The sequence below is a fragment of the Gracilinanus agilis genome, chromosome 1 (assembly GCF_016433145.1).
Source record: "Gracilinanus agilis isolate LMUSP501 chromosome 1, AgileGrace, whole genome shotgun sequence".
In the NCBI taxonomy this organism is placed as follows: domain Eukaryota; kingdom Metazoa; phylum Chordata; class Mammalia; order Didelphimorphia; family Didelphidae; genus Gracilinanus; species Gracilinanus agilis.
The window spans coordinates 634,904,254-635,142,153 of record NC_058130.1 but is presented as its reverse complement, the minus strand read 5'-3'; the positions used below and the strand labels follow the sequence as shown (position 1 = coordinate 635,142,153).

The 237,900-nt window shown below is 37.3% G+C and overlaps 1 protein-coding gene across 1 annotated transcript; it reads right to left on the bottom strand.

Moving 5' to 3' along the window:
- Positions 1-46,437: 46,437 nt before the first annotated feature.
- Positions 46,438-179,935, bottom strand: SDC2 (syndecan 2). Its single transcript, XM_044668496.1, has 5 exons — positions 179,257-179,935; positions 66,275-66,386; positions 58,434-58,570; positions 50,628-50,763; positions 46,438-48,885 (listed from the first exon to the last, which is right to left on the bottom strand). Exons 1-5 carry the CDS (start codon positions 179,314-179,316, stop codon positions 48,722-48,724), a joined length of 609 nt encoding a protein of 202 aa, XP_044524431.1. The 5' UTR covers positions 179,317-179,935; the 3' UTR covers positions 46,438-48,721.
- Between the last annotated feature and the right edge of the window lie 57,965 nt (positions 179,936-237,900).

The window sequence follows — 237,900 nt, the reverse complement described above, 5'->3', positions numbered from 1 at the left end:
TATATATCCTAAAATATTATTTTATATTATAAATACATATTTCTAAATACAACCTATAAATTTTATTTTATATTTTAAATATATACATATCTATTTCTAAAAACTAAAAAAGCAATCCTGGAAGAAGAGAGAGGAATTCAATTCAACTGAACAAGCATTTATTATTAAACACATATTAATAATCAGATGCTATGCTAGGCACTATGGCTCCAAAGAAAAAACAAAACACCCTCTCTTTCCAAGGAGCAGACATTCTACATAATCCTAATTTCTTTGGGTTATAGACTAGCATTTAAAATGCACCTACTGCTACTGCAGTAGTATTATGTCCCACCTCCAAGTGATCAGGAATTAAAGGGGATCCAAAGTCTCCCTGGTAAAGAAGTCTGATGGTTTTGTGCACAGCTGTTGGCACACATTTAAACTTTTGTACATGGACTTTTATGAGGATTCTACAAGTAAGGTGATAGTGCCTTTAATATGTAAATATGTATTATGAAACCATGAATGGAAACACTGTCAGTGCAATCAACCAATCAATAAGCATTCATTAAGAACATGCTATTTGAATTGAGTTTTAAAGATGAGGAGTCACAGGGGACTATCAAAGAAGAGCTGGGAGATGACAGAGGGTTGTCTATGAAGAACAGCTAGATAATGTCATTCTGTCAAGACCATAACATACAGGAAGAGGAGTTAGGCTGAAAAGGTAGAGTGAAAGCAAATTGTGAAGGACTTCATATGCCCATCAGAGGAGTTTATATTTTATCTCAAACTCAATAGAAAACCACTCATGAATCAGAGTAATTGAGTCCTGAATGACATGGAGCTCAGTTGTGAAACATGACTAGGAAAGAGCCAAGTAGCCTGATTCAGAAAGGTATAGTATCATATTAAAGAGCACTTTGAGAGAAAAGGAACAACAGACAGGAGTGGTAAAAAAAAAATAGACTTTGCAGGATGCTTTAAACTTGAGCAAATGACCTAAGGAAGAAATTGAGCATAAAACCATGAAGAAAAAGAAGATCAAGTATCCAGTTCATACTGAAATGAAAAATGCTAGGGATCCTAGCCTCTGAAAGGGCCCATCTGACAAAGAGAAAAAAACAGGATTCTTAGAGAAAAGATGCCAATCAGGTGAGTGAAGAATATACTTTGGGAAGAACAGCTTCATAAAATGTCAGTTGAAAAGGCCCCTGGAAGTCATATAGCCTTAGCCGTTCATTCTATAAATACAGATGGCTTGAAGACATTAAAGAAGGGAAATTCCACTTAAAACAATAACAAATTGCATTGAATATATAGGACCTACTCTTCAAAAGCAGACACAGAAATTATATGATTACAACTATGAAATAATTTTTATAGAAATGAAACAAGGTCTAAATCATAGGAGAGATATCATGGTTAGGCTATCAACATAATATAAAAATACTAAGCAAATTTATTCCTATGTGCTTCGAATTACTAAAAGGATACTTTTTAGAATTAGGCAAAAAAAATTTAATTCTTTCAAAGGAATAAAATTTCTCACTAATCTGTACTCCTCCCTGTCTTTTCTACCATAACTCAAAAACCTAACTCTCCTGGAAGACCCCTCTAGAATTCACAACTTTGAATAACACTCAGTCTCCAAGACCCTTTCTCTGAAGCTTCTACATAAATACAATGCATGCAGTTAGAATCAGAAGAAAAGATGCCAATTAGGGCATAATATCACAGATTCAGAGTTTGAAGGATCTTTAAAGGTTATCTAGACCAGAGGTGTCAATTCACCGGTAGCATTCTCTAGTGCAATCTGAACCAGAATAAAATGTAAAAGGGAAATGTTTAATAAAATAAATATTTGATACTACTTCTCTAACTGAGCACCTTCATTTTTTTTATAGATGAGAAATTGGAGATCCAGACGTTAAGAGATTTATCCAAAGACACAAAGATAGTATTAGAACCAAGAGTCAAAAACCAAGTACTCTGAATCCAAATCCAATTTTCTTTATATTGAACCTTCCTTCCAGCCTGGCACCCAAAATCTAAAGGGAAATGACGCAAAGCTATAAACTGAGAGCCAGCCAATGGTCAATAAGCAAGTGGTCAAAGGATATGAACATTTTTTCAAAAGGATAAATATGAACTAACAATCACTTGAAAAAGGAGTTCAAAGTCACAAATAATTAAAGAAATGCAAATTAAAACAGCCTTTAGTAACTCACCAAGGAGCAAAAACATTTTAAGATGAGAAGCTCATTATTGGAGGGGCTGTTGTTATTTATCCTTTGTTTTTCAAAGAGGACCAATGACATTTCCAGATGATATCTTGACTTGCACATGAACTGGATTTAAGTGAGGCAGAATTGCACAAAGTTGTCAGTCTCACCCTCTCACAGAATTATCCATGTCTAGTGGTGAGACAAAAAGCCAAGCCAAATGGTTGGTGACGGATAGCTCAGCTTGGAACAAATTGTTCTCATCACCTGTTCTGCCAGGAAAGTCTTCACATGCTTGGGGACATGCATCTAGCTCCCCAATGGGTCTGTGACCCATCAATTACTCTCAACCTGGTTAGCCCATCTGAGATTTAACTGGGGTATGACCACTGCATGTTATAGCTTCTTGGAATCACAGATAAGTGTTGGGTGAAAAGTGGACACTAAAGGTGGATGAGTAGCCCTGAAAAGGACTTGGCTAGTCCTTCCACCAGAGGTGCTAGTCCTCCCTGAACACCCCACACATCCCATTAATGGAAGACAGAAATGCTAACTCGCAGTTGGAGTTATAAGTTAGTTCAAACATATTGGGAGACAATTTGGAATAATACTGGAAAAAATACTGGAAAACTCAATTGTTTATATCCATTGACCCAGCGTACCCTCTACTGGGTTTATACCCTAAGAAAGTTAATGGCAATAAAAGATAGAAAATATTCATAGAATCGCTATTTGTGATAGCAGAAAGCTGAGCACAAAATATATATCCAATGCCTGGGGAATGGTTGAACTGTAATTTATGATAACTGCCTTATAAGAAATAATCAATATGAAGAATTCAGAGAAATGTGGGGAAAACATAAATGAAGACAGGAAAAGTGATGAAAGCAGGAGAAAAGTATCAATACAGATAGACTCCACCCATCTTCTCCAAAGCATAAAAACCAGGTTCTAAGTCCAATCTAATCAAAGTGATACTTGGTGAATCCCATCCCTACAGGCCAAGACTTTAATCATAATGCATCTCATTAGGATGATGGAAAAATAATTTACTTAAAATAAAAAATCAAGGTAAAATTGGGAAAATGCATTCATGGCAAAACATTCTTAATGCCTATAGTCCAAGGCAAACCACCAATATCCTTCCAGTCATCAGACCATAAAATCAGAACTAGAAGAGTCATTTAGGGACCTTTATAATGCCTCTACAACATTTTCAGAGGAGGAGCTGAAGCCATAAAAGATTAAATGACTTGCCCAAGATCCCACAAGGATGGAAATTTTATTTCCAGATGAGCCCATTGCTACTACTCAGCACATTGCCTAGGGAAGTCTAAAATTCTAGAATAAAAATTGGTCATTTGACCACTTTAGTGTTGTGACTCCATGCCTAAAAGCTAAGGGGTTCATCACAGGAACTGTGCTCCTATTCAAACCATCCAATAAGTACATAAAAAATGTCTTCATGGGGGGCAGCTGGGTAGCTCAGTGGATGGAGAGCCAGGCCTAGAGACGGGAAGTCCTAGGTTCAAATCTGGCCTCAGACACTTCCCAACTGTGTGACCCTGGGCAAGTCACTTGACCCCCATTGCCTACCCAGGCAAAAAAAAAATGACTTCATATGGCTCAGTGGATAGAGAGTCAGGCCTAGAGACAAGAAGTCCTAGATTCAGAAACTTCCTAGCTATATGACCCTAGGCAAGTCACTTAACCCCCACTGTCTAACCTTTAACACTCTACTGCTTTGAGACCAAATTTTAGTGTCAATTCTAAGGCAGGAGGTAGGGATTTTTTTAATGACTTTATGAAGAAGATGGTGCTGAATTCTGAGGCTACAAAGAGTCTTTGCCCTCAAGGAGCTTTCTGAAGGACATAATGCATCAATAGATAAGTTTGTAAATGGAAATTTGAGAATAAAGAAGGAAAGGGAAGAGATAAAGAAGGGATTCTTGAAAGGCATATCAGGAGGAATAGAAAAAGAAAAATTGAAATATGATAAAGGATACTGATAAGAGACTGCTTTTAAGACTTAACTTATGTGAACTGATCCAACCATTCTGGAAGGCAATTTGGAATTATGCCCAAAGGACTTTAACAGAATTCATGCCCTTTGATCCAGCAATACCTCTACCAGATTTGTACCCCCAAAGAGATAATTAAAAAGAGTTGTACAAAAATTTTCATAGTCAACCTTTTTGTGATGGCAAAAAAATTGGAAAATAAGGGGATGTCCCCTCGACTGAGGAATGGCTGAACAAATTGTGGTATATGATGACGATGGAATACTATTGTGCTGAAAGGAATGATGAACTGGAGGATCTCTATATGAACTGGAAGAACCTCCATGAACTGATGCAGAATAAAATGAACGGAACCAAGAAGAACATTGTACACAGAAAGTGAAACACTGTGGAATAATTTAATGTCATGGACTTTGATACTAGTAGCAATACAATGATCCAGGACAATACTGAGGGACTAATGAGAAAGAATGCTATCCACATCAAGAGGAAAAACTGTGGGAGCAGAAACACAGAAGAAAAACATATGACTTATCACTTGTTTATATGTGTATATGATTTGGGGTTTTGTTTTTAAAAGATTGCTCTACTGCAAAAATGAATAATATGGAAATAGGTATCAAATGATAACATTTATATAATCCAGTGCAATTGCTTATTGGCTCCGGGAGGGGGGTGTGTGTGTGAAAGGAAATGAATCATGTAAACATGGTGGGGGGGGGAGATCTTTTCTAAATAAATAAATAAAGACTTAAGTGATTAGATATGGGGAAGGAAAGAAAGAAAAAATGTTAGAATCCAAAATGACTGACGTTGTAAACCTGTGTGGATGAAAAGATTGTAATGCTCTTAATAGAAATAGGGAAGCATAACAAAGAAGGTGATGGACAGTCTAAAAGCTAGCAAACCTCAACAAATCCAAAGACAGGAATAGCAGGGAGCAGTGAACCTTCCCAGCATCATTACTATTGTATCTATTCCCAAAGTCTAACTTCAGACTGAAAAGTGAATCTCAGAGTCTTCCAATCATGGTATGAAACAGCTAGCCATGCCATTTATTACACTCTGCTTTTTCCTCTTTGTTTTAACTTTTACTCTTCTCATTCCAGCAACTATAGATAGATAGATAGATAGATAGACAGATAGATACATAGATACATAGATACATAGATAGATACATAGATACATAGATAGATATAGATATTTGGTTAATTAGTTAGTGATAGTTCCTAAGTTATATCATCCTGTGCTATATGTTCATATAGAATTCTTAGAGATGTGGTTTCCAAAAGAACAGGGTAGCTCACATACCTGGGACATACACATACAAACATTTATACATACATACATACATATAATGACTATAACTTTACAAATCAAGCCATCATGGAGAATCAGTAAAACTTTGGTCCAGCACAATGGACAATTATCAAAATTTCACATCATTCCTTTCACTCTAGTATCTTTGCCAGGAAAATCTCATGGATAGCTCTGGTCCCATGGGGGTCACAAAAAGTCAGACATGACTGACTGAATGAAAAGCAACAAAGATAATAAGAGTCAAAAGTGATATGTTCTATTAGCTGCAATCTTTCATTTAGGCAATTTTGTTTAAGCATTTTACAGGGAATGTACTTTATGGTGTCATTTGAGTGTATGTTTGGAAGTATCTGCTGTACATAAATAAAAGGCATTAGTAATTTTTTAAATATAGAATTTTAAATATAGAAAACTAGTATGTTTTGTAATGTCATCATTATTAATAATCATATCTAGCATTTATATATCAGTTTGAAGTTTGTAAAATACCTTCTATGAACTATTTCATTTAGTCCTCACAATAATCCTATGAGATAGATACTATTATTATGTCCATTTTGAGATGAGGAAACTGAGACCGATGGAAGTTAAGTGACTTGCCCATACCTAGTGTCTGAAGCAGTACACGAAATCAAGTCTTTCTGACTCCAGCTCCAGCACACTCTCCACAGGGCAACCTAGCTGCGTCTATCCAATTACTTCATTCAATCAAGTCTAGCATTGTATTATTCCAAAATTTGTAAGGAAGTATATCTTATAAATTCCTTTTTTGCCAAGAATGACAGACCATCACCCATATCGTTTATAATCACTGTCCTTTTCTATTGTATCTACTCACCCTTCTTTTAGCCCAACTAAGACCTCCTATTCCCTCCCCAAGATAACCTCAAGCCCTTCATTTAGTCCCACATCCATGAACAATGTAATTTCCTCCACTACACATACAAGTGTATTGACTTTTGAGTAAATACAACATATGAAAGCCTGAACTTAAACTAAATAAAAACGAAGGGGATTGTTCACTTTACAAAGGAAACAATCACCTTGCAAAAGCATTCCATATTTTTAAAATAATGTGTTTTATTGACATATTAAACCGAGAACATCAATCTAACAAAGTTTTCTATTGATTTTATAGCTACCTAGGTATCTCTTCTACAATTCCAAAATTGCTTCTAATTCTATCCTCAAGATACCTAGATGCTTTTTCCTACTCACCCTGCCCACATCCTCTTTATGATTTTCATCCTCTTTTAAAACGTAAGATCCCTGAGATTATTAGACTGGCTAATTTTATTTTATTTTCATCTCCAGTGCTTAGCATGATATATAGCACATAGTAAGACATAAATAAATGCTCCATCTTTCTTTATATCTATCTGTCTATCTATCTGTCTGTCTCTCTGTCTATTTATCTGTCTGTCTTTCTCTCTATCTAGATGCACTACCTATCTACTCTCTCAACCATTATGCAAAGAACATTAGCCCTAACATTACAGAACTTTCTAATCCCAGTTCTGAAATTTATTCTCTCTGTGATCTTGGAAAAGACATTTAGACAGGGGCAGCTAGGTGATTCAGTAGCTAGAGATTGAGGATTGGAGACAGGAAGTTCTGTGTTCATATCTGGCCTCAGATATTTCCTAGATATATGATCCTGGGCAAGTCACTTAACCCCAATTGCCTAGCCCTTATAGCTATCCTGCCTTGGCAATATCCATTCTAAGACAGAAGGTAAGGGTTTAAAAGAAAAAGAAAGAAAAAACGAAAAGAGACTCAGCCATACCAGACCTCAGTTTCCTCATTATAAAAAGAAGAGGCTAGTGTAGATGACCTCTGAGGTCCCTTCCAGTACTAAATTTATAATTCTACCTCCTGTGCATTTTTGGTGTTCTTGTTTGGTATATACTCATCTTTCTTTCCTTCTCTCCCAAAAATGTCTTTAAAAGAAAAAGTTCTGAGAACTCCTCTGAATCATGACTCATTCCAAATTTAATAGAATTTTGCCTTTTTCGTACAGTGGCATATTCAAGACTTCCTGGAACCAGCTCTAATCTTCTGGAGAACTGATTGATAAACTTTTCAGTGGATGCATCGCCTCTGATATAGGCGAATGCTATAAATCAGAAATTGGGTTATTGTTTTATTGATTGTCTAGACTTAAGAAAGTGATAGAGAAAAATGTTAATAATGCAAATTAAATTTAAAGTGTGTCTTACACATATATTTTTGGAGAGCACTGGCTGTAAAGCATTTACTGGCACACTCCTAGATATATTAAGCCAATCTGTGTCTTCAGACTATTGAATCTTTAGGGCATGAACCTGTTAAGATTTGGCAGAGTTCATCAACAATATAGGCTTTAACTGTACCTAGAACATTATATAAATAGCAAAGAAAGAAAAACTCTGGGGACACAGGATTATGTCAAGCCTACAACTTCAGTGCATTAAGTGAATAAGACTTAGAACTAAAAGGCAATGGGTTTAACAGCTTTGACTCAGAAGGACACATGAATGGGCTGTTTGTTTTAAAAACCAAAGTGGCTTAAGGGAGGGAGAGAAAGAACATTTTAAAGCACTAGCTTGGGGGCAAGTAATAAAAAATTGTTCCTTTAATGTTTTTTTTTTCATAATATTGTGAGCAATAGGAAAGTCTACTACATCACAATACCCTTTAGGGCAAAAAGTTACAGTCTCCTGAGCTAAATCAAACTGGCACCATGCAGTAGTTTTTCTGATGGCAGCAATTGGTCTATGCCATCCCTGGGTCTTAGTACTTGGCAGATTAAAAAAAAAAAAGCAAGACAAGACTTTAACTTACTTTATGGGTTTTTCTTCTCTTCCCTAGTTACCATCAAATTAAGAACACAGGACCTGAGCAATTCTCAGATGAAGGAATGAGAACTATCTGTTGTCATAGGAAAAAATGCTCCAAATTACTATTAATTAGAGAAATGAAAATTAAGACAACTCTCAGGTAGTGTTTCATAGCAGACTGGCTGTGACAAAAAAAGGAAAAGATAAATGTTGGAGGGGAAATGGAAAAAATGGGACACTGATACACTGCTGTGAGCTATTGTAATCATTCTGGAGAGCAATTTGGAACCAGGCCCAAGAGGCCATAAAACTGTACATACCATTTGATCCAGCAATATCACTACTAGGTCTATATGCTAATGAGATCGAAGATAAGGGAAAAGGACCTACTTGTTAAAAAAAAAAGAAGCTTTATTTATAGCAACTGAATTGATGAATCAATTTTGTGGTGGCATCTGAAGTGATGAATCAGAGGATAATTGAGCAATTGGTGGTATATGATTGTAATAGAATACTATTGTGCCATAAGAAATTATAAACAAGGTGATCACAAAAAACTTGGAAAGACCTATATATAAAGTGATACACAGTGAAGTGAATAGAACCAAAAGAACATTGTACATAGTAAAAACAATAGTGTATGATGTGAATTTCTTAACTGTTTTTAACAATGCAAAAAATCTGGGACAATTTCAAGGGACTCATGATAAAAAAAAAGGCTCTCCACTGTCCTAGAAGGAACTGTTGGGAGTCTGAATGCAGATTGAAGCAGACCATTCTTTTCTTTATTTCCTCCATGAATTTTTCTTTAGTGTAAGTGAAATATGTCTTCTTTTACAACATGATGATCATGGAAAAATATGTGGTATGATAACACATAAACAACCTATATCATATTACCAGCTATCTTGAGAAGGGATGGAAAAGAGGGAGAGAGCATGGATCACGGAAGTCAGAAAATGATTATTTAAAATTGTATCCTCATGTAAAAATATTAAATTGAATAATTTTTTCAAAAGAACTCAGGACCTGAAACCTCCATCCTTTTTCCTTCATTGTCCCCTGAAGTTGAAAGCTGTCTATACACAGGGAAGTGGACATATTCTGCCGGTTTCTATCATCTTAAGAGGCTACAACAAGGAAAAAGCCACCTGGAAAACTACCCGGATGGAATTATCACCACAGGATCATAGATTTAAAGGTAAAAGAGATATAAGAGATGATTTAACACAACCTTCTTATTTTATAGATGAGGACATTGAGGTTTATAAAGAAGTTTACATATATAAAAAGAGGTTTAGCCTCTAGGGAGGATAGAAAAGGGGGAGATAACCTCGGTACTTTAATGTAACAAACAATTTAAAAAAAAAAAAAAGAAGAAAAACACTTTAAAAATAAAAAGAGGTTTATATGTTTAAAAATGGGAAGAGACATAAAGAGAGAAAGGTTTTAATGACTTGCCCAAGGTCACAGAGGAAAAAGTGACAGAGGCAGGATTTAAACCTAGGTTCTATGATTCTAAATCTATTTCTCTTTCCACTAAATGTTTGTTGATTGATTGACTACACCATGATTTTTAGGGATATCTGTCAAAAACAAAACAACAATACAAATCATAACATGGAGACTTGGTGGAGATTATTCATAGAGGGCCACCTACTTTCTGCTTCCAAAATTGGCAACTCTGTAAATGTTTATAAATGGCACTGCATGTCTTTCTATTTGGGTCAAAGCAAACAAATTTAGTCAAATTCTAAATGATCTACAGAAATTCTTAAGGCAGTAAGCCTATGCTGACTCTTTATTCAGTCTTTTTCTCTAGCATTCTAGGTACCACCACCAATCTAGACCCAATCCATATTTATTCCCGTCATAGCACATAACCCTATACCCACGTTCCCATTATCTCACAACTCACACACAACTGGAACTTACATACAGATTATTTCCTCCTCACTCTCTCTCACCTTCCATATCCAATCAGTAGCCAAGTATTACCATTTCTATCTTCATAATTTCTTATATCCTCCTCCTTTCCTCTTACACTATTATGTCCCTGGTATAGACCGTCATCACCTATGGCATGCTGGACTATTGATTGGTCTCATTGTCATAAGTCTTTTCCCACCACAATTCATCTTCCATTCAGTTGTCAAATTTATTGCCCTAAAATAAGAGTCTATTTATTTGGTAAATCCCACCCCCTCCTATCTTAAATCTTCTCCTCTCCAGGCTAAATATCCCTTATTCCTGAAACCAATTTTTATGAGGCACCAAAATCAAACCCTTCATCATTTCTGTCCCCTTGAAAATAGATGGAAAACTTTTCTCTTCCTAACCTATTTTGGGGAGCAATGTGGAAGAGTATATGGATCAATGGGCCAAGAGTCAGGAAGACCTAAATTTAAATTTGGTCTCAGATACTTACTAGCTAACAACCCTGGGAAAATCACTTAATCTCTATCTACCTCAGTTTCCATAACCATAAAATGAGAATAATAACAGGGTCTACCTAGCAGGGTTAGTGTGAGAATCAAATAAGAATGTCTGTAAAAGTGCTTAGGCCAGTGCCTGGTGGGGATTATTCATACAAGGCCACCCACTTTCTGTTTCCAAAATCGGCAACTCTGTAAATGTTTATAAATAGCAGTGCCCATTCCTTTCCCCTTTCTCTTGGTACCTAACATATCCATTCCCCAAGGACTGTCTTCTGGCTTGGTTTTTCCTTTCCTAGAAGACATATGACCCTGTAATTCGTTTCTCTAAACATATGTGAAGTTCCTATGAAGTGCATGGCACTGTAATAAACACAAATTCAAAGATGAAAAAAAAAAACCCACAACCCCAGCCCTTGAAGAGCTTATAGACTAACTAGGAAGAAGGAGAGAGGATGTGACATATACTTAAGTATGCAATAAGGTAGAAAGAAATATAATCATGTCAAAGGAGAGACAGGCAAAATGTTATGATAAATTTGAGAAAGCAAAGCTCATGTTCAAATTTGAGGGCAATGAGAGTGGAGACAGAAGGAAGAGAAGGAAGGCAGAAAGGGTCAAAAAAAAAGCTGCTGATATGCAAAAACAGCCAAAGAAGCCAGATTCCCCATCCAATATGCCACACTAGAGCTCACTTTTTCCAGTCTTATCCAATCCAACCATTCAGAACAGTGAAGGCAGGTATCATTGATTTATTTTCTATTTTTATTCGCTTTGGAATTTTGACTCTTCAGACATAAGCATGAAAAATTATTTAAGCATGCATGCAAAAAGATTGTTTAAAATATGTATTAAAAATGACATGATCTCAAAGGTCCCTTTCAGCTCCAAAAGCCTATGCTGTGTGATCTCATGTGTATGCAAATGACTGACAATGTATCCCCAGACTGAATGGGGAAAAACATGGCAGTCTTGGTCTGGGCTTTAATCAAAGCCAGTGATTCCCAGAGAAGTAAGACCATGGCATTAGAGAATGAAGTCATGCCCTCCTCAATTCCCTGTACCCCCCCCCAGCCCTGTTATACCAGAAAAGTAGAGGAAAGACACAGAACTGGAATTCACAACTAATTACCAAAGAGAAAGAAGGCACAAAGAATCAAAAGCAGACTTCCTTGACTAAGGACAATTCCTTGGAACAACATGTAATTCCAGGAACAATAAATCATTAGTCCAGACAACATACTATATTGATCTGACCATAGGCAATTTATAGAACATAGTCTGGCTGCCTCAGAGGATGATGGGAGAAGAAAAAACAACTGGAAAGTGAGGTGGGAATGCTTTGTCTGATACCGTTGGAAGGGATACCCAAGTGAAAGATACACTTTTCAAGTACTAAGGGAGGAAAGAGGGAAAGTACTACAGAAAAGTCAGAATCAACCCAAAAAAGAAAATTAATCAGTTTGGACCAAGAAAGAGATATTTCCTTCAATTCTCTGGAAAGAGTCTTTATATGGAAGGTGGGTCTGTGGGACTAAGAAATAAATGAGCAGATTTCAATAGTCTGGAGGTAGTTAATATTCAAGAGCAGAGGTTCTTAACCATTTTTGTGTTATGGATCCATGTGGCAGTCTGGCGAAGCCTATGGACCCCTTCATTGAGTAATGCTTTTAAACGCATTAAAAATACATAAGTTTATTATAAAGAAACCCAATTCTATTAAATAAAGTTATCAAAATACCTTTCCCTTTCAAGTTCACAGAAGCCCTCAAATCTATCCACAGATCCCTTAAGGGTTCATAGACCCAAGGTTAGGAAATCTCTGTTCAATAGGAAGGAAAGAACTATAAAGCTTTCACCTGAGGCACCAATGCAATCCTCTCCAAATTCCAGATGTTCAAAAGCTGACATGATTTGTTGGAAGAAAGCCAAATAGCTGTGGGCAGAGAAGCAGGTCTAAATGGCAAGAGGGGCCTATTATATCTATCCGTAGTAACAGTGTTGGAGTACCAAGAGGAGAGAATTTACCAGAGAAAGGTCAGTAAGACTCAGAGAAGTAACAAGGAGAAGCAAATTTCAACCTTCCCCTTACTGACCCAAGTTCACGCTATATGTCTCCAGTACTGTAGAGCAAAAGGGGCAAGAAGATAGCCTCTTGATCTCTACAAGGTTAAAAATGAATATCTTATGTATGCTTTTCTCTATAAATAAAACTATTCAATGTTTTGAAGTCTTGTCAACATGAATTTTTTTTTAATTTTAATAAATAAATTTGTTTGCTTGTTACATTAAAATACCCAATTAACTCCCTCCCTCTTATCCTCCCATTAGAGAAGGTAACATTTGACAAAATGATACGTGTATATATAAAACAATGTCTTACTTATTTCTATTTATCAGTTCTTTCTCTGGAGATAGACATACACAAGTTATTCTTCAAACAATATTTCTATGGCTGTATATAACATTCTCTTGGTTCTGCATATTTCACTCTTCATAATTCATCATTTCTTATGGTACAATAAGTATTCCATCACAATTATATGCTTCAAGTTGTTTTGTCATTCCCCAAAAGATAGGCATCTTCTTAATTTCCAGTTCTTTGCCTCCACAAAGAGGACTGTTTTTTTTTATATTTTTAATTATATTTATAATTTTTTAAATTATAGGTTCTTTTCCTTTTTCCTAGATCACCTTAAGAAAGAAACCCAATAGCCATTTTCCTGGGCCAAAAGGTATACATAATTTTATAACTCTTTGAGTCTAATTCCAGATTGCCTCCCAAAATGTTTAGATCAATTCACAATGCCACCAATAGTGGATTGGAGTCTCCATATTTTCACATCTCCTTCAAAGTTCATCAATTTTCTCTTTTATCATTTTAGTCAATCTGATAGATGTGAGATGCCATCTCAAGAGTTATGTTGATTTGCATTTTTCTAGCATAAATATTTTAAGAGAGGGCACTAATTTGGTTTCGGGGAATACCACATACTGAAATTCCCTGGCTTCTCACCAGGGCCTGCACAAGGAGTGAGAAACCCCCCAAAGAGTATCAAAGCATTTGAAAGGAGCTCCCTAGACAAGGGGAACAATAATATCTGTAGTACCTGCCTCATAGGTAGATATGAAGAACAAATGAGATGTTTGTAAAATATTTTATATACTTTACAACATCATATAAATGTCAACTAATGTGATTTCATAGCATTAGAGTGGTGATTTGTTAACAGTTCAAATTTAGTGGAGTAAAGGAAAAATATAAGCAGATAAATGATACAAATCTCCCTACCTTTAAGCACAAACAGAATGCTCCAAAAAGTCTTCACGTGCTGTAATAGAACAGCACTAAGACTTTTAAGACACCCTGCGTGTGAAGAATTAAGATGGATAAAATGGATATATTTAAATTAAGAGTGATCAATTCACTTTGCTAAGTCACCAAATGATTCTTTAAAGAGTCAGCCTCATTAAAAACATAATTCAATTCACAAAAATATTAGCTTATACTTTTCATCTCTATTGCATAATAATAAGAGTTCATACTTCGATGCTTTAAAAGAATCTTCTTCACAGTAATATCTGTGCGATAAATGAGTTGTGAATAGTAGAATCTCCATTTTTGACTTGAATAAACTAAGACTTAGAGATATAATAACCTTAGCCAAAGAGCCAGCCAGTGCTCCAGCTAGGACTCAAACCAAGGCCTCCTCTGTCCAGTGGAAGATTCTCCCTCTAACCTTCCTCTGGTATGCCTATAATGAACACAGATCTTCTCCACAATCTATACCCCCTGTGACAGCAGTGGATAATGCAATTGGAGATTTAGAACTAGATAGGCCAATGACCTTGCCTCCCACTCCAACATTCCACAGATAGGAAAGCTGAACCTCAACAGAGAAAAAAATGATTTGCCCAAGTTCATACAGCCTGGGGAAAAGTTCATTTTAGCAATTCAATAAATTAGCTGCTTCAGGTTGGTCTATTCCAGTACTATGAGGAACATATTTCTACATATAAGAAATAAACTTTTTAAACCATAAAATAATAAAGTTAGGTCCATAAAATCATCGGCAGAGCTGGAAGGGCCCTTCAAGGCCATCAAGTTCAACTCCATCATTTTACAGAGGAAGAAAATGGGGCCTAGAGAGGTGAAATCACTTGCTCAAGGTCAATACAGGTTGTAAGCACAGGAGACAGAATTTGAACACAGATCCTCTGACACCAGAGCCTTTGCTCTTTCTACTATCAGTTCCCTAAAAGAAGGAATTTTCTTCAGCATACCCTCACTTTAACAATGAGGAAGCATAGGCACAACTGATTTGTCCACATTTAAACAATTAGTAACTATGTGTCTCTAGAAACTTGGGGTAAGCCTGCCAGATCCACAGAACCCAAGCCTAGTTTTTCCCCTGAGAAATTCTTCTGGACAGGAAAATCTTCAAATATGTTTTTTCCTATGTTGTCTGTCAATACATGAAGGATTCCGTTACTCATTAACATTTATTGAGATCTATAGTTTGTAGTTTCTCTTCAGCTTGCTAGGTACTCTGGAAAGGACATGAGAAAAAATGTTTGAGAGTTGTTGAGAGAGATGAAGGGGCAATCCAACTAATGGGAAGGGGGAAGAGAAAGGATTAAGAAATTATATGGAGCCTACTAAGTGCCACCCACTGTGCTAAGCACTTTACAAATACTTCATTTGATTCTCACAACAACCCTTCAAGATAGGTGCTGTTATGATTCCCATTTTACAGTTGAGGAAACTGAGGCAAACAGTGATTACATGTCACACAGCTAGTAAATTTCTGAGTTCATATTCAAACTTACATCTTTCTAATTCCAGGCTCAGAGCTGTAAGGGGGGGGAAAAGGGGTTTTGAGGTTCAATATGTTAAAAGATGGTCACCAGAGGATTGAACTATTATCAACCCTCAATTAAGAATAATCTCGAGTCAAAATTTGACTTTTATGGAACTTTATTTACAATTGAGAAGAGAGAGAAGAAATAAGGAAATAAGAATCTAACACAGTAGTTAATTTACTATGATCCTCTAATTAATCCAGGTAGATCTAATTAACCCTCAGCCAAGAGTCAGAGGACCAGAGGCCAGGAGATACACAGAGTCTAATAAAGAAGTTCCTTAAGAGAAGTTCAGGAAGATTCAGTCTTTAAACTCACCACTTGGAATTCAAACGAAGATATTTAAAGCAATCTTACCAAGATCTCAGCATTCCAGCCAATACTCCTCCAGGAGCCAGAAGAAGTCCCTCACCAGACACTCTCTTCAACAGAAGCCCTCTCACTCACTCAACTCCCTCTTTTTAAAGGGGTCACTTATGAGTCACTTCCTATGCCTTCCCCTAGCTTTCATGTCCAATCACAATAGATGCTTTCTCATAGAAAGCGTAGGGGGAGGTCAGTTGATTCTGATTCACTCTAGCACACCTGGGTTAGGACCTCCCAGAATTTGGAGGTGCTCTCACCTTTGGTGATTAAATCTAAAGATGGGCAGTGTAGACTTAATTTAATTATTACAGAGCTCTATCCACTGCCCTACCTAGTCTATAATTTTCACTCTGAACAAAATATTCTACAAAGTTATATAAAGGCACAACAAGGAAATAAAATATAATCTCCACTTCAAGGACATTATAATCTAACCAGGTTGATGATAACAACAAAATCAGAATACAAATTAGAATAGAAATGCCAAACACAGTGGATTCTGGGGGAAAAAAAATCCTTAGGAGGACAAGGATTGACGGGGAGGGAGCGCCAACTGCTTCCCTTACATATTCTTAAGAAAATCCCTGTCTTTTCCTCCCTAGAGAGTCTCTTTGTTGTATTACGGTTCCGACAGTATGGTCATACTTCATCTATCTGGGGACTGGGTGGAGAGGAGCTAAGTAAAAGATATTTCCCAGAGGCCATGAATAATGCCTTACAAGTAGGAGTCACAAGATCTGGGATTGCCTTAGAAAGTCACTTCACCAAGAGGGGTCTTATTTCTTCTTCTGTTAAAAACTTGGAGGCTGCATCTCTAAGGGCACAAGGAGCCAGGGCTGAAGCTCTGGGGTACCCGAAATGTAAATGTCTCCTTCCATCCCCTTTCGCTCCCCCTCCTCTACCTCCTATATAGAATGTAAGTTCCTAGAGAGCAGGAGCTGTTTCATTTTTCAGTCTCTCCAGCGCCTACTTAGCACACATTAGGTGCTTAATGCGTGGAACGCATGGAATGCGCACATACATAGAAACACCACAGGAGAACAGGAGTATTTTTTCTTCTTCTTCCCATTCCAGAACAGCCCTTGCATCCTTCTGTCCAGTCCCCTCTGCAGGCCTGGTTCCGGTCGTGCTCCCCAGGCCTGCGGCCCTCCCATGGCCACCCCAGATCGCCACCGCTAACGCACCTCAGAGCAGCCGCGCTTGCACAGACTGAAGATGCGGCTGGAGCGGCAGCGACAGTGGCAGTAGCGGCTCAGGAGTGGGGGGCTCCCGGGCCTGGTCGTTTCCTTCCTCTGGAGCTCCGCCAGAACCAATCCTTTCCCTGCCAGCCCCGAGTCTCGTGACTGTGGCCAGACTTCTGGATGCAGCGCCTGCAGTGGTAGGAATGCGGCCCCGGGGCCCTTTCCTCCGTCCACCTGCAGCCCTGCCTTCAGCAGTCTGGGCAGCCAGCGTTACCATCCTCCAGAAACACAAGCTAGGGAGACCTTCAAGTCCTCCACTCACTCCTCTCTTCCTAGAGCTCGTCCTGCTCTCCTGTACCGGGATCCCTGTTTCTGGGTTTCAATAAAACCTTTTTGTATTCATTGGTCATCTAGCCTGAGGATTTTTTTTTATTTTTATTTTTTTATTTTTAAAGTAGAGCCAATAATATGTGTTTCTTTAAAAAGCGATGGAGGAAATAGATTGGGAAAATAGTCAGGGAAGAATGCTTCACTTTCAGAGGCAGCATCCTCAGACAGAAAAGCCCGTTCCGGCCTGCGTGCAGTTTTGGTCCAGGATCCCAGAGCTGGAGGAGAAAGTGAAACTGACTTCAGCAAGTTGTCTTGTAGAAGGACCCCGCGATGGTAGGGAAGGAGCTGGAAAATGAAAACTAAAAACAGGATTCCTCTCAAACTGAGCGATCTGGGTTTTGAGGGGTGTTTGGGTTTTGGTTTGGTTCGGTTTGGGATATGGGGAACACAACTGTATAACTCAGCACTTAGTAAAGTGCCTAGAAAATCATAAATATCCGTTGACTGACTGATTGAACCCTGAAACGAGAATGATGAGGGCCATTCTCTTTTATAACAAATTGGCAAAAGGAAGCTTTTTGAAGTTCCTACTTTCAGTAAATTCTCTGTTGAATGAATGAATGTATGCATGAAAAAAATCATTACATGTTTACTAAAAATAATAGCATTTATTCAGCATTTTAAGATTGGCAACACATTTTAACTATATTACCTCATTTGATCCTCACTCTATGAGGTAGGACCAGGGAGGAGAGAGAATAGTGATTGAAGTTTTAGAGTAATCAAATGGTATGTCCTTTTAAGGAAAGGTAGTGTTGATTTTATTGTACTTCCCAAAGCTGGGGCCAGTCAAAAAAAAAAAAAAGTATATGATCCAGAGCAATGCTGAGGGACTTATGAGAAAGAAAGCTATCCACATTCAGAAGAACTGTGGCTGGGGCAGCTGGGTAGCTCAGTGTATTGAGAGCCAGGCCTTAGAGACTGGAGGTCCTAGGTTCAAATCTGACCTCAGATTTGTGACCCTGGGCAAGTCACTTGACCCCCATTGCCTAATTAAAAAAAAAAGAAGAAGAAGAACTGTGGGAGTAGAAACACAGAAGAAAAACAACTGCTTGAATACATGGGTTGATGGGGTTATGATTGGGGATGTAGATGCTAAACAATCACCCTAGTGCAACTACCAATAATATGGAAATAGGTCTTGATCAATGATACATGTAAAACCTCGTGGAATTGCGTGTCAGCTATGGGGAGGGGGAGCTTAGGGAGAGGGAAAGAACACAAATCATGTAACCATGGGAAAATATTCTAAAAAAATTAATAATTTTTTTAAAAGAGTATATACACTCCACTTGGCATTGAGATGCTGGGAAGTGGCCTCAGCCTAGGCAAGATAAGGTGAATGCTAATTAGTAAGAGTCCATGGTCCCAGGTATGTATGGAAGTACAAGTTCCCAGAGATGCCCAAGGAAATAGCCTATTGGATTTGAGTTAGGACAGTATGGTGTGCTGATTTTTTAACTTGAGAGTGAACTCTGATGCAGTGCCAGTTGACCTTGATTTGAATAGTCCTCTGCTATTTTACATCCCATCTGACCTCAGAGAACTCAGTCAAATCTAAATGGCCTTTTTTAAAGTCCTTAACCTTCTTGACCTCCCTACAGCCCTTGATACTGTTGATTGCTCTTTTCTCCATAGGTTTCTGTGACACTGCTCTCTCTTAGTTTTTCTCCTCCCTATGCAATTGGTTCTTCTCAGTCTCCTTTGCTAGATCTTAATTTATTCAGGTCACACCTACTAATGGGAGTGTTCCACTGGGCTCTCCCTATCTCTGGACCTCTTTTCTTCTTTCAGTATTTTATTCACTTGAATATCTCAACAGCTTCCATAAATTCAGTTATCATCTCTATAATGATAATGTCAGATCTTATCTAGCCCGAATCTGCCTCTTGACATCCAGTCTCATATTTCCAACTGCCCACTGGACATCTCAAAATGGATGTTCCATAAATATCATGTCAACAAGTCCAAAAGTAAACTCATTATCTTTTCCCCAAAACCCTCCCCTCTTCCAACCTTTTCTATGACTGTCCAAGATACCACCATTGTCCCAGTTACCTCGGCTCCCAGCTTATGTGTCATTCCTCAACTTCTCACCCTCTCTTACTCCTCTATGTCCAATCTGTTGCCAAGTCTTCAAATTTTACTTTCAAAGCATCCCTTGTATATTTTCCCTTTTCTCCTTTGGCGCCGTCAACACTCTGATCCAAGCCCTGGATTATTTTAATATCCTTCTGGTTGCTTTGCCTCATCTCTCCCCACTCTAGTCCATCTTCCAGTGAACTATCAAACTGAACTTCCAAAGGTACAGTCTGACCCTTATCAATAAACTCCACTGGCTCCCTCTCAGTTTGGTATTCAAAGCCCTCCATAACCTGTTCCCCTCCTACTTTCCAATCTCCTTATATCTCATTTACCACCACATACTCTTCATCCCAATGATACCAACCTTCAAGTTGTTCTCACTAGGCCCTTCATCTCCCAACTTTGGGTATTTTGACTGTTTATCCTCCATTCCATACCTGGAATTCTTTCCCTCTGAATCTCTACATCTTGGCTTCAATTTAGAACCTAGCTCAGACCTCACCTTTCTCAACTCCTGTTAATGCAACTTCCTCTGTTGATTATCTCCAATCTATCTTAGCTTGCTTGTGTACAGAGGTTTACATGTAGTCTCCCCCATTAGACTTTGAGCACCCTGAAAGCAGGGGTTGCCTTGTCTTTCTTTGGAGACACAGAACAGTATACCTGGAACATAGTAAGCACTAAAATGTTTATTGACTGAGTAATGAGTGATAAAAAAAATGGACATTGGTTAAGGATTTAATAGAAGCTTGAAAACTGATTTCTACTTGCAGTATTTAGTTGTATAATTGTGCTTTGAGAATGTAAGAAGAAACACAAAAACAGGGTAGTGTGTTAACCAGAAGACATCATTAGGTCCATGCACACTTCACTAATTCAATTAAATTCAACAAGCTTTCATTAAGCAGTTACTGAATGCCCTGTGGGCACTGGGGATACAAAAACCAAAAATGAAATAATCCTTGTCCTCAAGGATTTTAAGTGCTTCAATCTAGGGTGCCTTAAGGAAAAGTAAAGGGTCAGCCAGGTGGCCCAATGGATAGAATGCTAAGCCTGGAATTAGAAAGCCTCATCTTCCTGAATCCAGTTCTGGTCTCAATCACTTAGTAGCTTTGTGACCCTAGGCAAGTCAACTTAACCCAGTTTGTCTCTGTTTTCTCAGCTGTAAAATGAGGGGGAGAAGCAAATGGCAAACCACTCCAGTCTCTTTGCCAAGAAAACCCCAAAATGGGCTCACAAAGAGTTGGACAAACCAAAAACGACTAACCAGCAACAAAGGAAAAGTAGCCACAATTGCTTCTTTCTTGGTTTTAAATGGATAATCAGATTTGAAAAGCTCTGAAAGCAGAGTACCTCCTCATTGACAAATAGGGAAGTTGATCTGAGCCAGAGCACAGCTCTTGATTGGTTGATCAAATTAAGACCCAAAAGCCAGGTCAAGCATAGTAACATCTGAAGGCCCTGTTTGGTCAGTTAGGAGCCTCTGCCTCAACAAAGGTCCTTTCCAACCTGCTATGGGGAAGGTGGTCTCTACTAACACTCAAGAGAACCCAATCTTGTTATCTACAGGAAGCCATTCCCAATCTCCCCAACTGCTAACGCCTTTCCTCTGAGATCGCTTTCCATCTATTCTATATAAACTTTGTATTCACATAATTGTTTGCGTATTGTCTCCCCAATTAGAATGTGAGATCCTTGGGTACAGGAACCATGTAAGCCCAGAGACTGGCACATCATAAGCACTCAAGAAATGTTTGTTGACTGACTGTAAACTAAGGAGTTTCTAGTCCTAGAAAATACATGTGAGATTTACTAATGTGGGCTCCTCCTCCTTTTATTTATTTCCTAAAAAATATTAGGACCTTGGAATTAAATCTTTTTTTCTTGAAAAGAAAAAAGTCTGACCATAAGGAGAAGTTATTATGAGTAGATGCTTCCTTGAGTTTTGTCCTATATCCATGGAAGATTTAGATGCCAAACATAGCATCTTCTTTTCCATTCATTAGTCACACTCACCAAATAGGGCCAGAATAAAACTTGCTTCCTTGTGTAATTTACTTGGCTGAATTTAGACTTCGTGTTTTAATGCTCTTTTCTGTGATGTCCCGTGCTCAGCATAAGAAACTTAAAATTCATGTCATAGCAAAAAACTTTGATACCGTGTTACCCAGGAAAGGGCCAAGGGTTTTAGAGTTTGTTTGGGTATTTTCCTTCCTCCCTCCCCTTCCCCCCACATCACATTTGTCCATGTTCAGAGTCCAAGTTTTAACCTACAATGAGGATTAAGTAAGATTCATGTAGGAAGGGTGAATCACGGATTCCATCACTCGAAATGCTGGTCTATTGCTGGAATCAGCAATATGGAATCAGCTGAAATCAGAATACTTCCCCATCTGTGAACATACAGATCGAAGACTTACATAGCATTTTATCCTCAGGAAAAAAAACTGTTCAAATAATGAAATGAATAAACGAAAACTTAGACTGTTTGGGGTAAATTCTAAACCTTCCCAGGGCGAAAGTTCTTGGCTGCTGAAATCCTGGGCCAACAACCTAGAAACGGGTTAAGCTGTTTTCAGTAATGGAAGATTTCTAAGAAGGAAACATTTATTAAACATCAACTCTATGCCTGGCTCTGTGTTAAGAGTAAGAGTAGAGATTAATCATCATCTTTTTTAATAGTAAGAATGTAGATTCATCATCAGTCTTATTGCTCTATACTTGTCAGTCAATCTGACTTTATGAAACTTCTACTAAGTTCCAGGCAGTTTGATAAGGTGGAGCTACAAAGACCAAAAAAAAAAAAAAACGCAACAATTCCAGCTCTCAAAGAACTTATTTTGATGTTCTCTCTTCTATGTAGCTAGCTAGTGATTTTTTCCAGGTTTATACCTATTCTAACTGTTACATCAGCTAGTTATTCCAGTAGACAAAGCATTGAACTGGAAGTCTAGAAACCCTACATTCAAGTCATCCTACAGGCATTTGCTAGCTACGTGATCCAGGACAAATCACTTAACCTCTATTTGCCTCAGTTTCCTCATCTGTGAAATGAATATAATGATAACACCTACCTCCCAGGATTGTTGGGAGGATCGAATGAGATAATAATTGTAACACCCTTTGTAAACCTTAAACACTACAGAAGTGTGAGTGGTTATTATTTTTAACTCCTAACAGGATGGCTTCCCAAGAAAGAGGGTCTTTGCCTTCCCAAAGAGCCCAAAGAGAATGGTTTCCCAGCCTCTCTTTTCCCTCAGCAACTGTGTGGGTGGGCATCCTTATGATGTCATGGTCATCTACCCACAAAACCACAGTGGGAAATGAATATGTAAAAAGTGCTGAAATGATGTTTACCTCTGGGTGAAAGAAGGACAGTTACTGTGAATTCTTGGTACCAGTGAGAGCAGAGGTGGTCTTTACAGTGCCAGATGCCAACGCTGAAGGAGAACAGAGGAGGCAGACTCCAAAAGGAGGCAGGGAGCTTAACTGTTTCCTAATCCTTTTCTCCCACTGTTAATATAGGCAACATGGAAGGTGGGAGACAAGAGACAAGTGCACCACTGCAAATTATAACATATGTTAATGGTGCCAAAAGTCAATGTTAAAGTAGATTCTAATACAACTAAAAAAGATCCTGGGTCAAATCAAATACTCCAAAGTCCAGTTGGGTCAGAAGTTAACATTTTTTTTTGTCATGGACCCCTTTGGCATTGTGATGATTCATATGGACCCCCTTCTAAGAATGTTTTTAGATGCACAAAATAAAACACATAGGATTACAAAGAGAATCAATTACACTGAAATGCAGTTATCCAGATAATTTTAAAAATTAAGTTCTTGAACCCCAGGATCAAAATCCCTGAGTTATATACTATTCATAGCTAATATTTACAAAATGCCTTAAAGTTTCTGAAATGTCTTACACACATGATCTCATTTGATCCTCCCAACCCTATCAGGTAGATGCTATTATTATTCCCATTTGGAAAAAGTCAATCAATCCGCATTTATTAAAGGCTTCCTATATGCCAAGCCCTATGATAAGTAGTGGACATATAAAGAAAGGCAAAAACACTGTCCCAAGACTAAAGGAACTCATATTTTAATGGAGGAAACAACATATAATATAATATCTATGTGCAGATATCAGTTCAGTTTAGTCATTTTTTCAATTGTTTCTAATTTTTTATAACCTTGTTTGGGGTTTTATTGGCAAGGATAATGGAATGGTTTGCCACTTGCTTTTCAATTCATTTTATAAATAAGGAAACTGAAGCAAATAGGATGAAGTGACTTACCTAGGGTCTCACAACTGGCAACTGTGTAAGGCTAGATTTGAACTCACTTGATCCACTGCACCACCTCCTTACCCTTAGACAAGAATAATACAATATATTTGAAAGTAATCTCAAAGAGAAGAGGAGGAGACTGAGTAGGAATGAAGAAAAACTTCTATGGAAGGAAGATTATAGTCTGAATCTTGGAGAAAACTGGATGAGGGAACTGAGGTATAGTAAGGTTACCTATCTCGCCTAGTGACACAAACTACTTTCAGATTCAGGATTCAAATCAGATTCTCCTGACTTCCCTAGTCCAGCACTCTTTCTACTACTTTTTCACATGGTTTTAGTCTTATGCGAATCAGTGATAGTTACCAAGTGTTATCTCAGTCTTCCACCACTCCCATCAGCATATAATTATTAACAGGGCTGCCATTATATTCACTTTTTAAATGGGACATGAAATGAAAATGGACATTTTTACTTCCTCTCCAAAAGAATACAGTCATAGCTAAATTCATCTTTCTCAAATTCATACATCTAGAGATACTACTGCACCATGGGGCCACAGGAATACTTTAAACCAGAGATTCTCAACCCAAAGTCCATGACCCCGAAAACATCCATGGATAAGATTTCAGGGGATCTATGAGACAAGGATAGGGGAAAAATGTACATCTTTATTTTCACTAACCTTTTATTTTCTTTGTAACCCTATGTATTTTCTACATTTTACCCTTGATCTTAGGTTTTAATAAGCTAGGAAGCTATAATTTTTAAAAACTATTCTGATAAGAGTACATAGGCTTCATCAGAATATCAAGAGTCCAAAATACCAAATCATTAAAGCAATTTGGTACTGGCTGAAAAAAAGAGATAGGCAATAATGTAATATTTTTAAAAAGTGCTTAGTCCAGTACCTGGAACATGGTAGGTATTTAAATATTTATTCCCTCCCCCCCAAAAGATTAGTTATACGTCATATAGAAACAGCCCCTAAAAAACACAATAGCCTCATGTAGCCTTTAATAAGCACAAGTACCCTAATTACTGGAAGAAGGACTACCTATTTGAAAAAGTGGACAATAGTCTGACAGAAATTGGGTTTAGACCAACTCACTCCAGCCACCAAGATAAACTCCAAATGGATCTGTAGAGCCTAGATATAAAAGGTCACATCATAAACTAATTAGAGAGACAAGGAATAAGTTATCTTTCAGATCTATAGATAATGAAAATTTCATTACTAAATACTAATTACTAAATAGAGTGGCTCAAACAAGAGAAAATGGATAATTTTTATTATGTAAAATCTAAAAGGTTTTGCACAAAAAAGTCCAATGTATTAAAAATTAGGAAAGAAATGGGTAAATGAGAAGAATCTCTTTGTAACAAATGTCTCTCATAACGATCTAATTTTTAAAATAGACGAAGAACTGATTCAAATTTATTAGGTTAAGAGCCATTCCTCAATAGATAAATGGTCAAATGTTCTGAACAGGAGGTTTTCAAGAAAGAAATCCAGCATGTAATCATTTTTAAAATGCTCTAAATCACTAATAATTAGATAAATGAAAATTAAAGTAATTTTGAGGTTCCACTTCACCTATTAGACTTACAGAGATGACAAAAATGGAAAATTATAAATGTTGGAAAGACTATGGGAAAATATACCCTAGCGCACAGTTGACTGAGTTGAGAATCAATCCAAACATTCAGGAAAGTATTTTGGAATTATTTCCCCAAATTCCCAAACTGTGCATATTCTTTGACCCAGCTATATCAGTAATGCTGTATCCCTAATGAAATCAAAGAAAAAAAATCTATGTTGACAAAAGTATTTAAAGCAACTCTTTTTTTTAAACCCTTACCTTCCATCTTAGAATCAATACTATGTATTAGTTCTACAGCAGAAGAGTGGTAAGGGCTAGGCAATGGGAGTTAAAGTGATTTGCCCAAGATCACACAGCTAGGTAAGTGTCTGAGGTCACATTTGAACCCAGGACCTCCTTTCTCTGAGCCTGTTCTCAATCCACTGAGCCACCCAGCTGCCTCCTAAAGCAACTCTTTTCACATTAGGTCGACACTAGACTCTTAGGAGGTGTCCTCCTCTTAGGGAATGGCTAAACAAAATGTGGGTTATGGATGTAATATAATATTATTCCATATGAAGTGAAGAAATGGACATTTCAGAAGCTTGAAAAAGCTTTACAAGGAGATGTGAGAGAAGCTAGAAGAACTAGGAAAAATTCATATTATGATAACATTATAGAGAAAAACAACTCTAAAAGATGATAGAATTCTGATCAGCATAATGATAAACTGTGAGTTTATATAATGAAGATGAAACCTGCTATTCACTTCCTGACTGAGAGGTGTTGAAGTTAAAATGCACATAAATAAGGTGGGAATTGGTTTTGCTGTACAATGTAGAAATCTATTGAGGGATTTGTTCTTCCAACTTTGTTTTAATTTGTTCAGTTGGGGAGAGGAGTAATGGGATGGACAGATTATATTTTAAGGAAACACTCATTATTGTTTTAAACTATGTGCAGTACACTCTCCAGGAGCTAACTCTCCTTAGCTCTCTCGCTCCTGGGTAGGTTCCTTCAAATGGCAACTCCTCACTCAGTTTTAACGTATGCCTGCAATAATAGTTCCTACACTGGTTCACTTTCCTTTAATAGTCAGTAAATAGAGTTAGTTGGATGAATGAATATAGTATTTAGTAAGCACTCACTAGGAACCAAACATTAAGCTCAGTGCTGGGATACAAATAAAAAAGTAAGAGTCTCTACTTTCAAAGAGCTTACATTCTAATGGAAATGACCACACATATGGAAACAACACATATTTTGTCTGTAAGGGAGATGGAAAGTCCTGTGGTCTTATAGGGTACAGCAGCAAAACTAGCAACAATGCCTCTTTTTTGATGTCATTTCTGCTGACAAAATCATGTCCGTTTCTGATGTTGAGTCCTTTAATAGAGATAAGACTCTTGATGGCAAGAACATTCTTACCTGGGTCTCCATAATAGGTGGCTACAGCACCTGCAAGAGCAGCTTGTTGCTTCTTGGCATGATGGCTGAGGACACTGGACTGGACACAATCCTCTTCCCAAGACTACTGGGTTCAGGCCCAAAGATGTCTCCATCAGTATCTAAGGGGAGATGATAATCAATATGGTGGAGATCATTCAAAGCAAAAGCATTTATTGAGGTGGCTGAGAAAGAGCGATAGCTCAAGATTTTTTTTCATAGCCTTTCATTGCATTCTCTCCCAGATATAGGACTTTAGGGAATAATGAGAACACTATTAGAGAAGTACACACTTAGGGGGGCCCATTCATCATCCCATGCTGTAAGGATCCAGTGTCCTTTCTCTTCTTGTGATGTTTTGATGCTACTCACGCACTAGACGTAGCAATCCCAACAGGTCAGTTCATTCAGCTGTTTCCCGGGGCCTGCTCCTCTCTGTAGCTCATTTGATTTCCAGAGCTAATGTTCTCTTGAATCTATAGATGACTATTTTATTTTCTCTACTTAGCAGTGTTACACTCTTCAAAGCTGTCTCTTGCTTCAACTTTCCTTCTGCATCCTGCTGCCCACAGTGTCTCCTCCTGGATGAATAGTCTACCGAAAGATTAGGTGTTGATGGGTAAGGGGAGAGAAACATGTCCCCCCCTGGCCTCAATTCAGAAAGCAATTCCCTCTCAAGTGTAGGGTTCTTCTTCTAGTTGACTCACTTTTCTGATGCCACTTTTCTGAACTCCTCAGAGCTGCCTGAACTGAGCCCAATGCTGTCAGGCAATCTTGCTTTTTTAAGGCCAGCAGGAGTATAGTCACTCTTCAGCCAACAAATGGCAAACTGCCCTCATCCTCAAGTCCATCAAGGAAAACTTCTCAATACTTCATGAAGAAGTAATGAAGTAAAAGCTCTTTGTGGTACTCCATTTAAGACTTCATAGGTATTGCCTCTGCTGCTTACCTTCTGTCTAAATATCAACTGGACTGAGGGAAATTAATTTACTAAAGATAAACTAATCAACTCCTCCTACCAAATGTAAAAACAAGAGAGTTGTACTAAATGATCTCTGAGGTCCCTTCCAGTTCTAAATCTGTACAATACAATAATACAAAGTACTGACAACATTAAGTTTCACAAAGAGCTCTGATTCATTATATTATTTGAGCCTAAGAGGCAGATCCTGAAAGTATTATTATCCCTATTTTTCAAATGAGGGAAGAAAATGAGGGTCAGAGAAGCTAAGTGAGTAGCTCATGGTCCCCAAAGCTAGCAAATATCAGAAGCAGGATTTTAACCCTAGTTTTTCTGACTTACAAGTCCAGTCCTCTATCCAGTACACCATTTTGAAAACTGGTGGTAGCTCTTTTTCTAACTGTTAGAAATTTCTAACTGTTAGAAATGAGCTGAGTGCTTAGAATCCATTTCCAATGACATTAGGACAAAAAGAGAAATGCAGGGAGAAACCAGAAAGAGATTGTTTGTTTGCGGATACTACGAGGTCATTACCTGGCTTTCTTCCTCTTCCTGCAGCTTCCTAGGTTTCAGCAATTCATCAGCTCATATTATATGAGCACTGGACCTGGAGTCAGAAAGTCCTGAGTTTATATCTAGCCTCAAACACTTAATACCTGTGCATCCCTGAACAAATCATCCAAACTTTCTCTGACATAATTTCTTATTTTGTAAAATGGGGATAAATAGCAGTACCTACCCTTCAGAGATAAAGTGAAATATTTGTCAAGCACCTTGTAAACCTTAAAGTGCAAATGGTGCTATACTAGTTTTATCATCCATCATCATCATCATCATCATCATTATTTTTAACATTCATCATCATTATGTACTAAAAATAGTCTATATATTCTAGGACTCCATTAATAAGAAATATAGAAAAGGAGACTACTTATTGTGTGTTGGCAATATAAAAACCACCTCCACTAAAGAAAAAGCACAATTGAATAGATGCCCATATTCACAGTGGAAGGATTTATTATCATCTCATCTGGCAACTGCAAATGTTTGTCTTTGGAAAAATTTCCCTGATAAAAAGACCGACTCTGCTCAAGTGTCTTTGTCTTGAGAAGTCTTTCCCACATTCATATCTTTACATCACTACTTGCTGTTCTTAGCCCAAGATCAAAAGTCATATTTTGCCATCATAAGACCAGAAGAAACTCATTGAATAGAAAGAATTGGAAAAACTCCCATTGCTGTTGCTTGCTAAACATCTTTTCAGAGTCTTTGGGAGCAGCTGTGTTTAGGCAACCTTCTCCACTGTCAAGCAGGCTGTGTCAAAGAGAATCAAAACAACTTCTCTATTATACCCTCAACCTGCAAGGAGTGACTGATACAAGAACAAAGTCATCACAGCTATTGAGTAGCAGAAATGGAGAGTCCAAACTAGTCCTTCAAAATCCAAACCCATACTTCTTTCCATACCAAGATCTTTCCCCACCACCCTATTATCTGTATTTTTAGTATTAAATCAGGTCATCCTATTGCAACACAAATTAGTAAAAGACTCAGGGACCCAAAACATCAATGAATAATTATTTGAACATCTTTTGTGAAAGTAACCTTCAGATTCAATGAACCCGGCTTCTCTTTTATTCCTTTTAAACTATTGATGAATGTGATTCTTCAAACATTCAGCATCAGAGAGCGTGATCAAGTCAGTAGGTAATGAATCAAGTACCCTTGGTTCTTATCTCACCTCTACAAGTTCAGGCTTGCCTTTTATTTTATTGTCTAGACCCATGATTTCGTAAGTGTAGGGAACTGCCACCATGGAAATCTCACCACCACCACTGCCACCAATCCAAAATGGCAGCTATCTGTAATTTACAGTCTTAAAATGTTGGCAGAAACAGAAAGAAATTGAGTAGGTCTGGATGGCACAACTCACTCAAGGTCAGCTCTCTTACACAAAGTGAAAGTTTTGCAGTTGATTGTTAATACTCTGAGAAATTACTGGTTAGAATAAAGGTCAAAATCAACACCAAATGAAAAGGAAGGCTGAGGGTAACTATATAATGAAGACAATTACAAATACTCCAACCCAGTCTATTTTAACAAGCTAACCAGATGTGCTATAGCCAAATTGAGCATTGTTGGGGATGTTTGGTCATCAAAGTGACCAGAATAAATGGTTTAACTGGGATAGTCTCCATTTGTTTAGCCATGTCCAAACAACATGAATCAGAAAGAAATCAAGGTCACAGTCCAAAGAGTTTCTTTAAATATCATAGAGTGCCCAAATCCAAAACTGAAGTCTTCTAGGAGCATCTTTTTTAAATTAAATTTATTGATATCTTTTGTTTTTACATTACCTACGTTTCCCACTATCTCTCTCTCTCCTTCTACCTTCTCCCAAGAAGAAGAAAAAAGTCATGGAAAAAAAGTTCAACAAAACAAACTAATATATCAAAAAAGTCTGACATTGTGTGCAGTGTCCCACAGTTACAGGCAAAGAAGTTGAGGCAGGCAATGGTCTAGGATCATCTTTCTTATAAGTGAGTAACAATCAAAGATTGTCTCATAACATCAAATTCTTAGCATAGTGAAGAATATGTCTATTCCCTATTTGGTGTGATAGACTTGAAGGTTTTCTTATAGACGCATCACTTCTAGGCATTCTAATCTTCTTGCCTTTGTTTCAGAATTTCTTTCACATTTTAAACTAGTATGAGTAGAATTTTATGGCTATTTTCTTGTTTTTCATGGTTGGGCACCAGGATTAATGAAGTAAAAGACAAATAACTCATTTTCCTTGGAGATAGTATTCAAAACAATTTTTTTTATTACTAACTATATCCAGCATAGCATTTGGAGGACATAAAGAATTGTAATACTCAACTCCCTGCCTTCTAGATCTTCTAACATCTCTTGGGTTTTTGGAAGTGGCTGAGGGAATATCAGGATCAGACCTGTGATTTCATTGGTATAACAGGTTCCTAATGAGAAAATTTGCTCTGCCCGGATAGACTAGTCCCATGTTGGTGAAGATGTGGCACACTGCTCTGGTGGGCAAGGAGGGGGTTTCTCTGTTCCCCCTCTCAACAGTGCCAGAGGAAATTTTCACATGTCCAGCCCCTTTACTGTGGGATCCATATTGCTGAGAGGGGTTCCGGTTGCAGCACAGAATTCTATAGTACCCCCCAGAACTCTGAGAGAGAGGGCAGTTAGAGGCAGTTGGAGTCCTGGTATAAAAAGGCAGGTCTCCCTGCTTTGGTCTTGGGTCTTTGGTCTTAGGTCCTAGGTGTTGGGTCTTGGGTCTTGGGTCTTGATCCTGATCTGATTACTGTGGGATCCATATTGCTGAGAGGGGTTCTGGCTGCAGCACAGAATTCCATAGTGCCCCCCAGAACTCTGAGAGAGTCTTGGTATAAAAAGGCAACTGCCTCTAATTACCCCCTATCTCAGAGTTCTGGGGGGCACTATGGAATTCTGTGCTGCAGCCTGAACCCCTCTCAGCAATATGGATCCCACACTGCCCAGCTGCTGGACGTGAGCACTTCCTCCCTCTGCTGTCTGGGGTAGTGCAGGGGGCTCACAGGCAGCTTGAAGTTGCAGTTTGGGTATGCAGTCTCTAAAAGGTTTGCCAAAGCTGGACTGGTCAGCCATTCAGTAAGCATTTACTAAGCACCTACTATCTGTCAGGCACTGGGCTAAGTATTGGGGATAGAAAGAAAGACAGAAGATGGTTCCTGTCCTCAAGGAGCTCATAATCTAATGGGAAAGACAACAGATAAACAACTATGTACAAATAAGATATATACAAGATAAATAAGACATTCAACAGAGGAAAGAGATCAGGTCAAAGTTTTTGGAGAAGGCAGGACTTGAAGGAAGCTAGGAGATAAGGAAGGAGAGCATTCCAGGCATGAGAGATGACCAGAGAAAATATAGAAATCCAGATGAGTTGTTCAAAGCTGAGAATGGTTTCCCTCCTTGGCTCTAGCTCAGCTAAGTAGGGAGAGGTTCTTCACTAATAGGTTAGCAACCTAGTGATAATTCATGGAGCCATAAACTAAAGCAGAGAAGGACTATTATCTTTGTGAGTGACAAATTCGGTGATTTGTAAAGCACTTCACAGTCTTAATCTCATTTTGACCCCCTTGACAAACCATTACTTATCTCATTTTAACTCTCACAACAAGCCTGTAAGTATTACGGTTTTTGACAAATGAGGAAACTGAGAATTAGAGAGATCTAGTAACTAGCCCAAGTTACCAAAACTAGTGTCAAGTAAGATACAAATCCACAGTGTGTATTCACGATGCCATGCTGATTCCCAGTCATGATGTATAGTGAGGATCATAGAGGATCAGAGTACACCGTACTCTACTCTCAAATCTTTCAGCCCTCTCACCTATCCCCTCCATTTATTGCTTGCCAAATGCCAATCCTGGATTACTTCCACTCTCCTCTCTTCTTGTATTCCTACTCACTTGCTGCTGAATTGAACTGGAGGAAGTCCCACAACTCTGCAATGAGATCTACTTCCAATTTATTTTATTTAATGTCAACTAGGTCATCTCTGAAGCAAGACAGACCCTTGATTCTCTCTAATTGGTTCCCTATATCACTCCTATCAGAAGCTATTCCAAACTTTATCTTCTCTATTAAACCCTCTCACACCTCCTCTTCCCCCACTCCTTCTCAACTGAGAATCCTGTCTTTTATTATTCAGAAAACTGAGGCCAATTTTCCAGATTCCCCCTTTTGCCCTTCTCATCTCAAAATAACTTGATTTCATCCTCTACTCTTTTTTCCCTTCCTCTAGTCTCTGTTAATGAAGTAGACTACATAAAGCTTGATATGAGCACAAATAAGTTAGCGTGCTTTATAAAGGGCTTAGCTAGAATTTAGGTAAATTAATAATAGCTTACATTTATATAGCACCTGCTCTTTGCCGAGGGCAAAGTCTATATATCCCCTTAAATACATTCCCCTCTCTTCTCTTGAAGGTTGCCCCCTGAATCATTCTCTCTCTGTCTTTCTTCCTCTCTCTTTCCCTTTCCATCTGTGTCTCTTTCATAGTCTCTCTTTCTGTATTCTTCCTTTCTCTCTCTACCATCTCTCTGTGCATTGATTCCTCATCTACTGGTTCCTTCCCTAATGACTGCCTTCAAACATGCCCAATCTTTCCTATCCTAAAACACACACACACTGTAGAAGTTTGGGGTCAGATTGGCAACTATAGGATTCAGGGTCAGAGGGCAATTGTTTCACCCCAGTCCCAGATCAGAGGAGAAGCAGGCAAACTTGACTAGATGGGAGGAGCAAGAGCAAGTGGAGTACTCCCCCACCTCCTCCAGACTGGAAGCAGGTGTAAACAGTTAACAGAACACCTTCTGAGATGGCTAAGATGGCTAATCAAGCTTGGTAAATTCTGGGCCAAGTTGGTAAATGGATAGAGACTAAACCCCTTGACATAATAACTTTTGATTAAATTATGCTCCCACAGGATAGGAGTATTCGAAGTTAAGGTCTTCCACAGATCAGACCACAGGCTCTAGGACAGAGACAGCTCCAGCTCCAGCGTGGATGTAATACTTGGCTTGCTGAAAGGAAGGTGGTAAGTATGACACCAAGTTAACTGGATACAAGCTCTATCTTCACAAAACAAATGAATTTAATGATTACAGGGAACTGAGAGAAGGAAACCAGGTTTGAGGAAAGAGGAGGGAAGGTAAATTAACTGAAACTGCTAAATGCTGCCTAGCAGCATATTCCCCCAAAAGGTGGGGTGGGGGAATGTGTAAGGAATGGGCAGGATGCCAATCTAAGCCCCAAATAATCTTTCTTCTAAATCCTAAACAGCTAAACTGAAGGTAGATAGTGATCTTGCTTGAAGGTCCATCTTGAGGATAGCTAACAAAGTAAAGCAGCCCCTGGCTATCAGAGACTGAATGCCTCAGCCCCTAAAGCTACACAGAATGTGTGTACCAAGAGCCAAGAGTCAAGACCCTTGCAAGAAGGGTGACCTGGCTTTTATACTAGGTCTCCAACTGCCCCTAACTGCCCCCTCTTAAAGTTCTGGGGGGCACTATGGAATTCTGTGATGTAGCTTGAACCCCTCTCAGAATCATGGATGTTACAACACACACACACACACACACACAACTTTACTAGAACCATAGACTATATTCTTACATCTCAATTCTCTTGCTAAGTCAAACTCCTAGAGGAAAAAAAAATGCTATCTACATTAGTTGCCTCTACTTCCTCTCTTCACCCACTCATCAATCAGGTTTCTGACTTCATTGCTCAACTGAAACTATTCTCCTCAAAATTACCATTGGCCAATTAATTGTCACATCTAAAGGTCTTTTTAAGAAGTTTTCTTTCTTGACCTTTCTGCTGTGCATTGTTAACTATCCCCTCTCTGTGGCTACTCTCTTCTATTAAATTAAATTAAAATTAATTAATTAATTTAGTGAATTAATTAAAATAATTAATTTTTAAGATGCTCTGTGTCCCCTTGGGAAGTGTGAAACTATAACCCTAATTGGAAGAGGAGCTACAAATTGTCCATAGTCAGAAAGACCTTTAAACTACTAAGAGTGAGCCAAGGAAGTTTTATTAAGAGTAGCTTTGTGGTGTGTAAACCTTGTGCCCATACTAGAGGGTGAGAGGAAGAAGAGTGGGGAAAAAAGAATTTATCTTCTCCTCTCCCTACTATCCACTCTGGCATCTAGGAGCACAGTTACTCACCCAATGGGAGACAAGCAATACAGCAGTTTGAGAGTTTGCCAGAATTTGAGACACAATGGAATTGTATCTAAAAAACATGAGAGAATTCCACTTCATAGTCAGACTCAGAAGCAGAGAGACAGTCACTTAAGGCAGGAAGCAGTTTCAAGGACTTTTATTCCTGGCAGCAGAGAACAGAACTAAATTTGGATTTGAGAGAAAATTAATCCTGGCAACTAAAAGCTGAGCTCCAGAGAGAAGTTCCCAAAAGCCCAGTTGAACAACTCTCTCAATAGAGACACTGGCCCAGTGGGAGCTTTATGAGAACTCTTCAAGGTGATAAAGGATAGCAAGGCCCAATAGTATATCTTAGAGGAGTTTTGGGGTGCCCTATTACTGTTGTGTTATGAGTTTATATACAGTCTTCATACAAATGTTAGTTATAGTCATGGGAGAACAAGTTCCCAGTTTGGGGCCAAATATTTTATAGCTATTGTTCTTACTTGTCTTAGAAATGTCATAACTTTGAGCTAAAGGTATTTCATAGTTGACAGTTCAGAGGAAGAGCACACAAGTGGGGGAATCTGACTTATATTAGTGGAAATCCAGACCAACATTATACGCTAAAACCCAGAAGAACTGCTTTCCTCTGGGAACCCAGCTCATGAATGCAAATGCAAGATGGTAGAGTATCCTAGAGGGAATGCCACATATTCACAACTCCCTGACTATGAGGATTCCCAGAGTTTCTGTCCATGGACCTCTTCTTTCTCTAAGCTCCTTCAGCTCTGTCTATACAGATATCACAGAGCTATATATCCAGCCTCAGTCTCTTTCCTGAGCTTCAGCCCTTTTTCACAAATTTCCTTTTAGACAATTTTAAACTGCTTTTCTGGAAACATCTCAAACTCAGCATATCCAAAATCTCAGCATATCCGTGATTTTCCCTCTGATCTTAGCCCTCTACCAAACTTCCTTTTTTTCTTTCTTTAAAAAAAAAAACAAAAAACCTTTCCCTTCCATCTTAAAATCAGTACTGTTTATTGGTTCTAAGGCAGAAGAGCTGTAAGGGGTAGACAATAAAGGTTAAGTGGCTCATCCAGAGTCATACAACTAGGCAGTGTCTGAAGCCAATATTGAAGGACTTTCTGCCTTTAGACTTGGCTTTCATTCAACTAAACCACCTAGCTCCCCTCTCCTTTTTTCTTTTGAAGGTACCATTATTATTCTAGTCTCCCAGGTTTTTAAGTCTATCATTATCCTCCTGGTTACTATCTTAGTTAAGCACCTAATAAACTATCACTTGGACCACTGAAATGATCTATTGACTGATCTTCCTACCCCAAGTGATTTCCTACTCTAACCCATCCTCTCTACAGAGCTACCAAAGTGACTTTTCTTAAGCAGAGGCTTAGCCATTTTACTCCATTATTCAAAAGACTCAAGTGGTTCCCTATTAGCTCTAGAATAAAATATCAACTCCCCTGCTTGGCTTCTGAAAACCTGCACAAACTGGCCTCGATCTATCTTTTCAGGCTCAAGCATTATTCCACTTTTCACACCCTACAATCTAAACAAACTGTAATTTTCTCTGTTCCTCATATAAGGCTGTCTCCCTACATTTATATTACCTGCGCGCTCTCTCTCTCTCTCTCTCTCTCTCTTCCCCTCCCACTTGTATCTCACAAAATCTCTCATTTCCTTCAAGATGAAACTTTATTGTAGACATATTTGCTGGTGGACATATTGTCTTCCCTATTAGAATGTGAGTTCCTTGAGAGCTGGGACTAGCTATTCCTTCTCTTCCATTTGTATTCCCAGTCCTCAGCACAGTTCTTTGCACATAGTAGGTACTTAAGGAATACTTGTTTATTTATATATTGTATCTGCTTTCTATGGTATCTAGCTTAGTGAATATTAAAAACATCTTCTCCCTGCCCATCCTTTTTAGTTTAAAGCCCTTTTGATTAAATTTGCAAAACATCTGGTGAATGGAGTCTTCCCTGTCTCTGTTAGGTCTGGAGGGTATTCAGGGAAGGCTAGTATCTCTAGTTTGAGAGCTTGCTGAGCCCATTTCAAGGGCTCCTTTCCTTCCTTCCTTTCCTCCTTTGTGTGTCTGTCTGCCACCTGGCTCTCACATGTGCCTCCAAGAAGTTGTAGCATGCTCAGAGGCCACACACTGGTAAACTGTCTCAGCAGGCAGGCTAAACAAGGCTGAGGGTAACTGATACGTCTCAAGTATGTCAGTAAGTTTGATGGATGCCTAACCAAGGAATTCAAAGACTTCTAGGGGGAAAGGACAGAGGAGGACAATTGGTTCCAATATCCATTGAGGTGGCTGAAGCAGGCATTGTGGAGCACTTAGAGCTTGGATCAGACATTGAAGAGGTCATCCAGTGCATCCCAAGCCATCACAAGCTGTCATAAGTTTTACCTTGCTACTGGATTTGGATGGTTGGAAGAAAAAATGAGGCTGACAACTCTGTTCAACTCTGACTCACCTAAATCCAATTTTGCCCAATGAAATGATTTTGGTTCTCTTTCAGAATGAAGGACAACAACCAACCACCCCAAGATCCTTTAAGCATTCTGCATCTCTGGCCAGGATGTGATCATTCCTATATTTTAAGCCATGGTCCAGAAGTCTAGATCTCATTCTCAGATACCATCTTCCTTACCAGCTTTTTTCACTGTCTTCATCAGTTTTTCTCCCTTGCTTTCAATGAGTAACAATGAAGAAAAAAAAACACAACCCATGTCTACTCTGGTCTTTACTTTTTCATCCAAGTGAGCTAGCCAATGTAATCTCTAACTTTTTAGGCACCTTCTGGCAATATCATTTGTGTCCACATAAATCATCTCAAATAGACACTCGTCATCCATTTTTGTAAGTTTGTGGAAGTTTTTTGTTATTCTTTGGACACATGCCTCTGAAAGTCAACAATCTCACTATGGCTCTTATCAGGTCAACAAATCATCACCTTAATAGCCATGGTCAAAAAAGAATCAACTACTACAGCATTTTTTATTTCTCTGGTCATTTCTTTTACATCTCACTTGACCAGTTATGTGGCTCTACTATTTCATTCCTTGGAGGACAAGTAGTTGCCTCTTCTTCAGAGTACACAGTTCCCTCCCCATCATGAAGAAGCTCAAATCTGTTCTCATTTTTTTTAGGAACTAAGGTTATGGCTGTTCTTTTCTCTTCTATTTCTCCTTTATAGGACACTTTTGTGCTCTCCAATATCCTGACATGGATCAAGTCTCCTCTCCTCTACCTCATATCTTTGTTTTCTCTCTCATTTAAGCCCTGCTTCCATTTTCTTTAGGAACACTCATGTAGAAACTCTAAAAAAACCAGACCATGGAGAGGTGAACCTCAAGTCTCCTTACCTTCTTTGGCAGAACAAACTAGTCTACTCTAGGAACCCATCAGTCCCTTGGCTGTGGCCAAAATAAAATATCATGCATTCAATATGAGCTCCTTAAAGGCAAGGACCAGTTCCTTTTTCATATTTCCTTCACAAATACCTGACACATAGGAGGTATATTTTGAATTTAATTGAAATAATCAGTTTCCACAAGAGCCATCATCTGACAGAAACTAAGCTGTATAGCTCTGTACTCCCTGGATGTAGTCATTTCCCAATCTACTTGTGCACATGTAGCCACCTCTCTACCTCTACCATTACTTCTGGAAAGAAGTTTTTAATAGATAGTCATATTGTTTCAGGCATGATGTTTGTGACTTCCTAGAACAGAACTTTTTTCCCTGACTTCCTCCTCTATGAATTATCTTTTTGTTTAGAATATAAACTCTTCAAAGGGCTTATCTCACTTTTCTATTTTATGCCCAGTACTTAGCACAGCTCTTGGCAAATAATAAGTACTTAATAAAAACTATTCATTCAATCATTCATAGTTCAGTACATTGCATATAAATGTTTATCAAATTGAACTAGCTACAGAATTGGTATAGCCTCCCTCATACCATGATGGTTTTCATCAAGGAACACAAGAATGGGAAATTCTTTGTACATAGACACTATATAAGTTACTTACTTAGGGACTGATTCTCAAGATGAACCAGAAAACACATCCTTTATCTCAAACACTGCATCTGAGCTAAGTAGTATTCAATAGTGTAATGTTACCCAACAGCACCCCCCACCAAATACCATATCAGCTTTCTAAGGCATTTCACAGTTGCTCCAACAGCATCAGTGGAAGTGAGCCAAAAAACCTTAGAAGCTAGCTCGACAACAGAGATGCCACTGCCAGTAAACATTGTTTTGAAAAGGGTCATAGCCGAGTTTGGCATCTGGGTCCTGCAGCTGCCAAATAGCAATCATTAGTATGCCAAACTATTCCATGGGGAAAGCCTTCATGGGAAAACACTGGGGTTCGGTGATCCAAGAAATTTGTTGGGATTTAGGTGGCTATGAATTCAGATTCTGCTGCCATCAGCATCTTAGAATCCCAGAATCTCAGAAGAGGAAATGATAGATTTTCAAGGCTCTGTAGTCCAACCTGTCCAAGAGCTCCAATCTTCTCCCCAGCATCCATGACTAATATAGTAAGTCTTTAATGATGGGGATGTTAGTTCCTCTGAGGATGCCATTTTGGAATAGTTCTAAATGATGTATGTATGTGTGTGCTTTCTTATACAAGTCAAAATCTGTGTCACCATGACTTCTGCCTCACTAGTTTTCCTATCTAGGATAGTTATCCTTGAGAAGTTTACTGTAAATTTATAGATTCACATAATTGTCTGTAAAAATTAAAATTAATATGCAATAACTTCAAATATTATGTCTTATAAGATTTATTAATAATCACTAGAAGTAGAGGGGGGAAAAGTAATGATTTAACAAAATAAAACCACGTGCCCAAGGCTAATCTATCTGTACAAAATGGCCTGCTCCATCAAAGTCCTCACAGGAAGGAAAGAGAGCTAGACACAGTACTCCACCCAATTTATCTCCTGTCTATGTCAGCACACAACAACAGGAAGCGAGTGGGCTCCTGGGTAATGTAGTTCAAAGGCACAAGATTCCAATTACACAAGTCCCAGAAAGTCATCTGGAAGGGACTTACAATTGATTAATTCAACTCTTAATTTTGCAGAAGAGGGAACTGGAGTCCAGAGAGTTATATACGTTGTCCCATTATGACATAATGCCTGGAATGCTGGCCTTGGGAGTCAGAAAGACATAGGTTCAAATCATACCTCTGACATTTAGTGGCTAGTTGTGTTCAGTTAATGTCACTGAACCTCAGTTTCCTCCTTTGTAACTTATATATAATAAGAACAGTAACCTTCAAGGGAGGTTGTTAGGGTCAGTTAGGATGATGTATGTAAAGGGTTTGTAGCCTTGAGACATTATCTATCCAGTTGTGAGCCGTAATTGTTAATTGGTCCTACCAAAGTCACACATAGCTGGTGAATGGCAGAGCCAAAAGTAGAACCTCACTGCCTTCTCTTCCTTCAAGTCCAACGCTCCTGTTATTGGACCAAGTGTCCAGCTCTGAATTCTTTGTCCATAAAACAGGAGCTAATCATTGTGACTTTGCTATGGCAGCGAAGTATGAAAAAACAAATACCGCCTCCCACCAAATCCACTAACATTAAGTACTATCCAAGTTACCATAAAAAAAAGAAAGAAATGGAAGTGGGGGACAGAAATAACATGAATAAATCCCAACAGAGAGAAGAGAACAAAAGCCACTTCTTGTCCCATGTCAGCTAATGGAGCATTTCCTAGTCCCTTCTCCCCGAGCCCCAGGAAAATAGGACTCGAGCTGGAATCCTTCCCAACCTAAGCCCTAGATCAACAAAGGCCATGCGAACTCTCAAAAGAGAACCCTGGTAATCAGAGGACGGCTACACTGAGCTACAACATTCCAAATGAGAGTACAAAGGGAAGCCAAGGGGGCAAGCCCAGGCTTAGGGAAGACAGAGGGCTAGTACCTGCCCATCTGCCTGCTTCTCTCCCCCCCCCCTTAGACTGTTGCTAGAAAACAGATGGCTGCAGAAGCCTGAATTTTAAATTTATGAATGGAAATTTGCACAGATGTTAGTAATCAAGATGGTATATAAGAATTTTTTTTCATACCATGTTTACAGCCTAGCCCTCCTTCGCACAAATGGGAGAAAGGGTCATAAAAAGGGGACTTTTTCTTTTTCTGATCTCTCATACAGCATGGATCCAGTGTCGAAGGCTGGGAGGGCCGACAAAGGAAACATTTTGAAAGAACAAAGAGGACAAAACTACTAAGGGTCTACATAGACGGTCAGTGTTCATTTACAACTACTGAAGTGCATCAGTAAGGAAAAAAAAAATACCCTCCAGAGTGCATCAGTGCCCTGGACTTAGGTTAAGTTTCAAATCGAATGGCCTCCACTAAATGTTTGGGAACAAAGGTTTTAAACTTGTCGTGTGGGGTGAGCTGGTTTTCTTTATGGCCACGAGGCCCCCACCATCACTGGTTTCTTAAACAGCTTTGTGATGGTCACCTAGGAGTCTTTCAGATTTCACAGAAGAATTGAGCTTGAGAGCCTACTTATAATGAGAGCAGTCACAAGAGGGGAAAATAGAGGATAATCCAGGAAGGTAGGACCAGTAACAGCATGCTGGAATCCTAAATTTAGACACAGAAGGGGACCTTTGAGGCCATTTAGTCTAATCTCACTCATTTTACAAAAGGAGAAACTGAGGCACTGAGCAGTTTTTGCCCATGGACATGTAGCTTGGTAACTAGAATAGGATTAGAACCCAAGTCCAACACTCCATATTATTACTCTATGCTGCCAATGTGTCATCTTGTTTTTTCATTATTAAAAGAGAAGATGGAAGACTTAGTGAGGTTTCTGGGTAAAGCTGTTTCTCAATGGGGCTGTTGTTTCAGGAAAAAATGGATAAGAAAGAAGAGGCTTGATAGCTGAAATCAACTAGGAGCCAGGGTCATTTTAAGTGACTTTACAACTTTGTTGAAATCAAGCAGCTAAAATAAAAAAAAAATATTCCTCAGGTACAAACCCGACCATGTTACTCCTTAGCTCCAAAGCAGTGACTCTCTATTCCCTCCAGGATAAAGTATAACCTCCTTAGGTTGAGATCTAGAATTCTTCCCCGTCTTATCTGGAAACAAGCCTCTCCTGGTTTATTATTCATCATTCTCCTTTTGGCATTCTATGTGCCAGCCAAACTGTTCTGAGCTTAGCATTATATAGTCTCCTTCTGGTCATGGCACACACAGGTTATGCCTACAATACTCTCTTCTTCTTCTTTTCCTATTAGAAGCCTTGGCTTCTTTCAGATTTAATCTTGCACTGATCTCCATAAGTGGTATAGTGGATTATGTTCCTCACCTGAAACCAGAAAACCTGAGGTTAAATCTAGCTTCAGACATTTACTAGTTGTGGGACCCTCAGAAAGTCGCTTAGTCTTTGTGTGCCTCAGTTTCCTCCTCTGTAAAATGGGATAAGAATAGCATCTACCTTATAGCATTGTTGTGAGGACCAAATGAGATAATACTTGTAAAGCTCTTGGCATCTAGCCTGGCATCTAACAAGTGCTCGATAAATGCTAGCTATTAATACTGTAGCACGGATCCCTTTGGTGAAGCCTATGGACTTCTTAGAATAAAATTTTTTGGCTTTGTATCCTCAACACTTAGCTCAATGCCTTTCAGGCAAATATTTGTTGGCCTAGATTGGTGAGACAGAAAGATGGAGTGAAAATATTTATCGGAGGGAGAATATATTCAAGGACATACAGATTAAAGAGAAAGTGTGAAGGGAAGCTCAGGGTATAGGTTAGAAAGCTTTAGATGAAGAGGAATAGGACAAGGGAGAAAAGAGGGAGTACCTGAGCTTGAGGGGTAGAATGGGCAGAAAAAGTTTTGTAGCCCTTGAAAGTGGGAAAAGTGGTATTTTATCCACATCCTTGTTGTTTTTGTTTGTTCAGAGGTTTTAGTCTGACTCTTTGTGAACCCATTTGAGGTTTTCTTGGCAAAGAGACTGAGTGGTTTGCCATTTTTAGCTCTTTTTATAGACAAGGAAACTGAGGCAAACAGGATTAAGGGACTTGTCCAGGGTCACAGAGCTAATATGTGTCTGAGGTCAGATTTGAACTCATAAAGAGGAGACTTCCTGATTCTATGCCTGGCACTCAATCTATTGAGTTTCCCCATTCTAGGTCTGGTCAATTCATATTTTTTACTTCTCTGAATTAATGCCTTTATTTTCTCTCCATCTCCTCTGGCCAACCCTACCCAAATCAGTGTAGTCAATGTCTAAAAAAAGAGACTCCTAGTATTAATTTAAGCAGACTATAAACAGGAAAGTAAGTCTGTTTTTTTTTTTTATAAATCACAATATGTGGCAAAGTCAAATCCTAGAGAATTATTTATAGTTTACGTGCAATTCCATTCAGAGCTAATAGGGATTAAATGCCATTTAAATAGATGTTACTAAGATGACATATGTATAATCTATATCATATTACTTGCCTTTGTAGGGAGCAGGGATAGGTGGGAGACAACATGGATTGCAAAATGTCAGAAAATAAGTATTAAAATTTGTATAGATAGGTAATCTGGAAAAAAATAAAAATATAAATAAAAAATAAATGTTACTCCTCTACCCAACCATCTTTCTGTTCTTTAAACTGAATTGAAGCTTTTATGTCTCTACTTTCACTGCTAAATAATATATAACTGTGAAGTGGCTTTAGTTTTTGTGATTTCCCTCCTCCACCAGCACCACCACTGATGAAGTTTTGTTTTGTTTTTGTCTTTTTTTTTTTACATTTTTTAAACCCTTAACTTCTGTGTATTGGCTCCTAGGTGGAAGAGTGGTAAGGGTGGGCAATGGGGGTCAAGTGACTTGCCCAGGGTCACACAGCTGGGAAGTGTCTGAGGCTGGATTTGAACCCAGGACCTCCCGTCTCTAGGCCTGGCTCTCAATTCACTGAGCTACCCAGCTGCCCCCACTGATGAAGTTTTGAAATGTTTCTTGTCTAGCATTGGATCAAAGTCAGGAAGAAGCCCTGTTGCCAATGGAAGTGTTACCTTGGGAGCTGAAGTCCTAGCCTAGCTCCATTCTACCTTTTTGACCCTAGGAAGGTTGTCATTATATATTCTACAAGAGATCTCAAAATTCTTAGTTAAGTTTTAAATCATTAAGAAAAAAAAATAGCTGCACTAAAACTTTTGGGACACCCCATCTCTTACTCTTCCTTCACACTCTCCTGTCCAGTCAAACTGGCCTTCTTTCTGCTTCTCACACAAGATACTCAATTCCATCTTTTAGGATCCTTTGGGTGATCTTCCCAGATGCTAGGGCCTTCCCACACTGTCCTGATGGTCTATCTTTTTGTAAGTACTTTTCCACTCTGCTATGATGTTCTATTTATTTTGTAAGTGCTTATACTCGTCCATGTTTCCCCTGATAGAAAATAAGCTCTTTGAGGGCAAGGCCTATTTCATTTTTTTGTCTTTAAATCCCCAGTGTTGGCACTGTAGGACCTTAATAAAATACCTGCTTACTCAATTAATCCATGTTTTACTAATAGCCTCATTAGCCAGGATGCTTTACCATGGAGACTGAACTAATGAAGCTTTCTAAAAGTAACGAATCCTCCTTACTCTTGGGCTAGAAGTCTGGTTTGAGTGGCTGGCTTTTTAGCTAACTCACAGGAAACCTGGCTGCTACTCAAGACATTACCTGGACTTGACCAGAACCGCCCAGCTTAAGAATGTTAGTAGCAAGGGAGTGAGAGTGATGGGTCGGGGGGAGAGCCTATAGAAGACCAGAACTGATACCCATGAAATAATCTAGATCTGGGGAAGGGAGATGAAGTTGGGATCCACTGGAATTTTTTTTTTTCTCTGGACCTGAAATCAGGTGAAGTCAATACTGACTCACATTCACCAGCTCTGGATAAGCCACTATTTTTCTCAGAACCTGTTTCCTCATCTGCAAAATGGGGATAAAACCTACTTCAGAGCCGTTTTGAGGCTTAAATGAGAACATATGTGTGTAAAGTCCTTTGCAAACCTTAATGTCCTATAGAAAGATTAGCTGTCATTTCCATCATGGGAGACAGAGGTTTTAGTGTCCCTTTATAAAAAACTGTACCGCAAGACTCATCCTAATCCTACAGAGGCATCCAAGTCTCCAGTCTTACAATGATACAGATCATAGAATGTTAGTTGGAAGCCACATTGGGAACCATCAAGTCTGGCACTTATTACTGGGTTTGTAGAATTCTGAGTGGAAAAACTCTTCAATACATCTTAAAATGTCTACCTAGAGTCTCACTGTCAATCACTTTAAACTTTTAAAGACACATAAAAAGGGCATTTAGAGTTGTTTTTCATGAAATATTTAGTGCATATATTCCAGAGAGAGCATTTGCATTTTTCTGGGATCAACACAGGTAGACGTGGGAATAATTATTTATTCAGGCGTGTGAATAATGGGCTCCCATATGTTACTTTGGGGCCGGTAGTGTAGTAAATTATTCATTTTTTACTGTATTAATGTCCTCAATCCAAAGTCATCATGAACAGATATCAAAAAGGACAGTATGTAGAAGGGCTGCAATCTGTACTAGACTAGAGAGGATGCCCACCAATCCATTTAAGTTTCTGAAATCATAAGATCACTGATCTGCAGGTGGAAGGAACCTTGAGAAACCAATGAGTCTAACTGCCTTATTTTATAGATGAGAAAATTGAGGTCTAGGGAAATCAAGTCATTTGCCAAAAGTCACAAAGGTAGTGTCCCGTCTAATGTGCCTAATTGTTACCTGGCTCACGTATTAATCAGATTCTTTCTCTTGTGGCCCCAAAGTGCCAATACTCCAAGCCTACTTCAAGTCAAACATCTACGTGTCTTCTCTGTGCAAGGCCATGGCTGTGCTGGGCAAAAAGACAAAGGGAAGACTCTTGTCTCAAGTTTGTATTCTTTGGAAAGAGTTCTTCATGTACACCCATAAAGCACAATACCTGTGCTTTGAAGTGGTTAGGAAGCACTGCCAAATGTAAAGTGATAAAGGTCAGGGAAGACTTCACAGAGGAGGTAGCCCCTGGATAAGTCTTGAAGGATCAATTAAATAAGCATTTATTAAGCATTTACTGTGTGCCAGGGACTGTGGGTGAAGAGACAAAAATAGACTAGAATTAGTGGACCCAACCCTCAAAGAACATGTTTTTTTTTCACTGACTCATCCAGACAAGACTAATTCACAGGTAGATAGTAACTCCTAAAGATACGGTCCACTAAGTATTTACTCAAGCCTTACCAGGAGTTTTTATTTTTAATAGACTACAGGCCCTAAAGCTTTTTGGAACTAAGCTTAGTTTTATTAGACAAATCATATGTTTGATCCCCAGTAATCTACTCTTTAATGGCAGATGGAACCTTAAAAATAAAAACAAAACTCATCCTGTCTCCATTTATACAGAACTTGGGAAATTTCCAAGTATCTGTTACTACATGCCCTAAACACGAGAGCAATGCTCAAAAGGGGAAGAAAAATATTGTTTTCTTCTGGTAGCTAGTCAAACAGCAAGAACTCAAGATGCATTTTAAGATTGACTTTTCAAGTTTTCCCTGCCTTCAGTGACTATAGCTAATACTTTTTATGTACCAAATTTGAAAATATAAAAACACAGTGGAAGAACAAACATCATGCGGTGGAAGAAAATTGGATGTCAGACTGTACAAATGAATTTTTACTTTAGGCATGACAGACTTTATTTTGGCACTTTAACAAATACTTTGCTTTACAGCAGTGACAAAATATTTGCCAGAATTTCCTTTTCCTGGCACAGTGATTCCAAGCAGTTGTAGGATTTGAATTTCACTGCCCTTAGTACAATGAGAGGTATTTCCACTACATTCTTAACTTTTTAGTAATGGATGGACATTGAGTAACTTCAAAACATGCTGTAATTTTCTTTACACTTTTTAAAAAATGAGATTGTTTCTACACTCATTGGACATAATCTTGAGTGTTAAGGCCATTAGAGTTTAAGAAGACAATGCTCTGGTGTTTGCTTTTGGGAGGGACCCTCTGAGGTTCTATGAGAACTCAAAGAAGCTCCCAGAAAAGTGGATCATCCATTATCAAGTGAGTTGCACTCCAGAAAAATTTTACTACTGATATTTTTATTCCTAAATTGGTGGGTCAGAATTAAAAAAGAGAGAGAGCAAGCTTTGGTTAACTGAAGTAGGTAATGTCTAAAAGATAAACACAGTGGAGACACACGCCATGTTCTTCTCATAACATATAAGTTGCTTTCCCCCCATTTGGATACTCAACAGCCAGGCCTTTCTGCCATGTAGAGAGAAAGATACAATTTCACCCTCTTTGGAGGGAACTATATTATGCTTCTGTTAAGCTTTCAGGAGAGAGATGAAGCAAAAAATTTAAAGGCAAATCAAACCAATGACTAAGCCTCAGATATCTCATTCAGGAAAACCCCCTTTCATACCTTTAGAACCCATAGTCCTGAAAAGAGTTATCTGCAAAAAGCAGGAGTCTATCTCAGATTGCCATCAGCTATTCTATAGAGGTTGCAAGCCTCATAATTCATTGGCAACCTTCCAAATTTTTACACTAACATGCGCGCACACACACATACGAGATGATCTATTCGGGTTTCCTCTGGCTAATTCAGAAGGGAGTCTTGCTACAAAACAGCCTCATCAATGGCTTCTTTGGTCTTGAGTTACAAATAGCACCCCCTGAAATCAAACCCACGTCATTCGTGATAATAAACAGAATCAGAAGTTGATGGGGAAAGGTGTACATTTGGTCGAAAATGTGTAAAATCTATAACAATGACATTTTCCATATTAGGCCACATGATTTATTCAGTAGTGTTTATGTTCCCAAATTACAATTTATGTCTATCCATAAGACTACAAAAGTTACCATTAGAATTGTCTGTGCTTATAAAATACCAACTTCTTTTTTGTTTTTTACTGTTATATATACTCATTAACACCAGTCTGCGACAAGTTACATAGAATCATAGGCACTTCAAAGGCTTAAAAAGACGTTTACAACTTAAATGCATGTTTTTAAAGAACAAAAACTGATTTGTTTTCTTTAAACCCCTACTCGTACCTTCAAATTGCAAGAAATTAACAAATACAGTGACCATAGGAATCTGCAGCAACTTCTCGGAATACTGTTAAGGGTCTTTGGGTCGGCTTAGGTTTGTCAGTAACTTACACCAGCTCCTCCTGAAGGAAGATCTGACTGGTAAAGATACGACTGTACAGTTTTTGTGATAACAACCCAATTTTACACCTTAATATGCTGTTATAAATCTGTCTGCAGCTACAGGTACACTGAGAAACAAAGCAAGTGTAAAATGGATATTCCAACACTCAGAAATTTATACAAAGTGGAGGTGAAGCTGACATCTCTGAAAATCACATTTACACTAAATTACCTTTATCTGAATTATCCAAAGACAAATTGCACCATGACAGCTACAAAAGGTAAACTGGGGTGGGGGAAGGAGGGTGAGAAAGGAGGAAGGGGCAAGAGAAGAAAAGGAGCCGGGGGTGGGGGGTGGGGAGGTGGTGGGGTAAGAAACAGATAAATTAATGAAATAAGACTAACTTGTAAGACTGATCTGAGACATGCTGACAAAAATTAAACAACTTTCATCATCGAACCATAGGATAAAACAATCAGATCATTGTTTTCATATTTACGCATAAAGGTTTAAAATGATTCCGTGAACATTGAGGTTTTTTCTTTTTATAAAATAATATTTTGCCACTGCTATTCACAGAACACTGCAGATGTTAAGTTTTAATTTTATGTTGTTCTAAAGGAATACATGAAAAGTTTTAAATACAATGGGACTTTATCATAAAGGTGCCAGAATGGCTCTTTAATGAAAAAAAAAAAAACAAAGATCTTCATTATTCTATGCAAAAGCTTTATTTTTAAAAGTTCAGTGATCTCATAAATAGAGACACTAAATGGAAGTTTCACGCATAAAACTCCTTAGTAGGTGCCTTTTGATAAGCAGCACTGGATGGTTTCCGTTCTCCAAGGTCATAGCTGCCTTCATCCTTCTTCCTCATGCGATATACCAACAGCAAGATAAGGAAAATTGCAAAGAGAAAGCCAATAACTCCACCAGCAATGACAGCTACAAAACAACAAAAGAAAGACTACTGTCAAAAAGAGATGCAAAAGAGTGTAGAAACCAGATTTATCAGGCTGAATGCATTTGTACTTTTATAAAGGGCTTAATTCCCAAACTGAACCTTTATGAAACTAGCTTGATGCAATGAAGCAACTAGGTAATTATGTAAATCTGACGAGCTTGGGGAAGGTAGGACACTTTCTTTGATTAGTGTTAACAATATTCTCCAAAAGCCTCAACCAGAAGATAAATTTGGCCATGATTATTAAACCACAGCTAACTCCAAACTCCAAAATGCTGTTATCTTTTACACTGAAATTTCACATCTGAATTCTCTAATTATCCTTCTTTTAACTGATGGATTTCTATTTACATTCATTTCATTTGCTAAGGATGGTCATGAAAAAAGAATTTATTTTGTTCTTTAAATTACTTTTCTAGTCCTAGATTTCTTTATCTCATTTAATCCATCAGATATTCTTAAATCCACCTAATTATCTGAGGTACAAATCCACTTCAGATCAAGTAAGAATACTTCTATCAGATGAAATCAGAAACTAGATTCTTAAAGGCTGTTTGTAATTATTCATGAAAAAATGGAGATCAATCACTTTTATAGACATAACTCAGATTTCTCCATTTTGCTCCCTAAAATTATTAAAACAGCATTTGAGAGGAAATCTCCTACTGTCAACACATCAACTATGTATTGCATATAATGCAATAGGGAAATATTGCCTGCTATAAACGTCAACCCAAACCTGTAAAATTGAGGGTGTTATCACTCCAAAAAAGTGATCATTTATTCCTACCAGGTGGCATTTTTTAAAGACACTAATTTAAGATGAAAGAACTGACAACTAATTATCTTTTAAATAGGTCACCTCTCAAACCAACCCCAGTTTTAAGAAATGCTGCAAATCTAACTATTCAAGCTCTCTAACATTCAACACAGGTTGGCTTCCAAGGTTGTATATTGTTATCAGGTTCTCAGTTGCTCAGGAATCCTCTGAGACTAGATATAAAACATATGGAGTATACAGATAATCGAGTGAAAAGCCCCCTCACATGCATCTTGACTGTGAAATCTGTAGCCAGATTATCAATGGCCATTGGCAAATTCCCATGAGTAACCATCTTGAGTAGCAATCTTGGTATAACAAAATAAAAAAAAAACACCCAACGACAACCCAGGTAATTTTATTGCCTCTGTCTCCAGCAAATGATCACCATAATTAAAGCAACAAAATAACAAATGGCATCTTTCCCCTACATATTTGAAAACTGGTCCTGTGCCAATCTAATCCTAAGAGTTCAAGTATGCTCCATTGTTAATTCAAAGTCCAATCTGGTTCAAGGACTAAATTGTTCCAGGCCTCTTTTGGATTAAAGATGAACTAGAATAGGGTTGGACATCACAAGGCCCCTCTAGACCAGTATAACAACCTCCTCAATTATCCTCTCTTCTTTTGCTTCCCCTCTGTTATTTCCATTAGATGTTCACCAGATCTTCTCCGATGACTGGCATAGCAGCCATCTCATGGCTCATAAGGAAAGATTTTGAGGATTGTCTGGGATAGGATGGTGAGTCCCAGTCCAGAAGTCACTCAGCATTCCTTTGACTGTGGATGTCTCTACTCTGCATTTATTGTCATTTCATATCTCTGTTTCCCACCCTCTTCTCCATATCTTTTGGACTGGGGTAGGGGATAATGGAGCTGGCTAATATACAAAAAGCAGCTCACCTGCCAGTACTTCTGTCCTCTTAAACAGATTGTCCGAGTGCTTCTCAGTATACACATTTGTGTCTTCATCAGGTGTCTCAATCTTTGTGCCGGAGTCTGAGATGCGAACTTTCTCCTTGTCAATTTCTTCAGGTGACTGAATTTTGGGGAGGAATAAAAGAAAAGAATTTTCAAGCCAAAAGCTTATTAGAAGAAAAAGATACGGGGGCAGCTGGGTAGCTCAGTGGATTGAGAGCCAGGCCTAGAGACAGGAGGTCCTAGGTTCAAATCCGGCCTCAGACACTTCCCAGCTGTGTGACCCTGGGCAAGTCACTTGACCCCCATTGCCTACCCTTACCAATCTTCCACCTATAAGTCAATACACAGAAGTTAAGGGTTTAAAAACTAAAAAAAAAAAAAAAGAAGAAGAAAAAGATGCTACAGTTATGTGTACATTGTAAGACTGCCATTATTTAAGAAATGATCATGAAGGGCAGAAGTCCTAATGGTTGTGTCAACATAAATCATGGAAAGAGCTATTCAATCTTGGACCTAAAACTGGCAGAGGCTTCGGGAGCCATATCTAGAGGCCAGATCTCTCAACTAATAGAAGCCAAAATGACTTGCCCAAGGTCATATGGAGGATGTCAGGACCAGGACTTAAATCTGGGTGACTCTGGAACCAGTATTCTTCCTCCCTCTTTCATTCTGTACCTACCTTATATGTGTAGGTTTAGAAGGAGAATCTCCCTGCATTGGAAATCAAGACTCTGCTTACTTGTTACTTGTGTGAGCTCCTAAAAATCTATCTAATTGTCAGGTGAGAATCCACTTAAAATCAGTTAAGTATACGTCCATCTAATGATAGCAGAGATCAGATTGAAGAGCTGTATTATTCTGCAAAATATGGGGGGGGGGGGGAAGTTCATCTCTCTGTTTCTTAGAATCTTCACCTGTAAAATGAAGAGTGGACTATAGTTGTTGGTTTCCTTCTTCAGCTCATTTTACAGATGATGAAAATGAGGCAAACAAGGTTATGGAAAAGGGTTTTTGGATGCAGGAAAGGAACAAAAAATCTTTTTTAATCTCATTAGAAGTAAAATTTAACATTTCAATGTGGTCCAACTCAATGGGATTCTGAAGATAGTTTGCTTAACTCTTACTGAGGATACAATAATAATAATAAAAATAAAAAAACTATAAGTTATATAATGCTTTAACATACATAAAGTGCTTACTGTGTCTAAATTGACCCTTACAGCACCCTATAAATTAGATATTATTATTTTCTCCTTTTATACAGGTGAGGAAATAAAATGGCATGATTTAAGGGACTTGTCAAGGGTCACAAAGTTAGTAAGTCTTAGAAGCAAGACAGGAATTCAGGTTATCTTGACTCCAAGTTTCAGTCATTGTAAGGACTATGCCACCGAGGTTCCTCAAAGATCCCTGTAGGATTTATATTAAAATTTGAATATGAATCAATAGTGTAAAATGCCTGTCAAAATGCTAATATGAGGGACAGCTAGGTGGCTCAGTGGATAGAGAGCTAAGCCTGGATACAGGATATCCTGGGATCAGATCTGCTCTCAGACATTTCCTAACTGTGTGACACTGGACAAGTTTTAACCTGAATTGCCTAGTTTTTATTGCTCTTCTGCCATGGAACTGACACTCAGCATTGATGCCAAGGCAGACGGTAAAGGGGTTTTGTTTTTTAGTTTAAAAAATGCTAATATGATATCTGGCTATATTAAAGAATACAAATTATAGCCACTGAGGCCATTGAGAAGGCCCCTGTTTTGTTCAGATCAAGCCAGTGTTAGAGTACTGTGCTTTAGCTATGGGTACCATATTTTCGTAGGGATATTGAAAGCTGAGCTGCACAGAATCAGGATGGAACTAGGTATGTTTATTCTAAAAATAAAAAGGCTTTTTTGGCGGGGAGGGGAAGAAGGAAAAAAATGTCATCATTGTCCTTACATATTTGAAAAAATCTCATGGAAAAGAGAAATTATATTTATTTTCTACTTAGCTCACAAATAAAAAATTAAGACCAATGGATTCAAGAAGTCATGTTCTAATTCAGTATGAGGAAAAACATCTTAATAATTAGAGCTATCTAACAATGTAATTGGTTGCTTCTGGGAACAGTGGTTTTCCTGTCATTGCAGGACTTCAAATAAAGTTTGGGTGACTACTTCTTGGGAGATGTTTTTGAAGTGATTCATATCTCAAAGAGATGGACTACAGAGTGCTCTCAAACTCAAACAGAAAAGGATCCCTACTAGTATTTTTATTTATTTTGTCAAATGTTTCCCAATTATAGTTTAATCTGATTCAGGCTTTGCTGGGGAGTTTTGCAAGCCACTTGAGGTAGGTCAGGATTTTGACTTCTCTGAACTAGATGATCTTTGAGGATGTTCCAATTCTTGAATTCTACAATTGCAAAAGTTTCTTCTAACTCTAAAATTCTATTAATACTATTCACAAAGAATGAAGGAAACAATAAAAATGAAGTAATTTGATGATTAGTTTAGTATTCATAAGACTTTATTATAGGAAGCATCATTTTTCTGTCTTCTTTTTGATTAGTAAAATTATAATGGATGAACAGTGTGTATGATACATTCTGTTGTATAAGCTACTTAACATCTCTGGAACTGAATTTTTTTTTGTCTATAAAAAAATGGAGTTGGACTCAGTGGTCTCTAAGGTCCTTCCAGCTCAAGATCCATGAAATCCTATGAGCTTATAAATAGAAATATCAAAACAATAGACTTGCCAGTTACTTTGCTTATCTGGTTTCCATATCTCCATGTGTTTGACATTTAAAGAAAATTGTTTTAGCATGGTTACATTTATAGGAATTGTATATTAATACATCTTAGTCTTTTCCATATTTCCCATCTAAATATGAGGCCTAACCATCTGGACCACCGTCATCAAATCTAATTGTGAGCATAAGAGGAAGTATGGATCATATGGAAGATAAAGTACAACTCTCTAGAGAACCTAAAAAACTTGAAAAAAGTTCCATTAAAGCAGTACATAATTAAAGCCTAAAAAGCATGTAATTATGATTAGCTGCGAACCCAGAAGCATAGTGCTAGACATGTAGAGTGTGGAGGGATAATATGAGTCTAGAAGGATAAAAAAGTAAAAAGAAAGGTAACTGATTTGATAAAAGGTCTTTAAAAGCCATGTCTTATGATGACATAAAAAAGAGGGGAAAAAGTTGGGGCAGAGATTTGGTCAGAATCTACAAAATCCCAAAGAGGGATCCACAGATTTATAGAATTTTAGAGCTGGAATCTATGAACTTTAAAGTCATCTACTCAACTCTTCTCATTTTGCAGATAAGGAAATGAAGCAACTGATTTGTCTAAGACCGTCCATATAGAGCTACTTGGTGGCAAAGCTGGATTTAAAACTAAGTTTTAAAGGTTCTGTTAGTCCAGTACTATTTTATTAGCCATGGTGGTCAATGCCCTTAAAAAAATAAAAGAGGAAGGCATGAATAAAAATGGTACAGTGATGAGCAGATCTACCTTTACCACTGTGGTCCATTCCCCTGATTAGATGGCTCCTACCAGAAACCTCCATTTAAGGAAAGTGTTTAGGCCAGTCTTTTCTCATTTCTCTGCAGGCTTTACCTCTACCATGCCCCAGATTTTCATCCTGATGCTCTCTTGGACCCCGAAATTCACCCACTGGAAGAACCTTGATTCTCTGCAGCTTCTCTCTCTGATGGGATGCCGTCTGTGAAAATCTCTATTTAAGGAAAGTGTTCAGCCTAGCCCTGGCTCATTTTTCTCCAAAGAGAATTTTAGCCTCTCTACCATCCCTTCTCCCTCCCCTCCTTTTATTAAAAAAAATCTGTACCCCTCCAAGGCAGAAGAACAGTAAGGGCTAGGCCAGTGATTCCCAAAGTGGGCACCACCGCCCCCTGGTGGGTGCTACAGAGATCCAGGGGGATGGTGATATGGCCACAGGTGCATTTGGGGGTGGTGAATGACTATAAGGGGGCAGTGATAGTATGTGACAGGGGGTGCTAAGTAATATTTTTTTCTGGAAAGGGGGCGGTAGGCCAAAAAAGTTTGAGAAACATTGTGCTAGGCAATGGGGGTTAAATGCCAAGGGTCACAAAACTAGCAAGTGTATGAGACTACATTTGAACCCAGGACTTCCTGGCTCTCAATCCATTTAGCCACTCAGCTGCCTCTAATCCTTTATCTACTTTCCAATTTCTTTATACAGTTATTTTCTGCCATTTGAATGTAAGATCCCTGAGGACAAGGGCTATTTTACTTTTCTGATTATATTTGCAACCTTGGTGCTTGGCACATAGTAAGCACTTAACAAATGCTGGTTTTGTTGACTTGACTAGAGAGGTTAGGTTTATTAGTTTTTCATATGCCATTACTCCCAACAGTGATTTTTCAGTAAGCAACAATGTGCAACCAGACCTTTTAGATGGTTGATAACCTTACTTTCCAACCCTTAATTCATATTAATTCAATATTAACACAATATGAATCCATAGTTAAAGGACCATGGAAAAATTATCTTCTCACTGCTACATGAGGCATTCATGAGATTTGGATTAACTATATTCTAGAGTAAGCCTAGAACAATTCAGTGTCTCACAAGGAATTCCCAGGCCTTCATATGCCAAGACAAAGTCAAAAGAAAACTGGCAAATTTAATTTGCAATGCATAATAGAGGGAGTTCTTTCCATTTCTCAAGTGTCTTATGCTCAATTCTTCTTGCCAAACTATCTCAATAGAAGCCTGGCTTTGATCGGTTGTCCCACTGGCAGATAGGCAGCTCAATTATTCCTGGAATAAATATCCAGTTTGTGGATTATCTAGGTCCTAAGTCCATGGACCTCTAAAATCATTTTACTGGAAAACAAGGCTGAACCTATTGGCTGAAAAGAAGTTGGCAGATACCTTGAAATTTTAAGTTTCCCGTGCTATCCTTGTCTCATACTACAGGGAATCATATGAAATGGTCCTCAGGTTCTAATTGCCCTTAAGTCATCTATATTGGACCACCTGCCACTTCTGATTTAGTCTAAGGCCACACAAAAGAGAGTACACATTTCTGTTTGCAAGAATTTGGCTTGCTGTGAGCAGTATCACTGAACTGCTAATCAGCCCCAAACTTTCCCCAAATCTCCAAACACTCCAAATAGCTTGCTCTGAGTTTAAATTTTAATAGAGTGAGTATAAAGAAACAGGTACAGCATTGCAAGACCGCATCATTAAGAGGAAAATAAATCATTGTAAGATATAGAGAGTTACTTGATATGCTGTTTTGATGCCTTCGAAGTTCCATATGTCTGCCAAATCAAATTAAGACTAGGCAGCATAAGCAATTAAACGCAGCCAATTAAAGATTTGTCACATCCATCTCTAGTTTAAATTCCACGGAAATGAAACGGGAGTAACGGATGGGCAAGACTTTGCTTAAACAAACACCTGACTGCTTCCCAGTTGTTTATAATTTAATAAGTAGATAGACTGTCAAAACAGTGACATGCAATATCCTGCATCAGTGCCACAGTGAAACTAAGGGAAGCTTTCAAATTCAAAATGTACATTGAAGACATCGTTCAAAATCCTGGAGGCTACATTAACTGCACCATGTTGCTGCATAACCGAACTTTCAATTAATGTGATTTATGGGTAGGACCTCGTCCAGCATATACAGCAACTGGAGCTATGAATGAATTAACTATGTTTGGAGATCTTTAACTTCTGAACTTTTTGATCTGGTATCAATTTGCCTCTCTTGCCTTGATCCTATATCAAGAAAAGAGTTTGCAGTCACCAGAAAAAAAACAACCAAAACACAGAACTGATTTTTTAAACAGGCCATATGATGCTCAAAATATTTCTTTCCCTTTACATACACACAGCCATAGGTCTGACATCTTTATTAATAATGTGAATAATAGCCAAGAGGGCTGTTTTTGCCTAAAACTTGCAAATCTTGAGATTCAATTACTAAAACCTACACATTGTGATCCTTCACTGAAAAGGCAGGAAATGGCAAAAACTTAGCAGCAGCAATCCTGGACATTCATAACATCGACACTCAGATTAGAATTTAGTAGCTTCATAATCCATTCTTTATCGTTTGCATTTTTTCTTCTCCTCCCCCTTCTTTGCCCCCCTTTTCTTTTCACTTTCTCCTCTCCTTACCCTCCCTTCTTCCCTTTTTGTTTTCTCGCTCCTCCTCCCTGCTTCTATTCTCTTTCCTGTCTTACTCTAACCTTCCATCTCCTTTTCATTATCCCTCCATTCCATTTTTTTCCATTCAATAAACATTTCTCAAGCTATAACAAGAGACCATGTTAGTAACTGCAGGAAAGAGAAAAATAATAGTTCTTGCCTTTCTTACTTTTTCTTTCTCTCTCTGCCTCTGTCTCTCTCTCTTCAGATCTACCAATGGTATTAAATATGCACTCCTATCTTGGTGGCAATGAGAACTAAAGGGCTTGCTGAATCATCATGTATGAAACTGAATTCTTGAGTCCAACTTCATTCAGGTCTACAGTTAATCATTCATGTCCACAAAAGTGCCAGACATGAGAAGTACCAGCAAATTCCAAAGAATTCTTCCTAATGAAATTAAAATAAAAAGAGGAGCAACTCATAGACTCTTAGCCCTTAAAGTAAGAGGCTCTAAGTGGGAAGATTCCCACCCTCTCCCCACTTGGTGAAATTAGTCCAAGGGCATTTAGGGAATTTTCATCTCTGCCCTCATTGTATAGTTTCCCTAATTCTCTCTGTTGTTGAAAATTAGTGAGATAATTTTCCAATCATGTCAGAAAGGTAGGTTTTATCTGTTTGCTTGTCTCTCTCTACCTATATCTTTCCTTCTCTCACCTGTCTCCTTTCCCCCTTTGCCCTCCCCTCTACATCTCTCCATTCCTAACTTGTCTCCCCTTCACTGAATTCAATTCAGCCTGTGGTAGTAGTAGTGGTAATAGTGGTAATAGTAGTGGTGTATATATACTTTTTCTGTATACTATATATAGAAAAGAAACATGGTAATAGTAGTAAGAGGCAATATGTGCAGCAGATAGAGAACTAACCTTGAAAGACTTGAATACTGGAGTTAATATCCCACCTCATACACTTATTATAACTATGTGTGACTATGAGCACGTTATTTAACCTAGAGAGAATGGTGGCTAGAGCACTGGTTGGAGTTAGGAGACCTGACTGTTATTCTGGGAAAGTCAGTATAACCATTTGATCTGAGTTTCCTCATATTTAAGATGTGGGTAATATTGGGAGGAAAAAAAGAGATACTCCAGGATCTTTGTCAAGAAAACCCCAATTGGGGTCACAAAGAGTTGGACACAATTGAAAAACAACTGAATAATAACCGAAAGTATGACAAGGGTACAACATCACATAACCATTTATTTTCTTGGTCTGAAAGGAGATTGGACCAGTGATTTCTGTCGTGTACAATAGAGATGTCAAACACAAGGACTCCAACACTGTGGTCCAAACCAGATTAAAATTTACTTGGAAAATAATTTTTTTTTAAAAAACCCTTACCTTCTGTCTTAGAATACAAAGTATTGGTTCTTAGGTAGAAGAATGGTAAGGGCTAGGCAATGGGGGTTAAGTGACTTACCCAGGGTCACACAGGTAGGCAGTGTCTGAGGCCAGATTTGAACCTAGGACCTTCTGCTTTAGTACTGGAGTCTTATCTACTGAGCCAGCTAGCTGCCACATATCCTCTACAATTTTAAAAAACCCAAACAATGAAAACACATTAGGATGATCAAGAACTCATACCTTTGTTTGAGCAGGAATCTTAGTCTGTATTTTCAGTGTCGTTGTCTCAACTTTTGGAGCATCACTAGTGAATGGTATCTTTGGAATTGTTCGAGACGTTGGCATCTGTGGACTTTCTACTATTTCCTCCTCAGCTCCTAAAACAACAAACAAAAATCAATACGAAAAAATAGGAAACAGAGCTAGAACATTATCTGACGCTGAGAATAGTGCTGTTCTTGTAAAATAGTCAACCTCCGTTTTTGTGGCTCCAGTTTTCCTCTGGAAATGAAAGAGGACAGGAATTAGATTTTATTAGTATGATGAACTCTCACTTGAGAAATCTCCCTCTATCACCAACACAGGTTGGCACTTTTTCTAAAAGTTTTTTATACTCTTAGAGCTGCCTAAAGCAAAGAGAGGTTAAGCACTTTACCTATGAACTTATTATCTGTATGTGTCAGAGGTGAGATTTGAACCGAGATCTTCCTGGCTCTAAGGTTAGTTTTCCATCTAATATTTTGTATTACCTCTTGACTTCATCACACTGGAATGAAAAAAGTGACACAAAACGGAAGCCTGGTGCTCTGAAGAACCTTGGCAATTCATACCTTCATGTAGTTTTCTTACCTAGAGACCACAATCCTTCCATTTCAGTGCTCTCTTTTGACTCATATAATTCTTGGAGATTTATGAGTTTCAGCCTCCATGTTCTTTTTTAAAGTTAATTATTTGCTAGATGAAAGTCAACTAGCTTCTTCAGATTACTTATTTCCAAGTTCTTCCCTTCCATCTTAGAATCAGTAATGTGTATTGGTTTCAAGGCAGAGGAGCAGTGTTGGAGCCAATAAACAGTATTGGTTTCAAGACAGAAAGTAAGGATTTTTTTTTAAAAGTAGAGGGATAGGGTTGGAGAGGGATGTCATTTAAGGTACCTTGCAACTTCCTGGCTCTGCATCTCTATCACACCTTAGAAACATTTTCATCCTTTAAAGACCATTTCAACGCTGAGTTTTATAATTTTGAAATACTTTCTGCCCCTCAAGCCTCTCTCTGATTAGATGGCTCTCCCCAGAATCTCCACTTAAGGAAGGTGCCTGGAGCAGCCATCTCTTCATTTCTCACTAGGCTGCAATGCAAACTTCTGCATTATGTTAGTTTCTCTCCCTTTCTCCAACTCTTTCCCTTTTTAGCTTTATTTTATATGACTTCTCCCACTAGAACATAAGCTTCGTGAGCGTAAGGGCATGTCTTTCTTTTTGCTTGTATTTATATTCCTAACATTAAGTACAATGTCTAGCATATATAGTAGGCACTTAATTAATGCTTAATGAGTGACTACATCTCTCTCCATACCATTCATTCTTCCTAGAATGTTCTCTCACTTCCCATTGGTTAATCTGAATCATACACTCTTCCTCATGGCTCATCTTTTCCATGAAATCTCTTCTGATTAGTCAAATCCACAATAATCCCTACCATCCTCTGAAATCCTATAATATTCTTTTCTGTATCAATTACCTGGCACTTCACATATTCTTCCATTTGTGGCTACTAATGTCTTTACATGACCATGTTTTATCTTCTCATTTAGATTAGAGAATCTTTGTAAGGCTCCAATATTCTATAAACATGCTAGGTGCTAAATAAATACTCATTTATTGAATGACTTGATCAATGTTGGGACTATTATTATTGCTTTTGTTTCTCTTGTCATAAATTGGATTTTATTCCTTCCTCTCTCCTCACTTCAACAACATATTATATGGTTAGATGATTCTTCTAGGACTCAGGTAATTACAAATAAACTCAAAATTACCATTTAATATATAAAGGTGTCACATTTTCCCAGTTTAATCTTCCACCTTAGATTAAGGTCTTTTAAAATATGACAGTTACTAGAAAATTATACCTTATAATAAAAGATACAATTTAGCTCGGAGTTTCACATTTCTTTTGCCCATTTCACTTGTGAACATCTAAATTCTTCTTAGGGTCATCTACAAAGACTTGCAGAACATCAAAAAGACTTATAGGGAATTGAAGGGCAATGGAAAAATAGATGAGTGGGACAAGTAGACTTAGTATATTATTAACAGTGACTTATATGTGAGAGGGGAAGCAAAAAGCAACTGGAAAAAGTGACCCAAGAAATATCATGAAAACTATGACTGCCTGGAAACTGTAACTAAGGGATAACATGTGGCCAGCCTCAGAGTTACAGTGATGACCATGAGATATTAGAAGAATCAGAGGAAGGTCTCTAAAACCTTGAAGAGATCATCTGTGCAAGATTTATGGGGAAACCTGGATAAGATTGTCATAAGAAAGCCCAGATGTATTGCAACATACATTAGTTAGAAAGATGACCCTGATGAGAACACAATTGCAACTGTGTTTAGCATGTTTAGCATGGTCATGTCAAGTATGCCTTCCTCCCAGCCTGCCTGTTAATCCATCAGCTATTTATGTACAATATATTTGACTTGTTCAAAAAATGAATGACTTAATCTTAAAAAAATTACTTGCATTTGAATGAGAACTGGAGATGAAAAAATTAATAGGTTAAAGAGCTAAGAATATTTATATTATCCATTAGATAATAATGAACCACAATCCTTTTCCAAAGATCTGTATTAAAAGAGACCCAAAGAACTATCAATGCTCATAGTTAAGCCACTCCAATATAACAAAAATAGCAATATTATCTAAATTAATTTACAAATTCTGTATTATACCAATCAAGTTCTAAAGGAAATACTTTATAGAGCTAGAAATAATATTACCAAATTTATTTGGAGTAAAAAAACATCCTAAAATTTTAAGGAAAATAAAAAAGAGGAATGAAAGGGGAATAGTAATTCTAGACTGCAAATTATGTCATAAAGAAGTTACTTTTAAAACTAGTTGATTAAAGAGCAGAAAAGTAGACTAGCAGACCAGACTATATAAGCAAGAGTTTGGAATAATCAGATTCAAAAATTTAATGGTTAGTAAGCTGGAAAACAAATTGCTTGAGAAAGACAAGAAGTGCTGGAAAATTAGAAAATAGTTTGATTAAAATTAGGTTCATATCACAACCTTATAACTTATTCCATAGTAATATTGAAATGGATAGGTGACCTGAATTTCAATGTTCATACTATAAAAGCATTAGAAGAAAGCAAGATTCTTAATATGAATATGGGGAGAATTGTTTTGCCAATGAGAGAGGCAATCACAAAAAATAAAATTGGCAACTTTGATTACATAAAATTTGAAAAGCTTTTGAATGAATTAAATCAATGCATCTGGGATGAGCAGACAATGGGATTTTTTGCATCAGATATATCTGATCATTGTCTAATAACCAAGAATATATATATATGTATATATATATATATATATATATATACATATATATATATAAAACACACAAATTTATATGACTAATAGCTATTCCCCAATGGATAAGTGGGCAAATGATTAGCCAAATGGTTCGCAAAAGAATAACAATCCATCAATAACCATGTAAAAGATTATTCCAAATAACTAATAATAGAAAGGCTAAACAGAAAAAACTATGAGGTTTCAACACACAATTAGCAAATTGGAAAGAGATGACAAAAGGTGTAAATGATCAGTGTTTGAGGAGACTCTAAAAGAAAAGAACATTAGTACATTGGTGGTAGAGCTATGATTTTGTCCAACCATCCTGGAAAGTACTTTGGAATTATGCTAAAAAATGTGACTAAAAGAGACCCTTGGGCCAAAAGATGTCAGCTGATTGGAGGCTACAGGTCGAAGGGGCCCTTATGCAGTTACGACAAAGTTTTCAGAGTAGCCGTTTTAGTGCTAGCAAAGATTTGGAAACAACATATATTCTTACTGATTGGTGAATTGCTAAACAAACTGAAATACATGAATACATTGGAATATTATGCCATAATGAATTAATACGAAGAAGCACATATAAGAATTGATGAAGAAGTAGAACCAGGAAACCAATTCATACAATGACTATGTAAACAGAAAAAAAAAATGAAAACTGAATGCAGCATAATTATGATGACCAAGCTTGGTATAAAAGTAGATTTGAGAAAATAAACCTCCCTCCCTTCTTTATGAAGCTGGGAGGAAAGAGGGGGTAAAAAGTGTCAAATACTGCATTTAGTGTCAAACATAGTCAAAGTGGTTGGTTTTGCTGAAATGCTTTTTTTCCCCTCTCTTTAACTTTTGTTAAAAGGGATGGCTTTGTGGCATAGGGGAAAAAAGAGGGATGTTTCAAATGCCAATATGATGCAATAATAAAAGCAATCAATAAAATAAAAAACAAAAAATTTCATATAAGAAGTCCATTTAGACATAAGAAATCAAAGTAGAAAAAATGAAAAGTGAATTACAAGTGGAAAAAAAATCTGTAATGAAAGGAGACTGCAATATGTGAATTTCTTTAAGGGAGAAGATTACCTAAAGATAACATTTCACAAATCCTGAAAGGCCAGGATATGCTATTAATAATACCACCTTACTTCCCTCTCCATCTTCTCCTAGTTTATCCACTCATCTACTTTCAGCATCACAAAATGGCAGACACAGAAGAGGTCTCAGAGTCCATTTGGTCCAACTTACAACTAATGCAACCAATACCCCCTTTGCAATTTGCTCAACAAGTGGTCATTTTCACTTAAAGATGCCCAGTAAAGAGAAACTCTCTATGGTAGTGATGGGCAAACTTTTTAAAGAGGGGGCCAAAGGAAAGGAAATGCTCGTCTGTCAATCTGTTTCTAAGGCAACTCTTTTGAAGTTTCATTGTATTGTATCCTACTTATTGTATTTGTCAGATTAGGAATAATGACGTGGGGCCAGATAGAACATTTCAGGGGGCTGCATCTGGCCCGCAGGCTGTAGTTTTCCCATTTCAATTTGCAACTATGGGAATAAAATAATATCTGCTTAGTCCCATATAACAGAATGAAAACAATGGGTGGAAGTCTTCTTGAGATAAGAAAAACTTTCCAGCAATAAGAGCTATCTAAAAATAGAATGGACTCTCAGGATTTACTGAATTCATTAGCTTTATTAGCTCCTATGTTATGTTTGACTCATCTTGAACTTGCAAGTCAATTAAAATATCAATTTTTTTCAGATGAACTGCTTCCTAGCCATACCTCCTCTCCTTTTGTACTGGTGAAATTAATTTTTTGAACCCAAAAATAGAGCTCAACATTTACCTCTATTAAATGTCATCTTCTTTAATTCAATTTAAATTCAACAAATACTTGATAAGTGTCTATCATGCACAAAGTACTGGGGAGATAAAGGTGAAAATGAAAATAGTTCTTGCTGATATACATATTTTTGCATCCTGGTTCTGTAATATAGTAAGTATTGCTTCTAGCTTTGCATCACATCAGCTATAAGTATGCCATCTATGTCTTCATTCAAGGCACTAATAAAAATATTGAGCACAAGAGGGCCAAGAACAAATCTTCTAGGTGCTTTTCTAGAGACTGCCCTCCCAAGTTACCATCAATCCATTAATGACATCTCTTTGTGTCCAGTCTATTCAACTTAGATATAAACTTCTCCCACAGAAAAAATATACAAAACTTCTGTCAAATGGTCCAACAAATCTAAGTAAACTATGTCTACAGACTTCCCCTAATCTACCTATCTACTGACCTCATCAAAAAATGAAATTAAGTTAGAATGGCAATCTGAGTATTCCAAACTCTTGTTTATAAGTCCAGATTCTGGACTATTGTTTTATTCCCATAAAGAGTTCCTCTTTGCTGAACATCTTTAAGTGAAAACGACCACTTGTTCAGCATATTGCAATGGGAGTACTTCGTTAGACTAGTTGCAAATTGAACTAAATGGACTCTGCAACCTCTCTCCCATGTCTACCATTTTGTGATGCTGCAAGTGGATAAATGGGCAAACCAGAAGAAAATGGAGGGGAAGTAACTTGGAGAGCCAGTGGTGTGAAATTTGGGACAATTTGCCTTTCTTGAGCTCTCCAGCACCTCCTCACAACAGTATTGAGAGGCTAGGGACACTTGAGTAGAAAAGTTTGAGAACCATTATCTTAAGCTGAGAGGTAATAATTGCAATTTTAAAGAACAACATTCTCAAAGCAAAGAAAGGTATGACAATGGATATTCTAGCTCTTTTGCACACCTTTTTCTGCAGCTCTGATCAAGCCAATGCTAGAGTCAGGAACTAAAAGATAATGGCTTTATGTTTCAACCCACATCTATCGTGGTTATATCCTGTGATTTCTATGTCTCATCTATTTCATCCACATCTTTGAAAAGGGAATTTTAATTAAGAAGAGATACAAAATCTCCTTTTCCTAAATCTTACCAGTCAGAGAAAGAGAAAAAAAATTAAAGAAAAGAAGCGTCTATCTTTTAGAATAACTTGGGCATACTCATGTCCAGAGGCAGCAAAATGACTTATGTGATCTCCAGAGAACCCTTCTGAAACCTGAATTCTAAGATCTGCAGTACAGAGACAAGATTTGTCCAATTAATTGTGTGCTGGGATACTCTGGAACATAACTTAAGTACAAAGTATGTTTGAGGCACTAGGGAAAAACCATATGTTATGGTTGTAAAATATTAATAGTGTTTTAGTGAGTGACACTGGGGCTCTGATGGGCAACGTTTTACCCCACTTGTTCTGCATGTGAGATAGATATCACTCCCCTAAGAATAGCAAGGGCTATTTTTATACCAGGATTGCATTGTAAGCTCATACTTACTAGGTCAGCAAGCACTTCCCTCTCTTTCTCAGTCTTACTGTCTCTCCCTTTAAAACACACCTTATATTATAGCTTGACTTTCTTCAAGCAGAGGATCAATTTGAATCTTTCTGGGTCGTTCTGCATTTGGGGCCAGTCTGCTAATCAGATGGCAAGCATGAATCTTAGCCCAGTGCAGTTGTCAGGGCCATTGGGATTACAAATGAAAATTCTAATCAATAAGAATCCCAATAAAGATTTTCATGGTAACCCGTTAGACACTATTTCCTGACTAGAACATTAATTACCCCTGTGATCAAATCTTGTCTTGGCCACAGCTTCCACTGGGATTGTTCCTGGAGCAAGTGAAATGATTAGCCATTGGACTACATAGTGTTTATCACAAATGTTTTTCAGTTCAACTGTACATTTTCCTTTCCTCCCCTAGAACAACCCAGAGGGAGTAAATGAGGCCAACTGCTTCTGATTTATCCTTTAATTTCTAATCTGTGGTATGGAGTTTTGCCAAGTAAGTGTCCATTTAATTTCCTTATAGAGGTTTTAGGTGACATTACTCTCAATGTCTTATTAAAAGTCTTATTGAAATTCAAATAGGCTCTCTGTATAAATAAACTCTTTGAACTATTACATGAGAACTATTTCCCAAAATATTTAAAACAGAAGCTGGGTATTATCTTAGAAATACCAACAGACAAAGTGAAAACATTCAAGAGGAAGCACAGTTGAGCTAAAGGCACGATTTATTAAATTATTATTATTACTGTTATAAAAATTGACTGAAGACTTTCCACATAATTTTATTAGGCACCTCACTCCTAAATTAGCTTGAAAAAAAGTTTCTGTGTGGATGTGTATATGTATGTTTATGTGTAATGTAAAAATATAGAGATATAAACACACACACATATATACTAAGATTTACTCCCACTCTATTGTGAAACAAAGTGAATCAACAACATGACAGGCTGCTGAAAGGATTCTGGAAGCTGGGTAGTATCACAGCACTTAAGAACCAACGTGTTATATATTAATGTTGAACAATAAGACAAGATCTTCCCATGGGAGGGGTGAGGCACTAAGTGGTAAAGAAATAAAAGTGGTTTTCCACTCTTACCTGAGCCAGAGGCAGATGCATAATCGTCATCATCGATAGGATAAACGCCTGATGCTTCTTCAATAGAGCTGTTGTCAAGGTACATGTCTTTATCAGAAGTCAGCTCTGCCCTCTAAGAAAGAAAGAGAGTGAAAATGAAGAAGCTCATTTTACTTAGGATATTGTCCAATATTCTCTAGTTATTTTCTTCCCTTGGATCTCACACTCCCTGCTCCCACTCTTCAGGTCCTGTTTCTAGGAATGGTTAAAACCATCTTAAATACTCAATGAGAGGTAGAGTAGTACAGAGACTGGAGAGTCAGGAAGATTAGGGGCTTCCAGTCTAGCCTTTGGCACAATCTCAGAGTATGACCCTAGGTAAGTCACTTTGCCTCTCATCGGTGCCCTCCCTAAACATCTCTTCATGACTTGAAGTTGCAGAGAAGGTGCTGCATTCCTCATCCATGAGTTCCCTATAGCAATAACATCACAGTTCTAGCCCCAATCCATATAATACAAATCTAAACTGTCCAAGGCAGCACCCTGGGGACAGTCCAGGGACTTGGGTGCCTACAATTTTATTCAGTTTAAACACATATTAATTAAAAATTTACTGGGTGCCAAGCACTGTGCTAGATGTAGGGTAAGAGAGAAAATGTAAAAATGGCAAGCCATCCCTATTCGCTTCTGTTTTTTGCTTTGTTCTGAGTTAGTGCTCAAAGGAATCCATTTCTGCTTCTCCTTTCTCAAGATTAAAACAATTAGAAGCCTATTTCTCTTGCCTTTACTGTTGCAAAGCTTATAGCAGCATTCTTTCTGAGATCACTGAGGAGAATGGTAACAAACGTTTATTATTTGAGAAAAGTAGAATTGTAGCACCTCAGAGTTAGAAGGACATGTGAGAGCCCTTTCTACTCCCTATATATATAGCCCAATATGCTTGAACACTGTCTGCGATGTCCCCAACTTTGCTTGAAGTTGTGTGTGTGTGTGTGTGTGTGTGTGTGTGTGTGTGTGTGTGTGTGTGTGTGTGTTTAACTAAGGGCAGTGAAAGCCCGAGCATAATTACTGACTCACAGCATACTCAATAAAAGGATTCCATTCTAAAAGACCAACTTTTGGTCCAGCCAGAGTCAGAATACAAACTTACATGGAATTAGAGCTTTTGTTGAACATTTAGTCATTTTTAGCCATGTCTGACTCTTTGTGACCCCATTTGGGATATTCTTGGCAAAGAGTAGAGTGGTTTTCTATTTCCTTCTCCAACTCATTTTACAGTTGAGCAAACTGAGGCAAACAGAGTTAAGTCCAGGGTCACACAGCCAGTGTCTGAGGCCAGATTTGAACTCAGAAAGAAGAGTCTTCCTGACTTCAGGTCCAGCACTATCAACTGTACCACGATGCTGCCCTGTGGAATTAGGGTAGTGGATGTCTATTAAAAATTATTGTAAATGAGTTAATATTAGATCAGCCCTATCATTAAAGCATTGTCAACATCTAAACAATTCTTATGGTCTGATAAGGGGAGAGTTTATATCTAAAATAAAGTGGGCCTAGGCAACTTCAAATAAACCTCCATTCTCTAAATTTATGATCCAATTACCATAGTACTATTTAAAAAAATAAAATGGAATGTTCACAGCCAACAGACTTTTAAAAGAATGATTTCCCCACGACATTGTTTTTCATTAGATTTTTCCTCTTGAAACAGAATTTTCTGTTCCAAAAGTATCTGGCTGGAAATTATCCTAGGCAGACAGGCAGGTCCCACCCTTGAAAACAGTACAACTTTATTCTATCAAGTTACAATGCCTGCTAGGAAAGGCAAACACGTTTTAAACTTGATCCTACATTCTCTACTATTCCTCTATGCCAATTCATCGAAAGGTAAGTGAACCCATCTTGCTTAATCTAGTATATTGCCCAGACTCCAAGAAGTGAAATCATGGGCTTTGGTTTTCCAGGGGACGGGCTCATGAGCACTGAAAACAGAGCCAAAAGTCTGAAGGAACTTTTCTTCCCATCATGGTCAGATCTCAATTTGGCAGTCTTCAGACAAGAACTATTCTTTGCTTTTCTTTTTTCCAGGCTTTTCACGATCTTCAGTACAAATTCCCACAGTTTCTGAACCTGGTCATAGACCCTGAGATATATATTGTGCAAACATTATCTTATTAATTAACTGTTAATTAATAAAAAAATTACTTATTATAAGCTTCCTCCTCCACTAAAGCAATTCATCAAGAAGGCATTTATTTTTTTAATTTAAATTTTAAATAAACAAACACTTACAATTAAAATTTATATTCTGCCTTAGAATTGATATTAAGTATAGGTTCCAAGGCAGAAGAGCTGTAAGGGGTAGGCAACAGAAGTTAGGTGATTTATCCAGGGTCATAGAGCAAGGAAGTGGCTACGAGCAGATTTGAACCCGGGACCTCCCATCTCTAGGCTTGGCTCTCAATCCACTGAGCCACCCAGCTGCCCCTCAAGAAGCATTTATTAAGCATCTAATATGGGCCAGGCACTGTGGACAGAAAGACAGCTGTGAAGTAAATCTTGTCCTCACAGAACTTAAAAATCTAGCTGGGAAAGATCATACTATCCATACACATAAAAATCTATATAAAGTAGATACATGAAGAGGGAAAGTATTGTTGACATAGAATCCACAGATCCCAAACTTGGGGTTCATCAGATCTCGCTAGGCCACAAGTTTGGGGTCTCTAGATTCCACATCGACACTATGAAAGAAGCAAATCACTCCCTATCAAACATGTCATATTCATTTCCATAAGCAAACCTTTACACAAGTTCCTCTCAAAATTGTGCCCTTTTCTCTGCCTTCCCAAATCCTACCAAACTTTGAGGTCCACCTAAATTTAGCACTTAGCAGAATGTCTGGCACATACTAGGTGCTTAATAAATGTTTATTGGTTTGCTGATATTGGTGGAATCCTTCTTACAATTTTGATAAAGGTTTCTTTGATAACTCCACTTCTTATGGACCAGTAGCATCCATAATTTTAATTCAATTCAAGTTAATCCAACAAGCATTTACGGGTACAATAAATCATGCTGAGTATTATGGGAAATAAGCAATTTAGCCAAGATTAGGTTCCTTCCCTTGTAAAAGCTCAAAGGTAGTACTTATTTAAAGCACTCAGAACTTAGAAATGGCATTAGTAGTCTGCATCACCAGTTTAGCATTTAATGATATAGTTTCTCATTTTAGTTGTTAAGTACTGTAGGTCTTACTGTGTTTCCATTCAATAACAAAATGGAATGTTCAATAGGAACTGTGAGGCCGACTACTCTGACACTCTCATTTTACAGATAAGGAAACTGAGTCCCCCAAGATCGTCCAAGATTACAAAGACAGGGGCAGGGGTGGGATTCAAGCCCATTTCCTCAGAATCAGTATTCATTCCACCTTACTAACTTTATTCATCTTCTCCAACTAGACTACAGGCTCCTTGAGGGCAGGGATTATGTTGAATGTTTTTGTACCCCTTTATCCTCACCAGACTTAGTACGGTTTTGAGTATATAGCAGGGATTCAAGAAATGCCTGTTGACATATGTGTAGAATAGCTAGTGCTTAGGTCCCAATGTATAACTAACATGTCACAACAACACTGACTCAAGTACATGTTATCAGATTCACAAATAGAAACTAGATTTATCTGGGCATGGAAAGTTCCCTCACCCCCTGCTTTGTATAAATTTTTGAATACTCATGTTTCTTTTACACTTGAACTCCAACAAATAAGATTTGTTTTCAATGCTAGAGAATTTAGTTCTTTTTCAAAAAGAAAAAAATAAAACACCTCATAATACTAGGAACTCTGTTTCCCTTTCTTCACAGTGAGTGATTTTAATTTCCCTCTGCCTACTCCAAACTTCTGGTTTGAAAGATCTAAGTACAGCTCTAAGATATTCAATCCTTACTCGTAAATTGAGTTTCCATTCATTAGATAACCCAGCTGTCTAGACCAGCACATCATTCACACACTAATAAGCAGGTGGACAAAAATATAAGATAAAAAGAATCCTTATAGAAATTTTGTGTTACTTTTTAGACTTTAAAATTCAGCTCTACCAGGAGAATGACCCTTACAAGATTATGCCAGGCTAACACCACTCTCGGACTCTAGGTTAAGCCAAAGGTAAGCCTAGGAGACAGAATCACAGACTGGATGTACACTTTTCCTTAGTAATTGGTTTAGTTCCCTAGATAAATGCTTTCTCTAGCAGACATAATAGAGATTCCTTGAAAAGTAGAGTAGGAACGGGGAATAAAAAATGTCTAATACAGGAGTTCTTAACACCAGTTTGGGAATTTGTCTTTAAAAATATTTTGATGATTGTATTTTAACTTAATTGGTTTTCTTTTGCAAGCTTAATTATTTTACTTTAGCTAGTCAGTCAACTAGCATTTATTATTCCTTACTATGTACCACAGGCACTTTATGCTGCATGCTCTTTTATGCATTTAAAAATATTATTCTGTGAAGGGATCCATAGGCTTCCCTATCAAACAGTACGTGCCTACTTTGCTGGCCAGGTTTCATTGGAGATTCTTTTTCACATTCAGACTAGATTTTCACATTGGACTAGATAGCCAATAAGGTCCCTTCCTTTCTGAAGTTATCTCCATTTCCACAATTCAGCTAACTTCTATGCATTAAGCCAGGGCTTTTGCAGATATTGCTGTTCAAGTTTCCTACCTGGCTGTTACCTCAAATCTGCAACTTTTCTGATTCTTAAAGTGTGTCCTCTCAACATTGATAGAACAGAATGGTAACATGAGGAAGGAGAGAACCCCAGTAATAGACTTTTTGATCTATTTACTCATCATTGGAACCAGAAAGAAAAAAATAGATTTTTCGTGAATCAAAGTGGAAAAAAAGAGCTTCAACAAACCAAGATATAGATATGAAAATAAAATATCACTTTAGCATTAAATGTCTGCACTACCCTATGGGAAACTAAAAACTCGATAAAGGCTTTTGTTTCCAGATTAAGGTATTTCTAGCTCCTGACTTAAAGGGGCCTTCCTTGTATCACTGAATTTATTACTTTTATGATTATTTGTAAAGGTATGAACTGGTGGCATGTAACTTTAGCTTGTTCCTTCAATAAGTTAAATTGCTATTACCATGGACTGATCTAGTATGAGCTAATAGTAATCTCCAAATTCCTGCCACCAGTTGCTTATAAGGGATGTCCCTGGTCTTAATGTGGCTTTTTCCAAATGAATCTCTTATAGCCCATGGAGCCTTATAGAGCTAAATCTAAACCCTTCAGTCTCTAGATCAGTGATTCCCAAAGTGGGCACTACCGCCCCCTAGTGGGTGCTGCAGCCACACTTTTTTTGTATTACATTCTATTCTGAGTTCAATAGTTTCATAATTTCCAGGGGGCACTAAGTAATATTTTTTCTGGAAAGGGAGCAGTAGGCCAAAAAAATTTGAGAACCGCTGCTCTAGATGAAGAAAATGAATCCCAGAGAAGTTATGAGAAGTTAAGAGAGAATATGACTTTTTCCCCTTCCTTTTGACTTTTGTCTGCACCCTGATGAAAACGAATTAACTTTTTGTTGGTATCAATCTACTGCTAAGTATTAGTAGTATTCTTGGTTCAGTTAGAAGAGAGTTAAATATATTCATCTCTTATCCAACTTTTAGCCATGATTCATGGGTAGAACCATAATTTTACTAACATAGAAATCTTTGACTGTATGAGATAACTTTGCATTACCTATGTGAGTTTCTCTTTAGATTAAAATCTAAGTCTGGTCTCACTGAAATGAGGGGATTAGACCACTTCATTTTTGAGTTCTCTCCCAGTTGTATGGTATTGCCCTCAAAGGTACAGATCATAAGCCTTCTCCTGTCCAACACTTTGTCCATGTTCTTCTACAAATCTTCCATAGGGATTCGGGAGCTTTATCCTGGGTTTAAAAAAATGATGTTACATGGGTATTAATACAGCAGATGGACTATACATCTGCTGCTCCTTCCTTTAAGCTACATGACTGAGCTACCACCTGTTTCTGGTCATGTATCTTCTGGAGGATATCTTTTACACAACTTCTTGAGCACATTATCATTGATAAGACGTTAAAACCTATTTATGACTGTCGTATATCTTTCAGTATTAGCTTCCATGATCTCAGTTATCATCTCCCTGCAAATGATTTGATGACCTCCATATCTAGGTCTAATCTCTTTCCTGAGCTCCAGTTTCACTGTACCAACTGCTTATTGGGATTTTGAACTAGACACCCAAGAGGGTTCTCTACCCCAACACGTTCCAAATGGAACTCAGTATATTTCCTCTCAAACCTGCCTCTATTCTGAATGTCCCAGTTACTACCGAGGACACCACCATCCTTTTAGTCAAAAAGGTCTGAGATCTTGGTGTCATTCTCAACTCTTCAGTCTCTTTACCCTCACAGATCTACATCCACTGCCAAATCTTCACATTTTAATCTCCTTAACATCTACCACAGGTCACCTGGTCAGTAGAAATAAAATACAGTAGAGTTGCATTTTAATTCATGGCCTCATCACATCTCATCTAGACTATCTCTATGATTCCTAATTAGTCTCCATGCCTCAAATCTCTCCCTACTCTAGCCTAGTCTCCAGACAGCTTCCAAAGGGACTTTTTCCTAGAGTTTATTCCAAAGAGAAAATATGACTCATCTCTATTCCCATCCCACCCCCCATACCTCCAGGACTCAAAACACTCTAATCCTCTGTTTGGCATTTAATGCTCTTTAAAAACTGATCCCTTTTTACCTTTCCAAAGTTCTTACACATGTCTTCATGCCATGCAGTTCTATGGAACTATATTTGATGGCTCACTGTTTCTTACACATGACATTCTATGTTTTTTCTCAGATCCTCTGCTTTGGCTATTCCCCAATATGCTCACGTCTCTACCTCAGTCTCTTGGAATCCAAGGTTTCCTTCAAGATTAAGCTCATGCACTATCTTCTGCAAAATACCCTTTCTGGATCCTTCAAGTGCTAGGGCCTCAATGACAAAACTACCTCAAATTCACTCTGTGTGTGTGTATGTGTATCCCCCAGATGGAATATACAGTACTTGAGATAAAGGATGTCTATGATATTTTTTCTTTGTAGTCTATGGATATTATTGATCAGAAGGGACTTTGGAGGTTATCTAGTCTGGCAATTCTAAAAGTATGGTTCAAGAATTTCTGGGGATCCCAGAAATCTTTTTAGGTTTTCTAAGAGGTCAAAATAATAATAATTTTCAGAATAATCCTGTCATTTCAATTTCTAGTATATAAATATCAATGACTATAACTCATATAAACCAAAACTTGAGGGGAAGGGGTTCTCAATAATTTTTTAGAGTGTAAAAAGGTCCTGAGACCAAAGAGTTTGAAAACTGGTGATTATGATATGTGGTGGGGGAAAAAAATCAATCGATAAGCATTTACTAAGTGTCTATTATGTGCCAGGCATTGTGCTATGCACTGGGGATACAAAATGAGGCAAAAGACAGTCTCACTGTCCTCAAAGAGTTTACAATCTAATTTGGAGACAACCCACAAACAAATATATGTAAAACAAGCTATATTTTACAGGATAAATAGAAGATAATTAACAAAGGGAAAGCACTGTAATTAAAAGGAGTTGGGGGAAGGTTTCTTGTAGAAAGTGAGATTTAAGGAAGCCCAGCAGGTCAATAGTGGGAGAGAAGGAAGAATAGCATTCACCACATTGGAGAGAGTAGGGTAGGGAGGAGGAAGAAGTACTCATTCTGTAAATCAGACTTCTATTCCTTCCTCTTTGTTACCATTAAAAAATATATACATAGACATATATATATGTATATATATATATATATATATATATATATATATATATGTATATATATAAATAAAATGCAACGTAACATGACCTAAGGCAAGTCATGGGCCACGGTTTCTTTATATTTAAAAATAGTTAGCCTAGATGGCTCCAAAGTCCTTTCTTACTTTAAATCTATAGGGAGGGTAAGCAACTTATACAAAGTGACATGGGTAGTAAAAATTAGAAGGTTAGATCCTAAGTCCTCTGAGTCCGAAGGCAATGATCCTTCCATTAATACCATACTGTCCAATTATACTGCATTTTCTTTTTGGTATTCTAGTTAGCATAGTGCCTAATAAATATATTTTAAAATATATTAAAATGATAAATGTTCCTTGGTCCGTAGGATAGGACCTATAATTTTGATTTTATACAGAATAAAAATATAAAATTCCACTTATTTACAATTTGTCTATATAAATAACCTACCTCCTAATATTCTTTTGTTCAGAAATGAGATTATTTCAGACTTCATTTAGGGACAATATACTTACATGGTGAAAGAGGGTCAAGATCAGAAAGGAATGGAATTGAAAGGGTCCTCTCCACAGGTCATGAAAAATCTTTTGAAATAATACTCTGGAAAATATCTCTATAATTTAGAATGTCCTTCAACTTTCCTATAATATTCCTAGCCTAAACACAAAAAACCAAGATATTTCCCTGATACGTTATTTCAACATAGAATATGAAGAGAAAGTAAAGAGCATAGCTTACTTAGAGAGTATTTAATTAGTCAAGTAAATTAGGAACATAAACCTTAACATAAGCCTTAAAAAGAAACAAAAATCAAGCTGTGGGAAAACCAAGTTAAATGGGTAATTAACTACACAGGATGGGGGGAAAGGACTTTTTTACAAATAATCCCCAATCACAGACAACTAAAGACATTAGAAAATTTATTATGGAATCAGAGGATCATAGAATTTCAGTGTCAGAAAGGATACCGGAGGCCATCTTGTCCAACTTATACCTAAAGAAGAATTCCTCTTTATTACACACCAGACAAGTTCTCATCTTTGTCATTATTTAGTTGGTTTTTAGCGTGTCCAATTCTTTGTGACCCCTTTCAGGGTTTTCTTGACAAAGATACTGGGTTGGTTTACCATTTCCTTCTCCAGTTCATTTTGCAGATAAGGAAAACTGAGGCAAACAAAGTTTCTGGGGCAGATTTAAATTAAGGTCTTCCTTACTCCAGATGTGGAACTCTATCCACTGGGCACTATGCTAAGCCCTTAGGATACAAAGAAAGAAAGTGGCAGGTCCTGTTCTTGAGGAGCTTGTATTCTAATAGGAGACAACACAAGACAAGGTATACAAAGGTAAGCTGAAAAGGGCAGTTTACCATATTGAGGGACCAGAAAAGTCTCTTGCAGAAGGTGGGATTTGAGGGGAGACTTGAAGAAAGCCAGGAAAACAAAGAGGCGCAGGTGAGGGGCCAGAGCATTCCATCCAGTGTTAGGGCACAAGGATGTGAAGACAACGATATGTTTGAAGAGCTCTAAGTAGGTCAGGCCAGCTAAATCTGTGTTTGGAGGGGAGTAAAGAGCAAGAAGGAAGGAAAGGTAGGACAGGGCCACTTTATAAAGAGCTTTAAAGGCCCTAGGAGTTAATTTTTGATAGTAGGGGTAAGTCAGTTATTGTCTGTACATTCGTTTAACACAGATATATTGACTTTTGTTGTTTATTCTTCATTTTGAAGAGGACCAATGACATCATGGGGGCAAATGAACTAGATTTAAGTGAGGCATTGTTGCATTAAATTGTCAGTCTCACTCTCTCATTTAAAGACATCAAAGTCCAGAGAAAAGACAGCAGTCAGGATGATGGTGATGGCTCAGGATGTATTGGATGACCTTTGTGTCTTCTAAGTCTGACCAATCTCTAAACGCTGCAACAAAGCCTACTTCAGCCACCTTCAGGGCCCCTGGAAAAATTGTTCTTATCTGCCCATTCCTTGGGGGGAAATCTTTACATGCCTGGGGTAGACACTCCCTAAGTCACCAGTGAGTTACCATAGACACCAAAGGTAGATAAGCAGCCCAGAAAAGGGCTCAGCAAGCCTTCACACCAGAGGTGCTAGTCCTCCCTGAATACCCCATTTACAGTTTGGCTTTTACTATTTTTATGAACGTGTGGCTGTCTCTCTGATTATAGATTATAAATTCTGAGAGTATGAAGCTCAGTTTATACTTCCGGCTTCCTTATAATGTCTAGTACTAGTGCTTAATTCCATAAATATTTATTTTCTGAATAGCATAAATGCAGACAAGATTTTTCCCCATCTTGGGAAAGAACTGAGTTATTTGCAAGCCAGTTTTGGAATGTAGTAAAAAGGGCTGTTTTTTCCTTCTATTTGTCCAAATTTATTGTCCAAAAAGCTGGTCAAGTGAAGGAAGCCTATGACATAATGACAGCTCCCTCCCATCTATCTCCTTAAAAAGTGGAAAGTTGGAATTGAAACTTGTACACATGTGAAAGACTGCTAAGGAAGAGAAGCTACGGGTCCATACGACATAAATGTGTAGATATGTGACTTCAGAAGATTCCCGAGAAACTACAAAATGACTGTTCTCTTTGGACAACTGGGAATGCATACACAATCCTCAAACCAAGCCTCCAATCCTTCACATGACTGAAAATCCCCATTAAGCCATTAGCAGCTCCCCTAAAGATAATACTATTAACTCTCATGAATTCTGTTTTCTAAAATTATTGCAATCCACTTTAATGAATAAAAGTATTTTGCTGTCTCTTTGTTCATATGATGCTCTCTCTTGGTATTTAACATTAATTCTAAGGATGGTCCTAATAGTCTCTTATGCCCTAGAGACAGTGGGAGAGAGAGAATAGAAATTAAATAAGAAATGGTCCTTGACTTTAAGAATGATTTTAAGTGAGAGTGGGGTCAGGAGACAAGTCCACTTAAAAATCCTGCCTCAGACACTTACTAAGCAAGTCACTCAATCCTGTTTGTTTCAGTTTCCTCATCTGTCAAATAAGCTAGGGAAAGAAATGGCAAACTACTCCAGTATCTTTCTTTACCAAGAAAATCCCAATGGAGTCACAAACTGAACACAACTGAAATGACTGAACGAGAACAGCAATACTTGTCAAATTTTTGCCAACCTATTTAGTCAATAAATTTAGCCAACATATCAACCAGCATTTATTAAACACTGTCTGCAGTGTTTACAAAAATATATAGTTGTACTAAAGAAAAATATAATAATTCTTGGTATTAAAGAGTGTTTAGTTATCTTCATATGAAGGAGCCAAGAAGAAAGGAAAGAGTTGTTCATAATCTTCATTTCTCTCCTTAAAACAAAACCCATTTCCTTCACAAATTATCTAATTGTGAGCTTCCAAATAACCCAACTTGTTTTCACTGGACCATAAAGTGCTTTACAGGGCATCAATTAATGTTTGCACAAAATATTTTAGTTATTCAACAGAAACAACAATTACTAATGGGCCAACATCATTTTTATACTAGATTTTGTACATTTTCAGCAACTCAAACATTTTTTAAAACTGTGAAGCATCTTCTTTTTACACATGAAGAGCCTCTGACCTAGCCAATTAAATTCCCCAATAATCAATCAGTGAATTTTAAACAAAGTGTTGTATGGTGGCTGACTGGCCTTCTAGGGTTTATGATTCACTGACTCTTAGAACCAAAACCATCTTTTTCACAGAAGTCTCTTCATTGGAAAGGAACAATCGACTTATTTTCCTGACTTTAGTCCAATGTAGGTCTGCCTATTGATTCTAATGTGAGGCAATGCCCTGTCTGTACCAGCCAGGTCTCTGTCTGGTTGCTTTATTTCTCTGTGATTCTCATTCGGTCTAATTGTGTCATTCCAATGCTTTGCAATAGGTCAACTATATCAGATCAAAGTCCTCTGTTACTATCTCTGTTTTAATCTGGAGTCTAACAACAGCCAGCAGTCCTAATCACATCCTGTCAACATATTCACATCCTCTAACTGTTTATATCACAGAAATATAATACTATAAAATTCTGTGATCTAAAATGTTACTACAAGTCTCATTATCACAAGAGCTCACTCTTCTCAGAATAAAATGGACTGCAACAAATCTGTATCTGCCATTTTCATTCCCAATGCATGCTATTTTTTAAAATTCAAATGTTAACCTACAAAGTTTATGAAATTAACTAATTAAAAGCAATGTTTCCTGCATGGAAATTGGTTGCTGGCAGATGCCTAACTTAAAACACTCATTTTTCATGATAATAAAGAGAAGCTAACCTGACTAGTTCTCAGTTGAGTCTAGAATCTGGATCTTGAGAGAGAAGGAAAAGAACCTCTACCTTGAACTGAATGTACTGGCAGAATTTAGCAAGGGTCAAAAGTGGGGGACATGGGGAGTACATATGAAGAAATGTATATTAAAACAATGCCTGGGACTTTGGAGTGGGATTGTTTTGAGTATGTATGGCACACAAAAGGAAAATGCTTATTACTTACAGATGTGCACAAAGACATGCTCTTTTCCTTTTTTGGTATATCAAACAGAAGAAAACATGGAATTTATAAGTCATTTCATTACCAGCACATTGCCACTCTCCCTCATACCAAAGGATAGTCAGCATTTATTTTCCTGTACACAGGACCACAATTTAGGCTGGCTTTTTAAAAAAGAGTGAGCCATTGTGATCCTAACCTGGATTTTTGTTGGACTGTATTAATATGCTCCCAAATAGAGGTATAATTTAGGGAAATGATGGGCAAACTATGGCCCATGGGTCAGATGCAGCCCCCTTAAATGTTCTATCCAGCCACGCAACATTATTCCTAATCTGACAAATACAATGAATAGGATATGATACAATGAAACTTCGAAAGAGTTGCCTTAGAAATAAACTGACAATAAGCATTCCCTTTCCTTTGCCCTCCTCTTTTAAAAGTTTGCCCATCACTGGTTAGTGGAATGGAAGACATGGGTTTATTGCTCTAAGATGCTCTAAGATTTTTTCTTCCTTTGTCTGTTCTGTTTCTGACTCAAAAGTTTTTTGTCATTGTTATTGTTGTTTGCGTGGGCCTATGATTTTGTCAGCATAGGGACCAAATGACTTGCCTCCTTCTACTAATGTTGTTCAGTCATTTCAGTCGTGTCAGACTCTTCTTGACCCCATTTGGGATGTTCTTGGCAGAAATAATGGAAAGCTTAGGCACTTCTTTCTCCAGTTTATTTTACAGATGAGTAAACTGAGGCAAACATGAGTTAAGTGACTTGCCCAAGATTACACAGCTAGGAAATGTCTGAGGCCAGATTTGAACTGAGTAAGAGGAGTCTTCTTGGCCTGACTCTATCCCTTGCACCACCTAGCTGCCCCACTTCTACCAATAATACTTTGTTTGAAACTCTTAAATCTTAGAGAGTTATCTGAGTTATCCTAGGAAGTTGACTACCTGAAACAGGCAGGACTAGAACACTGAAATTCTGGACTTTGAGGCCAGCTCTTTAACCAAACAAGGTCATACTTCTACGCCTTTCAAAAATATTTTGAAAAAAAAAATATCATAATGAGGGAACCTCAGCTTTGAAGAAAAACAGGTTCTAATCTTAGAGCTAGTGCTTTATCCAAAGGACATTTTCAGCTGGATGTTACCTTAAAAATTACATTTCTAGGTCCTTAGAAATAGCTGTGAACATTTTGAGATAAATATGACTGCTATTACATATTTACATCAACAACGTATAGTAGGAGATAGTGCTATATGAAGGACAGGCAACTGATTGGAAAACGAGTGAGGCAGTGAGTTGTAATGGATCAGACATAAGCTGTCTCATGTCTGCCAGTGCCTGGGAACCATTTTGCCATGTTCTGTGCACAGGGATGGAATCCATAATTTAACGTTATTGCAAAGACCCAAGTTAAACTCTACTTGAATACCAATAAACACACAGGTCACTCTAGAGTTGGCCCAATGAGAAGGTGGTTATATAGAGCTCTAGTAAAGCTGATAGAAAGAATTCTTGTCTATTTTAAAACATACCAAGTATGCAGAGGGCTCAAATCCTATTAATCATAGCCCATGAGAGCTAGGGATCAGCTTCCAAGTATTAGCTCTACGGGTAAAGCCTCCGAGAGGGTAGGATTTTCCACTCTGGTGATACAATCCTTTGCCTCTCAAGCTCCCTGTAGCAGTTCCCATTAAGTTTCACCACTTCAAAAATGGTCTTTTGTGAAAGTACAGGCCAAGAGGAAAACTTGGAAATTTTACTGTTATGCCTCCTGTAGTACTCCTCTTTTACCCTTAATGGTGCTGCTCTCCCGTCTTTTCAAGGTTTCCGATCTTGGTGATTGTCTCTCCTCAATCACTTTTTCAGAAAAAGCCTCAGCCAGCAAATGAAGAGACTGAGACCCTCTATATGACCTGCCCATAGTCACAGAGTTAGTATTAAGTAGCTAAGATTCAAACTCAGATCCCCTAACTCTAAATCCAGTTTTATCTCCACTAGACCAGTAATTCCTAATCATGTTGTCAACACACAAAAAAGAAATTTATTGACTCTTTAATACCTAACCAAAAAATAAGTCCAATCTTCTTAGGGTAGTGTCCAAGACCCATCTTAGTTGGGCATTAATCTGACTTTCAAGTCACATTTCTTACTACTCTGAAAGTGACCTATGTTTCCCTACCTTTCTAGTTTTGTTCAAATAAATCTCTTTTCCTGCAAAGGATGGTTTCTATCTATCCATCAAAACGGTTTATATCAACTCTTTCATGAAAATTCATCATGGTGTAGCAGATAGAGCCCTGGATTTGAAGTAAAGAAGACCTGTGTATGAATCTCCCATGAAATACTTATGAGCACTGTGACCCTAGGGAATGTCACTTAACCAGTCTGAATCTAAGAGACAGAAACAAAGGTATACAGAGCAGGCAAGGTATGGGCCATGACCAGTACAAAGGAACAAGGATGGAAGATGACCAAATTTGGAAAAACTTCGGAAAAACTTGCAAGGAGCCCAATGTAGCCGGATCACAGAGTCTGTGTATATATGGGGGAGAGAAAGGAGGGAAGAGGCCAGGTTGAGAAAGGCTTTGAACACCAGAAGATCAAATGAGATCATGTAAATAAAGCACTTCAGAAAACTTAAAAGCACTAGGATAGTGAATTTAGAAGTGAAAGGTAACTTAGAGCTAAATCATTTGACTGATGAAGAAACTAAGGCTTAGAGGGCAAGTTAGGAGAAGCAGAATTAAAATTTTAAACCTTCCTCACTCAAAGTCTACAACTATTCACTGATCATTATCTAGCATCTGCCCCCCCAAATAAAGACTCACCCCCAGAAAGAAGTATCAATATCCTTTGTATTTTTCTTATACTTTGTATTATAGTTATTTGTGAATGTTTTGCTTGCCAGACCACGAGAGTATGGGCCCATACCTTATTCTTTTTCACCTACCTTTCTTGCAACCTAATGGAACAAAGTTCAATCTATAGATTCAGGGTTCAACAAATATTTGATGATTCCAATTGAATGGAGTAAATGCTATGATCCACAAAATGTCTGGTAATGCCCAAATTTTAAGTCCAAAGTGAAAATCAGGAGATACTCAGCAATTATGGGAATGGCTGAATAAGTTAGAGTATGATTGTAATGCAATACCTTTGTGTTACAAGAAATGATAAGCAAGAGAAACTCAGAAAAACCTGGGAAGACTTACATGATCTGAAGCAGAGTGAAATAAGCAGAACCAGAATATTGTACACAGTGACAGGAATGCTATACAATGGACAATTGTGAATAATTTAGCTATTCTCAGCAATACAATGATCCAAAACAATCCAAAGAACTCATGATAAAAATGTCATCTGCTTCCAGAGAAAGAAGTCATAAGAGTCTGAATCCAGAACAAAGCGAAATTTTTTCACTTTCTTAATTTTTTTTGTTTCCTTCCACAGAAGAATTAATATGGAAAAATGGTTTACATACAGGATTACACATGTATAATCTATAGTAGACTGCTTACTATCTCAGGGGGTGGGGAGGAGAGAATTCAAGACTCAAAATTCTTTTTAAAAAGTTGGGAACTATTTTGCATGTAATTGGAGAAAAATTAAATTTAAAAAATAAACCAAATCCTCTCAGGACCCAGGATACAGCTATAAAAAATTGTTTTTGAGCTCTTGCTTAAGTTTCATCAATTGTGAATGGATGGGATTTTGCTGAAAAGCTTCTAAAAGTTCATCACATTTGAAATTTTACTTCTCACTGACAACACACTATCTCCCCTCTCCACCCCCTGTACCCCACTTATAAAAAGATCACAAAACTGTAAGAGTATCCTTATAACTAGGAATAGAAAATGCTTCATTCTTTGCCAAATGCTTCAAAATAATTTTTGGTTAAAGACAGATAAGAACCGTATTGAGGAGAAACTAATTCCACCTTATCCCTTCATCTCAGGCCACAAGGACAAGAAGTCTAGTAAAATGGATATTTAATTGCAACATTCTGGTTTCTAAAATTCCACAGGTCTAATTACCCATCTCATTAGCTACTTTTCTCTCTTGGTTATTTAAAGCAAGAAGACAACTTCCCGTGACAGTCAGAAGAATGGTCAGACCAAAAGATTGCCTGCCTCAAAGTTAACAAGGTTCTTTTCGGTTTAAATCCAAGCACTCCCAGCTACTACTTGCACCTAAAGAGAGTACTGGGGCTCTGACACACTCTCTGGGAAAGAGAATCGCCACCAGTTCTTCAATTAAAGACAAGAGTTTTGGGTTGCTCTCTGGTTTCTGTACCAATTCTATTATACTTGTCTCTCTGGGTAGAGCAAATCACTGTCATTATAATAGTAACTGCTTGTTCTACCGCTTAGAGTCGGACTCTGGGTTTGCTGATTATAGAAAAGGCTTTGAATTAATGATACACATTGAAGATCTGATATAGGAGGACTTTAAAAAATGATAAATGGAGATGGCATCTGCTCCCTCTTCCCCTTCAGAAATGGGCTGGTCAGTATTAACCAAGAAAAAATAGGGTGCTGGGTCTGGAGAGTCAGGAAGACAAATCTTCCTGAGTTCAAATCTGACCTTAGACTCTCATAAGCTGTATGACTTTGGCAAGTCATTTATAGCCCCTATTTGCCTCAATTTCCTGATCTGTAAAATGAGCTGGAGAAGGAAATGGAAAACTATACAAGTATCTTTACCAAGAGAACTCCCAGAGTCATTAAGAGTCAGACATGACTGAAAAACGACTGAACAAAAGCAATGACAACAATAGAAGGATTTTCAATAAGGCAATATTGGGAGAGGGTTACACATAGGACTTGTGCCTGCCATGCAATAGAGGCTTTAATAAATGTTTGTTAATTGACCTGTAATTGCAGTGATACAGGGAATTTACGGATAAAAAATTCCCACCAGTGTGGATCATAATTTCTCTGCAACTTCTAATTTTATCAAATTTTCCAGAGCCAATTTGACCAAGGTCACACAGCTAATATGGGATCCAGGTAGGACATAAGCCTAGTTCATTATCCACTAGGCCAGGTATCTCTCCAACCAAGGTAATAACACCACCGATTTCAAATGGATGTTGACTTTGATGGATAAGTGATTTCTTTGCTGTAGGCATTCCCTTCATGCCTCCCTAACTTTTATGATTCTTCCCGAGATCTTGATATATAAATCCTCTACAAAGCATCTACCCAGTGGGCTGAAGACCTTTCTCTAGTTCTTTTAATATCTAAGAGGTACCAACACAAATGATTTCTACACTTATGTTAAAAGTAAATTAATGAACTAAGGTCTTTTTAAAGGTGATGCCAAGCCACCATGGTGTCTGAAGTACATGCCAAAAGGATTATTCACATTACACATAACTACTGGAGAAGAAAGCAGAAAGCCCCAGACCGCCCCAAACCAACACTTTTAGGTTCTAGATGTTTCTCTTTATACAAAGTGGTATGACTTGATAAAAATTGTATGTACGTGTATGTGTTTAAGTATGAGAATAAAAAAATACTTTAAATCAAACTGATTCCCTAACAGGAAAGATAATAGCCACTAAAGTAAATTATGAAATCTAACCTAGACTTATGCAAGCATTCATTCATTGATTTGTATAAGCATAAAATTGTATTGAGATGATAGTTATTCTGAAATGCATGTGTTATGTGGAAAAGAAAATCAAATATTGGACAAATTTAGCTGTCTTAGCAGAAGCACAGGCCATGCCAGTACCAGAACCCAATCTCTAAGCAAACTCATTTACTGAAATCTTATCTGCTATGAAGAGACATAACCTGTAACAATTAGAATTTTATCCTTCGGGGGCAGCTGGGTAGCTCAGTGGATTGAGAGCCAGGCCTAGAGACAGGAGGTCCTAGGTTCAAATCCAGCCTCAGACATTTCCCAGCTGTGTGACCCTGGGCAAGTCACTTGACCCCCATTGCCTACCCTTACCAATCTTCCACCTATAAGTCAATACACAGAAGTTAAGGGTTTAAAAAAAAAAAAGAATTTTATCCTTCTTCAATTCAGTTCAGTGAACACTGATTATGTGTGCTAACAACAAGGCAAGGTATTATTCTGGCACTGAGAATATGAAGATAGGATGTGGAATTAGCCCCTGCCTTCAGGGAGTTTACAATTCAAAGAGGAGGAAATAGAGTGATAACAAAGGAAAATGTGGGGAAGGCAAAGGAGAGGTCCTCAGAAAGGACCAGAAGAATCTGAGGGTGGAGAAACAGGATCCTTCAGGATGGGAGAAATAAAGACTTCACAGAGGCAATGGTACCTTTAGTGGAACTTTGAAGGAAGGGACAGAAGCTGGTAGGAACTGGGAGGGAGTCCATTCCAGAAATGGAAGAAGGGATAAGTAAAAGGAAGAAGATAAAAACAGGGTTAGATACTAATTGGGAATAAAATATTCCAGTTGAGTAGAACACAGAGGGTATGAAGAATAGTATGGGTTAAACCTGGAAAAACTGGTTGGAAACATATGGTAGAGGACCTCAAATGACTGAATTGGAAATTTATACTTTAATACACAATGGGGAGTGAGTGAAGATTTTTGAATATAGGTTGTTATGGAAGATTATCATACATATAAAGAATGGCTTTTGAAAAGAGTGTTCTATTTACATTTTTAATGTTACAATTTCTTTAGAATATGGTATGGAGATATGTAATAATATAATAAAGCTATATATGTAATATATAGTGGTATATAATATAATATAATAATATATAAATAGTAATAATACAATAAATACAAGTATGTATCATTTCATCCTTATGATAGGGGAACAGGGAAAATGGAGAATGAGGGGAATGAGACTCAAATGTCTTGGGGAAACGGTGTGAATAAATCAGAATGGTAAAAAGTCACGAGCCCCCTTTTAATAAACTAAAATATTCCATTACATTAATACTATTTTCCTACAACTTTCTACATTAGAAAATAATTAAAAGTTTCATTTGCATGCACATACACAACCTTCCCAGTTGTTGCTATTTTTGCTCTAAACTGAAGTTGCCTTATGTTAATTTACTGGTGACAATTAAAATCTATCAGATGGAAAACATATACGATCTGCATTTGGTTTGGGGGATATTTAAAAGCGTTAAATGAAATTCTTGTGGAAAATACACTGAGAAGTCTCAAGGAATTTTTTCTCATCAGTGAATTCAGTTAAAAGCAATTCAGTTCTCTACCATAGCTTTGGACACCTAACTAAAGTTAATAAAGATAACTAAAGACAATAATGCCACATACTCTGTAGGAACTCAAAATAAACTTTGATAATAATTTTAACCTTCCTTTTATACAACGTCCAAACTGCCTAGATTCCTAATTCCTCTCCATCTATCTTCTCCACATTCTTTCCAAATGACCACTTGGCTCCATCAGTGGCAACCGAGCAATAGTAAAGTCCATTTAAAAAACAAATACCACTCTGTCCTCTTATGTGTTAAGATCCATTTTCACCTTTTGTTTCACTTACTATCCTAGCTTATTGCATGATCAGGTAGAGAGTAGAAACCATTTTGAAACTGGGACTGCCGATGGAAACCCTGACAATCACTTAGATATAATGTTATATGATTTATATTATGGAATGACTAGCAAGTCCTAGAAATCCATTACCCCCACCACCCACTGTATGTAAGACTGAGGAAGTTAAGGGGCTTTATTTTGGAAGCATTATTTTGGGGCCCGGAGAAGGAGCAGGGTTCTATTCCAGGCTATTGTTTGATTTTACATTTAAATTTGAGTAAAAAGATCAATCTACCCCTTTTCCTACCACTGCGACTACTGTAATTGAGTCTATGTTATCTCTGTAGTAGCTGTCTAACTGGACTACCTACCTCCAGATTCCTTCCTCTCCAATCCATCCTTCATGCTGGAGTAATATTCCTATTATAGCACTCTGATGAGAATTACTCAAAACCTTTCATGACTCTCCATTGGCTCTTTAATAAAATGAGACTAGGGTTAGGTAGGAGACTTTATTTCATTTGTAAGGGGAACTCTAGGGTAAGGGAACTATCAATGCATTAAAAACTTTCCACAAAATGGCTCTAACCCAAGAAGAGTGGGTAGGTGGGTGGGTGGTGTGTGTGTGTGTGTGTGTGTGTTAGATCTCTCCACAACATGGTAAAGCCTAGGGACATCTTGGAATGTTACTACACACAAAAAAAAGATTATGAAGGAAATAAATGGTATTTTAATACCAAAAAAATTGAAAATTATTTCTATGTAACAAACTTTACAGATTTCATACTGTCATCACAATAATGCACATTCTAGCTAAAATGGACAGTTATAGCCCTTTTTGTCCAGCTGTCCTATCAGATTGGCAGGTCTCTGTCTATTCCTGAGATGGACTCTCCTCTGCCCCCATGCCCATTCAGATACTACCTCATTTGAGGCATTCCACGACACTGTGCCCATCTCTGAGGGGTTTTACCCTTTTCATATTTCATTTTAGGTTGTTTACTTAAACACTTAGTTTTTTAAATTTATTTAGTTTAGTTATTTACTTGTTTAGTCTTTATAATTAAAATATCCTCAACCTTTTCCCATAACCATATGTTGGTTATTTGTGTATATGCCTTTTTCCTAATCATAGGATGAGAAAGCACTGATGTGAGGATCTGTGTGATGATATATCTTTAGATCCCTTGCATTAAGCACATAGTGCTTTGCACACTTACCAAATATTTGCTAAGTTGAATCTATTGACATCCGCTGACTCCTTGACAAACGACTCCCGTTGTGACAGAAAAAACTCATTTGGAGTTTTCTACTTGCAAAATGCCAAATGAAGACATGACCATTCCCCTCATCCCCAGGAACTATGCTGTAGGACACAGGGAACCATGGAAGGTCATCTTCTATTATTCTCTACTTCCAACTGGGCACACCTGCCTTTAGTTAATGCTCTGGAAAGAAGAAGTGCTTCCGACTCTCTCTGCGTATCTTAACTTACCCCATAGAAGAGAAAACTACTTACTCTTGTCCCTCCTTCTCTGGAGGCTGGAGATTGTAGCTGAAAGACTGAAGCTGCCGGGGTAACCTCTTTGGCATGCATGCCAATAACTCCTCACCTAATAGTGCTCCCTCTGCCTCACTGCCCTGGCCCACTGGTGATTACGACAATCCCCTCAAGTGGTCAAATTGCAGGGCAGCCCCCATGGAAACCCATTTGGAACTGTTCAAGCTCATACCAAAGAATGATGTTTTTAATACAGATTGTTCTTTTTTAAATCCTTACAAAAGGCAGCTGTAATCAATCCTAAGGTTATGGAATGGGGGATGGGGGGGGGTTCCCCTCTGTAAAATCTACCATTTGGGAAGCCCTGATACTGATTCTCTTCCCTTTCATGGCTTTTAAGAAAACAATCCCTTGGTAACAACATATAATCAATTTCCCGGCACTCTGCAAATACAAAACAAAATCGAAAATAAAAATATACATTTTAAAATTAAATAAAACCACAAAAGATCTAAGAAACCCATTTGTTATGCAATCTTGCAGACAAGGGACAACGTTTTTTTAAAGACAGGCCATTGAACAAATTTGGTAATTATTAAACACAAATTAAACCTCAGCAACTGTTGTAGAAGTTGTTTAACAGGTGCCACAGGCTTGATGAGTGAGGGGAGATCCATCTTCATTTGAGATCTGGCATTCCTAATTCCTAATTTGCAAGATAATGTACTATTTTTCTTCTCTTTCTATTCTCAGAGAAAACTATCAATTCTATGTCTATGCCTATAGGCAATCTTGGTTCTAAAGTGCTGACATCTTGTCTGAACTTTCAGACTCCAGAATATTTTAAGTCTTTTCAAAAGAATTTTCCATCTTTTCCATCTATGGCCCCTCTACACTAAGAACTGACATTTAGAGTTATGGCTGAAACTGTTCATCATCAAATCTGTTCCCTCTCTGGGCCTCCTAAGAAATCAAGGTGTTTCGAAAGGTAAAAAATCAGCATTTAAGTTTAGACTTCTAGACTTCAAAGCATTTTGGCTTTTCATTTTAAAAGATATCCTCCCTATCAGCAGCCAATTTTAAGATACACATTAGGGGAAAAGAAATTCACATTTAAATCTATTATCTGTATTTCTTTGGAGGAAAAATTAAAGGCCATTTCCAAACAAGTATAGATTAAGATCAACCCTGATATAAAATACAATGATTACCCTGAATACTGTATTTGGTGGACCAGACATGTGGCATCTGCCACATAAAAGAAATGAGACCTAATAAAATCCATCCAGAGTGCTGGCAGCATTGCAGAGGACTATAAAAACTTAATGGCGTTTGCTTTTCTTTCAAACAAGAAGAAAATTGAATTTCAAGGGGGGATAGTCACAACTTCTATTGTAAATATTTGACATTCATTCATGTCTCACATTCCCAATGTTCATCTACCAAAGCAAGAATCTGTTGAGGGGAAGTGCAATTTACAAATTCATCATTTTAGCCCTTTAAAAGTTCTGCCCCACCCCCACCCAACCCCAATCAGAAAACAGTTTCTCTTTTTACCAAGGCAGGGATCAAGTGAGGGCCCTGCCTTCTGGACAAGTAGTCAACTCGAACTGAACACGGGGAATGAAGCTTTTTTTAAAAAGACAGACTTTCTGGAGCTGCTGTTTGAGGATTTCCAAGCGTTACTGACCTGGCCAGCCTTCTTCAGCCTCAGTATTTTAAGGCACTTTAAACCACTGCTACAAGGATCTTCCTAGATTGGGTTTCATCTAAACCAGCGTAAAAGACTCTGTGGCACAAAATAGCTGAATCCAGAAGAGGCTGGGTCAACTCATTTTGAGGGTCGAAATTTTTTTAATCTTATGCTTATAATTTTTTAATGTTCTACAGCTTCTAACTGCAATTAGAAGCCTGGCTATACATCAAAGCCATCTTATCTATCTCCTGAAACAGTTTTGGTGCCAAATATTCTCTTTCAGCAAAAAATGCAGAACTCAAACACCCAACAATGTCATGCCTTCTCCATTTTTTACTCCATCAAGCCTAATCCCAGTTGTGGATAATTAGGGATCATATGATCATCCTATCAACCCTACAAAAGACTTGCACTCTCCAGAATACAGCTTCAAAAGATATTAACCACAAGGAAATTATCTTAAAAAAAGGTCCAGTGATTTACTTTGACCCTGGCTACACACACCTCCAACTGTTCGAGACAAGCTGAGCTTTGGGTGAACTTGCATATGGGAGTTCCCCAAGGCATAGAGTCACCTGGCAACCTCATTGCCACATCACTGCTCAAACCCAATTACATGAAAAGTGCATAATAATGGAATATGATTGTGCCATAAAAGGAACAATGAATATTAATCATTTGGAGAAGTGTGACAAGATGAATGAACTGATGCAGACCCAAGTCATCAGAACAAAGAAGACAAATGTACCTCCCTTCCAGCCTTTCCCCTTCATTGCAAAAGTACAATTATTGCATAAAACTATCAGATACAAGATATTGGTTGATTTGACCAAATAGTTCTCCCACCCTTACTCCAACCTTTTTTTTTTTCTCTTTTAATCTTTAAAAACAAAAAATCTTTGCCGTTAGTCTTAGAATCGATCAGTTCCAAGGCAGAAGAGAGGTAAGGGCTAGGCAAATAGGGTTAAGTGACTTGCTCAGGGTCACACAACTTGGAAGTGTCTGCATCCCATCTCCAGATCTGGCTCTCTATCCATTGAGTCACCTAGCTGTCCTTTTCTCTTTTAATCTTTGTTACAAGGATTGGTTCAAAGATGAGATGGATATACTGGATACTGAAATGACAGATTGAGAGCTTAAAAGTACCTTCTCCTTACACCTAAATGAAAGGGTTGTACTAGAAGGCCTCTAAGGTCTTTTCCAATTCTAAAGGAAAATAAGATTTAAAGAGGTTAAATGACTTTTTCAGGGTCACACAGCTAGTAATGGTCTGATATCACATTAGAACTTGGGTCTTCCTGACTCCAGCTCAGGCACTCCATCCCTGAAAAATAATAGTATAGTCACAGAATTTTAGCCCTCTAGGGAACATAAAGTTCAATTCGCACCAGAAGAATGAATCTTTTCTACAACAGTGTCAGTGAGTGGTCCCCTGAGGATCAAGGACATTCCTCATCTCCAAACCAGAGGTGATGGAATTAATATACAAAACGAAACATAAATTTTTAGTGTGACCAGCAGGGCAATGTGTATCACTTGATAATGCATAGTTGCTATGCTGGTTTGTTTTTATTTTTGTCATGGGGAGGGAATGAAGATAATGGAAAATAAATGCTTATTCATTAAAAATTTTTAATTATAAAAATTGAAAAATAAGAAAATGGTCCTTTAAATGGCTCCTACTTAAGATATTTAGTAATTGAAAATTCACTACTCACCAAAACAACCCACTTCACCTTTTTTTTGACAGTTGTAATTGTTGTAATTATTTTTTCTTATCTAGAACTGAAATCTACTTCCATGCATTTTCCATGGAATGGTTTGTTCTTGTTATCTCTAGGGGCCAAGTACAAAATGTCTAATCCTTCTAAAAATATATCATACAAATATTTTAAGACATTTTTACATTTACAAATCAATGAAATAATAGAATTTCTGACAATTGTGCTGGATATCAGGTAGGATACAAAATCTGGATAATACTCCATCCCCAACCCTCAAAAGGCCTATTATCTCTTTTCCAGGTAAACATGCTTCAATCATGTTACACGTGAAAGTATGGAATTTTGAGGAAAGAGGGAAACTCCTGGGTCATTTTATTACACATATGACATCTTGAATCCCCTAACGACCTACCCACCTTTTCTTGGATATATATAATACTAAGATGTGGAACCCAGAACTAGACCCAATAGTCAGAACGTGGTCTGTCAAAGCAAAGAACAATGAGGTTCTCTGGCAACCTTATTCGGAATTCTATTCTTTTCATGTTAGACAGCTAGGTGGCACCATGAATAGAGTTCTGTGCCTGGAGTCAGGAAGATCTGAGTTCAAATCCAACTTCAGGTAATAGCTTTGTGACCTTAGGTATGCCACTTAACCTGTTTTGCCTCAGTTCAACTATAAAATGGGGCACCTACCTCTCAGGTTTATGAGAATCAAATAACATTTGTAAAGTACTTAAAAATAGGCACTATATAAATGCTGGCTATTGTTGCAATTAAAATCATATTCAGCTTTCTGACTCAGTGTGGACCATATAAAGTTAATATAATAGACTAAAATATATTATATAAATATGTAATACACTAAAATGTCCAAGTTGTTTTTACTTATTATTCTGCTTTTTAGTCATGTATCCTCCCATCCTATACTGGCATAGTTGATTTTCTTAAACCAAAGGTAGCACTATATCTATCCCCATTAAACTTCATCTTTTTAGAGTTGGCGCATAGTTCCAGCTGGTTGAGCTCATTTGGGAGGCCAATTCTGTCATCCAAATTAGTAGTTCTCCTTTTCAGCATCACGCTATTGGCAAATCTGAAGAGGCTGCCTTCATCGAAGTCACGGATTAAAAGGTTGAACAGAATAGCGGCTAAGACAGAGCTCTGAATCACTCCACTAGAAACCTTTTTTCAGAGTGATACCAATTCATTAATCTATCCATCAGCATTTTTTTCTGGTCTGGTTGGTCAATCGGGGTTCCTGATCTGCCTAAGTATACATTTTCTCATCAGTTCAAATTTCTCTATACCTTTCACAAACATTTTGTAAAATAATAAAATTCTAATAAATTATATAAAATTATGAGTTATTATTAATATTTTCCTGATCTGTCAGTTTTGCAGCATTCTGGACTTTCAGAACTGACAATACCTCTGTGTGTATATGAACAATTCTTGCCTATATCCCCTTGTTTTCTCCTGTAAAAGATGGTTGATTAATCTAGGAAATGTCAAGTTGAATAATCAGCTAATATACATTTCTTCATCACTCAATCACCACGGTCATGTTCTTTGGAAAAAATACTAATGAGATTCACAGGATTTTCTTATTACTTAGAAAATATGATTTTGAAGTTGATAAAGAGGCAGACACATTTTATCACTAATAAAGACAGTCACAAGGGCATATTTCATACTATATATTATACAGACTGGAATAGATGTGGCAAACATCATAAAAGAAGAATTAAAAAATTTAAACATCCATTTTCCTAGAATTAATAGCTTACACTTATATAATGTTTTTGTGTTTGCAAAGTACTTTATCTATACTGACCTGTTCTTATTATGTTAAAGTGCTGTCAGTTTTTTCCATTTTACAGATGAGCTAACTGAAGTCAGGAAACAGAGATGATTGACCCAGGCTTACACAGCTACTCTGAAGGCAGGATCTGAATCTAGGTCTACCTGATTCCAAGACCAGTAAATGATACAGGCCTCCAAGGAGACAGACAAATGCTTCCCAAAAAAGTCAGGAAATTAGCAAATAAAAAAGAGAATTTTAAAGCTGTAAGAAAAAAAATTCTCTCTCAGGACACAAAAAAAGATCTAAATCTTGGGACCTTCAAGAAATAAGAACTAAAATTTCATTAGAAGGAAGAAACCAGGCTAGTACAAGCATAGCAATGTATCTTCAGCTAAATGGCTGGATGGCCAAATTTTTCTGCATTCTCTATTGATATGTCATATACCAAATAACAAAGATAGTGAGGGGTAAAGCAAGAAAATTTTCTTTCTGCCTAGAAAACATCAATGAAAATCAAGTATAAGAGAAGAATGAAAAGACAATGAGAACTTGACAAACAGATCAAATGGCATATAGTGTGCATTCATGCTTTTTAACAAAAATTTAAATAAATTAAATACTGCAACTTAGGGGAAAAAACCATGGCTAATTAGTTTATTAAATGGATCCCACAGAAGAAGGTTACCAAACAGCTGAGCCACAAGTCTGGAATTCTATACTTCTGAACTCTTTACCTACCTCTAAATAGTTGGCCTTGTCTTCTTTTATTTGCCAAGAGGAGAAATGGAAGCAAAATCGGATACAAAACCGTGACACTACTGGTTTTACTACATGAAAAAGATTAATGTTTATTTTAAAGAACAATGTGCTAACAGGTCTGTGTGTGTATCTGAAGAATAAAATCTTTCTGGTCCCATCTTGCCACTGCATTTGCAAAAGTTAGATGGGACTTTTTTTTTAATGACATAAAGAAATAAGATATACATCCAATGGCAATGGATCAGCTGATTTCATTTTATGAAGTTGAAGGCACACCTGTGTGTCTGAGAGCTAGAAAGTCACAGTATGTGAACACACACACTAAGGTAAACATATTTACCAGGTATGATCATCTCCTGGGAACAAAGCAAATCCCCACTGATTTTTCAGAAGGATTCAGATTTCTCAGTTTGCCTGTACATCAGCAGACAAATACTATAGTGTCTTTTACGTTTCTCTAATGCAGAAAGACTCCCAATGTGAAGGTTAGAGAAAAAAAAAACCCATCACAAAAGAAAGTTGGAGCTTTGTGACGGAGCCTTCAGTAGCAAAACTAAGAAATTTCAAACAGGTGTCATTCCTACTACAGTGGATTAAGATTCCAAGCACAGCACAGATGACAGACCCTCCTCATCCTGCTTTCTTTTCTCTGTAGCTAATGGAGACAACCTGCACCTGGGTAACCACAGATAACCCACACGAGCCACCATTTGGGAAGGGTTGTTTTTCTCATGAAATATTTAACAGGTAGTTATCAGTTAGGCCAGGGATGGCCAAATGGCAGGCCCCTGAGGAGCTCCTGGCCTCCCAGCTGTTGTGGCTCTGTAGCAACTCTTCAAATATACCTGGGCTATATTGAAAATACCTCCTTGCTGCCAGTAAGGGAGTAGTCTTTTGGCTGGCGGCCACCCTTCATCACAGCCTCCCTTGCTCAGGCAACTAAAGTTATGTTGGCCATGCTGCCATTTTAGCAGATGGTTCTAGTATCTTCGGGATCTCCAAGGGCGTTGGGTGTGACTAAGAACAGGGAACTTAAATTGGAAAGGTTTGGTTCTGGTTCTTGGTTCTGTTATATTAGCTGTGATGGCATTACACAATTCACTTTGTTTCTCTGAAGACTCAGTTTTGTCATCTGTAAAAATAATAATCAACCATAATCGGTAATGATATTTTGTAATACCTACCTGACACAGATGTGAGGATTAACTATTATAAGTATAGGCAAAGGTCTTTGTAAACCACAGAGCCAGCTATGGATGGATGTTGGTTATAATATACTACTGTATATTGTACTATAAAAAGACTAAAGAAGGTAGCTATACTGATCAAACTCAAGTATGGGGGGGATCTAGGAGGGAGAAGGAAAACATTCTATAGCATTAAGAATCCAATTTCTCTGGAACATAGGATTTGGTTCTTAACCGTAGCAGAAAATTACTCTGAAAAATGAAAATCCAACTGTAAGTTTTCTCCTCTTTTTGACTTAAAATGTTCTGGTGATTTGGCAACATTCTGATTTGTGGAGAGTACATAATGAAGGGAATACTTAATAAATTACTCTCCCACATACCCTACGTACCTTTTCCAACATAGGTTATAACACAAGTCTAAAAATGGAGGTTAATATATGAATAATCTTCACGTTAATCAAAAATAAGTTTCTAAGAATCCAAATGAGATGAGGAAAAAAGATCTTTGCCTAAACCTAAGTTCCTTTTATATAAGCCCAATGAAATAGGAATAGAGTTCATGCTTTATATACTATTAAATATAGTTAAATCTTTGGGTCCATAACATTACCTGGATGAAAACATAAGAAGTGGTCCTTTTCCCCATTTACCCCAACTAAATTTAAGTTTTGAGTAAAGCTAACAATTTCTCTAAAACTTTTGGTACCTCCTATGTAAGAATCTCTTAGAACAGAAGTTCATAACCTGGAAGAAGATTTCAAGTGGTCCTTTTTTAAAAAATTATTTTGGCAACTATTTCAATATAATTGGTTTCTTTTATTTTATTTAATTCATTGAAACTATTGTTCTGAGAAAGGCTCTAGAAAAAGGATCCAAAAGTTTAATCAAATTGCCAGAGAGGTGCAAGGCACAAAAAAGTTTTAAAACCTCTGCTACAAGCAATATTTACACACTTCAAGTCATAGATTACTATTTTTTCTTCCTCAAATTTTGATGGTAATAATCTCTAAATATTTTTATTTTGTTGCTTGAAAAAATAGCGGGTTAAAAGGAAAGCAAGTATTCAGGAATATAGGGATTTTGGGGGCCTTTTTTTACATAACCAACATTTAACACAAGGGTGAATGTTTGCTGACTGATTATCACATAGTAAGAAGTGTTAACCTGTAAATCTCAAGCTAATTCAATAAGAAAATCTGCCCAAATCTTATATTCAAAATAGCTTTAAAAAAGGATAGTCAACCCTCCATTTTGCACTACCCTGAAATGCCAACTGCATACCCCCCCAAAGACTTATTTTAGATTTTAATAAAAGAGAGTAATCATGAAAGAATCCATGTACAATAATAATCATTATCTTTGGCTGTACTTAGTGGTCCACAGCAGGTGTTTAAAAGACATGTCAATAGGATAGAAAGTGTTTTCTTGAAAGGAAAGATTTAAAATTTAACAATCTTTCCTCTTCCAATAAGAACATACATTTTCCATCATGGTCTCTAACAGGCAAAGATCATTGAGAGAAAGATGAGTTGTTCAACCTCTCCTATGGACCTTAGCAAAACAGGAGGCTCCTATTATTCTCACAGATCCCCACCAAAAGAGGCCAGAACTTTGTAATACACAATAGGGCTGCGAAAGCTGGTTGTATTATTAGAAAATGATGGACCAACAACATGTTGGCCTTTTTTTCAGGGATAAACAAACCAGATCTTATCTTCCCCATAACCTTTTGTTGCAGAAAAAAAGGGGAACTTTCTGTTTATTTGTCTTGATCCAAAGACATTTTATGTTCAGGAAGACTTTTTACTCAAGAGGAAGCAATTAGCTCCAAAGTACAACTATATTTTCAAAACCCTATGTTGGAGTAGAAACAAATTCTCTTTCTCCTTTATCCCAAGCATTACTAAATTTGAGATGAAAATGATCATAGGCAAGACATAGAATGTTAACACTCCGTTGTCAAATGTATAATCATATAGACAATGATTTTCTCTATATTACTAAGAAATGATATTGCAGATAAGAAAACGGAAGAATGAAATGCTGATCAGTACAAAAACTCAAAAGAACAAAATTAGTAATATACTTTGCTATGTTTGCCATAATCTGTTGGTGAAAATGGTGAATTTCAGCTGGAAAAGGAAGGAAGGAAAGAAGGAAGGAAGGAAGGAAGGAAGGAAGGAAGGAAGGAAGGAAGGAAGGAAGGAAGGAAGGAAGGAAGGAAGGAAGGAAGGAAGGAAGGAAGGAAGAATTTTTTATTTGATGAAACAAACTTTTAGTCCCACAACTAGTGTCTGTGGTCATTCATATACCAGACTCAGTGCTCTATCTATCACCCCTACCTAGCTGTCTTCAGGATAATTCCAGAAATTCTTTTAGCGTATTTAGTTGATCCTTCTGTTGCAGACTTAAGAGAGAACATACACTAGATTTGTGAAAGATGAGCAAAGAGCAGTTTTCATATAGGTTTAAAAGGATACCATATCAATTATATTACAGAATCATCTAAATATGTTTATAGACCATCAAGCTTGAGTCATATTTTTTCAACTAGCAATAATATTATATTAATAATTCCATGTTATTCTCAAACAATGGGACAACCATAAACAAGTTCCAGGTATAATCAAATTTAACTGATTTGTTCTAAAATTTGCAAGTTTTCCTTTTCTTACATTTAACCTACACCTTTTTTTGGTCACGTCCAATACCTTCAACTACAGCCTCTATATTGAGAAAAATGACATTATTGGTTGCAAAGTAATATGAGATCATATAGTACAGTGAATAAAAAACTGGCCTTGGAAGCAGGAAGACTTGTATTCAAATTCTGCCTTAGTCACATACTAACTTTGTAACACTAGCAAGTCTCTCAACTTCTCAGAGCCCCAGGCAATTCTCAAAGACTCATGCAGAGAAGGTGCTGACCTGCCTGGCTAGAAAGAACTTTCTCATAGGGTTGTTCCTTATAATCAATGAAATCACAGGTATAGTCTCTATCCTTATCCTATTCCTTGCAAAAGCACTATGCTTCCAAGACTAGATAAAACATTTATTATGGGTTTACAATGTGCCAAGCACTGTGCCAAGTTTAATTTGCTAAAGTCCCAACAGGATAATTTTTGCAATATTCCAAATCATGGGCATAACCCTGTCCTTTGTCTATGAAGAGGATGTTACTAACAAATCAATGGGGAACACATTTTTGGTTGTTTCTTTGCCAATAGTGATGACAGATGTGGACTGATTCACCCACTCTCTTCTGACTAAAGGCAACATACTTTTGCAAGATGGCTGGCTGGGATCCGATGTATAATCTTTGGCCACAGAACAGAGCAAACCAAATTGGCTCATAACCTTAGTAGCACCACATTCTAACTAACTGATCTAATTACTTCAGTTTGTACAAACTTGCTGATACAAGGAAAGATGGCACTGCCTTTACCTAATGGTCTCTGTTTAGAGCTGGGAATCTAGAGCTCTCATCAAGATTTCCAATTCCAGATACCCTTGGGCAACTCATTTTAACCTTTCTAACCCACTTTTCTTATCTACTTAAGAAACATCTCCTCCTCTAAAATCATCCCACAAGCTAACCTAGCTTGCCTCCTTAATAAGAATACAATTAAATAGTTGCTTAATCATTGAATACTGGCATCTAGGTGATGTGGCAGACAAGAGTGCCCAGGCTGGAGTCAGGAAGACCCAAGTTCCAACTGGACCTCAGATACTTGCCAGCTGAGTGACCCTCGGCAAGTCGCTTAACCCTGTTGGCCTCAATTTCCTCATCTGTAAATGATCTGGAAAAGGAAATGGCAATCTACTCCCGTATCTTTGCCAAGAAAACCCCTAATGGGGTCACAAAGAGCTGGAACCCAACTGAAACAGCAACAAAATGACCTTGGGCAAAACATTCATTCCTCTGGGCTTCAGTTTCCTCATCTGTAAAATGAGGAGGTTGAACTAGATGACCTTTGAGTTTCTTTCCGGCTCTACTCTCCCCTTGTGAACTTCAAATAAAATAATATCCATAAAGTTGGTTTTTTTTTTTTTGCAAACTTTAAAGTATTACATAAATGCCAAATGCATCTATTGTGACGCAAACATACAACCTGTGACAATTCTTAATCCTTTAAATGTACTGATACCAAAGCAGAGGAATGAACCAAAGGGCTGGAGGGACTTGGGATGCCATAATTATGTCTGTATATGGCCCCAGGAGTAACTGAAAGAGACTTGTGACCTCAGAGCCAGACTCACATATTGATTGTAGTGGTAACTAGATTCCAAAAGTTGCTGAGCCCATTCTATCCTGGTCATGCTAGGGACAATAGATCATAAAGCCTTCTACTGAGAGATCTCCTTTAATTAAAAAAAAAAAAAAAAAAAAAAAAGGTAGCCTACAAGGCCTTTAAAATCTGCTTAAGTCCTTTGTTTTCTGGAATTCTGTCTTTAATCCAGAGGACAGAGTGATATATGATATAAACCTTAGTAGCCAAGAGCTCTTACTAATAAATCATCAAGTTTGTAAGCTCCAGAAAATTAAGATACGCACACATACACCTCCCCCCACAATAAAATGCTTGTAATGGGATTAAAGTCTCAGCAGAGTCCCGGCTTCTCAAATTGCAGGGACAAAACTGCTCTTGAAAACCATCCCAGCCGTCACAGACAGCCAAAGGTGCCACTAAAAAGTAGCTTTTCCATTTTTGTCTAGTATGTAGATGATTGTCAGTTTTACTTCACATAAATTTAATAAATAGTTCAGTTATTCAAGGTTTTTTTCCAGAAGTTTTAAACATCATGTCCAATTAAAATCTGTTCTGGTTAGCCTCTTGTCATTTGGTGTTAATGTGTTTCTTATCATTTTCCCCCTGTTATCTTCATTTTTCCCATTAAAATTCATAAGGTTTTTCCAGAGTGGTTAGCTAGGTGATGAAGTAGATATAGTGCTGGATTTAAAAGTCAAGAAGATCTGAATTCAAATACTTTTTCAGTCACTTACTAGCTCTGTCCCTTCACCTCTCTCAGTCTCTTTTATCTTTAATATGGGGATAATGATAGCACCTACCTCACAGGGTTATCATGAGGATTATATAAGACAATATACGTAAAAGGCTTGCAAACCTAAAAATGCAATATAAATCCTAGTTATTGTTGTTGTTGTTATAGTTGTTTTAAGAGATAATGTCTGGAAAGGGTTCTTTAAAACATAAATACTATTTAAATGCTAGTTATAGAGTTATTAAGAGTGAGTTTTGTAATTTTATGACAATAGACATAGTAAGTGACTAATTTTAAAATATTAGGGTTACAATGTTATTAAATGTATATATAGCACTTGTTAAATTACTAAGACGTTTTCATTTGCAAAGTGTATTATTTTTATTACATACTCTGTCACATCACCCCAGTGGAAGTATACCCTCTTCTGGTTGATCAAACACATTAGAGGAAATATGGAAACAAGAAGTCAGCTGCAGTCAGCAGGGGTCCAAGACTTTATAAATTCTAAGTAATGGATTAGCCCAGTTGGAAGCAAAAAAAGCCACTCATTTTCTGTATTATTGGAAGGTAAATTTGAGGAAATCTATTCATTCCTTCATTATTTTACCTTCATCACAAACAGAATTGTTGAGTCAGACTTTTCTAGCATAGCTTTGCACATAGTAGGTGCTTAATAAAGGTCTGAATGAATGTAGTCAAGTGAAAGAAAAAAGGAAGAAAGGAATTTCCCACCCACCATGGCTGGCTTCAGAGGAACCACAGGTAGCACAGTTTCTAAAGTCTACTTCCAACCACAACTACTATTTTGACCTTGGTTTTGTTTTGTTTTTCATTTAATTCAGACCTGCCCACACACACCCGTGAATAACAAGCCCAGATAATGTGGTAAATTGTTAACATTTAATTATATACAAAAAACTCTTCTTTAACCAAAATGCCTACAACCTAAAGGCTCAAAATCTGATCATCTCATAGCTGCATCCCATCTCTTAAAATAGTTTTAGAGATTATTATTCAGGATCAAACAGAAAGTAAGTTTCAGAGATGGTACACAGCCCTTTTACAGAGGGCAGAAACTAGCCTCAATTCACTCTTATTTGCTGTTTCAACAAAGTTTCAGCTTTACAGAATAAGGTGCCCCTCCCAGGGCAATCTCTAAACTTACTCCCATGCAGCTAAGGCAACCTTTGACTTGACAACATCTTCCTCAGCCCTCTTTTCCCTCTGAGTGGAGAACTGGAGGGCAGAGTACCAAATCCTCCCATTCCCTTCCTTTATAAAGGGCAAAAAACAGGACTTTCATTTCACTTCACTTTGCATTTGTGGCCCTGCCTTGTCACCCTTCATGGAGAGAGATGCCCTCCGGTGGGTACCTCCAGGTGATCTATCCTGACTCCTGACTCTTTTTGTGTGTTCTCTCTCCTTTTAGATTGTAAGCTCCTTGAAGGCAAGGACTGTCTTTTTTTTTCTTTATTTTATTCCAGTAACAAATTTACATATAAGTTTTCCATGGTTACATGATTCATGTTGTCTCCCTCCCCCCTTCCAAAGTTGACAAGCAATTCTACTGGGTTATACATGTATTATCACTCAAAACCTATTTCTATATATTTTATTTTACTTTGTAATAGAATAATCTTTTAAAACCAAAACCCCAAATCATACATCCAAATAAACAAGTAATAAATCCTATATTTTTTCTGCATTTTTACTCCTACAGTTTACTCTCTAAATGTAGATTGCATTCTTTTTATCAAGTCCCTCAGAAGTGAAGAAGTTATTTTTATTAATTGCATCCCCAGTACTTAGCACAGTGCCTGGCACATAGTAGGCACTTGATGTTTATTGGATTGATCAGGTCTTCCAAGTTCCAATTTGGCACTCCTACCTACCCACTGGGCCAGTGCCTTTAAAGCCTCAAATATCATAAATAATTTTCATCATCTATGTTGTTGTACACTGAAAATTCATTTCCATGCTGGTGATCTCAAGGCAGAGTTATATTCAAGCATCTTCTGAAGCAAAGACTAAATCATTACCCTTTTATTTTAATGTTCAGTGTAATTTGTTGCCCTAATTCTCTGAAAATTGCCAATTGATGAGACAGTCTTTTGCAAGTACCCATTTAAGGGGGGAAGTGGATGGGACTAAGAATTTATAAGGCACTTTTTTATGCCGAACATGATGGTAAACACTTTACAAATATCTTATTTGATCTTTAACAACAAACCTGTGCTTTAGGGGCTATTATAACCTCTCTTTTGAAATTGAGGAAACCAAAGCAGACTGAAGATTGGTGACTTGTCCAGGGTCATACAGCTAGTAAGTGTCTGAGGTTGGGTATAAATCAAGGTTTCCTAGCTGAAGGCCCAGCCCTCTACCCACTGAGCAACCTGTTTAACATTTATATAACCTTTTCAAGTTGACTTTATGGAGTAATTAGTCCAAGCTAATATGTGATTGATCAAAATTGCTATTCTTTCATCATTCTGGATAAATGATAATTTTTATGCGTATGTGGGTACACATGAGGATAGAAACACACTACTAACCAAAACACTAGTATTTTCTCACTTTCAGGAAATAGTTTTGGTAGGAAAATAACCAAGAAGGAGAGCCTTAAAGATTATGATGTTTGTTCATATGTAAGCTAGTAAGGTTTCTTGTGATTTATGCTGCCAAAATTTAAAAGTAACTAAATAATAGGACTAAATGGTCACAAAGTCCAAATGTGCAGACAAAGCAACAGGCACTCATTAAAGCTATAACTGACCTTGCAAAGCCTGGTACAGACAGTTCCATAAGGAAGTCTGGAATCCTGGGATAGCTCCTCCGAAAGGTCAAGGAGCTTTATTTCAGAGGAGGCAGCAAAGACCCAAAGAGGGAGGATAGGGACAGGAAGAACAGGTCAGAAACATCCGTCCCCTGGGAACATTCTTGAAATTTGAATAAGTTACTCCTTTCTCAACCCCTCACCCTGCCAACATTCCCTGACAAAAGCAAGGAGAAATCAAGATGGTCAGGAGTCTCTGTGCCTGGCCCCAAGAATATGTTGAATGGCAGCAGGCTAACTGTTAGCTCTGATGTTTGGCTACGTCGTCCTTCCCACTTTCTTTGCACTTTTCATCTAAGAGCCTTCACAAAAAGAATACACATCCACGCCAAACCCCCATCCCCTAGGTGTGACACTGTGCCACGGTAAAGATAATGGGAAGAAAGATTCTCTGTATTTAAAGGCAGTGCTGCCTTTCTTTCATGATGTTGTTCCCAGGGCTCTCCTCTTATCACAATTTCCTGGAGAAGTTAAGTCACTTTTTACAGGGTTCCATTCAAAGCCTTGGGGTGTCCAAACATTTCCAACAGGGGGCACACATTACTAGAAACTTCCCAACTGAATGGACCCAGATCAACCAGGGAACAAGATTTCAGTCCAGAACAGTGGTTCCCAAACTTTTTTGGCCTACCACCCCCTTTCCAGAAAAAATATTACTTAGCCCCCTAGAAATTATTTTTTTTATTTTAATAGCAATTAATAGGAAAGATAAATGCACCTGTGGCCATCACTGTCCCCCTAGATCACTGCAGCACCCACCAGGGGGCGGTAGCACCCCCTTTGGGAATCACTGGTCCAGAAGAAGAGTTTTATGATTTTCATTTTAAATAGGAGGGCAAGCAAATAAATATACTCAAGGAATTCACTGACCAAAAAAAGAAAGGCTCCAAATATGCCAAAGAGTCATCATAGCACTTTTTATGATAGCAAAGAAATGGAAATAAAGTAAATGCCCATCACATGGAGAATGGCTTAATACTTGTGGTAAATGAATGTAATGGAATGTGATTGTGTTGTTTAAAAAAGATTTACATAGAGAATACAGAGAAATCTGCAAACACCTACATGAACTGATGCAAAGTGGAATATACAGATCAAGAAAAACAATACCTACAATGAGCACAACATGAATGAAAAAAACATTAACCACAAACTAACCAAAATTGAATGTGGCAGAATTATAAAGAACTGGCTTGGCCCAAAAGAAGAGCTATAAGAAGACAATTCCTTTCCTACTTTGCGGAGTTTGGGTTGGGTAAGGGTGGAGGGAATCTCTGGACATGGAACACTGCCTATAACATCAGATCTTTTATAATTGTGTCCTAGATTTTTTCCTCATCCATTTTTTAAAAAAATTCTTTATTAGCCAAAAGGGGAGGGGGAGAGGGAGAAGAAAGGAAGATGGGAAGGGTGGGAGAATAAGATGAGATAAAGGAGAAAATCTAGTATATAAATCCAAAATATATCAATATTTAAGTACAAAAAGCTGAAGAAGCATGACAACAGGAGTAAGGCTTAAACCACTCTTGCATTACAATGTGAACACCTGGGTTTTAAAAAGGGAGTAATTACCATGCCACTAGCAATTTTAAGCTCATGTTTGTGGCACAGTTATCCAAGAAACTCAATCTGCAGATGCTGACCTAAGCTTTGCTAACATGACTTGGGAATACAGGTCTATGTTTCTATAATTGTTGGTAGGCCATTTTTGTCCTTAATGACAGAGTAGATTGAAAAGTGCATTGCCACTGAGAAAGGAACCATTTTCAACCATTTCTCGAGGCTGTCAATAAAGAATATGTACCAAAGCTAGGATTTTTCTTAATTCTGTGATGTTTTTAAAAAGCAGTGTTTTAGTTCTAAGAGCTTAGAACATAAAATGTAAAGTCTTTGTGGTATATGACTATTGTGCTCAGGCTAGAATAACTAATAGGCTTTTTTTCTAAATTAGGTTCTCCTCTTTTACTCCAAATCCTCTTCTGTACAGACTCTAGTACTCTTTTCACATCTCCTCAGAAAACTGCTAAGCTATTGTCTTAGATCTGCTACATGGCATGAACTTGGAAACTCATAGGAAGCATTATTTGATCATTTCAGGAAGTTCTTTCATCCACATCAAAACATGCCAACAATCTTTCCCCCCCTCTTCTACACGGGAAATGAGGAAGACTAACCTTGGCAAATAGTCAAGTCAAGTCACCAGGTCAAGTCAACAAGGATTTATTAATCACTTACTATGTGTGAGGCACCATACTAAGTATATTGAAGAAGGAAAATTTCTTTGAGGCTATCCTGTCTTTTCTTTCTACTTTTCCAACCACACCCCATCCCCAAACAATGAACCATTCCTTATGCCTCAGGAGTTAACTAATCCCCCTTAAAGTGATAGCAGATCAGGGGCTTAAGATATTAATTACTTCCTCTAGGGGTATCTACACTCTAAAATAGGGTTTGAGATGCAAGAGCCTTTAAAGAGCCAAAGGGAAGGATGAACCTTTAACAGTAGAATTTCAGGCACTTGTGACAGGTGGTAAGCAGATTTCCTTTGGTAGGCAGGGATGGGTAGAAAGGAAGAATCTGCCCACTGCTGAAACTGGTTGTCTATTTTATCTTTTTTTCTGAGTTTGATTATGTTCATAACTTATTAGATTGAAATCAGCAAAGTTATGACTAAAATAAAAAGGGATACAGGATAATTTCCTGAAACAAAGAAATCAATCATTAAAATTGACTGTGTTTCTATTTAATCTTTGTTTAAAAAAATAGAAAAAGTGAAATAGAATTCATGACTAGGAAAAACTAATAAGAGCAATACCTTCTGAAATTATTATTCATAATAAAAATTAATCCTTATGTAGTTTGGTTTAAGAACATATGAGTAATCTAATTTTTCAACCTCTAAATTTTTCACATTAATGGTCTTAAAATTTTGATGCATACAACCATCTTATTTGCTGCACATAACAATCCTTTGAGGCAATTACTTCAGACATTGTTACCTGATTTTTGTAGATAAAGAAAATGTGACTCAAAAGTTAAAAGGTTTATTGTCATACAAGTAATAAGTATTAGAAGTGGAATTTTAACCCGAATCCAACACTCATTTTGATCCACTATATTACATTGCCTCTTAAAATAATCAAATGGTAAAGAGTTATATTCAAGAAATTTAAGAGAACTTGCTTCATGATTCAGGGTGAAATGAGGAAAAAAAAACAAAGCAGGAGAATTGGATACTGACCACATCCTTTTAAAGATAAAAAAGACTGACCAATACTGTCATCACCCATCCATGACACCCATGATGAAACATGCTTCCCATTTCTTGACAGGAAGGTGATAGACTGGAAGTAAAGAATGAGATACACATTTTAAGTGGCCAATGTATGGATTTGTTTCATTTAGCTATGATTTTTGGTTGCGAAGGAGTATTTTTAAAAAATTGGAAGCAGAAAATTGGAGAGAGATGAGGGAAGCACTGATGGTGATTGAAAAAAAGAGAACATCAATTAAATTTTTTAAAAGTACACAGAAAATATGAGTAGGAGATTCAGAGGGAAACAAACATAAGCAGGACAGATTAAAAACCAATGTGCTGAATTAATTAAATATGCTAAAAAAAAAAACAACAAGCTGAACATAATGGAGACTTGTAGTTTTATTTACAATAGATTCTTCCTCTGTTCTTTATATATGAAAATGTTCATCCCTGTTGGTGATTGTAAAGTTCCCAATAACAAAAAATACTTCAAAGCAAAACAAAACACTACAATATTATCCTTCCCTATAAAGTCCAAAGTCTGTTGGATATGAAATTAATTTGGAGAAGGAACAGAGTTATCTACAGATGTGGAGAGGGAAAATAAATATAATTCAATTACCAGAACTTCAAAAATACTCCAAAGAAAATCAGCGCATGTTTTAGGGTTCACTAGAAATGAGAATCAAAGCTAAGTTTCATTTCTCAGGTATCCCATACCATACAAACACTCCATATATGAAATTCTGAAGGAATGCAACTTAGCAATTAAGAAATTAATTCATCTTATCGGGTAAATTTTCTTTATGTAATTTGGAACCTTTTAAGTTGTGAATGAGGAGGAAAAGAAAATAAAACTAAGGAATGTATTTTTTGTTACTCTAACTTCAATGAAACTAAGTCCTCTTCACCAACAAGCCTCATGCATACAGTTCTAACTATCCAATGACCGTGCTCACTAAGGAATGAAGTAAAGAAAGAAGTCTAGGAAGCCTATTCACTATTATTTGCATTGACGGACATTGGACTGTCATATTTCTGGCCCACAGTCATAGTGCTAGGGCGGTCTCCAAAGGAAACCAGACCAGTCCATTCAAGGGAAAATTCTGAAAGCTTTTAATGGAGATTCCTTTCTAGGACAAAATATAAACAAGATGAAAGCTACTTTGCCCAGGGTTCTTGGTCTTACCCTCCTAAAGATCCCTAAGAATCATGATTTTATAATAATCCCATGGACCACCTCAAAGAGAGGTTCCTTACAAATACAATTCCTTAAATTCCCTACCTTTTTATACTCTTTATCCAACTACCATCCTTCAGGGGGAGGGGAATGTAAAATGGAAATGAAATGAACTGGTACAATTCACACCAAAGAAGACATGGTGTCATCTCCTACTTGACAAGCACTCTATGGACTACAGTTTTGTTTGGTCATCTGTAAACAAAAAGATCCTGGAAATCTTCTTATCAATCTCCCCAAAAAGGCATGGTCTGCTGCCTACTACCAAGAGTATGATCTTGGCCAGGTTACTTAGCTTCACTGGGACTCTGTGTCCTCATTTGTAAAATGAGAAGCTACACTACCGTTCCTATGACCTTACAATGCACATGGGCCAACAAGGAAGCTGAACTTCAGTCAATAAGCCAACAAATATTTATTAAGATATATATACACATACACACACCATATATACACACATACACCATGCCATGGACTGTGCTAAGCATCAGGGGTCAGTCTCTGCTTAAATTCTAATAGAAGAAGATAACACATAAAATAAATGGGAAGAAGAGACAAAAGTTCCCAGCATGAGGGACTCATTTTGGGAGAGTCAAGAGAGTAGACCAGAGAAAAAGAAAGGCTTCCCCCAGGAGGTCCAATTAGTCTTAGTGCCAGTTGTTGTCAATCCCATCTATTTTAACTATTTTAACATAAAAGAGGTCATCAGCTTCAGGAGTGCTATCAATGAGACACAGAAGGTAAAGCCTGAGGATACCTCCCTTTCTTCCTTCCAATCTTATAAAATAGCCTTGGAATCACTAATCTGATTGTTCCTTCACATAGAAGGTGGATGGCAAACAAGGTTGAAACCATCTACAGGTTCTTTTCACTAAAGATTCTTTGGCTTTTACCTCATTTGATCAATTCCTCTTTTTTCCTAATTTTCTGAGCTGCATTCTTAAGTATAACTTCATGATTGCTCGGGGTCAAAACTTTTTACCTCCCCATTTGGTAAAATTCAGTCCCCTGGAAAGCGGCCCTCAGCCCTCACACAGAACTTGACTCACCTATGTTAAGAGTTTCAGCTCGATGAGGGAAGGGATGGTGTATTATCTAAACTTTTTCATTTTCCCCCATTGCCTAGCTCCAGGAGGGACTAATTAAAATGCCTACTAGAATGTCTTAACTCCTGTATCATATATAAAAACGAACAGTGTTTATTCTAATAAAAAAATGAGCAAGCATGATTCCAGAATAATAGTGATGAAGAATGCTACCTGCTTCCTTGACAGAAAAGTTATGTATTAACATGCTGTGTAATGTAAATAGAATTGTGTACCCCAGAACTTTTTTCCTTTACTTTCAGAATTCCTTTACTTTTCCCAGAATTCCTTGAATTATGTTCCCTACTTTGCATCCTTACACTCCTTGTTCTCTCTATCCCCCTACCCTACATCTCCCTCGACCCCCCCCCACCTCCATCTGGAATCCTCCTCTTTGCTCAGACTATTACTATCCTTTTTCTTCAAATTATTAATAAATTCTTTAAAAATATAATATGTGAAGTATTTGGATATAAACTTTTAAGCTTACAATGCAGAATGAGACTCAAATATTTGGACACCTCTTGAATGGGAATTTGTTCTTCTTAGCTATGATTATAATTGTTACAAGCTGTTTTTTCCCCTTTTTTCTAGTTGGGGGGAGGAGGCAGAAGGAAGGGGGAAAAAGCTTAACTGAAAAAATCAAATTTGATTTTTTTTCAAGAAAGAAGTCGAATTTATAGGCTTCTAAGGTTCTTTTCAGGTCCAATCTATGATCCTATGATCTATATTTTAAATATGGAGAAGAGCCTGCTTTTTTGTCACTAAGTTTTAGGTGGCAGATATATAATGAAGAGAGAATCAACCCAAATTATCATGTATCATAAATCTGTTCTAAAGTTTCATTTAGTTCTATTTCCTGTGGGAAGTCAGTTCCTGTTTATACAAAAGTTCTAAGAGGATTTAGGCTCCAAGGAGCTGCAATATGAAGGGAACTCCAGCCATATACAATGCTTTCTTCCCAATGCCTCTCAATTGCATTTCACTTCAACTGTTCTCTGTATGAAATGCCATATGTCAAGAGAGACTGCCTTAATTCTGTTTTAATATCCTAAGGCTGGAACATAGTAAGGGCTTAATAAATGCTTACGGATCATCTAGGCAGAAATGAAATACACTTTGCATACATCAAGAGGAAACCTAAAATTAAAAACAGAAAGGTGCATAATGACAATCCAGGTTTGCAGTTATGCTTTGTTTAACAAACATGTTATGGAGGTTATAGAGCTCTGAAGAGATAATTCTGTCTTCCTGAATATAATACAATTCATTAAAAGAAGGCACCAAGGTGTAGACATCCACTTCTAGCTCCACCTTTAAAAAATTCTAAATGCATTTAAGCATTATGTTGTGTGGAGATGCAAAGCAGATCGCAGTGTGTACTAGAGTCTGTATCCGTATACAAATAAACTGTATTACACCCTGCCTTCTACCTTAAAGAGTTAATATTGGAAATTGTTAAGTGAAGAAAGACCTCCAGCTACATCTCTCATGTGGAACATGCAGAATTCATATCAATTTCCCAGTCTGTAAAACGTGTGTAGTTCAAATCACATCTGGAATATTGTGATGACATTTTAAGAGGAACAATGAGAAATGGAGGTATATCCAGAGGAATTGTTAATACAGTTGGTAAAAATGTTTGAAAAAACTAAGGCTATTTAGTTTAGAAAGGAGAAGGCTGATGGGGTGGAAGCCTGTAAGATGGGCACATTATAGCAATCTTCCAATATTTGAAGGTCTTATCAATATGCAAAAAAGTCTACATTTATCCTAAGCAGGATTCAGTGGAGAAAACTAAAACCAACAGGCAAAAAGTTATAGTAAGGAAGATTTTGGCCAAGTATAAGAATCATCTAGCAACTGTAACAGTAAAACAATGACATGGGCTACCTTCTTAGTGTAATGGGGAAGATCTTAAGTTTCCTATTTTCCCCATTATATTAGGGAGTGAACTCTCCATTGCTGGAGGTATACAAGCAAAGACTGACAACTTGTTGGAGATGACATAGAAGGGATTCATTGCTTTAGAAAAGGATTACATGTTGATGACCTTGAGTTTCTTCTAAGATCTTTCTACCTCTCCAATAAAAAAACTCTATTATCATCCTCCTGCATATTCTGATCCAAAATGCCTGGTTCTCTGCATTCACATCACCTGTTCAACTTTATTACCCACAGCTTCCTAATTTATACTCTTTATTCCAAATAGGTCAGTGATCTTATTGTTCTATAAGAATCAAATCTCTTCCATGTTCCATCCCTCAGATGGAATACCTTTTCCTACATCAGTCTGACACCTAGCTCATGCTCCAAATCCTCCCTGACCTTTCACCCTCGCTTTAACTAATGTCCTTTAAGGAATCATTATATGTTATTATTATTCATCATTGACTCACTTGTTAATCTTGCCACCTTAATTAAAGCATAGGCTTTAATGCCTATACTGAAGGATAGGTGAATGATGGAGAGATAGGGAAAAAATTAGAAGCAAAGAAGGAGGAGGAAAAGAAGAGAGAGATGGATGTGGATATAAAATACCTATACTCTTTTTGTATCTCACACAGAACTGGGCACATACGATATACTAAGTAAATACCTAATTTAAAAAAAATGGTACAGGACTGATATTTAGTTAACCAAAAGACAGCACACCACATTTTCTAGCATTATCAAATGGCTTATTTTTAGGAAAAATATCTCCCTGGTTGCTCACAACTGTTTCAATAAAATAGGAATATAAGATCAAAGTCAAATCCATAAGATCCTGACTCAAATTTATTCATTTTACACACGAGGAAACACACACACACACAAAAGGGACCTGCTCAGGGTCATATAAGTAATAAGCCACAAGGTCAGAATTTGAACCTTGATCCTTTGCTCCCAAATCCATCATTCTTTATCTGAGCTAAGAAGTCTAGTCTAGCACTTCGTTGCCTTACTGAAATGCTTTGAGTGCATGGGACTTCATTCATCCATTCAATTTTAAATCAAAGATTTGGGTCATTCAAGTTCAGAATTGTATCCTTTCGTGAACCCTCTGAAAAGAATAATTCCTCAAGTCAGCATCAAATCAGGTATAGTTTATTGAAAATGACAACCTGGAACATGGATCAGTGGCCATCAACATGTAAACCAAAGATGCCATGGGGGCCCAAGTTTTGGTCACAGTCTGGATAATTTCCAAAGCATTTATTCTTCCTCAATACTATCCTAGGACTTCCGATCTTCTACTTATAAGTAAGTGCTGTTTAAATCAATCAGAATCATTCTCTGGGCCACACTGGGCCCCAAGAATAAATACACATTCAGCTTCTCTTTTTCAGGAATAGGCTTCCTTCAATACTGAACACACACACACACACACACACACACACACACACACACACACACACACACACCTTGGCACAACACCCGTTTTTTTAAAAAATGTTGCTGACCTAGAGTTGTAGCCCAGCACCACGTGACTCCCACAGAACTGAACCTTTCCTAGAATGGGTCTCATACAATTAGATTTGTTCTGATTACATATACTTTCCAATTATGGGCTTTATTTACAAAGCATAACTGAAAGCAGACACACATAACACATGCCCTAACTGATTTGTTGGCTTTTGCTTGAAAATGCCCCCAGGATCAGTTATTGTACTTGTGTCCTTCCTGTGTTTAAGTATCCGCATGTTGAAAAGAAACTCTGATGTGACACAGTAGAGGAGGGGTGTATTCCAGAGCCTTCAAACTGCACAACAGGCATATTGTGGACTTGGATTTGGGGGAAGGCATTTAACAGATAAAAACAGTATACTGCCAGGAGTTTTGTTCTCTCATACCTAATATCTCAAACACCCAAGGCAGGTATTCTTAAAGACAAACCATATTCTTAGTTCTAATATCAAAGATTCTTAATCTTTGGTGTGTGTGTGTGTTATGAACCCTTTGGAAGTCAGTAAAGCCTGTGGACTCTTTCTCAGAGTAATGCTTTTAAATGCATAAAATAAAATGCATAAGATAACAAAGGAAACAAATTATATTGAAATATAGTTATTAAAATTTCTTTTAACCCTGAAAAGTATCCATGAATCCTTTGGGGGTCCCACGGATTTCAAATTAAGAATCCCTACTCTAGTTTTAGGTAAAACCACATTAACTAGATATAAGGCAGAAAAAGTATGTGATATGATCCTAAGTATAACACAGTTAAAGTGAGAGAAAGAGAAGGCGAGGCAGGGAGATACAATAAACTAGCTGCTAGGGTTTTGTCTTTTTGTCTTTTTCAGAAAAGTTACTTTGTTTTCATCAAGAACAAGTTGGAATACACTCAGGCCTTGGTTATCTACCCAAAAGGAATGAAGCAAAGGCATGAAAAATCCACAGTGATATACCCCAATAATTTACCTGGAAGTTTATTTGACTTTAAAATGTACTTTTATATAAACTTGGCTATGGGTGTGTCTGATCTTCTAGAAATTCACTCCAGGCAAAACAAAAGAATATATTACCAGGAGGCAGATCAAGAAAAGTCAAGAATTTTGTTTTTCTCTTGTCTTAAATTCCTCCTTTCTAGATACATGTCTGTTTCCTTAATTCAGTGAGACTATATTAAATGTCTACTATGTGAAAACCATGATGTGAATTGCTAGAAATTCAGAGGCAAATGAAAATAAAAAGATATAATAATACTACCCACCAGACACTGTTCCAAGGTTGGCTGTCCTAGGAAACACAGCAAATGACACAGGATGAAAAGATGAAGAAAAGTTTGATAAGCATTTAGTAAGTGCTTACTATGGACAAGGAAATGGCAAACCACTACAGTACCTTAGCCAAGAGAGCCCAAAATGGGGTCATGTAGAGTATGAAACCAATGAAAGACTGAACAGCTTGCTAAGCCCTAGAGATTCAAATAGAAGAGGTAGGGCAATCCCTGTCCTCTAGAAGATGGCATTCAAATGAGGGGAAAATGCAGAGAGACACACACATACACACACAGGAGTGAGCTGGACAGGAAGGGACACAGGGATTGTGGGTCAGCACCACAGTCAGTAGACTGACAAATACAAACACACAAATAAAACCCCTTGAGAAAAATGGCAGAATTGATGTGATGATTCTATAACTGAAGAGGTGTTTGGAGGGTAAGTAGAGTGAGTGACTTGAGTGGGAAATGCCTGGGTGGTACAAGAAGAAAAAAAAGTTAGAAAGCAAAAGTTGGGGTGAGTAGAGAGGAATGAGTGAAGTAAAGCATGGCAGGAACTTTCCTGAAATATTTTTCCAATAGAGATAGTTAACAATCAGGAGAGCAAAGATCAGATTTAGTGCTGAAAGGGAACTTGTGATCATCCAATCTGAACTCTTACTTTGACAAATGAGGAAATAGTACCAGGGAAGCGAAGTTGAGGGAAAGCAAGGTCATACACATAAGTGGAAGGGCCAGCATTGATGGAACCTAGATCCTTGGACTCTAATTCTAACATTCTGAACCAGTTGTGAAAGCCCTTTGCAAAAGCACTCAAGAGGATATTATATACAGCAAAAGAAATATTGTTTGAAGAACAACTTATGTCTACCTCCAGAGAAAGAACTTGTAAAGAAAAATAAGAAAGATCTAGTTTTACATACAAATATATATATTTTTGTCAAATGATGCCTTCTCTAAGGGGGAAAGAGAGCTAACTTGTTATTTTAATGTTCCAAATAAATAAATTTAAATTAAAAAATAAAAGATATATAAATATGAAATGATGATGATGACACAGATATCTCACTGAAAGCCCTTTAACAAATTAGAAGGTGTATGGAAGTACAATTCCATTTAATAGCATAAATCATTTGTGTACTTTAAGGCAATGGTCTGCAAGCACCCATTTTATAGAGCACAGAGGAAGCTAGGTAGTCCCAGGGTAGGATAGAGCATAAAAGTGATGGAACCACATTGAGTAGCTTCTACAAATAAGTTAACTAAGCCATGGATCAAGGCAAAAAAAAGCTCCGGTATTGCAAATGAATCTACCTTTTTGTCTGAGAGTCACTGTTTTGAGGTTCAGTAGTGGCTACCTAAACCAAACTGATCTTGCAGAACTAAGGCACTAAACTTGGAGAGAAATCTCAAGTTCCCAGAGCTGATCACTGCTGGCCAATGCTACATTTCTGTTTTTAAATTCTCTCTATTCATAATCCCTTATCCTCAGATTAGATAAGGAAATAGATTAAAATCCTGCAAAAAATAAGACAAATCAAAGTTTTGATCCTACTTCCTCATCTCTGAAGAGTAATGGGAACTGTCATGTATACAGTGCTCTAAGGTTTTCAAAAAGCTTTCTGTACTTTCTCTCAACTCAGTAATTATAATAAGTAATAATAATAACTAGCATTTATATAATACTTTAAAAGTTTCCAAAGTGCTTTATAAAGATCTCATTTGAGCCTTACAACAAGGCTGGAAGTTAGGTGCTATATTACCCCCTTTTATGGTTGTGGGAAACTGAGGCAAACAGTTTAAGCGATTTGCCTGAGGGCACAGAAATAGCAAGTAGAATTTGAACTTGGGTGTTCCTGGCTACAGGTCCAACACTATCCTCTGTAACATGATGGCCCTGGAGACCCACCTTTTACGACAACTTTAGTAGCACAACTTTAGTGCCTTCTCTTTTATGAAAATTTATTCCAGATCTCCCTCCACGCTAGTGCCTTCCTTCTGTCAACTATCTCCAATTTATCATTTGTAGATATACGTATGTGTATTTACATATATATGTATAAAATAGACACACGTATTTTTCTTTGTATATAGCTGTCTGCATAATGCTTCCCCCATCATGCTATGAACTCCTTAAAAGTAGGAAGCCGTCTTTTTGCCTTAGGAGAGAACCCAGCACAAAATAGTCACTTAATTAATGTTAAATGACTGTCCCTGTGAGATGAATAATACAGTAATTATCTCAGTGGGGTCAGCAGTAAAGGAATGGATTATATTCTCATTATTGGTCTAGAGAACTAATGAGTAAACTCCTTCTTAGTACAGACCTACAACTTCAAGTCATAAAGCTGCCTGGAACATTGAACAGTGATTTGCCCAAACCCAGGTCTTCCTGATTCTGACACCAAATTTCTATCCACTATGTCCATGTTGGTGAACCTGTGGCACATGTGCTGGAGGAGGCTGCTTTCTTCCCCTTCTACACACACACCTGAGGATATTTCTCACATCACCCACTGCCCAGCAGCCCAGTGGGAGCACTTCTTCCCTCCCCTTTCTGGAGTAAGGTGGGGGCTCACATGTGGTGTGCAGATTGCAGTTTGGGCACTTGGTCTCTAAAAGGTTCACCATCTCTGCACTATGCCATGTTGCCACTAATCTTCATTTTACAGATAAGGAAGCTGAGTTTAAATAATTTGCTCAGGGTCCCAAAGCCAGTAAATACATCTAAAACTTAAAGAAAATATAAAATATTAAACACAGAGAACAGAATAATAGTATTATTCAATGGAAACAACATTCCAATTTCCCTGAAAGGAATGAATTTCAGGTATGTAGGCTAACTTACATTCACACACCATTCAGGTGGTCAGCAAAGGTACACGCTTATGTCCTATAATTCATCTATGAATTTTAATAAAGAAGAATCTTTCCCTTTTCAATAATTGTACCTGAGAACATCTTCAAAAATGATTTCTGGCACAAATTCATAAATCGGGGCTATTAATCAACTGTCTTAGTATATACAGCCAAGTGCCAAACTAAAGCAGATTAAAGGCATCATTGAATAAAATGAAACATAAATAAATTGAAATAAATGGGGCTTTCTTGGTTGGGAGGCAATATTCCAAAGTGTAGCAATAAAGCATATGGGAAAGTATAACATTTGTGATTCTTTAAGATAGATAAATGGGTATATCATCTGGTCTATTAGTGATACACCTCCCTTGTGCCTCTCCCTACCCCACTTCAAAAAAAAAAAAAAGCAAAAGACACTAACTGCTTAGTTTGAAAGACAAGTTGTATGTCAAAGTCTATCTGTACGACTTCCTATTACCCATATCTCTTCCTAAAAGGAAGATATTAAAGTTATAATAGCACTGACAAGATAGGTCAAACAAAACTTGAACCTTCACTTGGCCTTCTATTTTTTCATAAATTCAAAATTACTAGTCATCTCAACTTAAACTATTAGAAAAACTATTTTTTTTATTAAAAAAAATTTTTTAAAGATACAATTTCACAAAGCCTTATTTCTCAAACATTTTTCTAAAAAAAGAATCATAGGGTCTTCTTCATGGTCAATCTTTTAAATGAATATGTAATTAATTTTATCTTAAAATTTATATCAATGAACTTCATAATTTTCATGTAATTTGCTTTCCACCAAAATAACGGTATCTCTTAAAAATAATTCCATTTAGGACATTTACTCCACCAAATTTTCTGTTTATACATTTTAAAAGTCTTTCTGTAAATGCTGAGAGACTTTCTATTTTCAAAAGCAAAGGTGTCAAATTTGTGGGAAATGCATGTTGATATTTTTCTTAGTAGCTACTTCTTATGGAAACTTACATTATCTATTTCCCAACTCCCCCTCATCTTCAATCTGTTTTCTCTTTATGATAAAATAGCTATTCAGGAATTCCTGAAATACCTACAATTCCTTTCATTCACTACCAGGATACTCTCATGGGCTTAATGAATTGGAGAAACATTACACTCTAACAAAGATAGGATGCTTCAAAACACAGGAGGAATTTTCATCATTCAGGGTCTTCCAACATTAAAAATGAAATAAAAACAAAAAAGTCATCTAACGTCAACTAAATTAACAAAAATACTCTAATATATTTCTGGAGAGGGAAGTGATTATGAGATGAAGAAAAGGAAATTTGTTGGCTACTTTTTAGTATGCAATTTTAAAAGTTTATCACTGCTTGAGAGCCATTTAATTCCTTTTCCTCATCGTTTTGTCACTTTTTTCTGTTGAAATATGTTAAAATTCAGTTACTGGTATAAGAAAGGTTTTTGGTATATTTTTAATGCATGGCACAGCAGCTCAACAGTGGAGAAATCTTATTTTCATTGCTAAAAACTTTTGTTTTCTCTTTTCTAAGTATTTAGACTCAACAATATCTTCCTTCTAGTCGGTGTTCAACAACTATTTGTTGAATGGATTTACAACAAAGTTCATATTTGTAGTATTTTTTACTTATAAATCCCTTTTATTCAAACAACCATAAGATTGGTAGCGAGATTATTATTCTCCCCATTTTTCAAGTTTGTTTTTTTTTTTTTTTAAACCCTTACCTTCCTTCTTGGAGTCAATAATGTATACTGGCTCCAAGGCAGAAGAGCGGTAAGGGCTAGGCAATATGGGGTCAAGTGACTTGCCCAGGGTCACACAGCTAGGAAGTGTTTGAGGCCGAATTTGAACCTAGGAACCTCCCCCCCAGGCCTGGCTCTCAATCCACTGAGCTACCCATCTGCCCCCCATTCTCTCCATTTTACAGATGAGGAAACTGTGCCCCAGAGAGATTGTTTGCCTATAGCCACAAAGTTTATAAGTGTCAGAACCAGTATTTGGCCCCATCTCCCACTCTTTCCATATACTAGATACTTTTGATTTATTTTATTTATTTAATACTTAACCCCAAAAGGGAATGCTTGAATTCCTTTCATACTTTTGTAACTCTTTACTTGAAAATATTTTCTTTCCTCTTAAAAGTTAGGAAATATCTCAGCTTAAAAAATAAAAACTTCCTGGGGGGCAGCTGGGTAGCTCAGTGGATTGAGAGCCAGGCCTAGAGACAGGAGGTCCTAGGTTCAAATCTGGCCTCAGACACTTCCCAGCTGTGTGACCCTGGGCAAGTCACTTGACCCCCATTGCCTACCCTTACCACTCTTCCACCTATAAGTCAATACTCAGAAGTTAAGGGTTTAAAATAAAATTAAAAAAAAATAAAAAATAAAAAAATAAAAACTTCCTAAATTATACCTCTTATTCATTTCAACTCTTATTTTAAAGAGTTTTACAATCTCATTAATTTTATGAGGGCATAAGTCTATGATAAGCCTTGGGAGTTATTTCATTTATAAGTTAGGCTTGGGAGAAGTGTAGTCTTGCTAACTTTAAAAACTATCCAGAGTATTGATGTGGTATATTGTCCACTTCTGTCTTCTGTTACCAAACTTCCAAAATCATGTTTGCTGAGAAGACTAAAAACAAAACAGAAGAACAAAGCAATGCCATCGAGAAAGTATGGGCTTTGAAAGCAGTGTCTGTGAGTTTGAGTCCTACAGCTATGACCTGGGCCAAGTTACCCAATGAATCAATGTCTTCATCTGAAAAATAACAGGGTTATACTATGTGGTCTCTAGAGTTTCTCCAAACTGTGATTCTATGAAAACAAACAATAAAAAGCCCCTCTTCAGAGTGACACCCTAAGGGCAAACTCTTTATTAAAATAAATACAGGAGAAGCTGGTGAGCATATTGGATATAGGTCCAAGGCCAGGTCCAAGGTTGGAAGTACTTGGGTTCAAATCTGGCCTCAGACACTTCCTAGCTGTGTGACCCTGGGCAAGGGTCACACTTAATGCCAACTGCCTAACACTGCTCCAGCCTATAATATCCATTCTAAGACAGAAAGTAAGGATTTTATAAAAACTTAATTTAATTTAAAATGTTTAATTATTTCAAAGATGAATAGAAGGAACACCCAAAGTTGGAGCTAAGTAAAACGCACAATTACTAAAAGGTAAGTAGATTCAAGTAATGGTGATGTCTTTTCTATTAGAAAAGTGGAATTTATTTTGTGAAATGACTCCCAACAAGGGCACCCTGCCCAAGCAGTCACTCCAGCCTCTCTTGCTTCCAGTGCCTGTTTTTGCCCCTTCTTTGAGCTATGTCAATTGTCAATTCTTCCTAAAGGAAAGGAAGATAGGGGAAATGCAAGAAAAGAAGGAATAGGAGAAGAGGAAAAACTTAAGGAAAGGAAACATTTCAAGGGATGCATTAGGCAAAAGCAATAGCTGACTTGGCTCCTGAACTGAAGGGGGTGGGGACCTTCCTAAAGCACAAGGGCTCCCCAGGAACAACTCTCCTGTTTCTCAAGACACCCTAACCTAAAAGGAAAACAAATGATTCTTTGATCTCCTCTCCTGGACTCAGAAAAATGCACACATTTTGTGATTTAGAAGATGATTAAAGAAGACTGGGCAGAAAATGTCCTGAAAGCTCAAACCACCTGAAAAAAAAAGGCAAGCCAAAATCCAATGTTAGGCATCCTGAAACTAGTGATTTTCTTTTTTTAGATGCTTGGCAACCAATAGCTTAAATTACTCCTCGGGAGCTAGTCTGCTCTAAGTTGTCCAGCTGAAAAGGATATCAATTGTAGAAAAGAAAATTTCAACCAAGAGTAAGTTTTCTAACAGAAGATATTTAGCATGAGATTTGGCTGTCTAGCATCTCATATCTAGAATGCTCATAAGGTCAGCTTTAAGTTGGAGCTGAGATTGGAGGCTAAGAGAAGATTCTGGTCACCCCTTGGGGATAGCTCTTGGAAATGAACTGATGTATTTCCACCATTGCCTAGCATGAATAAAGCAAAGAAAGACTGAGGCTACCTGAAAACTTAGCAGATGTGGCTCCCATACTATTAAAGAACACTTAAAGGCTACTTCAGTGACAAGAGATAACTGTTTACACTAGACAGAACAGGATGAGCACCAGAGATGACAGGTGGATCTCTGTGCCGGCATACTGCTAGGTGACTACTTGGCATTTCTGATGTCTCTAGGGGTGCTAACTAAAAGAGATTATTTCTGGCTGGTCCAGGAGTTGTCCCCAAATATCCCTATATAGACCAAGCAGTGTTTTTGGGGAGCTGAGTTCATTATGAAAAATAAATAAATAAGTCTGGAGATTTCAAAGGACTATAAAACAGACATGGGAAGAGCAAGCATGGGCCAAGCAGAGATGAGAGCTTTGGGTCTTGTGCAGTATTACTGAAGGCTATCACAAAGGCATCTCGATAAGGAAATGCAACACAGGGATGTTGAAGGACTACAGAGTTCATGGAAGGCTACTGTATGAACCACATTTTTTTCTCAAAGATGTAATATTAGAGTCCATTGAAAAATATTGAAATCTAGTGACTTGCTTGTTTATAGTATGCCTAACAATTGTTTTGTTTCTCTAATGAAGACTTCTCCCAATTAAAGTTTTTGATGTACTACAGCCAGCATGATGACAATTTGATTTAGTAAATACATATTAAGGACATGCAAGGCTAGTCTTTGAATGGAATACAAAGAGGCATAAAGAAATAAGTGTGCTCCTAATTTTAAAAGAGGGCAGAAGGTAGATGGTAAAAATCTATAGACCAGAGGGCAGCTGAGTATCTCAGTGGATTGCGAGCCAGGCCTAGAGACGGGAGGTCCTGGGTTCAAATCTGGCCTTAGAAGCTTCCCAGCTGGACCCTGGACAAATCACTTAACCCCCATTGCCTAGCCCTTATCACTCTTCTGCCTTGAAGCCAATACACAGTACTGACTCCAAGATGGAAGGTAAGGGTTTTTAAAAATAATAATAATAAATTAAATTAAATTAAAATTAAAAAATCTATAGACCTGATATCAAATACTTCTGAAATTTTCTGAAATATGGGGCTTATGAGCACCCAAAAAAGGAAACAATGATTACTAAGATATAGTATGGGTCAATTAAGACTTGCTGTGATAAAGTTACATTTCCTTTTTTGGTAGAGTTGTTCGACTGGTTAATCAGAGGGATAGGATAAATGTTGCTGGTTACTAGCAAAGCAAATAACTAAGTCCTATTATTCTTATGGACATCGTAAAGAAATGTGAGTTTTATGTCAGCAATTAAGGGGATGCATGGATGGGTAAATGACTGTTCTTTAGCCTCTTGGGATGTTAAGTATTACTGCTCTCAGGAGCAGGCCCTGGTGATCCCAGGTAGCTGCCAAGGACTTAATGTGTGCCCCAAACTTGCTCTAACTCTCTGTGCGCTGGCTTTGGCACTGAGGTGGTGTGGGGTGGGGGAGGGGGTTGCTCAGCTTGCGTTTTAGTGAGAGCCGTTTCACCCCTTTATAGCATGGAAATGCCCCAATTCCACGTACCTCCAATGCTGCGCCCTGTTGTGGGGTCCCTTCGTTCCTCTGGATTTGTCTTTATGTCCACTTGAGGAGTCCTGTATGCTTCAGTTAGGAGAGGTTAAGCAGCTGCTTTTTACTCTGCCACCATCTTAACCAGGAACTAAATGACTGTTCTTTAAGAAACCTGATTGATGGATCAATACTAACCTAAATGGAAATTTTAAATAAGAGTCCCCACCCACCGAAACCTTGTTTTCTTCCCATTTTTATCAATTCAAATTTAATAAATACTTATTAAGCATCTGTTATTTGTAAGGTACTGTGATGGATGCTTGAAATAGGGGTAAATTCAACATTAATCCTCTTCACAAAGGGCTTATAATGTAATAATCAATGATGTGGAGGAAATCATAGATGGTATCCTTATCAAATCAGCAGAAGACATAAAGCTCAGAAGAGCAGCCAACATCTTCCTTTTTTAAATGTAAAAATAAATTAGGAGTCTCAGATGAATGTAAGTTACAAATATTTCAATAGTGTGGTGTGGCTGCCCCCCAAAAAAGAATAAAGTCTTAAGCTGTGCTAATAAAATCAAGCATCTATAGCAAAGATTCTTAACCGTTTTTGTGTCATGGACCCCTTTGGCAGTCTGGGGAAGCCTAGGGACTTCTCAGAATCATGTTTGTTGCCTACATTCATAATTGAAAGAAATGCTAAATTTCAGTTAGATATTAAGGGAAAGTAAAAGGTAATTTTATTTCCTCATCCAAGTTTACAGATTCCTAGAAACATATCCTTGGGGAAAAGTCTGGAGACTCCTGGTTAAGGATCCTTGATATAAAGAATGGTGATCAGAAGCAAGGAGATTCAGTGGCACTTCACATGAGAAATAGTTAAAGAAGTTAGGGGCACAAAAACTATCTTTAAGCATTTGAAGAGCTGCTTGAATAAAAAACATTCTTGGTGCTCCAAAGGGAATAACTAGGATTGTGGTTAGCAATCCTATGGAACAATTTTAGGACAATATAAGAATAACTTTCAATAACTAGACCTGTCCAAAAATCAGAAGGACCTCTCTTATGAAGTATTAACTTTCTTGTGACTAAAGGAATTCAGAGACAGAAGGATTACTTGTGGGGAAGAGGATTCATATAATGAGTGAGATGTTGAACTAGATGACTCCTTCCCATATGTCTTAATTTGTTTTAGTTATTATATTATATATATATATATTTGTTGTTATTGTTGTTGGTATTTAAAAAGCTGATTTGAGGATAAGTTTTGCTGGCTTGCCATTGGCCAGTGATGGCAAAACTTTTAGAGATGGAGTGTCAGGCCTCACCCCCACCCCACTCCGCAGACCAAGTGCTATGCCCATACCATATGCTGGGTACACCCCCCTTACCCCACACAAGAGAGGGAGGAAGTGCTCCCATTGGGCTGCTGGGCAGAGGGGTGAGTGAAGTGAGGAATGTTCTCAGTGAGTGTAGAGAGGGGGAGGGGAGTGGTCTGAGTGCTCTGCTCCCCTCCAGCTCTGCCACCTGTGAGTTGTCCATCTGGGCAGAGGAGTGAGGGATGTGGAAAAATGTCATCAAGCATGGAGGAGAGGGGGAGGGAAGCAGTTCCACCCAAGTCCCTCTGCCTTTCTAGTAACAAACTCTTGGAGCAGGAGGGGAGCCAAGTGCCCACAGAGAACACTATGTGAACCATTGGTTCGCCATCACTGCCTTAGGCACACTACCTGCTATTTGCCCTGGACAAATAGCTCGTTATTGCTTTGATGGTAACCAATAAACAAGGGCTAATAAACACTTTGGATGGGCCTAAGACTATTAGCTCACTTCATAGTAGCCACTGGTCAGTCTTCAAATTATATAGTCCTTAAATGATAAAGGACTCATCATATGCAGTTAGTTCCCCTACCTCCCATTTTCTGTATTAGCCACATGACATAAGACCTTTGTTATTCAGTCAGTCTGGCTTTTCTAGTTGCTGGTGAGTAACCTTAATTTACAAAACTGTAGTCCTGGCCACTAATATGAGATTGTGATTTCTTACACAAATGGAGGAGAAAAAGATACTTTTAGAAAATAAAGATCTTCAAATAAATATCTCACCAAGTTTTTTAAAGAGAGACTAGTAAGGGTTGGGAAAATAGATTCATTAAGTAAGCAAAATTATTTCTCAATGACATTTTTTTTTTCTTAAGACACTGGTCAGTCATTTAAAAAAAAACCATTTATAAGGTGTCTATTATGTGCCAGGCACTGTGCTAAAAATTAGAGCTACAAAGAAAGGCAAAAAAAAGTTCTTTGCTCTCAAGGAGCTAACAGTCTCACAGAGGAGACAACATTGAAACAATTATGCACAAATACCAGTCTTCACTCTTGGTGCAAAGCAATTTTAACAATAGTACTTTGGTAAACATTCACCTTTTAGGATGTTATTCCCAGTCAACCAGATGTCTGGATCACCATTAGCTGGAGTAAATTTCTTTGCTATATTAGAGTGAAAAGGTACAATTAAATTGAAACTAATTTCTTACTTTTAATGGTAGATCACTCATATTTTAGAACTTTAAAAAAATTACATCATATAAAACTACATCACATAAAAATACTAAACATGGTGTCTACTCCAGAGGCATACTATTTCCTAGGAAATCATTCTTACAATATTTGTCTGTTATTCCCCAACAACAACAACAACAAAAGGTATTGGGTATTTCAGATTGGAAGGGGAGAAAAAAACAAGGATGCAGTATTATTGTAACATTAATCTCTCCTATGAATTCTATCATGAGAGCTGAGTTAAAAAAAAGAGCTAAGTTCATTGACTAACTGAAAGGTTGTAAGCTATTTGGGGCAGAGGAGTATCTTTTTGTTTGTTTTTTTCTTTTTGCATTTTTTGTTGCAGTTTCAAGGCTTAGCAAGTATCAGTCAAGGTCTTGCTTATTAAATCAGGGGGTTCAAATAGAGAGAAGCTTCACCAACACTTTGTCCACTATCAGTCAGCAAGCTCCAGAAGCCTTTCATCCTTCACTACTAATTATATTTCAGAAAATTAAAAAATGTATTGAAGACTAAAAAAGATTATAAGAGTAGGTAGAAGTAAGGCTTCTCTTCCCATGTAGCTGAAAATGAAAGAAGATAGTAATTTTTGTGCCTGAAGATTGGTAAATCTCCTTTAAAGATGTGATTCCAAAGAAGAATCCAGCAATCAAAATTAGCAAAACACCAAGAAACTATATCCAAAAGGATTCATGACTCCCAAGAACTTTCTTTATATTTGAATAAAAAGAAGGATCAAATTAATCTACTTTTTACAAATTAATCAGTCCCTCCAAATTGAGCTGCCTAAAAATGATGAAAATAAATTAGGGCACCCCATGAACAAACTATCTCTTCCACCTTTTGAGGGTACTGGAGTATGTTCACTTATCCTACTAACTTAAATGGAAGGATAGAAACTTTTGACTCTTAGAAAAATTAAATAACACCATTAGTTAAAAGATGGATAGTGAATATCTACAAAAGAAATAGTGATCACAAAGAAACAACATGCTTCATTAGAGGATGGTGATCTATCTTATTTCCTTTTTCTGGTAAGAAGGCTAAGTTGGCATACCAAGGCATTATAGCTTTATTTATAGCTGACATAATTTGCTAATATTTTAGAAAAAGCCTTTCATAAAGTATTTCATGGTATTTTTATGGAAAAGTAAAGACTATATAATTAGATGGACTGAGAGCTGATTGAATGGATAGATTCAAAAATAGTCATTAATGGTTCCATATTGACTTAGTCTCTAGGTGACTGCCTAAAGGATTTTTACATCTATATTATAGTGATTTGTGATTTCACAGATGGACGAAATATAACACACTGGATGACAAAGTTGATGTCCAAAAATATTTTGGGAAGCAAGAACATTGGGCTAAATCCAATAGGAAAAGAAAATTTTTATGTTTGGGTTCAAAAATTAATTTCACAAATATAAGATACAGGAAACTTGGGTAGAAATAATGTCTAAAAAAGAATTGGGGGTTTCAGTGGAATTTAAGCTCAAAATAAGTCAGCAGTATGAAAAGAGTAACCAAAAATGCCTGAATTGAATTAAGAGAAGCATTTCATCCAGAAATAAGGAGATAGAAGTTTTGCTATAATTTGTCCTACTCAAATTAAATCTAAAGATTGTGCAATTTAGAATTGCACAATTTAGAAGGTCATTAATAATCTGTAAAGTGTCTAAAAGGTCAACTATGATGATGAGTGAAAGGCCTTGGATCCATGTGACATGAAGTCTTGTTGAAGGAACTAGAAATAATATTGAGCCTTGAAAAGAAATCACTCATGGGAGACAGGATGATCTTCAAGACTTGTTTTGTTTGGCCCATATAAGCTGAATAATGAGCAACAGGAGGAAGTTATAAAGGGGAAATTTTAGGTTTGAGGGCAAGAAATACTTTCTACTAATCATTCAAAAGTGGAATAAGTTGCCATAAGCCTCACTACAGGCTGGATAACACTTAATAGACATGCTGTCAAGAGAATTCTTTTTCCACTATGGACTGGACAAGATAGCTATAAGAGTCTCTTCCAGTTCTAAAATGTGATTTTGTGATTACATTCTACCAACATAGTCCCAGAAAAATTCTACTGTATTCCACTTTCATGACTACCCCAGGCTAATAATCCCATTGACTCAAGATCTGTGATTACTTTTCTCATCTAAAAGAAGGCAGATGTTCTCACCCAACACACATAGTGTTATCTAACAATTCCTAGTGGCATACTTCTATATATAGCTGTACTGAGGGAGGAGAGGTGGTCCTACAGGTTTATTGGTACTCTGAGTCAGAATGAAGCTTTCTAGATCCATATTTATTTACTGTGACTCACACATTAGGTTGGGCTGTGCAAGCTTTTTATAGTGTAAGCCAGTACACTTAACTGTTCAACACAGAGTGTATAGCATCCTTATGATACTAAGTTAGAACTTTAAAAAAGAAGACATATCACCATCATGTGAACAATAATAACTATTAAAATTCAGATATCACCTTAATGTTTGCAAAGTGCTTTACAAATAATTTTTCATTTGATTCTCAAAACAACCCTATGTATAAATGGAGATTTTGAACCTTGACCTTCATCCCCCCAGAAGTCCCTTAGTATTTCCCCAAATTCCCTTTAATCCCTCCTGTGCCTCCACGTTTGTGTGGTCATGTTTTTGTTTTATAAGTTCTGTAGCTCCTCCCTCTTCCTCTCTTCTTCACAAGCGCAGCTTAAGTTAGTTTAGCACTTTTTCACTCTAGTATTTTATGTTAGTTTATTATTAATAAAACTTTATAAAATGTAATATTTAGTTATTAAATATTAATTTTAATCTCTACACCTGGGAGATAGGTGCTTTTGTTATTCTACTTTTCAGATGAGGAAACTGAGACAGAGGTTGAGTCACATGCCCAAGTTCACATTTTTAATGTTTGAGGCCATCAAAATCTTGTCAACTAAGATCTAAAAGGTTCTTACATTCTGAAAAAACATACTGGAAAAAAAAATCTTCTTTTGTCCTTTACCTATTCACAATAGGCCAATCCAACTCAATCAAAACTATATAGTAAAATTAACACAGGCCAAATAAGAACTTGAACTTGCCTATTTTTTTTTTGCCTAGCACTTCAGCTTGTTAAATTAGGATCCCACTCGAAACCAGAGGATACAGACTTTATGGAAAGCACAAAGTTCAGAAAAGAGATAAGATTTGCTTGTTGTGAACTTTCTCATCCATCAGAGAAAGGCAAAACAGAATATTTTGCTGGAGATATTAGTGAATAGAGAGGAATACAGACAAATGTTTTAGTCCTCTTTTCCAAAAGCATTTATAAAGAACACACAGAAATCACAAGGAAGAGAAGAGAAGGCCATCTCTTAGGTCAGAAGCCAAAAGCTCTGACCTTTCAGGAAAACCTTTGAGAAATACATTCAAACATGCCCTAATGAGATACCAGTGTTTTTCTTATTCCCTCAACTTATCAATAATAACTATCATATGTACATATAATAAATATCATATATAAAATATATTAATAATAATGGAGCAATTTAACCTTCCTGTCTTTATAACCAATACTGCCCTCTCTTTGCATGTTAGTTATTGTGGCAATTGCTTCCATGAGAAGTACAAAAATTAGTCATATTCCGCAAAAGGTTCTTCTTTCCATTTCCTTGCAGCACAATATTAATGATACTACCAGCACTTTCTCCAAAACCAATGACAAGGTACTATTTCTGGGAAGTAAGGGCTCGTCCATCATAACACTGGCTCCTTTGTCTTTTCTGTTCTCCTTCACTAGCAGGAACCTATTTGTTTAGGTGTTTTAATATAACAAAATAACAAGAGATGGACTCTTTAACCCTCTATGGCAAAAAGTCTAGGTCTACTGTCTGACATTGCAATGCCTTAAATTAGTCAGCTGCAACGAGACTATGGCTTGAATTTCACCCAAGGTGGCAACAGATTAAAAACTCTCTTTTTCTGATGTGTTTCTCTTACTCTTTTCACAAAACCCAAATTCAACTGATCTCCAAACTTTCATTTTTCCCCCCAAAAAAATCTTTCCTAGCAAGCTCTCCTCTCTTCCTACGCCTAACTCTTGGTAGCATTGCTTCTCTACTGAAGAGTTGAGCACTAGATTGTAAAGCCATTCCCCCAAGGTTACTGGAACCCAACATGTGAATGAAGGTCTGATTGCCCTTTCTTCACTAACATGGTGCTAAAGGTTCTCCAGCCAGTAACCAGGCTGTCTTTCCCCATTGGCACCACCTGGTGGCTAACAAAGACAGACATCTCTTTCCTACTTACTATTCAGCCTTTCTTCCCTCTTAGCAGGTTGATGAACAAAAAGATGAATTTGTTTCTCTTTTCAACACGTTTTGAAAGTAACTGAACCATATGCCAACTAATGTATGGACTGGTAAATTGGAAAGATAGATACAAACATGATCTAAGGATACTTAGTCTTTAACTGAGTAATAGTAACAAGTCACATCTACACTCAAAGGACTCAAAAGCTTACAAAAACCTTTCCAACACATGCCCTCATCTGATCATCATAACAATATTTAAAGATGGGGGCAATTATTCTTATTCTTATCTTACAGATGAGTATACGGACATTTACAAGATTTACCCAGAGTCACACAGACAACCCAAGGCTTACAGACTTTGAGAGGGAGCTTATGCAGCTTTTCCCAAATGTAGTTATCTATTTCTTATTACAAACATACTAACTAAAGCTTCTAATGAGATGATTTTAAAAGTTAGGTAAAATTTCTAATTAGAGTTATCTAAAATTGAAATTAACTCCCTCACGTGGTAATGGATTCTCGTTCTCTGGAAGTCTGAGCAGACAGACACTGGATGGTCACTTAAAACATTCTCTCAGAGATAGCAATACAATACAAAGGAAAAATCTACTCAAGTGATAGCAGCTGTGTAATGGTTTGGCATAACAAGATATTCTGACAGGGAAAGGAAATACTGTTTACTAAGTTCCTGATATAGGTCACAATACTGTCTTCTCTTTTCTCACCTTACCCTAGCAACAAGATATAGATGATCTTCTTTTAGATTATTTGTAAAAGGAGAATGGGGAATATACTCTTTATGTCAGATAGACATCTACAGATAATTTTCCCCAACTTCACTTTTTATTCCCCCCTGGGAAGAACTTCCTGCATTTGAAATAATATGGCACAATGAAAAAGACATGGAATTTGTTAGCAGAGGACCTTGATTCATCTTCTGGTTCTACCAATTAATATCGGTGGTGTGTCTTTGGGCAAGTCATGGCCTCTCTTGGACCTTAGTTTCTTCATCTGTAAAATAAAGGAATTGGATAAGATAACCTCTCAGGCTTCTTCAACTCTACTTCTATTCCTTCTTCTTATTTTTCTATTCTTTCCAACTCTTGAATTCTGATATAATGGAGACAAGAGGGCCAGATACCTCAAATGAAGGGTCACAGCCAGTCAAAATAAATACAGACTTCACCCTTAGGCTATGATAGTGATATTACCTTACTGTCCATTTTGATAAGGAAGATATAAACTACAGTTACAGAACTGGTCTATTGGTTCTCTAGTCTATTAGCAAGTGAAAAGGATTATGGACGAAAATAGGAAGTTCTATCTTGGCCATTTCTGATATTCTCAACCTAGAAAGGGTCACAAAATTTGTGGGGGAGTATTAAATGATCTTTAAAATAAAATCAGGTATAAATGGTCTTTTGTAGTTAAAGAGTTTCATATACTTGCTTAATAAATCCTCTGCTTAGATTGGAATATTCCCAATTTCTCAGAGGAACTAGCAGTTTCTCTCTTTTTTTTCTTTTGGATATCCCCCCCCCAAAAAAAAAAACTCTTTATCCCACATCTCTCTTCTACCTCCTGCTGCTTAGTGAGGATGTCACAAAGTTTATTAAGTCTCCTAGCTGAGGTGCGCTAATATTTTTAATGGCAGAGTTGCCCATCCTTCTTCCAGTGCGCCACTAAGTTTAACATGTAGTTTAGTACTCCAGTGTGCAGTACTAATAATAGTTAATTAATAATAACTAAAATAACACCATTTTATGCATGAGGAAAGTGAGGCAAATAGAGGTTACATGATTTGTCTAGGGTCACACATAGCTAAATAAATGTATAAGGCTGGATTTGAACTCAGGTCTTCCTGACTCCAGTTCTAGAGCACTTAGCTGTTTTAATGGAAATAAAGTAAATTTCTTCTTCCCTGGGTGGGCCTGAGTTACCTAATAGACAAAATAAGTGGGTTAGATTAGACTTCTTTATTATCTCTTCCAGCTCTCAATTTATGAACCTATGATTCCATTGGCATGAGTTTCAGTAAAAATGACAGCAATCAGGGCAAGCATTGCAGTCTGGTAAAAACATATGTAAGCCCAAAGTTTCTTAGACCCTTTCTTCTAGGATGTAATATTGCCTTATATGAGGAAGATGTTAGAAAACTATGGACAGTGTATATTCCTTGAGGAAAGTAGCCTAGCATAATATTGGCTGAGCACAGTGGCAGCCACTTAACATGCTTAACAAATGTTTATTGATTATTTATTAAATGGTAAGTGTTCAATGAATTGATTTGTAGAAAAATAAATATATTCTTAATCAAGTATTAACAGAAAACATGAACACTCTTCCTGGAATTGTTTTCCCCCCTTTTTCTTCACTCTATTAATTACATCCAGGAGAGGAAAAGCAAAAACCAAAAAGGGGGAAAATCAAGTTACTCTGTGCAAGGTTCACAAACTCTAAGTGGGAGAATCACGAAGGATAAGATAGAATAAACCAAGTAATACATGAAGAAAGCATTTCAACCACTTCTTACCCAGGTTCAAATTATTTCATCTGCAAAAACATGAGTGAGGGAATATTTTCTTTATGGAGTTGCTGGCATCATATGTAAACTACATATCATCGCTAGCCTGCAAATTTTCTAGGCTGAGCATTATTATTTGGTACTATGTTACTCTAAAATAACAATGATGCCTCCATACCAGAGGAAGTTTTGCCAACTTATTAGAAGAAAAAAAAAGATGAGAAGGGATTAGGATCAGAGATGTATAGTGACATAGCCAAATTCTATGTTTTTGCATTATTCCTGAAAACACTACTACTATGAATCACTTCTGAGCTCGTAAATGAGAGATGTATTTAGTGGTATAACTCAAGAGACTTTGAAGGTACAGGAAGCAGAGAGTATCTGTAAGTGAATTAACCAGGACTAGCTATTTTCCTTCTAATTTTTTAATAGCTTTAAGATATGTTCCCACTACAACACATAGGGCTTATTTGAAAATGATCAAAATTAGTAGAAATAACTGAGATATCCCAACCCACAAATCAAAAGACTGGAAATCTCCTGGAATATATCTGAGCACCTAAACCAATGATTCTTATCCAACCTATTTGGAGTGAAGACAGACCATGAACGATTTAAAAATATCCCACCTGAAACCATCAGTCCTCTTAAAATACCTTGCTTGCTTCTATTTTTTTATGTTAAAGTGAATTAAAATTTATTCCGTTTTGATGATTTTTTGAAGAATTCTCTGCCACCCTTGAAATTATTAGATCAACATATATTCTTGATCGAGTGTTATCAGATAACAAGAACACTCCCCCCTGGACTTGTCTTGCTTGTCTTCATACCACTAATGCTGTCCAGGAGGAAGAAGGCAAAAATCCAGTAAGAAAAATAAAAAGTTAATAACCAACCTCCTTCATCCAGTATTTGCTGGTACTGCAATATTTGAGCTGGTGATTCCTAACATAATGTCACATGACTTAGTTGGGCAACTACCACAGGAGACTTCTAGCCTATTGGCAAGTTAAATCAATTAAGGAAGTATTTCAGAGTATTTTTTTAAAGATAATCAAAAGTTAAACGAAATCTAGCCTCTATGAATGCCAGCTTTTGGCTTCTTTTCCACTACCTCTTTGTAAAGAAAAAAGAGGGCTCCACTGAGTTATGTAAAAAAAAAGTAAACAAACAACTTTGCCTTTCCCAGAATTTGTCAAAATCAAGTACACCATTAGGAGCTACTCCAATTTTATGATTAGTCATAACACAGCCTTAGAACTGGCAGCCTAAGGTGGAGAATACAGATAAATAATGGAAGTCATTATGCTGGGTCAGTAGCTATCAGGTCTTTCCAGTTGTCACTGATTAGTAAATATTCTAGTCTACCTCCTCAGTCAATCAGGAGACTAGACGATGCTTCATCTTTCCTCTGATAAAACAAAATAAAATGATTTGTAAACACACGGTAAGCATCCAAGAGTTATGGCCAGCAGCAGATTATCTATCCTTGTCACCAGAGAGATAAAATGCACAGACTACTCTTTGTCAATGCAATCCAAAATAATTTGCTTATTTTCATCAACAGCAGGAGCTGGTGGCTTAAGGAAAACAGGCTACTGTGAGATGCCATCTCACTTAATTTCGGCAATAATCCAGACCACTGAGAGGCAAAACATCAGAGAACCTAGATAGGAGTCCTCTCTGCCAAACTTATTATTACTAGCTGTGTGCCTGGACAAATCACTTACCTTCTCTGGTCTTTATCTCAGGCTTCCTAATCTGTAAAGTAAAATATGCCAATAATACTTGTTCTTAGCTTCCTGGGGTGATCATGTAGAGACCAAGGGATACTTGGTGGAATACCGGCATGTTCCATTAGAATTTACAGTGTCAAGAGAGCTAGAAGGTTCCCAGCTTAAGAGATAGACTGCCTGTTAAATATTTCGCCAAGGCCATTGGCAAGAACTAACACAGGTTGAATGGACAAGGAAATGTTGTAAGTCTGTATCAATGGCAGGAACTTACTTCACAAGGTTAAGATGTTCCAGAGAGATAATATATGTGAAAGGGCCTTGTGGCTGCCATCGAAGCCCACGTCTGACCATGTCACTCTCCTGTTTAGGAAATTACAGTGATTCCTACTTGAAACCGAGATGAAATGCAAATGTTACTGGTTAGCTTTTAAAGCCCTTCACAATTTGGCTCCAGACTTCCTTTCTCTGGCATACTACATGGTGATTCTCCTCCACATATTCTTACATTTCAGTCAAACTGCCTCCTTGTTGCTTGTTCCTCCTACCCAACATTCCATCTCTGTCTCCTATACCTGGAAAGCACTCACTACTTGCCTCCCAGAAGCTCTAGCTTCCTCCAAAGCTCAGCTCAGGTGCCACTTCATGTAGGAAACCAATCTCAGTCCCATACCATTTTCTAGTACTTATCTCATGTTCTTTCCCTTGCATATAATATAGCCTCCTCGAGGATAAGGATTTTTTCAAGGCAATCAAATGAGCATCAATCTAATTCTTTCTTCATTTGAAATGAGATACAGACTTTCTCCTTCTGTTTCCTTCTCTTTTATACAATTCTGGAATTATTAAATGTCCATCTGCAAATTTCATGAAATTGTCTAATAAGTAAGCTTTTATGCAGTGGCTAAAGCTTTTGCCCTGAGGACTCATTGACAAGGTCCTCCAAGGTTGTTGTACTGCCTTCATTTAATTCATCAATAAGACTTCAAAATACCAATTCATGTGGCTAATTTATAAAGATTTCAATTAAAAGTTAGAACTGTCCAGTGTGTATACATTTATTTTGCATCTCTTGACCAATGATGAAGTATGCTATGTGACCCACCTCCTGACAGAGAAGTGACTGACTACTAAGAGGGCAGAATGAGACATATTTTCTTTTTTTTGGACACAGCCAGTATGGGAATTTGTTTTGCTTGATTACTGCACATACTTTTACAAGAGTTTGTTTTCCTTTTCCCAGTGCTGGAAAGGAGAACAATTTATTTTTATTAGTTGAAAAAGATTTTTGAAATGTTTTTTAAAACTTTTCTTCTCTTTTACTAAAAATAAGTATAGAGTGGTCTTTCAAGCGAGAACAAAAAAATATGACCCAGTAAGAGTTATGTTTGACTCATAGAAGTGATTAAATATTTGAAAAGGTTTTCTTAACTTTCTCTTCTTTTAACAGAAAATCATTTGAAAAATAGATAAACTCTAAAAGTGTATGTCATAAGCACTTTGAAAATATTTTTAGGTAGAATCGAATCTATCTTACGAGCTATCTTTTACCGTTATCAGAAACTCATATAAGAGGATTGAGGATAAGAATATTGGACTCAGAATCAGGAAGACCCAAGTTTGAATCTTCTCTCTCTTAGTCATTTACTAGCTGTGTAACCCTGGGTAATTCTGTTGGCCTATTTCTTTATTTATAAAATGGGGATAATAATGTCACCACCTACCTCACAGAGTTGTTCTGAGGATCCGATGAGATAAAATTTGAAGTGTTTGGCAAACCTTAAAGCGCTAACCAATTAATTTATTCTTTAAGTTAATGACTCTTCAAAGCAGCCCCAGAGTTGATGTCTATGAGTTCCTTGGGAACTCTTGAGATTATGAGATAAAAGTAAGAAAAAGTCATCAGCCTGACAGAGACATTTGATAAGAAAAGAAACAAGGGCTTATTGATGGGAGGGCAGGGAGCATAGCAAAGGCTGAGAAATGTTATTTATGTAAACATATACTGTGGGGAAACCTTAAATGTCTTGAGGATTCCTTAAATTTGCTCAATTGCCAAGAAAGGGTCAGAAGAAAAAAGCAGGAGATATTGATGCTAAAGCCATAGTTGCCTGCAAACAAGAGGGCAGCCATGAGAAAGTACAAACTCCTATCTATGATACTATGGTTTTTTTCAGTGGTTGTTTCCCCCTGACTGTCTTACTTTTTCTTCATTCAGGCAAAATTCATTCAGAAGTAGGAGCTGCTCACTTGCACATCCTAAATGACTATTAACCGTCTTGAAAAACTGGTTTCCTTTAAAAATCCTTTTCCTCTTTGGATGTATATCACCTTCACTTCACTTAAAGTCATAGAAACCAAACCATGTCCTTCCCTCTCTCCTTCCATCTGTCCCAAAAAATTTCTAGAGAACAATGATCAGAGATCAAAGCCAACTAAATAAACAGTTCAGAACCAACACTTCTCTCATTCATGCCAGCAGGAGGCAGGGCATCTTTGCACTCTCAAAACACCAAAAGGCCAGGTCAGCAAAAGTTCTGCAAATGCAGAGATGGGCTGTCTCTGGACTTCTTTTTCTTGCATGCTGCTACATATAGGATCACAGACTTCAAGCTGGAAGGAACCTCAGAAGCCAAATAGTTTAACCCAGCGATGGGCAAACTTTTTAAAGACGGGGCCAAAGGAAAGGAAATGTTCATCTGTCAGTCTATTTCTAAGGCAACTCTTTCAAAGTTTCATTGTATTGTATCCTACTCATTGTATTCATCAGATGAGGAATAATGTCCTGTGGTGGGATAGAACATTTCAGGGGGCACATCTGGCCCACCAGCCATAGTTTGCCCATCACTGGGCTCTAACCTCATTTTACAGTTGAAGGATATAGAGGCTTGGGTAGGCTGACTTGTTCAAAGTCACAGAGGTAGTATCGGGGACAAGATTTGAGCTCAGAACCTCTAACACCAACCCCAATCTCCCTTCTATCATACCACATTACAGATCACAGTCATAGAAATCATTGTATATTGCCCCATAGAGCCTTGGGGCCCAGAACTAGAGTTTTAAAAAAATGCTTGCTTACTAATAGCTTGCTGATTGACTTAAGGGCAAAGAAAATTCAGGAAATCTGGAAATGAGGAGAGAGTCCCTCTATTTCATGATCAGGCACAGAAGTGAAAGGTGATAGGCCAGTGGAATGTCCTTTATGCAAACAGGAATAATGTGATATTTCATAAAAATAAATGAAATGTTTATACAAATCAAATCAATACAAATGGTACCTAGGAAGCTATAAAATAATCCTTTGCTAATAAGAATAATTACTTTCTAATTTATGATTCTTAGATATTTGTGTTTGGAATTCTCTCAAACTAATTCACTTCAAGTTTTGCCAAACTCATCTTTCCCCCTAACTTAAATATTTAAGCAAGCATGTTCTGGACAAACACTGTAATGAATCCTTTAAGCAGAAAGAGATGATATCTTGTACTTCTATTTTTTCAAAGGCTCACATTTTTGTATAAGTTAGTAATCAAGTTATAGTATAAAAAAAATCCAGGATAAGTGGTTTCCTTTTGAAAATCTTGTCACTGAGCCTGCAGCAAGTTTTCCTAGTAATCAAATTACTTTACTGTGGCTATGATAAGCATATAACATGCATAACTTTTAAGAAATTGATATTATTTTTATTAAAATGTATAGAATAAAAGTGAACTTATCCTGCATGCTATCTACTTGAAATTTATATTAATTTATGAGACCAGAGTGATAACTGATGTTCAAAACCAACACCCCGAGGCAAAGAAAGATCCTAAAGAAAGATTAAATTATGTTCAACATACTTTTCATAATGAGAATATTTGAATGAAGGTTAATTTTTTGGTATTTGATAACCCCTGCATTGTGTGTATGTGTATATAAAATTAAAAAATATATATGTATATATAAAAGAAGTTTAGAGGCAAATTTTGGAGGGCATTTAATGTCATGCTGAATATTTTATAGGAATGTTATTTATATTAGCCAGTCTAATCACATCCAATTCCTCATCCTCCACTCAGTTGCCAAAATAATCTTAAAATGTGTAATTCATATTAATATTAGTGTCAGAGCTCTGTTTCTCTGTTCCAGAACCTTCAGTGGATACCTATTGCCTTTTGACAAATACGAACGGTTTTTCCCACAATCTGGTATCATCTTCCCTTTCCTGATGTTCCACATCACATCCCCTTCTTCACATATTCAAAGTCTGGACCAAACTCACCTCTTGCTAGTTTTTAAATTCCTCATTCCAGCTGCTCATACCCCAGCACAAGTACCTTATTAATAGAGTATTAACCTTCTCCCTCATTTCTGTCTTTTCAAATTCTTAGCTTCTCAAAAGGCGTCACTGCCTGTGAAAAGCTTTTCTTGGTTCCAGCCATGTACAGAAGAAGGTTAAACTTGCTCTGTTTGGCTCCAGAGAGCAGAAGCCAGGAGTGATAGGTAGAAGTTGCTGAAACGCAAATCAAGGCTTGATGTCGGGGCGGAGGGTACTTTCTACCTTGAAAGGTGGTGGGTCTCAGAGCAGCCAAGACAGTAGGACTACGTGTCGCAGATATGTTATAGAGGGGATTGCTTACATGGAGAGATTGAAGTAGCAAGTACTAAGGTTCTTTCCAACTCTCAAATTTTATGATGTTCCCTAGAGTTAGTGATATCCATCCTCCCAAATAGTAACTTGTTATTTATCTAGGTGTGCAAAGGATAGAGCACCCAGACCTGGAATTAAATACTAGCTCTGGGACTAAAGAGTCACTTCTCAATTTCCTCATCTGCAAAATGGGGATGATAATAATAGCACCTTCCTCACAAGGTTATGGTGAGGTTCAAATGATATAATTAAGAGCATTGCATAATTCCTGGCAAAATAGTATTATATGAAAGTTAGTTATTATTATGTATATATTATATATTAATCTGTGTACACATTATATTCCCTAGTAGAATTCACACTTCTTGCCAATAGGGGTTATTTTAATGGGGGCAAAGGAGCAGGGAGAGGAGGTTATCTTTGTATCTCCAGTACAAAGAGCAGTAGTAACTTTCACGTGGTAAGCAGTTAATAAATGTTTATTGAATTTGAGGCCACAATAATTAACCAGACCTCTTCTCCAACCCTAACAAGATATCTTTTATGCCCTTCCCAAAACTCAACAATCTGAAGGATGTATTTTTGTAATTGTTTAACAAGTTAGTGTTAAAAAGCCACAAGAGCAGGGGGCAACTGGGTAGCTCAGTGGATTGAGAGCCAGGCCTAGAGACGGGAGGTCCTAGGTTCAAATCTGGCCTCAGACACTTCCCAGCTGTGTGACCCTGGGCAAGTCACTTGACCCCCATTGCCCACCCTTACCACTCTTCTGCCTTGGAGCCCATACACAGTATTGACTCCAAGACAGAAGGTAAGGGTTTAAAAAAAAAAAAAAAAGAAAAAGCCACAAGAGCAGCTACATTAAGAAGCTCTAAGAAAGAAGGCTTTAGTCCCTTCTGATGTACAGAATGATGCCTTCAACCTAGACCAAAGTAGGAGCAAAGAAATATCTGTCCCAATCGGGTTCTAACTAATGGGTTTAGTACTCGGGAGACAGGTCTGATGTTCTGGATATCTTATTTCCAAAAAGATAGAAATAAACAGGAGGGAATTCAGATGGGATAAACAACAATGATTAAGGAGTTGGAAGGACAGGCACGTGAGGGAAAAGTTAAAAACAGAATTTGTATAGCTTGGCTAAGACGAAGCATCAGGGAAACATGATAACTATATACACAAGGGACCAAAAGGAGGGAGAAAGAAAAGAATTATTCAGTGATTCAAAGGATCTTAAATAAAAGAAATAGGATAGACTCTATAATCTCAAGGGAATGGATTCTTACAGGATAAACAACTTAAATGAGGAGAGTCTGTTATTACATGCTAGGAAAGAACATTTATGAAAGCACCCTACCAATGCTTCATGTCTAAATTCAGGCTTAAAAATAAGCAAGAGAGGGGCAGATGAGTGGCTCATGAATTGAAAGACAGGTCTAGAGATAGGAGGTCCTGGGTTCAAATCTGACTTCAGACACTTCCTAGCTGTGTGATTCTGGGCAAGTCACTTAACCCCCATTGCTTAGCCCTTACTGCTCTTCTGCCTTTAACCAATACACAGTACTGATTCTAAAATGGAAGGTAAGGGTTTGAAAAGAAAAGAAGCACTAGACACCAAATTCAGGTACTTAAAGAAACCAAGTCATCACATCATAAAGCATTTCTACAATGCCACATTTTCTCATTCTTTTTTTGTTGTTTAATTTTCATGAGATCCTGTCTGGGTAATGATAAAAGCTACCATTTTATAGGGCTTGAGGCCATACTTTACGTGTGTCATTTTATTTAATCTTCACAACAAATGGAGGCAGACAGAGATTAAGTGATTTGTCTTGGGTCCCCCAGCAAATTAGTGAGAATAGATTTGAACTCAGGTCTTCCTGGCTCCAGATCCACTCCTCTATCCACTGGATCACCAGCTGCCTGGTAGTGCAACTTTGAGATACTTTATTCCAGGATAAGTCTTGGTTTAAAAATATTGAGATGGAAACATAAAGGCAGCTAGCACAAATTATAACAGTACTTGTGCTTTGCACATAATAGGCACTTAAATGTTTGAATGAATGAAAAAAATGAAAGCAGTCAAGCGTCAAACCGTTGAATCCAAATGGGCCAATAATTTTTAAGGTAATTAACTTTTTTTGAAAATAGTGTACAAAGATAATTTTGATAATGATTTGACCTCTCTTTTCTTGGTTTATATCACAAATAGATTACAGTTCTTCTTCCTACACATTCCAAGTTTTTTGTTTTGTTTTTTTGGGGGGGAACCATTTCCTTTCTTTCCAAACAGACAGATGTTATTTAGGTACCTAATTCAATCAATTGGCAAACACTGATCAAACATGATGGCCACAGATAACAAAGACAATGGATAAAACAGTCAAGAAGCTTAAATTATATATGTGTATTATAAACATAAAAAAGAATACAAATAAATAACCATTAAATGCATTCACTGGCAGCTACATTGTGGTACAATAGAGTGCCAGGCCTGAAATCAGGAAAACCTGAATTTAAATCCTATTTTAAATACTTAGTAACTATAAGACCCTGGGCAAGTCACTTAACTCTGCCTCAATTTCTTTGTCTGTCAAATGAACTGGAGAAAGAAATGGCAAACCACTCCAGTATTTTTGCCAAGAAACCCCCAAATGAAGTCCTGAAGAACTGGACAGAATGAAATGACTAAACAACAACAGAAATGGCACTAGAATCAGGCAACCTGGGTTTGCATGCCCGTTCTGATGCGGGGTGTGATCCAGATCTGAGCCTCAGTTTTCTCATTTGTAAAATGGAGAAAATAAAACTTCACTACGTACCTCAAAGGGTTGTGGTGAAGAATGCACTTCGTAAATGATAAAACTACACAGATCCCCTCTAAGGTCCCTCCCACCTCTGAAATAAATGTATTACTATAATTTTTTTTCAAAGACAAAAAATGTTAAAGGACTTAACCACTTTGGCATAGCCAGCAAGAAGTCTTAAACTGGCTTATTTCCCATACCAGATTTCCCCAATACACCACCACACTGCCTTCAGGGCTCTGTCTTTGTGAAGTGTTCTAAGTGGCTGTGAAAGGCTCTGTACAGATTCTTAAGGGAAAAAAATACGTCCTTCTTTACTCCATCTATTGCTATTATCCCTTGTCTGGCACTGACTTCCATTTGGTCCCTCCACACAATCTGTCCACTGTTAGCATGAGATCATTCCCCCTTTGTGGCTACTGCCATCTCTAGGACTGCCTTCCTTCCTCCAGGCTCCCTGTTTCATAGCAAGTAGGCTAAAAGCATCTGGTCTCCCTGGCCTCCACCTTTATAAACCACAGGAGAGGACAATAAGCAGGCTCTATAACTATGAAATATTTAAGTAAAACCATTTGCATGTACCCGTCTAGGTAATGAGAAACAAAAGGTATTCGATAAAAATTAAAGCATTTTTATTCAATGCAACTAATGTGTTTGGTTCTTTTAGGGTGCTGAGCACCTTGCTAGAATATGGGAGGGTTTTAAATTTGAGCTAAGAAACAGTGCCCTGCCATGGGTGGAGGGAGATGTTAGTCCTCCTCCCGGACTTGGTGTCAAGCTAGATGACACTATTGAATCATTTAAGTCAGCCTGAGTTTTCTCAGCTGCAAATAGGAAGAATAAGAGAACCTACCTCCCAGGGCTATTGTGAGGATTCAATGAGTTAACAATGTAAAACACAAATCCTTAAGAGCACTACATAAATGTTAGCTATTACTTTTATTACAATAAAGCATGACATTTATCCAGATAAAAATGCTGCAAAATTTAAAAGGCATATGCAATCATGTAAAGTAGGTGCAAGAAAGTTGGCCTTCTGCAGTCAGAGGTCCTGTGTTCAAATCCCAGTTCTGCCTCTTCCTTTGTGACTTGGGCTATTGACTTGCTGCTCTGATGCTCAGCTTTCTTAAATGTAAAATGAGAGAAGTGGACTACAGAGATGCCTCTCTAAGGTCTCTCCTACCTCTGAAAATCAATGATAAATTCATAAGAACAAAATGCTACATGAAGCTTGAGTCACAGTAAAAGGGTGGTTACTGAATGGGCTATATCAGAGAAGAGTCCATGAAGAAGGCCAGTGGCATTTTAGCTGGGAATGAGCAGGATTTTGAAATGAGAAGAAAGGGGGAAGCGAAGAATGACAGGTCTGAGGATCAGCGTGGGCAATGCCAGAAAAGGGAAAACACGGTTCAAGTGTAAGGGCAGAAAATAACCCACATCCAGCTGTAGTAAAGGTTACACTGAGGACTATAATATGAAATAAAATTGGAAAACTCAGGTGGAACCAGACTATAAAAAGCCTTAAGTAACTGGAATCTTATTTGCTAGGAAATAAGGAAGTTGAAGAGTGTGGGGGAGAAAAGCCAGAAAAGTGATAAGACTATTCAGTGAATAAAATTAATCTCACAACGATATGAATGGTAGATCAGACTAGAAGGAGAGTTTTTGTTGTTCATTTGTTTTAAGTTTTGTTGGATTTTTCATGACCCCATTTGGGATTTTCTTGGCAAAGATACTGGAGTGGTTTACCATTTCCTTCTCCAGTTCATTTGATAGATGAAGAAACTGAGGCAAACAGGGTTAAGTGGCTTGCCCTGTATCACACGGCTACTAAGTGTCTGAGGGTGGATTTGAACTCGGGAAGATGAATCTTCCTGACTCCCAAGTCTGGCTCTCTATCTGCTGGGCTACCTAAGTGCCCTGTAGAAGAGGACTAGGAGGGAGGGAGAGAAATAAAAGGATAAAATAGCTTAAGAGGTGACTGCAACAGTCTTGGCACATGGTCATAGAAGCTTGACAGTATGGTGGCAGCAGGACTAGAGAGGCTCACAGAAGCATAAAATTAGAGCTAGAAGCAACCATTAGAGCATAGAAGCAACTTCTCTCTTCTACAAATAAGGAAATAGGGCCAGAGAAAGCAAACCAATCTGAGTCAAGAATGCCTGATTTTAATGCCATTCAACAGTCCTGAAAAGAAGGCCAGGAAGGTATTGGCCAGCAGGATGGCAATGACATGTGTTAGTAGGGACAAAGACGAGAAATTACACATCCACTGGCGGGGCAGGGAGATGGTCACACAAGTGAGGAATATAAGACCGAAACAACTGTGCATAACTAAAGGACAAAAATAAATTTATTGTCACTCATCTCAAGTATCCAAGCAAAGAATCATAAAATCTTACGAGGTCATGGGATCATAAATCATAACCTAGCCCCAACCTACCTCGTGACATTTTCCTCTTCTTGTTCCTTACAGTCCAGCCAAAATGGCTTTCTTGGGATTCCCAATTCACATTATTCCCTATTCATGTCTGTATCCTTTCATTGACTGTACTGATTCCTGAAATAGATTCTTCCTTCACCTCTGCCTCTTAGAATTTCTTCCTTCCTTCGAGTCTTATCTCAAGATCCACCTTTTACATGAAACTTTGCCCTCTCTTCCCAGGTGCCAATGCCTTCCATCTTCCTCAATGCCACAAAATTACCTTGAGATGCCTTTTTAAAAAACCCTTACCTTCCATTTTAGAATTGATACTGTATATTGGTTCCAAGGCAAAAGAGATGCAAGGGCTGGGCGATAGGTGTTATACATCTCAGAAGTATTTGAGACCACATTTGAACCTGGGATTTCCCTAGGCTTAGCTGTCCATCCACTGAGCCACCTACGTGCCCCTCTTGAATATATTTTTATATATGTATGTTTCTCCAAGCTAGAATGGAATCCCCTTGATTCCATTATCCATTAAGGCCTATCTTATTTTATTTATTTATATTTATTATATAATATTATGCAGTATTATTTTAATAAAGTATATTGTTTTATTTATTTGTATTAGTTGTATCTCAGAGCTAAGCTCTGCAACTAAATAGCGCAATGGATAGAGTGCCTGACCTGGAATCAGAAAGACTCATCTTCTTGAGTTCAAATCTGGTCTCAGATACTTCCTAGCTGTATGACCCTGGGCAAGTCATTTTAAACCTGTTTGTCTCAGTTTCCTCTTCTATAAAATGAGCTGGAGAAAGAAATGGCAAACTACTCCAGTATCTTTGCCAAGGAAAACTCAATGGGGTCACAAAAAGTCATACGTGACTAAAACAACCGGACAACATCAAAGAGCTGAGCATAGTGCCTGGAATAGAGTAAGCACTTAATAAATCATTGTTAAAAAAATAACGTAAATAATTATTGAGTCATTGGAAAATTTTGAGGTAGAATTTTATTCATCTAGTTCAAAAAACCCTCATTTTTCATATGAAGAAAAAGACACAGAAAGTGACTTTCTAATATCTCAAAGAGTAATAACTCTTATCAAATGTGATACTTAGGTATTTTATTCTAAATAAGCAAAATTATAACAACCATTTCCTACTGAAATGGCACAATGATATTATTCTTCCCTAAATATATAAGTCTCATTCTTCCAGAGGTGCATATCATCTCATGTCTTCATGTCATTTCTGTCTTAGTTTTACAATAACAATAATGATAATTATTATTATTAGCATTTATATAGCACTTTAAGGTTTGCAAGGCATTTAACAAGTCATATTATAACAGATCATATTTAATAATATTTATCCAGCCTGTTCAATCATATTTGACAGACTATATTATCTCATTTTATTCTAACCACCTTGGGAGGAAGATGTCATCACTACCCCCATTTTATAAATAAAGAAATTAAGGCAAATACAGGTTAGGTGACTTGCCCAGAATCAATTACACAAGCATTTAAGGCAGGATTTGAACTCAGACCTTCCTGACTCTAAATCTAGCACTCCAATACTGAGAAAGAATTTTTAAGTGAAAATAATTACAATCGAAAACATTAAGCAAGAATATTTTTGCAAAAAAAAAGCTTTTGAAGCTATAAAAAAAACCTCATTGAATTAATCCCCACAACTTAAAGATGCAATTTTATTAACCCCAGAGGAGTTACAGTGGAACGAATTGAGACAAAGTCACCAAATGGCTTGCCCAAGGCCATTCAAGAAATTTCCTCTGGTTTAGCCCAACACAGAGAGATCTTTGGAAAGATAGAACTTCACATTCAGAGTCCTAAACTGGGATGTTCCAAATCCTAAATGAGAGTATTTATTTAATATGATTCTTGCCTACTTTTCATCACCTCTTCCCCCATCCACACATCTGTATGCTTCGTAGACAACTGTAGGCTCAAGACAAATTTAAGTCTGAGTCACAGTTGAGCAGGACCAGCAGACGGTTAGCTATTATAAACAAAGATTCCGCCACCCCCACCCCTATTTTTTTCCTTCTGACTTCCAATTTTATGTCTCTAAAATGATCTATGTTCAAAAGTTAAATTTCATGAAAAGAATGTCCAATAAAGCCATTAATTTTATTTTTAGCTCATATGGCTGCAATTTCTGCCTGGAGCCTTTTCATTCCAAGAAAACTCTGAGCTGGTGAGGCACCTGGATTCACTTCAGGGTCTGTGCTCCATGAACTATTACATTCCACACATAGTTTCCCAACACAAATACTAAAACGTCTAGCTCACTGTCTGTACAACATTCCCTCCCCTTTGAAGTGAAAGAAAAGAGATTTCACTTTACAGCGTTGCCCTAGATTAAGCTTTAAGTGAAAAAGGATGATGGGGAAGACTAGTAAATACACCCCAGTATCCTTATGGGATAGTCACAATTTTGGAACAGAATATTTTGATTTGATTTCGATACTTCACAAATGTATTACTTTGACTAAATTCTCAGCCCCTACACAAAATACTTAGGGTCAAAGAACGAGTCCCAGTTCCCAGAGGAACCCCTTCCTCGTCTCCTAGCAGGGCCATTTGTTGATTCTTAAGCTAGAGTTACAAAAACCAGATTCCCCAAGCATCTCTCATTTTCCTTTTTTTCCTTCTTTGGATTCCAGTGCATTTCATTAATTGCCCTCACTCTCAGAAGCCATGTTTTATGTTGTGCTCTTTCCAACAACTCTCCACCCTCTTTTGCCCTCCCACCAAGATTTCTAGGGCTTTAATAGCAAGTCACACAGCCACCCCCTACTGAATAATTATGGCTTCTGATCAATTAATCTAATCACCTTTTCACAGATTTTTATCGGATTACAGATGTAAATCTCCCTCAAAGCCTCTCAGGGAAAGGGCAGAGCTGGATATAGGCTCTCATCTGGATATATCCAAGAGCCCCTGAAAACAATTTCCATTAGCAAAGTGGACTAGTCAAATGTCACAAAAAGGAGAAGCGGCACCATTTTTCATCTTCTTTAAGGTAAATAACCTTATTTTCTGGCCATCATGGTATTCCTCCCTTCAAGTTCTCAGGAGTTGGGGTTAATGGTGTCCTGCCAAAAGCAAGTTTGAAGAGTTCAGCATGGGCAACTATAAGGGCTACGAGGCATGCACAGCATGTAGCTCTTGGGAAATTCATTTTCATGCATATTTTGAGGGGTTGGGGGAGTATCTGAAACTGAGAGAAAAAAATATTCCATCGCCCCAGTGAATGATTCATTTCAAACCTAACTGTGAAGTAAGCAAATTCATATACATCCTTGGAGGATTTTTCCTTGAGGAACTACAAGCCTTCTGCCTCGTACAAAATGCGGGGATGTGCACATCTCCATCCAAACTCAAAGTGACAAGCAATGAAAAGGAGAAATTCCAACCCCAGGCAAAAGCAGCAGGTGGGAAAAATACTCCATTTATATAAAACTAATTCAGGAATAGGCTCTCCCCCTGCCTAGAAGAAGCTGCCACCTGAGGAATGTGACTCCTCTCTACCAAATGCTAACAGCTAAGAGTGTTTTCACTTGCAATTTGGGTAATAATAACTCACAATGATCAAGCTTGAGGTTTCACAAAATAACCTTTTTTGTCAAGTTAGCTATTGTAAATATTACCTTTTCCCAGATGAAGAAACTAAGCCTCGAAGATGATACAAGATCATAGATTTAAAGCAAGAAAGGGACACTGGAGGTCACTGAGTCCTCCCTCCTCATTTCACCAATGAGGAAAACTGAGATCCAGCGAAGCGAAGAACTCTGAAGTAGGGATGTCTATGACAATGCATTTGGCCAATGGTCTTGGCAAAAAGACTGTGTAGGTACGCACAGGCAAGATGGCCGTTGTGTTAATGAGGACAAATGAGAAATTCTATGTATTCAAGAGATGGGACTTGCAGCTCCCAAGAGCTTTTCACTACTTCATGCAGATCATATACAGTATCCATGTGGGTGACTCCCTAACAAAGGAAAAGGGCAACTAGGTGATGCAGTGGATAGAGCACTAGGCCTGGAGTCACAAAGATTCCTCTTCCTGAGTTCAAATCTAACCTCTGCTGCTTTCTAACTGTGTAACCCCAGGCAAGTCACTTAACCTATTTGCCTCAGTTTCCTCCTCTGCAAAATGAACTGGAGAAGGAAAAAGCAAACCATTCCAGTATCTTTGCCCAGAAAACCCCAAATGGTGTCATGAAGAATCAGAAACTAAATGACTCAACAACCACAAAACAAAGGAAAAAAACAACAGCCCCCAAACCGTTCATCTAGATAGTTGAAATTCCACTTACTAATAACAGAAAAACTTAATAATAGCATCTTTCAAATATATTCCAAATGCCTTTAAGTTATTTCCCCTGCCCAGCATATTATCAATATATTTTCCCCCATGGCTTTATAAGATACACTTTATAGTAACTGCTTATTCAGTACCTGCAAAAATTTACTTCTATTCAACCCCTTGGGATAATTTGAATAGAATGTGAGCAATAAAGAATTCTTAGTCCAAAGCTAGGAGCACGGAGCCACTACTATTCATAAATGAAGTGAAGCAAAGCAGTTAAATGAGTAACTTTTTAAGCCATCTTAAACTAGTTATCAAAAGCAACAAAATGGCTCCTTGGATAAAGGAGGAAGAGGGAGGCAGAAATAAGGAACTAATTTTCATCTTTTTCTTTCTAACCCAATCCTTTCTCCTGCGTGAGGACTTAATCATCACCAGGTAACCATTTTCAAAAAAACTCATAAAAGGGCAATCCAGACTTCAAAGGCCCATCAATCAATAAACAACACATTAAGAAAGACCACAGACACAACAGACATGTCCTGAATTAGGGACAGCTAAACAAAGCCCATGTTCTCCTCCCAAAGAGGAGCCTCAAACATGTCCCTGTCTCATTACTTTTACACCAACATGTTTGCTTGACTCTGGAGATTGCTGGCAAGAGGAATTGAGTAGACTGGCAAATCCTATATAAAGGTGAGGATATTCTGAAAAATTCAATTCAAGAAAGAGGGCTCTGGGGCAGCTAGGTGGCTCAGTAGAGAGAGAACCAGGTCTAGAGATGAGAGAGTCTGGGTTCAAAACTTGCCTAAAGGCACTTCCTAGCTAGTTGTGACCTACTCCTGGGGCAACTCCCATTGCCAACTCTTATTACTCTTCTGCCTTGGAACCAATACAAAGTATTATTTCTAAGACAGAAGGTAAGGGAGGTAGAGAAGGAAGGAAAGAAGGAAGGAAGGGAGGGATGGAGGGAGGAAGGAAGGGAGGAAGGGAGAAAGAAGGGAGGAAGAAGGGAGGAGGGGAAGAGGGGAGGAGGGGAAGAAGGGAGGAGAGGAGGAAGGGAGGAGGGAAGGAAGGGAGGAGGGGAGGAGGGAATCACTGGAGAATAAGGGAAGAAAGGGGAAGGTACAGAATCCTGATTAAATCCCAGTAGGGCATCATATAAATGTAGTCTTCTCTTCAAAATGTTGGGGAGAGGTTATAGGGAGGGAGCAGCAAAAGATAATACTTTAGTCACTCTTTAAAAATAAATAAAAAGCCCACCACTAAGCATATTAAGAATCCACTTAACATGTCTTTTCAGTGGTTGGACAAAGAAGACCCACCTAATCATTTCTTTCCCCTCCTATTTAGCCAGGATCTTCTCCCAAAAGGACAGAATCAATTCTTTTCTATTTCAAAATAAAAACAATTACATCCTTCAGTTGGAAGCAAAGAAAAAGAATTCTTTACCTTCATTCTCCCCAATTTTGTCCTTTATTTCTGTATTCCTTACTGCATCCTAGAAGAGGTTAAATCTCAGATTCTTTCCCAAAAGAGGAAAATACTAAACTTGCTTCTCTCTTTCCGGCAAAAAAACCCTCTGAAATACCCAAGTATACATCAAGACAGAAATAAATAGCAACATGTAGAGTCTCAAAGAACTTCAGATAGCCATCTTCCCAAGTGCTTTGCTACTTTCACAGCCTTGGGCTCAAAGGCCCCACACACACTCAGATAATGGGAGGGCCCACCTATCTTTTCCAGACTGGAGGCCATAAATCCTTGGCGGTGGCAGCTCCGTTCCAGACACTGCCACAGTTCAACCTTCTGTTCCGTTTTATAAACATCCTTCCTCAGTTTTCATTGTAGCACCTCTTTGATTCAAGTTGTCCACCCTTCCATCTCCCCTCCACTCCCACTCTGCCCTAAAGGCATATAGTTTGAACTCATTAAAATGATCCACTGGGCTTGTTGCATTCTTAGACAGTAAAAACTTTTGCCCAGACTACAAGCTACTTGAAAATGGCACACTATTTGGGGCGGGAGTTGGATAAAGAGGGCTTAAACCAGTCTGAAAATCAGCAACATAGGACAAAATGTGGTTAACATACATGTAAGCATATTGTCTAACAGGCTTCCCCCAACCTTTATAAAATTTTCCATTTCAAGGGAAAAAAAACAGAAATAAACTTTTAAAATTGGCTTGAAGATAAATAGACTCATCGGAAAGATATATAGCAGTGAAAAAAAAAATCCTCAACTTGGAATCAAGAAAGACCCTGGAACAGTCATTTAACTGGGTGAGAGGAAGAAGTGAGATCCTATCCGGAAGTGCTCTGCAAACCTTAAAGAAAGAGATACATTGCAGGCTATTATTGCTGCTGCTACCATTCAGTCATTTCCATCTTATCTGACTCTTTAGTCACATCTGACTCATTTGGGGTTTTCTTGGCAAAGATACTGGAGTGGTTCAACATTTCCTTTTCCAGCTCATTTTACATTTGAGGACACTGAGGCAAAAAAATTAAATGACTTGCTCAGGGTCATGCAGCTCATGTCAGAGGCCAGGTTTGAACTCGGGAAAAATTAGTCTACTTAACTCCTTTTTGCTGTAAAATGAAGGAGTTGCGCTAGATCAGAGGTTCTTAAACTGGAGTCAATGAGCTTTGTTTTTAACAATATTTTGATAACTGTATTTCAACATAACTGGTTTCCTTTGTCATCCTATGCCTTTTATTTTTTGTATTTAAGTACATCTTTCTGAGAAGGGGTCCATGAGCTTCCCAAAACTGACTGCCAACAGAATTCATGACCCCTAAAGAGTAAGGAACCCTGTCTACACAGGATCTCAAAATTCCCTTCCAGATCTAAAACCTTTTCTAGGATCACTTCTTTTTTTAAACCATGCTCTCAAATCTACCTCCTTCTTGAGGACTCTGCCTACATTTTAACCCTCCTATTGCCTTTCAGCACCAATAGGTCCTATGCAGGATGTGCATAATCAAATTCAGATAGCAGCTGCCAAGATGGAGATAATCCTTAAGAGTTCAGCTTTAGATCTCCATTTACTAGCCCAGTAAAAATGCCTGGCAGTAGGCTTGACCCAGCTGTTACCAACGTATGTTCTAGGTCCACTGATTGCATAGGGTAGCTTCTAGGGTTCAGCCCTGAAAGGAATCATGCCATGCAGAATTCATCTTGCAGGGAGGAGATGTGGGGAAATGAAGGTCCACTAATCCAGTCTCCTTCTTAAAAACTCCTTTATACACTTTTGGACACAAGTCAATGGAACTCAAATACTAAAAGGAGGTGGGATGGGGTAGGGCCTGGTGGGCAGCAGTATAATCTCCGCACTAGGTAAAAAATTGCTGAAGTATAGATTTCACACTGATGTCTAATATTAGTGTTGGTTTCCATCGAATCAAAACAACAACGAAAGTGTATCAGGTCCCTTATGCATAAAAAGATCTCACTGTGCCTTAGTTTGATGACCCCATTAAAATAATAATGACTGTTGGCATGGAAGTTGGGTTTATTGGGAAGGGGATGGAGCATGTAAGTCACGACAGGCCTGAGTCAGGAAAACTCATCTTTCTGAATTCAAATCTGGCCTCAGAAACTTATTAGCTGTGTGACCCTGGGCAAGTCACTTAACCTTGTTTGCCTCAGTGTCCTCAAATGTAAAATGAGCTGGAAAAGGAAATGTTGAACCACTCCAGTATCTTTGCCAAGAAAACCCCAAATGAGGCCAGGAAGAGTACAAATGAATGATAACAAAGGTTTAATTGGTCATGTGTTTTCTAGCTAGGCAGTACTACATTCAGTGTATATATTAGAGGCATAGGTATTAAAGGATTATCATTGCTAACTTCAGAGGCTAGTGTGGCAATACATTTTGGGAACTGCTATCACAGAAGTAAAGAAGCTGTGTACATCCTGGGGAATATTTTAAACTTAATGATAGCATCAGAGTAACAACTATTTTTACATTAAACATGACAAATGACTAGTGTGAATCTAAGAAATGCATCACATCATACAAAAATTATTTTTACTAATATTATAAATAAGTTATTCAGACAGTTGAAGAATGGCAAAAGAAATATTATATATGTAAATTTGGATTTTTTTCAAGTTTACAAATGCAAAAAAGGTATAGCTTTCTCTAATCAGATCCATTTGATATCTTCTTAATGTATGTATGTGTGTATAAATGTCTGTGTTAAAAAGTCCCTAGAATACAACAGTGATTCAAATGGTTTCTCATGATGCAAGTATACTAATAAAAAAATTTAATGAAGAATCACAATTGAAAATATTTGTAACCCATGAAATTTATTTTTCTTTTGAAACATTAAAGAAAACGTAATGGCAGCCTCAATTCCAGAGGACTGATGATACAATGTGCCACCCCCTTTTTTCTGGTAGAGGTGATAAATTCAAGATGCAGGAAAAGAGATACATTTTTTAACATGGCCAATAAAGGAATTCAATTTGCTCAACTATTCATAATTGTTACAAAGAGTTTAAAAAAAGTTTTGTGTTGTTTTTTTCAGGAAGGGGAAAAAGAGAAAGGGGTTGAAAATAAATGCTTGCTGACTGGAACAATTAAATTAAAAAAGAAACATTTGAGAAATATCCTCTGACAACATAATTTATGTAAACTTTAAGATTTTATAAATTGTAAAAAGTCATAATTTATAACTTTAATTGAGTCTGTCTCTGTTTGCATGTCTGTCTGTCTAGATGTCTGGTTGTCATTCTTTGAGGTGAGGGGAGAGGTGGGGTAGGAGGGGAAAATCAACTTTTTTTTTAAGTAGCTTTATATTTTCCAAGACTCACTCACTACAGTAAAGACCATCAGAGGGAAGCAGTTCTTTACTGAACATCTTCCCAGCAGTAGTGAGCTGCTCCTCCTCAGCAATAGTGAGCACCACACTTCAAGTTCAACTTCCATTCCCAAAAACCTTCAGCAAACAAGTTAATCATAATAAGACTAGCAGTTGACAGCTACAGAGGACAAAATGGAAGGCCATCACTTCTTAATTGAGGGTCACTCCTATTAAGCTCCATGTTATATTTAATGTAGGCCTTCCACATGGGTTGTTTCTGTTCTAAGTCTCTAGGAGAACAAGAGCAAAGAGATCTGGAGGAATCTGGAGCTATTGTGCCTGTGATGTTTAGTTTTAATTTTTTTTTTTGGTATTTCCCCCTATATTTATATTATATATATACAATATATAGAGAATTCACCATGTTTGTAACAAATTAGCTACCAAGATAAGGAAGGCTTGCATACTTCCTAAACCAGACAAAGGTCAGGATAACTCTCGATGCTTCCATTTGATGGCATTTTCAGGCTTCAGAAAAAATATTTTCAGTGGATCAGAACTAACAGTTTAGGAAATAAACTTGTTTTAGAATTCCAAATTCTAAGAAATGACTGCTGTAGCAATGATCTAAAGCTGGAAGAGACTTTAGAAGTCATCTAACCCAATCACTTCTTTTGCTAAGTGAGGAAACTGAGACCTAGAGAACAATGATCTCCCCAAGGCATGAAGGCTAGAGAGGTTGAATTTGAACCTTGATCTTCCATCTGCAAATCCAGTGTTCACCAGTCGTAGATAACTATATGTTTTAAACTCCTATAAGACTATGGGTTCAGGAAGAATCGGGCATGACTGAAAGACCTGAACGACAAAACAAACAATATACAGTGCCCAGAACCTCCACTACGAGGCTTCCTCTACAACTGGAGACGACCGGTAACTTAGACATTGGGCTAATCATACCCCTCTCCTCCTTACTCTCCTTCCTTCTACCAACATCCTAAATCACAAATAGCAGCAATATGTGAGAGAGCCGGGAATGATTCATCTTCATTCCTTCTGTCATGGGGACAGACAGAATAAAGGCAAGGATGATTGAATATATGCACTTTGGAGGATTGCCTTTTCTAAGAGCTAAATCATTCATGCAAATCACGGAATTGAATGCTGGAAGAGCCTTAACAGAGCCTCAAAGGGGTTAAATGGGCCAATGCATGTAAATGAGATCAAATAAGATAACATATATATAGAACTTTGCAAACTTTAAAGGGTCATATAAATGGGAAGTATTATTATCAATCAAAAAGCATTTGGATGTGATGTCAACATTATTTCTTTTTTTGTCCTCTCTCTTGAAGCACAAAGCTCAGTTTCTGGCACAGAGCGGTTGTTTAATACAAATTGTTGAATTGAATTATACACACATGTATATGTACATACATATACATATTTATACACACATACATTGATGTGTATATATTCTTACCCTGGGGGTTCACACTATATTTTGTTGTTGCCAAAAGGAGTTTTTGGAGCAAAAAATATTAGAAACTATTAATATATTTTAAACCTTAGACTATGAGTTCCTTTGTAGTAGTACCTTTTTTATTGTTATTATGTTATTTATTTTACTGTTACTATATTGTATATAATAATATTGTTATCATGTTGGGGTTTTTTTGCCATTTTTTGTCCTCAAAACATAACCTAGTGCCTGGCACACAGTAGGCACTTAATACATTTTTGTTAACACTCTCTCTCTCACACATGCATGCACGTGCACACACACACACACACACACACACACACACTACACACACACACACACACACACAGCATTTAGATGTAAGAGCCACTGTGTTAGCCTTGGAGATAACAAAGACAAAAATGAAAAAAACTTCCTGCCCTTGGGGAGTTTGCATTTTACGTGGGAGACAACATATATTCATATAAACATGTACGAAATCAACATAGCATAATTTGAAGAGGGAAGGGAGCAGCAACTGAGGAGGCTGAGAGGACACCAGCAAAGATCTCTTGTAGAAAATGATGCCTGAGCTAAGCTTTGAAAAAGTAATCTAGTGATTTCAAGAGGGAGAGATGAGGAGGGAGTGCATGCTAACGATGGGGGACAGTCTGTGTGCCAAGGCAAGGACTGTGATAAGGGATGGAAGGTCATATGTGAGGAACAGTTAGAAGGTCAGTTTTGCTGGACCATGGGGTACATGGTGGAGAATAGTGTATAATAAATCTAGAATAGTAAGTGGAAATGGGTTGTAAAAGGGTTGAAAATATCAGAAGAGTAGATATTTGATTCTACAAATATTAGAGAGCCATTAGTTTCTGTTTGTGTGTGTGTGTGTGTGTGTGTGTGTGTGTGTGTGTCCCCTAAAGATTGGAGAGGGGAGACTTTAAGCAGGGAAGTCAATTGGAAACTGTTACAATAATCCAGGTGAGAAGGGACAAGATCCTCAATCAGAGCAGTGACTACTAGATAAAGAAGGGGAGGTATATGATTCAGCACAAGTTCACATCCCTCACCTGGTGAGAAGATGCACTTGACAATAACCAGCAAGTTGCTTTCTCCTGCCTCCTCAGGCTTCAATCCTTTATCATTAATGTTCTATGTATCTGTCTTATCTATCTCTCACCTATCTTTCTACCTATCTACTATTCATTCATATTATCTCAACTCTTTATCTCTCTACCAATTCATCTGCCTGACCTATCTATCCTATCAGAATTTGATGTCTTCTATTCAATATCATCTGCAAGTAGGAATGTATGGAGAGCTTCATTATCTATAGCAGGGGTCTACAACGCATGGCTCTTGAGCCATATCTGGCTCTTTTGAGGGCCAAATATGGTGGCTCTTTCTGCAGGAGCCATAAAGTCAATTTTTTTTCAGGCGCTGTTACAGGAGTGCACACTGTGAGCACTGTACGGCTCTCACGAAATTACATTTTAAAAAATGTGGCGTTTATGGCTCTCACGGCCAAAAAGGTTGCCGACCCCTGATCTATAGGAATCTTTTTTTTTCTTTTATTTAAAGTGTGCTGAAAAGCTATCCTATGGGAGTATGGCGAATCTCTTTGTTGAGAATTCATCTCCCTGTTTTAGGCTTCCTGTGAAGCCTAAAATTACAAGAGAATCAAACAAAATTATCTTTGTTATCTTTGACATCAATTAGAAAGTGTGTTTCTTGAGGTCAGGGAATCTTGCTTTTCCATTTCTCTGTATCCCCAGAGTTTAGCTCTGTTCCCGGCACATGTTCAGTAGAATCAGACACTTTATGACTCCTTGTAGGGTTTTCTTGGCAAAGATACTAGAATGATTTGCCATTTCCTCCTCCAACTCATTTTACAGATGAGGAAACTGAGGCATACAGGATTAAATGACTTGCCCAGGGTCACAGAGCTAGTAAGCATCTAAGGCTGGATTTGAATTCAGGAAGATAAGTCTTCTTGACTCCAGGCCAGCACTCTTATCTACTGCACCAATTAGATTCTCTGTACCTGGTACACAACATTTAATAAATGCTTGCAGTTATTATTACACCTTTATAGAAATATTATGATTTTTGAAATATGCACAATTTTGTTAAAGGTGAGTTTTTAAAAAGATATTTTGTTCTACAAGTTACCTTTAGAGTCAAATAATCAATATAGCAAGATCTTTTGTCAATGATGACATACAATTATAACTGTAATTGATGACAATTACAATGTAATTAACTATAAAATATTGCTTGTGATGAGCTGCCTGCTTCTTTCTGCTCTCAAGACTTCTACCTACACATATCTTAAAGTGGATATAGGTTACTTTCATCAACAATTTTCTAGAGCTCCACAACTAAGCATATGAGTTGATATTTAATTGATTTTTTTCCCCGATTGCTTTTTTATTGTGTTGATACTAAGGTCTGGGATTTTTTTCCACAAGCATTTGATATACTTCCTTCATTCAGATACCTTGAGAATCAATCCCTCGAGACCTCTCCAAATCTCCTTCTCTAGCATGGATTTTCTCTTTGTATGTCTAATCTAACTCAAACTGTTCTTTCCATCTTCGTTTCCATCTCTGTCTTCCACCAACATCATGTAGCAAACTGGGGCCTGTGACGTTAAAGTCAAAAAACAGTTGTAAATGTGATTGAAATATAGACATACTATACATTCTAGAAATATAGAACATTATACAAATACTGACAAACTTTTTTTTTTCCATTTCTGTCTGTGTTTTCCTTCAGTTTCATGTCTACGTGTCCTGGAATCTGGCTTGGTTGGATCTCTCGCCAAGCTATATATAAACTTTATTTTCCATTTACTGCCTCACACTTTGATAGGACCACACAACTAGAGCAAGAAGGGACTTCAACATCTAGTCCAATATTCTCATTTTACAGATGAAGAAATTGAGGCCCAAGGAGTGTAAGTGATGTCCAAGGTCACAATGATATTAAGTAGCAGAGCTACTATGAACCCACATGCAATGCTGCCTTCCCCTTAGAAATTACTCGATTGGTCTATTTTGCAGCTATACCAAAGCAAGCTACCCACCAGATTCCTATAGCCCACAATAAGTTGGGGAGTAATTTTTTTCATGACCTCACCCTGCAGGTCTGTAGAGCATTACAAGGTTCTTTGAATACAAAATCATACTTTTAAGGCATCTTTATACTCAAAGTTTGACATATTTTTAAAAAGAAAAAAATTTGGTGGGGCCTTTTATTACTAAAGCAGAAAACAGCTGGTTTACACACCCCAGTTGTTTCCTGTCTCTAACAGGTGGATACAACTTTTTTTCCCCTAGCTGTGAGAACTTAACCTCCTCCAAACTCTTCCATCCCCCACTCCCAAAGGAAAATCCCATGCTTCCATCTGGTGGAAACAAGAAACCTGAGATACAGATGGAGAAGGCAGATTGAGTGGCTGAGATATTATGGAGTAAGCACCTTAAATGAAGATTAAATACTTCAAGTCATGATTTTTAATATTGTAATCTTTCAACTCTTAGTAGCAACTGTAACTACTTGTCAGAGAAAAACACAGCTCAAGCTGGACTTTAGTTATCTGTACTGTTGTTCAATTATTCTCAATCCTGTCTAACTCTTTGTGATCCTATTTGGGGTTTTCTTGGCAAAACAGGAATGGTTTGCCATTTCCTTCTCTAGCTCATTTTTCAGATGAGGAAACTGAGGTAAACAAGGTTAAGTGACTTGCTGAGGCTCACCCAACTAGGTAGTGTCTGAGGTCTAATTTGAACTCTATCCACTTCACCACCTACCTAGCCATCTGTACTGAGGTTAAAAAAATAATGATGGGGCTAAGGAGGACAGAAGAGAAAGTCTTCTAGGGAAGGGGAGCCCTTCACAAAATCTTAATTCTGGAAAGGAGCTTAGAGGTTTCAAATATTCTACAGATCAAGAAATCGCATTCCAGAGGAATGAAGAGATTTTACAAAAGTTAAATTCTATTGGGGAAAAAAATAAAATTAAATATTATTGGAGAATTTTTTTAAAGTGGATAAAACATTTCATCAGAGAAGTGAATATTTTCTAAACTATTAAAAAACCCTAATTTCTCAAGGAAAAACAAAAAAGTTAAATGCTACCACTGAGAGACAAAGACCCAATTTTCCTAACTCATAAACCAATGCTCTTCCATTAATCAACAATGTTGTTTAAGTTTGTGAAAGTTGGTGGTATTTTGAAAAAGGTACAAAATGAAAAGGAAAATTCCAGATGGCCAAGTTGCCCATTTTTATTTCTTCCCATGCCCAAATCTGAGAAATGCTTACTATTGGTAGTTCCAGCAATGATGGAATGTAAAAAACATTCAGAATTCAAGTCAATGAGTTATTTATTAAATTCCGACTATTATGCCAGACACTTGAGTTCTAGTCTATGCTTTGCCACATATAAATCTTATGATCTTGGGTAAATCATTTAAACCTTCTGAGTCTCCATTTCCAAAACTGTTTTTAAAAAAATAGGAATAATAACTTGCACTGTCTCCTTCAGAGTTGTTGTGAAAATCAAGAGATAATGGATGAGACAAAATACTTTATATTTAAATTTAATACACATAAAGTGTCAATGCTTCCTTCATTTTATGAATGGTTGTTTATATGCTATGGATTTTCCATTGTAAAATTCTAGTCTGATGTCTTAAGATAGGAATTAGTAAGAATAGTTTTTTTAAAGAGTCACAACAATGCACAACGAATGCTGAAATAAAGAGGAATGGCAAATTCTTAAGAGACATTCCTCAGATACTTTTATCGATCTTATTAAACCAACAGTAGGATTTTCAACATAATCTTATTCATTCAAAATATAAGTTCTTGAATAAATAAACTTTGCATCTGCTTGGTTTTTTATTATTTGTATTTCTACTAAAGGACAACTGGCACCTAGTAGTTTGGGAACAACTGTTCTAAATTATGTGCTATTCTGTGTATTAATTGTGATTATTATAGTTCTTTATGATTTATAAGACACTTCATAAATATTATTTCATTTGTTCTTCAAAAGAACCCTAGGAGGTAGATGCTATTACTATCCCCCTTTTTGAAATAAGGAAACCAAGACAGGCAGAGGTTAAGTGACTTGCCCAGCAACATACAACTATAAAATGTCTGTCTGGATTTTAACTTGGGTGTTCTTGGCTGGTACACTGCACCAAGGAGCTGCGGCGTGGCACTGTGGATATAGTGCCAAGCCCAAAGTCTGGAAGACTCATCTTTCTGAGTTAAAATCTGGCCTCCAAGACTTATTTAGCTGTGTGACCTTGTGCAAGTCACTTAACCCAGCTTGTGTCAGTTTCCTCATCTGTAAAATGAGCTGGAAAAGGAAATGGAAAACCACTCCAGGATCTCTGCCAAGAAAACTCTTTCAGGAAGAGTCAAATATTATTGAAAACAACAAGATACACCACACCTCCTCGCTACCTCTAAGGAGGTTTTATTATACTGACCACCTACATCATATATCATATCATCTATACCAGCCACCCCTCATAAATAATAGCAGGGAGATATGCAGCCTGCAAGCATCCAGTAATATGCATGAAGTAGATGCTCCATATACGCCTATTCTCCGAATCACAGGATCAGAGAGTTGGAAGAGACCTAAGCAACCATTTAATCTAACTCACTGAATTGAAATGAATGGGTGTGCTCAGGCAGGCAGCTGGGCAAGCCCAGGATGGACAGGTTGATGGCAATAAACCCAGAAAGCAGGGGATGAGCTTCTAGAACACATAGGAACTCAGACAGCACTCACCTGAAACTTCCCTCAGTCTGGATTTGAACACCCCAATCGCTGTGGACTCAGTGGAAAATCATAGGCTGGCTTACTCCCCCCACCCGGGGCCAAAAACAAAAGTTCTGTAAAGGTTTGAAATTGGCTTTGAATTAATGTTCCAATTAGTTTTAAAGGTGAAAGAAGTGACAAAAGGATATCTGGAGGAGTATCTATATGGGAAAGGAGTCCTACTACTTTATCTTTCTCATTACAGGCTTCTTGACCTGTTTTTACAACAGCTTCACCAATCTGTGGAGCTGCTTCTGTCTTCTCACAGAGTCTCATTTCTCCACCCGCAAGGCTGGGATCTGGACAATCACAGACCCCCAGATCTCTCTCTGCTTGGGTACTATATAGATCAGGTGAAGACCTCCAGTCCTGGATGCTACCTAACTTTATTGTTGTTCAGTTGTTTCCAGTCATGTAGGATTCTTCATGACCCCATCTGGGGTTTTCTTGGCAGATACTGGAGTCGTTTGCCATTTCCTTCTCTAGTTCATTTTACAGATGAGGAAACCGAGGCAAACAGAGTAAAGTGGCTTGTTTAGGGTCATATAATTAGTAAACATCTCAGGCCAGATTTGAACTCACAAAGATGAGTCTTCCTGACTCCAAGCCCAGTGTGCTAACTAATGTGGCAAATAGCTGCCTCTCTGCCTAACTGGTTGTATGAATTCAGAAAATTCATTTTACCTCTCTGCCCCATTCCCTTCTCTCACCCTTAATCTCTGATATCAGGGGCCTGGACTGGCCAATCTCTAAGAACTATTCTACTCTCTATAGCAGGGGTCGGCAACCTTTTTGGCCGCGAGAGCCATAAACACCACATTTTTTAAAATGTAATTTCGTGAGAGCCATACAGTGCTCACAGTGCACGCTCCTGTAACAGTGCCTGAAAAAAAATTGACTATGGCTCCTGCAGAAAGAGCCATATCTGGCCCTCTTCGAGAGCCATGTGATGCCGACCCCTGCTCTATAGTATATGTAATTGTACTGGATACAAATATCCTTTGAGGACCATACTTCTATAACTTCAAACAATGAATGCCATTATATGTAGTGTTTATTGTCCAGGTCTAGCCACGACCCTGCTACAATAATAAAGGATAACATCAAGCACTTTAGATTCCTCGGTTTTATTAACTACTAAGCAAATTGTCTAAGATGCTTCAAAGTTTCATGCTGCAAATTCTAAACAAGTAACTATTTTCTACCCCCAATTACGTGTAAAAATAAATTTTAATATTCATTTTGAAAATTCTTTAGTTCCAAATCCCACATTGAGAAAGGCAAGTTTATTCATTATACAAAACAAAAAGTAGTTATTTTCTAATGTTAATCCACAATCATTTTTCTTAGGTGTAGATTTTTAAATTATAATTATTTTTCTAGGTCAGATAAGGCATTTTCTGTTACTTAATGGACTGTAAATTGTGTTTCGGAGTTGAGTGTAGACAATCCAGCTCTCAGAGTAGATGTGTGATCAAAGGAAACTAGAAATAGATAAGATAATAGGCTACAAGCAAGAGCTAATGATAACTTGGGAAGTGTGAGTGGCCACAGTAGCCTAAAGCAATTCCCTCTTCTCTACCAGAACAGGAAGCCAACTATAGAACACTGCTAGTTAAGTGAATTCAACCAAGCCTGGGATGCTTAAAAATTCCTTCTAATAAATGTAGCTTTTTAAGTGCAAGAGGAACAACCTTAAGACACATTTGTGACTTAAACACAATCAGGGAAACTTACAAGCTTCTGAAAACAAAAAGTTTCCAGGCAAATAAATATAGCAGTTCCCTGTTCAAAATATAAAGTTCATCAAAATTTAATAAGCTGACAAAGGACACTTACTGAAACTCCACCAAAAAGTCAAGAATGTTTTGTTGAGCCAGAGCAAACAATCCTTTACAAAGTGGAAATGTTTTGATATTTCAAAAACCATTCATAGAAAAATGCGTTGGATTCATACCCAGAATCTTTTGTCCTAAGAACTCAAAGAACCCAGAGAACAGTGAAATGCTCAAGCTCAGTTATCGAAAGGGTCAATGGACAAAGTGCAGGAAGAGCAAAGAAATAAAGGATGCAAAGCAGGGTGGGGGGAAGGAAAGAATAAGAAAGAATTTCCAATTCGACAGGCAGAAAAGAAGTTGGTGTTCAAGCAGATAATCATCTGAGTACACCATGATGATGATGATAGCTAATATTCATATAGTACTTTGAAGATTTGCAAAGGGCTTTACAAATATTAATTCATCTGATCTTCTCAATAAACCTGCAAATTGGCTAGTATTACCCCCATTTTACAGTTGAGGAAATTGAGGTAAACTGAGATTAAGTGATTTGCCCAGGGTCACATGGGAATAAATGTATGAGGCTGGATTTAAAGTCAGGTCTTTCTAACTCTAAGTCTAGGGCTCTATCCACTGTGCCACACAACTGCCTACATGATTTCTCTTTAATAAGGCAACACCATTGTACTTGAGGTCATCATAAATAATGGATGGTACTCATCAGCTACAGGTCTATGTAAACAGGATTCATCCGTGTTGGGTTGAGAATCATGCAAATGGTAATAGACACATGGCAGACATGTGGAACAGTACAAAGGACTACATAGGAAAAACTGTGGGAAAGGGTAAGAAATGAAACAAAAGAAAAAGGAAGTGGACTGATCACAGAATGAGATCCAGGAACCCCCACATCCCACTGGTATTCTTGAGATGGAAAGAAAAGAGGATAAAGGATTCCCAAAGGGCTAGGCAGAACAACCATGGCACACTTAGGGGAAGGCAAGGATGGGAGTTACACAGGATAGGCAAACACAGATGAATGCAAGCTGTATCGCTAAAAGGAATAGCCATATCAGTCAATCAGCATTTATTAAGTGCCTACTGCATGCCAGACACTGAACTAAGTGCTAGAATCATAGCACCACTAGAGTATTACAGTATGTGCAGAAATATAACATGTTTATGACTTGATTCAATTTTTAAAAAATTACTAAGCACTATTGTGGGATATTCCTATGAAAAGTTTCTAAATATACTTGAAATGAAAAATGACACAGGGACAGCTAGATGGCTCTGTAGAGTGAGAGCCAAGCCAAAAGATGGGAGATCCTGGGTTCAAATATGATCTGACATTGCCTAGCTATGTGACCCTGGGCAAGTCACTTAACCCCCACGGTCTAGTTCTTCTGCCTTGGAACCAGTACTTAGTGTCACTAAGACAGAAGATAATGATTAAAAAAGAAAAGTGACAGCATCTGAGGAGCTTACAACATAGCGCAGGGGTGAGAAGTAGGGGTAGGTTAGAAAAACTATATGCAAAGGTAAAGAGTGATGAAAGGTAAAATGTGATGGGGGGAAAAGAGAGCCAAAAAAAAGGTCCCCTATATCTACTCTGTATTTGTCTTATATGTTTTTATTTCTCTATGTTCTTTTCTCCCCATTAGAATCTAGGCTTCTTGAGGACAGGGATCATTTTTGCTTTTCTTCATATCCTCAGTCCTCAGCACAGAACTTGGCACATAGCAAGTACTTAACAAATGTTTATTGTCTAACAGGAAAATCTGAAGAGGGAAGGATTACTTGGGGTAGGGAAGAGAAGAAAGGGGGGATGGGTAAGGAGGAAGAAAAACAAAGAGGTACCCGAGTTGGATCTTAATGGAAAAAAATTTTTTTCAACTGGCAGAAATAAAGAGAATCTATTATAAGCAGAGCAGACTGGGAGTGAGGTGGAGGGTTAGGGTAAGGAGTAATAAATTAGTGTAGGACAAGACCAGATGACTAGCAGTCCAGATTGCAATGTATAATGTGTGGATGAGAGTTCCTTGAAATAAGACGGAAAAAGACAAGTTGGAACAAAAAAGGTGGAGAGCCTTAAATAAATGCCAGAACAAGGAGGAGCCTTGTGTGAATCAAGGAATAATGCAGTCAGATCACATTTGTATATATGTAAATACACAAACACATATACACAAATATATACATATATGCATATACTTCAATGATCTTTCGTGGCAATCAAATGTTGTGCTAAGATCATCTGACAGCTGTAAAAATGAGCTTTCTCTTAGGTCGTGGACTTAAAATGGTTGCTCTCCTAAGTCCATGATTTATAAACAAATTTCTGAAAATGCTTCGACTTTTAAATATACTCAAACAGTTTCTGTTTCAGAAATTAATCACCAACTGGAAATTTTTGCAGAAAATGTTTTCATACCTCTATCAAACCAGCATGAAAAGGTTATGGGGAAGAGCCACATCTGAGATGTTCCCTTAAAATGGTATACCAACAAAGGACTGACCATACCTTTAACTCATCCCAAATGTTGTAATTCCTTTGGAAGTTTATTTACAAGAGTAGCAGGAATCTGTTTAAATATTTGTCCTAATGCCTTGGTAAGCATCTTGCAGAAACTGATTCCTTGAATGATTCTGAGATAGATATTTATGTTGTTATATGTACATATGTGAACATGTATGCAGTTAGATATGTATGTATATACATACACACAATTTATATCTATATACGAGAGAGTGAGAGTGAGAGACAGAGAGACAGAGAGAGACAGACAGACAGACAGAGACAGAGACAGAGAGACAGAGACAGAGAGACAGAGACAGAGAGACAGAGACAGAGTTATCCCTTCCACATTGAAACTTTCCCATCTCGGTTTTGATATATTAAAGGTCAGCATAAGAAATTAAATGGAATTTTGGGGAGTTTTGAGGAAGCCAGAGATGACACACAAAGGCCAGCAGATGACACAGAAAAAGTTTAGAAATGCAAATGCATATGTGACCCAAAATTTAGAATGAGGTACTATAAACACCCCATAAAAGAAAAAATTCAGACTTTTCTGGTATGAAGGGAGGGCTAAAAAAATTTATAAGGATTTTCCAGATAGCTAAGGGGAAAGGGGGCGACAGAGGGATGCCCCAACCCACCAAGACATGGAAGGGATAACTGTGTGTGCACATACTTGTATATATTTGTGTGTGTGTGTATGTATATATTTACAGTGATAGATAAGTTACGACTATATATGTGTGGGATACGCACACATGTATATATGTGTACATCTCCCACCTATAATCTGTGGTATTTTTAAAGTTGACTTTGGGAACAGAAGAGTAAATATAAATTCCAGTCAAGAATGAGGAAATAGAATTATTTGCCCTTTTCCAAATTTGCATAAGCACTTAGCAGCTTCCGGGCTCTCTCCTTACAGAAGCTAACATGTTCTAAGTGTTTTATGAAGATTTGGGGGATGGTCTTTCCCAAAGCAAAGAAGTTGTAGAGAAGGTGTTAACCTATATCCTAAGCAGGAATTTCCTCCTCTGTGAGGTCCCTTTACCAGAGGAATGAGAGGTCCAGTTTCTATCCCAATCCCTTTTCCCAAGAGGCAACTTGTTCTACTGGAGCAGCAAGTTGGGTTCCAGAGAGTAAAATATGATCTGTGGTATTTTGTATCTAGGAGGCTTTTAATTCTTCCTAACTTTCAGCTTCTCCCCATCGCTTCATAGCCCTCTATCCTGGTACTTGGTTTGCCTTTTTAAAATTTAATTCATTTTTAATTAACAAATTAAATTTAAGGTAAATTTAATTAAATTGTAAAAATAATTAAATAAAATTAAAATTTTTAATTTTTAAATTTAAATTTAATAGACAAGTATTTATTAATCACCTACTTTGTGTCAGGTATTGTGGAAACAAGTTCAAAAAATGGAAAAAACTAATTTTACTCATAAACTTAATGATATAAAATATACTTCTAATGGGGGGTTAACAAGTACATATAAAACTAAATACAGCATAAGTATGAAGTTGATGTCTGTGGATACACACACACATACATCCAAACCTCAATATGAGGTAGTTTGGGAAAAGTTGGATGGATGGACAAAGCCTTCAAGCAGAAGATAAACTGCCTTAAAAGACAAAAGGGTCTCTTTGAGGTGGAGGGCAAGGGAAGGAGAGGAGATGCAATACCTTAGGCAAGAAGGGATGGAGTGAAGGATCATTTGGCTACACTATAGAATTCGAGAGAGGGAGTAATATCTAATGAGTTGGAAAGATAAATTGAAGCCAAGTCATGTTGGGTTTTAAAAGCTACAGATGGGGCAGGTAGGTCACTCAGTGGATTGAGAGCCAGGTGTAGAGACAGGAGGTCCTCAGTTCAAATCTAGCCTCAAACACTTCCCAGCTGTGTGACCCTGGGCAAGTCATTTAATCCTCATTGCCTAGCCCTTACACTCTTCTGTCTTGGAACCAACACACAGTATTGATTCCAAGATGGAAGGTATGGATTGGAAAAAAGAAAAAAGCAACAGATATTATGTTAAATGCATATTTACGGGCCAGACATTATGCTAGGTAGTGGGTACACAAAAGGAAAAATGAAACGGTCCCCATTCTCAAGGAATGTATATGGTACTTGGGGGAAATATGTAAGTAAATCCAAAATGTTTAGAAAATAAACATGAAAATTATTTAGGTGGGTAGAACTCTTCTAAGTGAAGGGCATCAGAAAAGACTTCCTGTAGAAAGCGGCACCTGAGCTGAGCCCTGATGAGGACTTCAAGAGGCAGAGATGAAGACAGAACATTCTACGGATAGGGAAGAGCTTGGGTAAGACACAGAAAGGTGGGATGTCATGCAGTCAATGTTAATAGTAGGTAACACTTACATAGCACTTAATAAGTGCCACACACTGTGCTAAGCACTTTACAAATATCATCTCAATTGATTCTCACAACTCGGCAGGGGGGGGGGGATTATTATTATCCCCAATTTACAGACGAGAAGATCGATGTAAACAGAGATTAAGTGACTTGCCTAGGGTCACATTGCTGGTAAGTATCTGAGGCTGGATCTGAACTCCTGATGATCAGTTTTCCTGATTCCAAGTCCAATATTCTAGCGACTGAGCCACTCAGCTGCCATATCAATCACAGACAACATCAAAACTGTTAAGAAGTATGGCTGGAACACAAAAGTCATTGAGGAAGAGGAATGTATATAATCAGCCTAGAGGTAGAAAAGTTTTCAATGCTCAAGAGAAGAAGTTGTCTTTTATCCTAGAGGCAACAGGGAAACCTGGAAGCTCTTAAGAGCAGGGGAGTGACTTGGTCAGAACTGTGATTCAGGAAGATCAATTTGGGGGCAGCTGGGTGGCACAGTGGATACAACAAGGGCCAGCTCTAACTCAGAAACATCAGCTGGATGGTTGTGTAGATTAGAGAGGAGAGCATATATACAGGGACAACAAACAGGAGGCTCTTACAATAGTCCAGGGCAGTGGTGATAAGGTGAGGGCAGTTGTAACATTAGTATCTCTACTATGGGGACACTGGGGTAGAATAATAGACAAGGCTTGGCAACCAATTAGATGGGGGATGCTGAGGATCACTCTTGGACCAGGAAGCTTATTGCTGAGGAAAAACCGTAAGATGCTGGGGGTGTGGGGACGGGGAATGGCCAGAGAGCAGTTGTTCTGGAAGGATCTGGGGAAGGAGAGGGGTAGTGAACACAATATGAGTCTGTTATGTCTGTGGTGGACAAAAAAGCAAATGCAACCTTGGCAAGAGGGATGTGGCTACCAAGTGTACAATGTAGTGCTGGGAATCTCACTAAACTCTGCCTCAGTCAGACTGCATCTGGAAGACAGGGTTAAACTCTGGGCATTACAGTTCAGAGAAGACACTGGGGGGGCTTGGGGGAAGGGGGTGGCTGTCTCTGAGTATTTTGATGGGCTGTCTTGTGGAGGAAGGGTTCGATTTGTTTTGTTTAGCCCCAGATGGCAGAACCAATGAGGTGGAAATTGCAAAGAGGCAAGTGTAGGCTTGATATCAGGGCAAACTTCCTAATAATTAGAGCTGTCAAAAAGTAGAAAGGACTGCCTGGGAAAGTGATGAGATCCCTCTGTGCAGAGCAGAGTTCCTCCAGGGCTTTTGCTTCTCTTTGCCTCCCCAGAGCTTAGCACAGTAGCTGGCACACAGTAGGGTCTTAATGTCTCTTTGACAATGACCCTGACAATTATACTGGGATTCCCTTCATATATGGTTTGGACTGTATGACCTCTGAAGGCCAATCCAATTCTCAAATTATGTGATTCTGAATAAAGCAAGGCCCAGCTTTTTATTAGAAATCATTTGGGATATTATTTAAATGTCACCTCAGGCTTCTCATTTTATACATACTGTGTCTTTCCTTATAAGATGTACTTTGGAATAACAAGTCTGCATGTAATGACAGCCTGATTTGTTGTTTGAAAACTTGATTTGTAGCAATAAATTGAGGAAGCAGGAGATCAGAGAAAACAAATTTACACCACTTTCACTCCCCGTTGTTCAGTCGTTTCACTCATGTCTGATTCTTTGTGACCCCATTTGGGGCTTTCTTGGCATATGCTGGAGTGATTTGTTATTTTCTTCTCCAGTTCATTTTATTTTATTTTATTTTTGAGGCAAACTGAAGTGACTTGCCCAAGGTCACACAGTTAATAAGTGGTTGAGGCCACATTTGAACTCAGGTCTTCCTGACTCCAGGACTTCTACCCTTCTCTAGCTCATTTTTACAGATGAGAAAACTGAGACAAACAAGGTTAAGTGACTTGCTTAGGGTCACACAGATAATAAGTATGTGAGGCTGGATTTGAGCTCATGAAGGTGAGTGTTTCTGATTCCAAGCCCCAGTACTCTATCCACTGCTGCACTACCTAGCTGCCCCTTTTCACCCCGTTCCAGTGCACTATTAAATGGCTTTGGGATTAAGAGTTTTAAATTAGCTGGGATCCCTTTAGGAATCCAAGAGCCCAAAGTTATCATAGCATAATAAACTATTTGGAAGAGGGAAGTGAATTACCCAGGCTCCGTCTCTTATGCTATTATTTGGTCATTTTATTATTCACAGATTTTCCCTTCCCTCATAGGATAAGAAGGGTAAAAAGCTGAAAATCAAATTTCTCCAATTCAAGGTTAGAACCCCAAATCCTAAATTACCTTCACCTTAATAAACTGCATGTACACATTTTTCTGAAAAAGTAGCCCGCTGTTTTACAGTATGTTCATTATAGGCTTTGACTATTCTGCTACCTTAGCAGCTTGAGTAGATATATATATATGTGACTAGCTCAGATATGTTTAAGGGAAATTAACAATAATAACTGACATTTATTTAAGACTTTTTAAAGTGCTTTTATGTTATTTGGGCCTCACGAGACAGATGAGGAAACTGAAGGGAGCAGAGGTGAAGGGACTTTTCCTAAGACCTGGCATTAGGAAGATCTGGGTTCAAATCCTAGTTCAGAGCCTTACTAACTGTGATATTAATCAAAGTCATATAATATGCCTAAGTGTTTCCTTAAGTATCAAATAAAGAAGTTGAACTAAGTATTTCCTGATGTGATCTATGATCTTACAACTCTTGGTTAAGTTAAACCTCTCTAAGCCTCAGTTTCCCCATTTTTAAAAAAGAAAAAACAGCACCCATCTCTCCAGGTTACTCAGAGGATCAAGCATGAAGTGATTTGATAAGACAAAATTAAGTCTGCTATGTAAATATCAACTATTATTATGTCTCTCCAAGCACTATGTTTTGCATGCAGCAAACACTCAATAGTCAGTTGATTGCTTGGCTAAATAAAAAACATTTATTAAATTAACATTTTATTGGCAATGATCTGAATAAAAACATCTAGATCTTAAGGAACTAAATTAATCTTTTAAAGCAAAAATGGAAAAGGAATCAGTAGAAAAGGCAAAATTTGAACTGATCACCAAATTTCATAGCAACTATTTACAAGCCACGTTTTTATTCTTGGCCTTATTTGAATATGTATGTATTAAATTTTTATCTTACTTTTAGGATGTCAATTTTTAATAAGTCTTTATCTTTAGGATGTCATTCTTAGCATAACTATCAAGTTGAATGCATTTCCGTTTTCAGCATTGGTTTATTTCAAGCCAGTCACAGATAATAGTAAAAAAAAAAAAAAAAAAAAAAAAAAAAAAAAAAAAAAAAAAAAGGAAAATTAAACCTAATACTAAAACATTAACACTATAAATCTGTGAAAACGTATAAAGACAGAAAGTGATTAAAAAGTTACATCATACACATCGTAAAGTGATCATGTCTGTGAGTTTCATTGATCTGGAGCTAGACAGGATCTGAGAGACCTTCTAACTCACTCCCCATTTTAATCAATTAGATCTTCTTTATCCAAAGAGTGAATAGCACTCATCCAAAAAAATGCCTGACAAATTACCAAAAATGTAAAGGAAATCAGAAAGACAGATAATGTCTAAGTATAAAAAAAATAAGTTAAATTATAAACAGGTTCCTTCTAATGAGCTAACACATAACACACAATGATAGGACTTAATAAAATTTGGAATGATATAACACAAACAGGAGGTCTTGGTTTTAGTCTTGACTCTTCCATTGAATAGCTGTGGGTCCCTGGGCAAGAAACAGCTTCTTTGGTTCTTCCAATACCTCATCAGTAATCAAGAGGGACTTGGACTAGATAATCTAAGCATTTGATGAATTTGTGACTGAATCCTGGCAATGCCCAAATTATCTTTGGATACTATTTTCCCAGGAAGGACTCTTGAAGACCATCTAATCCAGTGATTCCCAAACTTTTTTGGCCTACCACCCCCTTTCCAGAAAAAATATTACTTAGCGCCCCCTGTCACATACTATCATCGCTGCCTTACAGTTATTCACTGCCCTCAAATGCACCTGTGGCCATCACCGCCTCCCTGGATCGTTGCAGCACCCACCAGGGGTGGAGGTGCCCACTTTGGGAATCACTGATCTAATCCAACTACTTTATTTTACAAATGGGAAACTGAGGTGCACAGCAGTTGAATAATTTACATGGTTGAAAATTAGATGTTCGTACAGTCATGTCTGACTTTTTGTGATGCCACTGACCATAGGCATCCAATAGGAGTTTTTCTTGGCAAGGATACTAGAGTGGTTTGCTGTTTCCTTTTCCAGTTGAGAATTATAATTTAAAATCACAGTAAAAATTTTGTTTCTGAATTACACTGCCCCATATGTTCATTAACTACAAGTGAATAATTTTTTTTTTAATTAAGGTGCCTTACAGGAAAATACACACAATACCAACAATCTGAAGAACTTCAGAAAGCATTTATGATAAATAAATACTCAATTGTCTGATCCATGCAAGGCCTTGGGCTAGAGGCTAGCTGTGTAATGATGAGAATGACAGGTTACCAGAATATCACAGCATTTCACAGTTTCCCATAATAGTAATAGGATCAGAGAATTTGAAGCTAGAAAATCCCATGGAGATTATCTAAATCCAACATCTATTCTACAGATAAGGAAACTTGAAGCCAAGGGAAGTTGAATAAATGTCTTGTTCAAGGTCATACTAGCATTAAATTGCAGAACCAGAATTCAAACTCAGGAGATATAGCTTCAAATTCAGTACTCTTTCACCAAATCACCTTTAGTTAATCATCGTTAATTCTATACTTCCTGGTCAATCAAGAAGCATGCCACCATGTCTGACTAGAGTCTAATGATCTGAGTTCAAGTTCTGTCTGCTCCCTCTTTACCCCTGAGCTTCAGTTTCCTGAGGATTTAAATAGATGAGAGGATTTAAATAGACAACCTCTATGGTCCTATCCAACTCTAAATCTATGAAACAGATTTATTAATTCGCTCATCCCAAAAAGAAGTAAAGGAGTTGAAATTTTCTACCATCTCTGTCATCCCTTATTTTTGCCTCAACTATTACTTTCCTTCCTGTGTTCACTTTATTTTTTCCTCGGCATTTAGGTCCACCTAAATAATGTCAGGAATTCGCATTCCTGACATTATTTTTGTATCTATCTTCCTTGTTTCTATGTTCTGTACAAGTTTTTCTAAAATCTTGAGGTGGCTGCAATCACACCGGTTTCATTAACCAGTTGCCTTTTTTTCTCTTTCAAATAATTTGTATTTGTAGACATCATAATTTCATTTTTTGAGCATTTCAGCCATCTTTATATGGAAATGACATTAAAGAAGAGGCATTTCCATCTGCTTGACTCCTGCATTCTAAGGACTCTGGGGCATTTCCATTTGACCTGCATTTGAAACCTTCCATATCCATCCTCATTAGAATGTGAGCTCCTTGAGAGCAAGGATTACCTACCTGCCTTTCTTATTTGTATCAGTAAATATTTCATAAATACTTCAGTTATTCAACTTCTCTCCATAGGTCATGGAGTCCCATCAATCTATTTTCTGAACACGTCAAAATCCACAGAATTAGTTCTCTGAAATGGTAGGCACTGAACTATACCTGGTATCTCCCCCTTATCTAAACATAGACTTTCTAAGGCGGTATGATCACACCTTCCCATGTTTCAGTAATTTCTGTTTCAATGACTGATTCCTCCTGATTGGTCAAAAGCAAGCCTAGCCTAGCAACAGATTCCATTGTTTCTTCATCTACCTTCTGAAAGATCAAATTATCAACAAAGCATGTCAAAAATTTTCTCAACTTTTTGTTTTATAGCAAAATGGATGAAACAAAACCTCCAGCAGATGAAATAAAAGATTAATCAATGTCCCTAGAAAGCTCTTAGTTTAGTAAGGGAGATAAGACACATACACAAATAAATCATATAAAATACATAACAGAAATGCAACTAGCTATGAGATTGCTTTCATGGAAAAGGTTACTTTCTCAATTATATGAGTAGGATGAGGGAGGTAACCTTCAAGTTGGACCCTGAATACCAACAGTTTCTCAAAAGGAAGAGATGATAGGAGGGATGGGGAAGGGGGGGGTTGAGATGGGGGAGATGGGATGGAGAGACTGGAGTGCAGGCATAATGCCAAAACTTGAACAGTAGCGGTGAGAATGCATCCCCTTATGGATGAAAAGGATCTTTCAGAGGAAGAATCTTAATACTGGATTTACCACTTTATTGTTGTTGCACATTTACTGGCACAGGGAGCAAATAAAACACCAACTCAGGAAAAATAGGGGAACAAGCTCAAAGAGCAAAGAGTAGGCCATTTTGGCAGTTTTCAAGAATAGGAAAAGGGCACAATGTCAAATAAGTCTAGAGAAACAGTTTACTGTCAATTTGTAGAGGGCCTTGAATATTAAACTAAGGAGCTTAGAATTGATCTATTCATTCCACAGGCAGGGTCAGACAAGTTTGTGATCAGGAGAATGATGCTAACAGAAAAAAAGGCAGCAGTAGTTAAAATAGTTTGGATCAAAGAGAAACTAGAGGCAAGGAGATCAGTGAAAAGGCTAGCAAATAACAGAGGGGGGCAAGATGCTAAGTTTTAGTTGTGATAGTGGGAATGTATCCTCTTGTGGATGCAAAAGATATTTCAGAAAAAGAATCTAAACACTGGATTTTCCATTTTATTATTCTTACACATTTGTCATAATCATTGTCTACTACTTAAGATTTAGAACTTAAACCTAAGATTATAGGAAAAATAGTAACCTCAAAAATAGTTTGTAAAAAGCACAGATTTTCCTGAAGTACAGCTAATGAATTCAATATTTGGGTAAGAAAATATTAATTCAGTTTCCCCCTGATAACTTGATTATCAAGCTGGGAGTACAAATTTGGCCTTCACATGCCACATTGCAAAATACACTGTTTCATTTTGCAGGTGTAACAAAGCAAAGAACTTCAGAGCTTTCTACCCCCTTTTCATGGTCCTCTTCTTTCTATGCAACTCAAAGCTTTAAGAAAGTCAGACATTTATAATCTAGACCACTGCCATTCAACACAATTACAAACTGGTTTCCGATTGAGAAAATCACAAATTAACATTATCTGTGTGGTGTTATAGTTTTAGTTATTTTGTTAAATATTTCCCAGGTTCATTTTAACTTGGTTTGAACATCATGAGAGTTTGACACCTAGGCTAGACCAGGCATTTTCAAATTTTGGGGTCTCAGGATTCCTTTATACTATTAAAAATTATTGAGGGCCTCCCCCTAAATAACTTTTGTCTATGGAAGCTCTACCTATCTATACCATATTAAAGTTAATCAAATATTTTGATATTATGAAAGTTTTGTAGACCCTCTGAAAAGGAGGACACTTTGAGAAGGACCCTCTGAAAAGGAGGACACTTTGAGAAGGAGTAATCTAGATTAATGAAGTCCCTTTTAGTTAAGGGGCACATTCTTTAAACCTTCTTACAGGCATTAATTTTGCCTTAGAAACTGAATTATCAAAATTAGACCTAATCCAGAAGTAGGGCATGAAACTTAATTTGCCCAAGGAGCAAGATTCATGCATTCCTATTATCAAAAAAAAGCAAACCAAAAAATCCTCACTACTAACTCCCCCAAACCCTTCCCATCCCATTTCAGTTGCTGATAAAGACTATAATAGGTCTTCATTCAGAAGTTAGAAGTCAATTTGCTGGAGATCCTTTAGAAGTTCTTGCTCAAAAACTGGGACACTAATGCATTATTGGTGGAGTTGTTAACTGATCCAACCATTCTGGAGGGTAATTTGGAACTGTACCCAAAGTTTGTGTGTGTGTGTGTGTGTGTGTGTGTTACCGAAAGGCTATAAAACTGTGCAAATCCGCCAATACTGGATTCATATTCCAAAGAGATAATTAAAAAAGGGGAAAGGACCTACCTGTACAAAAATATTTATAGCTGCTCTTTTTGTGGTAGCAAAGAATTGGAAATTATGGGGATATCCATCAATTGGGGAATGACTGGACAAATTGTGGTACATGTTCGTAAAGGAATACTACTTGCTAGAAGAAATGATATGCAAGATAATTTCAGAAAAAGCTGGAAAGATCTGAGGAAACTGATACAGAGCAAAATAAATAGAACTGAGAGGACATTGTACATAATAACAGCAATATCAGATGATGATTATCTATGAAAACTTGACTATTCTCATCAATGCAATGATGTGGGACAATCCTGAAAGATTTATGATGGGGAATGCTATCCACCTCCAGAGGAAGAATTATTAGAGTTGTCTTTCATATCAGTGTATCTTTTGTTTTATTTTGGGGGTTTGGTTATGTTTGAGTTTGCTCTTACAACATTGAGAAATATAGAAGTGTGTTTTGCATGACAAGATACAAAAATGAAAGGAAAAAAAGTAAATAATATAATGGATGTCGTTTAAAATAGTCAACTTAACTACATATATATGGTATATATATATTTGAAATTAAAAGGAAGCTTTGCAAAACTAAGTTGTTCTTGCTCATATAGAGGCTAGATTTGAGACCTTTGGTTTCTGTTCCAGCTTGATCCTATGAATCCCATTCTATTTAAGGTAAAACATTTCCTAAACCTATAGAATCAAATCCCATGGAGGTGACATCACTAATAGTTATGTATCCATTCCCTCTGCCCTTGACCATGGTTACCTATTCATATCCACCAATTCATCAACAAAATATATTTTGAATATTTAGGGGAAGGAAGTGGGGTATAAATAAACCACATGGTCCCAAAGAAGACTGAACTTGCAAAGGAAAGAAGATTCGCACAATATCTAAGGTGCCTTTCTGTTTGAAATATGTGATCCCATGCTTTGGAGATCCCAGAGTTGGGAAGGGTCTTTTAGCATTTATTGAGCCCAATCCCTTCATTTTATACACAAAGAAATTGAAGCCAAAATTGAATAAGTAACTTGCTCGAGGTCACTTTGAAAGAGTTGATGGCAGAGCCAGGAATATTACCAGACAGCATGTATCAACTTGTGCTAAATTGTTTAAATGCTGTGCAAAAGTTCAGAAAAGAGAAAGACAGTGAGTGTTGGGGTGATCGTAAGCTCCAGTTGAAATGGACCTAAGAGTTCTTGTAGTTCAACCACTCCTATTGCAACAGAAGAACTAAAGCTATGAGGTTAGAGGGACTTTTCAAGGTCACACAACTGGAATACAGCAGAGGCAAAGACCATTAATAAAACACCAAAATGAGAATTGTGTGTTTGTGTATATCCCCATAATTTCACATCTCCTAAATTGCTTTCTAAGTCACAGAATTTATTTGATTTTGAGATACTAAATTATTTTACGAAGAGAATATACCAATTATTTTGGTAAATGGAGAGCACAAGGAGATGCCTAGAGGTGATAGACACATATATCCTATAGATAAACATATATCACATATAGACATATGATCTATATTGATAGCTTGGGATATGTGTGTGTGCATATGAGTGTGTATACAAGCATTACATACTGGTTTTCTCACAGGAGAGTCATGTCTTATGGCCAACCCAAATTTGTCAAAAATTCAGTGAGTGAGATCCTCAGGACTTACTCATCCTATGCTAAGCTAAAGATGGGATGGTCTGTCCCAAAATCTGAATAATCATGTTGAGATTTCAGTCATTCAAGAGTCCTTAGTAGAGCTGCCCAAATATCAAAACTGTTTAAGACTTTTTGTATCTCATCAAGGAAATAGGCAAAATGTCTATAATTATATTTTTCCTTCTAAAACAATTGTGGTGTTGTTATTGCTTTTATGAGAAGAATGTTTAAGCTCTATCATAAGATATAAATGTTGTTCCATGCCAAAACAGAGAGAAGAGCTAAATAATTTCCTGAAATTTTTCCATCCTTCAGATTCTTCAGTGTCACACACACACACACACACACACTCTCTCTCTCTCTCTCTCTCTCTCTCTCTCTCCTCACATTTCCTAGACATGTTTGAATATGCCTAGAGAATGATAGGTGCCATCAAGCCTTGATATAAAAAGGTCTGGAGAGGGGATCAGTCAGAACTGCATGATCAATTCCCTTTTATGACAAATCTACCTTTAGAGCAAGAGTTCTTAACCGGGGGTCATGAATAGATTTCAGGGCATCAATGAACTTGGATAGGGAAAAAAATTACATCTTTATTTCAGTATAATTGGTTTACTTTCAAATTCTACCTATTTTATTTTATGCCTTTAAAATATCATTCTGAGATGGAAGTCATAGACCTCACCAGACTGCCAAATAGGTTCCTGAAACAAACAAAAAAATAGGAATCTCTGGCTTTAACCTTAAAGGTTGCCTGCCTGTCTCTACTATTTGTATGAAGCTCCTGATAAAAGTAATTTGTGTATTTGAGGGGGAAAGCCAAAAGGTTAGAGGTTTCCGATTTTATTTTTCTTCTAAAACAAACTCCTAAAATCTCTTCCTTGCAAATTAAACTGAGAAGTAAAACATGAGCTCAAACTGCTTGACAGTTTCTTTTTTGAGTACACAGACTTCTAAACATGTGTATAAATTCCTCCATTTCAAAGCAGATTTCTGCATTTTCCTAAAGTAAACATCTTTCAGCTCAAATTATATGTTTATAGCAGTCTGTAATATAGTTCTTCTAAAGGCAGCCACATGGAAAGGAAGAAGCGGCAGTGTATCAAGTCAGTCACATTCCATCCTCCCTTTCTCCCCACAGTGCTACAGCAAGAAAAAAAGCATGAATGTAGCAAAGCAAACTGGATTTCACTAGGAAAGCACTTACTGCTCCACTTCTAGTCAACCCCTAAAGTGAGACACACTATTTTCTTCTCCCACATTGCCTTTGAAACATGTACAAAAGCATCCTCCCTCCTACCCTTTCCAGGCTAAATCTAAAATTTAACACTTCACTAACTGCTCAGATACTTTTCAAAGGGAGGGTAGAGCTTTAGACAGAAAAAAATACACCAGCACTTTTAAATCTCAGGAAAACAGTTGCAGCTTCCAGATCAAAATGCAAAGTACTGTGCAATGTCCTATTACTGCTAAAGGCTCAAAAGAAACAACATTTCAAATCCATCATCTCCCTGGATGTCCTGGACTTATACAAAGAGACCCATAAGACTTAAAAATAATTGAAATTGAGTATTTAGCCATTTGAGGCTTTGAAACCCAGTTTCTAAGAAACACTGACTCACCATCCAACAAAGGTTCTTTGCTGGAGTCTCTGTGTTGACATTTAAAGAATATCTAATTGCCCTTTTGGATGATATTTCAATGACTTAAAATCCTGTTTATCACAATGCAGCAGCTCATTCTAACAATATAGAATTCCTTTTCAAGTAAATATAGTTATAAACGTAAAAAGCCCAGATGAAGGAATGTGGGGAGATGTGCAAGCACTTGACAAAAAATGCCCTGTCTTAAGGAAGGCTACCTTGTTGAAACAGAAGCCCAGAAGCGGAAAGGGATGTCCAAACATTCCTGTTCTAGAATCCAAAGAATGGAACTTTCCCCAACACGAGCTCAGAAGGAGGGGGAAAAAAAGGTCCTCTTGAAACGCCCTTCTGTTTTGAAAGGTTCTCTTTTTGAGACAGTTCTAATAATGGAGTGCTTGTTTCCCCTTTCCAGATACTGTATTTTGGAGAGCTAAGGCAGCTTGGAATGTTTCTCTATAGTAAACAATAGGACACCATCGGAGTTCTCTCCTGGGTAAAACATGACAAAGTTCAGAACTAGCTACAAGATCGTTTCGCTAAAAACAGATTAAACCTTTCATCTACAAAAGGCAAATACAGACAAGGCTTACTGTGCAATATGAACTCCTCCCAAACCACCTAATACTTATATATTCTACGAATTATATCTTTCTAATATGGTATTATATTATGTCCATTTTTCTGCTCTAAAACAAAAGTGACTAGTTCATATCCCCATTTAGTTCTGCTATTCCCAATCAAAAGCATTTCAAATTCTAGTACTCTTAAACTAGGAGGAAGAAAAAAAATTTTTAAATACCACCACACAACACAGATCACTTACTCGTGTGTGTGTGTGTGTGTGTGTGTGTGTGTGTGTGTGTGTGTGTGAAAAGCAACCACAAGATAACTTAATTTTCCTTGAAAGTGACAGCTCATTTAATTAGAATGGCCAAGTGGGGGGGGGGGAATACTTGAATTAGGGTTTGGGGGGGATGTGGAAATGAGGGGCACGGAACACACACCAACACAACAAAACCTCAGCCTGGGAAGACCTTCTAAGGCTCAGGCCCCCAGGAGTTTGCTCAGAGACCGAGTCAGCGGTGATTGCTTCCATTCAGGGAGACAATGCTCCACCGCAGCAGCTCTAGGCTAGAGAGGAGGCAGTTCTCTTTAGAGGGCGCCCATTGGGTGATTTCGGGAAAACATTTACAGCCCCCAGAAACAGAGCCCGAGTCAACTAGCAACCAAAATTCCTCTTGCTCGGGGGCAAGGGCGGGGGAGGAGAGCGAAGTGGCGCCAACACTGCAACTACCTAGGATAGACCCAAAACCTTCCCCACCTCAATTAAGCCTTCAGGCAGTTAACTCACGCCAGAAGGGCGAGTTTGGCCAAGTAGAAGAGTCTCCCTCTAAAACGGGGGAAGACTACCCCAAAGCAGATCAGTGGCTTCCACATATGCAAACGAAAGGCAGCCTTCCACTTTGCTTTCAAATCTCATCAGGCCCCGGCAACCCGAGCCGCTTACCTCTCCCACCACCCACTCACCCCACACACACACATACACACACGCACGCACATTCACACTTCCATATAATATACACACGCACACGATCTTTCTTCGGGCGCAAGCTCCTAGAGCTTTTCAGGCGAGCCCCAATCTTCAGTCCTTCTCCTGCGCCCCCCTCGGGCAGCCTTTTCACACAAAATCAGCTTCCTTGCCCAAGCCCTCCAACAACACAAAACAACAACAACAAAAAACTTTGGCTAACTTCTCTTTGTAGGCACATTTAGGGTTCTAAGGGTTTGGGGAAATCTCTCTGCCACTTGTATCAGCAAAGAAGAAAACAAAAAAAAAAAAAAAAAAAAAAAAAAGGGAGGCTAGAGAGTGAGGACGAGACCCCAAAGTTTCCAGAGTGTCTCTCTCCTGTAAGTTAGCCGCTTACCCCCCCCCAACCCCTCCCCCAAGCCGGGCTAGGGGAGCTGGGGAGGGAGTGGAGAGGACAGCGTGAGCTCTGCGTGGACCTCTTCCACCTTCCCCCAGGATTCCTACTATCACCACCGCGTCCCCCTCCTCTCGTCCCCAGTTTTCGCTAAGCCATAAAGGAAGAAGATCAACTCGAGGGCAAAAAAGTTGCGAATGACTTCAGGGGCCTCAAAGCTCAAAAGGCGGAGGTTCTCGTGCTACCCATCCCCAAGGACGCCAAAAAAAGAAAGGATTGTATGTGTCTTTTTCTCTTGGGTAAAGGGAGGAGGGGGGGAGGAGGGTAACGAATGCCTTCTCTCCGGGAGCCCAAGCACGGATAGCCGGACTCTGCTGAGTACTTTAGGATGGGATTCCTAAGAGGATCTAGAGTGGACAGGCAGGATAGCTGTTGCAAGCTACTGTCCGGATGATCTCCCTCTGGGCCCCGAGTCCGGAAAGCAAGCTTTCTCTTGAAAAGCAGCTAGAAAATCCGAGGAAACACTACACACACATGAACACGCACAGAACCTCTACCATCAACACCAACCTCTCCCATCCCTGCAAACTCACCGACTCTCCGGACACACAGGCCACCAAGCCAAAGGTGAGCAGTATCCACACGCGCTGCATAATTCCCAGGGGACCAGCTGCTCCCAGTCAAGCGCGAACAACCCGGGGCGCCGCTGCCGCAGCTCTCTCAACCCGTCTGGGAGAAAAGACAACCACAAGTCCGGCTTCTTCCCCAGTCCCCGACTACTGCCTCTCCCTCAGCCGAAAGGTGCCGGGGCAGCGGCAGCAGCAGCGGTGGCAGCTGGGGCTTCCGAGGGTTCAGCTTCTTGCTCTTTCTCCTTCTCCAGTGGCTGCTGCTGTGGTTTGCCGCTGCCGCCGCTGCCTTTCCCACAGCTGCTGCTTCTCACTTGTTGGTTTCAGGACTCCCAGAACGGATCCCAGGTGGTTCTGGGGCTTTTTTATTTTCCTTTTTTTTTGTGGTAGTTGTTTTCAGTGTCTCCAAGGACTCCTTACACACACACCCCTTACGTGGATTAGCTTTTTTAATCAATAAATTAATAGTTATAATAATAATAATAATAACGTTAGAGCCAAAGTTTTAGGAGATGGTGGAGTTATGCAGGCGCGGAGCTTATTCAGCTGGAGCTCCCGGAGTATCTGGAGAGAAGTACGTCCTGGTCCCTGCTTGTTGCTGCCACAGCTGTGCTCCTCCTCCTCCACCACCTCCTTCTCCTCCTCCTCTCAGTCCTTCTCCTCCTCCTCCTCTTTTACACCCCCCCTTCCTCCCTCCCGGAGTCCGTCTCTCCTGGCTCCGCCGTGTGTCTGTGTGAGAAGTCAGCAGTGCGACTCCTAGTTAAAGCCGAGGAGAAATTCCTACAGGGTTACAGCGCAGATTGGCAGCTTCTCCCACCAGTGGAAGCAGCAGAGTGCCAGGTTGCAGCCCTCTGGTCTTCTCTTCCACAAACCAAAGCCACTTCATTTCTCTCCCTCTTCATCTGGTCTTTCTTCTCCTCCTTCCCCACCCCACAGCAAACGGAAAGACATTTAGCACCCTAAGAGGTGAAGAAGAAAATGTTAAACAAAACTTGCTTTGAGCTTATAAGAATTGGACTAATATTAAAGAACGAACTTTATTTAAGGGTAATAATCCCTTTTGGTCATTTAAAAATAATTTTGATTGATAACTTTTGTCTTTACTTCACCTATATTTCCCAATGTAGTCACCCCACTTCCAGCCATTTTGTACAAAAATGAAAAGAAGGGGAGAAAAAACACCAGTTCAACAAAACTAAGACATCAAAAAAGTCTGACTTTATTGGCATTATTCCATATCCATTGACCCCCACTTCTAAGAAAAAGGTGCCTTCTAATGTCTGTTCTTTGGGGCCAAAGTTATCATTTGATGATGGTCGTCAGTCATTTTTTATTGTTTGGAATTTTTGAAATGAGAAGAAAAGTTCAAGACCCCCAAAACACAGGCCAGGTGGCATCTTTAAACTCATCATCCCAGTAATTAGCGTTCCCTACCTCTACTTGATATCCATTTGTTTGGGAGAATGGGTTTTTGCTGTGAGGAGTAGTAGTTAGATTTGGAGATTTCTATATCAGAAAGATAATTCTTAAGATTTTCCTCGAATACTGAGAAGTTAACTGATATGTAAGAAATTTGAACTCAGATCTTTCTCCAAGACCAGGATATTATTCCTTAAGCCACAGCTGTCCCTATTTAAATATACTGTCTTTATCCTTTGTATATAGTCACAGTTTTAGAGCTTAAAAGGTATCTTGGAAGCCATCTATACAAATCTCTCATTTTACAGAGGAGGAATTTAGTATGTACTTTTCCCCCTAGTGGTTAAACTTATGTTCATGTTTATCCCATTGAGGGCAAAGAGTAATTTGTCTTTTGTCTTCATATCCCTAGCATATTACCTGGAACATGAGTAGTTCCTTAATAAATATTTAATTGATGAACTCAAAGCCAATAGTTTTCTTAAAAAATGAAGTATCATGTTCCTCCTAAAGACTCCCTCTAAGATACTTTGTGGGATATTCCATTAAAATTCTCATCTCTTCATTTTAATATAGGTCCTAACATTTGGAAATTATAAATAGGTCAATTTCATAAGAAATTGACTTGCTAGCTCTATTGAATAATGGCGGGTTAGAAGAGCTTTTACAAACAAAGAAGAAATAAAGCAATTTATATTTTGAAGAAAATAATGAGCAAGTCTTGCTTGAATAACAGCAACTATTATGGATATTTTGTTATGCAGTCTATTTTTTCCCTTTCAAATTGGTGTCTAATAGATAACACACTCCATTTTTCTACCACTAACCTTGTGACTTGGAACAAATCAATTATGGAATCATTCTGGGTCTAAAGCTTGGCAGATTCTATAAGAGAGCAAATGCTTTTTTAAAAAAAAATTGTCATAGGGTTATTAGTATTATAATAATGATGCCTAACATTTATATAATGCTTTGCAAATTACTTTACAAATATTATTCCACCTGATCCTTGCAACAACCCAGGAAATGTTATCATTATCCCTGTTTCACAGATGAATAAACCAGCAAAGAAAGTTAAGTGATTTGCACAAGGTCACACAATTAGTGTGAGGCTTATTAGACACTGAGGTTGCTTTTGAATTCAGATCTTCCTGACTTCAAGTCCAGTACACTATGCACTGTGCCATGTTGCTGCTTCTTAACTATAGATTCAAAACTTGAAGGAATCTGGGACGATATTTAAACTAACCTCCTACTTTTTTTTTTTTAACAATTCAAACTAATTTAATTTAAAAAAAAATATCTAGGAGATCCCTACTATGTTCCAAACACTACAAAATAATCTAGGGAAGATAGAAACTTAAAATATGATACTATCTTTGCCTTCTTAGAGCTTATAGTTTCATAGAAATAATGTGGGAAATATATAAGTATCTAATATAAAATAATGGTAATTATCTGATTATCCACAATACTATGTAGAATCTTAGAAAAGAAGGGTAACTTACCAACGGAAAGATCAGGTAAGACTATCTGGAAAATATATTTGAATATAAAAGCTTGGAATAAAATATTTATAGAAAGAAAGGAGAGAGTATTTCTAGCAAAAAACAACAACAACCCATAAGCAAAAGTAAGAAGCTGGGAAAGTAATGTCAGGCATATATAGAGAAAACTGAGTATTTTGGTTGATATATAGAGAACAGAAAGGGGAAAACTGTGAAGATAGGATGGAAAGGCAGGGGAAAGCCATATTGTGGAAGACGCTGAATGATCCACGAAATTAGTTTGATCCTTTTTTTTCCTGGGATACAGTTATTATTGTGCACAAACATACTTATGTATTGGTTACTATTGTAAGAAAATACCTATATAAAACCAAAACTCCAAAAAAGGAACACAAATAAACAAAAATGAAAAATAGTATGCTTTGATCTGCATTCTAGCTCCAATAGTTTGTTGTGTTTGTCATATGGCCTTCCAAATAACCCTGGATTATTGTATTGCTGAGAGTAGCTCAGTCTTTCACAGTTGACCATTAGATAATTTTGCTGTTACTGTGTACAGTGTTCTGGTTCTGCTCATTTCGTTCTGCATTACTTCATGTAGGTCTTTCCAGCTTTTTCTGAAATCATCATTTATGTGAATGTTTATCATTTCTTATAGCACAATAGTATTATCACTATCATATACCACAATTTGGTCAGCCATTCCCAAACTGATAGATGTCCCCTCAATTTCTAATTCTTTGTTACCACAAAAAGAGCTGCTATAAATATATTTTTAAGAATCTTTTTGGGATACAGATCTAGTGATGGTATTTCAGGGTCAAAGGGTATACACAGTTTTATAGCCCTTTTGACATAGTTCCAAATTGCCCTCCAGAATGATTGAATTGGTTTACAATTCCACTAATAATGCATTAGTGTCCCAATGTTGCTACATCTCCTCCAGCATTTATTACTTTCCTTTACTGTCATATTGGCCAATATGATAGGTGGGAGACATCACCTTACAAGTGTTTTAATTTGCATTTCTCTAATAAAGAGTGATTTAGAACATTTTTCTATAATATATTGATAGCTTTGGTTTCTTCATCTGAACACTATTTGTTGATGTCCTTTGATCATTTGTCAATTGGTAAATTACTTGTATTTTTATAAATTTTTTATGTATTTGAGAAATTAGACCTTTATCAAAGAAATTTGCAATAAAATCCCTGTCCCCCTAATCCCCATAGTTTGTTGTTTCCCTTAAACTTGTTTACACTGGGTTCTGTTTGTACAAAACCTTTTTAATTCAATATAATCAAAACTATTCATGTAATATTCTTTCTCTCTTGTTTGGTTATAAATTCTTTCCTTCTTCATAGAACTGACAGGTAAACTATTCAGTGTTCCTCTAACTTACTTATGGTATCCTTTATATCTAAATCATATACTCATTTTGATCTTATGTTGGTATAGACTCTATACCTGGTTTCTTCCACACTGTTTTCCAGTTTTCCCAGCAGTTTTTGTTATATAGTGAGTTCTTACCACAAAAGCTGGGGTTTTTAAATTTAGGTTTAACAAATATTAGATTGCTATGGTCATTTACCCCTCTATATTGTATTCTCACCCTTCTTTTTATGGATGAAAAAACTGAGACCCAAGAATGTTAAGTGGCAACCAATTATTTTTGAGTCCAGCTCTAGAATATGCTATAACCATGTACTAGTTAAGAAATACAGTGTCCAGATAGCCAAAGAATCAGTCCCTGTTATGAATCACAAAGGAAGGAATTTAGGGCATTGAAGAATTATAGACCAAGGCAGGGGTCAGTGAACCTTTTAACCCTAAGTGCCACGAACAAAACTAAAGAGTGCCAGGGGGTGCCTAATGCCAGATTTAAGGCATAAGCATAGATGAAAGAAAAATACATAAAATGGGAGAAATAAAGGGCACAAAGAAGATACCACAAAAGAAAAAAATTGATTTCAGCAAAGAATGGTTAATGTGATATTAATAACTCTGGTATAGGGGAGAGAGTACTAGACCTGGATTCAAGATTACCTGAGTTCAAATCTGGTCTCAAAAAAAAATCACTTAACTTCTTTATGCCTCAATTTCTCCTTCCATAAAGTGAAATAATTCTTTCCTTTCAGAGTTGTTTTTGGACCAAATGACAATATTTGTAAAGTGCTTTGTAAACTTTAAATGCTATCTGTCTAAATAGTTTGCATGTTGTATCCCCATGTAGATTGTAAGTAAGCTCTTTCAGGGCTGGGATTTTCTTTTGCCTCTTTTTATGTCCTTAGTCACTTAGCCAGTGCCTGACACATTGATTGATCCCTCTGTAATCTTATGTATTTTATTTTACTTTATGTATTTAAAAACATCCTTCTAAGAAAGGATCAATGGACTTCACCAGAGTACCAAAGGGATCCAGCATACACAAAAAAAGATTAAGAACACTTGATCTAGAGTACTCCTTTACCTTTTGACAGACTTATTCCAAATCACACTGACAGATATAAATCTTACATATAGATTATACAATTTTTTAGTTTTATCTTTATTTTATTCCAATAACAAATTTACACATAAATTTTCCAAAGGTACATAATGCATGTGTCTTTCTTCCCTCTACCCTGCCCACTCCCAGAGTGACAAGCAATTCAACTGGATTATACATGTATTATTACTCAAAACATATTTCTATGTTATTCATTTTTGTAAGTGAATAATATAGATTATAATTCTAACAAAATAGGTTGGACTCCTTTTTGTTGGTTCTCACAAGTTCATCTGGTTAACTTACTCAGTGATGTTTTGTGGCCGAGAATATCTGAAAAATAAATACAGCATATTTTTTTCTTTTGTGATGAATCAGGTTCATCAAAGGATGTGTCCTCAGGATACCTGGTATTACTGTAATAGTGAAAACTGGTAATACATAATTGATGCCATTCTTGAAATTCACACCATCACAAGTAAATATATGACACATAAGAATTCAGGCACAGAAATAGTCAAGGCATCATATTTCTTTTCCTTAGACAAGTTCAATGGCATTAATAGGTGATGAGAAAATATTACTCCCATTCACTGCCAAATGTGATGCTTCCTATAAGTGACATTTTATTTCCCACCTTTGCAGAAGAGGTCATCCATGCCTAGAATGCTCTCCCTCTTTTCTTCCATCTCTGCTCACAAAAAGTCAGACATAAATGAACAACAACAGATTATTATTTTTATATATAATTTCTAGGTACATATTTGTATCCATTTTGCCTTCTTTTCTGCAACACAGTAGAATGAAGACTTCTTGAGGGCAGAGACTGTTTTCATTTTTGTCTTTGTATCCCCATGACCTAGCATAGTTCCTGGTGCATTGTAACCTATTAAAAATGCTTGTTGAATTAACATTCTACAAGTATTACTTATGGAATTGCAAATATTCTCCCAGTCCCTGAGCATATGTGAGAAGCAGAGGATATAGGAAAGGTGATGTGTGCTAATTTGAGTCAGGAATATATTTGATAGCAGCTGAGCTGTAGACTTTTGTGTGTGTGTGACTGGCTAATTGGGCTTCGTTTTCACTCAAGTGGAACCACAACTCTGTCAAACTTTGTGGAATATACTTAATACTTTCAAAATGTGTTAGGACTATAGCAGAATAACTCCTTGCTAACACAGATTATTGGGCTAGCCAGAGAGGGCTCCTGCTATAAGGAATATTGGTATGACGTGCTTAAGCAATTCCACCTTATCATCATATGGTCTAATTAAAAGAATAAAGATAAACAATTTTGAAAAGAAAGGAAGAAAGATAAGAATTATAGGCAAGGATAGAGAAAGGCTATCCATCACCATGCAGAAATAAGAGAATAAGGGGGGCAGCTAGATGGCTCAGTGGATTGAGAGCCAGGACTAGAGATGGGAAGTCCTAGGTTCAAATCTGGCCTCAGACACTTCCTAGCTGTGTGACCCTATAACAAATAAAATTAATGTAGAATGATATATATAAAAAAAGATATTAGGGTTTAAAAAATCTTTAAAAAAAAAGAAATAAGAGAATAAGACAAAGTAAAGGAATAGGAATGCTAATAATGAAAAAGAAAGTCATAGTATGGTAATTGGGAAAGGAAGTAGAAATGAATTTTGCTTGTCTTGTGTAGAAAGGGTAATAAAATAGACTAATAGTCAGAAGATCTGTGTTCTTTCCTTCCTTGAACATTTACTAATTTAGAATTATCATTTATGATCTAAGAAAGGCAGCAGAAATCAATCGGGGGGAAAGTAGGTGACTCAATGGATAAAGTACCAGGCCTGGAGTTCAGAGACCCCATTTGCCTAACCCTTATTGTTTTTCTGTCTTAATATTGTTACTAGTACAGAAAGTAAAGGTTTTTTAAAAAATATAACAATATAGGTTATGAATCTAGAGATGTCTCACCAATGTACTACTGTAACTGAAAGGGTCAAGATATAATTTTTTTAAAAAAAGATATCTGAGATGAATTTAAAAACATTCTTATTCTATATTTGTACAAAACATGCTGATGTCATTCTGTTATTTTTCAACTGAGTCCAATTCTCTGTGACCCTATTTGGTGTTTTCTTGGCAAAGTTACTGGAATGGTTTGCCATTTCCTTCTCCAGCTCATTTTACAGATGAATAAACTGAAGCAAAGGAGGGTTGAGTTACTTTTCTAGGGTCACACAGCTAGTAAGTATCTGAGACCAGATTTGGACTCAGGAAAATAAGTCTTCTTGACTCCAAGCCCAACACTCTATCTACTGTGTCACTTAGCTGCCCTAACAAAAATATGTAGGAGGATATTTAGGTAAATACAGAATTCACATATTTCATTGGATCCATAATTGTATCCTGATATCATGTTCAATTTATGTCCATTTCTTTCCATATGTGTACACATGTACACATTACATGTATAATTTTCCAATATGATCATGATTTTGTCTATTGTATAAGTACACTCCCTTCAAAGACACACTCTTTCATGCCTTTTATTTCTGAGCAATTTTTGTCCATGGTTTCTTTTCATTCCTACTTTTTCATTGTTTTCTTTGAGAGTCTAGATGTTTTTCTTTTCAAATGAATTTTGTTATTATTTTAACTTCCTTCAGTAGCTTGATTGGAGTAGCAATAACGTTATGACCTAGGTATGAACACTGAATATCCCCTCCTACTTTTCAATCTACTCTCTCTTTAAGTAACAAAATGTCATTTTATTTATACAGGTCTTGAGCATGTCTTGGTAGATTGACTCCTAGATATTTTATGCATCTTTACAAATTCAAATGTGGCCTCAGACACTTACTGGCTGTGTTACCCTGGGAAAGTCACTTATCTTTGTTCCTCAGATCCTCAAATGTGTAGGTGGAAATTTGATGCATCTGAGCTGCATTACCCAGCATCCTTTTGAGTTGTGTCCTCACCTGGCGTCCCTTTCGGTTAACAGCCAAAAATGAGTTGGAGAAGAAAATGGCAAGCCATTTCAGTATATGCACTAAAAAGAAAACCCAAACACTCCAAAATGAGATCATGAAGAGTCAAACCTGACTGAAACAACTCAACAAAGTACAAAAGCATTTTAAATGGGACTCTTTCAATTATTCCCTCCTGGATTCTGTTATTCCTATATATAAATGCTATTGATTTTTATAGATGTACTTTCTACATGCCTAATTTACTGAAAGATTTTATCTTACTTAGTTTCTTGCTAATTCCCTAGTATTTTCTAAGTTATATTGTCAGTAATTAGAAATAGGCTTACTTTTAGGCTTTTAATTTCTTTCTCTTCTTTGCTATTGTCAGCCTTTCTAGAAGTATATGAAGTAACAGCTGGAAAAGGGGGTATAGCTTTCTTTACTCCTGTATATTTTTGGAAATGCTTCTAATACTTTTTCATTATAGGCAATGCTAAATTTTTGTTTTAATTCTATGCTTTTTGTCATCTAAAAAAAGAGAAAATATGACTTCTACTTGTATGTTTTGTAGGGTTTTTAGCATAAATTACTGTTGTACTTTGTCAAAAGTTGTCCATGTTCTTCTATAAATTCTCTAGTGAAGTTCTTCCCTCTAACATTATTCCTTTAACATTATGTGGCTATTAGCATATCGTATGTACCTGTTACCACTAACTTTCATACTTGACTGCCCTACTTACTTTCTCAGTGGTAGATCTCTCAGTGCTATCTTTTATAATAACTTTATACAAAAGCCATTGCCTCCATTCTAATAAAATGGGCTTGCTAGAATAGATGATTTTCTGTTTGAATCCTCACTTTTACATCAACATCCTTATCAAAGCACCATTTAACTATCACCTTCCTATATAATACCTTTCCTGATGTTTGCATTTGTCAGTGCTTTATTATTCTTGAAATTGCATTGCATTATTTTGTATATTCCCCCCCCAAACTCCTAAGAGGCAGGTGGTGCAATTCAATTCAATTCAACAGACATTTATAAGCACTCAATATATACAAGGCATTTTGCTAGGCAAATGGAGATAATACTCAAAATTAGTTTCTGATTTTTTTGGTTCCCGAGTTCTTTCCCATAATGCAGATCACATCCCCTCTATGTCTGCTTAGTGTGTGAAGCTCTTTTCCATGCCCACCCATAAATTATCCATGGGGTGGGAGTCAAAAGTACTAAAGGTGTTTTTCACTTCCTAGTATTTCAAGGGTACAAGTGGAACATTCTGCGTGTGCAGCTATTCATCTCTTGTTCTTACCATATGATTAGCCCAACTTCTTTTTCCGAACTACATTTCATTAGTGACATATTTTATTCCTCTTCTTCATTGGTTATTTATTGTTTATAAATTGGATATAATTAATTGATTATACCATGCTACCTGCTCATACCTACAATGTATCTCCCTACTGCCCTCTGTGTGATACTCATCTTGAGTTCTTCTGAAGGAATTGGTATTCTATATCTTACCTCCATATAGCAATGCCAGTAGAATTTAGTATAAAAAAGATGGGCTTTTGCTTTCATGAGAAACTTGGGGTCAATAAAAAGAACTTTGTACTTTCCTGAAGTCCATCCAGTCTGGTTTCATACTTCTATTCAACTCTGGGCCCAACTCATCATTTTTCTGTATTGTCTATCCCACATATATACAATAACAAGTTCTTTAAGCTATCCATCCAAATGTATTTTGAAATCTGGGCAATAGTCATTCTTTATCCACTTGGGCTTTCCTATATGGATGGACAGGCTGAATTCCTTTGAGTGATTCTGGATCTCTTCCAGGATGCTGCACATCAGCTTGATACAATCAGCAGAGTGTTACTCAAAAACAGGAGCATCTGGGAAACTTCACTATGAAGAGAGAATCCCTCTTGGCCCTGCAACAGATCTCTTCCATCACAGTGGCATGTCTCTGGTATGTATGTATACATTTCCCTCCTTTCTACTTTGCCTGACATTTAGTAACAGAACATAACTGAACAAGGGCATTTCAGTTGCTATATTTCCAAGAAACCAAGAATAATTTTGATGCATGAATCTGAAAGACTTTATTGTTAAGGAGCTTCAAAGTCAATATAATTTAAAATAATTAAACTAAATGTGATTTTTCATATACCACAAATAATAAGCACAATGTTTGGTAACACCATTGCAAGGGTTATAGTTTGAAGACAGATAGGAACACTTTCAGGCATGAGGAGAAGGAATCCTGAGGAACAGCATCATTTTTGGTCACAAGGGATCAAGGACACTGAGGAGCAGTATTAATCATAATCCCTAGGGAATAGGATCACTGGCAATATAAGTATGAGAGAGACCGGGAGAATAGTGACCACACCTCTTCCAAAATCACACAATGTTGGAAGCCCCAAAAACTTCCAAATCCCCAGAACTAGCTCTTAAAACAATAGTGAGAAAAAGACTAAAATCTAAGACAGTGTCCTCCTCTTCCCTCACATGCTAAGAACACAGCCTAATTTTAACAAAAAGATGGTGATCAAGAAATGGGATGGACAATCAGCAAACAATAAAAGAACCCAACTATAAAAATCTACTGTGGTGAAAGGAAAGATCAAGACACAAACAGAAGAAATTAATGAAGTCAAAGTAGTTATAAGTAAAACCTCAAAGAAAAAATGTGAATTAGACAAAAGCCCAACAAGAATTCTTGGAAGAGCTGAAAAATTATTTTCTAAACCAAATAAAAGCGGTAGGGGAAAAATTAAGTAAAGAAATGAAAGTAAAAGAAGATAATTATAAAAAGATAATTAGCCTCATTAGAGGTATAAAAATTGGCTGATGAAAATAATTTCTTTTAAAAAATTGGCTAAAAGGGGGAAAACAGGCACAAAAGCTCATTGAAGAAAATGATTCTTTAAAAATTAAAATTAGGCAACTGGAAGCTAATAATTCCATAATACATCAAGAAAGAATAAAATAAAATTTAAAAAGTGAAAAAAATATAAGAAAACATGAAATATATCATTGGAATAACAATTGACCTAGAAAATATATTGAAGAGAGTTAATTTAAGAATTACTGGATTAGGGGCAGCTAGGTGGCTCAGTAAATAGACTTCCAGGCCCAATGTTGGGAGGACTTGGGTTCAGATTTGGCCTCAGACATGACTCTGGGCAAGTCATTTAACTTCAATGACCTAGTATTTAAGGCTCTTCTGCCTTGGAACTAATATTTGTATTAATTCTAAGATAGAAGCTAAGGGTTGTTTTTTTAAAAGATTATTGGATTAACTGATATCCATGATCAAAAAAGGAACTTAAACAGCATATTTCAAGAAATTATCAAGGAAAACTGCCCTAATATCTTAAACCCAGAGGGTAAAATAGAAATTGTAAATACCTACTGATTACCTCCAGAAAGAGATCCCCAAATGAGAACTCTCAGGAACATTATAGCCAAATTCCAAAACTTCAAGGTCAATGAGAAAATATCACAAGCATCCAGAAAGAAAAAAATTCAAAAATTATGGATCCACAATCAGATTCATACAAAATTTAGCAACTTCCATGTTAAAGGAGCTAAGGGATTAGAATATGATATTCCAGAAAGCAAAGGAACTAGGATTAGAAACAAGAATATCCTATCCAGCAAACAGTATAATCCTTCAGGAGAAAAAGTGAATATTTAATGAAATAAATGACTTTCAAGCATTCCTTATGAAAAGAACAGAACTAAATAGAAAACTTGACTTTCAGATACAAGACTCAAGAGAAGCATAAAAAGGTAAACATGAAAGAGAAATCATAAGGGAATGAATATGTTTAAACTATGACCATTCCTACATGGGGAAAAATCCTGAGAACTTTAAATTATTAGGGTAGTTAGAAGGTGTCTACATAGAAAGAGGGAATGAATATGAGTTGATTATGTTGAGATGATCTAAAAAATGATTGTGAGAAAGAAGGATGCACTGGGAGAATGGAGGTAGGTGGGGTTCATTATTGTATATCCTTTTTTCAGTTATTTCATACTCCTTATAACATCATTTGGTATTTTCTCAGCAAATATATTGAAGTGATTTTCCATTTCCTTCTTCAACTCATTTTACAGATCAGAAAACAGACAAACAGGGTTAAGTGACTTTGCCTAGGGTTACAAAGCTAGTAAATGTCTGACTCCAGATTTGAACTCAGGAATATGTCTTTCTGAATCCTGGCTCAGCATTCTGCCCACTGAACCACCGAATTGCCCTAAGAAAGTGGTAGAATGTGGACATTTTTCTCACATAAAAGAGGCACACAAGGAAGAGCTTTTTATATAGATAGGTATACATACAATTGATAATAGAAACCTATCTTACCCAATAAGATATTAGAAGGAGAAAGGGATAAAGAAAAAGGCAGGTGATAAAAGGGAAGACAGCTGTAAGGAGGCAGTAGATAGAAGCTAAACTGACTTTAGGAGAGGAACAGAATAAAAAAAAGAAAGGAGGGGATAAACAAAACAGGATGGTTAGTTAGTAATCATAACTGTGAATGTGAATGGGATGAACTATACCATAAAATAGAAGTAGATAGTAGAATGGATTAGAAAACAAAATCCAACAGTTATTTGTTTTCAAGAAACACACTTAAAACAGAGACATACACAGAGTTAAAATAAAGGCTGGAACAGAATCTTTGTGCTTCAGCTGAAATAAAATAGGCCAGGATAGTAATCATGTTCTCAGACCAAACAAAAGAAAAACACTACCAAATTAAAAAATTTTAATCCATCTAAATGCTTTATTTTTCTTCTTTTTATTTTATTATTAATAGGATTTATACACAAGTATCCCAGCCTTTCTCCTTCCCATGCCTTCATCACAAAAGGTATCATCTAGGAGACAGACATGTTCATACAAATTATGTCTTTCATGTTTCTACCTTTTAGTTCAATCTCTGTAGTTAACATCCCCAATTTATTCTTCAAGAATTAAATCTGTAGCTGTGTATGATGTTGTCTTGGTGTATTCATTTTGTATAATTATCCAATGTAATTATTTCTTAGTTTTGTTAAAATTAGCTTGCTCATCATTGCTTATGGTACAGTAGTATTCCATCATAATCATATACCACAATTTGTTTATGCATTACCCATTGATTGACATCCCCTCAATTTCCAGTTCTTTGCCACCACATAGAGAGCTGCTTAATTTTGGAATATATAGATTTTTTCCCCTTTTATCCTGGTCTCCTTGGGAAACAACTAGTCTACACAGTCTTATAACTCCTTAGATATAATTCCAAATTGCTCTCTAAAATGGTTGGGTCAGTTCGTAGCCCCACAGTGTTTTAGTGTCTCCATTTTTCCACATTCCTTCCAATATTCAACATTTTAGTCAATATGATAGGTGAGAGGTGATATCTCAGAATTGTTTTAATGTGCATTTCTCTAATCAGTAGTGATTTAAAATATTTTTACATGTGTGTATATGGCTTTGATTTTGTCATGTCTGTTCATATCTTCTGCCCATTTATCAATTGGTGGCTGGCACTTATTATTATAAATTTTGCAAAGTTCTTTATATATTTTAGATATGAGACCTCCATCCAAGAGGTGGTCTACAAAAATCCTCACCCCGATTTTCTCCTTTTCTTGTAATCTTGGCAATATTTGTTTTAATTGTACAAAACCTTTTTAATTAAACACATTCAAAATTATCCATTTTACTTATACATTCCTCTTCTAACTATAAATCACATAGGTAATATGATCCCTGTTGTAACATGGAAAATGGCAGGGTGGAATTCCTGCAAGGTACAGGGTCAAGCCTCACCCAGAATTCGGGGGGATCCCCCCAGGAGAACTCTGGGTGAGGGAACAGTTGTAAAGGAGTTATACAGTTGATTCCTTGGGGTTGAGGTGAGCAGGTCTCTCTACTTGCTGTTCCTGGTTTGGAGTTTGCCTGGGAGGCCATAGTGGCAAAAGCCATTGTGGTTTCTACTCAGGAGTTTGCCTTTCTAGTGGAATTAGACCTTCCTTGCAATAGCATTTCATTATTCATTTAGTTATTTAGATATTAGGAGTAATTACTATTAGCTTTGAGGGCAAGTTAGCTAAAGGTCTGCCACTCCCTCCTGGAGGGGGGCAGTTTCTACCTAACTGATTAGGGCTTCCCAGTTTATCCAAATCCTTGATACCCCTTCCCTACCTTCCCTTCCTTCTTTTATCAATATAAGCTTTATTTTTAGTAGCGGTGCCTGAGTATTACTTGGGTATACTCACTACATCCATTAAGCTTGGCTCCTGTCATTCACCAACCTAAAAAGTCAGATCCTTCTCAGTCCTTAACATCAAGAGATTAAGTTTCTCCTTTGTCCCTCAATCAGACCTGTGGGGAATATAAGTTAGAGAAAGGGAACATCATTAAAGATTTGCCTTTGCTGAATCTTGCTTGAAGACACACTGCCCTGTCTCCATTTTCAACTGAAAACCAACTGCTTGGGGGGAAGGGGTTTGAGAGCAAGGAGTACCCCTCCGTACTCACTCAAGCCTGTTTGTGGGGGAGATGAGGGAGTTTTGCAGACCCCTGGCCCAAGCCAGTCCATCAGCTTCCCAATATCCCTATTATTACAAACATAACACTGTTCTTCTAATTTACTAATGATAACTCCTTCCTTGTCTAAATTATGTATTCATTTTGATCTTATCTTAGTGAGTGGGATAAGATATTGGTACATTCCTAGTTTCTGCAAAAGTGCTTTCTTTGTCCCAACAATTTTTCACCAAAAAGTGTTTTTCTCCCAAACCCAGTGATGGGCAACCTTTTGAGCTTGGCGTGTCAAAATTCACCCAAAAGCTGAGCATAACTCAGGTAGTGTGTCACTTTGAGGAAAAAAAAAACATAATTTAACAATATTTATAGTTTAAATAACAAAAATATATAATTGTAATATATGACTGTATTTAATAAACCAAAATAGGTAAATTAATATAGGTAGAATTGTCATCTATAGTGCACAGTGTGTCTACACTACACTACCACAAATATTTCATCCTTGGCATGTGGCCCCATACTTTTCTGCATGTGACTGTATGTGGCTGTGTGTCATTGAAAATGGCTGTGTGTGTCAGTGCTGACATGTGTGTCAGAGGTTTGCCGTCACCACTCTAGATCTATGTTTACGTCGAATATCAGGTTACTATAATTTTTTGCTACTGTTTGTTGTACCATTGTTCCAATGATCTACCTTTTAACTTCTTAGCCAGTACCAGATAGTTCTGATAACTACTGCTTTGTATTACAATAAATATGGTACTGCTAGACTGCCTTCCTTCACATTTTTGCATTAATTATTTTTATATTCTTGATCTTTAGTTCTTCCAAATTAAGTTTATAATTATTTTTTCTAGCTCAATAAAATAATTTTTCGTAATTTCATTGAGATGGCATTGAATATTGGCTGTGACCTTCCAAGGACAATTAATCTCTCTCCAATTATTTAGATCTGACTTTATTTGTGTAAGAAACTATATTCTCCTAAAAGGAACCATAGACAATGAAGTAATAGCAATATTAAATATAGGTGCACTAAATGACATAGCATCCAGTTTTTTAAAGGAAAAGTTAAATGAATTACAGGAGAAAATAGACAGAAAAAACTATACTTGTAGGAGCATCTTAGGAAAGTTAGATACAATCAACCTTTAGAGAAAATTCAATAGGAATAGAAAGGACCGTACTCTTTTTCTCAACTGTACATGACAGCCTCACAAAAGGTGACCATGAATTAGGGCATAAAAACTACACAACCCAAGGCAGAAAAGCAGAAATGTTAAATGTACCCTTTTCAGACTATAGCGCAATAAAAATTACACTTAAAAAGGGCCATCAAAGTATAGGTTGAAAATTGGAATTTTTTCCAAAATTAATTGGAAACTAAATAACCTAATCTTAAAGAATGAGTGAGTCAAAGAACAAATCATAGAAATAATCAGTATTTTTTATGGAAGAGAATGATAATAATAGATAGTATTCCAAAATTTGTAAGATGCAGCCAAAGTAGTACTTAGTTGAAATTCTATTTCCTTAAATGCATAAATTAGTAAGAGAGAAAGAACAGATCAATGAGCTTGCAAAAAAAAAAAAAAAACCTAGTAAAAGAACACATTTTAAACTCCCAATTAAACACCAAAATAGAAATCATGAAAATTAAAGAGAAATGAGTAAGACTGGAAGTAGAAAAATTGAATGAATAAGTAAAAGTACAAGCTGGTTTGATGGAGGGGAAAAGGTCAATAAAATTAAAAAATCATTTGTTAATTTGTTTTTAGAAAAGAAAGAAGAAAACTAAATTGGTAGTGTCAAAAATGAAAAGGGTGAATGCACCAGCAATAAAGATGAAATTAAAGCAATGATTAGAAGTTATTTTCCCAATTATATGCCAGTAAAACTGACAATCCAAGTGAAATAGATGAATATATTTTTTAAATAAGCTGCCCAAATTAACCAAAAAGGAAACAACATGTGACTTTGGAGTTTTCTTGGCAAAGATGTAGTGGTTTACCATTTCCTTCTCTACTGTGTCTCCATTCGTTAGATAAGGAACTGAAGCAAATAGGGGTAAAATGACTTGCTAAAGGTTACACAATTCATAAAATGTCTAAGGCCAAATTTGAACTAAGATTTTCCTGACTTCAGGCCCCATGCTTTATCTATTGCACTACCTAGCTGCTCCTCTGAAGAAAAAATAAAATGCTTAAATAAATCTATATTATAAAAATAAATTGAATAAGTCATAAATGATTTCTAAGAACTCCTCCCATGGACTTACAAGTGAATGCTAATAAACTTTAAGTAACAATTAATTCCAATACTAATTAAACCTAATTAAATAAATCAAAATTATTTAAAATAAAAATTAAACTATTTAGGAAAAATACATCAAGAAGAAATTCTATCAGATTTCTTTTATAACACAAATATGATTTTGTTTCCTAAGCCAGGGAAGACAAAAAACAAGAGGAAAAAACAAAAGATCAGTTTCATTAATGAAGATGTACGTAAAAAATTGTAAATAAAATACTAGCAAGGAGACTGCATAATATATTACAAAGCTCATGTGCTATGACCAAGTGGAATTCATACAAAGAATTCAGGTTGGTTGAATTAGGAAAATCTATAAGCAAAATTGACCATATCAATAGCAAAAACAACCAAAATCATATGATTCTATCAATAGATACAAAAAAAAGACTGAAAAATATAGTATCCATTCCTATTTAAAAACATAGGATTAAATGGAGACTTTCTTGAAATGATAAATAGTATCTTTCTATAACTACTATTATTCGGTATTATACTAGAAATGCTAACTATAGCAATAAGACAAGAAAATGGAATTAAAGGAATAAAAATAGGCAATAAGGAAACAAAACTATCATTCTTTGCAGATGATATAATGGTGTACTTAGAGAATCTTAGAGAATTAATGAAAAAACTAGTTGAAACAATTAATTTCAGCAAATTTGCAGGACATAAAATAAATACACATAAATCATCAGTATTTCTACATACTAACGACAGAACCCAGCAGGAAGAGAAAGAAAGAAAAAATCTGTATAAGATGACTGCAGACACTATACAATATTTAGGAGCTTACCTGCCAAGACAAACCCAGGGATTATATGAACACAATTGTAAAACACTTTGTACACAAATAAAGACAAATTGAAACAACTGGAAAAATACCAATTGCTTATGGATAGGCTGAGCCTATATAAAAAAATGACAGTTCCACTTAAATTAATTTACTTGTTCAGTGCCACACCAATAAAACTACTAGAAAATTATTTATGGCATTAGAAAAAATAATAGCATAATTCATCTGGAAGAACAAAAGGATAAAAATACCAAGGGAATCAGTGAAAAAAAAAAGTAAAGGAATGCACCCTGCCAGTTCCAGATTTCAAACTGTATTAAAAAGGAATAAAACATAAAAACAATTTGGTACTGGCTAAGAAATGGAGACCAGATGAGAAACACAATACGAAGTACTAAATTACCATAGTCATCTAGTGATTGATAAACCCAAAGATTTTAGGGTATGATTTCACTATTTGACAAAAATTGCTGGGAGAGTTGGAAAGCAATTTGGCTGAAATTAGGCCACTCTGTATACCAAGGTAAGGTCAAAATGGATAAGTGATTTAGGCATAAAAGGTGTTATCATAAATAAATTAGAGGTAGGGGCAGGTAAGTGGCTCAGTGCATAGAAAGCCAGGCCTGGAATCAGGAAGACCTGGGTTCATATTTGGCCTTGGACACTTCCTAACTGTAGGACCCTGGGCAAGTCACTTAACCCCAGTTAACTAGTTCTCACCACTATTATCAATTCCAAGACAGAATGTAAGAGTTTAAATAAATAAATAAATAAACAAACAAATAAATAACTGAATAAATAACTAAATAAACAAATAAGGGGAGCAGGGGAAAATATGCCTGTCAGATCTATGGATAATGGAACAGTTTATGACCAAATAAGAGATAAAGAAGATTGCAGGAAATAAAAGATCATTTTGATTACCTGAAATATAAAAGCTTTTGCAGAAACAAAACTAATGGAGCCAAAATTAGAAGGAAAATAGGAAACTGGAGGGAAGGGGATTTTATAGGGTTTCTCTGATAAAGGTTTTATTTCTCAAATAAATAGAAAACTGGGCCAAATTTCTAAAAAATAAATCATTCCTCAACTGATAAATGGTCAAAGGATGTGAACAGACAATTTTCAGAAGAAATTGAAGCTATCAATAGTCACCTGAAAAATGCTCTAAATAATGACCAACTGAAATAAAACCTAGAAATCAAGGGGATGCCCCTTAATTGGGGAATGGCTGAACAAGCTGTAGCATCTGATAGTGATGGAATACTATCATGCTATAAAAAGTGAAAAGCATAATGGTTTCAGAAAAACCTGGGAAAACTCCTATCAACTCATGCAGAGTAAAGTGATCCAAACCAGGAGGACTTTGTACACAATAATAGCAATATTGTAAGGATGATCAACTACAAAAGACTTAAGTTACTGTGATCAAGACATGATCCAAGACATTTCCAAAGGACCTGTGACAAAAAATGCTAACCACCTCTAAAGAGAGAACTGATGAATTCTGAATGCTGATTGAAGTTTTGTTTTTCTTGTTTTATTTTTTGTCTGTTTCCTTTTACAATATGGCTAATATGGAAATATATTTTTTCATTACTTTACATGTATAATCAATATCAAATTGCTTCCCGTCTCAAGTAAGGAGAGGGGGGAAGAAAATTTAAAACTCAAAAATATTTTTAATGATTTTAATATAATTAGATAATAATTAACAAATTAAATAAAATATATTAAAACTTTTAAGTGAAAATAACAAAATTATAAAAACTCTTATGAAGAGATATGGGAGGACACCCCCCAACCCACCCTCTTCTGGAGGTGAGAAGTCCACAGTTCTTACATATTGCTTATGTTTTCAGACTTTTTCAATGTATCAATCAGTTGTAATTTTTTCCCCTCTTCCTTTTTTTTGTCTTTAAGAATATTATTATAAAGGATGGTTACAGAGAGACAGATGACCCATGGAAAATTCACATATCTATAAAAACACCATTTTTTCTGTTATTTGATGTTCACTATGTCTAGGGCCCAGCATGTCTTTTTTTTTTAAACAGTATTAATAATAAAGAGGAATGAGGCTTCTGTGTAATACACAAATCTTTATCCTTTTTTCTTGAATCATGTTTTGCCATATCTTTCTCCTCATCTTCACTCTTCTCCATTTTTTCGAATTAAAGTCACTAAATATCACAGTAACCATCGATTTAATTTGGAAGATCTTGTTGAACTCATAGAATTTCTACAGCAATGTATTCTCAACAACTAATTTTATTGCATGAACTATAATTGTTTTCATGGCATTCTTTCTGTAGATGTTTGTCATTAGTCCTACAATAAGTGATGACCAAATATCTCATGAAGCAAAAATGTTTCTTGTTGCCTTTGGGCAAATAGAACCCATTCTATCAACTCCTTTCTTTATCTCTATAAAGAATGCCTGTGAGCCTTCCTTCTATTCAACTAGAGGTTCCTCATCTGTAGCAAGGATGTGAAGTGGTGGCAACCAAATGGTTCAGTGGATTGACAGCCAGGCCTGGAGATGGGAGATCCTGGGTTCAAATGTGTTCTCAGATTCTTTCTAGCTATATGACCCTGGGCAAGTCACTTCCCCATTACCTAGCCCTTACCACTCTTCTGCCTTAGAATTAATCAATATATAGTATTGATTCTAATATATAAGATAAGTTTTTTTTAAGAATGTCAAGAGTGATATGATTCACCTTCAGCCATATGTCCACTTCTTACTTATTGGTTAACACTCTATGGCAGGCTTAGCTCAGAATAATCCAGTGATTCTAGTTTGGGATTGGAATGCAATTGGAAAAAGAAAAAAGGGAAACTTTTTTTAAAGAATGCAATGTGGGGAGAGATAGCTAGATGGCTCAGTAGATAGTGCCAAGCTTGGAGACTGGAGGTGCTGAGTTCAAATGTGACTTTAGATATGTCCTAATTGTGTGATCCTGAGCTAGTCACTTAACTCTAATTGCCTAAGCCCTTCTTGCTCTTTTGTCTTGGAGCCAATAATTAGTATTGATTCTAAGACAGAAAGCAAGGGTTATTTTAAAAAAATGCAGTGAGGTACTCATAAGAACAAAAATATTTCCAGTAGCGCTTTTCATGGTGGCAAAGACTTGAAAATTGAAAATTGAGGGAGTAACCATTAATTAAGGAATGACTGAACAAATGCTGATGATATGAATGTAATAGAATTCTATTTTGCTGTAAGAAATGATGAAAAGGACAATTTCAGAGAAACCTGGGAAAACATATAAACTAATGTAAAGAGAAGGACCAAGAGAACAGTTGACACAAAACATTGTAAAGATACTTTAAAGCTTTTAAAGACTTAAGAACTCTGATCAATGCAATGACCAAGCACGATTCTACAGATTCTGTGAAGCAGGTTACTCATCTCCTGGCAGAGCGATTATGTACTGAGTGCTGTTTGAGATATATGGATAAAGATATAGAGAGATGTTTATGTGAGAATTTGCTTTGCTTGATTATGTATATTTTTGCAAGAATTTTCTTTTTTCTAATGAAGGAGGAAGGTGGAAAGGACAGAAAACAGATTTTGTTATTAAAAAAAACTCAATTAAAAAGAATGCAATGAAGTACTAGTAGACATAAAATACAAAAGCTTTATTTAAAATGAGGTTAATAGAACTTTTTAGAAATATATAATTCCTAAAATGCAAAAGAATACCACCTTAGATAAAACACTATTGCTCTACACCTTCACATTTACCAATGCAATCTGAAATATCAGTTCAGAAGGTTGTTCCCTGAAAGGTAATGAGAATTCTGCTAAAATCTCCAATACCAAATCCCCATAGGCCTGACTTTTTATGACAAAGGTGGCAAGGCAGTCAAACCACTGATGATCTTGATGACAGCCTGCCCAACTCTTTGAAGGGAAATAAGTTCAGCTTCAATAAAGCTGATGCTGCACCCACCAGACAAGAATCTCACATTTAAAAGATCGATTGCTAAATTAAAATTTTTGATAGCCTAAAAACTGTTGTAATTCTTAGCCCTCTCTGGCTGCTTTCTCACCTCTCTGACAATATGACTGCAGAAGAAGAGAGGTATAAACAAGATGGAGAGTCATTTTACATTTTATTTTGCATGGCCAAAGAAAGTCATCCCTAATTGACCAGCTTACTGGTGATTTGCCTCTCTGTTAGCGAAGTTAGTGCTTGGAAAAGTCTTACTTAATCTTTTTCTGGATAAGTATGAGATATGGTTTAATGAAAGCACAAGAGATTGAGACAAAGTGCTATAGGAAAATTTGACTAAGAGAACACTTTCAACTAGAGGAATCAGGAGAAACTTCACAGAGGAAATGTCTCTGAGCTGAGCCCTATAGGAGGAGAAAGATTCTGAAAGACAGAGATAAGAAGGTGATGGGGGATGGCTTGAGCAAATGCACCAAAGATGGAGATGACATGTTGGGTTTGGAGAACAGGCACAGTGGTAGTTCAGTTTAGCAAGTGAGATTATCCCCATTTTAGAGATAAGGAAAGTAAGATCTCTAATTAAAGCAACTTGCCCATGAACATATCAATCCTCAAAATGATTTTCAAACCCAAGCCTGCTCTCTGACTTGAAGTCCAGTGCTCTTTCTATTAAATGGCTTGCCATCTCTTGATTTGATAGCTGGAGAACAAAAGTTTAGCTTCATGTGCTGTATTTCAGAAAAGAAATAGTGGTGCTGTACTTGGTCTAGGATAGAGCAACTAAAATAAGCAAGGGAGTGAATGGATGACTGAAGAAATGGAGTTATGTTTTCCCCAAAGAGGAAAGTTCACAATGAATGCCATTTAAGTTTATAGCATCTTGAAGTATAATGATAGAGCAGTGGTTCCCAAACTTTTTTGGCCTGCCACCCCCTTTCCTGAAAAAATATTACTTAGCCCTCTGGAAATTAATTTTTAAAAAATTTTAATAGCAATTAATAGAAAAGATAAATGCACTTGTGGCCATCACCGTCTCCTGGATTGCTGCAGCACCCACCAGGGGGCCGTAGTGCCCACTTTGGGAATCACTGGGATAGAGTAAACATGGACTTATTGTTAAATCCTGGCTTTTAGAACCAGGGAGCATCCCTTTGAAACTCCAACATTTTAGTGTAAGGACAAATGAAAAGAAGTCATTTGTATTAGGCTTTTGGAGCTCATTATCTCAAGGAACTGAAAATATAAATAGATTTAAGAATAGTTAGATGAATTCACACATGATTCCATAATGGTTTATTAAGAGGAGTTAAGATGATTTGGTCTACATTCTTAACTTTTTGAGCTTGGCATCCCAGAAGGAAAATATCATTTCCCCAAAATAAATAAATCTCCTATTAGCACTGCCAGAGAATAGAGTGTTGGACTGGATGAAACTGTCATGATCCATTTTGGTATTTTTTAAATATTCTTAATGTTTTTGAGTGGTGATAGCTTCTATCATAAGAAGATTTTCATGGCTTACCATATGGAAGAATATTTTCAAAAAGAAATCATTGAGTGATACACAAAAAAACCTGATTGCTGATAATGGACTGAACTATCTTGAGGAGACCTGAATTCCAAAAGAAGTTCTAAAGGAGGAAGCAGCTAGAATGGCTGTCTCAGGCTAGATGGTTCAGTTGCCTTCCTTTATTCATTCATTAATTAATTCATTCATTTATTTAGTTATTTGTTCATTTATTTATTTATTTAACACTTACCTTCCATCTTGGAGTCAATACTGTATATTGGCTCCAAGGCAGAAGAGTGGTACGGGTTAAATAAATGGGGGTTAAGTGACTTGCCCAGGGTCACACAGCTGGGAAGTGTCTAAAGCCAGATTTAAACCCAGGACCTCCCATCTCTAGCTCTGGCTTTCAATCCACTGAGCTACCCAGCTGCCCCCATGTTGCCTTCCTTTAAACAAATTCCAGCTTGTGAATACTGTAATGCATGTAATTAGGAAAATAAAATAGTTTAAAATGAAAAAATTAAAGTGAGAATGTGACATTCAAGAGTAATCATAATACTCCAGGGATGGCCTGAATTCTTCTTTCCCCCAAAGGGAAGATTTGAGAGAACTGGGTAAAAGTCTTATATACCCAATAAGGGATATTTTTTGAAGGGCAGAGTTCACTAGCTGCATTTGAGGTAACATCAGGCTAGGAAATTCTGGAATCCAAAGTCTTGGCTATGGTTTGAAAGGTAAGCTCTAGGGAATGTCTGAGTCTCTCTCCCAGGTGTTGCAATAATCACTCCAAGTCCTAACCATCTCAGACAGACAACTGTCAGATAGAAAAATCTGTCTATTTATATGGGAGGAGAATATAGGATGAAACAGGTCCCAACCAAAATATCTTTCAATCCTGGGCTCTACTGGAAGAAATATAGAAGATGAAGAATTTTGAATTATATTTATTACTATGAAGTATGAAGTGAGATTCAACAAGTGTATTATTTTTCTAGTTCCCCAATCAAATTTTAAGGTTCTCAATAAACTACTTAACATTTTTTTCTGCCTGGTCAAGATCAAAGCCACCCTCACCTTAGATAAGTGAATATAGAATCATTGGCCTATGGAGACTTTTATTCCATTCAATGAAGTCAGAGAAGGAGTTTGTAGCAGGTTATTTGTAAAGAGCATAAATCTCCTATGTATCATCACTGAATGTTAAAGTTCACAGAATGTTAAAGTTTAAAGGGAATTCTGAAACAATCTAGTCAATTCTGTTTATTTTGCAAATTATAAAAATGGTACCCTATCACACACCTGTCTCGTGGTGGCAGAGTTGGAACTCAAATATTTGACTCCCAATTCAATATATTTTCAGGGTATTTTAACTGTGATATTTTAGAGGGCTTTTCCATTCCAAAGTGCTAACATTTTGAAATTGAAAAGTCCTCTAAAGTCATAGAATGGTAAGCTCCATGAAGGAAAGGATAATTTCTTTTTTGTCTTTGTTTAAATGCTTGTTGATATAATTTATATAATTAATGACCCAACTTCCCAGGAGGTTCCATCTAAGTAATTCAAGATGAAAAATTTCCCAAAGATAAGATCCTTATTCCTGCCTCCATTAATCTTTCCTGTAAGAATTTTTTTTTCTGAGCCTAATCTTGAATGTACCCGTCTACTCCTTCTGACCTTCCCTCCCACTTGAAAACAGTTGGAGTGAGCCTCATTTATGTATGGATTGCAAAACCTTTGAAGGATCATAAACCCAAATTAAGGTAAATTAGTTTTGCAGATACACATTTTTGAGTCAATGAGTCTACAAAAATTGTAGTCATCTTTGCAATATTCACCTATCCTTTTGACCATACTAGTATCTTTTCAGTAAAGTGCCTGATGATAGGGAAGAAAATAATAATAATAATAATAATAATAATAATAATAATAATGTGAAGAACAGGATTAATGCTAAGGAACAGGAGGGGTTGTATTTTCAATTTTAAAATTCTTGGACACATCTTGATTTAATTTGGGTTCAGCCTAATTTATCTTGGACCCTTGGCCTGAGGATGTGGACTAAGCCAGACAAACCATTATAGGACAACTGAAAGAAAAAAAAATTAATGGTAAACTAGAAGGCTAGATCTAATTCTTAGACTTCTAAAGTTCTTTACATAACAAGGGCTTAATAAGGGACAGAAACAATTAAGTATGCTGCTACTGCACTTTTAACCAATTCCTTGCTAAAAACTGCAAAGGTGAGAAAGCCTTCTTAAAAGACTTTTCTAAATAATCCTGAAACAAGATCTCAGATTGAGACTGTATTCATTACTAAAAGTGTTAAATGATTTCTTCTTTGGGAAGAAGAATTTGAAAAAAAAAATTTAAACCCTCTAATCCTGAGAAAAGGATAAAGCAATTTATTTGTTCTCTTTCTACTGTTTCTTTCCCCCTACTGACATTTTCTTTTCTGTATTGATTTGCATTCCTTTCTCAGCTTAACATTCTCATGGAAGATGTGTGTGTGTGTGTGTGTGTGTGTGTGTGTGTGTGTGTGTGTAATGGATAAAATAAAAATGAGTGTGGCTTGAATTATGGCTCTTCTGTATAGTTTTAGTGGTCTCTGGGTGTATATACAATAGGTGAGTCATAAAGGCACATATCAGTTTTAGGTGGAAGTTGTTGGTGATGGTTTTATTGCTTATATGTACAATAGGAAACTGTAATTTACGTCTTTTTGAGGGGGGAAACATTTTATTGTACATAAATATTTTATCTGTTAGAGTTATGAAAATCTTTTCTTATACTACTGTTTCTTGCTCAACAGTAAAGGAAGACAGTTATTGAAGTTGGCTGGGAACATTTTACATGTACTATTAAAGGTATATTCGTTTTTTGTCTGGAAGACTAGAGGATGCATTTGCTGGAAATAAGTGAATTGAATATAAGTCATATTGCTATTGCCTTTTTCTTTCTGGGGCTGTGTACCTGCAACTTTTTTATTGAACAGAAAGCTGTGTGAGCTTATTTGGCTCAGATCAAGAAATTGTTCAAACTCTTGTCTAGCCTCTGCTCCTCTCATGCTGAGCTTTGAATCTGACCTCTAGTTCAAAAATATAGTAAATGAACATAAATGCAAACTGCTTTACAGGGTTTTCATTAGAAATCAGGCGAAAAAAAAACCTTCAAAATTATTTTAGTGATGTATATCCCGTACTCACTAGCATGATTTCCCATTTTCTGTTTAAGACATCTGGGTTCTGGTCTGTCACTATTCTTGGCTTCAAGAAAGACTTAAAAGCAAGGAATTACAATGGAGACTGTGTGGAGGTATCTGTGTGTACAAGCTAGCATGTTTGCAAGAGTGCCCTGGAGAGGGCATGCAAAATGGCTGAAAGGTAGTGTTTACATTTAGGATTTTCTTTCTTTTCAAGTGTCAAACGTGGAGCTTAAACTCCTGATGTTGGGAGGTGGGAGCGGGGAGGAAGGAGAGGCGGGGCAAACCTGGAAGATTCTGAAGCCTTTTTGTCCGGTTCTTCTTTCCTAGCTTCCTTCTTTCCAACAAAACAAAAAACAAAAACAACTGATTCCCCCCGCCCCAAACCAAAAACAAAGAAACAAACAAAAAAACCAGAATTATTCCCCAAATAAGTCAGTTCAATTATCTAATTAACTGCTAGTCTAACCCGGCCCTCGATTATTACTCAAGTTAGGTGAGAAGGAGACGGAAAGGGAGTTGGGGAAGGGTGACAGTTTGGGTTCAGCACATAAAGGAGAAAAGGCTCAAGTGCTGGCTCTCTCTTTCCTTCTAGCTCAACCAATTGCCAGCCGGTGTGTACTGTCCGTTGCCAATTTAATTTACTTAGGTTATTCTTGGAGGACAAAGTGCAGTAGTCTATGCAAAGTATTCCCGAAAGAAATTCCCTAAGTAAGGCGCTCCCAGCTGTGAAACTGATTGATTGTCTCAAAGCTCCCGAAGAGCCTCTCCTGGCAGCTCGAGCCGTTATTCCAAACAAACAAACAAACAAAAAAGTATTTGCGCCGAAGTGGCAGGATTCTGGGAGATTATAGCCAATACTTCAAGGATAAGTGATTTGGTCCAAGTGGGTCTTCTCTCTTGCCTTATACTTTGTAAGCCCTCTATGGTTTCATGAGTTCTTACGGCTGAAAAATTCGCCAGCCTATGTAGACCAACCTGGTGTAACCCTCAACACAGGGCTGGTCATCTGATTGGTGACAGGCACCCCAAACCATCACAAAGCTATAACATGAACCGTTTATATTTATAATGAACTTAGCACAGTGTTTGGCACAAAGGGGGTACTTAATAAATATTTGTTTCCTTTCTTTCTTTCTCCCTTTCTCCCTCTTCACTTCCTTCCCTTCCTTCCTAAGGTAAATTCTATTGTTCCATGTTCTTTCCTTTGTTCTTTCATTCTTTTGTTCCTTCTTTTCTTCCTTCCTTGTTTGTTAAGACCTGCCAGATTTTATTTCACTAGCACAGCCTTTAAGACCCCCAGGGTTTCCTTCATGCTAAGATGAAACATTAGAAGAGGAGTGAGGAGAAAGAGATTTTGTAGGAGGAAATTTCCCCTTGATTTCTTTTTCCTAAAAAATGGAATAGGTGCTTGGGCAGAAAAATAGAACTGAGGGCAATGGAAAGGGAATAGAAGGCAACAGGATAAGTAAATACTTCATTGTACCCTGTGCTCTTTCAAATGAAACAGTTTAAAATCCCTCTATGGTCTGCATGAGGCAGGCTGTGACCAGTATGGTGATAAGCCTTTTTTAATTTAGTTAGGCTAAAGGAATGATGGTGAACTTATGGCCTGGGTGCCAAAGATGGCACACAGATCACTCTCAGTGGGCACTCCCACCCTCCCTACCACCCCCCACCCCCAGAGTTTGATACTAGAAAAGCAGAGGGACTCAACAGAGCTGCTCCCTTCCTCCTCTCTGCTATGCCTGACAACATTTTTTCACTTTACCCACACCTTCACCCAGCAGCCCAATGGGAGTGCTTCCTCCCTCCCCTGTGTGAGATAGAAGAGAGGGACACAGCACTCCATCTCTAAAGAGTTTCCCATCACTGGGCTAAAATATAGCCTGGTCAAACCTGCATAAAATTGGGCACAGCCCTCAAGAAACCAGTCACCTCCATGCCATGAGTAGGCACTGGAGTTGAGCTTTTGTGGAAAGTACAAATAAATATATACATCAAAAAATTGTTAGATATAAAATTAGTTTTCAATTAAAAATATATTATTAGACAGGGAAATGGGAAGACATAAATTCCTTGTTGCCTCAGATCCTTCTGGTGTGTCCCTGGGTAAGTCACCTTTCTGAGCTTCAGCCTGATTCTGCTTGCTTCACTCTGCATCACTTCTGCCTTTGACAGAAACTGGAAAATTTAGAGGAGGACCAGTTTAAAAAGCAAATATGTTAAGTTTGATTTGGACATCTGGGTGATGTCCAAAAAACGGCTACCTAAGAGGACTGTCATGAAGATCAGATGAAATAATATATTCAAGGCATTTTTCAAACCTTAAAGTATTATATAAATGTGAGCTATATCAGTGTTATCATCATCATAAACAGAATATATATATATATATTATTCAAGAAATATTGTGTCAGCTACATATGCAGCACTTGAGAATATTTCAAAATTTTATTGTTCATCTTGACATTTTGAACTATCCATGAAAAAGCTAAATTGAATGTACTAAGAAGCTCTTGGTTGATTTCTTTTTTCTTTGTCTGAACCTGTGATGTACAAATATATTTATAGTGTCTCTTTTTTTGTTGTAGTAAAGTAGTACAAAATAACAGTGTCTAACAGTTGAGGGGTGCCTGATCAAATTATAGAATACAAGCACAATGGAATATTATTGTGCCATTAGAAATGATGAAAGAGACAGTTTCAGAGAAACCTAGGAAGATTTCTATGAAGTGATATACAATATTCCCCCTTTTCTCCTCTGATATTACCACCACTCTGGTGGCTCCTCATAACCATACCCAGATCATTGCAAAAGCCTGCTGGCTAGCTGGCCCAGCCACAAGTCTCTTCTTAATCTATTCTATCCTCCATTCATTCACCAGTGATTTTCTTAAAGTGCAGGTCAGACCACATATGATCTGTCCTACTCCATCATAATCAAATTCAGTGGCTCCCTATTCCTCCAAAGACCAAATGCAAAATCCCCTATAAGATGTTCAACCCTGTACCCCAACTCCCACCTTTCCAGTCTTCTTGCACTATATCTCCCTGCACATATTCTTTCATCCAATAGTACCATCTTCTTACCATCCCTTGTCCCTAGGTGCAGGCATTTTCTTAGGGTATCTTCCATGTCTAGAATACTCTCCCTCCTCATCTCTGCCTCTTGGCTTTCCTGGCTTCCTTCAAATTCCAACTAAAATGCTACCTTCTATAGGCAACAATCCTTCTTAATTCTAGTGCTTTCTCTCTGTCGATTCCCATTTTTTCCTATAAATAGCTTGTTTGTACGTATTTATTTGCTTTTTGTCTCCTCCATTAGGTTGTGAGCTCCTCAAGAGCAGGGACTGTCTTTTGCTTCTCTTTGTTTCCCAATCACTTTTCATGTTGCCTGATACATAGTAGGTGCTTTAAAAATAAAAGGAGGGGGGAGCTTATTGATTGTCTGAAGTGAAAAGAACCAGGACGAAAAAATATATATAATAATAACATTCCTAAGAAAAGTACTTTGAAGGATGTAAGACTTCATCAAGGCAATTAATTACCAACCTTATCTCCAGAAGATTGCTACCCATCTTTGGACAGAGAGATAATGAAGTCAAGATGTAGAATAAAACATTAACTTTTGGTCATGGAAAATGTGTGGATTTGTTATGCTTCACTATACTGACTTGTGATAAGGATTGCATTTTCCTTTCTTTTTTTTTTATTTTGAGGGGGTGGAGGAATATGGAAACTAAGAGTAATATTGTACCTTCCCCTCAAAAAAAGAAAGAAAGAAAGAAAGAAAGAAAGAAAGAAAGAAAGAAAGAAAGAAAGAAAGAAAGAAAGAAAGAGAAAGAAAGAAAAGAAGGTCATCGTATTTTTTAATGAATATAAGAAAAAAAGAAGGAAATTCAGGGGAGAAACAAGTGGATCCCCTTTGAAAAATAACATGATAAGTTTATTATATACTTTTATAAAGTAAGATATATGGAATATAGATTTGTACCAGCACATGGAATTAATTTTTCTGTTCTGTTTTGGAAATGGAAATGTTCTTTTTTTGGTGTTTGTTAAATTCAGACCTTTAAAACAATTAAAATGTTTTAAGAATATTTCAAATTTTGTTGATCATCTGGGCATTTGAATTATCCATGAACAGCTAAAGAATTACACAATTTAATATGCAAATCAGCTTGTGGTTGTTTTCCTTTTTGTTGCTATTGTTAGGTCTGAACTATGATTTCAAAGGTCTAAGGAATTCCCAATGAGAAAAATCCCTATACCAATTCAGGTCAAAAATTCTTCTGCAATTTATAGACTTAAGGAGCTGCCTGGGAGCACTACTAGGTTAAGTGTCTTCCTCTGTGGTATTATTATAACCATTACATATCAGAAATGAGACTTGAGTCTGGGTTATAGTTTTGCCCTTGGATTTTTAGAGGAGGTGCAGTTTAAGCAGGAAATACTAAGAATCTGACTTTGTGAAGATGTTCAGTCGGTAGTTTTCAATTACCAAATTCTTGACCAAAGGTAGTATAACTCAACCAAATGTCCTTCTTTAAATCTGAGTTTATCAATGAAAAATTTGACCTTTTATTCTATTTCAAATCCACAAAAGATTTTTTTGGAATAACATATTTTATGTTTTTCCCGATTACATGTAAATACAATTAAAAATTATTTTCTGACATTTTATGATCCATATTCCTCCTTACCTCTTCCCTAAGATGTCAAAGTAATATAATAGGTCAGTGATGGTGAACCTTTTAGAGATGGAGTGCTGGTCCCCACCGCCACATACCCCAAGACTGAGTGAAGTGCCTGTCTCCCCAGACCATACGTCATGTCTCCCCACTAATTGCCAGGTATGCCCCCTCCTTACTCCAGACAAGGGAGGGAGTAAGTGCTTCCATTGGGCTGCTGGGCAGAAGGGTGGGTGAGGAATGTTCTCCATGAGTTTACAAAGAGAGAGGGGAGTGGTCTGAGCTCTCTACTCCCCTCCAGCTTCATTGCCTGTGAGCTGTCCACCTTACCCCCTGTGTGTTCCCATTGGGTTGCTGGGCAGAAGGGAGGTGAGGCATGTAGAGAGGGGGAAGGGAGCAGCTCTTCCCAAGTCCCTCTGCCTTTCTAGTAATAAACTCTGGTGGGGTGGGGTGGCCCCATGCTCACAGAGAGCACTCTGCGTGCCATCTTTGGCACCTGTGCCATAGGTTCACTATCACTAACACAGGTTGTACATGTACTAGCATGCAATACATAATTCCACATTTATCATGTCATGAAGGAAGATACATATCACTTATACTGGAGAAAAATTCATGGAAGAAATAAAGTGCAGAATGATATGCTTATATCTGCATTTAGACTCCATCAGTTTCTTCTGTGTTGATGGATAGCTTTTGTTCATCACAAGTCCCTTGGAGTTGTCCTGAATCCTTGCATTGCTAATAATAGTTGTCAAAATCCACTAAAAATTAATAGTATGAGTTTACCCTTCATAATACCTTGACCACTGTTATTTTGTAATAACCTTATGTCTTCATTATAACCAACCATACCCCACTGGAGCAAGCTTTGGCCATTAATCTGAAACATTCTAGATAGTAAGATCTAATGAAGCATTTTTAGGAAAGTGGACATGTTTGAAGGCAGCAGTCATATGTAGATAGAATCCACTCCCCAGGCTCTTCCTCCCCAAACTCGTCTTACCCAAAACACCATTTTGTGTGCATACAGTGAGTGATGGAGGGGGACAGAAAGAAAAAGGTGTGGTACTATTCAAGATATTTTTGTGGACTTTTGCTGTATGGTGGGCTTTGGATTTTGGCTTCCTGATTCAGCTCAGGGTATTTTAATTAGGTGATGTTTTCTGTCTCCTTTCTACATTTCCTTCTTTTTACTTTATCTCCATTTTGATTAAAACGTAATTGTTAAGCACTACTAACAGACTCGTGACTTGAGTTAATTTTATAAATGGTGACCACAATTTTTTTAAATTAGTATTACATTTAATATTTTACTTTCATTATTACACAAGGAACAAGTAGATGGGGGAAATTTAAGATTAGAAAGAGAGGGGTCGATCTAGGACGAAATCTTCTGGAGAAGAAAGGAGAAAATGGGATCAGGGACACATGCAGAATGTTTGACTTTGGCAAGGAGAAGTGCCTCTTTGTTGTCAGAGACAGAGCAAGGAAGAGAGAGTGGGATATAATGGTCAAGGCATTTTGACATAAGAAAATGAGAGAACAAAGAATTTATGAGAAATGGCAAGATTCTCAGCTGAGAGAGAGGGGAGAATGATGATGTGAGAATCTTGAAGAAAGAAAAGAAGGTCTGGAAAACCTTTGTAGAGAGTAAGATAATCAGCAATAAAGGAAGAATAAAAGGACTGCCTCGGTGCAGTAATGATACAAATTTAGTTGAAAAACATTAATTATATAAATTCAGCACATTTAATTGATTTCCTTCAACTCCTTCCGAGTATCAGATGAGTAGTAAGGGAAGAAACATCAGCCCTCTAGGAATGAGACTTTGGCAAGGAGTAAGTGGCAGTAAGACAAAAAGACAAGGAATTCAAAAGTAGAGGACAGTGTAAACTTGAGTTGGCTAACCATTTGAAATTTGACTTGAGAGGGAGAGAAGTCAAAGAATGAGTATAGCTTGAGAAAGTACTGAGGGAGTAGAGGAATTGGAGGTCTTGATAAGGGCAAAGAGTAGTTATAGAAGGGAGGAGGCATAAAAAGGAAGAGAAAGGAGATTGTGGTCAAATAAAGGAATGTCAATTTTTAATCAGAAGAATGCAGACCAGCCACTTAGCGATGAGTTTTTTGGCTATGGATATAAGAAATACAAAATGATTCTCAGGCACTATGCAGCTCCCTTCTGCAGTGATGATACAGAGTAGAGGCCAAGAGGGTAGAGGGAGGCTAAGAATCCCAGTTTTTAAACTAATTGTAAATTTTAACGTGGTTAAAATGGTTGGTTCTGTAAGTGTGAAATCCTTTATCCAAGGAGGGAACATATTATTTGAGGAATCAAATCATATCAATCTTAATATTCTCACTACAAATATAACCAAAAGAAAGAAGGTATTTTCCAGCTAAATGGAGAGCTGGCTCACAGGTTCACTGAGGCAAACAAAGGCATTAGAAAGGTTGGTTTTATAGGGTACCCAAAGGCAACAAAAAACACCATTTCATGAAATATTTGGCCTGATCAAGCAGTAAAATATGTATTGCAATCTGTAATTATAGCATTCATGATAAGTATTTGTGAAAAAGACCACCATGAAAATAATTGCAGCTTATGTGCCAACATCTGTTCTAAAGGATGAATAGGGAAATTTTATGAAGAACTTGATAAGACCATCCAAATTAAATCAAAATATACTTTGATACTCAGCAACTCCAGTGCGAAGGTAATAATGGGGTTTGGAATGATGAGAAATATGTCAGAAAACATGGTTTGGGAATATGGAATGTAAGAGGGCAAAGACCTGCCGACCACATAGAAGCCTCATGACTATACATAATGAATGCTTTATTTGAGAAAGGTATTAGAAGACACTGGACATAGCAAGCACTACAAACATAGCAAATTAGATTCATGACATTCAGGCAATAAACACTTATTAAAAATATGTAAAAATACAAAAAATATTGAAAACATACATTGAAAAAAAGTACTATGTGTCAGACATTGTGCTAAGCATTATAGATACAGAAAGGAGCAAAAGACAGCCCCTGCCTTCAAGGGCCTTACAATCTATTGGACAGAATTTAACCTGTTGGGGGCAGCTGGGTGGCTCAGTGGATTGAGAGCCAGACCTAGAGACAGGAGGTCCTGGGTTCAAATTTGGTCTCAGACACTTCCTAGCTGTGTGACCCTGGGAAAGTCACTTAACCCCCATTGCCTAGCCCTTACCATACTTTTGCCTTGGAACCAATATGCAGTATTGGTTCTAAGACAGAAGGTAAGAGTTTTTTAAAAAAAGAATATTACCTGTTCCTGTTGTAGAAATCAGCTGTTGGTGTAGAGTCAAACCATTGACTAACTTTTTAGACAAAGTTCAGAATCAACAGAGCTAGAACAAATTTTTAAAATAGACAAAATGTAATGTGCAATTAAAACCCAGCAATCCTAGCCTATTTTAATACAGCCTTTATGCAAAAGAATGTGATATAAATGAAAAAAAAATGACACAGACACTGACTAGTCTCCATCTCCAGGCTCAGAACATTTTCTCCTCCATTAGACTTCAGTTACTCGAAAACAAAGATTGTCTTTTGCCTTTCTGACTACGGTGATTTCATGTGGATTTTTAACCAGTATAAATCAGAATGTCATAATGAGGCAAACACTTGCCTTACTTGCCAAGAGTAATTCTGGTTTAAAATATAAGATTATTGGCAGAGTGTTAAAGAAAAGATGTAAGAAGATTATAAACAGCATTATCTCATAGAACGGAAAGAACAATGGTGGTAAAATCAGTTTGAAAGAAATTTGGTGAAAGATCCAAGTAAACAAAGTCATCCCAAGGGCTCTTACAGAGAGAAATGGAAGTAGGATGACAAGAAATAGAAAAATGGCGGGGGCGAGGGGACTACAAATATATTTTATAACAAAGCCTTTTCACTACTGATCCTGTATGTATTCCTAAAGGAGAGGTGCCACTAATGAGAATGATGACCTGAAAAGCAGCTAAAGTAAACCAAGTACACTTAGATGAAATATATTCTAGAGGTGACAAAAATTGTAAGAATGTTGAAGACAAGGTCCATACGGTTTCTGAAGGAGAGGAAAACATAAAAAGCATGGGAGAAAATGAAATTTATTAATCAAAAATAAATTAATTAAGAGGGCATCAATAACTATATGCAAAATTTTTATGAGAATAATAATAATCTACATACACACACCAAAGGCATCTTTCATGAATATAGGGGGGAGGCAAATTTTTTTATGTTTAGTCCAGAGTAGACCACATTTTCACTATCACAACAACTGTGCTTGTTGCTTATTGATTATAGTAAAGCATTTGATTCCATATGGCAAAACACTAACTTAAAGGCTTTTTCCAATTGTCTCATAAATCCATCAAAATTATTCAGGATTCCTTGAAAGATATAATGACAAGAACAATCTCATTTGGCTCAGAAGTCGGAAGTTCAAACCTGGATATGGACACTTTCTAGCTATGTGAACCCTGGCTGCCTCAGTTTCTTCAGCTGTAAAATGGGGATAATAATAACATTGACCTCCCAAGGTTGTTGTAAAGACTAAATGAGAATAGTATTTTCAAAGTGCCTAGCACAGCACCTGGCACATGGTAGCCACTTAATAAATGCTTATTTGCTTCTTTCCCCTTCTTTCCCCTTTCCTTGGACTATTACCATCAGGTGAGGGCACAAAACAAAGGGATGTATGCTGAGTAAAAGTGTTCACCAGGTTCATAGAAGAAATCTAGGGCAGAGTCCAAGTCTAAGAGGGATTCCTTGGGAATGGTAAGGTCATCTGAAAGTTCCTTTTTGTAGAGGATGTAGAAGCAAGCCCTGGAATATTTCAGAGCCTCCTAGACACATCTATAACTACTCTGGAGAGTTTAGCCTAATCATCCACATGGGAAAAACTAAGTGACCACAATAATACCTATTATCCAGACCTGCAGATAGATGGACAGCCTACAGAGCTAAGCCGTCTGTATATTTATACCTTGGAAGGACTGTATAATGAGAAAAATCTGGAATTAAGCATGTGGAGGAAAGAAAGAAGGATTGCCAATGGGAAATTGCAGAACTTCTTTAAATGGCCCCAAATTTCTCCCTGGAATGAAGCCTGATATCTTCAATACCAATATTTTAACAGCATAGATATATGCTTGTGGATTAAAATATTATAATCCCTAAAGATTTTATGTTTAATATCACTCAAGGATGACAGAGAAGTGCAGGATGGGTACAAGCAGGCTGTAATATGGCAAATAAGGGACTGCAAAGAAGGACCAGAGGAAAGTATGTTTAAAAAAAAAAGAAAGAAACATTTGATTGAAAAATAAGGTGGTTGGTCTCATGGCCTTGCTTAAGGACAGCCACCCAGCAGCCTATGAACTACACTGTCATCCTAGCAATATTAAGCGGTATTAAGGGGATAGTGAGGTGGCACAGTGGATTAGAGAGCCAAGCCTAGGGTTGGGAGGACCTGGGTACAAATTAGGCTTCAGTCACTCTCTGGCTGTGTGACACTGGGCAAGCCATGTAACCCTATTTCTCTAGCCCTTGTCCTCTGGTCTTAGAGTTGTTATTAGGACATAAATTAAGGGTTTAATTTTTTAGAAGAGAAATTAAGGAAGGCTTCCAGCAAATGACCACTCCATTGTCCATCCCACAACCCCTTCTTCAAAACCTTTCACGTGTACAAAGGGGAGGACATGGATAAACACTGCAGAGAGCAGACAGGAATTGGTGGGTTATAGAATTTTCATTATCATAGTCACTTTTTATATAGCACTTGGAGGTTTGCAAAATATTTTACATTGGTTATCTCCTTTGATCCTCATAATATCCCTCTGAGATACCTGCTAATTTTAGTACCCATTTAACTAGTGAGGAAACTGAAGGTTAATTGACTTAGGCTGGATTTGAACTCAGGTCTTCCCAACTCCAAATCCAACATTCTCTCCATTATAATACCTACCTGCCTTTCATTATCATCATCATTATCATAGTTGTGTCATCATCATTATTATTATCATCGAAGGAAGGAAACAAGCATTAAGTGCCTACTATGTGCCAGGAACTATGATTTAACCTTCATAACAATCCTTGGAAGCAGGTTTGTCCTCATTTTACAGATGAGGAAACAGAAGCAAACAGAAGTTAAGTGACTTGCCCAAGAGCATATTACTAGTCATTATCTGAGGCAGGATTTGAATTGAGGTCTTTCAGACTCCAAATCCAGTACTCTATACACTGAACCACCTGGTTGCCACACATCATCCTCACTGTGCCACCATTTTTGTTGTTTACCTGATGTTTACATCATGATTAATGTTTAAGATGAAGAGTCAGTGAAAAGAGGGTTTTGTATTGTGTCTTTCAGGGTATCTTGTATGATTTTAATGTATGGATTGCAGACACCTTGCTGGAAGAGAACTTTAATGGAGTGTTTTGTTCTACCAAATCGTCTATTTCCTTCATCATCAAAAAACAGTAAGTTCAGAATGTTTTCCACATCTGCAAAATGGTGGAGATGTGGCCCGTCGTGGAACATGGCTGGTGAAAGCCTGCTGTTGTTGTTCAATCGTGTCCAAGTCTTAGTGATCCCATTTGGGGGTTTCCTTGGCAAAGATACTGGAGTGGTTTGCTGTTTTCTTCTCCAGCTCATTTTACAGGTGAGGAAACTGAGGCAACCAGGCTTATGTGACTTGTCTAGAAACACACAGCGAGGAAGTGTCTGGGGCCGCATTTGAACTCATGAAGATGACTCTTCCTGATTGCTAGCCAAGTGCTCTATATACTGTACCTCTGAATGCTGGTTAGCTCCCCAATAATATCCCGATTAGAGACACCATTAAATTGGGTATGGATGGCTCTCATAAAGATTTTGTGTAAATAGGAAAGGAAAGTAGGCATAGTAGTTACTAGTTTTTGATGCTTTGGGGGTTGTTTTGGGGGGAATTAATATCTTATGAATTTAACTTTAAACCACAGATGGCTAAGCTTTCTTCCTAGTCATTCAACCATTTCCAAATGCACCTAACTATACTATTGTGGAGCAGGACATCTTTCTGTCTTGTAAATATGAATAGCATAAAAAATTTGGTCAAATGCTCTTTGGTCAAATTTGGTCAGATATATCTAGCCCGTTCAAAGATAAGAACCCTTTTAAAATGTAAAACAATCTCATGGAGCCCTACCTGATTTTAGTTTAACTATAAATATGTATTAGTTGAGAAACGACATCATGCAAAAACATTATTATAAGGTCAAAACCATTTTAAAATGAATTTGTATTTTTTAACAGGCAAACTACATCTGCATACAGTTGGCAAATATTAAGATAAACTTAGAAAATATTTTATTTCATCCACAGAAGTTAGATTTGCTTCTTTGGGGATTTGCATATGGATTCTATGTCCTGTTAGAACTTCTTGAGTCATCACTGCCATCACCAAGTTCCACAACCCCAGGAGTCCCATAACCCCCAGGGTGGGAACTTTTGGTCTGTGTGACATTCTTCTAAATAGCAATGAGTATTGGAAGCACAGTCTCATTAAAGTACAAAGAATAGGATTAACCTGAATTTGCAGCTAATTTGTTGTTTCAGAGCTCAGGCCCTGTTTCTGCTGGAGGACAGATCCCAGCACAAACTTTAATACATGTCCTCCTCCACTATAACCTCCAAGTCTTACGTGTTAAATAACTTCACCTACTTAAAGGGAAATTAAAATGCAAGCTACCTAGGAACAAAGCAAGAAAGGCATGCGAGGCTTTACTAGAACAATTTTGACATGTTTAGGGGGGTTCGTCAAGTTCAAAAAGGTCTAAAAGTGAATCCCACTCATAATAACTGAGGGACAGCAGACATTCCATAAAAAAAATACAGCTAAAGTGGAAATTAAGACTTAAAAAATAAGTTCATTACATGATCACATGCTATAAAAGATTTGATTTTCTTCCCACCAAAGAAAAGAGCATAATTCTGTAAGTACATAAGGAGCAATATTACTTTGATTCATGATCTCAAATGGTAGGCCTATGATTTAAATCTTTTCTTTTTGAAAAATAAAAATCTTGTTGAGTAACCATAAAACACCAAATATAATTCCAGTGTCAGATTTAGATAAGATTTCAGAGATATTTTTATTAATTCACCATTTAATATTAGGAGAGGTTTGGTGTTTTTTTGGGGGTGGGGGGTGTATACTTAAGAGAACCCTTGTCTTTTTTCTTTCTCATTAAAGTGTATTTTCTTGGATGGATGAGGTTAATGATAGCCAATGGGAAAGGTATAAGGAAGGAATAAACTATATTTTCATGCAGAGGCTCAAAATTCTCAGAACTATTTTTGACTTTTGCATGTAGTTCAGTTTGATCTCTCATAATTTACACTAAACTTGGTGCCTCATCCTCTTTACTCTTTTCCTTGACTCAAGATTTTTTCTTTTAATCCATACTGTAGAAACATCATAGCTTGATTACTTTTCTTTTTTCTTTTTTTGTTTTTTTTTTGTTTACAAGTCTAAAAAAAACAAGCATTGTGTATATAATATATAAATAAGGTATTACATAAATGAAATCACGTATCTTCTGTATGTTTGACTTGTTTTTCTTCATATCTTTATAATAGATCCTGTCCACTATTGTTGTAATCCTTCCCCACCTTCCTTGCATCACATAGGATAGCATCATGGAAGCCAACATGTTCATATTAATTTTTCATGTTCATATTAATCTTTCCATTCATTTTCTGGAGGTAACATTCTCTGTTTATTCTTTTAATATTATTTCTGTGACTGTATTCTACTGGTTTTACTCATTTCACTGTTAATTATCTCATACAGCTCTTTCCAGGTTTTTAAAAAATGAATTTGTTCATTGTTTCTTATGCCACAGTAGTATTCCATCACAACCATATACCACAGTTTGTTTAGCCATTCCCCAATTGATGGACATCCCCTCAGTTTCCAATTCTTTGCCAGCACAAAGAGAGCTGCTATAAGTATTGTGGAACATATGGGCTCTCTACCTCTTTCCCTAATCTCCTTGGGAAACAGCAATACTGGTCTAAGGGCATACGCAGTTTCATAACTCTGGGTAAAATTCCAAATTGCTCTCCCAAATGGTTGAATCAGTTCACAGCTCTACCAACAGGACATTAGTGCCCCTGTTTTTCCACATCCCCTCCAACATTTATCACTTTTCCCTTTTGCAATTTTAGCCAATCTCATAATTGTTTTAGTTTGCATTTCTCTAATCAGTAGTGTTATGGAGCTTTAAAAAATATGTACCTATATATGACTGATTTCTTCATCTGAAAATTGTCTACTTCATATCTTGTGCCCATTTATCAGTTGGCAAATGGGTCTTATTCTCATAAAGTTGACAATGTTCACTATATACTTTACTTTTACAGATTACTTTTCATTAAAAATGTTTTCTTTTTGTCATTTTGGTATCTTTATTGAGGTTCTAGTCTAATAATTGTTTAAAGCAGGAAGAGACCTCAGAGACACTGCCTTACACACACACACACACACATACACACACACACACACACACACCCTCACACACACACACACACACACACACACACACAGAGTCTCTCTATCTGCTATTTCCATTCTGTGCCAATTTACCCAATTATGCAGCCTGGACAGTGGATGGCACAGTGGATAGAGTGCCAAGCCTGGAATCAGGAAGACTCATCTTCATGAGGAAATCTGGCCTCAGACAATTACTACCTGTGTGACCCTGGACAAATCACTTAATCCTATCTGCCTCAGTTTCCTTATCTGTAAAATGAACTGGAGAAGGAAATGGCAAATCACTCCATTATCTTTGCCAAGAAAACTCCAAATGGAGTCTTGAAGAGTCAGATAACACTGAACTGGAGTCTCCTCCTCCTAGGACTTTACCAGCTTGGTTCTAGACTTATCTTAGCCCTATAGCTGGTCAGAGTTCCAGAACTCAAATCACTCTCCAGTTCTAGTAACATGGATCTATGGAGGTTGAGTGACTTGCCCAATGTCACATATATAGTAAGCATCAGGGGTGGAATTTGAAACTGGTTCCTCTGACTCCAGAGTTAGTGTGCTTTCTACTGCACTGTTTTTCTACTACCAAGGTGACCTCATTGTAGCACAGAAGTAGGTGACACCTGATGATTAGGCTAAACTGACTTTTCAATGGCACAGGGTCCACCACCCTAAGAAAGTTTAAAATAAAAGCCATGTAATGGATCATCTGTGATGTCTAAGGATCGCTTAAGGGAGTCATCACCAGGTTGACTGCAAAGTTATGGACTTTTTGAGCACAGCAAAAGAGGCTCTATTAGAGGGAATGTTGATGATATTATATTCTTGATGTATTAAAGTATATCACTATAATGTTTGTGACCCTCTTAGAACTGGCCGTTCATGTGATTAAATCAAAATTCCTCAATCTGACATTCAAGGCTCTCTATGATATGGATTTACAGGACTTAGCTAATTTTACCTTCTACTACTTCCTAATAAAATTCAGTTGAGTTGCACAAACATTGATTAGGCATCTGCTATTTGCTCTGGGAACACAAAGATAACTCACAGAATCATATATGTAGAACTGGAAGGGGTCTTAGAGGTCATCTGTCTCCACTTTCTCATTTTACAGATGAGGAAATTGATGGCCAAAAAAGATAAATGTCTGACTCGCAGTCACACAAAGTACAAAGAGGGATAACCAACACTTGAACTCAGATCCTTTATTTTGAGGTAGTAAAAAGTAATTTTTAAAAATAATCCAATCTAGAGTGAGCAGATTCCATGTACCTTTGAACATTCCAAGCCTGAATAGGCTAGATAAAGAGAAACACAGGGTAAGGAAGTATTCTGCTTGTGTCAAGGGTGGCATTTAATGGACTCGACAAGTACTCTGGCTGTTTCTCTCCTCTCCTCCTCCCTCTAAGGCAGGGGTTCTTCCTTAATTCGGGATTAGTGAACATTATTTTGTTTTGTTTCATTTGCTTTTAAAATAACTATATCAGTGTAATTAGTTTCTTTGGTGATCCTATACATTTTCTTTGTTCAAAAACATTATCCTTCGCCTTTGCTTCAGATACTTCCTAGATGTGTGACTCTGGGCAAATCATCCACCCTCAACTGCATAGCCTATGTCACTCTTCCACCTTGGAACTGATATTTGTATCAATTCTAACATAAAAGATAAGGGTTAAAATAAATAAAGGCATTATTCTTAAGAGGTTTCATCAGACTCCCGAAGGGGTCCACATCACAAATAATCTTGCAATAAAAGAAGGGACTGCATCTCATCAAACACATCAAGGGCAGAAGTATGAGATAAGGCTCTGAAATTAGATTGGATTTAGATTATGTTGTGTCTGGAATTTAAGGATTAGGACTTTATGCTTTAATTAGTAGTCACTGGGGAGCCACCAAAGGTTTTAGAGAAGAGTAACATGACCAGAATACCTGCTAACCAGCTTGGCAAATGTCCCTCTCTTTCCCCACTGAACACAACATAGTCTCCAAGCTTTTGCTCTTGTTTCCTTCCTCTGGAACGTCTTTCCCATCCCTTCCACCTGCCCAAATCCTACCCACTCTGAGAAGTCCAGTTCCCATTTTACTCCTTCAATAATGGCTTTACCTACCACCTCATACCTTCCATTGATGATCTCTTTTCCTGAAACCTTCTAGCCAGACTGTGATTCCTGTTTAAACCACTCCTTCCCTCTAAAAACAGCTGATGTTTACATGGTGCTTCAAAGTTTGCATGTATCCTCTCATTTCATCATTACGACAACCCTGCTGCAGGGTGGGTACCACATTTTTCATTACTTCCCTTTAAGGAAGTTTTGGTTCAGAAAAATTAAGGGACCTTCCTGTGGCCATGCTTAGAATTTTGATTATTACTTATGTCTTCTCAGCCAGAGCATAAGCTCCAAAGGGCAGGGACACTGACTTCCATTTCTTCTGTATGTCCCTCAGCTCTGCGGTTCTATGGAGAAGCAGCCAGGGTGACCCAGTTGGATAGAGGGCTGAACCTGGAGTCTGGAGACTTGAGTTCTAATGATGTCTCAGACATTTACTAGCTGTGTGACTTGGGGCAAATCATTTAATGCTGCCTGCTTCAGTCTCCTCAGTTGTAAAATGAGAACCAAACTAGCACCTACTTTCCAACATTGTCAAGAAGATCAAATGAAATAATATGTGTAAAGGCTTGGTGGCTCAACAGATTGAGAGTCAGGCCTAGAGATGGAAGTTCCTGCTTTCAAATTTAGCCCTAGACACTTCCTAGCTGTGTGACCCTGGGCAAGTCACTTAACCACCATTGCCTAGGCCTTCCTGATCTTCTGCTTTAGAACCAAAACATGGTATTGGTTCTAAGACAGAAGAAAAAGGTTTTTTTAAAAATATATGTAAAGTGCTTAGCACAGTGCCTGACACATAGTAGGTATTTAATAAATTCATGTTCCCTTCTTCCCGTGTGCAATGTAGGAGCATGCTGCTAGGTGCAGAAGAAAAATGCCTCTTGAGTGAATTAAAAACTAGGGTAGAAATGAGTCATTGCCCCCAGAGAACAAGACTGGCAATCTATGTGGGAAAGAGAATCATTTTTTGTTCAAATGTACAAGTACTAAGGTGAGCTGAAAGAATTTTTAATCATGCCCAATAATTATTATTTCTACAATAGCAATTACAGAAGTGGAATTGGTAATGATACTTGGCCTCCAGGATAGGTCTGTACAATCGCCCTGTGGATCTAGTGCCTTTCATGCAAAATTCTCAGGGTACCTAATTGAAGAAGTACCACAAGCCAAAAAAAGTCTATGTGTGAATGAATAATTTCGTGTTTAAGGCTTGTGTGATAATAGCCAAAGACTTTAAGTCTGCAAAACAGCTTAGTGATAAGAAAATAATAGCACAGGAAAAAATGCCTTCAAAAGAATTCTCAGTTCCTTACAGAGGAAGAAAAATTTCATAAATACTTGACATGCAGACGTGCCAGAAAATCCAAACTTGTAAGCATGTAACCCTCTATAAATTCTTGTTGACTCTGGTTTAGGGAAATCTCCTTCATGTAAGATTTTTGGGTAATTTGAATAAAGCATAGATAATCATCCGTGTGGTGTTGTTGTCACCACAAAAGTAGTGAAGGTTAGAGGGCTGGACCTGGAGTCTGAAAGACCTGTGTTCAGATGCCCAGACTTGCCCAGGGTCATAGAGCAAGTATCTCTCCCTTCCTTCTCCCTCTCCCACTCCTCCCACCTTCTCTGTCTCTCTGTCTCTGTCGATCCCTCCCTCTCTCTCCCTCTCCTTCCCCTTCTCTCTGTCTCTGTCTCTCTTTCTCTTTCTTTCTCTTTCTCTTTCTCTTCCTCTTTCTGTCTGTCTCTCTCCCTCTCTTTCTGCCTCTCCCTCTCCTCCTCCTTCTCTCTGTCTCTCTGTCTCTGTCTTTGTCTCTCCCTCTTTGTCTCTCCCTTTCTCTCCTTCCCTAACTCCCTACCTCTCCTCCCCCCCTTATCTCTGTCTCTCTTTCTCTGTCTCTGTCTCTCCCTCTGCCTCTCCCTCTCTTCCCCCCCTCTCTCTGTCTCTCTGTCTCTCTGTCTCTGTCTTTGTCTCTCCCTCCTTGTCTCTCCCTTCTTCTCCTTCCCTGCTCCCTCCCTCTCCTCCCCCCTTATCTCTATCTTTTGCTGTCTCTGTCTCTCCCTCTCCCTCTGCCTCTCCCTCTCTTCCCCTTCTCTCTGTCTCTGTCTCTGTCTTTTTCTCTCCCTCCTTGTCTCTCCTTCCCTCTCCCTTCCTCCCTCTTTCTCCTACTCCCTTCCTTTTCTCCTTCCCTCTTCTTTCTATCTCTCTCTTTCTCTGTCTCCATCTCTTTCCCTCCCTCCCCCCAAAACCTTACCTTCTGTATTAGGATCCATGCTATATATTGATTGAGTCTAAGGCAGAAGAGCAGTAAGGCCTAGGCAATAGGGGTTAAATGACTTGCCCAGTCACACAGCTAGGAAGTATCTGAGGCCATATTTGAACCCCAGTTCTCCTGTTTCCAGACCTGGCTCTCTGTCCATTGAGCCATCAAGCTGCTCCTGCTTTTCTCTTACTGTAAGCTAAGATCCCGTTAGCTTTTTTTGACTGTCATCTCAAACTGCTAACTTGAGATAATGACAAATGAATATAAAGCATTGTAAAATAAAATACGATGGAAGTCCCAAATGGTCTCTGGAGCCCTTTATAACCTGTTTCCAATCTTGTTACACATCTCACCTGTCAAACTCGTCTTCTAACTGTTCTTCACCCATGGCACTTTATTTCCTATTTCCAGGTCTTTGAAAAGACTGTCCCCAGTTCCTGGAGTGCATGTTATCTTTGCCTCTACCTCTTAGAATTCCTAGTTTCAGGAGCAGTTAGGTAGAGTGGCAGGCCTGGAGATGGGAGGTCCTGGGTTAAAATCTGACCTCAGATGATTCATAGCTGTGTGACCCTGGGCAAGTCACCTAACCCAGATTGCCTAACCCTTGCTGCTCCTCTGTCTTAGAATTAATAATAAGATAGAAGATAAGGGTTTAATAAAGCAAAACAAAGCAAACAGAAAAAAATGGCCTAGTTTCCTTCAAGAATCAGCTAAAGGACTACATTGCACATAAGACCTTTGCTGATTCTTCAGCTGCTAGTTACTCCACTCATTTCACTCCTTATCTTATGTCTATTTTGCATATATTTTGCCCAAGTTTATAGATATAGAAGTGATTTTCCCCATTGACTAGAAGCTCTTTGAAGCCATTTTTGTTTTAATAGCCCCATCATCTGGTATGGTGCCTGGCACATAGAATCACTTAATAAATGTTTGTTGATTCATTGGTTTTCTGAGGGATCAGGAAATGTTTCAGTGAAGGGACAGAGATAAAGGCTATCCAAACAGATGATGTTCGTGGTAATCCCTGGAACTAACAATAAAACAAAAAATGGATTTAGTGTGTTAAGATGTATTTTTATAAATATGTTTTGGTAATTTATTTTGTCTTTATCAGTCATTTTCCACTTTACTTTCAGATTGAACTCCAAAGGAAAATAAAAACCTTTGTCTAAATTTATTTACAGGTATATTATATAAATATTTTGAAGATCAATTAATCCCTATACTACCAAAATTATTTTCAAAAGGTGAAAAAGAAAGTTCTCTACCAAACTCCTTTTATATTCCTAATACCTAAACCAGAGAAGGAAAAAAGCAAAGAAAGAGAATTAGAGGCAGTAGCACTAATGAACACAGATGAACAAATTTTATATGAAATCATATCAAAAAGAGAAAAGAAATAGATTCAAGAAATTATTTACTATGACTAATCCCAGAGGATCCCAGAGGATCGAGGATAGTTCAACTTTGTTGTCGTTGTTTTTATTCAGTCATCATATCACTCTTTGTGACCCCAGACCATAGCATTCCAGGTTCTTCTTCTATCTTTGACTATCTCCAAATGTCTGTTCAAGTTCATATTCATTGTTTCCATGAAACTATCCATTTTAACTTCTCCTATCCCTTTCTTCTTTTGCCTTCCATCTTCCCCAAGATCAGTATCTTTTCCACTGAGTCCTGTCTTCTCCTTTGCATCCCAAGTATTTTAGCTTTATTTGAACTCCTGGTAATTTCCAAAGAATTGATTTCTTTAGGTATTGACTGATTTGATCTTCTTGCTATGCAAGGGACTCTCAAAAGTCTTCTCCAGCACCACAAATTGAAAGTGTCAATTCTGGAGTGCTGATCTTTATAGTCCAACTCTCACAGCTATATATTGCTCCTAAAAAACAATAGCTTTGATTATATGCAAGGTGATGTCTCTGCTTTTTAGCATATGATCCAGATTTGCCATAGCTTTCTGTCCTTATTGCAAACATTTTTTAATTTCATGGCTGCAGCCACTATCTACAGTGATCTTTGAGTCCAAGAATATAAAATCTGATGCTGCTTTCATTTCTTCTCCATCTATTAGCCAAAAAATGATGGGACAAGTTGCCAAGATCTTTGTATTTTGGAGGTTAAGTCTCCTCTTTTATCCTTGTCAAGAGGCTTCTTAGTTCTTCTTCACTTTCTGCCATCAGAATGGTTTCATCTGCTATCTGAGATAGTTGACATTTCTCCCAGAGACCTTAATTTTGGCTTTTGATTTGTCCAGACTGCCATTTCACATAACATACTTTGCAGATAAGTTAAAGAAATAAGGTGACATTATTTAGCCTTGTTACACTCCTTTTCCAATCTTAAATCAATCAGTTGATCCATGTTTGGTTCTAACTATTGTTCCTTGGCTGGTATAGAGATTCCTCAGGAAACAAGTAAGATGAGTTTAATGTTAGGAAAGTAATTGACATAATCATGTAAAAAACAATCACACTCCAAATCAGATGATAATATTAATATATAGACCAAGAAACTTTCAAAAATGAAAACACAGATTTATTCTGAAACATAACAAAGTAAAACAAAACCTAGCAACCCATAAACTATAGACATAAAAGGGCCATTTTCACTATGATTGTGTGCCCATCTTACTCCTCCAAAATGGACTATTCTCATTTCTTTTCATCTTTGCAAACACATTGGTTACAGAAGATGGAGATAAAGAAAATCTATTACGAATCTGATAAAATCCTTCAAATTAAACCAGCATATTCTGTATTTCTCATTAATTTCAACATAGAAGTAGCAAGAGATGAGGATGACAAAGGTAAATATGGATCAGGAATAACTAATGAGGCTGAAGACTTGTAGACAGCATCAAATCTTTGTGCCTTTATATTATATTATGAATGCATACACAAAAAAAGACTCAGTAGACACTAAACATGGTGAGTACTAAATAACATACAAAAATGAATGAGCTGTGAATACAGTGAGGCCACTGACTTAATAGAGCAAAAATCAAAATTAGTATAAAGCGAGAAGAGATCATCCAGATTTAAAAAATTTGTTTCTTGTTTTTAAACCTCTACTTTCTATCTTAGAGTCAATACTGTATATTGGCTCCAAGAAAAAGTAGTGGTAAGGGCTAGGCCAGTGGTTCCCAAACTTTTTTGGCCTACCGCCCCCTTTCCAGAAAAAATATTACTTAGCCCCCTGGAAATTTTTTTTTTAAATTTTAATAGCAATTAATAGGAAAGATAAATGCACCTGTGGCCATCACCGCTTTCCTGGATCACAGCAGCAACCACCAGGGGGCAGTAACGCCCACTTTGGGAATCACTGGGCTAGGCAATGGGGGTTAAGTGACTTGCCCAGGGTCACAAGGCTAGGAAGTATCTGCAGCGTGATGTGAATCCAGGACCTCCCATCTCTGGAGCTGGCTCTCAATCCACTGAGCTACCCAGCTGCACCCCAGATGTTCTTTACATGGCATGTTGGGTTCAAATCATGCATCAGACACTTCCTACTTATATGGCTCTGGGGAAGTCACTTAACTCTCTGCTAGTTCTTACTGCACCTCTACCTTGGAACCAAGGCAGAAAGTAAATAAAAAAAATAAAATAAAATAAAATAAAATAAAATAAAATAAAATAAAATAAAATAAAATAAAATAAAATAAAATAAAATAAAATAAAATAAAATAAAATAAAATAAAATAAAATAAAATAAAATAAAATAAAATAAAATAAAATAAAATAAAATAAAATAAAATAAAATAAAATAAAATAAAATAAAATAAAATAAAATAAAATAAAATAAAATAAAATAAAATAAAATAAAATAAAATAAAATAAAATAAAATAAAATAAAATAAAATAAAATAAAATAAAATAAAATAAAATAAAATAAAATAAAATAAAATAAAATAAAATAAAATAAAATAAAATAAAATAAAATAAAATAAAATAAAATAAAATAAAATAAAATAAAATAAAATAAAATAAAATAAAATAAAATAAAATAAAATAAAATAAAATAAAATAAAATAAAATAAAATAAAATAAAATAAAATAAAATAAAATAAAATAATAAAATAAAATATAAAATATAAAATATAAAATAATAAAATAAATATGACATGTATTTGGAACAATTCCTATCTGAGCTATTCAAGCAAGCTATTGATAGTGAACATTTATTATTATAATTTTATGGATATTTAATGATTATAAAATGTAATAACCATATATTAGTTACCATATCAAGGAGATCAAAAGAGTCTCATAAGCACTTTAGTCAAGACCCAAAAAGTTGTAAACATGTTAGAAAATTAAGCTGAATTTAATAAGATGAAATTCAATAGGAATTAACGTATAGGCTAATAGAGAGAAAGCCAGACTTCAGAGGTCACCTCATCTGATCCCTGCCTTTTATAGATAAAGGAGTGTGGGGCCCAATAATGTAACTTACTCATGGTCAAATATGCCAGAAACAGAATATTTGAACCATGACCCTCCTTCTCAGGGTAGGTAAGGGGGCAGAGTGGCTGGAGTACTGGAACTGGAGTCAAGAAAACTTGAGTTCATGGGGGCAGTTGGTGGCTCAGTGAATAAAGAGTCAGGCCTAGAGACTGGAGGTCCTGGGTTCAAATCTGGCCTCAGACACTTCTTAGCAAGATGACCCTGGGCAAGTCACTTAACCCCAATTGCTTAGCCCTTACAGCACTTCTTGCTTGGAACCAGTCAATTCTAAGACAGATGATAAGAGTTAAAAAAAAGTTTGTTCCTTTTACCCTTTCCTCTCTCAAGAATTAGTGCTCATCTTGTGGAATGATCAAATGTGAATACACTTAGCTGCTGTCAGCAATACAATGATCCACATCAATTCTGAGGGACTTATGACAAAGCACGCTGTCCACCTCCCATTGGAATCAGAAGGCAGATGAAAGCTATGATTTATCACTTGCTTATATGGGTATATGATGTGAGGTTTTGGTTTTATAAGATTATTCACTTATGAAAATGAATAGTATGGAAATGTGTTTTTTGGGATAATACATGTACAATTCAGATCAAATTGCTTGCGACCTCCAGGAGTGGGGGAGAGGGAAGGGAGGAAAGAAGACAATTTGGATCACATGACTCTGAAAAACTTAGGTGGAAATGTATTATTACATGTAATTGGTAAAAAAAAATTAATAAAATTTTTATAGAGAATTAGTGCTCTTTCTACTGTTTCATGCTGCTTCTTCCATTTTGGCATGAAAAAAGTAGCTTTATGAGTATAAGTTTGCAATAAAGGGGTTTAGGAAGGAATCCAAGGATAGATTATCTAATAAGACTCCATGGAATTTAAAGGACAGTATACTCAATAGGAGGCAGTAGTGAGCCATTGCAGACAATAAAGTGAACCATCTTGGGCTATGACAAGTTGCACATATTCATCCTTATTTACATGAATTAGGAAGTGGTATTGTTCCTGTCCTCTATCCTAGTCGTATCACATCTGGAGTGCTGTGCTTAGGTCCAGGTCCCAACATTTACAAAGGGTGCTTCTAAACAGGATAATGCCTAGGAAAGAAGCTCTTAAAATATTGTGTCATGGACCCCTTTGCTAGTCTGGAGAAACTGGTGGAGTCCTTCACAGAATAATGTTTCTAAAGATATAAAAAAAATCCATAGGTTTACAAAGGAAACCAATTACACTGAAATAAGAATGTTTTTAAACCCTCATCTTCCATCTTAGAATATATACTAAGTATTGGCTCCAAGGCAGAAGAGTGGTAAGGGCCAGGCAATGGGAGTTAAGTGACTTGCCCAAGGTCACACAGCTAGGAAGTGTCTGAAGCCAGATTTGAACCTAGGACCTCCCTTCCTGGGCCCAGCTCTCTATCCACTGAGCCACTACCTGCCCCTGTACTTTTATTTTTCATCTAGGTTCACAGTTTTAAAATCTATCAAGGATACTCAGTTTAAGAATGTCTGCCCTAGAGAAGGAGGTGTCAATGATGAAAGGACCTAAGTCTATATTGCATAGGAGGACTTGTTGAAGATTCCAGGAATATTTAGCCTGGAGACAAAATGACTTAAAGAAAGGGCTATCATGGGGAAGAAAGAATAAACTTATTCTTTTTAGCACTGGAGGACAGAACTGAGTAATGGACAAAAGCTGGAAAGAAGCAAATTTAGGCTTGTTATCAGGGGAAAATGCTCTAACTACTAAGAACTACTAAAAGTAGACACAGTTAGGTAGCACAGCAGATAGAATGCCAAGCCTGGAGTTGGAAACAGTTGGGTTCAAATCTGACCTCAGATACTTCCTACTTGTATGATTTGGGGCATGTCACATAACCTCCAGTGGTTAGCCCTCACTGCTCTTCTGTCAGAAGATAAGGGTAAAAAAAAGTAAAATAAAATGAGAAGCCTTAGGAAATAGTGGAAGCAGCTAATAGGGTGTTGGACATAGAGTCAGGAAAATTAATTTTCCTGAGCTTAAATCTGGCCTCAGACACTTAGCTATGTGACCCTGGGCAAACTCTATTTGCCTCAATTTCCCCATCTGTAAAATGAGCTGGAGAAGGAAATGGCAAACCACTCCAAGATCTTTGTGAAGAAAACCCCAAATGGGGTCACAGAATGGGGCACAACTGCATGACTGAACAAAAAGAAGTGGTGTAATTCTTTTAGTCAAAATTGCAAGACTTTGTATTGGCCAGTTTATATTAGGAGTCTTTTTAGGTTGAAATACCATCTCACTCTGCAGCTGTGATTCTGCCGAAGGTATCTTAGCCATACCATAAATAACATCACATGATTTTCTCCCCATGCCCAATAAGAGCAAGCTCTTGGCATACTACCGGGTTGGGTCCTTCCAAGCATATTGTTCAGGCAGCTGTTGATTCTGCTTTTATTTAGGGTTGGCCTTGCCAAAGCACCTGCTATCAGTGGGTTCAGGGTTTTCACAGCTAACAATAGAGCCACTTTGAGGAAGTGACTGGAGAACATAGGTGAGGTAGAATGTAAATAGACTTGGGCATCTTTGGTGAGAGCCATGGAGCCCCACTGACCCAGGTGGGTGGCCAACACATTACTAATATCTTTGCATAGCAGACATTCTGTGTGATTAAGTAGCTAGGATGGTTATATATGGTGCTGGACCTCAAGGAATTCTGCTTTGACAGTGCTTGGAATTCGTTTCTCAACAGAATCTTTTCTGAGTGTGTTCATTTGCCTTTATCATTGACTCCTGGACTACTATGTCCTTTTATTCCTTGAACAAAAGAGGCAGATAGGTAGTAAAGTGGATAGAGGGTGCTAAGCCTGGATCCAGAAAGACTTAAGTTCAAATCTGGCTCAGATATTTAGTAGCTGTGTGATCCTCGGAGTGAGACATTTAACCTTTATCTCTTTTTCCTCAACTGCAAAATGGGTAAAATAATAGCACCTACCTTCCAAGGTCAAATGAGATTATATTTGTAAAGCACTCCACACAGTGGCTGACACATAGTGGGTGCTTAATAGATGCTTGTTTCCTTTTCTTCTTTTCTAGGAGAAAGGGAATTCCTGGGAAGAGATACCCACTACTCTGTGTGGGTCTATAGGTGTCGGGAAGGAAGGAAATGGAGAATTGTGGTCAGTCTGTGAGAGACAGTGAACACTGATGAGAATTGTCCCTACCTGGATGAAGCTATTGAATGTATAATTTAAGAATGTGACTGAGGCTCCTTCCTGCATCTCCCCAGAGCCGGATGTACCCTTCCACCTACTCTGACTCACTGTTAACTTGGGTGGTATTCATCCTTTTTGACTATAAATCTGCACCAGGGATTCAATCACCTTTAAAAATAATTCATTTGTTTGTTTGCTATATTAAAGTCCCCGGGTATCTCCCTTTCTCCCTTCCCCACATTAGAGAAGGCATTGTTTGACAAAAAGATGTATGTATACATAAAGCTATGTCTTGCTTGTTTCTATTTATCAGTACTTTCTCTGGAGGTGGACATATACCAGTCATTCTTCCAACAATATTTCTGTTGCCAGGATTCAGCCATCTTTGACATGATGCCTTTCTGGCTGAGCAAATCATTTAATCTTTTATGTGCCTCAAGCCACACTCTAGGACTTAACATAGATAGTTAGTCAGGCAGTCAGTAAGCATTAATTAAGCCCCTGCTAGATGTCAAGTACTGTGTTGAGGGTTATGGATATGAAGAAAGGCAAAAGATAGTCCCTGCCCTCAAAGAGGTTACAATCTAATAGAAGCTGAAGTGGGGAGAAAGTGGGGAGGCTACCAGGCACTAGGGACACAATGAAGTCCTGTAGTCAAGTGGCAAGTGATGAAATGTCTGTCCTGGGCACCTTCTTTAAGTAGAAGATCTGAGAAGAGCTCTCAAATGTCCATTCTCAACCCTCTCAGATCAAAGAGAGGGAAAGACCCAAGGGCCAAGGAGTACTAAGGAGGCATGAGTTTCAGAGCTGATTTAATTTTGTAGAAAGATGTGTGTGATCTTCATTGGGAGAGGAAATTCCTGAGCTGAGTTTCCTACATCATCATCCTCAATTCCTCACTCTCCCTCATACATACCACCCCATATCCAGTCTGTTGTCAAGATGTATCCATTTCAACTTTATAACATCTCTCATATATGCCCCTTCTTTCCTCTGACATTATCATCACTCTGGTTTAGGACCTCATCACCTCACATTTGGACTACTGTAGTAGCCTGCTGATTGGTCTCCTTGCCTAAAGGCTCTCCCCACTCTAGTCCATCTTTTGTTCAGCTATGAAATTAAAGAGCAGATCTGACCATGTTACCCTCCACCCCCCATTCAATAAAGTCCATTGGCTCTCTGTCATCTTCAGGACCAAACATAAGGCATTCAAATCCTTTGACAATCAGGCACCCTTTTCCCTTTCCAGTCTTCTGACCCCCTTACTTATTCGGCCGCCATGTATTTTGCAATCCGGTAATGTTGGTCTCCTTGCTATTCCTCATATAAGAAACTTGAGTCTCCTGACTGTGAACAAGTTAACTGATAGTCTCCCATGCCTGGAATTCTCTCCTCATCATCTCCACCTCCCATCTCCCATGGTTCTCTTCAAGTCCCAACTAAAATCCCACCTTCTCTGAGAAGACTTTCTTGATCTCTCTTAATGCTAGTTCTTTTGTTCTGTTGATTCATTCTAAGTTATTTTGTTTGTAGTTTGCTGGTATATGTTGTCTTCTCTATTGCATTGTGATGAACTCCTTGAGAGCAGGAATTGTCTTTTCCTTTTGTTTATACTCCCTACGGTGCTTAGCCAGGGCACATAGTAAGTATTTTTAAAGTACTTAGAAATTAGTAAAATATAGTATTATATATATATATATGTGTGTGTGTGTGTGTGTGTGTGTGTGTGCGTGCGTGCGTGTGTGTGCATATATATAAATATATATCTTTTTTGTCAAATGATGACTTCTCTAATGGAGGAAGGAAAGGAAGGGAGTTAATTGGGTATTTTAATGTAACAAATAAACAAATACTTTTTAAAAGTACTTACTGATATATTGATGCACAATATTTTAAATTATTTCCTTTTAAAGCATTTATTTTTATGTTGTCTATATGTACACATTGTCAAAGTGTGTGTAAGTTTATTTTGCTTGGAAAGAATAAACTTTGAAAAGTTTAAATCTAAGCAACTAGTTTCTTTCTAAATGAAAGAAATCTAAGAAAGTATGTAAAGGAAAAGGGTCTTCAAAGTTTTAGGAACATTCTAGTTGTCAATATCCTTTAAAAAAACCCCTTGCTTTCCATCTTAGAATCAATACTGTGTAGTGGTTCTAAGGTGGAAGAATGGTAAGGGCTAAGCAATGGAGGTTAAGTGACTTGCCCAGGGTCATACAGCTAGTAAGTGTCTGAGGCCAGATTTGAACCCAGGATCTCCTGTCTCTAGGCCTGGCTCTCTATTCACTGAGCCACCTAGATGCCCCCTTGTCTATATACTTAAAAAACTCGTTAAAAGTTGATTGAAATGGATGCCCACTGATGGACCACAGCATGCCAGGGATGCTTAAGATTTATAGACCTCTAGCCCATGCAGGCCAGTGGGCACATCAGCTTAGGAGTATTATTAAAAAGCTAAAATGGGAACATTCATTAAGCAGATTCTGATGGCAGTGTTTTAATAAAGCAAGAGACATCTGTCAGATGGTGGAAAAAGAAATCTGTGACCAAAGGTAGCTTTGATATAATACGGGAAAAAGTTCTATTGATAGGGTGCCAAAGTGTGGGATAGATTATGAATATTAGAAAGGCAGTAACCTGTTATCTTTCTCCTTCTTGGGAAAATACTTCGAATGCCATCACATAAAGAAAGTATTGAGTAGTGGAGCTCTATTAAAATGGTGATACAAATAAGGAGACATTTAGGATTCTGCCAACCTTGAGACATCTGTTTGTGATGCTTAAAATGATTTTACATTTTTCTAATAGTACATTTCCAATTAGCCATGCCAGGATAATAGTGCAATTAATTTTTTTAATAAGAAGGCTCATGATCACCTTTCTCTTGCCATGACAGCTGTCACCTCTCTTTCAGCCAATGTCCACACACAGTATTATAAACCCACATTTCAGGCTAGATATGGAACTGAGATCCAAATGTAATTACCAAAAGTTCAGTGAAGAAGCATTGCCTGAGAGCAAAAATAGTAAGTACTCCCCAGGGATCCCTTTTGGTGTTTTAAAACTTTTGTCTTGTTACAGTCTTTGTTGACTATGGAAGAGAAAGTGAGCCGGATGATTTTGTGCAACTCTGTCTCACTTAAATCCAATTCATGTACAAGTCAAGACATCACCCTTAAAACTTTATGTCTTTGGGCCTCTTCAAAAATAGAGAAGAAACAACAAGAAACAATGATTCCTTCCAATGCATCCCAAACACTGATTCCAAATTAATCTTGCTAAGGAATCACTCTAATGATCTGTCTTCTCTGTTCATTTCTCCCACTGTGTGAAAAATTAATTTTAAACTCCACAGTCAAATGTTCAAAGCCCTCATCACTACAATTCCTCTTTAACCATCCTTTTATCTGGCCAAACTGGACTATTGGCTATTCCAAAAAGGAACTACTGTCATCCCTTGATTCTTCCATCATCTTCATATATGATTGACTGACCAAGCTTCGTTTTACTCTCTGGTCACATCCCAATTCACCATACCATCCAGGCCAGAAACCAGATCGTAGAGAACTAAATTCTCTCACACCTGTACAGGTCCTACTCTGGGGTACTGTCTTGCTCTTTGGTACTTATGCCAGTTGCCCATTATTCCCCTTCCCAGTTCTAGAATCATAGTCAAATAAACTCTGTAATTGCTCCTATAAAGGGTGTATCCACCTCCTACCCTATAGCTCCATTCATTATCCCTATAACTTTCCAAACCAAAGTATCCTATCCTGACCACCACTCTGCTCTAGGTATTGCTTCTTTTTTTTAATTTAAATTTATTTATTTGTTACATTAAAATACTCAGGCAACTCCCTCTCTCCTATCCCTCATTAAAGCAGGCATCATTTGTGAGCTCAGAATGTAAGTTCCTTGAGGACAGGGACTATCTTCCCTTTTGTATTTGTATTTCTATAACTTGGCATTGTGTTTGTCACATAATAAACCCTTGATAAATTAGTTTTCATTCCTTCATTCATCTGAAACGCCTTATTCTGTGATGTCGTCTAGTCTCCTTTGATCCAACTTAGTTCTAACTGTTCAAAAGTTTTCCTCTTAATCCTTAAAAATAATCTCCCCTCTGAAACCTCAAAGCAATTTCTACCAAGTCAAGTCAACAAGCATTTATTAAGAACTTGATATATGCTGGATGTGATGCAACGTTCTGGGAATACAGCTACAAATAGAAAGAAGACCGTCCTTACCCTAAAGAAGTTTATATTCTAATGAGAGAAGACGACACATAAAAGGAATCTAAAAAGCAAGGGAGGGGTAAGGGATGAAGGTACTTAATTTAGGGGCATAGTAAGAAAAGTCTAGAGAGTCAGGGGTACAACCTGAAAAGGAATGAAAATATGATTGACCTGAATGTCCTTAAAACAGAGGTACTGGGAGAAATAAGGAATAAGGAGAATCTGGGAAGATGGCGGCTTAGATGGAGCGAATCTTAAAACCTCCGCACCCTTACACACCGAGATAGATAGAAAACAATGTGCTTCGAGAAGAAAGAGAACCAAATCTAGTAACTGGACAGAACAGGGGGAGCCCTAGTGCAGCATAGCTAAAGAGGTATGCCAAGAAAAAGGTTTCAATTCTTGAAAAGTTGGGTCTGAGGGCGTAGAAGGGGAATCCCAGGACACCTCCCCAACGTGCTGTGCTGTGCTGGGTCTCCAGCGGCCCGGGGAAATCTCTGGCCATGTGGGCGCACTGGTCCAGAGAGAGGGCCTTGCTGGCGCTGGACTTTTCAGATTGTACCCCTGACTCTCTAGACTTATTATTTCCTATTGAAAACACTGGAAAGTATAGGAATAGAAGGACCTTTCCTAAAAATAATAAACAGTATATACCTAAAACCATCAAGGAGTATCATATGCAATGGGGATAAATTAGAAGCCTTCCCAATAAGATCAGGAGTGAAACAAGGATGCCAATTATCACCTCTATTATTTAACATTGTACTAGAAACACTAGCCTAGCAACTAGAGAAGAAAAAGAAATTGAGGGTATTAAAATGAAGAGACCAAGCTATCACTCTTTACAGATGATATGATGGTCTACTTAAAAAATCCTAGAGAATCAACTAAAAAACTAGTGGAAATAACCAACAACTTTAGCAAAGTTGCAGGATACAAAATAAATGCACATAAATCAGCATTTTTATATATTTCCAACACATCTCAGCAGCAAGAGTTAGAAAGAGAAATTCCATTTAAAATCACCCTAGACAATATAAAATAGGAATCTATCTACCAAAACAAACACAGGAATTATACGAACACAACTACAAAACACTTTCCAAACAAATAAAACTGGATCTCAACAATTGGAAAGCCATTAATTGCTCATGGGTAGGACAAGCTAATATAAAAAAAATAACATTCTACCCAAATTAATTTACTTACTTAGTGCCATACCTATCAAACTACCAAAAAACTTTTTTACTGAATTAGAAAAAAACTATAACAAAATTTATTTGGAAGAACAAAAAATTAAGAATATCAAGGGAAATAATGAAAAAAAATGTGAAGGAAGGGGACCTAGCAGTACCAGATATTAAACTGTACTATAAAGCAGCAGTCATCAAAACAATATGGTACTGGCTA

Excerpts from the sequence above, each read along its gene's own strand:
- SDC2 (XM_044668496.1), bottom strand. The coding sequence starts at position 179,316 with ATGCAGCGCGTGTGGATACTGCTCACCTTTGGCTTGGTGGCCTGTGTG. Across the intron at positions 66,387-179,256 it reads CCTGTGTGTCCGGAGAGTCG|AGGGCAGAGCTGACTTCTGA; the intron begins GTGAGTTTGCAG and ends TTTCTTTCTTAG. Across the intron at positions 48,886-50,627 it reads GAGGACAGAAGTACTGGCAG|CTGTCATTGCTGGTGGAGTT; the intron begins GTGAGCTGCTTT and ends GTTGTTTTGTAG.